General features: G+C 41.1%; 18 protein-coding genes, 2 long non-coding RNA genes, 1 other non-coding gene and 1 pseudogene across 33 annotated transcripts in view; 6 read left to right on the plus strand and 16 right to left on the minus strand.

The window, feature by feature from the left end:
• Positions 1–5,088: 5,088 nt before the first annotated feature.
• Positions 5,089–9,390, plus strand: proca (protein C (inactivator of coagulation factors Va and VIIIa), a). Of its 2 annotated transcripts, none has more exons than XM_026374873.2 (10): positions 5,089–5,196; positions 5,492–5,529; positions 5,644–5,727; positions 5,840–5,997; positions 6,707–6,731; positions 7,368–7,478; positions 7,665–7,805; positions 7,952–8,070; positions 8,454–8,571; positions 8,698–9,390. In XM_026374873.2, the coding sequence occupies exons 3-10, from the start codon at positions 5,658–5,660 to the stop codon at positions 9,282–9,284; spliced, it is 1,329 nt and encodes a 442-aa protein (XP_026230658.1). In that variant the 5' UTR covers positions 5,089–5,196; positions 5,492–5,529; positions 5,644–5,657; the 3' UTR covers positions 9,285–9,390. The 2 variants fall into 2 exon arrangements, with proteins under 2 accessions (XP_026230658.1, XP_026230659.1); XM_026374874.2 differs by having other exon boundaries at positions 5,094–5,196; positions 5,641–5,727.
• Positions 9,391–10,390: 1,000 nt separating this feature from the next.
• trnat-cgu lies at positions 10,391–10,462 on the minus strand. Its single transcript has one exon. It is a non-coding gene; the product is annotated as a tRNA-Thr (tRNA).
• A 1,400-nt stretch (positions 10,463–11,862) lies between these two features.
• Positions 11,863–13,440, minus strand: dusp28 (dual specificity phosphatase 28). Its single transcript, XM_026374925.1, has 2 exons — positions 13,026–13,440; positions 11,863–12,594 (listed from the first exon to the last, which is right to left on the minus strand). Exons 1-2 carry the CDS (start codon positions 13,368–13,370, stop codon positions 12,490–12,492), a joined length of 450 nt encoding a protein of 149 aa, XP_026230710.1. The 5' UTR covers positions 13,371–13,440; the 3' UTR covers positions 11,863–12,489.
• A 1,708-nt stretch (positions 13,441–15,148) lies between these two features.
• LOC113171887 (zinc finger protein 135-like) lies at positions 15,149–24,566 on the plus strand. The gene is made up of 7 exons (XM_033326466.1): positions 15,149–15,475; positions 16,139–17,193; positions 19,663–19,947; positions 20,721–20,904; positions 22,853–23,041; positions 23,285–23,632; positions 23,730–24,566. Exons 1-7 carry the CDS (start codon positions 15,304–15,306, stop codon positions 24,341–24,343), a joined length of 2,847 nt encoding a protein of 948 aa, XP_033182357.1. The 5' UTR covers positions 15,149–15,303; the 3' UTR covers positions 24,344–24,566.
• Positions 24,567–25,632: 1,066 nt separating this feature from the next.
• On the plus strand, positions 25,633–57,636 carry LOC117152798 (gastrula zinc finger protein XlCGF57.1-like). Of its 3 annotated transcripts, XM_033326412.1 has the most exons (5): positions 25,633–25,697; positions 50,029–50,198; positions 50,638–51,042; positions 51,132–51,500; positions 56,099–57,636. In XM_033326412.1, coding segments are annotated over exons 1-5 (1,875 nt in total). In that variant the 5' UTR covers positions 25,633–25,695; the 3' UTR covers positions 57,028–57,636. The 3 variants fall into 3 exon arrangements, with proteins under 3 accessions (XP_033182303.1, XP_033182302.1, XP_026230593.1); XM_033326411.1 differs by lacking the exon at positions 25,633–25,697 and having other exon boundaries at positions 50,005–50,198; XM_026374808.1 differs by lacking the exons at positions 25,633–25,697; positions 50,029–50,198; positions 50,638–51,042; positions 51,132–51,500 and adding an exon at positions 54,794–54,987 and having other exon boundaries at positions 55,427–57,636.
• Positions 25,667–29,850, plus strand: LOC113172019 (zinc finger protein 239-like). 8 transcript variants are annotated; one of them, XR_003299729.2, is made up of 5 exons: positions 25,667–25,867; positions 26,129–27,037; positions 27,140–27,971; positions 28,802–28,877; positions 29,011–29,850. XR_003299729.2 is itself a non-coding variant. In XM_026374810.2 (3 exons), the coding sequence occupies exons 1-3, from the start codon at positions 25,696–25,698 to the stop codon at positions 27,293–27,295; spliced, it is 1,254 nt and encodes a 417-aa protein (XP_026230595.1). In that variant the 5' UTR covers positions 25,667–25,695; the 3' UTR covers positions 27,296–29,850. The 8 variants fall into 8 exon arrangements, 4 of the variants coding, with proteins under 4 accessions (XP_026230595.1, XP_026230594.1, XP_026230597.1 ...); XR_003299728.2 differs by having other exon boundaries at positions 27,140–29,092; positions 29,208–29,850; XR_003299726.2 differs by having other exon boundaries at positions 27,140–28,877.
• On the plus strand, positions 30,174–33,912 carry LOC113172084 (zinc finger protein 189-like). The gene is made up of 2 exons (XM_026374904.2): positions 30,174–30,418; positions 32,969–33,912. Exons 1-2 carry the CDS (start codon positions 30,241–30,243, stop codon positions 33,628–33,630), a joined length of 840 nt encoding a protein of 279 aa, XP_026230689.1. The 5' UTR covers positions 30,174–30,240; the 3' UTR covers positions 33,631–33,912.
• On the minus strand, positions 33,173–37,508 carry LOC113172105. The gene is made up of 3 exons (XR_003299735.1): positions 37,369–37,508; positions 36,526–36,652; positions 33,173–33,256 (listed from the first exon to the last, which is right to left on the minus strand). It is a non-coding gene; the product is annotated as an uncharacterized LOC113172105 (long non-coding RNA).
• LOC113172060 lies at positions 43,119–49,664 on the minus strand (annotated as a pseudogene).
• Positions 57,637–57,772: 136 nt separating the features above from the next.
• On the minus strand, positions 57,773–62,582 carry LOC113172069 (zinc finger protein 664-like). 3 transcript variants are annotated; one of them, XM_026374884.2, is made up of 3 exons: positions 62,299–62,582; positions 61,445–61,831; positions 57,773–58,475 (listed from the first exon to the last, which is right to left on the minus strand). In XM_026374884.2, exons 1-3 carry the CDS (start codon positions 62,468–62,470, stop codon positions 58,462–58,464), a joined length of 573 nt encoding a protein of 190 aa, XP_026230669.1. In that variant the 5' UTR covers positions 62,471–62,582; the 3' UTR covers positions 57,773–58,461. The 3 variants fall into 3 exon arrangements, with proteins under 3 accessions (XP_026230669.1, XP_026230668.1, XP_026230667.1); XM_026374883.2 differs by having other exon boundaries at positions 57,773–58,525; XM_026374882.1 differs by lacking the exon at positions 57,773–58,475 and having other exon boundaries at positions 59,688–61,831.
• Positions 62,583–64,665: 2,083 nt separating this feature from the next.
• vcpip1 (valosin containing protein (p97)/p47 complex interacting protein 1) lies at positions 64,666–74,169 on the minus strand. The gene is made up of 3 exons (XM_026374783.1): positions 71,526–74,169; positions 69,792–69,878; positions 64,666–69,016 (listed from the first exon to the last, which is right to left on the minus strand). Exons 1-3 carry the CDS (start codon positions 74,167–74,169, stop codon positions 68,238–68,240), a joined length of 3,510 nt encoding a protein of 1,169 aa, XP_026230568.1. The 3' UTR covers positions 64,666–68,237.
• LOC113172100 lies at positions 73,980–83,042 on the plus strand. Its single transcript, XM_026374929.2, has 8 exons — positions 73,980–74,116; positions 76,390–76,569; positions 77,940–78,119; positions 79,484–79,663; positions 79,756–80,067; positions 80,670–80,726; positions 81,943–82,251; positions 82,329–83,042. The coding sequence occupies exons 2-8, from the start codon at positions 76,527–76,529 to the stop codon at positions 82,514–82,516; spliced, it is 1,269 nt and encodes a 422-aa protein (XP_026230714.1). The 5' UTR covers positions 73,980–74,116; positions 76,390–76,526; the 3' UTR covers positions 82,517–83,042.
• A 2,596-nt stretch (positions 83,043–85,638) lies between these two features.
• On the minus strand, positions 85,639–90,319 carry LOC113172104. The gene is made up of 7 exons (XM_033326468.1): positions 90,151–90,319; positions 88,836–89,063; positions 88,561–88,642; positions 88,336–88,481; positions 86,812–86,940; positions 86,070–86,390; positions 85,639–85,961 (listed from the first exon to the last, which is right to left on the minus strand). Exons 1-7 carry the CDS (start codon positions 90,317–90,319, stop codon positions 85,783–85,785), a joined length of 1,254 nt encoding a protein of 417 aa, XP_033182359.1. The 3' UTR covers positions 85,639–85,782.
• Positions 90,320–92,557: 2,238 nt separating this feature from the next.
• On the minus strand, positions 92,558–100,629 carry LOC113171884. The gene is made up of 5 exons (XM_033326469.1): positions 100,624–100,629; positions 100,323–100,424; positions 93,204–93,624; positions 92,997–93,071; positions 92,558–92,895 (listed from the first exon to the last, which is right to left on the minus strand). The coding sequence occupies exons 1-5, from the start codon at positions 100,627–100,629 to the stop codon at positions 92,735–92,737; spliced, it is 765 nt and encodes a 254-aa protein (XP_033182360.1). The 3' UTR covers positions 92,558–92,734.
• An 8,522-nt stretch (positions 100,630–109,151) lies between these two features.
• LOC113171883 lies at positions 109,152–113,054 on the minus strand. Its single transcript, XM_026374621.1, has 4 exons — positions 113,034–113,054; positions 109,828–110,269; positions 109,621–109,695; positions 109,152–109,519 (listed from the first exon to the last, which is right to left on the minus strand). Exons 1-4 carry the CDS (start codon positions 113,052–113,054, stop codon positions 109,359–109,361), a joined length of 699 nt encoding a protein of 232 aa, XP_026230406.1. The 3' UTR covers positions 109,152–109,358.
• Positions 113,055–117,807: 4,753 nt separating this feature from the next.
• LOC117152986 lies at positions 117,808–126,916 on the minus strand. The gene is made up of 5 exons (XR_004463416.1): positions 126,882–126,916; positions 123,862–124,041; positions 123,344–123,769; positions 118,001–118,180; positions 117,808–117,908 (listed from the first exon to the last, which is right to left on the minus strand). It is a non-coding gene; the product is annotated as an uncharacterized LOC117152986 (long non-coding RNA).
• A 21,166-nt stretch (positions 126,917–148,082) lies between these two features.
• Positions 148,083–156,041, minus strand: LOC113171881. The gene is made up of 4 exons (XM_026374619.2): positions 155,997–156,041; positions 148,737–149,172; positions 148,530–148,604; positions 148,083–148,428 (listed from the first exon to the last, which is right to left on the minus strand). The coding sequence occupies exons 1-4, from the start codon at positions 156,039–156,041 to the stop codon at positions 148,268–148,270; spliced, it is 717 nt and encodes a 238-aa protein (XP_026230404.1). The 3' UTR covers positions 148,083–148,267.
• Positions 156,042–158,815: 2,774 nt separating this feature from the next.
• On the minus strand, positions 158,816–166,780 carry LOC113171880. Its single transcript, XM_026374618.1, has 4 exons — positions 166,619–166,780; positions 159,577–160,021; positions 159,370–159,444; positions 158,816–159,268 (listed from the first exon to the last, which is right to left on the minus strand). The coding sequence occupies exons 1-4, from the start codon at positions 166,778–166,780 to the stop codon at positions 159,108–159,110; spliced, it is 843 nt and encodes a 280-aa protein (XP_026230403.1). The 3' UTR covers positions 158,816–159,107.
• Positions 166,781–203,962: 37,182 nt separating this feature from the next.
• Positions 203,963–216,686, minus strand: LOC113171879. Its single transcript, XM_026374617.1, has 5 exons — positions 216,525–216,686; positions 211,424–211,859; positions 210,895–211,052; positions 204,241–204,883; positions 203,963–204,139 (listed from the first exon to the last, which is right to left on the minus strand). Exons 1-5 carry the CDS (start codon positions 216,684–216,686, stop codon positions 203,979–203,981), a joined length of 1,560 nt encoding a protein of 519 aa, XP_026230402.1. The 3' UTR covers positions 203,963–203,978.
• A 17,598-nt stretch (positions 216,687–234,284) lies between these two features.
• Positions 234,285–237,188, minus strand: LOC113171877. The gene is made up of 4 exons (XM_026374614.2): positions 237,182–237,188; positions 236,979–237,044; positions 234,793–235,317; positions 234,285–234,691 (listed from the first exon to the last, which is right to left on the minus strand). The coding sequence occupies exons 1-4, from the start codon at positions 237,186–237,188 to the stop codon at positions 234,531–234,533; spliced, it is 759 nt and encodes a 252-aa protein (XP_026230399.1). The 3' UTR covers positions 234,285–234,530.
• A 30,512-nt stretch (positions 237,189–267,700) lies between these two features.
• Positions 267,701–270,692, minus strand: LOC113171873. The gene is made up of 4 exons (XM_026374611.1): positions 270,606–270,692; positions 268,379–268,823; positions 268,172–268,246; positions 267,701–268,070 (listed from the first exon to the last, which is right to left on the minus strand). Exons 1-4 carry the CDS (start codon positions 270,690–270,692, stop codon positions 267,910–267,912), a joined length of 768 nt encoding a protein of 255 aa, XP_026230396.1. The 3' UTR covers positions 267,701–267,909.
• A 14,729-nt stretch (positions 270,693–285,421) lies between these two features.
• LOC113171872 overlaps positions 285,422–287,196 on the minus strand; it is a 6,059-nt gene continuing 4,284 nt past the window's right edge. The window contains exons 2-4 of the mRNA XM_026374610.2: positions 286,232–286,676; positions 286,025–286,099; positions 285,422–285,923 (exon numbers count right to left, since the gene is read on the minus strand). Coding sequence (XP_026230395.1) covers positions 285,763–285,923; positions 286,025–286,099; positions 286,232–286,676 — 681 coding nt within the window. The 3' untranslated portion in view covers positions 285,422–285,762. The remainder of the gene's footprint in view (positions 285,924–286,024; positions 286,100–286,231; positions 286,677–287,196) is intronic.

The following is a 287,196-nucleotide window of genomic DNA, read 5'->3' on the forward strand; positions in this document are numbered from 1 at the left end:
CCTCTGATCAACTTTGTTTCCTGCATAAAAGTTGGTGTTAATACAAAAAACTAAATCAAATTTCAGTGCAGAGATCAGTTTGTGATTATTAATCATGTTTGATATAAAGAATTATAAATAAAATCACAAATATAATTTAGATAGTTTTAAACCAGGACCTAGAACTTCAGTTTGCATAAACCTTTTTTTTTTTTTACTATTTTCAGACATCTACTACAGATGTCCTTATAATTATGACCTTGTTTCAGGAAGGGCATGTGGAGAGTTCTGTTCTTCATTTAGTGCATAATGTTAAAATTAAATTTATTTAAACGAAACCTCTCATGGAAATTTTTTCTAAGACAGTAACATCAACAGTACATAGAGCTGGTTATTTAAAGCATACAGCTTTATTCATTACATTTTTAATGGATTGTTCTATATTTACTCATTTTTTCTCAGTGTTTCTGAGACGTGACCGTTTATTTTTCTTTGGTTTCTTTTGCAGCTTCTCTCTGTGTCAATGAAAACATTAATCTCTAGAAAAGTGTTTGTTACTTTAGAAACAAATTGAAATAATAGAACAAATTAGAAATCAGCAATGGCTAAAAAATATGTTGTAAGTTAATTTTTTCAGCCTCTAAACAAGCACCTCGGTTGGCTCAACAATGCCGTAATCCAACCCTGTGAAAGAAGCCGGTGCTCACAATGAGCAGCCTACTTTTATTTTTTAGCACATTAACAGGACAATGACTTCATTCTGTACCTACATCTCATGGGGTTTTCTGGATACATGATATTAATAAAACTAATTATACATATAAGAAAAGATCAAACAAACACACTTTTATGAAATTTAAAACTAGACGCATCAACTTAATCCCAGCTGAACATAAAGTTTTACAGTTCTAGTTCGTGATCGACATGTCTCAGTTCTGTTATTGAAGTAAAATGATTTGAGTACTTCAGTTCCTCGGTCTCCAGTTCCCTCTTGCTCCCCTTTTTTGTCACTCTTGGAGTCGATGACTAGAATTACTCTAAACGGACAGTAAACAGATTTCATGTTGCGCCTCAGTTGCTCCATCCTAAGGAAACATTTCACCTTTTGAGAAACAAAAATGGGCTGATGAAGACAAAATATTGTATCAGAGTAGTTTTAATGCAGGGACGAGATGACGACACCACATCCAGCTACTATTTGAAACAAGTCGAGACGTATTCGAGCATCTGTCGCAGTCTAGTTATTAAGACTCGCAGCTTGGTAATAACACAGTAATAGGTATGTAACAGGGTTATATAATAAAGAGTAAATAAAGTAATATCTATAACCACGTAAGAGCTTGGTAAATGTTATTGACATATCTGTGTCATAAGATGCTAAAACACACGGTTAGTGTTGTGGAAACCAAACATTAAGAGATACAGAGGATGGTGAAAAATCACAAGTGACGTTTTTACTGATTTATTTTATGTTGTAGAACAAAATGTTCATATATTTTTATATTTGTAGACCTACTATTAGCAGCAGATATACAGTAATTGAATTAGTAATCCTGAAACCCTATGGATTTTAGGACTTTGAATCTTTACTTTTAACTTTTAAAGTGAACATGAGGTGACCCCAGACTACATCTCAGACCTTTAAACCCATTACATGCTTTGCTAGCACTTCTGGAGGATCCAGGCTGAAAAAAAAAGGTTACAGAACTTTTACAGTCAGAGCTATCAGACTGTGAAACAACCTCCCTTAAGAAATCAGGCTGGTCGAGTCGCGTCTTTTTAAAAAGGTTCTTAAAATATGTTTTTTAAATTAGCTTTTAATCATAATTGAATCAATCATCAATATCATCAATCTATGTTTTCTTTATATTTCCTTCTATTTGACCGGTACTTACTGCTTCATCTCTTTTTTTGTTACTTATTTTTAGCCCTGTTTTGAAAGTTTGTCATTCTTATTTTCATTATTAAAATGTCTAAAACTTACTAGCAGTGTAAAGAAAAGTCAAACATTAAGTTGTGTGTGTTAGACAGTCATGTTTCAACATAGATGTTGAACGTGTTCTGTAGAAGCCTGATTTTTATGTTCTCCAAGATAAACGTTAATTCAACTGGACCTTTATTGAAGTTAAAGATTAAAGAACTGATGCAACTGATCAGCTCTCTGTGTCAAAAAAGACAAAACAAGATAGTTAATGGAAGACAATGGAACAAATAGGAAATTGGTCAGACACAAAGCAGCAGGTGACCGTCCAGTTCTAAGACCAGCTCATGTTCACAGTAAAGTCATGTTTGGAAGACCACACCCTGCACCACCACTTTCAAAATTGTTGTTAGTCACCCCATCCCTGAATCGCCCGTGGACCCAGAGATGAGTCCAGCGCGTCCCTGGACAGCTTTATTAGACAAATCTAACATCGGAGGACACAAAAGGAAACTGAGCCAAGGAAAAGAGTTTGAGGCACAAAAGAAGACGAGGAGATGAATAGTTCACCTTAATAAATTTCCTGGTTTCCACAGCCAGAGGCGCTCAGCGACACCCCAGAGGCCATACCAGGTTTCACACTGTACCTGCAGAACAACAAGACCTGCCATTCCAGTGTGAAGGCTTCCACTGTTTGTGTCGGTAGGTGAGCTGAAGGGTCCCACGTTAGCTAAGAGGAAGAGTCACGTGGCCACAGTGACAACGCTGTTTAGGAGCTTCAGACACTTTCACACCTCCCGAACCTTCATTAACAGTGTCATAAAATTACTGGTGTTTATTTCCATTTCTCAGAGAACTGGAAAGACGTCATCCAAGATAACGTGACTTTTGGAAAATGTTCTTTCTTTTAAGGGGGGTATGTTTTGGAGTATTTACTGGAAGGTAGCAACAATTTTCTGGATCCACTTAACACTGTATCTGTGAATAAATGGGATTTGGCATGTTAATCAGAGTTAAAACAAAACTAGAAGGTTTGAAGCTGTTTCACGTTTTATACCAGTTACACAGAGAACACACAGCAGTGTTTTATACTGTTCATCCAAGAGGAAAAAGAAAATATTCCTCCGTCACAGTCGGGTCCAGTAGAAATAAAAATGAACTACAGTTAGAAACAGTTGTTTATCTGAAGCGCTGGTCTGGTGTCAGGTACTTGGTACACATGATTAACTTCCACAGAGCAGGAAAGAACCAGAGTGGTTCACAGCTTCTCAACAATCCTGCTCCAGGTCTCCATCTGTGTACACGACTGTGTTGTTAATATCAGTATTCCTCTCAATTCAAAGGTGTCTAGTTACCCTTCATTTAATATTTCTCTTCAGCTTGGACATTAGTTTGCAGATCATTTAGTGATTTCACAATTTACACTAATTCATCCAATCCCCATAAATTTAGCGTGACCTTTTAATTTTGACCCACTGCTCTGTGAATCTGAGCTCCTCTGGGTCCTGATCCCAAATGCTTTTCATTCGAGTTGAAAGACTTCTTAAGCTGTGCGGTAGGAAATGAAACTACTGACAAGAAGAGAGGAAATATCTGATTTCTGGGACACAACTGATGTTACAAGGTGCTTCACACAAAACAAACTGAAGATATATGAATAAAACCACCAAGACAGAACCTGACATGGGACAATTTGTACCTAAATGTCATCATCCTGACACCCTGTCCACATTGTGTGTGCTTGTGTTCTTGTATGGGTAACAGTGTGGGGACCTACAGTTCAGAATCCTGTTTGGGGACATGAAGGAGGTCCATTTGGTGTCCTGCCTTTAGATGAGGGTAAGGTGATGAATTTGGCTTTTAGTGTTTATGATCAAGGTTCAAAATCACGTCAGGTCAAGTCAGTGCACAGTGTTCATGCTGCTGTTCTGTTTTTCTTTTTCATCTTGTTTTATTATATCTCGGTATCAGTGTGATCTCAGTAGTTTTACACGTTATGTGATGCCTCAGTCTTTATGTTGTGTGTGTGAGTGATATGCAAGTCACTTGGAAAACAATATGTATCAAGGTCCCAGAAGTCTGTTTATGTCTTTGTTGGTTTTCTTTCATAACTGTGTCAACTTTATGTTGTTACAGGTCATCATCACATCACATCGCTTTTCTTCTGACATCCGCTGAATGTATCACCTGTAGTTGTCATCTTTCAAAGGTAGATCACGTGTTCTCTCTGGTCTTTTGTTTTGTTTTTAAAAATCGCTAATCACTAATTTATGTACATGTGCAACTTTGGATCATGAGCTGATCTTCTGTCCGGTCACGGCCTCCTTCACTTGTGTTGCATTGTGTTTGGACTTTTTCCTGGTAGCTCCCGTCAAACAGCTGCCAAATGCAAACGTGATACCTGATATCAAGTCCAGATCTTTAATCTTCTTCATTTGTCTTGAAGTAACAAGGGAATCGACCACATGTGGAAAAATTATAAAAAGAATTATAAAATCTCTTGTAGTCCAAATACTAATACTACATCTAACTGTGTGTATTTGTTTATACCTGTGTAACTTATATACTTATAGAACAACTACCTGTTGAACAACTACTACACACTGCACATATCTGCACTTAATTAATTCATCTTGTGTTATTTCTGTGCAACCTTCACATCTGGACAGATGCTCCATGTGCGTATTATCTCCCATGTTTCTTAGCTGTGTCCTGTTTTGCTGATTGTTCCTTTTGTGACAGTAGTTGTCTTCGTTTTCTTCTGTTATTTCAGCTGCTGTTGTCACATGTGAATCTCCCAGATGTATCTTGTCTTTTCTTAACCTTAAATAATAGTTCCAGCATGTGATGACTGTTGAAAACAGAAGTCTCCCACCTGATTGTGTTGTACTGACCCTTTCACTGCCGGTCCTGCTGTAGGATCCCACAGTATCATGACTGACCTCTGGTGGTTTGTACGATGATGACATGTAATCAAAAAAAACTGAATGGATGGAAAGATCAGTAGAGCTCACACAACATCTACATCTCACTTCTGCTGTCTTAGACAGAGCCTTGTAGACCTGACAGTAAAATGTAAGGAGATTTACAGGAACGTCACTGTTTGCGAGTCCAGATTCAGATGTGTTGAGGTTAGTGGGTGGAGGATAAACAGGAGGTTTGTGTGTGTATTGACTACGTTGGCAGACAGTGTTCAGCCGCAGACTGTGGACTCTCAGTAAACACTAGTAGTCAGTTATTAACACAGCAGAAACAGAGCAAACGTCGTCTCTGTGCAGGGCTTCGATTCTTCACATGTAAGTATAAAACATCTCAGACATCCTCTCATTTTTCTGTGTCTTGGTTTCATGATTATGTGACGGTTTTCGGACGTCGTCTTGGATCCGCTGCAGACTCGACAGCCCCTGTTGTTCAGCTCAAAGGGTCATAGGTCGTTGTGGTTCACACAGGACTTGCTGCGTGTCTGTGTGGAGGCCTCAGAGGTCTCAGCTGAAATGATCAATATTCTTTACAATAGAAAAGTTTGATGGTTTAAAACTTTTAAAGCAATGAGATAAAAATGCATGTGATGTTATGACTTTGTTTCTCCAGCTGCTTCAGAATTCCTCTCTTCAACCTGCTTTAATTCGGTGAGTAACATCAATCTCCACACCATCACTCAGATGTGGTTTAAAGAATACTAATGTTTAAATCCTTCCACTTTCTGATACCAGTCAATGTCTGTCTTGTTTCCCTGGCAGCAGGTTTGACTGACGTCATGTCCCGCCTCGTCCTGTGTGTGTCTGTTATCATCGCTCTGTGGTCAGCGTCGGTTCTCAGTCTGTCAGGTGTGAATGATCATGACGGTGCAGTTCCCTCATTTCCTTTATCCACCTGTTCTTTATTTTCTTTCATAATGGAAATGAACAGGGGAAAAACTTTTGTCTTTGGCCCCCTCAGTGTTCTCGGACCCCCCGGAGGCCCACATGCTGCTCCGGTCTCGTCGGGCGAATTCCTTCATGGAGGAGCTGAGAGCTCCTTCCAAGGAGCGGGAATGTGTGGAAGAAAAGTGCAACTTTGAAGAAGCCAGAGAGATTTTCCAAACCAGGGAAGCCACAGTAAGAAGTTTTCTTTCTGAGTAAAAAACATGTGAATGTTAAGAGAAGAAACCGACACACTCCCACATCTCTCATTTGGAAGAGACACAGTAAATCAGTTAATCAGTTCACTCTGCTTTGACTCCCACGTTAATCGCTTTCTCATTGGATTCACCTGTTTCCTGTTTTAGTCCCCCTTTCTATCACTCAGTTGCCAGATCGTTTGTTGCTCTTCACGGAACTTCAGCTGTTTTGATTCCCTGTTTACCTGTGTTACATCTGTGTGCTTCATCCTGACCCTCTGCCTCAGGCCTTCAACATCTTTACATGTCGTCTGTTTGAATTTTGATAATACTTTGATAAGGAGAAACATCAACGATTACTCTGTGGGTGGACTTGGATTGAAACTTGTTTCCTGTGACCAGACAACACATTGGCCTTATCCCAGTTTAGACTTGTGCGTCTTACTCACCTGTTGTCTGCTCTGTGTTTTTGATTTCTGAAGAGCAGCCATCATCTCTACTCACCTGTTGGTCGTTCGCCAGCTTTTCCTATCACCCCCTTCAGTCATGTCCAGATTACCTCTTCTTTGCAGAGTTGTCTCTACCTTTTCCTTAATCTGTAATGTTGTGATTTCCTCTTTTTGCCGTTGTGTTTTCTGAATGTCATTGCTGGTGCAGCACTGGTCAGATGAGTGTCGTCACTAAATTTTTGTTCTGTGTGTTTATAGCTGGAGTTCTGGACAGTGTACACAGGTAAGTTTGTTCCATCTCAAGAAGTAGCAACATCATAAAGTAAGTTTCTATCCACTAAAAGCAAAACAAAAGCAATAAAAAGTGAGTAAGTTATAAATAATTTACATTTAAATTTGATATTATATATATATATATATATATATATATATATATAATTATTGCTTATTTCTGCCACTATTGCCTTTAAATGTTTACTGACTGTTTATGTTTTATCAGCTTAGAAATATTGTTTGTGGATTTTGTATTGGATCTGATCAGATTTCACCAGTTTATGTTATGTAAATGTTCACTTACTTTTTCTTGCCACTGTACATTGAACCATCAGAAGTTTGAAAACTTGTTGATGTAGAACTCAACTCACGTTTTCTTTCATTGTTGTTGTTGTTAAACTGAAAGCTGAGTAACTTCTCAAATGACAGATTATTAGTGGCAGAGGTTGTGATAAAAGACAGGAAGACTTTGTCAAACTCGACCTTTAGCTCACGGCTCCAGTTAACATCATTTTTAGATTAAGTCAGATGGAGAATAATCTTAACAGTGAACAATTTAACCATCACTGGGTTTCACAAAGTGTGTCCATCACGTAACTCGGCCAACAGGTAAATCAATATTTGTTTTGCTCTGACTGTGTTTCAGATGGAAACCAGTGTCAGTCTCACAACTGTGTCCATGGAGAATGTTTGGATCTGTACCAAGACTACGCCTGTCGCTGTAACCAAGGATACGAGGGCCGATACTGCAACCAGCGTGAGTGTGACACTAACTCAAAGCTCAGAGTACTTGCATAAAACTACTACAATTAGAAGTAGTTTGGATTTGAGTGATTCTAGATCATCTACTATGTGCAGATAAGTGAACTGATGCTTGATTCTATAACTTATATGAACATGAACTCGTATTGAAGTGATTCATCTTGTCTGTCTTGTTGTTCAGCTCAAACAGCCACTAACTGCTCTGTGGATAACGGCGGCTGTGACCACGATTGTACGGAGAGTAAGGACGGCCTGTCGCGGGTCTGCAGCTGTTTGAAAGGATACAAACTGCACGACGACTTCAAGAAATGTGTCCCGACCGGTGAGAACAGTTTGATTGAGCAGCTGAGCTGCTGGGTGAAGTGATTATATTGTGACGTGATTGTACAAAGTACAGGGGTGTGTTTCATTAAATTTATCTAGCACGCCCCTACCTTATTGATTTTATTGATTGTATTTCTCCTGCAGGAAGTTCTTACTGTGGTCGTCTGAGGATCAACAGGTCATCATACACCAAACCAATGGACGGGCTGCTGCCTTGGTTGGTGGGAGGGGAGGTGGGAAAGAAGGGGGAGAGTCCCTGGCAGGTAACTGAGAGAGCGCTCATGTGTACCAATCACAAAATGTGCTCCACAGGGGCAGTAGACAGGATGTGCCAAACAGAGGTGATAAGGTGAAAGACGGTTTGTACTGTAACAGCCTGTGTGAACTTCCATAGAGAGCTTTAGGGGCAGGTTTTTTTTATTTGTCATGTTCCCTTATCGACCAAATGAAATTAACTTTGCAGCCCTAGTCTGTTAACTTTATTAAAATGTTGTTTTATTACATCTGGCACAAACTTCACCTTGGTCTAATGAATAAACTAATCAGAGTGTCTGGAGTCTAGACAGCATGTAAAGTTCACTGGTTGATGGAGTCAACCAGAAGTCATACTATACTGAGCAGATTATTACAGTGTTTTTGTGCACAGGCACTGTTACTGAATGCCAAAGGACAATTTCACTGTGGAGGCGTCCTCATTGATGAAAGCTGGGTGCTGACGGCCGCTCACTGCCTTGAAAGTAGCATGAAATTCAAAGTACGACTTGGTGAGTTTTCACTGTGCAGACACCAAACTAATAAGCTCATGTAAACCAATCTCCCTGCAGAGGTAGGCAAAAACAAACGGACTCTGGCCACCGGCCCTCTCGGTCAAACTGTGATCTGTGTCTTAGGAGACTACGAGCGTCACAAACGGGAGGGCAGCGAGGTCACGCTGGAGGTTACTGACACCTTTAAACACATGAGCTATGACAGCAGAACAGTGGACAACGACATCGCCCTGCTGCACCTGGAGTATCCTGTCAAATTCACAGAATTCATCATCCCCGTTTGCCTGCCAGGGCGCGAGATGGCTGAGCGAGTGCTCCACCTCAATGGCACTCTCACGGTGGTGACCGGCTGGGGCAAAGAGGACATGGACAGTAAGAAGTACAGCTCAGCACTCAATGTCATCAAGATCCCGCTAGTTGACCGCAGCATCTGTGCCCAGCAGATGTCCCACAACATCTCAGACAACGTGCTCTGTGCTGGCATCCTTGGACAGAGTATGGACGCCTGCGAGGGCGACAGCGGCGGACCAATGGTCACCCTGTACCGTGACACCTGGTTCCTTATTGGCCTGGTGTCCTGGGGTGAAGGCTGCGGCAGAGTGGACAAGCTGGGCATTTACACCAAAGTGTCAAAGTACAACGAGTGGATCAACAGTGTGATTGATCAATGGAACAATAGTCAGTCTCCAAAACAAACCACATTTGTCTGAACCATCAAAGTCAACATTTGATGCAGTCTGCTCTGATAAAACCACATAAAGGCTTCAAACAGTAGAAATGTAAAACACTGTTAAATAAACCTTTTCTGTCTCAAGATGCTTTAGTTTATTTTTTTACCATCACTGAGTTCCATTAGTTTTGAACTAATTAGCCATTAAAAGACTGAAAATAATCATTAGTGTGAGTGAAATATATAAATATAACACCCAATAGACGAAGGATGTGTTTAACCACAGTGTTGTGTTGCTCTCCCACACAGAGCTCAATACACAACCTGTGTTAAAAGTGTAAAATCTCACTATGCTTCAGTCACAGTGGAAAGTTTTACAAAAAGCTTTTAGATAAGACTGAAAATTAGTTTTATTAATAACTGTCTGTTTGGAAACAGATATCGGAAGTTCACTCAATAACACACAGAGCGTGTTATTGAGTGAACTTCCGATATCTGTTTTCACAGAGTTCTATTTCGATTAACGGATGTCAATGTTCATAACGAGCACAAATTACATGCTGTCTAATGGGAATTCATTTCTTAATGTTCTCTCTCTTCAGTTACTCTGAGGCACAGACAGGGGTCAAACCCGTGATCTTCGGTTTACGAGACCAACGCCTTACCACTTGGCCACCATGCCTGTTTTTTCCAAACCTAAGGTCCTGTGGGTTTTTGTTTTGGTGGGTGGAGAGGTTTCCAAATGCTGATAAACTACACTTTGTGCTACCCCTGAACGCCTCACAACACAGTGACTTAAACTTCGTGTTGCCCCTTAACACAGCACACCACCTTCTATACAGATAAAATTTTACTTCAGAGATTATGCACAGAAGAGAGTGAAAGAACCTTTTAACACAACAAATTTAATGTCAATCATTTACTTTCAGGCACAACCGGGGGTCAAACCCGTGATCTTCGCTTTACGAGACCGACACCTTACCACCGAGCCTGTTTAAGTTCTGGAGGGAATAGGGGGTTTGAATGATCTACATTCTGTACAATTTGTAATAACCTTGCAACACAGTTGATCTGCACTAGGTGCTGTCCCTGAACACAGGGTACCAGAGCTGTACCTGATGATACTGAGAATTGAAGCACTGACTCAGGCACGGACGGGGGTTGAACCCGTGATCTTTGGTTTACGAGACCAACGCCTTACCACTTGGCCACCGCGCCTGACGTTTTGAAAGCAGGATAAAATAATTAATCAAATCTATGGTCTGTTCATACCTGAGTTTTAATTTTGTTTTTTTTACACTGATTTTTACACATGACCTACAGCCTGTACTGTCCCTAAAGACCTCACAACACAGATGACCTACAGTCTGTAGCGTCCATGAACACATCACATCAAAGCTGCAGCGGATAGACTCACGCCACCTTCTACACAGACAGACAGCTATTTTCTTTCTATAAAGCTGCGGCACAAAGGAAAGTGACTTTCTAAAAACAAGCTTCATGTTTCTGTGAATACCGTGTTGAACGTTTGTGTCTCAGCTTTGGTCTCGGTTGGAGACGTGGTTTCAGGTTGTCCGTCTATCCTGTTCTTGTGGTCGTGATATCTCAAGAAAGCTTTGAGGGAATTTCTTCAGATTGTCTGAATTTAAGGTCCTTTTGATAGCTGGGTTTTTGTTGAGAGGTTTCCAAGAGCTAATAACCTACACTCATACTGTGCTGCTGCTGAGTACAGACTGAAACAAACACACTTAATGTAAATAATGTTTTCTTACTCTCAACTCTTGATTTGTTCTATTTACTCTGATCATCATCATCAAAACATCAAATTTACCTGGTACAAACACATTTATATAATAAATAATAAACTTAAAAGCTCTTGTAGGTCAAAAAGTCCTAGTTGATCATTAAATGCTGCAATGTCTATTAACACTATTGAAATTTTTAAAGACACAACAATTGTGACCTTGATTTAGTTTATTAATCATGACTGTGAAATCACTCACTGTTAAGTTGAGGTTGTGTTCAAGGACAATTTAGTCTGAGTTCAGAACAGAAGAACAGTCAGTTATTTCCAGGCACGGACGGGGGTCGAACCCGTGATCTTTGGTTTACGAGACCAACGCCTTACCACTTGGCCACTTTGTTCTGAAAGCAGGATAAAATAATTGATCAAATCTATGGTCCTTTTGATACCTGGGCTTTAATTTTGTTTTTTTTACACTCTGTACTGTCCCTAAAGGCCTCACAACACAGATGACCTACAGTCTGTAGTGCCCATGAACACAGCGTTTGTGTCTCAGCTTTGGTCTCGGTTGGAGACGTTCTTTTGATCTTGATATCTCAAGAATGCTTTGGCTCAACTGCCCACTTGGACTTCAGGATGAACTGATCCTATTTTAGTGGGAAAATGTCAAAGGTCAAGGTCTCTGTGACCTCAGCGATGTCATTAGAGGTACTGCTACTTTTACTTATCACCACAGTAGATAACTGGAGACCCCAGTCTGCGTCTCCAGGGGGTTTAGAGACCTTCAATGTTCCTTTATCTGCAGCATAATTCACAGTTTTATAAAAGCAGCAGCAGAGACGTCAGCAGGAAATTATTGAACTTTGTGCTTTTATTGGTCACATAACATCTTAGCGGATCGGACCTGTAAATGATGTAGTGCTGAAAACCAGCTGTCTGGAAGTGTCTGGAAGTCACCCTGAGTTTCCTGATAAAGCTCTTTATGGTTCAGATCACTCTTCCATCCCGCCTCCCTGAGGAACCCTGACTCCTTCTGTCTTTAACATCCTGCACTGTCTTCGTGGAAGCACGTTCATCTTGAGGTAGAAGGTGAAACTGCAGCCACGATATCGGCACGACATCGAGTTCATAGTAAAAAGAACATGAATTCAAGGAAGTCTGAAGTTTTACACAGAAAAGTTATTGTTCAAGTATCATCTCTCAATTCTTGAGTTTTTCTGTCATCTGTGGAGAATATAATGTGTTAAATATCTATATCTTAAAAGGAAGTCGAGCTTTACTGCGACAGTCACTGTCTATTTACTGTCAGGACATCTAACCTAGAGTCAGCTCTTGTTCTGTATTTTGTATCTGTTATATCAAATTTCAGCCTTTTAAACATCAGCATAGACAAGAATCAGCTTCAGTTCTGATCCTGCAGACACAAACTGTAACAGAGTCTCTGATCACTGTGGAGGTCGCTTCAGGACAGCGTGAGGCCTTTAAGGTCTCTGTGTCTCCGTCAGTCGGCCTCTCCTCGTCTTGTCTTCAGCTCCTGTTCGTATCTCTGCAGCTGAGACATGAAGCCTGGATTCGGGTCGATCACGTGACGAGACGTCTTTACTTTCTGAGAGGAAAAAACAAACAGAACCCAGTGTTGAGGTTTTACTGAATTTATAAAACAGCCACAGTGACACTGAGCGGGTCGACGAGGGCAGCGTGTTTCAGAAGGAGCCGGTGGATCTGCAGCTCAGAGCACAGTGTGGAAAACTGAACCAAACAATGTTTGATCCCACATCTCTCACGTTAGTTTGTCTGAAGATTGATTTTTTAATCATGAGGCGGTTGAAAGAATTTCTCAGAAAACCTGAAAAGACACAGCAGGACTTTTGTTCCTACGTTGACCTTCAAACTTCTTCCAGGACTCAGGAGCCTCTGTGAATTAATGCAGCATTTTAAGACTGAGCTCTTGTTCACACGGTCACATTTTAATGAGGTTTCTGACCTTTGAACTCTTTAGTGATTATTTACATCTAAAGCTTCCTGCCTGTCACCCACCTGCAGAGCGTCCGTCAGCGTCAGGTGTCGGTGCTTCATCAGGTAGGAGATGCAGATGGTGGCCGAGCGGCTGCGTCCGTTCTTGCAGTAGACGACGCTGCGTCCTCCGCGGTTCGCCTCCTTCTGGATGGCGTCGGCGCAGCGGTCGAAGTGGCTGTACAGGTCCTCGTTGGGGTCGTCGTAGACGGGGATCTGCAGCTTCTTGATGCTGCAGGAGGGAAACGGCTGCTGCTTGGACACGTTGATGCAGAGCGTCACCGCCTCCTGCTGGAGGAGCTCGTCGCTGCAGGCTGAACGCGCGTTGCTGATGAACAGAGCGTTGGTGACTTTACACAACTGCAGCATCCTCTTCAGTCAGTGGAGGGACTGACCCTCAGCGGCTTCCTTAGTCAAGGTGTGAGGGGCTCAGGTAACCACCTGGTCCAAAAGAGGGAGGAGCCTGTCAGTCAATTTACTCTTCCAGCAGGTAAATTATGGCACTTATTAATTAATTAATTAGTCATTGACTGAATGTATTTGCTGTTTTTATTCATTAGATACGAACTCCAGAAGTTTTTAGAGCTTTTGTAAATTACAGTTAAAACCTGTGTAAGAAACAACACAGAGTTTTCAATAAGCTCTTTGTCTTTTACAGAACTCTGATGTGTAAATAAATAGTTTTATTTTTCACAAGAAGCATTCACACCGTGTTTCTCTAACTTTCTCTAAGTCTCCTTATGACTGTATTCTGTCTTATAAAAATAAATTCATACTTTACCTCAGCAGGAATAAAAGCACTAAACAAAGAAACAAAATAAATAGTAAAACAAAGCACACCCTCTTTAAAATAACGAATCTACAGTGTCAGTGAACGCATCACTCTGAACTGACTCACGTCCAGCTGATCTTCAGAGTCCTGCTGTCTTTGAATACACTCTTTGTTTTGTTAGAGGAGAGTGTTTCCTGTGCAGTCCTGTGGACGGACGAGCGACGGTTCAGCCTGATCCGGTCTGTTCAGACCTCCTCATGACCCCCAACTGCCCTCAGCAACACACTGCTGCTATATTTAGTGCCTGGACTCTGACAGCTGCTCAGCTCTGGGTCCTAACACTGCTCAGATTCATGGCTGAACAAACATGCACTGGTGGAAAATAAAAATGTCACCAAGAAAAAAAACAAATATGACTGATATACGATGAGGTGAGACCAAGAAAGAGCAGATTGTCTTAATTGATAATCTGGAATCCGACGAGGTTTGGAATTAAACATCATTAAATATCACTTATGTAATGAAATCATGAACATGTAAACATGTCATTTCTAACTTTGACCTTTATTTGACAGTATAGTTAGAATAATACATACATTTTTACTGTGTTGATATTTATTATTTATGTTTTATTTTCTTAATCTTCTTTAAATTACACAGTTTAATCTTTCTATGTATATAACTTAAACACTTCTTCCACCTCTTCTTATTTGCTCATATGTTAATAATAATAAATGAATATGTAAATATTTGATGTGGTTCTTACTTGTGCCACTAGTTTCTACTTCAAACCTTTTAATAAGATGGAATTAAATGTGGTTTGACTGATGTTCCCGACTTGAATGAATTAAAGAAATGTACATGTACATGCTTTTCATATTGGAATGATGAATACAGACTACTGCTAGAGGTTGCTCAACAAATGTCTGGAAAAATAGTTTAAAAATCTTAAAATGAAACCAGAATTACAAACCTGTGGCACCGAACCAAAGTTTGACACCAGTGGAGAACAGGTGTCGTAGTCGTGTAGTGGGTTTAAAACCTCCAGGACGATAGGCTGTGTAAACTGGGTGAGGTTAAGATAAAGTATTTCAGGGTAAACAGGGTACTTTAAGCAAAATGTGGAAATTGTGGATTGTTTTATAACATTTTTAAATAAAAGTCTAAAAGTGCAAAAAGTAATTAGTAACTAATGCTGTAAAATACAAGTAAAGTAGTAAAAGTACAATATTATCTGATTTTAGTGGAGTAAAAGTAACATGAAATGAAAAGACTCCAGTAAAGTACATGTACCACAAAACTGTAACTAAGTACTTTACTTGAGTAAATGTACTTAGTTATTTACCACTTCAGGATGAACAGTCAAAGCGGAACAAAAAGTAAAGTTCCGCTCTCTGCCGGACACTGACCGGAACTTCTCAGTGTGACATCCGGTGGAAGTAAACAAAGAAGCTGCGGATGTGTGGAGTTAATTTAAAGACGGTGCTGAGTTAAACTGGACTTAAATATTGAATTAATAAAGAAGCAGCGATGTCTTCAGTTGTTCCTCTGAGAGAGTTCGTCACCGAGCGACTAACTGCTGCTGCTGAAGAAATATTCAGAGTCTTTGAAAAAACTATCGTCGAGTACGAAGAAGAGATCGATCGTCAGCGGAGACTGTTGGAGATCGTTTGGAAACCGGAGATTAAACTGCACAGGATCGGTGGGTGGACACTGAGGGGACAGTCGTTGTTTATCTGAGCTGCTTTCACGTTACTCATTAACTTTACATGGTATTTCTGTGGATAAAGTACTTGTTCAGATATATAAACAGATTTAAATCCTCTCTGCCATCAGACAGATGATCCAATATCTCACTACTTTCTTACTTATCTACCAAACTACTGAATTTACCTTTAGGGATTAATATCGTATTGAAAGTGTTGGATCTTAAAAAATTATAAAAATAGCTTGAAGCCCCGACTGTTCGGGTTTGACAGCTTGTGGAAGTCTTCCTGTGGGCCGAACTGTGCCCAGGTGGGACAGCATCAACCTGATCTACCTGAAAATCCTCTGACACACTGGAGCGTCTGTGACGTGCTGTGATCAGATAACAGTGTTTGTGATGTTGCTAGCTGCAGGTGTGACAGCTAACCTGAGAGGTCACCTGGGAAGGTGTAGGAGCCCTAAACACATGATCAGTTAGGGGATTTGAAATGAAACACGTGTGTTCACCTCAATCTCTGACCTTCTAATGTCCGTGTGAAATGGACACCAAACTTCACAACAGTACATGTTAATACCAGAACACAAAAAACATAATATGAGTCATGTAAACAATAACATTTTAATTCAGAAGGCATTGTGTCCCTGTTTCTTCCTCTAGAGCCCACAGGACAGCGGGTCTGTCAGCAGGACGTTCTCACTGAGCAGCACCTCTGTAACCAGGAGAGGAACTCCAGTCTAGACCAAGGAGACCCAGATCCTCCACAGATTAAAGAGGAACAGGAGGAGCTCAGCACCAGTCAGGTAGAACAGGTAGAGCAGGTTGTATTGAAGGAAGAGTCTGATACCTTCATGTGGATTCCTCCTGAGGAAAGCGACCACAGTGAACCAGAACCAAACGGTGACCACCAGCTCGTCTCTAACAGCTCACCTGTAGCTGTGAGTCAGGATCAGGAAGGAGGTGTCGACTCAGGATCAACTAGCAATGCAGAACCAGAACCAAAGAAGAGACGTGGCAAAACCACAAGTACCAGTAACGAGGCAGAGGCCTCTCCTCACTCCACAGACGAAAAGTCCGATGAAAAGTCTTTTGAATGTGACTTTTGTGGGAAAACATTTCGGCACAAATCCAACCTGAACGTGCACCTGAGAATCCACACGGGGGAGGAACCATATGTCTGCAAAACGTGTGGGAAAAGATTCAGGCAGATATCAGCACTGAAGGTTCATCTCAATGTCCACACAGGGACAATACCCTATACTTGCAGGACTTGTGGGAAAGGTTTCACACGCAGTAGCAACCTGCTGGTCCACCTGAGAACTCACACAGGTGAGAAGCCGTATTCCTGTGAAACATGTGGGAAAGGTTTCACTCATAAAAGTAACTTGCTGGTTCACCTGAGAACCCACACAGGTGAGAGGCCGTATTCCTGCAAAATCTGTGGGACCTGCTTCATATACAGTAATGAGCTGACAGTGCACATGAGAGATCACACAGGTGAGAAGCCGTACTCCTGCAACACCTGTGGGGAAAGATTTAGTGGAACGAAGTTACTGAGAAATCATATAAAAACGCACACAGGTGAGACGTCGTGTTATTGTGAAACGTGGGAAACGGAACCGGGTCAGCAGGTTTCGTATGCACAGTCTCTCCCACCTCAGCAGCAGAAGCTTGAAACTCCTTCAGAGGAACCACGTGGTGGGTCCCAGCTCCCTTAATTGATCCTCACTCGCCCCGGAAGTTGTTTCAGTTCAACATCCTGAAGGAAGAACTAACAGATTCACCTTCACTGAAGCCTTGTACTGTTCCCACAAACCTTTTCATTGGAAACCTGTTGGTGAAGCTGCAGCTGATCACACTGATCTGAAACAACTCCAGAGCAGTTTCACACTGAAGAACACTGTTAACATTAAAACAGAACCAGTATAAGAGTTTTTGTTTTTAAATCCACCATCAGATTAAAGCTCAGATTTGTTCAACAGATCTATTCTTTATGCAATAGAAATATTCTGATTACATGTTTATGCAGACTTGTTTTAGCTATTTATGGTAACATCCAGCAAGTTTTAACATCTACACTACATTACATACACTATATAAGCTACCCTGTATAAAATAAATGAATAACCAGTATATTTAACCTACATCATTTATATATATATATATATATATATATATATATATATATATGTATATATATATATATATATATGTATATATTTAAATTGTTTGAATTAATAATGTATTTCTACAAATCAGTATAATGATCTGGATGAATGAGTAATGACTCTACAAACACTATATCAACAAATGCAGATGCAAATAATCAGTTTATTGAATAAATAAAAGTGTATATCTCTGATTAACTATCATGTTCTCACCTAGAGTGAATATTAAAGTCACAAAATACAGAAGTTAGTTTCAATGGACATTTAATAATGTTCACACTGCACATGGTAACATCAGTATTTCCCACACTGATATTACCGTCTGCAGTATGTTTTTACTGTTTCTAGTCCGTCTGACAACTGATCTGCTTCTTTCCTTCATACTGTATTATTTACATTTGTGTTTCCGACAGGCTTCAACTACAGGAATGTTTCATGGGTCCTACATTTAAATGTTATAGTTATTTTATATTCTCACTGTGTTGAAGCTGAGAAACCCTCTAGTTTTGTTGAGTTGTGAAAGTTGTCACCTTCCAAACTACAGTCTGATTTTTATTTATTTTTCTGCCTTCTGAAGGCGCCACAGGGTGTGTGTGTGTGTTAAGTATGTGAATAAACTAAACATTTATCAAATAACTGATGTTAGAAATATTTTTCTCTTTGCTGTTTACTTAGACTGATGGTGTCAAAATAATGACTTGAGCATCATCAGCTTAGATAAAGTTAAAGAAAGATGCTATATTAATAATATGTCACCTGCTGTAAGTTAGTATCATATGATGTTCTGGAAGTTGATTAATGACAACTGGACTTCTTCTTGTTAAGTTGAAGTGTTTCGCTTCTCATCCAAGTAGCTTCTTCAGTCGGACTTTTTAAAAAGGGAGCACCACAGACGCAATAACCGAACTGGAAAATGGAGCAACACAGAAGTTGTTTTTTATTTAAATTAATAAATAAATGGAAGATATTTGTACAAATGATTTGAATTTGAGTAGTAGCTTCATGGAGTTAGTTTGGAGTTAGTTGGGAGATGGTGCGGTCGTGTTAATATCTATAATATTTTATTAGTGAAGGAGCAGCGATGTCTTCAGTTGTTCATCTGAGAGAGTTCGTCACTGAGCGACTAACTGCACTGATGATCTATAAAGAAGCTTTAAGTCATTCTGTGTGTGTGGATCCAGAAAAGCTGATAAATAACTAATGAAGTGCGACAGTAAATTATCTTTAGACCAAAAACACCTGCAACAGTAAAAGAATCTGATTTGAAGACGTTAATTAAATGGTTGATGTTCCTATGATAACTTATATATAAGTTAAATATAACACGGAGGCTTTTTGTTATGGTTTTGTGTTGTGAGAAATCATTTGGAGACTATTTTAACAACTTTCAAATAGTTTCTGAAGCTGTTTGATGTCACTGTATCAGGGCTGCTGTTCATTCACTGCATGTGATTTGGAGGCAGCAGGTTTCTGGTGGTTCCCTCCTGCTCTCATGTGGATCAGGAATCCTTCTCTGCAGGTTAGTGAGACGACCAAAGTCAGTAAAAGATGGGTCGGTGCTGCCAGACAGTGTTTTAGGGTTAGTTTGGTTCAACAGAGGTTTTCTTTGATTTGACCCAGGACTGGAACAGGAGGAGGTCTCTGCTGTGTCAAGGACAGAAGAGCTGTCGCATGAAGAGACAGATTAAAATGTTTTATAATGTTAAACATGGAAGCTCATTAAGCAGAATACGACCTCCTTAACACCTTTTTAATCCTAACAACTTGTCGTCTTATCGGTCACAGGAATGCTGGAGCCTATCCCAGCTGTTTGTGTGAGAGACAGGGTTCAACCCTGGACAGGTCACCAGTCTGTAGTGGAGCCACACAGAGACACTTTAACCTAACATTCATGTTTTTGGTTGGTGGGAGGAAGCTGTAGTACCCGAGGAGAACGTCCACACAGAATAAGGCACCTGACGGCGCTGACTACTGCACCTTATATAACATCATGATGTGTCTTGTGTCCTCTTGCAGAACCTGCCTAAACAACAAGTGTGCAAAGATGTTCTCAGTGACCAGCAGCTCTGTAACCAGGAGAGGAACTCCAGTCTGAACCAAGAGGATCCAGATCCACAGATTAAAGATGAGAAAGAGGAGGAGCTCTGCATCAGTCAGGAGGAAGCACAGCTCATACAGAAGCAGGAGACTGAATCCTGCAAGTTGACTTTTAGTTATGAGGAAAGTGACCACAGTGAACCAGAACCAATCAGTGACCAGCAGCTCCTCTCTCACAGCCGAGATCAGGAAGGAAGCAAACGTGTAGAATCAGGCCAAACAAGAGAACACACAAAAACACAAGTGACAACTGTACCATGTCAGAGATTCCCGGTGATGCTGAGCCAGGTAAAAAGGCTCAGGAGCGTTATTTTTGTGGAAAAGATTAAGAATATAGTTCTGAATTAGAAATAATAATAATAATAATACAGGAGAGATGGAGCATCACACTCCATCTGACTTTGGATCAACTTTGCTTTTGGTTTGAATCATGTCATAAATTCAGTTTCTCCTCCAACATATGGTCTCTGAAAGGATTGGAATAAGGTTCATTCATTTGGGGCTTAATGTCAAAAGAAGCAGAAGTCTTAGCACAGATTAATAATAACTTATAGTAACTGTACGATGGCTGTGACTCACTGACACCAACAGACAGTTTCTAAAATACTAACATGAAATACAGAACTACATGTTGTGGTTCACTCTACCTGCAGATCTCTGTGACCAGGAGAGGAACTCCAGTCTGGACCAAGAGGATCCAGATCCTCCACAGATTAAAGAGGAACAAGAGGAGCTCTACAGCAGCTTGTTCTGAAGCAGGACACTGATGATGTTATGTTGACTCCTACCTTAGAAAGAAGTGACCACAGTGAACCAGAACCACTCAGTGACCAGCAGCTCAACTCTCACATCTCTCCTGTAGTTAAGAGCCGAGATCAGAAGGAAATCAGTGACACAGAACCAGGATCAACTAGCAATGCAGAGATTTACTTTAATAATCAGGCAGGTAAAAAGACTCTTGTGGGAAAATGTTTAAGTATAAATCTGCATTTGACATACGTGTTAGAATCCACACAGGTGAGAAACCATATGTTTGCAACACCTGTGGGAAAACATTTAGTAACACATCATCAATGAGACAGCATCTAAGAATTCTTACTGGTGAAAAGCCACGTTTCATAAATAGTCGGAACTTACTGGTTCACCTGAGAACACACACAGGTGAGAGGCCGCACTGCAACGACTGCGGGAAAAGATAGTACCGGAGGTCAGATCTGAAAAGACACATTAAAACTCACACAGTTGAATGTTGTGAACTTTCAGACTCTGGAGTGAAATCAGTGTCTGCAGGAGAAGAGGGAAGACACATCGCTGCCTCACCTGAGTGAAGACATCGTTCGGTTTGTCATTCAGGACACTGCATAAGGTCACGTACAGGACAGTAGCCTTAGGAGAAGCTGTGTTTAAGTGGTTTATACACAAGAATCCACAGAAATACTGCAGCTCTTTTTCTCTCTAACCACGGATTTAGAAACATACCTGAGAATGAATTTACACAGGAGATGACACACGTACTGAAGTGAGGAGCTTCTCCGTACTTCAGCCACATATTTTCCTTCTTGACAGTATTATTAGACAGTTTGTAATCTTCGACAGTGACCAGAGTACCTACAAATATCAACTAGTGACATTAAATTATCTTTTTAATCTTTGTATCTAAAGAACAAGTGGATCATGAGCTCTGATAGTGAAATAGAAATCAGTGAAATGTCATTTTTATAATAATGAAATAATAAAAAAAAAACCTTTAGTGTGACTGAATCCCTCATGGTACCATCCTGCCAACATCCTTTCATTTCATACTTTGATGAATTTTGAATTTTGGGTATTTCTATTGTTTCAGGCTTTAGAGGTGACAGGCTGCAGATATCCTAATAAATAGGTCTGCTTTTATAAGATGTAGGGAGGTCCTGGTCCCTGTGAGGATCTCAATCCTTTTATAATGGATATCTGCTTATTTTCCGTTGGACCAGTAAATATGTATCTGACACGTAACGTCACGATTCAGGAGCTGCTTGATCCAAATACAAATACTGGACTTTGTGATATTAACTTTATAAACTGAAGTTGTGATTTTCCCTCAGAAGCAGCCAAACGTTTGTGCTGCTTATTCAGATGAATGTGGTGAATCTGGTGTGATCAGTTTAAAAGCTGTGATCAGGCGAGAAAATCACGTTTAGGATGAAGCTTCAGCAAACTGGAAGTGTTTAACCGACATACAGAGAAAGTGCTCGTTGTCAGGAAATGTTTCGTTTCATCGAGCTACAAGTGTTTCAGAGTTTGATCAGTGGATCAAGGAGTAAGTTAGCAGACATTAATAATCTACACACAAAGAAAACTTCACACATGAAACAAAGAAAGAGTTTCTTAAAACTTGAATCATTACGTAATCTAAACATCAAAATAAACCAGCTGATATTTGTTTTGTTTTTGAAGTAAACTGTAGAAATTAAAAGTTTTGAACACACGACGTTCTTTGTCAAACTGTTCATGGTTTCCTGATAGTTGTAATCAGTATGTGGACAAACATCAAAATAAAATGTGGTAGATGGAAATTCTGATGGGTGTAATAGATAATGAAGCTAAAGACAATATTGGGATAAAATCAGAATAAGTTTGGATGAAGTGAATCGTGTCGAGTGGATCATCCTTTGAAGTAACAGCAATATGTTCAGATTAGAAACAATAGAAATGCTCTATAGGGAAAGAAAACAGAAACAGAAACAGAAACAGAAACAGAAACACAGTCAGTGATGAAACAGAGAATTCTCTGAATCTGAAGTTCAGTCATTTATTAGTTGTGTCTGTGATCGTCCAGCAGGGGGCGCTGTCGCCGCGGTAGCTCCATTCTTCGTGAAGATGCTATAGAGTCCGTGTGCGACATCTTTATTGATTTTCAGTGTAAAAATGTGTTTTAGCTGAAAGTAGAAAGTAGTTTTATAATCTGCTCGAATGTTTTCTTTAAAATGTGAGGGCGGAACTAAAAGCTGACGTCAGTCCTCCACCGGAACTTCTCAGTGTGACATCCGGTGGAAGTAAACAAAGAAGCTGCGGATGTGTGGAGTTGATTTAAAGACGGTGCTGAGTTAAACTGGACTTAAATATTGAATTAATAAAGAAGCAGCGATGTCTTCAGTTGTTCCTCTGAGAGAGTTCGTCACCGAGCGACTAACTGCTGCTGCTGAAGAAATATTCAGAGTCTTTGAAAAAACTATCGTCGAGTACGAAGAAGAGATCGATCGTCAGCGGAGACTGTTGGAGATCGTTTGGAAACCGGAGATTAAACTGCACAGGATCGGTGGGTGAGACCAGGACTGGGCCACGAACCCGTTCTGTTCTTCAGAACTGGTTCCAACTGAAGTGTTGTGATAGTTAAATGTGACCTCTGTCATTCAGCTTCCTTCTCTGTGGTACCGGGTTAGAAGTGGTTCCTCTCACTGTCTGTAGCCCTGTTTGTGGCTCTGGTCCAGGTTCTGGAAAACCTCGTTGGGAGATTTAACGTGTATTTATTTGCTCATGTCTTGTTTCTTTCTCCCTCCAGAGGTCCCACAGCAGCCATTCAGTAGAGACCAGCAGCTCTGGAACCACAAGAGGGACTCCAGTCTGGATCAACAGGACCCAGAACCTCAAGAGAAACTCTGCACTAGTCAGGAGGTTCAGCAGTTTGTTCTGAAGCAGGAGCCTTTTGAACGCGACCACAATGAACCAGGACCAAACAGTGACCATCAGATCCCCCCTGACAGCTCTCAGAGCCAAGATCAGGACGTGAAGAACCACGTGGACTCAGAATCAACAAGAAATCCAGAACTGAAGAAGAGACACCACAAAAACTGCAGCCACAGTAACAATGTAGACCACTCCTCCGTGCCAGATTTTAATAATCCACCGAGTAAGAAGACGTTTAGAACGAGTTACTAAAGGTTTTTATTAGGGTGAGAAACACTTTCACATCACTAAGCTGTTGTTGTGTTGCTTTGTCTCCACAGAGCTCCCACAGCAACATGTCTGTAAGAAGGAGGAGGTTCTCACAGACCAGCAGCCCTGTGAGCAGGAGAGGAACTCCAGTCTGGATCCAGATCCTCCACAGATTAAAGAGGAACAGGAGGAAGTCAGTATCAGTCAGGAGGAAGAGCAGCTTGTTCTGAACCAGGAGACTGAAAATGTTATGTTGATTCCTGCTCTGGAGGAAATCGAGCACTCTGAATCAGAAACCAACCCGCAGCTCTGCTCTAATAGTGACGCAGGTAAAATGTATTTTAAATGTGACACTTGTGGAAAAGCTTTTAAATACAGGTCCCAGTTCAACATACATCAGAGAATCCACACAGGTGAGAAGCCGTACACCTGTGAGGTGGGTGACAAAAGATTTAGGGAAATGTCAAACTTGAGAAAACATACGAGAAGCCACACAGGTGAGCAGTCGTACGGCTGCGTTTTCTGCGGGAAGAGATTTAGTGACGCGTCCGAATTGAAAACTCACCTGATGTTACACACAGCTGTAGGGAAGTTTTCTTGCAGCAGCTGTGGGAAAAGATTCAGTCAAAAGCAAAATTTGCAAAGACACATCAAGATTCACGCTTGTTCAACGCTTCAGGATTGATTTTATTCTCCCAAGTTGATCTCGAATCAGATAGTTGAGAAAACACCTGAGAATCAAACGAGGTGAGAGAGTGACTGCTGAAAGTGCACTTTTAAAAATGTGTGTGTGTGTGTGTGTGTGTGTGTGTAAGTTAATATATAAAATGTTTTTTTGCCTTCTACCTCACTTTTAATTCGCTTTAATGTAAATGTAAAATGTCCAAATAAAGAGTCACAACGTCCTAGTTTAACGAGTGAAAGTGATTTTTCTTCTTCGTTTTATATTTTTATTTTGTGACGGAAGATTTCAGGCTTGAAGACTTCAATAAATTAAAGTTTTTCATATAAATATAAATATACCATGTAAAATAATCTTTCCTCAGTGCTGTGTAAACAGACGTGTTGTGTTGAATCATCTATATAAGTAGTAAAAGTGCTCACTGAACAATCTGAGCATAAGCTGCTGTTTTTCTGATCATGTATTTAATGAATGCTGATCAAATCAGATTTACACTCGAGTCTAAACCTACACAGTAAACGTGCTTTTCTCGGGTTCACCACACGAGGACGCTACTGATTTTCTGATCAAACTCATTCATGGTGAAATTTAAAGCAGGTTCTGTTCTTCAAAGCTGCAAAGGTCAAAGTATTAATCAGACCTCAACATAAACAATGTTCTGATGCTTTGACATGAGTCTGGATTTTTTGGTTTGTTGACGTTTGTTGGTCATCGAGATGTTGGTGAGAAAAACATTTACATGAACTCAGATTCACAGACAAATGCTTCACTTTGTTTGTTATTTAGATAAAAACTAAATTCATGTAACTATAATTTTAAATGGGATTATTGATAAATGAAGATCTGAAACATCTGTGGATAAAGATTTAGAGAAAAGACGTGTTGGTCACACAGGTGAGAGGAGGTGTCATGTGGTAAATAATCAATACTATGAGAATCCACACCAAGCATATTTACAGGGGAGACTGGAAGTGGGTGTGAGTTCATGAACTTTGAGACCAAGACTGTTCTCTCTGACTTCTGTCTGCACTCAGGTTCCTCTCATAACTCCCGTAACAAGTATTTTTTTTACCTCTTCTTTTAATTTAGTTTGTGATTCTTTTAATTCCTTTCAAAGTAATAGCATGGAAAAGACTAATAGCTTTGATTGTGAGATGAAGTAGGTGAAATGTTTCCCTGCTGTGGATGTTAAACCTATTAAATGAAGGCGGAACTAAAGCGAACTCACGTTCACCGCCGGAACTTCTCAGTGTGACGTTCGGCGGAAGTAAATAGCAGCAGCGTTGTGATGTTTGGAGTCAGCTGGGAGACGGTGGTGGAGTGAAAATATAAAGTTAATTAATAAAGAAGCAGCGATGTCTTCAGTTGTTCCTCTGAGAGAGTTCGTCACCGAGCGACTAACTGCTGCTGCTGAAGAAATATTCAGAGTCTTTGAAAAAACTATCGTCGAGTACGAAGAAGAGATCGATCGTCAGCGGAGACTGTTGGAGATCGTTTGGAAACCGGAGATTAAACTGCACAGGATCGGTGGGTGGACTAACAGGGTCCTGGATCCTGATGGTTTAAACTTGATTTGATACTGATTCAGTTTTTCTATTTGCTGTCTAATAAAGTGTAATTTGGTTTTTTCTACATTTAAGTTTCCACTAAAATCCACAAAGTGACAATAAATGTGTCAGAAAACTCAAATCACCTGATCACTAAAAATCCTCAAAGCTTTAGTTTAATCCACAGATTTAAATTCAATTCACACAACAACAACTTATTTATTGTCCTTTGTCTCCACAGAGCTTCCACAGGCACATGTCTGTAAGGAGGAGGTTCTCACAGACCAGGACAGGAACTCCAGTCTGGACCAAGAGGATCCAGATCCACAGATTAAAGAGGAACAGGAGGAGCTCAGCACCAGTCAGGAGGGAGAGCAGCTGGTTCTGAAGCAGGAGACTGAAAATGTGACGTGGATTCCTGCTTATGAGGAAAGAGACCTCAGTGAACCAGAACCAGAACCAGAACCGCTCAGTGAGCAGCAGCTCCTCTCTCACTGCTCCCCCATCGCACACACTCTAGACACGTCTCTCATATCAGAGACCGTCTATAACACTCCAGATGAACGGACTTTCAAATGTGACACCTGTGGAAAAGCTTTTCAGTACAAGTCCAAATTTCAGAGGCATCTGAGAATCCACACAGGTGAGAAGCCGTTTGTTTGCAGCACGTGTGGGAAAAGATTCAGACAGACGTCACAACTGAAAGTTCATTTAAGAATCCACACAGGAGAGAAACCGTATTCTTGTAAAACATGTGGGAGAGCTTTCAGAAACAGTGGTGACCTGAAGGTCCACATGAGGAGAGCCCACACGGGGGAGAGACCGTACTCCTGCATCACCTGTGGGCAGAGATTCAGTGAGACTACGTCGTTAAGACAGCACATGATAGTCCACACAGGCGAGAAGCCCTTTTCCTGTGAAACATGTGGCAAAGGTTTCACGCGTAGCCGAGCCCTGTTGGTCCACATGAGATCTCACACCGGCGAGAAGCCGTATTCTTGTGAAACCTGTGGGAAAAGTTTCACCCGTAGCGGCGGGATGTTGGTCCACATGAGGACCCACACGGGGGAGAAGCCGCACGCCTGCAGCATCTGTGGGAAGAGGTTTGCTGAGAAGTCGACATTGAGAAAGCACGTTAAACTCTACACAGGTAATTAACAACGAGAAATAGATTCATAATTTATAGAGAGTCCAGAGACGTTTGTTTTTAGCAGCCAGTAACAGAAAATATTCAGTTTCTTTGTTTCTCCAGAGCTCCCACAGCAACATGTCTGTCAGCAGGAGGAGGTTCTCAGTGACCAGCAGCTCTGTGACCAGGACAGGAACTCCAGTCTGGATCCAGATCCACAGATCAAAGAGGAACAGCAGGAACTCTGCAGCCGCCAGGACGGAGAGCAGCTGGTTCTGAAGCAGGAGACCGACGACCTCTACGTTAACTACTACTCTCCTCTCTCACAGCTCTGCTTTAGCTCGGAGCCAAGATCATAAAGGAAGCAAACATGTGGACTTAAAAAAAGTTGATTCGTATGAGTGAAGGAAAAAACACACGGCACAGTAATAATGTAGAGAAACGTGCTGTGTCAGCGACAAACTGAGATGAAATAAACTCCCCTTGTTACATGACTGAAATGTATTAGAAGCACCTTCTGTCAAAAACTTTATTATCTATTCAGTGAAAGTAACTTATTTTAGTAATCAGTCCATGTGTTTCTTTGTTTTTATTTATTTTTTCGTTTTAAATTTTTCCTTTATTTGTTGAAAACTACTTTTGTATTGCTTAAAGTTTTGGGTTGACATCATAAAGGAAACGTGTAATTCAGTCGAATTAAACAAAGCAGTGGTCGAGTTAGATATTGTATAAGCTTTGTTTCAACAGTTTGAACGAACAGTGTCTAAAATGATTGATGAAGGCTCGAAGCACAGCGTGACACCGAGCGGAAGTAAACAACGAGGCTATCAGCGTTAGCTCAGTGGAGATGGAGGTGTCTCTAAATTATAGATAAATAATGAGCTTTAAAGAAGCTAAACCTGGGATAAAACTACACAGGATCAGTAGGTGAAACACCGATGGTCTCAACTAACAGGTCATAATGGTTTGTTTTTATTCTCTTTGTTAAAACACCGTTTTAAACGTGTGAAAAGTAAAGAAACGTGTTTTTATGACAACACAACTCGCTGCTTCAGCATCTGAACCTCATGAATGAGAACTGAAGAACCAGTGAACAAGTCGGATCTGTTGGGAGTTGATCTTTGATTATTGTTCTCAGCACAGAAACATGTTGTCTGAGGTCTGAAGATGCAGCTCGATTAAAGGAGGAAGGAGAAACAACCTTTATATTCAAACTGAAGATAAATGCAAATGGACACGGGGTTCATCTTCAATCTTCATCTGTGATCAAATCAGAATGAATTATTTGTCTTAGCTAGATGTAAATTTATCTGACGGCAGACAGAGAAACCTGAGAGATGGTTCCTGAACCTCTGGGCTCAGCTGACATGAAACAAACAGGTGGATTGTTGGAAATGCTCTTTTTAAATCTGATCCAAACCAACAAGTTCTGGATAATTTAATGATTTCGGAATCAACGTACTTTATAAAATGAGATGATCGTCTTTGTTGTATTTATCAGTCTTGATAAATAGTCAGACGTCTGTGTGGGTTTTCTTCAGGCACTCCAACTTCCTCCCACTGTCCAAAGACGTACTTTAGGTTAATTGACTCTAAATTACCCAAAGGTGTGAGTGGTTGTCTGTCCCTGTGTGTCCCTGTGATTAATGTCTGTCCAGGCTGAGCTCTGCCTGTCATACAATGACAGCTCAGATACACTCTCTCGATCTTTGAGTGGAAAAGCAGTTTGGATAATGGATGGATGGATACCATCACATTAGTAACATGTTTCTCGTGTCTCTCCAGAGCTGAGCTGAGCAGAGTGACAGTGACGATGTGAACAACTGATCGACAGGGGAGAAGCTGTTTGTCTGCTACTGTGGTAAAAGATTCAACTACACATCTTATTTGTTTTGTTATTTAAAAATCCACACGTGAGAAACCGTGTCCTCGTGAGACATGTGGGAAAGTTTCATTCTTATTCCATCATTGAAACCCTGTGGTGATCTACACAGGAGAAACCACACCCCTGCAACACCCGTGGGAAAAGATTTAGTGCAATGTAAGTGCTGAAGATTTACACGAGAATCCACACAGGTGAGAAGCTGCACTCCTGCAAAACATGTAGGAAAAGATTATTCAACTTGTCTTCACCGAGCAAACACATAAAAATGTATGAAACTGTTTGTGTCTAACGTGGGAGAACATTCAGACTCTGTTGACGGTCCACATGAGGAGAGAAACCACATCACTGCAACAGCTGAGAGAAAAGAAACGTCGTCTTTTTGTTGTATTTTCTGACTGATGTTCACAACTCGTTTCAGATTAGGCACGAGCATCATCACCCTGACCTGTAGTTAGGCTGTTGTCACACAGACTTTCACTTTCTGTCAGACAGAAAATGTTTTTTTCCTTTTGAGTTTGGGCGTGTGTTAGGGTTAAGTGGTGGTGCCCGATGACAGCTGGGATCGGCTCCAGCTCTCCTGTGACCCTTGAGTGGACAAGCACTTAAGAAAATGGGTGGATGGACAATCTTTGATCATTCACTGTTTGGTTGCAGGAGCCAGAGGCCGTTGCACAGGAGTGTTTGAATGCTTAGTTTTGTTATTCTGTTTAAATTAAATGTATTAAATTCTTTGTCCTCGCTAATGTGCTCTCAGATAAAATTGTTGTTTGCATCTTTGAACATATTGACACAGAAAAAGAAATTTTAATTATTATTCATGTTGTTTTCAAATGTTCACAATTATGGAATCAACCTTAAACCATGAAGTAACATAATCTAAATTGGATGGACATTGAAAAAGAGAAAAAGAAAGAATTTATTTGTGTGTATTTGCATAAATAATAGTAAAATAAATGCGTTAATTTCTCCTAAATATTACTCACTGTTCATTTTAACTGATAATATTTGCTCTATTCGTTAAAGTGACATTGAAATATTTCTCTCATGTAAAGTCACAAATACAAAACAAAACGAAAAAAATCTACATTGTTTTTTTAATATAACGTTTCGTATGGTCACGAGAAGCTGAATGATGAGTTATGTTATGATAGAATTTATTTTTCAAACACAAAAAGTTAAATAATCACAAATGAAAGCGGAACTTAAAACGAAGTGACGCCCCCCGCCGGAACTTGACAGTCGGACTTCCGGCGGAAGGAGTGCATTAGCAGCGTTAGCCGCGTTAGCTCTATGGAGGTGTCAAGTCGCAGATAAATAGTCAATTTGCTGTAAAGCAGCGATGTCTTCGGTTCAATATCTGAGAGAGTTCGTCACCGAGCGACTGTCTGCAGCTGCTGAAGAAATATTCAGAGTCTTTGAGAAAATTATCGTCGAGTACGAAGAAGAGATCGATCGTCAGAGAAAACTGCAGAAGGTCGATGTTTTGGAAAAACACAGGAAAAAGCAGCAAATGAGAAGTGAGTGAATAATAATAATCTAAAATATAATAATCTAAAATATAATGATCTAAAATATAATGATCTAAAATATAATGATCTAAGATATAATGATCTAAAATATAATGATCTAAGATATAATGATCTAAGATACTAATGATCTAAAATATAATGATCTAAAATATAATGATCTAAGATATAATGATCTAAAATATAATGATCTAAAATATAATGATCTAAAATATAATGATCTAAGATATAATGATCTAAAATATAATGATCTAACATACTAATGATCTAAGATATAATGATCTAAAATATAATGATCTAAGATATAATGATCTAAAATATAATGATCTAAGATATAATGATCTAAGATACTAATGATCTAAAATATAATGATCTAAGATATAATGATCTAAGATACTAATGATCTAAGATATAATGATCTAAAATATAATGATCTAAGATATAATGATCTAAGATATAATGATCTAAGATACTAATGATCTAAGATATAATGATCTAAGATATAATGATCTAAGATATAATGATCTAAGATACTAATGATCTAAGATATAATGATCTAAGATATAATGATCTAAGATATAATGATCTAAGATACTAATGATCTAAGATATAATGATCTAAGATATAATGATCTAAGATATAATGATCTAAGATACTAATGATCTAAGATATAATGATCTAAAATATAATGATCTAAGATACTAATGATCTAAGATATAATGATCTAAGATATAATGATCTAAGATACTAATGATCTAAGATATAATGATCTAAGATACTAATGATCTAAGATATAATGATCTAAGATATAATGATCTAAAATATAATGATCTAAAATATAATGATCTAAGATATAATGATCTAAGATCTAATGATCTAAGATATAATGATCTAAGATATAATGATCTAAGATATAATGATCTAAAATATAATGATCTAAGATCTAATGATCTAAGATATAATGATCTAAGATCTAATGATCTAAGATATAATGATCTAAGATATAATGATCTAAAATATAATGATCTAAGATATAATGATCTAAAATATAATGATCTAAGATATAATGATCTAAGATATAATGATCTAAGATATAATGATCTAAGATATAATGATCTAAGATATAATGATCTAAATTATAATGATCTAAAATATAATGATCTAAGATATAATGATCTAACATATAATGATCTAAAATATAATGATCTAAAATATAATGATCTAAGATACTAATGATCTAAGATATAATGATCTAAAATATAATGATCTAAAATATAATGATCTAAGATATAATGATCTAAAATATAATGATCTAAAATATAATGATCTAAGATATAATGATCTAAAATATAATGATCTAAGATATAATGATCTAAAATATAATGATCTAAAATATAATGATCTAAGATATAATGATCTAAATTTTAATGATCTAAAATATAATGATCTAAAATATAATGATCTAAGACACTAATGATCTAAGATACTAATGATCTAAGATATAATGATCTAAGATATAATGATCTAAGATATAATGATCTAAGATATAATGATCTAAAATATAATGATCTAAGATATAATGATCTAAAATATAATGATCTAAGATATAATGATCTAAGATACTAATGATCTAAGATACTAATGATCTAAGATACTAATGATCTAAGATACTAATGATCTAAAATATAATGATCTAAGATATAATGATCTAAGATCTAATGATCTAAAATATAATGATCTAAGATATAATGATCTAAGATATAATGATCTAAGATATAATGATCTAAAATATAATGATCTAAGATATAATGATCTAAAATATAATGATCTAAGATATAATGATCTAAGATACTAATGATCTAAGATACTAATGATCTAAGATACTAATCTAAGATACTAATGATCTAAGATATAATGATCTAAGATATAGATATAATTATCTAAGATACTAATGATCTAAGATACTAATGATCTAAGATACTAATGATCTAAGATACTAATGGCCCCTTATAAATCCACCTGACCCCTGTTCATGTGGTGGTTCTAATGTTGTGGCTGATCAGTGTCCAGTCAGTGCTTGTAACCTCTTTGTCCTTATTATTTATGATCAACAACAAAACAGCAGATGCAGTAATTTTTATGCTAATTGGTGTTTTTTATTTCACAGAATAACAGAATAACCATTTTTCCACAAATGTTTACATATGAAACAGAGACGTCTTTAACTCAACACAGACGTTTAAACCACTGATGCACAAAAACCTATGCTGGCATGGTCAATTATAAAAAATAAATAGTTACAGCATTTTAACGTACAGTCCTCAGAGTTTCTGCAAAGTTAACACAAACACCTTGAACCTACGCAGCTCGTATTGTTTAGCTGTTACTATAAATCAGATCTACCTGGAGTTTGGTTGAGTGTGAACTTTATTTTGTTTAATTTAAGGTGGAATGACCCACGTGTCGGTCCCAGCTCTGTAACAGTACTGCTCAGCTGTCTTCAGTGTTGTCATCAGTGACCTGTCTCATTTGTGTCTTCAGAAATCCCACAGCAGCATGTCTGTGGTCAGGAGAGGAACTCCAGTCTGGAACTAGAGGATCCACAGCCTCAGCGGATTAAGGAGGAACAGGAGGAACTCTGTGCCAGTCGGGACGTAGTGGAGCTTGTACTGAAGCAGGAGACCAATGCCTTCAGGTTGGCGTCTACGTTTGAAGAAAGTGACGACAGCGAACCAGAACCAAACAGCGACAACGAGCTCCTCTCTCACAACTGTCCTGTACCTGAAGACCAGGATCTGGACGGTAGAAACTACATGGACTCGGGATCAACTAGGAATACAGAAACAAATCAGAGACATCACATCAACACAGGTCACAGTAACAATGTGGACACGTCTCCTGTGTCAGAGACTCACTGTAGCACTCACACAGGTGAAAAGTTTATCGAATGTGACTTTTGTGGAAAAGCTTTTAAGTATAAGTACAACTTGAAGAGACATCTGAGAATCCACACAGGTGAGAAGCCGTATGTTTGCAACACATGTGGGAAAAGATACAGTCAAATGTCAATACTGAAGAGGCACATGAAGATCCACACAGGTGAGAAGCCGTACTCCTGCAAAATCTGTAGAAAGAGATTCTGCCAGAAGACGCAGCTGCAGAGACACGTGAACATTCACACACGTGAAGAGTCGACTGGTTAATAAACAGTGTTCAGACTTTGAGGAATCTACCTGAGAGGAGCCTGTTTACATCCTGCAACAGCTGTGAAGGTGTTTATGGAGATGAAGGAATCTGGAAGCTAAGTCCTGGTAACTGGACTTCCTGCTTATTAGGTTAAAACGTTTCACTACTCATCAAGTTGCTTCTTCAGTCTGAAGATCGTTGGTTACAGACACTAATTTATCCTCGAGGTTTAGTTTCACTCCACCCCAGGATTGAAGAGACTCGTTAGATGAAACCATGGAAGGGGAGGATGTGAATGAGGTTTCATCTAACGAGTCTCTTCAATCCAGGGGTGGAGTGAAACTAAACCTGGTGGATAAATTAGTGTCTGTAACCAACGATCTTCAGACTGAAGAAGCCTTAACCTAATAAGGAGGAAGTCCAGTTACCAGGACTCAACCTCCAGTTAATGGAGAAGAGTTCACCAGCTGACAGAACCCTTTGCAATAGCTACATCATGACTGGGAACAGGTTACAGTTTTATTGTACAATACTGTCAACATGTCACGTTGTGTTTGTGTAGCCTCCTTTTTCTTGCGTGACTGTCTCTAGGGGTGTAACAGTTCTCAAACTGAGGCCAAACCTGCAACACGAGCTGCAGTCATTTGCATATGAAACGTTTCAAATCTCAGTGTAGGATGTTTCTCTTAGCTTTTAGTTTGCTAACTAGCATCAACTGTGTTTGCCATGTAGCTGCAGCTCATTGCAGTTAAACAAAGCTTCAGTTGATCGCGTTAGTCACGATAACTCAGCCCCCTTTACACAAGCAGCACTTGGTTGTAGAAAAGCAAAGAGTTGGTGCCGCCCTGGAGCTGGTTTTCCTGTCTGAGAACCAGTTCTTTGGTGGTGAAAAGCAAAGAAGTGGTTTGAAACTTAGCACTGTCAAAGGTTTACCAGCTGTCAGCTGCTGCTGCATTCAGGGACAGGTCAGAGTGTAGGTCGTCTGTGTTTCAAAGGTTCTCAACCCCTCGCACCAAACAGTGAACTTAGAGAACTGTTACACCTCCATGCATCACTCATCTTTCTGTTTGAAACAACATTTCTTTAAAACTACTCAAAGAAAAACGTTAAAAACGAGTGCACAGTTCCTTCAAATGTGAATGACCGACGTCCTGAACTGATCTGTTTCACTCGGTCTCAGTTATGAGTCGATTTTGAAGCTGAGAAACTTTCCAGGTCACTTGATGTTTGTGGTCAACTAGAGTCCTTCTAGTTCATATATTATTATTATCATTATATATTAATATAAATGTATTGTTTCATGCCTGTAGAAGATTCACTACCCAGTTTGTAAGAGGTGCTGTGTAAATAAACTATTATCAAAATGTTATTCTAATATTTTCTCTGCTGGTCATTTCAACGTATTGTCCCACATCAAATAAATGAGCCTCACGTCACGTCTCCAAACCCACAAACTGCATTTAACAAGAACTCGAGACGTTGGCCACCTGCTGGAAACGACACCGACCTCACTTCACCACATGAGGTCACTACAGGACCGTCCCTTTGAGGCGCCAAGGGTTCGGGGTTCAGTGTCTTATCCAGGGAATCGAACCACCAACCCTTGGGTTCGTAGATGACACTCGCTCACTGTGACCCGCTGTCACATATAAACCAACATCAAAGCTACAACAAACAGTTCTACAAAATAAAAACTACCCGGTTTTTGGGACCTGAACTTGGAGCAGATGGTGGATTCATCTGACCACAGCAGGGGTCTAATTACACGGTGGCTCCCGTGGACCTGCTGATCCTGCACACACCCTGACTACACGGTGTGTTAGTGATCCATTAGTTCCAGACTGGTACAAGTCTCAAACAGAATTCTGATGATCCGATATTCACGTCTTCTTTTACTGAGCAGCTCTGTGTGTTCTGAAGTTATTTATTATATAAATCCTCTGAATGAAGAAATAAATGATTAAATATATGTGCAAGAGCATAAAATTAGAGTTAGAATTAATTGATTATGTAATAATCTGTATTTTTCCCTGAAATGTTGGAGAAGTTTCTGCTGAGTCTTTAACATGGTTTTGTTCTGTCTGATCCCTGTCGTCTAAAAACGTCTACACGTTCTCTTGTCTCTGTCTTGATGTTCCAGACATGACCGACCGGGAAGATCGCTGCACAGACGGTCACGGAGAGAGAACAGAACAACAGGCTCTCACAGAGAGATATTGTACATTAAATGGATCCGAGAGGTTTAGTTACTGCAGCTCTGAGTGTGTTCAAATCACAGGTGATGTCTGTACAATAACTCAGGACCTCACTGGCACACAGAGCTACATCAGCTTCACAGCAGCTGAACAGGACAGAACGAGACAGGAAATATCTGAAATCAGCAGACTATCATAAATATATGATTTGTAGCTTCACTGTGATCAGTCTTCTCATCGGGCTGAGATTTAATTTACATACAGCCCTCTGGATTCAAACAGAGGAGATCCATTCAGCTGAGCAGAGCAGAAAGCTGAAACCAGGACAATCAGAGCATGTGGTGCATCACACACAGCTTTAAGGTCATACGAGGTACCTACTGAATCCAGCACCACAGAGGTGACCGTCTACACGAACATCTACAATGTCAAACTGTTCTTCACTGACTAATGGCAACTGATGACCTGCTCAGCTGTGGTTGGAGGCATTGGACAAAATCAGAGTCGCTAGCGCTGTTTGGTTTGCTTCCGTCGTCACGGTGACCTGGTTTCTCTGGTAATTGGGGAACGAGGTTACGTGAATCTAAGTAGACTTAATTTGCACAAATCACTTTAAAAACGAGGGATCTCAGCTGTGAGACAGGAGCTGCTGCTCGGTTCTGGTTCACCGTGGTCGCTTTCTTTTAAACTAGGAGTAAACACAACATCAACTCCTACCTGACGACAGGTGCAGAGTTCCTCCTCTTCCTCTTTAATCTGGATCCTCTTGGTCCAGACTGGAGTTCCTCTCCTGGAGACAGAGCTGCTGTAAGAGGTCGTCGTCTTTCCGGTTGTTGTCGGAGTTCTGGAGACAACAGGATAAGAAATAGTCAAACTCAGTGTGAGCGTTACAAAGTTCACGTCCATCAATGTGTTTTTCGGCGTTAATGTTTTAAAAAGCACTATTTAACTTGATGATATCAACTCACATCATTATTTCAGTAAATTCTCTGCTATTTATCAATATTAAAGTAAGAACAGACAAATATGTTGCATGTTTTTTGAAGTGCTGTTTGTTCTGTGCTGGTTACAGCAGTAAAAGTGATGTCCATATTAAAGTATGACTAATATATCTTATGAATAATATTATATATCATCATTCTTAATTTAGGGTTTAAAGTTGATTCCGGGGCTCCACTGATTTAATGATTTTAAAATTATAAAAAAATAAAAACATAAAATAAAGACACAGAAATAGACAGAATCAGTTTGACTGAGGTGTCACAGACAAGTCTTCAAAGTTCAAACGACGAATAACTAAAACTGTAAATGAGCAGTGGACAGAAGAGATGAAGACACTGGATTTAAAATGAACAAAATACAAATCTTAAATCGTGTTATATTGTCTCTATATCTTATTTTTGGATCTAATACTTTTTCTTATGTTTCTAATTAGTAAATAAAGGACAAAGTTTAAATAAGCAACTAAATATTAAAGAGTTCAGGCTCAGGTTGTTTTTAATGTTCATTTACTTTATTTAAATTCTTCGTCTATTAAATAAACTTCAGTTAGTTTCTGACCTTCAGTTGTCACCTGTGTTCTTTTATCTCTGGTTTCCAAACGATGTTCAAAACTTCAAAACTCTAATTTCTTCAGCAGTTTGTCTCTAAATCTCTCGACACGTTTCACTTCTTCAGCGGTTTGTCTCTAAATCTCTCGACATGTTTCTCTTCTTCAGCGGTTTGTCTCTAAATCTCTCGACATGTTTCTCTTCTTCAGCGGTTTGTCTCTAAATCTCTCGACATGTTTCACTTCTTCAGCGGTTTGTCTCTAAATCTCTCGACATGTTTCACTTCTTCAGCGGTTTGTCTCTAAATCTCTCGACACGTTTCACTTCTTCAGCGGTTTGTGACTAAATCTCTCGACATGTTTCACTTCTTCAGCGGTTTGTGACTAAATCTCTCGACACGTTTCTCTTCTTCAGCGGTTTGTGACTAAATCTCTCGACACGTTTCACTTCTTCAGCGGTTTGTGACTAAATCTCTCGACACGTTTCACTTCTTCAGCGGTTTGTGACTAAATCTCTCGACACGTTTCACTTCTTCAGCGGTTTGTGACTAAATCTCTCGACACGTTTCACTTCTTCAGCGGTTTGTGACTAAATCTCTCGACATGTTTCACTTCTTCAGCGGTTTGTGACTAAATCTCTCGACATGTTTCACTTCTTCAGCGGTTTGTCTCTAAATCTCTCGACATGTTTCACTTCTTCAGCGGTTTGTCTCTAAATCTCTCGACACGTTTCACTTCTTCAGCGGTTTGTCTCTAAATCTCTCGACATGTTTCACTTCTTCAGCGGTTTGTGACTAAATCTCTCGACACGTTTCACTTCTTCAGCGGTTTGTCTCTAAATCTCTCGACATGTTTCACTTCTTCAGCGGTTTGTGACTAAATCTCTCGACATGTTTCACTTCTTCAGCGGTTTGTCTCTAAATCTCTCGACACGTTTCTCTTCTTCAGCGGTTTGTCTCTAAATCTCTCGACATGTTTCTCTTCTTCAGCGGTTTGTCTCTAAATCTCTCGACATGTTTCACTTCTTCAGCGGTTTGTGACTAAATCTCTCGACATGTTTCACTTCTTCAGCGGTTTGTCTCTAAATCTCTCGACATGTTTCTCTTCTTCAGCGGTTTGTCTCTAAATCTCTCGACATGTTTCACTTCTTCAGCGGTTTGTGACTAAATCTCTCGACATGTTTCTCTTCTTCAGCGGTTTGTCTCTAAACCTCTCGACATGTTTCACTTCTTCAGTGGTTTGTCTCTAAATCTCTCGACACGTTTCTCTTCTTCAGCGGTTTGTCTCTAAATCTCTCGACACGTTTCACTTCTTCAGCGGTTTGTCTCTAAATCTCTCGACATGTTTCTCTTCTTCAGCGGTTTGTCTCTAAATCTCTCGACATGTTTCACTTCTTCAGCGGTTTGTGACTAAATCTCTCGACACGTTTCACTTCTTCAGCGGTTTGTCTCTAAATCTCTCGACACGTTTCTCTTCTTCAGCGGTTTGTCTCTAAATCTCTCGACACGTTTCTCTTCTTCAGCGGTTTGTCTCTAAATCTCTCGACACGTTTCACTTCTTCAGCGGTTTGTGACTAAATCTCTCGACACGTTTCACTTCTTCAGCGGTTTGTCTCTAAATCTCTCGACATGTTTCTCTTCTTCAGCGGTTTGTCTCTAAATCTCTCGACACGTTTCTCTTCTTCAGCGGTTTGTGACTAAATCTCTCGACACGTTTCACTTCTTCAGCGGTTTGTGACTAAATCTCTCGACACGTTTCACTTCTTCAGCGGTTTGTCTCTAAATCTCTCGACACGTTTCTCTTCTTCAGCGGTTTGTGACTAAATCTCTCGACTCGTTTCACTTCTTCAGCGGTTTGTCTCTAAATCTCTCGACTCGTTTCACTTCTTCAGCGGTTTGTCTCTAAATCTCTCGACATGTTTCACTTCTTCAGCGGTTTGTCTCTAAATCTCTCGACTCGTTTCACTTCTTCAGCGGTTTGTCTCTAAATCTCTCGACACGTTTCACTTCTTCAGCGGTTTGTCTCTAAATCTCTCGACATGTTTCACTTCTTCAGCGGTTTGTGACTAAATCTCTCGACATGTTTCACTTCTTCAGCGGTTTGTCTCTAAATCTCTCGACGTTTCACTTCTTCAGCGGTTTGTCTCTAAATCTCTCGACGTTTCACTTCTTCAGCGGTTTGTGACTAAATCTCTCGACATGTTTCTCTTCTTCAGCGGTTTGTCTCTAAATCTCTCGACACGTTTCACTTCTTCAGCGGTTTGTCTCTAAATCTCTCGACATGTTTCTCTTCTTCAGCGGTTTGTCTCTAAATCTCTCGACATGTTTCACTTCTTCAGCGGTTTGTGACTAAATCTCTCGACATGTTTCACTTCTTCAGCGGTTTGTCTCTAAATCTCTCGACACGTTTCACTTCTTCAGCGGTTTGTGACTAAATCTCTCGACATGTTTCACTTCTTCAGCGGTTTGTCTCTAAATCTCTCGACACGTTTCACTTCTTCAGCGGTTTGTCTCTAAATCTCTCGACATGTTTCTCTTCTTCAGCGGTTTGTCTCTAAATCTCTCGACACGTTTCACTTCTTCAGCGGTTTGTGACTAAATCTCTCGACACGTTTCACTTCTTCAGCGGTTTTGTGACTAAATCTCTCGACACGTTTCTCTTCTTCAGCGGTTTGTGACTAAATCTCTCGACACGTTTCACTTCTTCAGCGGTTTGTGACTAAATCTCTCGACACGTTTCACTTCTTCAGCGGTTTGTGACTAAATCTCTCGACACGTTTCTCTTCTTCAGCGGTTTGTGACTAAATCTCTCGACACGTTTCACTTCTTCAGCGGTTTGTCTCTAAATCTCTCGACTCGTTTCACTTCTTCAGCGGTTTGTCTCTAAATCTCTCGACATGTTTCACTTCTTCAGCGGTTTGTCTCTAAATCTCTCGACTCGTTTCACTTCTTCAGCGGTTTGTCTCTAAATCTCTCGACACGTTTCACTTCTTCAGCGGTTTGTCTCTAAATCTCTCGACACGTTTCACTTCTTCAGCGGTTTGTGACTAAATCTCTCGACATGTTTCACTTCTTCAGCGGTTTGTCTCTAAATCTCTCGACGTTTCACTTCTTCAGCGGTTTGTCTCTAAATCTCTCGACATGTTTCACTTCTTCAGCGGTTTGTCTCTAAATCTCTCGACGTTTCACTTCTTCAGCGGTTTGTGACTAAATCTCTCGACATGTTTCTCTTCTTCAGCGGTTTGTCTCTAAATCTCTCGACACGTTTCACTTCTTCAGCGGTTTGTCTCTAAATCTCTCGACATGTTTCTCTTCTTCAGCGGTTTTTCTCTAAATCTCTCGACATGTTTCTCTTCTTCAGCGGTTTGTGACTAAATCTCTCGACATGTTTCACTTCTTCAGCGGTTTGTCTCTAAATCTCTCGACATGTTTCTCTTCTTCAGCGGTTTGTCTCTAAATCTCTCGACATGTTTCACTTCTTCAGCGGTTTGTGACTAAATCTCTCGACATGTTTCACTTCTTCAGCGGTTTGTCTCTAAATCTCTCGACACGTTTCACTTCTTCAGCGGTTTGTGACTAAATCTCTCGACATGTTTCACTTCTTCAGCGGTTTGTCTCTAAATCTCTCGACACGTTTCACTTCTTCAGCGGTTTGTCTCTAAATCTCTCGACATGTTTCTCTTCTTCAGCGGTTTGTCTCTAAATCTCTCGACACGTTTCACTTCTTCAGCGGTTTGTGACTAAATCTCTCGACACGTTTCACTTCTTCAGCGGTTTGTGACTAAATCTCTCGACTCGTTTCTCTTCTTCAGCGGTTTGTCTCTAAATCTCTCGACACGTTTCACTTCTTCAGCGGTTTGTGACTAAATCTCTCGACACGTTTCACTTCTTCAGCGGTTTGTCTCTAAATCTCTCGACATGTTTCTCTTCTTCAGCGGTTTGTCTCTAAATCTCTCGACACGTTTCTCTTCTTCAGCGGTTTGTCTCTAAATCTCTCGACATGTTTCACTTCTTCAGCGGTTTGTCTCTAAATCTCTCGACATGTTTCACTTCTTCAGCGGTTTGTCTCTAAATCTCTCGACATGTTTCACTTCTTCAGCGGTTTGTCTCTAAATCTCTCGACATGTTTCACTTCTTCAGCGGTTTGTCTCTAAATCTCTCGACACGTTTCACTTCTTCAGCGGTTTGTCTCTAAATCTCTCGACATGTTTCACTTCTTCAGCGGTTTGTCTCTAAATCTCTCGACATGTTTCACTTCTTCAGCGGTTTGTGACTAAATCTCTCCACACGTTTCACTTCTTCAGCGGTTTGTCTCTAAATCTCTCGACATGTTTCACTTCTTCAGACATTTTTGCTTCTTTGAAACTGAACTTTTTTATCTATTAAAGCTAAACCTGCGTTTTTCCTTGTTTACTTCCGCCGGATGTTACACTATTAACTTCCGGGTGTGGACGCGAGTTCGTTCTTAGTTCCGCCTTCACTTGTTGTATTTGAACTGTGCTTTTAAATATCTGCAGCTTTGATGCACATTTAATGAACAATGTTAGTGTTGTTCACCACAAACTAATGCAGCAGCAGAGAGAACCAGGTCCATTTAAATGTGCTGTGTAGTGTGTGTATATATATATATATATTTACACATATATATATATATATATATATGCATGTTAATATCTGTCAGTCCCAGATATTAACAGGACATTTAAGCATCATGATGATAAATTATTTACTATGTTTATGCAGCACTTACTCAGGGTCTCATGCTTTATTTTGCTTTTCACAGACAGTAAACATACAGAGGTGCTCATCTGAGATGACCTGACATGCTCTGTAACCATTCAGCTGTTGAGGACTGGTTCTTTACATTTTTACAAACAATTCACATTATTTCATCAAGTTTTTTTTTTTTATCTTACCCTTAAGACATTTATGACATTTGGCAAATGCCCTTTATCCACCTCACAGTCTGTCATCCAAAGCCATTATTGTGAACAAGCTGCAGAACAAAGACTCAAACAATGTAATTTACAGTAACATCTATTATCCTGAAAGGAACCGCTAATGTGTGAGGAACCCACTGCTGCCACTCCGGCCTCCTGATATGAAGGTATAGACGTTGGTGTTGTGGTTTTAGTTTTACATCACTAGGAAACAGTTTTATTTTCAGCTGACAAAACTTTAATTTTAGAATAAATAGAAGAAATCTGAAGAAAATATAAAAACCATCCTGTGTAGTCTGATCGTTGAATGTACAACCACTCACAGGGCTGAAGAAAGAAACTGAGACACAAGTTCTTCCATCAATTTAGAAATGTTCATATTCATAACTAAGATTGAAGGAAAATCCTTGACAGAATTGTTCTTTGTAAAACACACAGTGGTGAGAAGAAGCCTGTGAACCTGCGAAACATTTTTACACTATAGGTTTTGGTAAAAACAACTTAACATCTTTTTCCTGCAGCATTGTGGATTGTTAAGTTGGTCTTTGGCACAATGTTGTTTGTGAGAGAACCAGTTATTAAAAAGTTATTTTCCATCACTCTTTGATGGTGTTTTCAATAGAAACAGGAAAAATTCACGACTGTTTCATCAGCTCAGAAATATTCTGTTTGTTGATATTTTAAAATTAAATTTATGCAGAAAACCAGGAAATTCACTTTACTTCTTCTCACCACTGTAAACAAAGATTAAAAAAAAGCAGACAAGCCCTTTAAAAGTAAGTTTTCTTCAGGACCACACATACAGGAAGTTGGAAATAGTTAAACATGTCAAAGTCATTTATTTACATTTGTATGAAGTGTATTATAAATTCAGATAAATACTACGGCACACACACGTACGAGTACTAGAGTCATAGAAAAGTAAACGTTTAGCAAACCTTGATGTCGACGTTCTACTACTAGAGATCTACTCTACATATTGTGACCTCTTCTCAAGTTTTCAGTTTGACACTTGTTGCAGAATTTAAACCAACAAGCAACACGTTAACAGAGAAACATCCTCCTCCTGTGTCGGGATAATAACAACTCAAATGATTCAACAACACACAGCAGTTGTTGCTTCTTCTGTGAAAGATTGTCCCAGTACAGTACGTCTCATATTTCAATAAGCATAAAAATGAAAACACTAGGAAAAATATACAGTAAACATATTTATAGTATTACAGTACATGATCAATACGAGCCGTTACTGTAAAATGAATACAGCAACATTACAGAGCAATGGTGAACACAGCCTAATAATATTGTAAGAGATGGTGGGTGATTATGGATCCCACCTTCTGCTTGGTTGTGTCCACATCAAGCGCAGCTTCATGTTACAGACAGATGTCTGTAGGGCCACGGCTCAGGCTGAAGTAGTGCATTAGTATCAACATGAATCACGGTACAGAGGTTACTGTGGTACTGTGAGCAGAGCGGATTTATTGCATGTTGTAAAACCTAGCTTTAATAAAACCATCACTGTTAAAGAACACGCTGCAGTGTGTACGAACAACCCACTACATAAACAACACGGCCATCTAGTAGTCCATGTGTAAACCCACCACGGTCTGCTCTGAATCTCTGCAGGAAGATGAAGCATTTAAAATTAAGAGTGTCTTTGAGAATCAATACAACACAACATCACGATGCTAAAGTGTTGAAATATTAATTTCATATTAAGAGTCTTTATTTCTGAATAGAAGTGAATTAATTCCGTCTAATGTAGGAAACACTGTGCAGAGCTTTGTGCAAACACAAGGTTCTGTTCAGATGTTGCACGATCCCCAGCTCCTCCACACTCCACAGGTCAACGTGTCCTTGAGTTGTGGGCGAGTGAGAAGTGATGATGAAGCACTTTGGGTACCGACACGGTAGAAAAGCACTTTGTGAGTGCAGATCATTAGTGGTGCCTTTGTTTAAGGCAAAGTTACGAAAGCTTTTCTCTAAGACTTTCACTGTGTAAGCAAAAAAAAAACTAATTTAATTTTCATTCATTAATTCATCTACAAACTCATCTTGTGGCACTTTACAAGTTAAGCTAATGGCAGAATTAGAATCTTCAACAACTCTTGGTCACACACGTTTGTTTTTGTTGATTTTCCTGGTAAACTTGAAACTTGTCAAGATGCTGAAGAACTATTTACAGACTAGGTTAATAACAACTACAGTAAAAGCAGGAGGTCAGGACATGTTCTCATGTGGATTGTTAAATGCTGACAGCTGGTTGAATCCAGTCACACATCTTTGCAGGGCGCTGGTTCCTCCCCTGTGTGCTTCAACATATGCCTTTTCAGCTTTGACGAGTTCACATATCTCTTCTCACACATGTTGCAGGAGTATGGCTTCTCGCCTGTGTGGCTCATCATATGCCTTTTCAGTTTTGATGAGTTAATGAATCGTTTTTCACAGATGCTGCAGGGAAACGGCTTCTCGCCTGTGTGGATCTTCATGTGGGCCAACAAGTTGCTGCTGAACATGAAGCTTTTCCCACATATTTCACAGGAATTTGCCTTCTCGCCTGTGTGGATTTTCCGATGACTATTCAGTGATGATTTTTTAAAGAATGCTTTACCACAGGTGCTGCAAACATTTGGTTTCTCACCTGTGTGAATTCTTAAATGAACATTCAGTGATGATTTTAGGCTGTATTGCTTCTCACAGATGTTACAACAATATGGTTTCTCACCTGTGTGGATTCTTAAATGAGCGTTCAATGACGATGCAAGGCTAAATTTTTTCTCACAGAAGTTACAGCAATATGGCTTCTCGCCCGTGTGGATCATCATGTGCCTTTTCAATACCGAGCTGTCGCTAAATCTTTTTCACACAAGCTGCAGAGGTATGGCTTCTCACCTGTGTGGGTTATCATGTGCCTTTCCAGTTTTGATGAGCAGATAAATGTTTTCTTACAGATGCTGCAGGTGAATGACTTCTCACCTGTGTGGGTTTTTAGATGTATTTTCAATTTAAACCCAGACTTAAAGTCCTTTCCACTTTTGATAGATGTTTTGTGTGTGGTACTACATTTAGGCTCTGACACGGAGGAGTCATGTGCATAGTCACTGTGACATGTGTTGTCATGATGCTGCTCCATCACCTGTGGCTCTGCGTTTCTAGTTGATCCTGAGTCTACATGTTTTCCTTCCTGATCTTGGCTTTGACAGAGGATCTGCTCGTCACTGAGTGGTTCTGGTTCACTGTCGTCACTCTCCTCATAAGCAGGAATCCACGTCACATTTTCGGTCTCCTGCTTCAGAATAAGATGCTCTACCTCCTGACTGGTGCTGCGCTCCTCCTGTTCCTCTTTAATCTGTGGAGGACCTGGATCCTCTTGGTCCAGACTGGAGTTTCTCTCCTGGTTCGAGAACTGCTGGTCAAAGAGATCGTCATCGTCCTCCTCTTCTTTACAGACATGTTGCTCTGGGAGCTCTGGAGGAATAAAAACACAAAACTGGTTACTAATCCATTATTTTAATTTGTAGGAATGTTTTGGGGGCACAGAGCAGGTGACTCATGATTCAGTGTCAATAATAAAGCAAAAAAAAAAGCCTGACACACACACAAGCTTCTCATTTACAGGTAAAAACTAAAATAGTACATTTTACAAAACAATTATCATTTGCTACTCAGTCAGGGTTAACAAGTGTGGACAGTTTTAAATTAAACACTATAAAAGAAACTGAGAAGCTGAACAAACAGCATCACCTGTCACAGGTAAAAAGCTGAAAACCGTCTCATTAAGTACAGAAAGCATTTAAAAGGTATCAGGGTCTGGAACTGGAAATCCTGCATTAACATTTCAGCAAAGCCCCAAAATCAAAGTATGAACATTGATTTTCTATAACACCTTTAATTTTAGTCTCATGTTAGAAACTGTTTTTGAGAGATGATGGTGTCTCTCAACATTTCTTCTATTTTTCCAGGTGTTAACAAATTTACTCAACTTAAAGGACAGGTAAGTGATCAGGTTTAATTTAGGATTCACTCACCGATCCTGTGAAGTTTAATCTCCGGTTTCCAAACGATGTCCAACAATCTGCGCTGACGATCGATCTCTTCTTCATATTCAAGAATAGTCGTTTCAAAAACTCCGAATATTTCCTCAGCAGCAGCATTTAGTCGCTCGATAACAAACTCTCTCAGATACTGGACCGAAGACATCGCTGCTTTGTGACTAATAAAATATTTATTTGCTTCAGAACTACAGACGTCGTCCAGCTGAGCCAACACACCCGAAGAGCTAACGTTGCTAGCTTGTTTACTTCCGCCGGATGTCACGCTGCGAAGTTCCGGCTGTGGAAAAGAGTCGGCTTTTAGTTCCGCCTTCACTTATTTATTTTTTTGAATTTTATTTGAGACGTGTTAAATCTCAGCAGCAGGGTTAATCCACCTGGGAATCTGTTACCACTACTTTTCAATTCACAGACACTGACTTTGCATTAAAGAATGCAGTATAAGTAATAAATACACAATTCACTCAACAAGTCAAAATGTTAATTTGTAAAACTGCTCCAAATGTTACCATGATCTTCAAACATCATGATAATATAGTATCTGTTTATACAGCACGCGCTACGTTTCACATACTTACTGACAAACAATGGATCTTATTAATTTTTCGTCTTATCCTTAATTTAACACTTGAAACTTCATGATATACAATTATTGGGGTAAAAATAACACTTCCCTCTCAAAGAAGATCAAGAATTACAATTACGAAGGTATGTGTTGCTGTTTTCCATCAGACTCCGGACAGATCAGCCTGTCATTCTTCTGAACTGACTGCAAATAGAACTACACATAAAAAAAAATCTTTATTTATGGAGGACTATGAACTTACATTACAAAGTGTTTCACATGACACAGTAATAGAAAAACAATAAGTCACCAATCTTTCAAAATATATGAACATTTCTTACATTTGTCAAAAGCCTTTATCCGCATCACATCAGTAAATTAAAAGCAATTACTGTGTACTAACTGCATAACAAAGACCCAGAAGTATACAAAACTGTGAATGTATCTGTATCAGTATTTTGGATTTAACTATAAATCATAAAACAATACTACAATTACATCAAATTGATAAAATGTAAGTAAATACAAAAATAAAAGACATGCTCATGGAAAAAAAAGAGTCTAGTTTCCTGAATAACAACATAACTGACCTAATTAACTGAAGCATTTCTCACCTTTAACATCAGAGTTCATCAAACAAAGATCCTGAAAATACTATAAAAGTACTGAACCACTGTGACTGATCCTCTCCCACATATTTAGAAAATGCAGGGCTACTTGCCCGTTTGTGATCTTACATATTACACATTCCTTTCAGGTGTCACGGTGATGTGGTTGCTCACCAGTATGGGCTCCTCTCATGTCGACTGTCAGCTCACTACCGAGTCTGAAATCTCTCCCATTTGCATTTTGTAGATATACATGTTCTCACGTGTATGAATTTTCACGTGATTTTTCAAATGGCTCAGCTGATAGAACCGATCCCCGCAGGTGTTGCAGAGGTACGGCTTCTCATCTGTGTGGCTCATCATGTGGCTCTTCAGTTTAAGCCATTCACTGAAACCTTCCCCACAGATATTGCACAAATGCAGGTTCTCACCTGAGTGGTTTCTTAAATGAACGTTCAGAGTTGACATCCGAATAAACCTTTTGTCACAGATATTGCAAACATATGGTTTCTGACCTGTGTGGATTCTCAGATGTTCTTTCAAACTGAACGCCGACTTAAAATGTTTTCCACAAAAGTCACATTCAGGAGACTTCTTACCTGTGGGAGGTTTGTAATTAGCGTCTGACGTGGGAGAATCATCTCCACTGTTACTGTGACAACTCTTCTTTGGCTTTGGCTCTGCATTTCTAGTTGACCCTGAGGCTTCATGTTTGCTTTGTTGCTGATCTTGGCTGTGAGAGAGGAGCTGCTGGTTACTGACTGGTTCTGGTTCACTGAGGTCTCTTTCCTTAAAAGCAGGAATCAACATAACATTTTCAGTCTCCTGCTTCAGAACAAGCTGCTCTCCCTCCTGACTGATACTGACTTCCTCCTGTTCCTCTTTAATCTGTGGAGGATCTGGATCCTCTTGGTCCAGACTGGAGTTCCTCTCCTGCTCACAGAGCTGCTGGTCTGTGAGAACCTCCTCCTGCTTACAGACTTGTTGCTGTGGGAGCTCTGTGGCGACAAAGCAACACAATGAATGGGTCTGAAACGAATTATTAGTATGTGATTAACAATTATCACAATAACTGGAATAACATGCAGCACATTTCAAACTTACTCACTTTATCTGCTTTAAAATGACACTATATCTGAATGGAAATCTTCCAATCACCTATCTACTATTTGCTACCTCCAGATATTTCAGGTCGCATGGAAACAGTGTTTTTTCTGGCAGTATGTAATTAAATCTATGAGCTGTTCTTCATAAATAAGTTTGCGCAGAAGGAAAAATCTGATATTGTGAAATAACGCTGAAGTTATATCTCCCGCTTGTAATTAAGATATGATTCTGAAAATCACGTGTGAATGGGTCAATTATATTTGAATATATGTGTATCGTTCTGGTTGGGTCAGGTTTTTCTGTAATTAGGGTTAGTGTTAGGGAAAAGAGGAAACGTTTGGTCATGTTGCTGATCCAACACCTGAACCAGATGTTAGGCCAGGTCAGATCTGCACCCCCTGTTATTTGAGACAGACTTCTGCATGGTAGAGATGTAGATCAAATCAAATTGACTGTAAGACACGTTATATTATATGTAGTATATATTAGTATATATATACATATATGTTGTATAACCACACTATGTTACCTGGACATGGTGCATGCGATAATGATACCGAACGACATTTAAACCTTTGTAAGATAAAATTCATCATAAAGTTACAGTTAATAGGTGACATATTGACATTGAAATCCTACCTGACAGTTAAGTTGATCCTAATAAAACACTGATCTGTGCAGTGATGGAAAACTCGACATGACACGGAAGATCGAACCTGCTCAACTCCAACGAGCAAATTGTTCATAAAACGACTTTTTGCTTTATCACTGATAAATTACACCATTAGAATCATTGTTAGTTTTTAGTAAGACGTCTGTTAGTCCACCCACCGATCCTGTGCAGTTTAATCTCCGGTTTCCAAACGATCTCCAACAGTCTCCGCTGACGATCGATCTCTTCTTCGTACTCGACGATAGTTTTTTCAAAGACTCTGAATATTTCTTCAGCAGCAGCAGTTAGTCGCTCGGTGACGAACTCTCTCAGAGGAACAACTGAAGACATCGCTGCTTCTTTATTAATTCAGTTTATCTCCTCGATACAACTTCACTCATCAGCAGTGGAGCTAACGCTACTAGCGCTTTCAGTTCCTACTTCCGCTAAACGTCACACTGTGAAGTTCCGGTAGTGGAAGTGAGTTAGTATTTAGTTCCGCCTTGGTGCAATTTAATTAAAATCTTTGGTGTTTATTAGACCTAACCCGACCAACAGCAGTTTCCCCTATGTAGTTAATTCTGGATATAAAATGTCTCCTCAATAATCTAAAACGCCAACATGTGAAGGTGGAACTAAAGCGAACTCCTGTCCACTACCGGAACACCGCCGGACGCAAATATAAAGCGAACGAGTGGCAAAAAGTTATTGTGGTTAAATATTGAATTAATAAAGAAGCAGCGATGTCTTCAGTTGTTCCTCTGAGAGAGTTCGTCACCGAGCGACTAACTGCTGCTGCTGAAGAAATATTCAGAGTCTTTGAAAAAACTATCGTCGAGTACGAAGAAGAGATCGATCGTCAGCGGAGACTGTTGGAGATCGTTTGGAAACCGGAGATTAAACTGCACAGGATCGGTGGGTGGACTAACAGGGTCCTGGATCCTGATGGTTAAAAGTGTTTATCTGAAAAAAGGCAAACAAGAAGTTTATCTACAGTTTTTATACAACAATTAGAAACAAATAAGAATTAATTCCCAATAAATACATTGATTTAAACAGTGTTTGAATGAATGTGAATCTCAGATTGTTTCCAGCAGCGGTCGTTACAGTAACGTTACATCTCATTTACGTTACACAAACGTGAAAATACTCAGTTACAAGTTTAACACTCAGTACTTACTCAGCTGGTACTGTCCCTCCTCCACCGTTTGGTACCTGAACCCTGAAAATGTCTGTTTGTGCTTCTATAACATCACTTATTAATACATTTCACTTTGTCACTGTACTAAATTCTATGTTTTCTCTTCATATTAGTATGTTGTCTTATGTTTCATGTCCCTTTCTGTCCTTACAGAACTCTCACAGCAACATGTCTGTAAGGAGGACAGGGTTCTCTGTGACCAGAAGGATCCAGATCCTCCACAGATTAAAGAGGAACAGGAGGAACTCTGCACCTATGAGGAGGGAGAGCAGCTTGTTCTGAAGCAGGAGACTGATGATGTTGTGTTGAATTCTACCTGTGAGGAAAGTGACCACCAACTCCTCTTACATGAATCTACTCTGACTGAGAGGCAGGATCAGGAAGGACGTGAGCATGTGGAGTCAGGATCAAGTAGAAATGAGGAGCCAAAGCCGAAAAAGGAACATGACAGCAACAATGCAGACTGGTCTGGGACAGAGATCGACAAGCACGAGACTGGTCGTCAGTGCCGAGTAGAGGATCTCGTTTGGAAACCCAGAATAAAGCTACACATGATAGGTCAGTAAATCCAACTTGTATTTATTTGCTCATGTGTCTGTTTCCATCAATATATTAATCTGATGTTGAATCTCTCGTTGTCTCTACAGAGCTCCCACAGCAACATGTCTGGAAGCAGGAGGTTCTCACAGACCAGAACCGTTGTGATAGTCACACAGATGAACCATCTTCAAATTGTGACGTTTGTAGTAAAGTTTATGAGCATCAGTACCAAATGAAGATGCATCAGCAAACCCACAGAGGATCTGAGGACATATCAAAGTTTAAAAGACACTGGAAAACACACACAGGTGAGACACTGTATTCTTGTGACACCTGTGGAAAAGGATTCAGTCAGCTATCAGGACTGAAAGCTCATGTAGGAGTCCACACAGCTAAGAAGCCACACGTTTGCATCACCTGTGGGAAAAGTTTTAGGTACATGTCAAAACTGAAAACGCATATGAGAATCCACACAGATAAGAGGCTGTATACTTGTGACATGTGTGGTAAAAAATTTAAAGAAAAGTCTGCACTGATCAGGCATGAGAGAATGCACACAGGTGAGAGGCCGTATACTTGTGACATGTGTGGTAAAAAATTTAAAGAAAAGTCTGCACTGATCAGGCATGAGAGAATCCACACAGGTGAGAGGCCGTATACTTGTGGTATGTGTGGTAAAAAATTTAGACAGGCATCTGCACTGAGTAGTCATTTAAAAATTCACACAGGTGAGAAGCCGTTCAGCTGCAAAGTCTGCGGGAAACGATTCAATCGGATGGCTCATGTAAGAAGTCACATGAAAGTTCATAGTATTTAATATCTATGACACAGTTGAACGGGCCTCATATTAAACATGTACATGCTTATAAAGCAGTGAAAGAATAGAACAGACTGAAAATGGACAAATGTGACTGAAGGGGTCAAGAAGCTGCTCGAGTCTTCTTAACAAACAGAAGTGGTTTTGACACTGACGATCACATTAAGAGCTTTTACTAAATGTCATGAAGGTTACTTTTCATTCAAATCTGTTTATTTTCCACCATTTTTATGTTTCAGTCTTTTCTTGTTTGTTTATTTTTAGATTTTGTTATTGTTATGATAATGTTCTCATTATTGTTGGTGCTGGTAATGTTTCATGTTTCATGGGCTGGATCACAGGCAAAATCGAACTTTTTATTTGATGACTAAAGTGCTCTAGAAATAAAGTTTGACTTTAACAGGAGATTAAAAAACAAGCTCCACCTCGACAAACCTGTTAGATGTTCTGGAGTCAGTTTTGATTTTTAAAAATACGGGTATATGGATGTGACGAGGCCGTTCTGAACAAACGTTTTTAACAGTTATTACTTTGACTGTATTTTTCAGTATGTTTCTAATACTGTGAATGTACAACTACTGCCTTACTACATTAAAGAATCTTCACTGTTGTAGTTTATGTTTCAAATATTGATTCATCTGTAGAAAATCTAATATCGGATCTTTCAGACATTCTAGCGTGCACCACCTGTCCCACATCTCTCCTTTTAGCTAAACAAAGCTAATTTGTGGCAGGGCCGGGCTGGTGGAGAAACAGAAGAGATGCAGATACACTGTGTTAAAGTAAAAATGATTTACTCAGTGATAATTATCTAATTCTCTTATTACATTTTTGTTTGATTATTGTTTTTCTTACTTCTTGTCATTATGAATGATATTTGTTTTTGATGTTTAATCCTGTCAGCAACAGGAACATGTTATACTCTGCTAATGCTGCACTCTGCACACAGACATAAAACAGGACAGGTCAGAAAAAGGTCAGCATTCTCAGAGTTGACCAGTTCTTGTTGCTATACACCTATGAGCAGTGTTTTATCCTTATATGGAGTTCTTTTTCCTTGTAAAATGATCATCCTTTAACCATACCAGCCCCCATCTGTGACTTCAGGGTGTGTCTCATCTGTAATAAAAAGCTTGCACAAAGGGGGAACGGACGGAGTTGGAGATAGGAAATCCTGGGTGAAGCATTTATGATGCTAAGACCTCAGGCCGGCTCCCCCTGCAAGTAAAAAGGCCAAGTGTCCTTGTTGTGCTTTATTGTCTCCATCTCTTAGTGTGTGAATGGTGTGTTAATTTTGGACCCAACACACTGTCTTTGTACTGAGGGGCTCATCGGAAAACAGACATTTAATGTGTGTTTCTACAGGCAGCAGAGCTGAGGAATCGGTAGAGGTTTACAGTTACAGTGCATGTGTGACAGCAGCTTTAGATTGTCTTGGCCATCTGAGAACAATCAATTATATACTAAAGTACAGTACTAGAGTACATTTACTCTTTTGCCACAGTTCTGAAAGCTCTACCACACGTCGTACATGAATTTGGTTTCTCACCTGTGTGGATTCTTAAATGAATTGTCAGGCATGATGAGTACACCAATTCTCTCCCACAGATGTTACAAACATAAGGGTGAAGCTGGGACGTCAGAGACTTGTCCACGTTGTCACTGTGACTTGTGTTTTTGTGATGTCTTTTCTCTGTATTTCCAGTTGATGCCGAATCTACACGTTTGCTTCCTTTCTGATCTCGGTTTTCAGCCACAGTCGAGAGTTGAGCTGCTGGTCACTCAGTGGTTCTGGTTCACTGTGGTCACTTTCCTCACAGGTAGGAGTCAACATAACATCATCAGTCTCCTGCTTCAGAACAAGCTGCTCTCCGTCCTGACTGGTGCAGAGTTCCTCCTGTTCCTCTTTAATCTGTGGATCTGGATCCTTCTGCTCACAGAGCTGCTGGTCTGTGAGAACCTCCTCCTCCTCATAGACATGTTGCTGGAGCGAGGGGACACAAGACACAGTTTACTAAAGTGATGATAGAAAACCTGGGTAAAAAATAAGAGGAAATATTCAGGTGATAATCTGAGAATTAATGAACTATTAGTGTGCTTTGTCAGTCTGAGCCCAGTAGGTCCAACACAGTGACAACAGCTGTTTCCTGTTTAATGTGAATGAAGACTTGTATCAAGTAAACATCAGTTTGAATATCAAACTTTGTGCCTCCTTCACTCTTCATTTGAGCTGCGAGTGTGAAGAACAGCAGGAAACCTGTTTTACTGACGGTGACACGTCGACTGTCTGAACAGCATCTCTGCTGTCTCCACCGTGTTGAACACGTTTCTACGTGTTACATATTCCAAAGGTTACGATCATCTGAGCAAATAAAACGAAGGTTACGATCATCTGAGCAACTTAAACTCGTATCACACCCTGTCAGTTCCCCTCAGTGTCTCACCCACCGTGCTCCGGTTTCCAAACGATCGATCTCTTCTTCGTACTCGACGATAGTTTTTTCAAAGACTCTGAATATTTCTTCAGCAGCAGCAGTTAGTCGCTCGGTGACGAACTCTCTCAGAGGAACAACTGAAGACATCGCTGCTTCTTTATTAATTCAGTTTATCTCCTCGATACAACTTCACTCATCAGCAGTGGAGCTAACGCTACTAGCGCTTTCAGTTCCTACTTCCGCTAAACGTCACACTGTGAAGTTCCGGTAGTGGAAGTGAGTTAGTATTTAGTTCCGCCTTGGTGCAATTTAATTAAAATCTTTGGTGTTCAGTAGACCTAACCCGACCAACAGCAGTTTCCCCTATGTAGTTAATTCTGGATATAAAATGTCTCCTCAATAATCTAAAACGCCAACATGTGAAGGTGGAACTAAAGCGAACTCCTGTCCACTACCGGAACACCGCCGGACGCAAATATAAAGCGAACGAGTGGCAAAAAGTTATTGTGGTTAAATATTGAATTAATAAAGAAGCAGCGATGTCTTCAGTTGTTCCTCTGAGAGAGTTCGTCACCGAGCGACTAACTGCTGCTGCTGAAGAAATATTCAGAGTCTTTGAAAAAACTATCGTCGAGTACGAAGAAGAGATCGATCGTCAGCGGAGACTGTTGGAGATCGTTTGGAAACCGGAGATTAAACTGCACAGGATCGGTGGGTGGACTAACAGGGTCCTGGATCCTGATGGTTAAAAGTGTTTATCTGAAAAAAGGCAAACAAGAAGTTTATCTACAGTTTTTATACAACAATTAGAAACAAATAAGAATTAATTCCCAATAAATACATTGATTTAAACAGTGTTTGAATGAATGTGAATCTCAGATTGTTTCCAGCAGCGGTCGTTACAGTAACGTTACATCTCATTTACGTTACACAAACGTGAAAATACTCAGTTACAAGTTTAACACTCAGTACTTACTCAGCTGGTACCGTCCCTCCTCCACTGTTTGGTACCTGAACCCTGAAAATGTCTGTTTGTGCTTCTATAACATCACTTATTAATACATTTCACTTTGTCACTGTACTAAATTCTATGTTTTCTCTTCATATTAGTATGTTGTCTTATGTTTCATGTCCCTTTCTGTCCTTACAGAACTCTCACAGCAACATGTCTGTAAGGAGGACAGGGTTCTCTGTGACCAGAAGGATCCAGATCCTCCACAGATTAAAGAGGAACAGGAGGAACTCTGCACCTATGAGGAGGGAGAGCAGCTTGTTCTGAAGCAGGAGACTGATGATGTTGTGTTGAATTCTACCTGTGAGGAAAGTGACCACCAACTCCTCTTACATGAATCTACTCTGACTGAGAGGCAGGATCAGGAAGGACGTGAGCATGTGGAGTCAGGATCAAGTAGAAATGAGGAGCCAAAGCCCAAAAACAATTCAGACTGGAGAGTGCTCCCACAGCAACACGTCTGGAAGCAGGAGGTTCTCACAGACCAGAACCATTGTGATAGCCACACAGATGAACCATCTTTAAATTGTGACGTTTCAAGTAAAGTTTATGAGCATCAGTACCAAATGAAGATGCATCAGCAAACCCACAGAGGATCTGAGGACATATCAAAGTTTAAAAGACACTGGAAAACACACACAGGTGAGACACTGCATTCCTGTGACACCTGTGGAAAAGGATTCAGTCAGCTATCAGGACTGAAAGCTCATGTAGGAGTCCACACAGCTAAGAAGCCACACGTTTGCATCACCTGTGGGAAAAGTTTTAGGTACATGTCAAAACTGAAAACGCATATGAGAATCCACACAGGTGAAAAGCCGCACATTTGCATCACCTGTGGGAAAAGATTTAGGAACATGTCAAGACTGAAAACCCATATGAGAATCCACACAGGTGAGAGGCCACACGTTTGCAACACCTGTGGGAAAAGATTCACAGAAAAGTCTGTACTGATCAGGCATGAGAGAATCCACACAGATGAGAAGCCACATGTCTGCAACACCTGTGGGAAAAGATTTAGGGACATGTCAAAACTCAAAACGCATATGAAAATCCACACAGATGAGAAGCCACACGTTTGCAACACCTGTGGGAAAAGATTTAGTTACATGTCAAAACTGAAAACGCATATGAGAATCCACACAGGTGAGAGGCCACACGTTTGCATCATCTGTGGGAAAAGATTTAGGGACATATCAAGACTGAAAACGCATATGAGAATCCACACAGATGAGAGGCCACACGTTTGCAACACCTGTGGGAACAGATTCACAGAAAAGTCTGTACTGATCAGGCATGAGAGAATCCACACAGGTGAGAGGCCACATGTCTGCAACACCTGTGGGAAAAGATTTAGGGACATGTCAAGACTGAAAACGCATATGAAAATCCACACAGATGAGAAGCCACACGTTTGCATCACCTGTGGGAAAAGATTTAGTTACATGTCAAAACTGAAAACGCATATGAGAATCCACACAGGTGAGAAGCCACACATTTGCATCACCTGTGGGAAAAGATTTAGGGACATGTCAAAACTGAAAACGCATATGAGAATCCACACAGGTGAGAGGCCGTATCCTTGTGACATGTGTGGTAAAAAATTTACCTTAAAGTCTGTACTGATCGGTCATTTAAAAATTCACACAGGTGAGAAGCCGTTCAGCTGCAAAGTCTGCGGGAAACGATTCAATCGGATGACGCATGTAAGAAGTCACATGAAAGTTCATAGTATTTAATATCTATGACACAGTTGAACGGCCTCATATTAAACAGGTACATGCTTATAAAGCAGTGAAAGAATAGAACAGACTGAAAATGGACAAATGTGACTGAAGGGGTCAAGAAGCTGCTCGAGTCTTCTTAACAAACAGAAGTGGTTTTGACACTGACGATCACATTAAGAGCTTTTACTAAATGTCATGAAGGTTACTTTTCATTCAAATCTGTTTATTTTCCACCATTTTTATGTTTCAGTCTTTTCTTGTTTGTTTATTTTTAGATTTTGTTATTGTTATGATAATGTTCTCATTATTGTTGGTGCTGGTAATGTTTCATGTTTCATGGGCTGGATCACAGGCAAAATCGAACTTTTTATTTGATGACTAAAGTGCTCTAGAAATAAAGTTTGACTTTAACAGGAGATTAAAAAACAAGCTCCACCTCGACAAACCTGTTAGATGTTCTGGAGTCAGTTTTGATTTTTAAAAATACGGGTATATGGATGTGACGAGGCCGTTCTGAACAACAGTTTTTAACAGTTATTACTTTGACTGTATTTTTCAGTATGTTTCTAATACTGTGAATGTACAACTACTGCCTTACTACATTAAAGAATCTTCACTGTTGTAGTTTATGTTTCAAATATTGATTCATCTGTAGAAAAATCTAATATCGGATCTTTCAGACATTCTAGCGTGCACCACCTGTCCCACATCTCTCCTTTTAGCTAAACAAAGCTAATTTGTGGCAGGGCCGGGCTGGTGGAGAAACAGAAGAGATGCAGATACACTGTCTTTGTACTGAGGGGCTAATCGGAAAACAGACGTTTAATGTGTGTTTCTACAGGCAGCAGAGCTGAGGAATCGGTAGAGGTTTACAGTTACAGTGCATGTGTGACAGCAGCTTTAGATTGTCTTGGCCATCTGAGAACAATCAATTATATACTAAAGTACAGTACTAGAGTACATTTACTCTTTTGCCACAGTTCTGAAAGCTCTACCACACGTCGTACATGAATTTGGTTTCTCACCTGTGTGGATTCTTAAATGAATTGTCAGGCATGATGAGTACACCAATTCTCTCCCACAGATGTTACAAACATAAGGGTGAAGCTGGGACGTCAGAGACTTGTCCACGTTGTCACTGTGACTTGTGTTTTTGTGATGTCTTTTCTCTGTATTTCCAGTTGATGCTGAATCTACACGTTTGCTTCCTTTCTGATCTCGGTTTTCAGCCACAGTCGAGAGTTGAGCTGCTGGTCACTCAGTGGTTCTGGTTCACTGTGGTCACTTTCCTCACAGGTAGGAGTCAACATAACATCATCAGTCTCCTGCTTCAGAACAAGCTGCTCTCCGTCCTGACTGGTGCAGAGTTCCTCCTGTTCCTCTTTAATCTGTGGATCTGGATCCTTCTGCTCACAGAGCTGCTGGTCTGTGAGAACCTCCTCCTCCTCATAGACATGTTGCTGGAGCGATGGGACACAAGACACAGTTTACTAAAGTGATGATAGAAAACCTGGGTAAAAAATAAGAGGAAATATTCAGGTGATAATCTGAGAATTAATGAACTATTAGTGTGCTTTGTCAGTCTGAGCCCAGTAGGTCCAACACAGTGACAACAGCTGTTTCCTGTTTAATGTGAATGAAGACTTGTATCAAGTAAACATCAGTTTGAATATCAAACTTTGTGCCTCCTTCACTCTTCATTTGAGCTGCGAGTGTGAAGAACAGCAGGAAACCTGTTTTACTGACGGTGACACGTCGACTGTCTGAACAGCATCTCTGCTGTCTCCACCGTGTTGAACACGTTTCTACGTGTTACATATTCCAAAGGTTACGATCATCTGAGCAAATAAAACGAAGGTTACGATCATCTGAGCAAATTAAACTCGTATCACACCCTGTCAGTTCCCCTCAGTGTCTCACCCACCGTGCTCCGGTTTCCAAACGATCGATCTCTTCTTCGTACTCGACGATAGTTTTTTCAAAGACTCTGAATATTTAGTTAGTCGCTCGGTGACGAACTCTCGCAGAGGAACAACTGAAGACTTCGCTGCTTCTTTACTATTTAACTTTATATTTTCACTCCACACATACTGTTTAATCTTTAACATCCACAGAGCTAATGTGCTGTTATTTACTTCCGCCGGACGTCACACTGTGGAGTTCCGGCGGTGAACGTGAGTTAGCTTTAAGTTCCGCCTTCATTTAATGACATTTCACATCCTTCTTCATCCTACAATAAAAGCTGTTCCTCTTTTACATAATTTACCTTTGAAAGAGCACAACCATGTTTTTGCAAAAAGAAAACAAACAATAAAATAACTGACCCGTCAGTTCCGAACCGATGTATTTGTGAATAATAAATCTAGATTATTTAACATATTCAGACAGCAGCTTGTTTAGGTAAGTAATTCTTACTCTTTGTCTTAAGATATTACAGTTTCTCCTGTCTTTGTCTTATTTTGAAATTCTGGGATAACAATGATAATTGTTTGTTAGTGTTTTTAAAACGCAGCATAAACAGCAGGTGATGAATTAACCTCTTTGCATGTTAGGGATGCTAATTTCAGCCTTGTCTGTTGGACATCAGACTTTAATTAGATCAGATTCAATCTTATAAAATGACTACAAACTTGAACCACTGATTGCTTAAAAAGAGCACACAAAATTCAGTCTTTTGAAATATTAATATTTATGGCATTTGCCAAACGTCCAGAAGGAATTCCAACTCCATATTCATATCAGTTTATCAGTCATCACTGTGAACAATCATTTTCAATATATACTAGTAGAAGACTAAGATAGTTGTGACAAACTGTTCATAAAAATGGACAAAAACCAAATCGAAACAACCAGTAAAACACACACACACACACACACACATATATGTTTATATATGTTTATATATGGTGTAGAATGGCACCCGGTTGAAATATTGACCCATTTTCATTCATCTCCCATCTTCTGTATATATACACTGAGTTTTCTGTATTGATGTGTGGATCTTTCCTGGTTGTGGTTCCCTTTCTTTCTGTTTGAATTGAGAACAACTGTACTGAGGCAAAACAATTTTCCCCTGGGATTAATAAAGTTTTTTCAATCTTGAATCTTTAAACCTAGGCTGGAATTTGTCAGATTTATCTGGAAGTTTGTCTTTTTAAGTCGTTTCTTAGACTTATAACCTTGACCAATGGTTTCCCGAACCACAAAAATCTTCATATCAGGGTCCACCTTCTACAACTTTCATCTCTTCTAAGATTTTCAAAAATCTTTGCTTGTGCTACAACATACATACACTAATTGTTTTATCAGACCCAGACTTTCATCGTGAAGTTCTAAGATGCAGCTCAAGTTTCTTATAAGACCATTCTTCATTCCTCAGTCCGTGTTTGACTTGGAACGAGAATCAAGGACCAAGGAGGTATTTGTGAGGAGTGAAATGATACAAGCAAGGGAAATTACCATGCATATAAACGACTTAAGATGTACCCCCTGATTTCTGTGAAGATTTTCAACCAGGTCATGAAACTTGTTCAAGAACTTAAAGCAGGTCCAGTTTCCACAGAACAGCAACTCTGAAACCCCCGATTTCTCCCACCTCAAACCAATCTACTCATTTAGCAAAAGCACAGTGCATGATAGGTAACTATCCCTGAACCTTCCGCCATAGACAACAATGTTCTGGTGTCTCAAACCTGGGTTGCAGTAGCAACTCCTACAATTTTTAACACTTACAATATGTGCTGTGTTTCTGTTACAAGCGGTATCAGGAACATTTACATAAAGATGAGCACTTTAAAGCTCCATAAGTGATGACAAGCTGCCAAATCGTGACTGTTGTCCCAGATTTCTGAATCAATGTGTGAAAAATGTAAATATCTGAAAGCTCTCCCACAAATTTCAAACTTTCGAAGACTTTAAACTGCATGAACTGTCATGTGCCTTTTCAAGTATGCCTTCAGATGAAATCTTTTCCCACAGGTGTTGCAGAGGAATGGCTTCTCACTGCCATGAAATTTTAAATGAGTATTCAATGCTGACAATTGCTTAAATTTTTTACCACAAATCTCACAAGCATATGGTCGCTCACCTGTGTGGACTCTCACATGCTTGACCAATTCATTCCTGTCAATGAATCTTTTCCCACAGGTGTTGCAGTGGTACGGCTTCTCCCCTTTGTGGATTCTTTTCATGTGGACTTTTAACTCACCACTAGTTCTGAAAGCTCTCCCACATGATTTACATGAAAATGGTTTCTCACCTGTGTGGATATTTCCCATGTGGGCTTTCATATCAAAATTAGTTCTGAAACCTCTCCCACATATTTTGCATACATATGGTCTCTCACCTGTGTGGATTTGTATGTGATATTTTAAATGTGCTGTCTGTCTGAATCTGTTCCCACAGGTGTTGCAAACATACGGCTTCTCACCTGTGTGAATTTTCACATGTTGGCTCAATGAAGAATTTCTCGTGAATCCTTTCCCACATGTGTTGCAAACATATAGTTTCTCATCTTGCTCCACACCTACATTTTGGGCTAGAAGAGAGCTGTGAGAGAGGAGCACTGATTGGTCTGTTATTGGTTCTGGTTCATTGTGGTCTCTTTCCTCGTACGTAGGAATCAACAGAAGGTTTTCAGTCTCCTGCTTCAGAACAAGCTGCTCTCCCTCCTGACTGGTGCAGATTTCCTCCTGTTCCTCTTTAATCTGTGGAGGATCTGGATCCTCTTGGTCCAGACCGGAGTTGCTGTCCTGGTCACAGAACTCCTGCTCAGTGAGAACCTCCTCCTTCTTACAGACACGTTTCAGTGGGAGCTCTGGGGAGACGAAAGGACAATAAATTCGTTTTTGTTAAGATATTCATCTTGTTGGAACCACAGCATCGACAATAGTCCAGGGCTTAATTAACAAATTAACTCCAGTAACCGTTAAAATAAAGGTTCAGATTTGTAGAACCATCATGCTTGAAACACAAAAGGGTGATTTTATTGCTTTAAGTGAACATCAATCAGATGTGGCGTTCCTCAGGGGACAATTCTGGGGTCTCTTTTATTTCATATTTACATGCTTCCTTTAGCTCAGGTAATGGAGTTTTGTAACATTGCTTATCACACGTCACATGACAACTCTCCATAGAGACTGTGGTCCACAGAGTCACTGAAGAAGTGTCCTGAACAAAGAAATGCATGAAAATAATCCACCAACAAAAACACTGATGTGACCTCAACATTAACAACGCTCGAGTCAGAACTACGTGACGACTGTCCCCTCAGTGTCCACCCACCGATCCTGTGCAGTTTAATCTCCGGTTTCCAAACGATCTCCAACAGTCTCCGCTGACGATCGATCTCTTCTTCGTACTCGACGATAGTTTTTTCAAAGACTCTGAATATTTCTTCAGCAGCAGCAGTTAGTCGCTCGGTGACGAACTCTCTCAGAGGAACAACTGAAGACATCGCTGCTTCTTTATACCTGAGTCATTTATCTTCGATTTACCTCCATCCACCGTCTTCTAGTTTAATCCACACATACAAACAGCTTCAGCTGCTACTGCCGTTCTGTTTTTTACTTCCGCCGGACGTCACACTTTGAGGTTCCGACAGTAAACGGGACCTTTCTTTAGTTCCCCCTTCACCGCAGCATGGGGACACTTTACCCTGCTTCATCCCACAACACAGTTTTTTAACATACTATTACTTTTTATATTGTATCAAATATGATTTGTTTGTTATATATATTCATTCTGTATCTAACAAAGAAATAGGCATAAGTGAAAGAAGTGGATTCGCAGTAAAAAGAGTTATTTGATGTGTCAGAATATTATATAATAAATACAAAATTTAAAACAAAAAATCAAACCAACAACAACAACAACAACTGTTTCTCGCTCAGTAGTTAAGTTTGTTTACTTTCATTAAAGTAACAGGACACGGTTGACTTTCTTTAATATATCTCTCTATACAGGGGGAGGAGGTGGAGGTCGTGTCCGAGTACAAATACCTGGGAGTGTACTTGGACAACAAACTGGACTGGACCAAAAACTCATCAGCATTGTACAGAAAGGCTCAGAGCCGGATGTACTTCCTGAGGAGACTCAGGTCCTTCAACGTCTGCAGCACCATGCTGAGGATGTTTTATGAGTCTGTAGTGGCCAGTGTCATCTTCTATGCTGTGGTCTGCTGGGGCAGCAACATGAAGGTGGCAGACACTAACAGACTGAACAAACTGATTAGGAGGGCTGGCTCTGTTCTGGGGGTGGAGCTGGACCCTCTACATGTTGTAGCTGAGAGGAGGAGGCTGTCCAAACTCCTCTCAATCCTGGACAATCCCTCCCACCCACTGCACAGTGTGTTGGACAGAGGAGCACGTTCAGCCAAAGACTTATTAACATTAAATGTTCCACAGAGAACCACAGGAGATCCTTTCTACCTGTGGCAATCAATCTGTACAATTCCTCCCCCCTCTGTAAGGGACGGGGGAACTGAAACTGTCATATTCTTGCTGTGAATATATTGACCCAATTTCATTTATCTATTTACGTATTCTGTATATATATATATATATATATATATATATATATATATATATATATATATATATATATATATATTGTGTTTTTCGGTATTGATGTTATTGTGTATTTCTGTTGGTGTTGGATCTTTCCTGGTTGTGGTTCCTTTTCTTTCTGTCTGTTTTGAAAACAATGGTAATGAGGCAAAACAATTTCCCTCTGGGATCAATAAAGTTTTTTGAATCTTGAATCTTGACTTTCTTTAATAAGCTGATTTCTTGTTTGTGTAATTAGGATAGCATATGCATAATCAGGTTTCTGATGACTAAGGCACCTGACACTAACCACTGGAGGCAAATACATAAAGTGGTACTGTCTCATTTTTAAAGTCAAAATCCAACGAAAACTGAAACCAAGCTCCCAGATACAGTTAGGAAGAGGTCTCTTCTGTCTTTATACAGGTAAAATTCTGTAACCATGCTTCCAGAATGAGCGCAAGGTTGAGGAGAAATCAGGTTCCTCATCTGCTGCCTGTATATGTGGATTTCCAGTAGCCTGGTTTCTTCACTGCAGGTAAACTTCACTTCAGGTAAACTCTGGGCAGCTGATGTGTGACAGTTTCACATTTGCACATGGTTCAGTACCTCTGTAATAGACTCAACTGTAAATATGAGTGAAATGAATCATAATTGATTGATCATCAAAACTGGTGGCAGTTAAGGAGAGAGACACACATCATTTCTCTTGTAAAACCGGCACAGGGTTTCTCTAAATGCAAAATTATTAGTTCATTAGGCCAACTAATCTACTGATGCATTTCTTGCAAGTTCTGCAATTTGTCAAATTTCTAAAGACCACCTCCTGAATAGCTTAAATTAAGTTAAATGCAGTTAAAATACAACTTTGTATGACAAGATGTCATAGATCATTACAAACTGTAAAATCTAATATTTTCTGACTTCTTTAAAAAAAAGTTTTGCCGGGAAGTTGTTAACATACTTTACGTTCACAAACACTTGATGTCTGAATATGGACAACAGAGATAAAATGATTCTGGCTCGAACACCAAGAAACAGACTCTTGCTTTAGAAACCAGACAAACAGAAAAATCCGTCAGTGACGACAAAATACAAACACAAGTGAAGGAAGTGATTTTATTGTTGGGGTTGAAAATTCATCACACATGCAAACAGCGATGTCAAAGCCGTGTCTCATTAATATTTTATTAGCAAACCAGAGAGAAGTAAACAACAACAAAAAGAGCTGGAGGAACTGAACAATCAGTGTTTCTGTAGTTTATGTACAGGTCCAAATATACTACAATACTGTATATACTATTATACAACTGGATTACAATTCATGTCATTAGTACAGCAGTCACAAAGAAAAACTTCAAGTCTGTTACAGTCCGAGCAAACTTCTCCCTTTGGATTGGACCGACGTTTCCTCTCTGACTGACTGATGATGACTCAGGTTCAGCTAATATGAGTCTGCTACACTAACGTTCCCTCTTCTTCTCAAACAAAGTGCCAAGTCTTACATTTGCTCACTTCAATACCAAAATAAACTTCAGAGCTGACAACAGCAGAACAGCGTTTCACACGTGGAGACCGACGTTTCTGCTCAAAGCAGAAAACAAAAAGATTTTTTAGGTCAAATATATGATGAACATTAAATAAGTGGAGTTTCAAACTGACACAGTAACAACAAAAGAACCTCGATGTAAAACAAACTAGATCTGTGTGAAACTAAACAGGTGTTAAGGCCTGATGATGATGACGATGACGATGAGTTCCTCCATCGAGAGCAAAACAAAAACATTCTGTTGGCAGCAAATATGTAAACACATTTTCAGTCTCATCAGTTTAAATGAAAACTAACATTTTGGGAACTGACACTTCTTTGTTTTACTGAGCTGGACACTGATGAAGCTCAACACACAGATGGATCATCACCTACAAAACCCAAAGAGGTCTTTCTGAGCATCTAATCACAACCTGACTCACAGATTCTTCATTGATCACACAGTTGATTTCAACATCAGCGTTCAGCTTCTCATGTGATCCTCATTTGATATTTGGGAATTTTGTATCGATGATTCCAGACACACAGAAACAACCAGTTGTTTTAATAAAATCAATTCAATTATTCAGATCTGTCCCATCCAGGTTGTGAGTCCAAAACACCTGAACTGTAATTTCTGCCTCCCAGTTAAAAAGTCCCAAACCTTCTGTTCTCAATGAAGCCAATTTAGTTTGGACGTGTTTTTCTTCTAGAAGGAGCAGACAGCAGTGCTGAGGACAGGTCTTCAACAAAAAGCTTCTTTTCAGGACTCACAGGAACTTGTAACAGGTGTAAATGGTTCAATAAAGCAGAATGAGGATCTTATAAGAAACCCTGGAACGATGATCAGATGCTTATAAAGACATCTGCTCGAGTTCTGTTTCACTTCTTTCAACAGTTCCAGGTCTGGCTGCAGAACTTTTCAAATTGAACAGTGAGTCAGAACCACCAGGAAGGTACAATTCTCACATGTATTCACACTCAGCTGCTGTTTATTAGGTACAGCTCCCTAAAACGAATGTGTCTGCTTCACCAGTCCTGCAACAAACCCTCAGTGCTGCTGTAGACAGCTGAATCACCTGAAAACAGTGAAGAGAAACAAATCGTCTTCAGGATTTGTTGCAGGAACACAGCTGAATCGGGCTGACGCTGGTTTTCAGGTTTTACCTACTAAACCGAACAGTGAGTGTGTAGGTTTAATTTTTTGGAAGTTCTCTGAAGATGTTTTGCATAGGACAGAAGCACCATCAGATCAGATACACACAACCTGGTTTAAAACTGCGCTGAAAACTTAACCTAGTTTCTCTGTTGTGGTTTTTGAAACTGGACGATTCCAGCTACACTGTCCCTCAGACTCCCTTCACTCCTGTGTTTGCAGTTTCACATTATTCTGATGTGTTTTCTCAACAATTTGACTTTTATCAATTTTATCACCTGGTTCATTAGGGTGGGGTACAAGAGACGGGTCATGTGACCAGAAACAAACAAGACAAGACAAAACAAAAGCAAAAATAAGCCCATAAAATGTGCAGATGTTAGAGCGTAACAACTCATCAGTTGCCTCCAGTTTGTCCGCCTGTATGTTGTTGTTCTTCTACATGTGAGACAGCAGCGAGGAGCTGCTTGTACTTTATCAGACCAGCTCAACACAACCTGCACCTCCGTCACACACCTGAAAATCACTTCTGCTCGACCAGCTCCACTGTTACATGTTCACTAAAAACAAACCTTCAATAATTACTGCTCCTTTTTATGTTGATAAAATTATAACAGATCCAGAGAAAGAATCGATGCTGCAACGTTAAAATTAATAAAATGTTGTGAACATTTTCTTAGCGTGTTTGGTTTTTTCTACAATTTCTCATGAAGCTTTTTTCAGGCACTTCACCCTCAGACAAATGTGTCTTAACAGTTTTAACTCTATGTAGAAACTAAAACATGTATTTTCTTATTCACAACCTAATTTAATCCACACTGATCATTTTTGTTTGGCTTTTATCTCCTGAGAAATATATTTTAGTCGATATTAACATGAGGAGCTGTGACCATTTTACAGTGTAAAAACCATGACTTTGCTAATCTTTGGTCTTTCAGTACTAACTACCTTTAGACATCTCTGCCAACACTGATACTTCTGCATCCTTGTGTGGACATGGACTGTTCCGCTGCATTGAACAGATGAGATGAGCCAAAGGTGTGAAGGGTAGAAAATCAAATAAAAATCACTTGTGGTGGCAGAAAGTGTCGTCTGTAGGTGGTGCAGGTCTGTCTGAAGCTGGTCTCACTGCTTCACGTTGGTGATAGAACTAGAGGGGTGGTTGGGGGTTCTGGGCCAAAAAGGGGTCAGACAGTGAAGTGAACACAGATCCAGAGCTCTCCTTGCTCTCCTCACAGACAGACGGTGAAAAAGCAGATTTCGGTGATGAAGGCGTCGATGCGTACAGAGGCTGGTGCACTTTTCAGAGTGTGCACTTTGACGGAAGCATGTTTACAGGATGTGATGCTGCCGGCGAGCAGCAGCTCTCCTCCTGACGGCAGATTAAGACTCAGAGGATTCTTCTATCTACAGGAATGCGTCTCACACATCAGAGCGGGTTTTTTTTCCTCCTTGGATTCGGTGCATTGATAGAGAGAAGATTAGACGTCTGGAGGTGGGAAAGGCTAAAGATACAATCCTGTCACCGCGCAGGCGACTCTGCGATATATTGCAAGACAGTCGTTTACGATACATCATCATAAACTGATGAGAAAAACTTCTCCTAACAGGCAAAATAATTTCTTACAAAGCAGCAATCACTCATAAGCTGGATTTATTATTTACTGCAGAGTCGTGTAGGCAGCTACCAAAGTGCACAGAGTGTAAACACACACACAGCAACAGCTGCAGTTTGGAACTGAGCTGTAATTTTGGTGTCAGAGTGTCAATGATGTATCGCAGAGAGCGTGTCACAGCATATCGCCTTATCAGTCAGTACACCCACCGCGAGGCTGCAGACAGGTGAGGACGGTCGGCCCGCTCTTTAGTCATGCAGTAAAGACAACGGAACACGATGAAGATCGAAGCTTTAGGATCCGACCCGAGGCATTATGACCCACAGGTGCCGGCCAGGCGGGGTGGGGACAGGGTGGTGCTCTGGGTTCAGGAGCGATCAGGAGTGATCCATGGGTTCGGTGGTATTGCTCTGCCCGGCGTCCTGGCTCTCCATCTCCTCTGGTTCCTCTGTCTTCCCCCCCTTCGCAACAGGTGGTTCGTGGTCGACTGCAGACGTTACCTGGCCTTCACCCGTCTTGGTCTCGTCTGTCTGCTCCTGGCTGGCCTCACTCCCTGTAGCAGCAGCGGCGGCGGCGCTCTGCTGCTCTCTCAGGTGACGCTCCATGGAGGCCTGGATGGAGGAGACCATCTCCTGCAGCTTCTTCCGCTGCTGCTCCATCAGGCTGGGGTCAAGCCCGCGACTGTCCTTCATAGTGACGAAGCCCGGAGCCATGCGGACCAGCTCTCTGGTAGTGTCCTCCGGGATGTCCGACAGGTCCGGGGGGCCTCGGGACACACTGGCGCTCAGGTCCACACCGCTGCTGTGCTGACGCGTGATTGGCCGGTGTTCTGGAGGGGAGGACCCACCAGCACTGCCCAGAGAGTGGCCTTTACCCTGGAAGGCGGTGACGCTCTGCAGCTGCTCCTTCTTACGGACAACGCCGCCACTGCCCAGCCGCAACACGCCGTGGGACGGACTCCCCTCCCTGCTGCCCCTGGTGGCTGCCTCTGAGCGCAGCTGCACCAGCGCCTCCTTCACCAGCTCCTCCACATCAGGGCCCACAGGGAAGTGACCGGCAGCGTCCACGCAGAGCTCCAGACGCTCCTCTGCTGCATTATACACAAAGGTTTTCCCTGTGAGGTGGGGCAGCGTGCAGTGTTTCCCGTCCATCAGGCCTGAGAAGAGGAAAATCAAAGTATGAATTAAACAAATACACCAAAGAAAATCAACAGCACTGAGTTTTAATAAATTCTCACACAATCTTTATTAAACTAAATATTAATGACACCATCAGTGATTTAATTTATATTCTGGGTGTGATTATCTCTTTTTTGTTAAGAGGTTTTGCAGTTTTCCCTCCGTAAATGCAGTACTGACACATGACCAGCAGCTGTCAGCATTCAGGAACTCTGCATTGGTCTAAATCTTGACACACCACAGATTTGCAATTATTATGTGACATTGTTTGATAAGTATAACTGAGAAAACCACATGTTTACAAGCTCCTGTCACCTCATTACTGTGCAGCCCCTAGAACTGAACTTTTAGTTGATTAATGGTACAAGATGCTGCAGAGAGAGCACCTGGGAACTTTTTCTTTTCTTAAGCATCACTGAAATGTTCAGCTGTGGAGCAGACTGACACAGGCTGCCAAGGATCACTTTCAGTTTTAATTATTTTGAATGTGAGGATGCAGGTCTAAATCTAATTATCTGTCCTTTTATCGCTATCGTCATAGTGATACTTCCCCTCTCTGCTTTCACACACAAATCCACATTTAAAACTGTTAGAAACCTGTTTTCCAGGTTTCTCCAGCTGAGAGAATCTCATATTTTCTTTTGTGATGACATAAAAGCTGTTTCTGGTTTCCATAACAACATCAATGATGAGAGTGTAACCTGTAATTTCACTGCAGGAGACTGAAGATGATCCCAGTTGAAACCAACTTACCCATGTCTTTCTTGACGATGTTGTAGAAGACGCCACCCTGCTGGAACAAGTGTGGCAGCTTCTTTGCATACGACCAAACATCTTCACCTGAAACGCAGAGATACAGTTCACACGTGTCAGCAAGGACTTTAATGAAATCCTGGACACACCACAAGGTAAAAATGAGTCTGTGACAGCAGAGTAGAAATATAAATTCAGCACAGTTCAAAACGTGTGGCATGACACCTTCTGACTGATTTTCTAAGCACAATCAATTTAAAGAAAACCAACAGTTTCCTGCAACTAGTTCCTGTCTACAGACAGTTTTGCTTTTATAATGTTGTCACATATATAGTGTTGAGATCTGCTACCCTGCAGACCACAGAGCTGACATGAGCGGCCAGTTTAAAATTAACTTTTGTAACTTCTGTTTATACTGAAGAAAAAAAAAGTGAATGCATGTGAAAGATAGATGTACTTCAAACATCCTCATCATTAAACTGCATCCAGTACAGTGATGAGCTGATCAGAACTGCTAATGTTAAATGTTCCATAAACACATGAAAGGAAAGATTGTGACCAATGAATCCAGAAAACCAAGTGATTCCAAAATGTTCACAGCTGCTTCATGTTGTTGCATTAATTAATATTAGGGTGTTAAATCCAGGAAGAAGAGCTACTGCAACCGAGCAGCTAATGTAAATCTAAACTAACTGATTGATTTTAGCAACATTTAGTTTATAGTTTTACCTAATTACCTGTATGATTTAAAATAAAATAATATATGAAATAACAAAGTAAGGAATCCAAAAAGTGCTGCATCATTTCATATGTTTCTATATAATGTTTCTGCTGATCTCCCACAGATCTGCACGAAGACTCCAACAAACCCAGACTGATGAGCACATGTCTTGTTCTCTCCTGGACAGAGGGATTATTGAATATTAGCTCGGGCTAACAGGAAGTGCAGCGTCAGGCCTGCAGAGCGCTCTGAGTGCAGATAAAACCTTCCTGAATATCGACGCTCTCTGTCACGCTGCCTGTTGGCCTGCTCCTGTGTTTATCTGTATGCAGCCACGACCTTTGACCGTGCTGGCAGGTGAGATGCCGAGTCAGCACATTCAGAACACGTGCGCGCACACACACACTCTTTCTGGTAGCGTTCAGAACAGCTGATCAGAAACAGACGCTGTGCTGGGAGTCACCTACATCCTGTCAGCCTGGTTATTACCTGCAGTATGTTATTCACCTGCCTACTGTGACCAATCAGGAGCCACAGTGCACCTGTGTGCCGTACACCTGGACACAAGCCTATGAGCTGAATGAAAGTTTCCTTACAGCATCACAGCTGCTCTCTGCTCACACAGAGAAATACCCTGCTCTAATGAAGGTCTCTCCATGAATGAGCTGAAACGTACAGGCAGCAGGAACTGGACAGCACACAGAGACACGAGATGTTTCAACATGCGAAACTAATCAGGACAACACTGTTTTTAAAGTTTTTCAACTGAGTTCAATTTAAGATATTTAATTGGTCATAACTGGACAGATGTTAAGTGGAGTAGAATTTTACCTGAAATAAAGACTTCTGCTTCAGCTGCAGACATCTTGAACTGATCATGAATAACTGGATGCTGTGAATCCACTGTCAGAACTAAATTCAGTGTTTTTGTAAAAGAAGTTCCACTAGTAGGTGATGTGGGGGAGACACCTCGGGAGAGGCGGCCGACATGTCATACTGATACGTGTTCTTACCCATTAAGGTTGCTAGGAGACAGAGGGAGGACATCTCAAGGTCGATGCTGTCTTGGAGTTCCCGGCCGCTCATCCTGCCAGACGTCACAGCATCATCGCTCTTCACTGAGTGCAGGGCGGAGTGTGAGCTGGAGGCTCGAGGAATGGAGGCCGTGGGGCTCTTGTCCTCGGGGCCCCTCAGTATCTCCACTGTCACCCTGTCGCCGTGCTGCAGCGCCACCGGCTCGTTCTCTTCGCCATCCTTTGGCGGGACCAGTTCTTTGGGTGGGAAGCCGTAGCGGATGCACTGCTGTGCTGGCGGCACACCAAACTGGTTGGTGATGCTCCTCTGCAGCTCTGAGAAGGTGGTGTGGGCCTGCAGGGTCAGCATGGCCTGCCTGCCATCACTGGTAGTCACACGGATCTTCTTCTCCTTATTGGACGAGGAAGGGGAGGAGGATTTGGTGGGTGTGGCAGGAGCTGAAGAGGATGAGGTTTCTGGAGACCCACTGGGGGAAGGCGTCCGGCCTTTCTGCTCCTGCTTTAACTTGTCAGTTCGTCTCTTCTGGGTGACGAAAGCCTGTTCGCTGATGCTCTGTTGGATGCTGCGCTCCGCTCGGCTCATAGTCAGCTCCTCTTTGTGAAGCGTTTTTGCTTTCTGACCCGTCAGGATGATCTTAGTGGGTGGCTGGGGATCCATCGTGTGTTCAGCGTCTGTGGCGTCAGTGAGACGCTGGACGTGAGCCCCGTCAATGGACACTGGGTTGTACTCATCTGGGTTCTTCTTGGCAGTGTGATGCAGGATGGTGTTGACCACTTTCTGCACCAAAATCTCGCTGCCAAACTCTCCTGGAAAGTGCTTGGTGACCAGCTTCATGGCTACATCATATACGTTGCTGTTCAAAGTTGGATCAGTCTCATACTGGAACCAGTACACAGTCTCTCGGACCACCCTCCCCCCCCACTCCAGTGTGATGGGGAAGGCCTCTGGGAGGTTGTCATATTCCTTTCCCTCCCAGTAATGTTTGAAGCCACACCCACACTTCCCACCTTGGGAGCGGGTGTTGGTTCTGTCCCCATCAAGGTAAACCACTGACCCGTTGCCACGGATATGGCGGACTGATGTGCCATGACACCAGTTACAGGTGTTGAGGGAGCTGAGTTTATAATCTGGGATTAGGACGTCTCTCTGAGGGTCAAAAGAACAGACCACGTTGTTGAGGGGGAAGCTGTAGTTCTTGTCTGGTCGCAGCTGGCCGTGCGTGGATTTGGCTAAGTTATAGAGCTTCCCTCCTGGAACCAACCACTCTGTAGGGACATGGAGCTCGGAGAGGGCTCCGCAGATTAGGCAGCGATGCAGCCGGTTCTCCATTACCGACTTCTTTGCTGCCTCAGTCACCTCCTCAGGCTGGATGCCGATCACGCCAGTCCGTCTGTAGACATACTGGTGCACATCAGCCACCAGCGACGGGTGGATGTTGTGCTTCTCCATGAACACCTCCTCCATGGCGTTGACCAGCCTCATCAAATATTTGTCCTGCAAGCTGCGGTCACCACCGATCACGCAGCTCCCGTCCGATTCTAGTTTGATGTACTTCCTGATGAGCTCTTGAGGGATGCCCCAGGCCTTCGGCAGGAGCCGCGCTGGAAGCTTAGGCAGCACGGTGTTCTTGATTCCCACCAGGGGGATGTAGTGGTTCCTACCAGAACTGCTCCAAGCGATGCAGATGGGTTTGTTGAGTTTCCCGTCCTTCCCTCTGCACTGCTCCTCAGGCACCAGTCCGGGCAGGAAGGTGGCCGAATAATCCCCAGAGCTCCTCATTCCACTCAGGGAGTCCAGCAGGATGATGGGCCGGTGCAGGACATTAGCCAAACCAAATATGTGGATATTGCGCAGTCCAAGCGGGACACCTTCAGGTGGGATGAACAAGGGGTCGCACTCGTTGATGATGTCCTCCCACTCTGCAGCATCAATAAAATCCTGAAACAGGGCTTTATAGCGGTCCAAGTTGTGCTTGAAGTTCTGTTTCAGGTTTTCTCTCAGGGCGTGCCAGAACAGTTCTCTGCCCACCAACGCTCTGGACACAGCGTGGACCAGGCAGTGCCCATCTCCATCTACATGGACTGGGATGAGACACTCTCTGTTTCCGTTGGCCTTTTTGAGCTCCTCCAGAGTGTCGTGGAGGTATATGAGGCTCCCGGACCGGTCCTTGCCGTAGCCCATGGTGGAAACATGATCCGGCTCAATCAGAAAGGCTCTGTCTCCCAGCAGCGAGCAGTCAAACATCTCCCCCTGGTTCATCTCTCTCAGCAGCTGGGCTTTTCCGGTTTGTTTGTCCATGCCGTACCTGGTGAGGACCGGGGACAGGAGCTTGCAGTGGTAATTAGAAAGCCCCATAACCTTAACCAGCTCCGTCCCCTTCTTCGGGGCTCCGGTGACGCCGAGCAGGGCGTTTCTGAGCAGGTTGTGAAGCACAACATCCGGATCGGTCACTTCTTCGACATTTAGCAGGTTCTTCTGTTCGTGGCGTTGACCACACTCCGTGCACTCGATGCTAATGGAGCCATAAGCGGGGAAGAATAGCCTCGCCTGACATTTCGGGTCTGAGCAGGTACCAGACAAAATACGCTTGTCTTTTTTCTTTGAGCTCTGCAGCAGCGACATTTCGAGTCAGAAAAGCTGGACCTGTTTGTCAGTTTCACAAAAACATGATAGTCGGACTGCGGCGAGGCTGTCAGACGATCTTTGACTCCGCTAACGAGAGTTATTAACCAAAATAACACGGAACAACACGGAAGCGGCTGTTTTTTTCTTTAGCGACTGACCGTTGCCAAACGTAACGACGTCATGACGTAAGATTGTGGGACTTGTAGTACTGCTGTGTAATTACTTTTCAATAATTACACACGACAACCTGAAAAAACACCTCTTCTAATGTTTCTGTCTGTTTTACTCATATTGAAGAGAACAGATGTTAGTTTAACACATCTATGTTGTTGAAAATCTTATATTAGGGACGTTAACGCTTAGTTGACTACATTTACCACAATGCAACGCGCCGAGGCGACGTTTTGTTGTGTAAGGAAGTCAATACAGCAGAATCATGGCAGTTTGGCCAGAATCTCTGGATCGTTTCTCAAAATCTGATATATATTTGTTTCACAAAATGCATTAAAATAATTATGGCCGGATATGTTTATACAGAAATTGTGTGCTGCAGTGTGATTTGGGGCATAAATAGCTAACTTTGAAGTTAACGATACTGAAAACAGCAGTATAGCTGTTAGCTTAGCTACCAGCCTGCTTCATAAACCAGCGGAGTGCTGTGAAACCCAAACATATAAAGCACAACTATCAAACACTGGGTTCACAACATAAGGGTAAGAAAAGCTGCTGCTTGTCTTAAACATCTAAAGACGTTACTGAACATCAGCGTTTGGCTGTGAACCTTTAAACATACATGCTGTCGCCGAACTTCATTCAGAAATACGTTAATTTAATGTTTTTTGTTCTTAGCAGCAAACACACACAACCCAAAGAATACGACTAAAGTCTAGGTATGTTTCTTAGGGACTTTTTAAGAAAACGTCATATACTTGGGCCATAAATGTGCACGTCACTTCAGTGAGATGTGGGAGGAAAGTGATGCACACAGACTGTTGCTGCCATCTGGTGGAATGTATTATAATCATCAATCATATAATGTTGGTAATAATCAACTTCATGGACCCGGAAAAAAAGGTTTAATTTAGTGTAGTCTGGTGTAGGAACTCAGAAATGATTCATATAAAACCTGCCTCTTCATACGTTTTATCAGGAAGCAGCCAATAACAGTGTCCAAATTAAAATTAATAAGACACCTAGAAGTACTGGTGTAAACCATATTCAGTTAGACACACACACACACACACACACACACACACACACACACACACACACACACACACACACACACACTTTCGGCTGTTCTGTGTTGTCACTGGGATATGTTGCAGAGGTAAGAACATCACCTTGTTGTCATGACAACCACAATTTGCCATAACCATACATTCCTCTAAGGCTGCTTGTATTTCCTGCCACTGACCCCTGGGGGGCAGCCTTAGTCTTTGATTTTCTATTTCACATTTCAGCACCAGCAACTTTTATCTGTAGCAACTGTCCAGGACTAAAGAAACATGTTGCACCATGTTGTTCTTTAATAGTTTTCTTATGGTGAACATGATCAAACTGGTCGCGCAATAATAGAAATTATGGTGTTTTGAGAGTGATATTGAATTAAAGGAGATTTAGCATCACTTTGATAGGAAGCACTGACCAAGCAAATAAAAGGATGTTTGCTCTGAGTGACCAGATCTACAAATATGGAGGTTTTAAATGTCACAAATAACAAATGTGCCTCAGGGTGTTTTATCAAGTTAACTTTACTTTAGTTAAGTTGATAAAACACAAACAGTCCTCATCTTTATGTCTTTATTAAACACACAAACATACAGAATGATGGAGGAAAAAGAAAATGAAACAGTGTTTTAATAACTGGTTGAACCTTTAGCAGCAATTACATCTTCCTGTAGCTGTTGATTAGACCTGAACAACGACCAGGAGGAACTTTGGACCATTCATCCTTACTGAACTGCTTCAGCTCAGACAGATTGGCCATCTTACCTCATCATCAATAGGAATTTAGATCGAAAGTCAAATTTAATCAGGGCAGAATTATTTACAATAATTGTGGCAACTGTATATAAATGTAAATACTAAAAGAAACGATGGCTGACTCATATTTAGCTGCTTCAGTTTCAGGATCCTGGATCTATGTAACAAAACCTTTGTGTTTCCTGCTGTGTTCAAAAGCAATGAACACGCAGCTTTGTGTGTCCACCACAGGGGCTGATGGGAGGTCTGAGGAGCCGTTAGAAACCACGTGGCCCTCGTCTGATCTCACAGCTCGTCCTTGTTTGGCCTCAGCTGCATCAGAGCTCCACTTCTCCCCAGGTTCACCAGAGGAAACACCACTGCACAAAATGCTTTTCCTCCCAGCTGCTGCTCTGTGCTGTCTGTGTTCAGGTGAGTGTTTCCAGCCAATCAGGAGCCAACAAAGTCCACCTTTAACCAACACTGTCACACTAACCTTCATCTATGGCTCGGTTTCTCTGCAGCACTGGTTTCCATGGCAGCAGAGCTGGTTCAGGATCAGTTGTCTCTGACCAAAAGAGCTGGTGAAACTGACACAATAAGATGTTCTGGTACTGAGCGGTGTGATAAAAAACATGTTTACTGGTATCAGAGGACGGACACTGACCCGTTCAGAGTGATTCTACGTATTGATCTCAGTGAGGGGATGGTCAATACGCGCTACGGTCACCCTCAGAAAGACGATTTCTCCGCTTCAAGAAAGCAAAACGGCTGTGAGCTGGTGATCTCAAAAATGAAACCCATCCATTCAGGCTCCTACTACTGTGTCTGCTGGGAGAAACACTCCCACAGTGAGAAATGATTCCTGCAGCCTGAACAAAAACCAACAGATGAACAGATGTCAAACAGTGTTTGTAACAGGAAGAGAGCAGGAAACTACAGCACAGGTTCAGATACCCTCAGCTCAGCCAGAGCCACAAACAAACATCTTTTAAGACTGGCCCCTTCAGAATAAAACACCCCACCAACTTTCTGTGCATCTGAATTTATTTTCAGATAGTTCTGTTTAATGCATTTGTGGTTAAAGAACTGATCCAAACACATCATATAAGCCTGATAGTTGCCTGCAAAACCTCACGCTGATTTGTTTGCCACCGCTTATAAATGTGGCATTGTTGTGATTACAAACATATGGAATCTATAAAATGAAGTGACATGTGAAACATCTTCTATCTAATCAGCACTTTAAATTTTTGCCAGTCTTTCTAGGAAACTTATGATGATGTGTTTATGTGATAAATGAAGTAAATAACACTTTCTCATGTCCCCTTATAATTAATTAATTAAATTAATGTCAACCTGCTTGGGCATCATGTTGTTGTATTTAGATAGCAGCAAGCCTTCAGTACGTTACACTGGGACACATACAGTCAAGTATTAGCTTGTCTTTAATAACTTCTAAAACATTTCATTCACACAACAAGCATTTGGCAGACTGAGGCTACTCTGCAGTATGAAGTTTAAGTTAAAGCTAAAGTTTCAGTATTTACTCAAATCAACTCCATGCATTAGGAGGTTTTATCCCTGACTATCTCAGTTTTCGATTTTTTGGACATTGTCAGTGTTTCTCTTATAACTAGAAACTTGGACATGATCCAGCAACTTCAAAAAAACAACAAACCAGGTGGGGGGTTACTCAAGGTTAAGTATTGGAACCAGAAGTGTCACTCTTAAGGATAAAGGTTAGAAACACACGGCAGAGCAAGAAAACATTGACAAAGAACATCATCTGTCCACCACAGGGGCTGATGGGAGGTCTGAGGAGCCGTTAGAAACCACGTGGCCCTCGTCTGATCTCACAGCTCGTCCTTGTTTGGCCTCAGCTGCATCAGAGCTCCACTTCTCCCCAGGTTCACCAGAGGAAACACCACTGCACAAAATGCTTTTCCTCCCAGCTGCTGCTCTGTGCTGTCTGTGTTCAGGTGAGTGTTTCCAGCCAATCAGGAGCCAACAAAGTCCACCTTTAACCAACACTGTCACACTAACCTTCATCTATGGCTCGGTTTCTCTGCAGCACTGGTTTCCATGGCAGCAGAGCTGGTTCAGGATCAGTTATCTGTGACCAGGAGAGTTGGAGAAACTGTCTCTATAAGTTGTACAGGTGTTGATGACTGTGACAATAATTATATTTACTGGTACCAGAAGAAAGAGACCTTCACACTGATTCTGGGTGTCAACAGGTACAAAGGGAACGTTAATTCCGAGTTCAACCATCCTCAGAAAAAAGATTTCTCAGCTGTGAGAAAACAAAACGGCTGTGAACTGGTGATTATAAAGATCAGTCCTTCCCATTCAGCCTCCTACTACTGCTCCTGTTATAAGTCAGGTTCCCACAGTGAGAAATGATTCCTGCAGCCTGAACAAAAACCAACAGATGAACAGATGTCAAACAGTGTTTGTAACAGGAAGAGAGCAGGAAACTACAGCACAGGTTCAGATACCCTCAGCTCAGCCAGAGCCACAAACAAACATCTTTTAAGACTGGCCCCTTCAGAATAAAACACCCCACCAACTTTCTGTGCATCTGAATTTATTTTCAGATAGTTCTGTTTAATGCATTTGTGGTTAAAGAACTGATCCAAACACATCATATAAGCCTGATAGTTGCCTGCAAAACCTCACGCTGATTTGTTTGCCACCGCTTATAAATGTGGCATTGTTGTGATTACAAACATATGGAATCTATAAAATGAAGTGACATGTGAAACATCTTCTATCTAATCAGCACTTTAAATTTTTGCCAGTCTTTCTAGGAAACTTATGATGATGTGTTTATGTGATAAATGAAGTAAATAACACTTTCTCATGTCCCCTTATAATTAATTAATTAAATTAATGTCAACCTGCTTGGGCATCATGTTGTTGTATTTAGATAGCAGCAAGCCTTCAGTACGTTACACTGGGACACATACAGTCAAGTATTAGCTTGTCTTTAATAACTTCTAAAACATTTCATTCACACAACAAGCATTTGGCAGACTGAGGCTACTCTGCAGTATGAAGTTTAAGTTAAAGCTAAAGTTTCAGTATTTACTCAAATCAACTCCATGCATTAGGAGGTTTTATCCCTGACTATCTCAGTTTTCGATTTTTTGGACATTGTCAGTGTTTCTCTTATAACTAGAAACTTGGACATGATCCAGCAACTTCAAAAAAACAACAAACCAGGTGGGGGGTTACTCAAGGTTAAGTATTGGAACCAGAAGTGTCACTCTTAAGGATAAAGGTTAGAAACACACGGCAGAGCAAGAAAACATTGACAAAGAACATCATCTGTCCACCACAGGGGCTGATGGGAGGTCTGAGGAGCCGTTAGAAACCACGTGGCCCTCGTCTGATCTCACAGCTCGTCCTTGTTTGGCCTCAGCTGCATCAGAGCTCCACTTCTCCCCAGGTTCACCAGAGGAAACACCACTGCACAAAATGCTTTTCCTCCCAGCTGCTGCTCTGTGCTGTCTGTGTTCAGGTGAGTGTTTCCAGCCAATCAGGAGCCAACAAAGTCCACCTTTAACCAACACTGTCACACTAACCTTCATCTATGGCTCGGTTTCTCTGCAGCACTGGTTTCCATGGCAGCAGAGCTGGTTCAGGATCAGTTATCTGTGACCAGGAGAGTTGGAGAAACTGTCTCTATAAGTTGTACAGGTGTTGATGACTGTGACAATAATTATATTTACTGGTACCAGAAGAAAGAGACCTTCACACTGATTCTGGGTGTCAACAGGTACAAAGGGAACGTTAATTCCGAGTTCAACCATCCTCAGAAAAAAGATTTCTCAGCTGTGAGAAAACAAAACGGCTGTGAACTGGTGATTATAAAGATCAGTCCTTCCCATTCAGCCTCCTACTACTGCTCCTGTTATAAGTCAGGTTCCCACAGTGAGAAATGATTCCTGCAGCCTGAACAAAAACCAACAGATGAACAGATGTCAAACAGTGTTTGTAACAAGAAGAGAGCAGGAAACTACAGCACAGGTTCACACAGTTCACCTCCATCACAGTCAGATACACAAACATTGAACTGACAGGAAAAATCACCAACTTTTACATCCTACTGGAATAAAGTCTTCTCCTTCCTCACATTACTAACCTTCACTTCCTGCAGCTCCTTCACAGTAAAAGCCTTCAAAAACATGTGTATCACAGTTTAATGTTCACCTATTCATCCCTCTTTTACCTAGTCATGGTTTATATTCTAACACTTAGTTTAAAAAAGACATTATATATACAGATTTCTGAACCCGTCCTACTTTTATCACCACTGTTCATTTTATGGTGTTTCTGTGTTAAACACAATTAAATTTACAATTCCTTTATGTTACTTCTTGTATTAATAGTATTTATTTTTCTATATGATCACACAAACCTCATGGAGCTGAAATCTGATCCTGGTTCATCATCTGCACTCGTTCACCTCAGCTGACACATTCAACAGCAGGTTTTTGTACCACTCTCTGTCACTGTGGAAGGAGCCAGTGAGTTTGAAAAGTACCTGGTCTTTGGCTCTGGAACTAAACTGTATGTAACAGGTAAGACGATTCATTATCTTCTGTTGTTGAGTTTGTTAATTTGATATTTTACACAGTAATCTGTCGAGTGAATCTGTTTCCTCTGCCGCTGCTTTGTTTTCATTTGATTTATTATTCACTAAGATTTAGCAGCATATACATGAATTACACAGACAATCTTAAATCTAGATGATGAGATGCAACCGATTGCACAGTGTGTGGGAGGAATCATACAACGTTGTTTGATATAATTAATGTGATGTTAAAGTACAGTGAATGTTTAAAATGATTAATGAGCAAGTTGTGTGTGTGAATTTTGTGTATTGCAAATAATAAATATGTATGAGGGTAAAAACAAACATTATGTGATATATTAATACACATTATATATTATTGTTAATATATGTTGCCTGTGAAAATTTTTCACAGGCAACTCATAGTTTAAATAGATAGTAAAAGAAACATTAAATAACATTTTTTAAAATGAAGTGCGTATTTATATTTTTGTATTTCTGTGAACCATAAAAAATTACATTACAAACATATAAAATACCCTCTTAAAATTTATATTCTTCAACAATCATTCATTAAGTTAAATGTGGTATGATAAATATAAATGCAATAAAATTAATCCCCACTGATATTATAACAAATTATATTTGTTTAAATAATAAAGATAGTTTCTTAATAGTTTAAATAATTTGTAAAACCACATGATTTTTAAAAGATGAAAATTTATTTTAATTTAGTTTCTGATATGAAAATATTTTAATGTGATCTGAGTAATTTTTGTAGTATAGAATATATTTAATATGACAGAAAAATATAACTAACTTTAATAATTGTGATAAATATAATGTTTAAAGTTAGAATAGTTTTCTCTTTGCATACATCTAAACACAGATTTAATGATGTGACATCTGTATCAGTTGGAGATCAATATAATTAATTAATCTTTTCATGTTGTTTCTGCATAATTATCCTGTGAATTCTTTTTTTACTATTTCATGATGTGAAATTTACATTTTAAAACACAGATGATTCTGTTTAACACACGAAGATACAGAAACGTATGTTTCTCATTTTAAATATGTTTCTTTCACTTTTCTTAGTGTAAATATATAATTACACATGCGTGTATAAAATCTAACTAACTCAGTTCTACATCAAAGATGATCATGATTGAATCAGCTTCAGAAAACTGCTGCTGTTGACTGTGTGAACATGTGTCTGTCAGATGAGCAGGTGCTGAAGCCCGTGGTGAGCGTGTACCCAGCAGCAACCAAAGCCAAACTGAAGGGGAAGAACTTCCTGCTGTGTGTGGCCTCAGACATGTCTCCTCGTCTGGTCCAGTTCTACTGGACCAGACGTAAGGAGAACGGTCCACTGGTGGAGCTGCCCCCTGGTGAAGGAGAGCAGCTGGAGCTCGGAGAGTCAGGAAGCATCGTCGCCATCCGGGAAGTCGATCAAGACGCTCTGCACTCGTATAAATACAGCTGCCACGTTAAACATGAGTGGGGAACAGTGAAGGCTCCAGTGGAACAAGGTGATGAAGACTCTGTGTGTCCTGCAGTGGTTCAGCTTCATGGCAAAGAGGACTCATTGATTTGTTTTGTGTTTCAGAGGTTTTAGCCGTTCCACCACCTCCAGCAGCTTCCTCTGAAGAGCAGGCTGACTGGCACCGAGAGAGGCAGCTGTGCCTGATGTACACGCTGCTGATAGCCAAGAGTCTGCTCTACTGCTTTGGACTGGCTCTGATCAGTAGCTGCAGAAACAAGAGGCCGTCCAGCAACAGCACAGAGGACGACTGACTGACTGACTGACTGTCCGAACGTCCTCCCAGCAGCTTTAACCTTTAAAAACCAGAATATGGTTTGGTATCCAGTAACGACAACAACCATTAAAACATATAATTAGTGACATATTCCTTTATTATAATCAACATCAGTTGTGCTGCCATCATGAAGCGACTGTCCAGCGACAGAAAATGCTGATTAAACTACTGTTGGTTGTATTAACACAACATGTGATCCTGTGTAACCATGAGCTTTACTGACTGATATGTATGATTAGTGTGATTCTGTGGTACAGATGAATACGATGTGTTAGTGGGACACGTTTAATGATTCTTCTAATGCAAAATAAGGATATTTGAAAACCATCTTTTAATCACATTTTCAAAAGTCTATAATTCTTTGTACGTCGACAAACCTTCATTTTAATATTAACTGTTACATCAAACTATATTTATCATAATTAAAAATCTGACTACTGCAGTTTTTTTTAGCTTATTTTATTTGTTACTTTATGTTCTTAATTAAACATATTGTTTTATTTCATGATGTTTCTTGACTGTTAAGCAAACTGTATACATTTTTTTAATAATAATAATAATAGTAATAAAGTTCTTTTTGTGTTTCAGGGTCTTTATCACATTTATTCCCAAAATGTGTTGTAGTAAAATTTGTAGTTTTTTTCTATTTATTATCACCACTCAAGCATCTTGTTGACTTTATAAAAGTGATCTGTAACATAAACTTACACAACAAGATCCGAGGATTTTGTTTATGGTGTAAAGTAAATATATAATATATAAATAATAATATATAAATTCAGAATCTGTGGAAAGCACAAAAAAGTGTTGGAGAAGTAAAATCTGGGTGAGATAATGTTGTAAAATCTATTTTATAAATCATATTTAAAATATTGAGGCTAACTGAATCAGTCAGTTTTGCTCTCATGAACATTGGATACTATTATTTTATATATTTTCTTGTGTGTTTGTAAGGTGGAATTTTGATGCTCTCCTGTTAAAAATGAAGCCATCAACATTAATAATTAACACAAATTATTACTAATCACAAATATATCGCTGCTTTAGACAAAGAATTCTATGAGGCTCCATCCAACTCCATCTTTATTTGGACGTTGGCGGCTTAAAGTTCTAATGTTTGTGAAAATGTAGTTATGATTAATTGAATGATTATCAAACATTAACTACCAAGGTGTCAGATTAAAACGACTCACTGAGGTCATTTTGTCGGTAAGTTGCTGAACTCAGTTTAACTCTGTGGGTGGAGGCCTCAATGGAAAAAAGGTCACTGAAGACAAACAGCAGAGATGGAGCGTGGTTACAGAGTGTTGACAGCAGCAGATATGGATCTGTTCTATGTGGTTATTAACACTCAGAAGAAGCTGTTGAGTGCGAATCGATGCCTCCTCTGCTGCGTGGGTTTCTGCTCTGCAGCCTCCACAGCGTTATCTGTGGTTTCTCACTGTAATAACCCGATGACGGTTACAACCATCCACTGTGGTTAAACAATCATTCCAGGAAGCATAGGTGTTATTTATCTACGAGAAAAACAAATCCTGAACTCTGAGCTGAGAACTGAAGTGTGATGAAATAAGAGCAGAGATGTTAAAGCTCCTGCAGACCATAATATTAACAGAGATCAATAATAATCAACTCAAACTCACACGCTGGCAAAAGTCTGGTGAAAATAAAAAAGAATTAAATGATATGTCATTTTAATTTGAGATATTTTGTATATTTTTAATTTAAATTTTTTTTTACATTTTGAGTGAATATATTGATTAATATTTACGTGTCCATACATATTTAAATATATATATATACTTATGTATATCTGATATTTATGGCAAAGCAAGTCCCTAGTCAAACGTACGTGACTTAGTTATTTGTTTTACTGTCAAATTCTCATACGAAATTGTTGTCTTTAATAAAACAAGTATATTGTTGATGCTGGTGATATTTCTTCTCTCATAAATACATTTAATAAAATTTTAATCATGAAACTTTTTCAACGCTGACTCATATCTTCAGATCAAAAGGCGACAAACCACAGAAACAAACAAGTCTTGTTGTCTGAGCTAGAGCGTCCATGTTGGTTCACCTCTGATCTCACTTTTTATTAGGTTACAGTTCATTTAAAAGCTTGACTTGCTAGAATACTCTGTACATTTAATAAATAATTAAAAAATAATATAATAATATAAAATAATTTTTAATTAGTTCATTGTTCATTAACCCATAATTAACACATTAATCACCTACTTTTCTCTGCAAACACATTCTAGCTTCAGTTCTTATCAGTGTTGCTGTCTTTGTTTCACCCACACAGGTTTATTAAATCTTACATGATTATTGCATTAAGTATGTTTCTAAGGTTCAAGTCTGCTTTACTCAGACTTAGAAACCGCTACACTGATGTATGAAATGAACGCTGTTAAAGTTTCTCTGCTGTAAACACTGATTGAAAGAACTGAAGATGTCGCTGTTGAATCACTTTTGCTTCACAGCCAATTTAGACAAGATACAAAACAGTTTGAGAAAGTCTGTTTGTGTTTGTTATTGATTCTTTAAAGGTGGCAGGTTAATAACAGTTTGTCCAGTCTGACCCCAAATTGGTGTATTAATTATATAAAAACATGTTGGAAAGGATCATAGATAAAATAATTTTTACATTTGTTTCAATTTTTATATATTGTGTGATTATTACAGCAGATGTAGCTTTGAAGCAGTTTGACCTGTTGTTTGTATGTGTAAACTAGAGTGTCATCAGCAAATAGATTTACTTCAGTATGAACTACTGTTACAAAAGATGATAAATACAAAACCTAAATGATCACAAGACCCAACACGGAACCTGGTGGTACACCCAAACCTGTCTGCTTATCTGTTTATCTTGTTCATCTGTTACATGTATTTTTTTCAAATCATTTTTTTGTGTCCAGAGAAAATGTACAAGTCACAAGAGCAACCACAGGTATGTTTCTGTTGTCAACATAGCTTATCAGTATTATCAGCTATTGTGAGTTTCAGAATTATTTTCAAAGAAACAAAGAACAAGGATGTTTTACCCAGATAATTTATTAATTTTTGCAGTGTTACATTGAAACAATTTAAAAAAATGAAACACACTATTAAAATAAAACAAGAAAGCAAAATACTCCAAATACTCTAAATATCTACCAGAAGGTGAAAATAACACCCTACTACAGAATTTAATATGTAAATAGACATGTTCAAAGTGATCAATGAGATGAGTGATGTCAATCATGTGTAGTTGCTGGATGCTCCGTTGTCTGTGAGGATCCTCAGCAGAGAGAGTCCACAGCAGTACACCAGACTCTTCACTATCAGCACTGTGTAGAGCAGACAGAGCAGCTTCACCTGGTACTGAGATGGAACAAAAACCTTTTGTCTTGGATTCTCTGGTGGAAAAGTAGAAATCTCTGAAACAGAAAACGAGATAGTGTAATGAGAGATACACCTCTGCTCTTTGACAGCGTCTCCACATGAAGCTGAATCCCTGCTGAACACAGTCACCAAACCTTCATCACCTTGTTGTGTTTGGGCCTCCACTGTCCCCCCTTCATGCTTCACCTCACAGCGGTATTTATATGTGCTGTTCTGTGGCTGATGGAGCAGCAAGATGGAGGCGCTGCGTCCCGACTCTCGGAGCTCCAGCTGCTCTCCCTCAGCAGGGCTCGGCTCGTCCCATGAGTCGTCCTCCTTCTTCTTCTGGATTTTCCAGGAGAACTGGACCAGAGGAGGAAACATGTCTGAGGCCACACACAGCAGGGAGCTCTTCCCCTCCAGGTGGTCTCTGGATGCTGCTGGGTACACGCTCACCACGGGCTTCAGCACCTGCTCACCTGAAGCTTGAAGCAGCAACAAACAGCACAGACACACATTCACACAGTCAACAGCAGCTTCCAGCACTGCAGCAAATTCAGTGGGATCCTGGAAACCACCTGGACTCTGATCCAGTTGAACTTTACTATAACATATACGTAATAAACTAATGATTAACACAGCGCAAAGTTCACTACATAGAATAAAGTCACCTTTGTAGGCAACATATTTACAGTGACAGCTGAGGAAAATGTTTTAAAGCTACTGAACACTTTAAACATAAATACTTGACATTGTGATCTGTCAGGACATGCACATTGTTATACAGTATAAATTTACATCATCTTTGGAATTAGCTGTGTTTTTCTTTTTTTACCAGAAGTCAAAATTTCAGCTTCGAGGAAGTTTCAGTAAAACTAGTGAAGGAAAATAAATGTTGATTCTTACCTACATTCAGTTTAGTTCCAGAGCCAAAGATGTATACTCCCACTGTGAGAGACGCTGTGACATAAACCTGTCTGCTGTTGAATGTGTCAGCTGAGGTGAACGAGTGCAGATGATGAACCAGGATCAGATTTCAGCTCCATGAGGTTTTTCTCTAAAGTTCAGATCATTGTGTTTTTTCCTTTATTTTATTGTTGAGGCTGAAAAATCTGGTGTAATGTTGCAGAGAATCTAGATTTTAGACAAACAAGTGTCTGAACAGTTTGTTGGCACCATTAAAACACACCTTTAACATAATATACCATTAGTCTGTATCGTCTGCTAGATGATACAGACTAATGGACAGCAGTAGACAGATAACCCATGTCCTTAAGGATGATATAGACTGAAGGGACTTACAACCTGTCTCTAATGTAATTTTCCAAAACTAATCTCAAACACTCCTAAACTTAGAAAGTAGAACCTTTGCTGTAGACTTGTACACAGACTGTAAACATGTTGTGAATATAAAAACCTCTGTAAGAACATACCTAGTGCTGAAAAGCTTTGATTTCCTCAGTGTTCTTGGTGATCATAACCCAGGTCTCTGCCAAACAGGAATATGCTAATATTAAGGATACTTAACAACAGAGGAGCAGCAGCCAATAAGATAGACGCACAGCTGCTTGTCAGGCTGATGAGAAGCACGTGTGTCAATCTTCCTGTTGACTTGTGTGCTGGTGGCTTTACTTTACTGCCAGATCCTTTACTTCACCTCAACAGTAAATTGGTCTGGTCAATTAACACTGCTGCACTGCACAGGGATGGTCAGAGGAGGCTCCATCTACTGAGGAGTGCAAGTCTAAGGACCTTTGGTAACACTTTAGGGACATGAGCTATTTTCATGGAGTGGTCTGCAGCATTTTAACTGCAGACAGAAAGAGGCTGGACATCTCCGTCAGTGACAGACTGCTTCATCCCAAGTGTCCAACGGACCACCATCGAAGGTCCCTCTGCTGCTGTTAACCTGCACAACTAGAACTGCTCCCTCTCCCTCTTGACCTAATTTGTAATAAAATTTCATCATATCTCAATATGGGACTTTTGGCTTTTTCTTAAAGTTGCTGCTGTCCAGTGAACCTGTTGTACTTCCACCACTGCACGTGTTCTTGGCATCACTGTCCTTCCACTCTTTGACAACGAATATAAGAGCAAAGATAAGACTAGATTTAAGGGTTAATTAATATTCAGGGATGTGAATTTGTTAAAGTTAGATCCCCCTAAGTGCTGTAATGTGTCAAAATGAGGGACGACTGTCACGAATTAAGGGGAAAGGGACGAGGTAGGCGTGAAAGAAAAACTAGACTTACAGAAAACCACACAAAACAGGGAACTAAGGGGGGTGTCAACGGACACAACAAAAACACAAGGACAAAGTAACAACAAAAAACTACCAATATAGCGGGGAACAAAGTGACAAACCAGAAACCAAAGTACAATAGAAAACCGCTGCTCAATGGCAGGAAAACACTCACAGAAAAAGAAAACAGGGCTGAGGAGGACGACTAGAAGCAGGACTAAGAGCAGGACTAAGAGCAGGAATAGGAGCAGGACTTGGAGCAGGACTAGGAGCAGGGCTGAGAGCAGAGCTGAGAGCAGCCAGGTCTTGTAGAAGGCAGGTGAATGATGACGATCTGAAAGAGGGGAGAGGAGTCGGGAGAGTTTTTTATAGGGAGAGGGGAACACAGGTGAGGCCAATGTGCAATCACTGACTGGGAGAGCAGGTAGAGAAGTGGCTGGTGGGTGGAGTCCAGAGGAAGAACTGGGGAGAATCCAAAGCTGGCTGGAGGCCAGGCTGAAACAGTGACAACAACCTTCAGACATTTCTTTCACTTTTATAAAGCAACTTGCCAGTAAATATATGTAACGTAATCTGTATCTCAGTTATCTTACTGCAGCCTCCATGCTTACTGTCACCTCTGAGAGCAGAGACTGATGTTGTATGTCTGTATTTTCATCAACTCTATCACTATCATTTGTTTCAATACCTTCTGAATATCTGTTATCAGTCTTTTGGTGTTGTGCTGAGTTATTGAATTTGTAGTGAACTGGCAGACCGTCTTCTGTTTTAGGACATGGGACACCTGAAACATTGATCACCTCTAGAACAGGAGGACGTTGGCCGTCTGCGAAAGTCACCAGAACTCCAAAGATGGAGAGAATTGAATCAAACACATATTTCTGTGCTGGTGTGAGTCGAGCTAAAGACGACTGAACTACAAAACACACAGCATCAATTTCGTTAGAAGAGAAGAGATCACGAAGCTGTTCTACGATCATCCCGTCTCTGTCTGTGCCTCTTGTATCTCCAAACCCTGGAGTGTCAACGATGGTCAGTGAGTAATCTACTTTAAATCCCTCCTGATGGTTGATTTTATACACAGTCACTTCAGACGTCTGGTTTTCAGTTTGTGATCTTGACTGAACCTCATCAACTAACTTGAACCTGAAATCGTCCTTCCACTCGACACCAACAGTGTAGTTGATGATTCCATTGATCACAGTCGACTTTCCTGCTCCAGTCGCTCCAAGAAGAATTATTGTTCGATTCTGTCTCTCACATTCTTTACCAAAGTTAAACCTCCGACATCCATCGATGTTCACAGCTTTCTACAACAAATTATAACACATTCAATACATTTTGCATGAAACACTAGAGGAGGTTTACAGGGTACTGATGCCGACAATAATGGAATGCTAATGTCTGCTGGTGCTCTTCATTACTACAAACCTGATGTTGAAAACAGTTCTCGTACAGACTTGTTGCCCTTAAATTTCAAATGTACTACAGATCATGAAGGCAACAGTAATCATCCATCTATCTAAATGTTGTTTCTGTGTGTGCTGAGAGATTGACTGTTTAAACAAGGAACAGTTCAGAATGACTACTGTAGTTTGAAAAGGAGAAGTCAACGTGTGAACCTGACTGTGGGAGAAAAGCATCATTTCAAATCTGAGAAAAACAATCAAGACATTGCACAAATACTGAACACATCAAAAACGATGACTTGGGAGGATGAATGAAAAACTCAAAAGAAGAAACCAACAGTTTAATGAATCACAGACTCGACGCAGTTACTTTAAACAAGGAACACACTGTGAGATAATGAGTTTTATTGATTTTAATCTTATTTAAAAATATATTCCAAAACTTTTGCTCATTTTAAGGTCAGCTTACATCAAATAAACACTGAAATATTTGGAAACCTGTGCTGTAGTTTCCTGTTCTCTTCCTGTTACAAACACTGTTTGACATCTGTTCATCTGTTGGTTTTTGTTCAGGCTGCAGGAATCATTTCTCACTGTGGGAACCTGACTTATAACAGGAGCAGTAGTAGGAGGCTGAATGATCCAGTTTAACTTTCTTTATCTCCAGCTCCCAGCCCTTTCCTTTATTCACAGATGTGAAATCATCTTCCTGAGGATGATTGTACCTTTTATCTATGTCACCATCAGTCTTACCAATGGCCATAATCATTGTAAATGTTTCTGTCTCTGTCTTCTGGTACCAGTAAACACCATAACCATCACACTGGTCAGTTCGTTCACAGCTGAATGAGACAGTTTGTCCAACTCTCCTGGTCAATGTCAGATCATCCTGAACCAGCTCTGCTGCCATTATAACCAGTGCTGCAGAGAAACCGAGCCATAGATGAAGGTTAGTGTGACAGTGTTGGTTAAAGGTGGACTTTGTTGGCTCCTGATTGGCTGGAAACACTCACCTGAACACAGACAGCACAGAGCAGCAGCTGGGAGGAAAAGCATTTTGTGCAGTGGTGTTTCCTCTGGTGAACCTGGGGAGAAGTGGAGCTCTGATGCAGCTGAGGCCAAACAAGGACGAGCTGTGAGATCAGACGAGGGCCACGTGGTTTCTAACGGCTCCTCCGACCTCCCATCAGCCCACAGATTGGCTGCTGCTGTCTGACTAAAGTTGATTCATCACAGCAGACAATAGCAGATCAGCTGAATTAATAAGTAAAGCAAAAAGCAGTGTTCCAGAAAAATTATTGACCATATGCAATAAGCAGTTGTAGTATAAATGTCTTGAATGTGATCATTGGCATTGATCATGAATTTGATTTACCCCCTCCTTATGTAGTTGCACCTTCTTATTCTGGCAGACGTGGAATAGTTTATGGAGTTTAACTGATAAACGTGGAGTTTGTCAGAATAGGTCAGGCTGAGATATTTCACTCATCCTTGATTTCTTAATTCTGATTTTGTGCAACACACTCAGGATTAGCCCCCATTGAATTACATGACCTTGCTCCACGTGTCTGCAAAGATGACAAGAGAGACGGTTCCGTCATGTGGTGACTCACAGAAACTGGTTTCATATGAGGAGCAGGTGGCTGCTCTGTGGACGAGACAAGAAACTGCAGTATATTAGAAATATGAGAGCAGATCTCAACGTTTCCAAAGATCCTGATGAGGTCTGAGTGAAGTTTGGACAAATAAGAGTGGAAAGATGAGAAATCTGTGATTTGAAGAAATTCACATAACAAAATAATTAAAGTCTGTAGAAATTTAATGACATCACTAAATAAAATGAAATAAAGGGGGACATGGTCGGTGGTTTGTACTTTGTATTTTGATCCCAGCTGTTAAACCTCAGATAACAGTCTGTGTTACTGAATTCTCCACCAACCTGAATGTGTTTGTGGGAACATGAAGGTTTTTTTTTATCTGCTGTCAAATCAACACCAAGAAAGTGAAGTCTGAGAAAAAAAACATGAAATATGAAATAAAAGAAATCTTCATCTTCTTTTTCAACAGCTGACATTTGAAGATTTAACACAAACTGCATGTTGGAGAATGAATGTTTTAGTTTGATCAGTCACACACTGGAAAACAGAAGCTTATTATTCTTTGATGTTTCTGTCATGAAAAGATCATTTTTACTGTTAAACTCACCAGAATTTGGTGCATTTAAAAATTTGAGAACAGATCAGATGACTGTATTTCATGTATGATTCTATGGTCCCAAAGATCACGGGCATCCAGTAGTAAGTTTCAGCCTTTGTGTCCTTTGAGAGCAGAGATTTCTCCAGATGCTCAGAATCTTTTGATGATGTTATGTATTGTAGATAATGAACTATATTTTATACATTTACTTGTAGGAATGTTATAGAGTTAAACCACTGTTGCAATGAGTTTCTACTATTAAAATAGAACTTGATTAGACTTTAAAGACCCTTTGTTTATTTTACTACACTTCATTTTTCAGCTGTGACTTAAGATTCATAACATCAGCCAGAGTGGATGGGTGTAACTGTCAAACTGACAAACCACAGCTAATGAAAGCTGCAGAGTAGAAACCCACACAGCTAATGTACTGCAGCAAACAAAGTGCTAATTCTCTTTTAACAGTTAAGAACAGACTCATACCTGCTGCTGTACACATTTAACATCCTCGCTGACTGTAATTTGTCTTGTAGTGACCCTCTTTCCCCTGGTCTGCTGTTGTGTTGGTGTGTAAACACCAGTGTCATCAGCGTAGAGGTTTACATCAACGCTAATTTGTATGTCCGGCATGCAAATCCTTATTTTTCTAATCAGTTGCCTTAAATCTGATTTACATCTGTAAGCACATGGATGTTCAAAGTCAGACACTGTCCTTCTTCACTTTATTTTATTGTTACATTAAATGAATTTGGTAAATCTGCATCAAACTGTGCAAAGAATACTGCAGAAGTTAAAATACGTCACAAAAACATACTGTTCATATATGTACATATATATTTACACAAGTATTAGTATGAGGAGGTACCGTACTGTATCTGACCACCTCATGAAAAAAAGAAATCATGTTTTAAATTGTTTACTGAAGAGATCAATGAGATGAAGTGATGAGATGTGATGGTGAGAAAAGTGCAGCAGAAAACAGTCAGTCATCATGTGAGTAGTTGCTGGATGCTCCGTTGTCTGTGAGGATCCTCAGCAGAGAGAGTCCACAGCAGTACACCAGACTCTTCACTATCAGCACTGTGTAGAGCAGACAGAGCAGCTTCACCTGGTACTGAGACTGGAGAGGATCCAGGGGAACCACTGCAACACAAAAGGATTCAAACAGAAAGCAGTCAGTGCTCTGCTCTCTCTGCAGCACAACATTGGAGCTGTCCATGCAGAGAGGCAGCAGGTGATCTTACAGTCAGCTTGCTGCAGAGCTGCCAGGTCTGCTGGCTCTCTCTCTGGAGGACAGGAGGCTGCTGGAGCTGGAAGCTCTGAAACACAAAAGGAGTCACATGTTTGGAGTAGCAGGGACAAATGGCAGTGCTCTGCTGCTCTGCTCTCTTTGACAGCGTCTCCACATGAAGCTGAATCCCTGCTGAACACAGTCACCAAACCTTCATCACCTTGTTGTGTTTGGGCCTCCACTGTCCCCCCTTCATGCTTCACCTCACAGCGGTATTTATATGTGCTGTTCTGTGGCTGATGGAGCAGCAAGATGGAGGCGCTGCGTCCCGACTCTCGGAGCTCCAGCTGCTCTCCCTCAGCAGGGCTCGACTCGTCCCATGAGTCGTCCTCCTTCTTCTTCTGGATTTTCCAGGAGAACTGGACCAGAGGAGGAAACATGTCTGAGGCCACACACAGCAGGGAGCTCTTCCCCTCCAGGTGGTCTCTGGATGCTGCTGGGTACACGCTCACCACGGGCTTCAGCACCTGCTCACCTGAAGCTTGAAGCAGCAACAAGCAGCACAGACACACATTCACACAGTCAACAGCAGCTTCCAGCACTGCAGCAAATTCAGTGGGATCCTGGAAACCACCTGGACTCTGATGCAGTAGAACTTTCTTCTATCGCCACTAGATATATTCTAGTAAACTAGTCCTCAACACAAAGTTCACTACACAGACTGGATCAGTTTTACTGATGTTAGCAAAGATCCTGTTACTGACACAGGGTCGACAAACCGTGCTCGGTAAACAACACTGGTAGAGTGCAGACCAGGAAAATGTGGCAACGAAACCACAACAGCTGTTGGGAAAGAAATTGGGATTGATCCATTGACAGCGTAAAAACTTTTATTTGCACATAACCGTTTTTTTTTATCTTGATAATACACTGTACAACCAAAGAACAAAATAGTTGCTTGTCCTCAAATTATTTTAAATATATTTCACTTTGTTGTGAATATTAATTGTAATTATTTATCCATCCATCCATCCATTTTCTTCCGCTTATCCGGGGCCGGGTCGCGGGGGGAGCAGCTTAAGCAGAGATGCCCAGACTTCCCTCTCCCTAGACACCTCCTCCAGCTCTTCCGGGGGGACACCGAGGCGTTCCCAGGCCAGCCGAGAGACATAGTCCCTCCAACGTGTCCTGGGTCTTCCCCGGGGCCTCCTCCCGGTGGGACAGGACCGAAAAACCTCCCCTACGAGGCGTCCCGGGGGCATCCGAAACAGATGCCCAAGCCACCTCAACTGGCCCCTCTCGATGCAGAGGAGCAGCGGCTCTACTCCGAGCTCCTCCCGGGTGACTGAGCTCCTCACCCTATCTCTAAGGGTGCGCCCAGCCACTCTGCGGAGGAAACTCATTTCGGCCGCTTGTATCCGCGACCTTGTCCTTTCGGTCATGACCCAAAGCTCATGACCGTAGGTGAGGGTAGGGACGTAGACTGACCGGTAAATCGAGAGCTTTGCCTTTCGGCTCAGCTCCTTTTTCACCACGACGGACCGGTACACCGACCGCATTACTGCTGCCGATGCACCAATCCGTCTGTCAATCTCACGCTCCCTATTTCCCTCACTCGTGAACAAGACCCCAAGATACTTAAACTCCTCCACTTGAGGGAGGATCTCCCCCCCAACCTGGAGGGTGCAAGCCACCTTTTTCCGGTTGAGAAATGTAATTATTTATGTAACAAACATAAAGTAATATACACAGAAAATATTATAATAACTTATTGTTCATATTCTAATTCTAATATGAATATATATTTAAATGTATTTTATTATTATTATTATATGTTTTTGTACATTTTTTATTTGCTATGAAAAACAAAGCATCATATACATCAGCACAAGACTTATTTAATAAAACAGTATATTGTAACATTGGGTTCGAATAATTTATTAAACATTTTCCCTTTGTTAAAACCTTTAGCCAAAGAAATTCTCCACAATTATTAAATACTTGTTTCTGTGCTAAGGTAAAAATATTTTGACCTTAGTTTAAACATTTTACATTAAAATGTTTCTTTAAGAATCACAGTAGTAGATTTCTGTCCAACTCTGATTTAACATATTTTACATGTTCATACAGGATATATTAGCTGCACTGAAAATACATTCTACATTCTAATGTTATTTCTATTTATCGTGCACTCAGAGCTGAAACTTTCAGATCCTAGAGTTTCTGCAGTATGTGTAATACTACATACTGGATACTACTAATGTTTTCTTCAAGGTATTTGAATCAGTTTTACTGATTATGTAAAACACATTTATCCACTGATCACAAATACTTGATCTGACATTAGAAGAGTTTCTGGAAATGTTCTGTCCAGGAAAATAATGTTAAGAAATATTGAACATTTCAGAATCCGAGTGAAAGTGAAGAATCCTGCTCATCACTAAAATTCACTTTGTCTCTAAACTGAGTCCAAAAAGTGAAGAGAGCAGGAAAATCCTCCACAATCATTGATGTGGAATTGGACTGATTTCAGGAGAGAGAAGAGAGAAAAGAAAAACAGTCTGATGATTGAGGAGAATCCAGAACCCAGTTCCAACACAGACTTTTTGGACTCTTCTAAACTCTTTGAGCTCCTGCACAAATCAAGAATTCCTTGTGGTGCGGTGAGATTTCAACATGTTTTCACATGTTGTTGAACTTTTTCATTGAAGAACGGCTGCAGAAGGAACTCTGTACTAATGAGGAAAAACTAACATGGAAAGTCTGAAGCAGCACAAACGGACTTTAAACACATTTTACACTTGTTCAATAAAACGACTGAAGACAAAGAAAGTTGATTCTTACCTGTTACATACAGTTTAGTTCCTGAACCAAAGATGTAGTACCAGTATCCTCCCACAGTGACAGAGACTGATACAAAAACCTTTCTGCTGTTCAATGTGTCAGCTGAGGTTTATTGTTCAGACTGAAATATTTCAACTATTGGATGGATTCTCAGTTAAACTCGTTCAAATGTTCATGTTCCCCTCAGGATGAACCGTAGATCTTTCATTTCATTTGGTAATTTTATAATCTCCTGTTTCAAAAACCTCCAACACTAATAACACTCCCCTTTTTGTCAGCTGTGTTTCTGTTTTATCTGCTTTGTTTTGTAGATTCAAGTTTTAACTGTCAAAACTTTCACATATTGTTATTTATTCTTTTACTCAATTAGCAACAATATGCATTTTGAAATAGTCTCTCAATTTAGATGTATTGCAGAATGTCAACAGCTAACTTAAATAAAACAATTGTATTACTAGAACATTCGAAGGCATTGATGCAAGAAATTGTGCTTTCCCTAGAATTAGCATTAGCATGGTATCTGGAAGTTGAGTCATGGTAACTCGACTTCCTTCTTAATGGGGTCGAAACATTTCACTACTCATCAAGTAGCTTCTTCAGTTCGAAGATTAGTTGGTTACAGACACTCATTTTTGCTCTAGGTTGGTTTTAACTCCTGGACTGAACAGACTCGTTAGATCAAACAATGGAAGGGGACGGCTTTTAAATATGTAATATTCACACCTCTTTCCAACTCCTCTTAACCCCTAAAGTGGTTTGTCAAGTGTGTCCAACCCGGTGCAGATCTGAGCTGGTCCTCATCTTTCTGGGGATGGATGAAAGGGCAGCATGAGAAATAGACGAGGTGTGTATTAAGCCTCCACCTCTGTTGAGTGAGGGTGTGTTGATTTGCATGAGCTGCTGGCCGCCCACCCTGAGCCTGGTTCTACTGGAGGTTTCTTCCTCTAAAGGGAGTTTTTCCTTTTCTCCTGTTGGGTTTTCTATCTAATTCTGTTTACAGTTATATTTTGTAAGATCTTAAACATTAAACAATGAGTGACCTTTGTCCTTAAGATGAAGGTCCACAGCTGATTCAGGTCCTGAGCTGTTACTCCTCCTGTGTAGCAGCTGTTTGGTTTTTCCAATGTACAGATCAGAACATTCTTCACAACAATGGACCACAGACACTATATTGGTCATTTTGTCTTCTAGAGTCCGGTCTTTTGGGTGGACGGGTCTTTGTCTGAGTGTGTTGGTGGGTTTGAAGTAGACAGGTATGATGCATTTTCTAAAAATCTGTTTCAGCTTCTACATGTAGGGAATGACCAGGTTTTTGCATTGGACCTCAGACTATCAATGGAACTACCTCAATGTTCCATTGTTCTTTTTCTGGAACATGTTGCTGCCTTGTTGAACGCCCACTCAGATGCCTGTCTTCCTTCTTCTGGAGATGGAAATGTTTGGCATTCTATGGTTCGGAGTCCTGATGGATGATGTGAGTAAAAGAGACCAGGTTCTGGTCAGTGTGGTTGGTTTTTCTGTAATTCTCTATTTCTAGTCTTCCGTCTGTCCCAATGATGACTGCACAGTCCAGAAAGGCCAACCGGAAGTGTCCTCCCTAATTTGATGTTAGTGTCCACTAAGTTTCTGTGGTCTGTGAAAGCCTGTTCCTCCTAGATCTTGATCTTAACCTAGGTGTCATCCACATGTCTGAATCAGTGGGTTGGCGTCTTCTGCGGTATGTGGAGAGCGTTCTTCTCCACTTCCATGTACAAGTCGTCTACAGTGGGTGACACCGGGGAACCCATGGTCCAGCCCTGTCTCAGTCATCTCTGTAAGTAAAGTAGGTGGTGTTCAGGCAGAGGTCCAGGAGCAAGGAGATCTGGTCTGGGGTGAGGTTGCTTCTGGTGCTGAGAGACTTGTCTTCTTCCAGTCCCTCTTACAGATGTTAAAGCACAAGTGATGGGGATGCTGGTAAAGAGGGAAGTGGCACTAAATGATACTGTGGGTTCATGGGTATTCAGTTTCAAGTCTTTGTGTTACGATTCCTCCCTTTGCCCCCGTCTGTGGGGTTGGTTATTTGTTTTGTGTCTCACTCTCCTGTCATACCCATATATGGACTTCCTCTTCCTCCACGCTCCACTCACCAGACGGATTACTGACTTGCTTCACCTGTGCGTCCTTTCCGTTTATAAGCTCCCCTTAGTTTATCGTTGATTGCTGGTTTGTTGACCCCCCATGACTCAGGTTTGTACGTTGGACTCTTCTTTTGTTCGTTTGGACTGTTTTCCCTACTTGTGAGTTTGTCCTTTGCCAGCTATTGCAGTGTAGTTTTCGTTGTTACTTTGTCTTGTTTGCCTTGTATGTTTGTTGTACGTTTGTGGTTTTGTATGTGTTTTTCCACCGTGTTTCGGGTCTCTTTAAGTTGTTACTTTCAGTGTTTGTTAGTTCCCTGTGTCCCTGCCCTATTTGCTAATAAAATATCCTCCCTGTCAGTCCTGTCTGTAATACGTTGACCTTGGTAGCAAACTCCTCTGAATTGTGGATGTGGTGGTCTGTGTGTCCAACTAGTCCTTCTAAGCAAAGTAACTTTTTTATGGTAATTAGTGTTTAGAGCTGCCAGTACATTTGTACATTCTAAGAATCTTCACTGATTTTAACATGATCGACTGTGGGGGGTGAGACCCATTGAAACCTGGCTGAGGAAAACAGGTGGCGGAGAAGGTGGGAGCACACAAAATGGTGGAGTGGGTTTGGAGACAAGATGTCAGCACCTGGAGAGTCAGAGTCTGTCATGTGATACTTCACTGCAGTGGTGAGACTCAGAAAACAGATCAGTACTTGGTACTATAGAGAATCTCAGCTGACTGTCTCCAGTTTCAACAGGGTAGTAATAAAGTTTCCATTATCCACCAAACAGAATCTCAGTTCTCTTATGGGCCAAACATACACACACAAACTTTAAAAAGCTTCAGTCCAGAAAAATCCTTCACCCAAATCCAGTCTCCAAAATGCACATCCAACATCCAAAAAGGCGACAGAACCACACGTCTAGACAGGATACAGAGATAGAGTCTGCAGAGGATCAATGACAAACTGTCAGAGAACCAGAGGAAACGGGTCGGTTCAATAGGAACAGAGCAGTTGAGAACAATGGAACTGATTAGTCACAAGAAACCATCGGAACAGGGGAGTTAGAGCTGAGGAGGAGGCTGAACAGTAATCTATTAGAAACCAGGAAGTCAGGACTGGACCAGGAAACCACAATCCAGAACCTAGAATAAATCCAAAGTCCAAACTCCACAGAATCACAGGTAAATTTTTCACAGTGGACAAGGTATTGAAAGCAGGATTCGGCAAAAACCCAGGACATAAGTGGTCTTTAGGATTACTTAAAGGTGAGAGGTTAATGATGGTTGGAGTGATAGTAATGTTGTGAGTAGCAGAACAGGGCGAACTGTGAGGTGAGTCCATAGCCTGATGCGTCATCGTGTAGAGGCACTGGAAGGGGAAGTGGACCGGAAGAGATAGGATCGACGTCAGGGCCAACGTGGCTGATTCCAGTGCAGAGGTGCTGGGGAAATGCCATGGGTCTTGGTAGTAAGGTTCAATGCTGTCGTTCAGCTTCTCCTACTGTTTCTGGCGATACACAAAATCCATAATTCAAACACAGAAAGATTAATACAGATTTGGGAGTTTGAATCCATTGAACATATTAGATTCATTATTATTTTTTTATTCCTGTTATCAGGAAGATCAGTAAAAATGATTAATGACAGATTGTTTTAAGTTTATAAAAGTAGAAAACAGAAGTTATCTTGAACATAGCTTTTCTATGAGCTTTTCTTTAGAATGAAGTTTGTTTTCTAACTCACTGATCAGCACGATTTAATTTATCTAAACCTGTTAGATTGAAATAAATCAGTTTTATAATTTGACTAAACTGAGGTTCATGTTTGTGGAGGTTTAGATAAAGATCATAGTTTGTGTTCAAATCAGAGTTTTGTAACAACAATAATCAGTTTAAGCCTCAACTGGACTTTGTGTTTAGAGCTGATTATTAAATGTTACTGCTGTGTCTCGTTCTGAATCACAGAGCTGCTGACATGGCTGCAGACTTGTCTTCATCTTTATCCAGAGAGGAGAGTCTAGAAAGGCAGAGGTCCAAAAACAAGAGGTAGAGAACAACAGTCTTTCACAGAGGGGAAAGCAAAGGCAAGGTCAGAGTGCACGAAAGGTCATAACGATAAATCAGAGGTAAAGTCAGAAATAACAAGAGTGGACAGTAGAAACAAGTCAGAGAATCTTTTAAAGGTGTCACTAGAGGACGAGTGGGTGTTTAAAAGGAGTTGAGCACATCAGGTGGGAATAATTAGGCTGATTACGTGAAGCTGGATACTGTGGAGAGCAGAGGAAAAATAAAAGCACGAGGCAGGATGTAAAGCTGGGATCATGACATTTAGCTATGTTACCATTACTCCGAGCAAAACGCAGAAGGATGTAAAATGTTTCTGACTCCTGCTTCCAAAACCAGAACACAGATGATGATGATGATGATGATGATGACCAGTTCTGATTGACAGCTCAGCTGAAGCTGTTGTGTGGTTTTCTGCTGAGTCTGAAGTTTGAAACACAAAATAAAAAGAACAAATGTCTGAGTTTCACAGTGAAAATGATCATTTCAGCAACATTAAAGTAGAAACAGCTTCTATTTGTCAGTATGTGACTGATCAAACTGAGTCTCTGACTTCTTGTTTGTGACTCAGTGAAAAGTTTGTTGGTGTTGATTTGAATCTGACAGCAGATAAAAAAAAAACCTTCATGTTCCCACAAACACATTCAGGTTGGTGGAGAATTCAGTAACACAGACTGTTATCTGAGGTTTAACAGCTGGGATCAAAGTACAAAGTACAAATCCACAGAGCTGCTCCTCCACTGGGATTTGAACCTTCAATGTTCAACAGAGTGAAACTCTGAAAACAAAGTGAAACCAAAGCAGCAAAATGTCCGTCCAGGTAGTTTGTAGCTGGTTGGACTCACCTGAACTGAACAGACACGAAACTCAGACGGACGATGGTTGTGAACGGACTGTGTTGGACCATCTTCAGAGCAGAGACACAAAGACCAGAGATAAAGTTGGAGTGTGAAAGTCATCAAACATGAATCAAATCAAGTCTCAGAGAAGAAACGTGAACTGAGCTGCAGATGTTCAACATGGAGGGAAAATCAGAGAGAAAAGTCTCTTTTAGCATCAGCTGGTAGATCAGCAGAGACTCGGACTCTGACTGAAGATCTGAACTGGGATCAGCTCGTCTCCTCCGTGGGCTCAGTTTGTTACTGTGGTGGCTTCAAATGGGACCTGAACAATGGGAACTTTGTGTGTGTGGACTTCTGCAAATGAAGCAACAGTGTGTTTAAAGAAGTTGGAAGAAAACAGCAGCTGCTTGATTTGACAGCAGGACAAGAAGAAAAGGAGAAGTTAGTCCAGATTCCTGATCAGTCGCCTCTCTTGGATTTGAATCCACACATTTCAAATCACTAAGAGTTCAAATGTTTGTGAGTGTGAAGCTCCAGACATGAGTCCCAGTTGTTAATGAGCTTTATTTGAGCTGCAGCAACATGAACAACATGTGGACTGAAGATACAGTCCAGGACACGAGGACTTGGACAGTTTCCGTCCTTCAGGCTCTGAACTTCAGCTCATTCTGTCACGGGTTTAATAGGACCACTAATAAGGCCGACGCAATCCACTCAGTTCAGAAGTTTATTGTCACACACAAAAAGGAGTCCAAAGAAATACCTGGAGTAATAAATGTCCTTAAACATAGAGACCAGACTTGAAGCTCCAAAAGAAAACCACACATAATCCACAAGATAATCCAAACGAAAAACTCCGGCTTAGAACAAAAAACACACACCGGGAAAAAATGTCTCAATCCATCATCCAAAACAATAATCCATAAAACAAAGTCCTCAGCCGTGAGTACCTCAAGTCCTGAACACAAGGTTGTAATGAAGGGGAAAAAATCAGAGTTCGTTTCTTGCCTCAATCCAACTAACGATCTGGCAACAGGTCTGTGGAACACTGCAGGTAAAAAACCCTCCGGTGTACAACAGGTGCAATCAATCAGCTTGACGAATGACAAGCTGCAGCACGGACACCACACCGCCCGGAAATGGGACTTTCAGAATAAGAGTCCGGACTGAAGGTAAGCGGTGGATCCTCACAGTACCCCCCATCCAACGGCCGGCCCCGGACGGCCCTCAAGGCTGCGCAGGATGGCGCTCGCGAAAGGCAGAGATCAATGCCGGATCCAAGATGAAGCGACTGGGAACCCAGGAGCGTTCCTCAGGACCATAACCCTCCCAGTCCACCAGGTACTGGGTGCCCCGGCCCCGACGACGAGACTTCAGAAGACGCTGAACAGCAAAGGCAGGACCCCCGCCAACAAGTCGGGCGGGAGGAGGGGGCTCGGAGGAGGGCACAAGAGCGCTGGTGACCACCGGCTTAACACGGGACACATGAAACGTGGGATGCACCCGGAGAGACTTGGGAAGCCGCAGCCGCACTGCGACCGGATTAACAACCTTCGCGATGGGAAAGGGACCCACAAAACGAGGAGCCAGCTTCTTACAGTCCACCCGAAGAGGGAGATCCTTAGTGGACAACCAGACCCGTTGCCCCACGGAGTAGGATGGCGCCCGCGACCGACGCCTGTCAGCCGTGCGTCTGTAGGCAGCGACAGTCCTCAGCAGGACACAGCGCGCTCGCCGCCATGCCAAATGACAACGCCGTACTGAAGCCGCCGCTGACGGAACCGCAGAGTCGGCATCCTGTGAAGAGAAAAGCGGTGGCTGGTAGCCATAGACCACCTGAAAAGGAGACAATCCTGTGGCAGCGGAGGGCAGGGAGTTGTGGGCGTATTCCACCCACAACAGATTCTTGGCCCACGACGAGGGTTCCCTGGCACAGAGCAGCCGAAGACCCGTCTCCAGTTCCTGATTCAGTCGCTCTGTCTGTCCATTCGATTGAGGATGGAAGCCTGAGGAGAGACTCACAGATATGCCCAACAGACGACAAAAATCACCCCAGAACTGCGCTGTGAACTGGGGTCCTCTATCTGAAACCACATCCCTCGGAAGTCCATGGATCCTGAAAACCTGGTCAGCCAGAGCCTCTGCAGTCTCCTTAGCCGATGGCAACTTGGGAAGTGCGATGAAATGTACCATTTTAGAGAAACGGTCCACCACCGTGAGCACCGTGGTCATTTTGTCCGACGGAGGAAGACCGGTAACAAAGTCCAAAGAGATGTGCGACCATGGTCGCCTAGGAACAGGCAAAGGATGAAGAAGTCCACTAGGGGGTCGACGAGGCGTCTTCGCCCGTGCGCACTCAGAACAAGCTGCCACATATTCCTTCACATCTTCTGTCATGGAGGGCCACCAAAATCTCTGCCGGAGCACGTGAAGAGTGCGGGTGATCCCTGGATGGCAGTGAAACTTTGAGGCATGGACCCAAGTCAGTACTTTAGAACGGAGGTCCTGAGGAACAAAAAGACAATTATCCGGGCAGGCAGAAGGAGCAGCCGCCCCAGCTGAGGCTCTGGAAACCAGCTTCTCGATTTGCAGCTGAGCGGCCGCCACACGAACAGAAACCGGAAGAATGTACTTCGGAGCGTCCCCATCTTGGTCCGAGGCATCATAGCGTCGGGACAGAGCATCAGCCTTGCCATTCTTGGACCCCGGACGGAAAGACAGGGTGAAGTCAAATCTCTCAAAGAATAGGGACCAGCGAGCCTGACGTGGGTTGAGACGTTTGGCTGTTTTCAGGTACTCCAGGTTCTTGTGATCGGTGAGGACGATGAACGGTGATTTGGCACCCTCAAGCCAGTGTCGCCACTCCTCTAATGCCAGCTTCACCGCCAGCAGCTCGCGGTTGCCGATGTCATAGTTCCGCTCCGCTTGGGACAGGCGGCGGGAGAAGAAGGCGCACGGATGTAGCCGGTGGTCCTCCCTCGCCCTCTGGGAGAGTACGGCTCCTACTCCACAGTCAGACGCGTCCACCTCCACCACGAACTGCAGCTCCGGGTCCGGCAGAATCAGAATAGGCGCTGTGGTAAAACGGTTCTTGAGGGTTACGAAGGCAGATTTAGCCTGAGGAGTCCACTGGAACTTTGATTTGGTGGAGGTGAGTTGGTGAAGAGGCGCCGCTATGATGCTGTAACCCTTGATGAATTTTCGGTAGAAATTGGCAAACCCGAGGAAACGCTGTAATTGCTTGCGGTTCGCAGGCTCCGGCCAGTCCAACACCGCCTGCACCTTGCTTGGATCCATCTTGATGCCCTCAGGTGAGATCAGGAAGCCCAAGAAGGAAACTGTGGACACGTGAAACTCACATTTCTCCACCTTGACAAAAAGCCGGTTCTGGAGAAGGCGCTGGAGAACTGCTCTGACATGGGCAATGTGGTCGGACTCTGACTGGGAAAAAATAAGGATGTCGTCCAGATAAACGAAAACGAAGGTGTTCAACATGTCTCCAAGCACGTCATTTATCATGTTCTGAAAAACAGCAGGAGCGTTGGTAAGTCCAAATGGCATAACGAGATACTCATAGTGGCCAGCAGGAGTGTTGAAGGCTGTTTTCCACTCGTCGCCCTCACGGATTCTGACCAGATGATACGCATTGCGCAAGTCCAGTTTAGTAAATACACGAGCTCCTTGTAATAACTCAAAAGCGGAGGAGACAAGAGGCAGTGGATACCGGTTCCTCACCGTCAGCTGATTGATTCCGCGGTAATCGATGCATGGCCGCAGACCTCTGTCTCTTTTGCCAACAAAGAAAAATCCAGCTCCGGCAGGGGAGGATGATGGTCGAATAATGCCGGCAGCCAGCGACTCTGCGATGTATTTATCCATGGCCTGCCTCTCCGGTCCAGAGAGTGAGTAGAGGCGGCCCCTAGGCGGTGTGGAACCTGGAACTAGCTCAATAGCACAGTCATATGGGCGATGAGGGGGCAGCGACGTCGCTCGGGCCTTGTCAAAAACCTCCTTCAGGTCATGATAGTGGTGGGGAACCTTGGTGAGATCCGGGGAATACTCCTTGGACCCTCCGTCCAAACGAACTGGGGAAGAGGCAGCACGCAGACACGTTGAATGACAGGCGGGGCTCCAGCTTAGGACCCGCCCTGAACTCCAATCTATGTGCGGGTTGTGAACACGAAGCCAGGGAATTCCCAACACCACCGGATGGCTAGATGCTTTAATGACCATAAACTGAATGGTCTCCTGGTGATTCCCCAGCCTCATGGGGACAGGCATAGTCTGGTGGGTAACCCGGAGCAGTATTTGATCATCTAGGGATCTGACAAGAACAGGCTGTGGGAGGGCTGTGAGGGGTACCTTGAGCTGTTGGGCCACTTTGGCTGTGATAAAATTAGCATCCGCTCCAGAATCGATAAAAACAGGAAGGTGAGCCTGGTTGGTAGAAAAACCCAGATGGACCCGTGTCTCGATCCGGTGGACAGGAGGCGAAAAAGACGAACGGCTCAGCAGAAACCTCCCTACTCCTACTGAGCCTGGGATTTTGCCGGACACCGAGCGATCCTGTGGTTCGATGCGCCACAGTAGAAACAGAGACGCTGAGTCAGGCGCCGCTCCCTCTCCTCCCTCGATAACCGAGATCGGCCAATCTGCATGGGCTCAGGGGGTGTTAGTGCCGGCCCCGACCCTGGTACAGGGTCATGAACAGTGGTAGTTGTTCTCCCCTCCGCCGACTCCAGAAAGGAAGAGGAGCCACGTTCTCTAACTCGCTCCCGGAACCGGCGATCCAGACGTGTTGCCGCTTCTATTAGCTGTTCCAAATCCAGTGGTTTAGGTTGGTGTGCCAGTGCGTCTTTCAAACGTTCATTAAGTCCGAGGTAAAAATGATCATATAGTGCTGCTGCTCCCCACTCACTGTCAGCCGCCAGGGTGCGGAACTCTATGACATAATCAATAATCGGTCTGGATCCCTGAGACAACCTGGCCAAGCTGTACATGGCCTCCACCTCCGGTCGTACTGGATCGAACATCTGGGACAAACGGTCACCCAGGGCCCGGAAGGACTGGCAACATGCCTCCCAACGGTTGTAGGCGGCCATTCCCCACAATCGGGCTCGACCCGTGAGCAACGCGAGGGTGTATGCCACCTTGACATCCTCTGAAGGGAAGGCTGAGGGCTGCAAACGAAACTGGATCTCGCACTGGGTAAGGAATGCCCGACTCTGCCCTGGTTCTCCACCATAGCGTTCAGGGGCAGGTAGTCGAGGCTCCCCGCTCTCCTGTCGTGGCGGCGGCGACGGTGGTGGTGGAGGTGGAGAGGTTACCACTGATGGGGGCTGTGGGTTGAGGAGCTGCAAAAGCTGAGTGAACTGAGAAGACAGCTGATCCACTTGGTGCGACAACTGTCTTGAGGACGTGGACATGTCCACGAGCGCCGTGTCATGCCGACGGATTAAGTCCTCAATGTCTGTGCGCCACTGAGCCTGAGGGGTTTCAGCCGGGTCCATTTGGCCAGATCGTTCTGTCACGGGTTTAATAGGACCACTAATAAGGCCGACGCAATCCACTCAGTTCAGAAGTTTATTGTCACACACAAAAAGGAGTCCAAAGAAATACCTGGAGTAATAAATGTCCTTAAACATAGAGACCAGACTTGAAGCTCCAAAAGAAAAACCACACATAATCCACAAGATAATCCAAACGAAAAACTCCGGCTTAGAACAAAAAACACACACCGGGAAAAAATGTCTCAATCCATCATCCAAAACAATAATCCATAAAACAAAGTCCTCAGCCGTGAGTACCTCAAGTCCTGAACACAAGGTTGTAATGAAGGGGAAAAAATCAGAGTTCGTTTCTTGCCTCAATCCAACTAACGATCTGGCAACAGGTCTGTGGAACACTGCAGGTAAAAAACCCTCCGGTGTACAACAGATTGCAACAGCAATCAATCAGCTTGACGAATGACAAGCTGCAGCACGGACACCACACCGCCCGGAAATGGGACTTTCAGAATAAGAGTCCGGACTGAAGGTAAGCGGTGGATCCTCACACATTCAGTTTGGAATCAAAGAAAGATTCAACATTAAAGTCTCAGTTTCATTTGAGCAGATTTTCCACAGTTTGGAGTTTCTGGAAAATTCACAGAAATACTTTTACAGTTTTTGTCAAATTTAACATCTTTGTTAATTTAAAAAATATCTGATATGATTTTGTTGTTTTCTTTGTTTTTATTTATTTTTCATGATCCCATTGTTTTTTATTTAATTAATAAAAACAAAACTATAAAATAAATATTATCCATACGGTATTATGATGGTGATGAACTGTGTGAACCTGTGCTGTAGTTTCCTGCTCTCTTCCTGTTACAAACACTGTTTGACATCTGCTCATCTGTTGGTTTTTGTTCAGGCTGCAGGAATCATTTCTCACTGTGGGAACCTCTGATCCAACATGAGCAGTAGTAGGAGGCTGAATGATCCAGTTTAACTTTCTCTATCTTCAACTCACAGTTGTTTCCTTTATTCTCAGCTGAGAAATCATCTTCCTGAGGATGATTGTAACTTTTATATGTTTTACCATTATTTCTATTAATATACAGAATTGCTTTGAATGTTTCTGTCTCTTTCTTCTGATACCACCAAACATAAGAACTACCACACTGTCCAGTTCCTTCACAGCTGAATAAGACAGTTTGTCCAACTCTCCTGGTCAATGTCAGATCATCCTGAACCAGCTGTGCTGCCATGGAAACCAGTGCTGCAGAGAAACCGAGCCATAGATGAAGGTTAGTGTGACAGTGTTGGTTAAAGGTGGACTTTGTTGGCTCCTGATTGGCTGGAAACACTCACCTGAACACAGACAGCACAGAGCAGCAGCTGGGAGGAAATGCATTTTGTGCAGTGGTGTTTCCTCTGGTGAACCTGGGGAGAAGTGGAGCTCTGATGCAGCTGAGGCCAAACAAGGACGAGCTGTGAGATCAGACGAGGGCCACGTGGTTTCTAACGGCTCCTCCGACCTCCCATCAGCCCCTGCTGCTGCTGTCTGACTGAGTCTTTAGCTCCAGTGGATCGTACTGTGGTGCTGTCATTAAAGTCAGAAACCACAGCTAACAGTGTGGAGGCTGCAGAGCACAAACCCACACGCTGCATCTGCTGCAGGAAACAAAGTGTTGATTCACTGTCAACAGTTTTTCTGAGTCCTAATAACAACTGACAACAGATTCCTATCTGCTCCACACTCATCAACTCCCCTCCATCTCTGGAGTTGGTCTGTTCGTGACCTTTTTTCCAGTGAAGCCTCCACACACACAGTGAAACACACAGTGGACTGATTATAGTACGAACACTGGAACAAAAACTACAGCAGTCGCTGGACTTGGACTTTTTCTTTACTGTTGATGTAGACGAGCTCAAACATCCACAGAAAGACACGTTGGAATTTGTCCACTTGACTTTTTAAACCTAACTTTTCATCTCAGATTCAAACTGAATATGAGACACATTAGTTCATATCAAATATTTAGCAGCTTCTAACTAATGTTTGATATTTAACTTCATTCACACATGAAATCACCTGATAACTGGATTTGAACATGTTTCTATTCATGTGTAGAAAACAGAGTCATCAACAGAGTTGTAAATGTTGGTTAATGTACAAATGAAATAATCAGCATCAACAACATGGACGCTTGTGAAAACACTCCAACCTACTTTACTGTTTAATACTGAAAGAAAACTGCAGATGTCACTGTTTGATTCCTTTTGGTTCCAACTGATGGAGAAAATCTCCACATGAAGTTTTCATTTGTCCACTTGCTTCTTTTCTAAAGTCTGTTCAACTGGACACTTCAGATGTGTTTTAAATGGAGGGTTTGAGTGGATCTGATGATACAAATGTACCTTAAAGTTTGAAGTGATTCAAATCCCAGTACAGCTTCGTTCACTCTGACGTATTTAAACCGTTTACTGTTCTATTCAAGAGTTTTACATCCAGATGGTCGTTAATGCACAAGTTTGATGATCATCACATATAAATCTGGTCCTTGTAGAAACACAGACACCTACTGAACTGTTTAAAGGAGCTCAATTGTTCCATCTCCAGTTCATCTCTGGAGCTTTCTACTTATTTTGGAGCCTTTCTATAAAGATGTAGGCACATTTCAAACTATATTAGAGAGAGTTACAACCAGAATGTTCAACAAGTGTCGACTGATTATAAGAAGCTTTATGTAATTACTTGTCCAAACAGCAAATTAAATCAATAAATAACATTATGTTATTTTAGTTTCATTTTATTTAGAAAGTCGCACTGAAAGAATCTGGAAATCGTGTCAAACTTTGTATAAAGTAAAGAATTAAGAATAAAAAACAGTAGAAATCAGTAAATATTCTTTAACATTCAAATATTTATTAGACAGCTGCTTATTCAGCAAAATATTCTCTTACTGTAAAAGTCCAACTTAAAAGAAGAAGAGTTAAAATAAGATGAGACAAAGTGCAGCAGAAAACAGTCAGTCATCATGTGAGTAGTTGCTGGATGCTCCGTTGTCTGTGAGGATCCTCAGCAGAGAGAGTCCACAGCAGTACACCAGACTCTTCACTATCAGCACTGTGTAGAGCAGACAGAGCAGCTTCACCTGGTACTGAGACTGGAGAGGATCCAGGGGAACCACTGCAACACAAAAGGATTCAAACAGAAAGCAGTCAGTGCTCTGCTCTCTCTGCAGCACAACATTGGAGCTGTCCATGCAGAGAGGCAGCAGGTGATCTTACAGTCAGCTTGCTGCAGAGCTGCCAGGTCTGCTGGCTCTCTCTCTGGAGGACAGGAGGCTGCTGGAGCTGGAAGCTCTGAAACACAAAAGGAGTCACATGTTTGGAGTAGCAGGGACAAATGGCAGTGCTCTGCTGCTCTGCTCTCTTTGACAGCGTCTCCACATGAAGCTGAATCCCTGCTGAACACAGTCACCAAACCTTCATCACCTTGTTGTGTTTGGGCCTCCACTGTCCCCCCTTCATGCTTCACCTCACAGCGGTATTTATATGTGCTGTTCTGTGGCTGATGGAGCAGCAAGATGGAGGCGCTGCGTCCCGACTCTCGGAGCTCCAGCTGCTCTCCCTCAGCAGGGCTCGACTCGTCCCATGAGCCGTCCTCCTTCTTCTTCTGGATTTTCCAGGAGAACTGGACCAGAGGAGGAAACATGTCTGAGGCCACACACAGCAGGGAGCTCTTCCCCTCCAGGTGGTCTCTGGATGCTGCTGGGTACACGCTCACCACGGGCTTCAGCACCTGCTCACCTGAAGCTTGAAGCAGCAACAAGCAGCACAGACACACATTCACACAGTCAACAGCAGCTTCCAGCACTGCAGCAAATTCAGTGGGATCCTGGAAACCACCTGGACTCTGATCCAGTAGAACTTTCTTCTATCTCCACTAGATATATTCTAGTAAACTAGTCCTCAACACAAAGTTCACTACACAGACTGGATCAGTTTTACTGATGTTAGCAAAGATCCTGTTACTGACACAGGGTCGACAAACCGTGCTCGGTAAACGACACTGGTAGAGTGCAGACCAGGAAAATGTGGGAACAAATTAAAAGCCGTAAAGCTGTGGTAAAATTGCAATTGATTGTGAATTTGTGACTTTCTTTTGCTCAGAAACATAATTTTAAGGTCACTCAGTTAAAATCACAATACAAATAAATAAATTAATAAATAAATAAATAAAAATTGGTCCTCATACAATAAATGATAACATGACATAAAAATTATATATAATGTATTTTAGTAAATGTAGTAATAAATTTGTTTTATTTTCTGTAAAATACATAGCATCATAGTCATCAGCACAAAACCAGTGTAATATACACAGTCTATTGTAACATTATAATAATTTATAATTTATCAAACACTTATCAGTGGGTTCAAATATTTTAACTATACATGTTCTACATTAATATTAAATATTTACTATACTGACTCAACATATTTTACATGTTCATACAGGATATATTAGCGGCACTGAAAATACATTCTAATGTTATTTCTATTTATCGTGCACTCAGAGCTGAAACTTTCAGATCCTAGAGTTTCTGCAGTATGTGTAATACTACATACTGGATACTACTAATGTTTTCTTCAAGGTATTTGAATCAGTTTTACTGATTATGTAAAACACATTTATCCACTGATCACAAATACTTGATCTGACATTAGAAGAGTTTCTGGAAATGTTCTGTCCAGGAAAATAATGTTAAGAAATATTGAACATTTCAGAACCAGAGTGAAAGTGAAGAATCCTGCTCATCACTAAAATTCACTTTGTCTCTAAACTGAGTCCAAAAAGTGAAGAGAGCAGGAAAATCCTCCACAATCATTGATGTGGAATTGGACTGATTTTAGGAGAGAGAAGAGAGAAAAGAAAAACAGTGTGATGATTGAGGAGAATCCAGAACCCAGTTCCAACACAGACTTTTTGGACTCTTCTAAACTCTTTGAGCTCCTGCACAAATCAAGAATTCCTTGTGGTGCAGTGAGATTTCAACATGTTTTCACATGTTGTTGAACTTTTTCATTGAAGAACGGCTGCAGAAGGAACTCTGTACTAATGAGGAAAAACTAACATGGAAAGTCTGAAGCAGCACAAACGGACTTTAAACACATTTTACACTTGTTCAATAAAACGACTGAAGACAAAGAAAGTTGATTCTTACCTGTTACATACAGTTTAGTTCCTGAACCAAAGATCCAGTCTCACAGTGACAGAGAGTGATACAAAAACCTGTCTGCTGTTGAATGTGTCAGCTGAGGTGAACGAGTGCAGATGATGAACCAGGATCAGATTTCAGCTCCATGAGGTTTTTCTCTAATGTTCAGATCAACACCACTGTTTTTGTTTTTCTTTGTTGTTCAGTTAATTATTGGATGGATTCTCAGTTAAACTGGTTCCTTCATGTTCCCCTCAGGATGAACTATAGAGATTTATTTATCCTGAGTTTCTATCTAGCGCCATGATAAGGTCAACATTTAAATGTTTCTAATACTTTAGTCCATGGGCAATACAAACTAACAACATTCCATCTTCGCTCACAAGCTGACATGTCAAAGAAGCACCCGAAATTATTTTGAAAACACAATTTTATGTGTGAAATCAAAAATCTAATTATAAACTTCCCTGTTTTTAACTGGTGATGTTGGGCAAGTTGTGTTGGGAAATGGAGTCCAGGATCAGAGTCAGCTGAGTAAGTTGAGCGAGGACAGGAGATGACTTGAGAGGAGCAAGGGAAGTTGGGTAATTCAGTCCTCGACCGACAGGATGGTGGAACAGAAGCGGACTGGAGATTATAGTGGAGAGAGGATAGACTGAAGGAGATTCAGAACCAGTAATATACATGCTGCATCCAAAAACAGTGGTCCAATCTGTACTAAAGTCAATTCTAGAAATACACAATCACAGAAAGGTAACAGAATCTGAAATCCAAAGGCAAGGTCCAAAAAAACAGAAGAGAGTCGGGTCAGGAGAAAATCTGAGGGTTTAGGCAGAGAATCGAGGTCTTGAGAGCAGGTCAAGCTGAAAACAGGTGATCAAGGAATCACAAAAGCTGAAAAGTGTCTTCAGAGACAAAGTGACACCATCTGGTGGGGAGGTGGACTGCAGACCTGCTTCTAAAGGGAGAGGGTGAGACCAGGTGAAGCTGATCAGGTAATCAGTGGCAGAGGAGACAGAGAGGGACAATAGGATCAAATCTGGGCATGACAGGAGGTGATGCTGGAGACCATGACACAAACCTGGCTACTAGATTGGCATCACAGATTTAGCCAATTAGGAGCCAGTAAATTCTGGTCCAGAAGCCGGACTGAGTGGACTGCAGCCTGGAAGCCTTGGATCAGCTGTGCAGTAGAACAGAACTTAAGTAACGAGCACTTTGGCCATAAGACTACTCACTGGAACCAGTGCAGAGATATGAACAGTGATGAGACTTGAAACATGCTGCAGCATTTAGGATCATCTGAAGAGGTTGAACTACACAAACAGGTGGATGATGGTAATTTTAGTGTTCTATGATAAATGCCAATCAAGCTCCACGGAGCTGCACAGAGAGCACATGGCCCACAAGAGGACGTCTGGCCCCTCAGGCCACCCTCATGAAGCCTGTTTCCGATTGTTTGGTTGGAAACATTCACACCACAGTCTTGCTGGAGGTCATTTTGTAGGACTCTGACAGTGTTCATCCTGTTCGTCTTTACACAAAGGAGCAGATACCGATCCTGTTGATGGATTTAGGACCTTCTTCGATCCTGTCCAGCTCTCCTGGAGTAACTGCCTGTCTCCTAGACTCTACTCTTGTGACATCCTGGAGTACTTGGACTGCCTGTTTAACCTCTGTAGGGTCCAGGTATCACCTCATGCTACCGGTACTGACACTGACCCAGACAAATAAGGAGAGAAAAAATATCAGTGTCTTGTAACACTGTGAGCTGTAAAACCATTCCTGTGTTGGGGGTCGTCTCATTGTTGCCCCTCTAGTTCACCTGTTGTTAATTTTATTAACACCACAGTAGCTGAAACACAGTAAAACCCCCTCTGATATTGAACTGATCAGATTAATATCACAGAAGTTTAACTGACTTGATGCTAAACTCTGATTAAAAGGGTTCCTTTAATTTTTTGAGCAGTCTGTCTAAGTCGACCCAGAGAAACAGAAAACACAGCTTTAATAAAAATCTGTAACTAGAAGTGCTGATATGATGAAAAGGAGTCAGATACCTCCTCCCAGATTTGCTGAACAGCTTTTACGCCCGATTTGAGGTACAGGTAAAGAATAACACGGTAGCTAAGAAATCCACCCTTCCCTCAAATGATCAGGTGCTCTGTCTCTCCACAGCCGATGTGAGGAAGACTCTACACAGAATCAACCCACTGAAGGCTGCTGGTCCTGACAATGTTCCTGGCAGGGTCCTCAGGGAATGTGTAGATCAGCTCGTGGATGTCTTCACTGACATCTTCAACATCTCCCTGAGCAGCGCCGTTGTTCCTACATGCCTCAAGTCAACGACCATCGTGCCGGTGCCGAAGACGTCTACTGTCTCCTGCCTTAACGACTACCGCCCTGTTGCACTCACACCCATCATCATGAAGTGCTTCGAGAGGCTGGTCATGAGGCACATCAAGTCCCAGCTTCCACCCTCACTGGACCCTCTGCAGTTTGCATATCGTCTAAACCACGGACGATGCCATCACCACAACTCTCCACCTGGCCCTTAGCCATCTGAACAACAAAGACACATATGTTCGAATGCTGTTCATAGACTTCAGCTCAGCATTCAACACCATCATCCCCCACCAGCTGACTGAGAAGCTGAGCTGACTGGGTCTGAACACCTCCCTCTGCAACTGGATCCTGGAATTCCTGACTGGGAGACCCCAGTCAGTCCGGATCGGGAACAGCATCTCCAGCACCACCATGCTGAGCACGGGGGCCCTCAGGGCTGTGTGCTTAGTCCACTGCTGTTCACTCTGCTGACTCACGACTGTGCAGCGATGCACAGCTCGAATCACATCATCAAGTTCGCTGATGACACGACTGTGGTGGGTCTCATCAGCAAAAACGACGAGTCAGCGTACAGAGAGGAGGTACATCAGCTCTCAGCCTGGTGCAAGGCCAACAACCTGTCTCTGAACGTTGGGAAAACTAAAGAGATGGTTGTTGACTTTAGAAGAGCAAAGAGTGACCACTCTCCACTGACCATCGATGGAGCGTCAGTGGAGATCGTCAAGAGCACCAAATTTCTTGGTGTCTGGAGGAGAACTTCACCTGGTCACTCAACACCCGCTCCATCAGCAAAAAGGCCCAGCAGCGTCTCTACTTCCTGAGGAAGCTGAGGAAAGCCCATCTGCCGCCCCCCATTTTGACTACATTTTACAGGGGGACCATTGAGAGCATCCTGAGCGGCTGCATCACTGCACCGTTTCGGATCGCAAGGCCCTACAGCGGATAGTGAGGACAGCTGAGAAGATCATTGGAGTCTCTCTCCCCTCCATCACATTTACACCACACGCTGCATCCGCAAAGCATTGTGGACGACCCCACCCACCCCTCACACCCAATCTTCACACTTCTGCCATCAGGGAAGAGGTTCCGGAGCATTCGGGCCTCACAACCAGACTTTTGAACAGTTTCTTCCCTCAAACATCAGGCTCCTCAACACACACAACAAACTGAACTGCTGCCTATTTACAAACTGTTATAATGTTTTCATGTCTTTATTTTGCACAAATCATTTCAACTTGCTGTTCTCACATAATTTCCACCATCGTTTTTACAGTACATCAGATGTACATTGTACATTTCAGCTACTGGTCGCTGCTGTTTTTGTGTCTTGTTCTGTTTCACTGTCTTCAGACGTCTGTCTTCACTTTCTCTTTGTGTTCTTACACTGTTTGCACTGGATCCACTTTATTTGTCTAGGACTACTTAGCAGTCCTCAGCTCCATGTTTGTCTTGTTGCCGTTTTATGTAGGACCATGGTTCTGGAGAAACGTTGTCTCATTTCACTATGTACTGATTTTGTGTCCCAATACTGACACTAGAGGTCAACTTAGAATCAGTGATGATGATCATTATGATGCAGAGGGATGAAAAGTGATGGTTGGACCATTTCCTGAAGTAATTATTTTATCATTGAACTTCTCTGTGATTCAATTCAATTCAATTCAATTCAATTTTATTTGTATAGCGCCAATTTACAACAGAAGTTATCTCAAGGCACTTTACAGTGTAAGGTTTAAGACCTTACAGAAAATATTTATAGAAAAAATTATATAGGAAACCCAACAATCCCATTTGAGCAAGTTTTAGGCAACAGTGGAGCAGAACCAGGCTCATAGTGGGCGGCCATCTGCCTCGACCGATTGGGGTGAGTGGAAAGAGAAGAGAGAAAAGAACAACAAGCAACAAGAACATTGGGCAGATGAACTGGATTCTGGAGATGTACAGCTCCAGGCCAAGGATACCTGCAGAAAAGTACAGAGAGAGGGAGACAGAGAGGAGGAAACACAACTACAGGAGAGAGAAGACACAAAGTTAATGACATGAATGCAGGAATAAAACTAAAGTTTAATGAAAGATTGTTCTGAATCAGAAATGATCATGAACCCGAGAACTTACAAAAGTGTTTTCTGATCTGATTCACTGATCAGCAGGATGACACAAGTTGTTGAAGTCGTCCGAACCTGAACACTGGTCGACAAATAACTGATCTGATCATTAAAGGTTTGATTTGTTAGTTAGCTTTATTATTTAGTTTTATTCTTGTTTCTTTATTTAAGAACAAGGGTGACAGGCAGAACTGCAGCAACTATAGAGGAATAAAGTTGATGAGCCAGGCTTAGGAAGACAGTGGAGATTTGTGAGCAGCAGTATGGTCTCATGCCCCGTAAGAGCACCACTGATGCTGTTTTTGCTTTGAGAATGTTGATGGAAAAGTACAGAGATGGTCAGAAGGAGCTGCATTGTGTCTTTGTAGATTTAGAGAAGGCGTATGACAGGGTGCCGAGGGAGGAGCTGTGGTACTGTATGAGGTCGTCGGGAGTGGCAGAGAAGTACGTCAGACTAGTTCAGGACATGTATGAGAGAAGTATGACGGTGGTGAGATGTGCTGTAGGTCAGACAGAGGAGTTCAAGGTGGAGGTGGGACTACACCAAGGATCAGCTTTGAGTCCCTTCTTGTTTGCTATGTTGATGGACAGGCTGACAGATGAGGTCAGACAGGAATCTCCCTGGACAATGATGTTTGCGGATGACATTGTAATTTGCAGTGAGAGTAGAGAGCAGGTAGAGGAACAGCTGGAGAGGTGGAGGTTTGCTCTGGAAAGAAGAGGCATTAAAGGTCAGTCGTAGTAAGACAGAATATATGTGTCTGAACGAGAGGGATCAAGGTAGAAGCGTTAGGTTACAGGGGGTGAGGTGAAGAAGGTGCAGGAGTTTAAGTACTTGGGGTCAACAGTTCAGTGTGATGGAGAGTGTGGAAAAGAGGTGAAGAGGCGAGTGCAGGCAGGTTGGAGCGGGTGGAGGAAAGTGTCAGGAGTGTTGTGTGACAAAAGAGTGTCAGCAAGACTCAAAGGAAAGGTGTACAAGACAGTGGTGAGACCAGCTCTGCTCTATGGGTTAGAGACGGTAGCAGTGAGAAAGAGACAAGGGGCTGAGATGGAGGTAGCAGAGATGAAGATGTTGAGGTTCTCCTTAGGAGTGACCAGGTTAGACAGAATAAGGAACGAGTACATCAGAGGGACGGCTCACGTTGCCTGAGTTAGCGACAAAGTCAGAGAGGCCAGACTGAGATGGTTCGGACATGTTCAGAGGAGGGATAGTGAGTATATTGGTAGAAGGATGTTGGAGATGGAGCTGCCAGGCAGGAGGGCAAGAGGACGACCAAGGAGGAGATATATGGATGTCTTAACAGAGGACATGAGGTTGGCTAGTGTTAGGGTAGAAGATGCCCATGATAGAGTTAGGTGGAGAAGGATGATTCGCTGTGGCGACCCCTGATGGGAAAAGCCGAAAGAGAAGAAGAAGATTGTTGTTTCTTTATCTTCAGGAAATAAATATTTAAATCACTGAAAACTGTTGACCTCTGTGAACCTGTGCTGTAGTTTCCTGCTCTCTTCCTGTTACAAACACTGTTTGACATCTGTTCATCTGTTGGTTTTTGTTCAGGCTGCAGGAATCATTTCTCACTGTGGGAACCTGACTTATAACAGAAGCAGTAGTAGGAGGCTGAATGATCGACTTTAACTTTCTTTATCTCCAACTCCCAGCCGTTTCCATAATTCACAGATGAGAAATCATCTTTCTGAGGATGATTGTAACCTTTATATATGTAACCACTACTCGTAGTAATACGCAGAATCAGTTTAAATGTTTCTGTCTCTTTCTTCTGTAACCAGACAACGTACTGATCACACTGGTCAGTTCGTCCACAGCTGAATGAGACAGTTTGTCCAACTCTCCTGGTCAATGTCAGATCATCCTGAACCAGCTCTGCTGCCATGGAAACCAGTGCTGCAGAGAAACCGAGCCATAGATGAAGGTTAGTGTGACAGTGTTGGTTAAAGGTGGACTTTGTTGGCTCCTGATTGGCTGGAAACACTCACCTGAACACAGACAGCACAGAGCAGCAGCTGGGAGGAAAAGCATTTTGTGCAGTGGTGTTTCCTCTGGTGAACCTGGGGAGAAGTGGAGCTCTGATGCAGCTGAGGCCAAACAAGGACGAGCTGTGAGATCAGACGAGGGCCACGTGGTTTCTAACGGCTCCTCAGACCTCCCATCAGCCCCTGCTGCTGCTGATTGACAGCTCAGCTGAAGCTGTTGTGTGGTTTGTTGCACAGTTTGAAGTTTTCAATTAAAAATAAAGTAAAATCTTTGAACTACATCAGTTTTGTCAAACTTATTCAAAAATTAGTCCAAGATGTTTGGTGTCTTTTGACATTTGGTCAAACACCAACAAACCTGCATCAAAACATTTTCTTGCTGTACTTTCTAGAAATGAGTGACCACATGAACGATTAGATCCTAATTATATCTGCAGTATTTAATGGCAGGATAATTAAAATGATGCAGGATATTTACAGAAGAACAGTGAATCATTGTAAAATACATTAATTAAGAGGACTAACAGCTGAACCAACACATATTTCTCCACTTTTATTCTCCATAATATCATGTTCAAACTTAGTTTTACTGATGTGAAGAACAACTAACATCTGTCCTTTAATTTCATTTCTCTCACAGAATAACAACAACCTTCCTGGAATCATTCTCTAAACACGATGATTGTACCCGTCATTGTTTGATTCAAGTGACAAACCCCAGATAACAGTGTGGTAGCTGCAGAACAGAAAACCTCACAGCCTGTCTGCTGCAGGAAATGAAGCGATGATTCACAGTCAACAGTTTTAGAAGTTCTATTAACCACTGAGGACAGATTCACATCTGCTGCTGTTCACACTCTGCTCCATCTCTGGAGTTTTTCCACTGAACCCTGCACACACACAGAGTTAAACTGCATTCAGTGATCCACAAAGATGACCCACCTGAAGGTCACATGCTCACACATTGAAATGATGATTTGTAGTTTAACTGATCAAAGGTTCTCACTGACACAGAGTCGGTCATTATCCTCCAAAATAATAATCAACACACAACATGGACGATTGTTACTTTTAAAAACTGCAGATGTCACTGTTGGATGAGAATTTACAACCATTGTAGAAAACATTCATTGAAAAACACGTTTGAACTTGTTCACTTACTGACACTGTAAAATTACTGGAACTGTGTCATTTTAAACATTTGTTAAAATAGGTTTAAAGTGTAAATGATGACAAACTGTAGGTAACATTTTACATTACCTGTAAATAATTAACCAGAATAACTTTATTCACAGTTCCTGCAACTTGGAAATAATATAAAAAGCAAAAGTAAAAATACATGAACTTTAAACACGTCCAACTTGCCTAAACAGTTTATTGTAGTAGATAGAAAATCCTTTATTTACACTTAGTCACAATCGATATTCTGTATTATGTGTATTCATCATGTTGAGAAAGTATCTGACCTGTTCATTAAAACAATTAACTAATATTTCTGAAAACGGATCAAAGTAATCGATGAGATGAAGTGATGAGATGTGGTGGTGAGAAAAGTGCAGCAGAAAACAGTCAGTCATCATGTGAGTAGTTGCTGGATGCTCCGTTGTCTGTGAGGATCCTCAGCAGAGAGAGTCCACAGCAGTACACCAGACTCTTCACTATCAGCACTGTGTAGAGCAGACAGAGCAGCTTCACCTGGTACTGAGACTGGAGAGGATCCAGGGGAACCACTGCAACACAAAAGGATTCAAACAGAAAGCAGTCAGTGCTCTGCTCTCTCTGCAGCACAACATTGGAGCTGTCCATGCAGAGAGGCAGCAGGTGATCTTACAGTCAGCTTGCTGCAGAGCTGCCAGGTCTGCTGGCTCTCTCTCTGGAGGACAGGAGGCTGCTGGAGCTGGAAGCTCTGAAACACAAAAGGAGTCACATGTTTGGAGTAGCAGGGACAAATGGCAGTGCTCTGCTGCTCTGCTCTCTTTGACAGCGTCTCCACATGAAGCTGAATCCCTGCTGAACACAGTCACCAAACCTTCATCACCTTGTTGTGTTTGGGCCTCCACTGTCCCCCCTTCATGCTTCACCTCACAGCGGTATTTATATGTGCTGTTCTGTGGCTGATGGAGCAGCAAGATGGAGGCGCTGCGTCCCGACTCTCGGAGCTCCAGCTGCTCTCCTTCATCAGACGGCAGCTCTTCCAGACGACCATTCTCCTTTCGTCTTTTCCAGGAGAACTGGACCAGAGGAGGAAACATGTCTGAGGCCACACACAGCAGGGAGCTCTTCCCCTCCAGGTGGTCTCTGGATGCTGCTGGGTACACGCTCACCACGGGCTTCAGCACCTGCTCACCTGAAGCTTGAAGCAGCAACAAGCAGCACAGACACACATTCACACAGTCAACAGCAGCTTCCAGCACTGCAGCAAATTCAGTGGGATCCTGGAAACCACCTGGACTCTGATCCAGTAGAACTTTCTTCTATCTCCACTAGATATATTCTAGTAAACTAGTCCTCAACACAAAGTTCACTACACAGACTGGATCAGTTTTACTGATGTTAGCAAAGATCCTGTTACTGACACAGGGTCGACAAACCGTGCTCGGTAAACAACACTGGTAGAGTGCAGACCAGGAAAATGTGGCAACAAAACAACAACAGCTGTTTAAAAATTGATTGATTTGAGAATTAATTTGTGACTTTTATTTGAATAGAAACATGATTTTAAGAAAAAACTGTTAATATCACAATACAACTAATAAGTTTAAATAAATAAATAAAATGTACCTGTTTGTTCTAAAGTAATTTTAAATATATTTCACTTTGTTATTATTTGTAATTATTTATGTAACCAACATAAATTAATATACACAAAACCTAATTTTATGTATATAATATAATATATATTCTAATATTAAATCATTCTATGTTGAAATGTATTTTACTATATGTATTTATACACTTTTCTTATTTTCTATATAATACTTCATCATCAACATAAACCCAATGTATTAAATACAGTCTATTGTAACGTTATAATAACTTATAATTTTTAAAACACTTTTTAAATCACTTTGTTATAAAACTTTTAGCCAAAAATCTTCTCTATTTAAGTTTTTTGCCTTACATTTAAAATATGACATTAAAATCTTACATTAATAATCACAGTAGATTTCTGTCCAACTCTGATTTAACATATTTTACATGTTCATACAGGATATATTAGCTGCACTGAAAATACATTCTACATTCTAATGTTATTTCTATTTATCGTGCACTCAGAGCTGAAACTTTCAGATCCTAGAGTTTCTGCAGTATGTGTAATACTACATACTGGATACTACTAATGTTTTCTTCAAGGTATTTGAATCAGTTTTACTGATTATGTAAAACACATTTATCCACTGATCACAAATACTTGATCTGACATTAGAAGAGTTTCTGGAAATTTTCTGTCCAGGAAAATAATGTTAAGAAATATTGAACATTTCAGAATCCGAGTGAAAGTGAAGAATCCTGCTCATCACTAAAATTCACTTTGTCTCTAAACTGAGTCCAAAAAGTGAAGAGAGCAGGAAAATCCTCCACAATCATTGATGTGGAATTGGACTGATTTTAGGAGAGAGAAGAGAGAAAAGAAAAACAGTGTGATGATTGAGGAGAATCCAGAACCCAGTTCCAACACAGACTTTTTGGACTCTTCTAAACTCTTTGAGCTCCTGCACACATCAAGAATTCCTTGTGGTGCAGTGAGATTTCAACATGTTTTCACATGTTGTTGAACTTTTTCATTGAAGAACGGCTGCAGAAGGAACTCTGTACTAATGAGGAAAAACTAACATGGAAAGTCTGAAGCAGCACAAACGGACTTTAAACACATTTTACACTTGTTCAATAAAACGACTGAAGACAAAGAAAGTTGATTCTTACCTGTTACATACAGTTTAGTTCCTGAACCAAAGATCTCCCACAGTGACAGAGAGTGATACAAAAACCTGTTCTGCTGTTGAATGTGTCAGCTGAGGTGAACGAGTGCAGATGATGAACCAGGATCAGATTTCAGCTCCATGAGGTTTTTCTCTAATGTTCAGATCAACACCACTGTTTTTGTTTTTCTCTATTGTTCAGTTAATTATTGGATGGATTCTCAGTTAAACTGGTTCATTCATGTTCCCCTCAGGATGAACCGTAGAATTGTATTCATCCTGAGTTTTTTTCTAGCGCCATCTTAAGGTCAACATTTGATTGTTTTTAGTATTTTAGTTTATGAGCCTTCTATGAAGGCGTCAGAAAAGCTGATAAGAGTCTTCAGAGACAAGGTGACACAATCTTGTGGGGAGGTGGACTGCAGACCTGCTTCTAAAGGGAGAGGGTCATACCAGGTGAAGCTGATCAGATAATCAATGGCAGAGGAGACAGAGAGGGACAATAGGATCAAATCTGGGCATGACAGGAGGTGATGCTGAGACCATGACACAAATCTGGCTCCTAGATTGGCATCACAGATCGAGCCAATTAGGAGCAAGTAAATTCTGGTACAGAAGCCGGACTGGGTGGACTGCAGCCTGGAAGCCTTGGATCAGCTGCGCAGTAGAACAGAACCGTCACAATTAAGGAGGGGGACGAGGCAGGAATGCGATAAAGACAGGATTTATTGGATAAACTACAAAAACAGGGAAACTAAGGAGGGTGTCAACCGACACTACAAAACAGGCAGGGAAACACGGATACAAAAGTGAAAGTCAACAGGCAGCTGCCATCATTCCCATTGCATCAAGGAGTGACCTTTAGCATTGGTATTTAAACTCCCAGTGGGAAGAGTCATAATGTGAAGAGAATGAGAATGAGTTGAGAGAACTGGGGAGCAGTAAGTACGAGCACAGTAAACCTCAGGGTGAATAAAGACAAACTCAGAACAGTCCCTGGTCCAAAGTCCATATTCTTCAACCCTTAAACACAGTTCAGGTTAAATTTGTTCTTTTGGAAGAAAACTCTGACTACAGCCCCTCTAATGACAAACAAGCAGGAGGAACTTGGAAAGGCCCTCATGTCCAAAAGCGACACCACCTTCCCTGAACAGTAGCTTCAGCCTCACTTGTAAAGGCAGCACAGTGATCTGAGTCTGGTCCCAGTCAGCAAGTGTCACAAGAATCCAACACGAGGGGACAGAAGAGAAGGAGATGCAACACAAGTTGTTGAAGTCGTCTGAACCTGAACACTGGTCGACAAATAACTGATCTGATCATTAAAGGTTTGATTTGTTAGTTAACTTCATTATTTAGTTTTATTGTTGTTTCTTCATCAACAGGATATAAATATTGAAATCACTGAAAACTGTTGAACTCTGTGAACCTGTGCTGTAGTTTCCTGCTCTCTTCCTGTTACAAACACTGTTTGACATCTGTTCATCTGTTGGTTTTTGTTCAGGCTGCAGGAATCATTTCTCACTGTGGGAACCTGACTTATAACAGGAGCAGTAGTAGGAGGCTGAATGATCGAGTTTAACTTTCTCTATCTTCAACTCCCAGCCCTTTCCTTTATTCACAGATGTGAAATCATCTTCCTGAGGATGATTGTAACCTTTATTTATTTTACCATCACTCCTAGCAATACGCAGAATCATTTGAAATGTTTCTGCCTCTTTCTTCTGGTACCAGTAAACAGAACTACCACGACTACACTGGTCAGTTCGTCCACAGCTGAATGAGACAGTTTGTCCAACTCTCCTGGTCAATGTCAGATCATCCTGAACCAGCTCTGCTGCCATGGAAACCAGTGCTGCAGAGAAACCGAGCCATAGATGAAGGTTAGTGTGACAGTGTTGGTTAAAGGTGGACTTTGTTGGCTCCTGATTGGCTGGAAACACTCACCTGAACACAGACAGCACAGAGCAGCAGCTGGGAGGAAAAGCATTTTGTGCAGTGGTGTTTCCTCTGGTGAACCTGGGGAGAAGTGGAGCTCTGATGCAGCTGAGGCCAAACAAGGACGAGCTGTGAGATCAGACGAGGGCCACGTGGTTTCTAACGGCTCCTCAGACCTCCCATCAGCCCCTGCTGCTGCTGATTGACAGCTCAGCTGAAGCTGTTGTGTGGTTTGTTGCACAGTTTGAAGTTTTCAAAGAAAGAATCTCTCCCACCCTCAACACCAGAGGTGCCCAACATGTTGATCTTGATCTACTGATCGATTACAGAAGTACAGAATGGGAGGAGGAGCTGATTTTTAAAATGTCATATTCTAAGTTTGTTTGCCTCATCTGTCAGTCCACTGCTATTCTGAAGAAGTGAAATGTGGAACAGCGTTTTCGGACAAAAACTATGACACCGACTTCCCTCGGAAAAGCGAGCTGACAAAGAGAAAGGTGAAGGAACTAAAATCTCAGTTGTCCTGTTGTCATTTTTCTCACAGCTGACCACAAAGCGAGTCAACCTTTTCCCACATGAAGATTATTATAAGATCCAAATACCGTTCCATTTTGACTGATGATCATACATGAAGTGTTCTTGGTTGTATGTTTTGAGTCGTTGTCATGCTGACAGAGCCATCATCAACTCTTCTTCAGGCTTAGAGAAGAGGTTCTCATCCAAGATTTTTCAATACATGGCTCCGACCATTGGGCCCATCAACCTACAGTGTTGGCCAGAACCTTTAGCAGAGAAACAGGCCCAAAACATAATGTTTCCCCCTCTATACTTGACTGTAGAGATGGTGTTCTTAGGGTTATAGTCAGAACTATTCTTCCTCCAAACATGTCGAGTCGTGGTGATGTCAAAGAGCTCAGTTTCAGTCTCATCTGACCACAGCACTTTCTCCCAGTCCATCGCTGAATCATTTAGAAGTTCATTGACAAACTTCAGACAAGGCTGTAGACGAACCTTCTTGAGGAGGGGACCTTACAGAGACAGCAGGATTTCAATCCATGGCAAAGCATTAATTTACCACATGAGCACATACAGTCTGTAGGAGCCAGAATTAACGTTGGTTGGTAGAAGATCAAATACTTATTTTACTTAAAAATAACATTTGTTTCCTTTGGTTGATTTTCTCTCTATATCCATTAGAATAAACCTATGAAAACATGAAGATTTAGATGAATTGTTTAGTGAAACAGAATGATGGCAGCAAGAACGACCCTGTTTACAATCCACTGGTTTCTGAGTGGACTTTGCATGTTCTCCCTGAGTACTCCAGCTTCCTCGTACCCCCAAAGACATGCATGTTAGGTTACCTAGGTGTAAACCTGAGTCTGGAAGTTTGTCTCTCCATAAGTTGGACTGGGGACCTGTCCAGGTAGGTGGATGGAATTTAGGAGTATCTATGGGGTAGAAGCAGTCACTGTACAAGTGAGTTTTGACAAATGAATCTACAGCTTTTGTACATAAGAGTCCATCCATGTCGTGTATGGTATGAACTCGTAACTACTATGAATTGTTTCTCTGATAGTTATGATTTTGTAAGTAAAGAAATTCATGAAGTCATTGCTGCTGAGAGTTAAGGGGATACTAGCCTCAACAGAGCTATGACTCTTTGTCAAACCTGGGGTTGTTCTAATTTTCTTCTATTAATGAGGAGTAATATGTGCTTCTACCTTTACAGATGACTTCTTTATATATTATCAAACTATCTTTCCAGACAATATTAATCTAAATTGGTGGAACGCCACCTCCTTTCCAACTTACGTGATCTCTGCTTTAAGCTACAGATTTGTGAATTGTACCATGGAGCTAACTTCCTCTGACTCACTAGTTTCTTTTTCAGAGGAGCAACAGTATCAAGTATTGTTCCAAGTGAAGCACCAGTACTATTAACAAGATAGTCCAATTGTGCTGGAGTAACGTTGAAATAACTGCCTTCCTCTGTGTTGGTACATGGCTCTGAAATAAAAGATGGAATCAGTTCCTTAAATTTGTCGACAGCATTTTCACATAAACATCTACTGTAGAGAATCTTATCTGTAGGTTTAGTAAAGTCTGGTACTGTAAATTCAAATGTAATTAAGAAATGGTCAGATAAAAGAGGCTAATGGTGAATTAAATGTAGTGTTGAGGCAGTTATCATCAACATCTACATGGATATTAAAGTCACCCACTATAATGACTTTTTCTGCACTAAGAACTAAATCAGATAGAAACTCTGAGAATTCAGTTAAAAACTCAGAGTAAGGGACAGGAGGACGGTACACAATAACAAACAGGACTGGTTTTTTAATTTTTATGGACAGAGGGGAGACCACACCTGAGTACTAGAATAATATATTTTACAGAACACTTTAGAAAAACAAAGAAAAGAACAAACCAATCGGAGTAGAAGTCCTGGGGAGAGAGAGACTGGTTGACTGCCACCAGTTTTATACTGCAGTCAGACCAGGTGAGCTGAATCTCACTGATGACCCAACTCCACCCACCAGACTTCTGCCAAGAGAAAGGTCTGTAAAGGCAAAGGGTCGTCACAAGTCCAGAGGTCAAAGATTCCTGCTGGTCCTCACAGTGATAGTCAGACAAACACAGAGTTTGTGTGGACTGAAGATAGAGTCCAGGACACGAGGACTTGGACAGTTTTTGTCCTTCAGGCTCTGAACTTCAGCTCATTCAGTTTGGAATCAAAGAAAGATTCAACATTAAAGTCTCAGTTTCATTTGAGCAGGTTTATATCAGTGGACAAAGAACCAGAGTGTCCTGGTAGCTGAACGGTCAGAGTCTCTGCAGCAGAACTGGAACGTCCACGGTCGGACTGGGAGAGTTTTACTGAACATTTAAAAGAAGAAAAGAAGTTTTTTTAAACTTTAAGAACTTAACTTAAAATGTGTTTAAATCTAAAACAATTTATTAATTGTTTGTTTTTTACAGAAACAAATGTTAATTTTAATTCTGTGATGTAGGTGAACTGTGTGAACCTGTGCTGTAGTTTCCTGCTCTCTTCCTGTTACAAACACTGTTTGACATCTGTTCATCAGTTGGTTTTTGTTCAGGCTGCAGGAATCATTTCTCACTGTGGGAACCACTGATCCAACATGAGCAGTAGTAGGAGGCTGAATGATCCAGTTTAACTTTCTTTATCTTTAACTCACAGCCGTTTCTTTTATTTTCAGATGTGAAATCATCTTTCTGAGGATGAGAACTATAACTTTTATCTACGTTACCATTTCTCCTATCAATATCAAGAATCAATCTGAATGTTTCTGTCTCTGTCTTCTGGTACCAGAAAACATAATCACCATCACACTGTCCAGTTCGTTCACAGCTGAATGAGAGAGTTTGTCCAACTCTCCTGGTCAATGTCAGATCATCCTGAACCAGCTCTGCTGCCATGGAAACCAGTGCTGCAGAGAAACCGAGCCATAGATGAAGGTTAGTGTGACAGTGTTGGTTAAAGGTGGACTTTGTTGGCTCCTGATTGGCTGGAAACACTCACCTGAACACAGACAGCACAGAGCAGCAGCTGGGAGGAAAAGCATTTTGTGCAGTGGTGTTTCCTCTGGTGAACCTGGGGAGAAGTGGAGCTCTGATGCAGCTGAGGCCAAACAAGGACGAGCTGTGAGATCAGACGAGGGCCACGTGGTTTCTAACGGCTCCTCCGACCTCCCATCAGCCCCTGCTGCTGCTGTCTGACTGAGTCTTTAGCTCCAGTGGATCGTACTGTGGTGCTGTCATTAAAGTCAGAAACCACAGCTAACAGTGTGGAGGCTGCAGAGCACAAACCCACACGCTGCATCTGCTGCAGGAAACAAAGTGTTGATTCACTGTCAACAGTTTTTCTGAGTCCTAATAACAACTGACAACAGATTCCTGTCTGCTCCACACTCATCAACTCCAATTTTAAATATATTTCACCTTGTTAATATTGTTTGTAATTATTTATTTAACCATCATAAAGTAATATACATTAATTTAATACTTTATTGTTTTCACCATATAGTTTTAATACTTTTATATTATAATCTTATTCTAATATGAAATATATCTATATTACAAATGTATTTTAATATATGTATCAATACTTTTGTTTGATTTTCTATAAATACATAACATCATAGTTATCAGCACAAAATCAGTGTAATAAATCCAGTATATTGTAACTTTATTTGGTGAAATTAATTTATATTTTTTTAACTTTTATCACATTGTTAAAATCTTTTAGCCAAAGGTCTACTCCACTATTATTAAATATGTTTTACGATGTAAAGGTGAAAATGTTTTTTCCCTTACATTTAAAATATGACATTAAAATGTTTTTTTAATAATCACAGTAGTAGATTTCTGTCAAAACATTTCACTACTCATCAAGTTGCTTCTTCAGTTTGAACATAGTTGGTTAGAGACACTAATTTATGGTGTAGGTTGGTTTTAATTCACCTGTGGATTGAATAGACTCATTAAGTGAAACCATGGAAGGTTAGATTGTGAAAGATTTTTTCCTCTCCACTGTCTCCTGTTGGGTTTTAAATATAATTCTGTAAGTTCTATTTTGTAAGATCTTAAAAATTAAACACTGTAAAGAGCTTTAAGATGACTTCTGTTGGGATTTGGCACCATACAAATCAAATAGAATTGAACATGCAAAGCCCCCCCTCTCTCAAACCACTTGCAGTTTCATGAGAGAAACAAATGTAAAATGAAAACTCTTTGTACAAGTTCTCTAACAAAGGTCCACAGTTCATTCAGGTCCTGAGCTGTTACTCCTCCTGTGTAGCAGCTGTTCAGTTTCTCCAATGTACAGATTAGAGCATTCTTCACTGCACTGGACCACAGACATTATATTTGTCATTCTGTGTTTTGGAGTCCGGTCTTTGGGATGGATGAGTCTTTGAGTGTGTTGGTGGGTTTGAAGTAGCAGGTATGCTGTGTACTTCAAAAATCCTTTTCAGCTTCTCAATGTAAAGAATGACCAGGTTTTTCTGTTGGACCTGTGACTCTGGCTGTTCCATTGTTCTTTTTCTGGAACAGGGTGCTGCCTTGTTGAACGCCCACTTGGGGTATCCACAGGTCTTTAAAGCTGTCTTCAGATGCCTGTCTTCCTTCTTTTTGGCTTCTGTGGAGATGGGAATGTGTTGTTCTCTATGGTTCAGAGTCCTGATGGATGATGTGAGTCAAAGAAAAGGTTCTGCTCAGTGTGGGTGGGATTTCTGTAAATCTCTATTTCTAGTCTGCTGTCTGTCCCAGACTGTCCCATGACTGCACACTCTGGAAAGGCCAACCGGTTGTCTCAAGTGTCTTTCCTGATGAATTTGATGTTGTGTCCATCGATTTTCTGTGGTCTCTGAAAGCCTGTTCCTCCTGGACCTTGATCTTAACCCAGGTGTCATCCACATATCTGAACCAGTGGGTTGGTGTCGTCCCCGGTATGTGGATCGCTTTCTTCTCCACTTCCATGTACAAGTTGGCTACAGTGGGTGACACCGGTAAACCCATGGTCCAGCCCTGTCTCAGTCATCTTTGTAAGTAAAGTAGGTGGTGTTCAGGCAGAGGTCCAGGAGCAAGGAGATCTGGTTGAGGTTGCTTCTGGTGCTGAGAGACGTGTCTTCTTTTAGTCCTCTCCTTACAGATATTAAAGCACAAGTGATGGAGATGCTGGTAAAGAGAGAAGTGACACTAAAGGATACCATGGGTTCATCAGTATCCAGTTTCAGGTCCCTGATCTTGGTAGCAAACTCCTCTGAATTGTGGATGTGGTGGACTATGTGTCCAACCAGTCCTTCTAAGGAAAATAACTTCTTTATGGGAAAGAGGACCCAGAAAACAGGAGAGTCTTGTGTTCCAGAATCCTCTGGAACAGAAGAGTCCAGAGTCAGCGAGTAGGGTTTTGTGTGCATTGAGGGGGGCTGAAAAAACTAGGCAGGAACTGAAAGAGAGGTACTAAAACCAGGAAGTGAACAGGAGGTCAGGCAAGGAATGCTCGGAAATGCAGTTCAGGGTCAGAGAAACATTCAAAGTAGAGTTAGAGACCAGAAGTTCTGAGGCAAAAAAGAACTGAGAGGACTGAGGAGAGGCTGAAGAAGATAGAGGAAAAACAAAAATATGACAGAGTTTGTTTCCAGATAATCAGGTGAACGAGAAAAACAACAGGGAACAGTTCAGAAGACATGATTTACAAATCCAAAGGGGAGAAGACGGACAGAAGACAGATAACCATGATCAGAGGGTCACAGCTAGAGAGTAGCTTCAATAATGAAGTGGTACAATCTGGAAAAGGAAAGAGCTGCAGGGCTGATTGTCAAGAGAAGAACACAGGTGTAAAAGATCTGAAAGGTTATTGGTGGGAAAACCAGGAAGAGACACAGTCACTTACCAAATATGGTCAGAGCAGGAAGTGGCAGGAGTGTAGCCAGGTAAGTTTGAATGAGACTGTGAAAGCAGAAACAGAAAAATCAAACTAACTGTTGAAGGAACAGGCAGGAATCATGACATCAAGTGGGATTTGAAATTCGTTTGGAGCCAACTGGACTCAACTTTTCTCTGATTCCTCCTCAGTGGAAATTCAGAAATTCACAAGCTGAAACTCAGACAGACGATGGTTTTGAAGGCAGCATTTGAGTTTTTGTTGTTCTCTCACATTTTTATGTGGCAGACAGTGTGAGGACACTCATTGATGCTCAAAGCTGGACAAAGAAGTGGAGACAACACCTGAGTACCTAGAACAATATATAGATTTTACATAACTCTATAGAAACACTAAGAAAAGAACAAACCAATCAGAGTAGAAGCCCAGGGGAGAGAGAGACTGGTTGACTGCCACCAGTTTTATACAGCAGCCAGACCAGGTGAGCTGAATCTCACTGATGACCCAACTCCACCCACCAAGGCTTCTGCCAAGAGAAAGGTCTGTAAAGGCAAAGGGTCGTCACAAGTCCAGAGGTTAAAGATTCCTGCTGGTCCTCACAGTGATAGTCAGACAAACACACAGTTTGTTACTGTGGTGGCTTCAAATGGGACCTGAACAATGGGAACTTTGTGTGTGTGGACTGCTGCAAATGAAGCAACAGTGTGTTTAAAGAAGTTGGAAGAAAACAGCAGCTGCTTGATTTGACAGCAGGACAAGAAGAAAAGGAGAAGTTAGTCCAGATTCCTGATCAGTCGCCTCTCGTGGATTTGAATCCACACATTTCAAATCACTAAGAGTTCAAATGTTTGTGAGTGTGAAGCTCCAGACATGAGTCCCAGTTGTTACTGAGCTTTATTTGAGCTGCAGCAACATGAACAACATGTGGACTGAAGATACAGTCCAGGACACGAGGACTTGGACAGTTTTTGTCCTTCAGGCTCTGAACTTCAGCTCATTCAGTTTGGAATCAAAGAAAGATTCAACATTAAAGTCTCAGTTTCATTTGAGCAGATTATCCACAGTTTGGAGTTTCTGGGAAATTCACAGAAATACTTTTACAGTTTTTTTCATATTTTAACATCTTTGTTATTAAATAAATATCTGATATGATTTAGTTGTTTATATTGTTTTTTGGCTGAGCTATAAAAAAATCGACATTTAGTCATTTAGCAGACGCTTTCATCCAAAGCCACTTACAAGACAGTACAAGTTACAAGGGTAGGCAGGGCAGCGTGAGGAGGTCTTGCCTAAAGACCCTTACTGGAGGTAGCTGAACTCTGTGAACCTGTGCTGTAGTTTCCTGTTCTCTTCCTGTTACAAACACTGTTTGACATCTGTTCATCAGTTGGTTTTTGTTCAGGCTGCAGGAATCATTTCTCACTGTGGGAACCTGACGTCACACAGGAGCAGTAGTAGGAGGCTGAATGATCGAGATGAAGTTTCTTTATCTTCAACTCACAGTAGTTTCCTTTATTCTCAGCTGTGAAATCATCTTTTTGAGGATGATTGTAAGCTTTATATATTTTACCATCACTCCTAGCAATCAGCAAAATCAATGTAAATGTTTCTGTCTCTTTCTTCTGGTACCAGTAAACATAAGAACTACTACACTGGTCAGTTCGTCCACAGCTGAATGAGACAGTTTGTCCAACTCTCCTGGTCAATGTCAGATCATCCTGAACCAGCTCTGCTGCCATGGAAACCAGTGCTGCAGAGAAACCGAGCCATAGATGAAGGTTAGTGTGACAGTGTTGGTTAAAGGTGGACTTTGTTGGCTCCTGATTGGCTGGAAACACTCACCTGAACACAGACAGCACAGAGCAGCAGCTGGGAGGAAAAGCATTTTGTGCAGTGGTGTTTCCTCTGGTGAACCTGGGGAGAAGTGGAGCTCTGATGCAGCTGAGGCCAAACAAGGACGAGCTGTGAGATCAGACGAGGGCCACGTGGTTTCTAACGGCTCCTCCGACCTCCCATCAGCCCCTGCTGCTGCTGATTGACAGCTCAGCTGAAGCTGTTGTGTGGTTTGTTGCACAGTTTGAAGTTTTCAAAGAAAAAGAAAAATGAACTTAATTCTGTGAAATCTTTAAAACATAGACTACATCAAATATTCTGGATCCTTTTAGTCACATTTGCTCAAAATTCATTTGTACATGTTTTAATTTCTGTAAAATCTATGACACATTTCTAATAATAAAAAACAAATTTGTGCTTTGAATGTTGTGTTTGTGAAGATAGAGTTTCCTGAAAAGATTAACTGCTCTCCTTTACTCTTTTATCACTGTATGGGAAATACCACAGCAGGGACCATGAAACTTTGGTCTTACTTTATGCAAAGAACTGTAGACCTCATTCCTCTTTGGGTCGCTTTTGTTTTGAAGTTCAGTTTTTCTCTCTTATATTAATACCATTAACCAGAGCGGCCAAACTGTCAAACCACAGCTAATGATATGAAAGCTGCAGAGCAGAAACCCACCCAGTCCATCTGCTTCAGCAAAGTGCAGATTCTCAGTCAACAGTTATCATGAGTCCTGATACCCACCAAGAATGGACTTATATCTGCTGCTGTGCACTTCTTAACTTCTCTTACTTTCTTTATTTTGTCTTGTGGTGACCTCTTCTCTCCTGGTCTGCTGTTATGAGTGTGTGTGTAAACTCCAGCATCATCAGCGTAGAATTTTACATCAACACAAATTTAAAGGTCATCACCATGAAAAATAATTCAATTCAATTATTATAATATTGATGTGAGTTTATGTTTGTATTTCTTGGTCATCTTGTAAATCTCCATTCTTATTTTAGTGTGAGTGAATGCAGGCGAGTTTAATTAAATTTCAATTCAGTTTATCTGTAAAGCTCCAAATCACAACAGCAGTCATCTCAAGGCATTTCACAATATAAGGTTCATGACCTTACACAACAACACAGTGCAACTATAAATCGTATGGAAAATCTAACTAATTCCCCTTGACTAGCACTAAACAATACAATAAATAAAACTCATGAGTGTTTTAAAACGCACTCGTTATTTACTCTATTGATACTTTTACATTGAAAGAATTTAGCCGCACTGTGCATAATGCATTGAAAACATGATAATAAAAACAAATACACCTTTTTAAATAATAAAATGTTTACTACAGAGCTGATACTGATACTTTTACTTGATACATTGCATAAAAGTTAAAAAGACACAGTGTCAAAATAGACCTGTCCAAAAAAAAAAAAGAAATTAAAATTAAAATCACTACCTGGATTTAACTAAGCAAATAGGTAAGAGCCTCACACTGGATAATAACTGCATGGATGATTATGTTTCAGCAGGTAACATGTTATTGAACTGATGCAATGAGTAGCTTCTCATTTGTTAAAGAGTTGACCATGTCACATTAATCTGTTTCAGAGGAGTCAAATTATTGGCAGGAATCAAGTAAAGAAAACATTTAGGAAGATTGATGAAACTAAAACTGGGTTAAGAACTGTCCAATGGAAGAAGGTCATGTGGTCTAATGAGTCCAGATTGACCCTGTTCCAGAGTGATGGAGGATCAGGGTAAGAAGAGAGGAGGTGAAGTGATGCACCCATCATGTCTAGTGTCTACTGTACAAGTCTGTGGGGGCAGTGCTATGATCTGGATCTACAAATATCTTCAATCTTTTTTTTTCTGATTGATGAAAACAGTCAGTCATCATGTGAGTAGTTGCTGGATGCTCCGTTGTCTGTGAGGATCCTCAGCAGAGAGAGTCCACAGCAGTACACCAGACTCTTCACTATCAGCACTGTGTAGATCAGACAGAGCAGCTTCACCTGGTACTGAGACTGGAGAGGATCCAGGGGAACCACTGCAACACAAAAGGATTCAAACAGAAAGCAGTCAGTGCTCTGCTCTCTCCGCTCCCTCTGACAGCATCTCCACATAAAGCTCGACCACCAGCCTTCTTTTACACAGTAACAGTTTTATTGGTGAGAAGGTTTCTCACTCTTTAAAACGCAGCCAGTTGCTGCAGTGTGTGTTTTCCACAGGTACAGAAAACATGACTTTAGTGCCTTGATGTTTAATGTGATGTATAATATTCATGTCAGACACATCACCTTTAAAACAATTCTTCTCAACAAACCATCATGTGTTAATTTTTCACATTTACAAAAAAGACAGTGGGGTGAACTCTCTTCGCCTCTGACACTACCTCTTTGGGCAGCTTAAAGGAGGGTCTGCACAACCCCTCTATGCTGGCTTGGTGTGTTTTACACAGCGAGAGTGAACAGTCGGGTGGAGGAAACAAAATCGATTGTTAGATCCGTTGACATATGCAGTAAGAATTCTGGCTAATTCAGTTTTCCAGTTTTTCTACATCTCTTCCCTTTTTATGTATTAATAAAAGTTATTGAGACTTTTTTTTTAACATTATTAGATTATTGAAAATACCAAGTCACCATAAAGTCACAACAAAGTCCTTTGAATCATAATAAGATTGAATCATGAGGTGACCAAACCAGTCACCAAACCGTCATCACCTCGTTGTGTCTGAGCCTCCACTGTCCCTCCTTCATGTTTGACATAGCAGCGGTATTTATAGGTGTAGAAAGCATCTCGATCCACTGTCCTGATGGCAGCGATCCGTCCCGACTCTCTGAATTCCAGCTGCTCTTCCTCATCAGGAGGCAGCTCTTCCAGAGGACAATTCTCCTTTCGTCTTTTCCAGGAGAACTGGACCAGAGGAGGAAACATGTCTGAGGCCACACACACAGCAGGGAGCTCTTCCCCTCCAGGTGGTCTCTGGATGCTGCTGGGTACACGCTCACCACGGGCTTCAGCACCTGCTCACCTGAAGCTTGAAGCAGCAACAAGCAGCACAGACACACATTCACACAGTCAACAGCAGCTTCCAGCACTGCAGCAAATTCAGTGGGATCCTGGAAACCACCTGGACTCGGATCCAGTAGAACTTTCTTCTATCTCCACTAGATATATTCTAGTAAACTAGTCCTCAACACAAAGTTCACTACACAGACTGGATCAGTTTTACTGATGTTAGCAAAGATCCTGTTACTGACACAGGGTCGACAAACCGTGCTCGGTAAACGACACTGGTAGAGTGCAGACCAGGAAGATGTGGCAACGAAACCACAACAGCTGTTTAAAAATTGATTGATTTGAGAATTAATTTGTGACTTTTATTTAAACAGAAATATAATTTTAAGGAGACACAGTTAATATCACAATACAACTATAAAATATAAATAAATAATAAAATATTTTGTCCTAAAATAATTTTAAATATATTTCACCTTGTTGTTAATATTATTTGTAATTATTTATGTAACCAATATAAAGTAATATACATTAAAAGTAATTATTAATATATTATTTTTTCACCATATCATTTTAATACTTTAATATTATAATCTTATTCTAATATGAACTATATCTATATTAAAATGTATTTTAGTATATGTATGAATTCATTTGTTTTCTATGAAATTTATAGCATCATAGTCATCAGCACATATAAAATATTTAATAATGTTGGAGAAGATCTTTAGTTTAAAGGTTTTAACAAAGAGATACGTTTTTTGTCTTACATTAAAAATATGACATTAAGAATCACAGTAGTAGATTTCTGTCCAACTGTGATTTAACATATTTTACATGTTCATACAGGATATATTAGCTGCACTGAAAATACATTCTACATTCTAATGTTATTTCTATTTATCGTGCACTCAGAGCTGAAACTTTCAGATCATAGAGTTTCTGCAGTATGTGTAATACTACATACTGGATACTACTAATGTTTTCTTCAAGGTATTTGAATCAGTTTTACTGATTATGTAAAACACATTTATCCACTGATCACAAATACTTGATCTGACATTAGAAGAGTTTCCAGGAAAATAATGTTAAGAAATATTGAACATTTCAGAATCCGCGTGAAAGTGAAGAATCCTGCTCATCACTAAAATTCACTTTGTCTCTAAACTGAGTCCAAAAAGTGAAGAGAGCAGGAAAATCCTCCACAATCATTGATGTGGAATTGGACTGATTTCAGGAGAGAGAAGAGAGAAAAGAAAAACAGTCTGATGATTGAGGAGAATCCAGAACCCAGTTCCAACACAGACTTTTTCTCTTCTAAACTCTTTGAGCTCCTGCACAAATCAAGAATTCCTTGTGGTGCAGTGAGATTTCAACATGTTTTCACATGTTGTTGAACTTTTTCATTGAAGAACGGCTGCAGAAGGAACTCTGTACTAATGAGGAAAAACTAACATGGAAAGTCTGAAGCAGCACAAACTGACTTTAAACACATTTTACACTTGTTCAATAAAACGACTGAAGACAAAGAAAGTTGATTCTTACCTGTTACATACAGTTTAGTTCCTGAACCAAAGATCCAGTCTCACAGTAACAGAGAGTGATACAAAAACCTGTTCTGCTGTTGAATGTGTCAGCTGAGGTGAACGAGTGCAGATGATGAACCAGGATCAGATTTCAGCTCCATGAGGTTTTTCTCTAATGTTCAGATCAACACGACTGTTTTTTGTTTTTCTTTATTGTTCAGTTAATTATTGGATGGATTCTCAGTTAAACTGGTTCATTCATGTTCCCCTCAGGATGAACCGTAGAGCTTTGTTTATTGTGACTTTCTATCTAGCGCCATCATCAGGTCAATATTTGAATGTTTCCAATATTTCGGTTACTGAGCAAACAAACTTATAACGTTCACAAACTGACATGTGAAACAGGAAACACAAATTATTTTATAAAAATCCTTTTTAGACTTGTGAAATCAAACTCTAATTATAAATGTCATTGATTTCCAGGATCTAAGATCTGTTCAGTCAACCTGTCTGTTCACCTCCTGATTTCTTTTTTCCACTGTGCCTCTTTCTAAACTGTTTCACACCTTCAAACTAAACTGACAATAAAACAAAGTCAACGTGAGTCTGAGCAAACAGCAAATACAACATTATTAAAATAATTGTACTGAATGAAGTAGGTGAAAATGATAACTAGGTTTATAGATACAAGTATTTATCCACTTAAATTCTACATCTTAACAGCAACAACAACTGCATTGATCAGTCTTGGAGGGTTTATGATGTTTTTCTGAGGCTCTGGGACAACAACACTGAACCTTGACAGATCACTGGATCTTTTAAAATGACAGAGAGAATGGTCATAATAAACATTAATTCAACATTTTACCAGAAAATCCTGAAGGAGAACCTCTTATTTTTTCTCAGCTCTGTAGATTCTACTATATTTAAATAAGGGAACATGTGTAAAAGCAGCATAAGAAACTGTAGCTTTAGCTTTTAGGTCAATACTGATCAATACTCAACCAGACTCAAGGAGGACACGACAGGTTACGACTGGTTAAACGAGAGTTTGTTTTAAGAGACTCTGGTGTGTCTAGGGAGATCCAGGAGCAGTGGAGACCCTGAGACGAGGGGCCCCTGAGACTTCAGCGGCTGAAGGGTGGAGGCTCTCCTGTCTCCTGGTCTGGTGCCTTTACTTTATCACAGTTCAGAGAATCTTCCATCTCCATGTTGACATAGGAACCTCTGGCATTACCAGTGAGAAGTGGTGTGAAGCGAAATACCCAGTCAGATTTCAACCACAGACGTGTTGTTGCAGCTGCACCTCCATCTGCGTCTTAAGTCGATGCTCCTGTTGCATTGTTTCCTCTTTTCAGTTTACATTTACATTTAGTCATTTATCAGACACTTTTGTTCCAAAGCGACTTACAAGTGAGGAACAAGGCAAACAAAATCTAAGTTAAGGAGACATCAAAGCAAACTGCTGTTAAAAAGTGTTTCTGTTTCAAGACGTGAGTATAAAAGAGCAGAAAAGTGTTTAAGTGCAAAGTAAGATGATGAAGAGTTCTGTTTTCAGCAGTTTTTTAAATATTAAAGTGAGGTGGCTGAGCGTGCAGAGTTCTGCAGCTCATTCCACCATCGTGGGATCACTGAACTGAACAGTTTTCCTCGGTGTCGACTGTGTGGTGCTGGTACCACCAGACGTCATTCACTGGTCGAGCGCAGTGGCCCTGCGGTACACCGGTGGAGAGGTTATGAGAGTCAGAATCACGCCTCTGTCAGGATACTTTGAAGGTTCGCTCAGACAAGTATGACCGAAGCCAGGCTAGAGCTGATCCAGAGATGCCCAAGTCTGAGAGTGCAGTCATGAGAATCTGATGGTTCACAGTGTCAGAGGCTGCAGATAGATCTAATAGAATAAGGACAGAAGATTTACCTGCAGCTTTTGCCACCCGTAGGGATTCCACAACAGTCAGAAGTGCCGTCTCTGTGGAGTGACCACTCTTGAAGCCAGACTGGTTGACATCAAGGAGATTGTTCCGGGAAAGAAAGTAAGAGAGCTGATTGAAGGCTGCAGAGTAGAGAGCAGAGTTTATTCTCTGCTAGACTTATCATGCTGCCATTTCATTCATCCCCAGAAAGACCAGAACCAGTTCACACCTGCACCAGGTTGGACACACTTAACAACCCATTTTAGGTGATGAGAGGGGTTGACAAAGGTGTGATTATTACATCCTTTACATCTTCCACATACTTTTTCTTCACCTAACGAGTCTGTTCAGGCCACAGGGGGACGTGAAACCAACCTGACGCATACATTTTTGGACTGCAACCAACAATCTTCAGAATAAAGAAGCTATTTGATGAGTAGCGAAACATTTCAACCTAACAAGAAGGAATTTCAGTTGCCATGACTTAACTTCCAGATAACACCTGATCATTTGATTGAGAGAATCAACAGGCAGCTGCCATCGTTCCCAAAGCATCAAGGAGTGATACACTCATCAAATATTTTTTACAAAGGGACCTTTAGCATTGGTATTTAAACTCCCAGTGGGTAGAATCATAATGTGAAGAGAACACAGAGAAAGTTTGTCATAAAGATGGAGGCTAAAACGACCCGAACACGACAGGGCACAAAGTGACAACTGAGAAAACACTGCACGCAGGCAGGCAAACACTCACAAGGACAGAGGAACAAAATCCAGGGTGTAGCCAAGGCTGAGAAACACCTGGAGAGTGTGAACATGACACAGATCAGAGGGGAGATAATAAAGGAGGATGAACACAGGTGTAACAGAGTGAATTGATCCATATTTGGACATGACAGGAAGTAGCTGGTGGTGAGTAACTGGAGTATGAACAGGTAGATAAGGAAGAGACGGGGAAAAAGAATAGCAACCAAGCAGGGACGAGGCAGGAATCATGACAATGTGGAGAGAACAGAGGAGCAGTAAGCACGAGCACAAACGAACCCCAGAGAGACAATAAAACAAACTCAAAAATATTTCATCCTTACACACTGTTCAGGTCAAATTTGGTCCAATGTGACATTTGACAGCAATAAAAAACCCAAATGTCATTTTTAGCCTGAAAGTTGATGATTTGTCATAAAATACATACATATTTTCTATTGTACAGGTGCTACAGACTTTGGTACACTGAGTCTGTTCTGGGTCAGATTTGTTCCTCATCTGTTAAAATTAATTTTATATTCATGTGTGTTTATTACATCAAACCATATATGTTGTTTTTCATGGGACAGTGGTGACAGTGTTTAAGGGGGAATTGAAACTGTCCAGAGAACTGTTTGTGTTCTCACCACATTTCTCCAAGTTCCTACAGAAACATGTGGGTCTTAAAACAGAGAATAAGAATGATGGTACATAATAAGAACAGAAGAACAGAAGTCGTCCAGAGGTCAGTGGGGGGCCTTGACACAGGAACAAGATCTGCATCTGCAACACTAAAACCTGCAATGTAGAAAAATAAAAAGTATTAAATCATTTGATCAAGAGATAAAAAGAGAGTTTGGGGTCATGGAGGTACCTGAGCTGATATTTGAAGAAGAAAGAAAACTTGAAAGAAAACTCTGTTTACAGCCCCTCTAATGATCATTTCTGCACTTTATGTTGTTGCAACATGTTATGTTGCAACAATCATTCCGTTACCGAAGAAGTCTCTTGGCCCCCACCTGTCCTCCACCCGCACACTGAGCATTGGGTCCCCACCTTCATATTGATATATTTACATATGACTGCTACCTTTTTTGAGTTCCCTGCCTCATTTGACCTGTACCCCATGCTGCTATTGTTGAAATTGTTATTTATTTATGTTATATTTAAGTATGCTGCACCAACAGTGAGATGCTTTCAATCTCATTGTACATGTATATAATGCATATTGTATATGTGAACAGTGACAATAAAAGGCATTCATTCATTTATTCATTAAAAGTGAACATCACATTGTGTGATAGTAGATTGTCTAGATCAGGGGTCTCAAACTCAATTAACCTGGGGGCCACGGGAAGCAGAGTCTGGGTGAGGCTGGGCCGCATCAGGTTTTCCACAAGAAAAACTTTGTTAAAAAAAATTCCTCATCTTCATCTTCTCAAATCTCTTTGTTTTTATTTTGTAACACAAAATAAGATGAAATAATAAATAAACAAATTAAGAATTAATAAGTAAATAAATAATAATAATAACAATGAAAATAATAATAGATTTCTCTAGTCAGCGACTATATGTGGTTTCTTCAGTCTTCTATATCTGCTGTATTTAGATTCAAACCTTTAACCTTCTTCTGAACATGAATTGAACATTGAACAACATCAACTGTTCTTCTCTAGTCTACTCCTTGCTGCTACAGACCTGGCAGCACTTTCTCTCCTATAGTCGAACCACATTTGTCTTGAGGGAGGAAGCAGCTGAGACCCTCAGTATGGTTTAAAGAGGATCATCAGCAAGTCTATACTTGTACTTGAACTTGTTGAAGTTCAGCTTCAGGGAATCTGGGGGTCAATTCTTTCAAAAACTGCAAATAGCGCGATATAAATAAAAAACAATGTCTCGCTGGGCAGAAACTTAAAAATACTTTTATTTTGAAGTGTTGTGAACGCAGCACTGGGACGAATGTCTGTGTGAGCTTCTTAGAAACGAGGCTGAAACCTCTCCATGGCAACGCTGCCGTCACTCATTGAGAAATGTTTCTCTGATTGGATTAATCCCGGCCGATGTCCCGCCCCCGAGAGCCATATACGCCACCGTGATTGGTTGATTGGTTCAGCTCCGCATCAACACTGTAAAGTGCCAAACATGTCAAACTCGATGGGTGGGGCACTCACATTACACTTTCATATTAAGGCGGGGGCCACAAAATATCGTCCCGTGGGCCGCGAGTTTGAGACCCCTGGTCTAGATAGACAAAGTGGCTTTAAATCTAAAAAATCACTCTCCTGCTCTCTGAAACATTGATTCATCATCTGTTAGTGTCAGATATTTATACATTTAACAAGATCTGTGGTTCTTCATTTGGTACAGACACTTATTATGGGGTGTTCTTGGTCCAAACTGTGAAGACATAGAATTTAAACAGTATTTAAGAATCAATTCTTTGTTTTTAATGCAAATTTTAGTTTTCTCCATATTCATTGAATTCAACATCTAAATTCAAATACCAACAATTAAGGACAGTCCAGGATACAAAAAACACTTTTTCAGAGTCCAAACAAAGAAGCAGGCTGAGACTGGGAGTCATGGAGCAGAACCGAGTTCTTAATTAATAAGTCGTCAGAACAGGATCCAAGTCTGGAGAGTTTCTGATCTGAATCTGCAGCTGAACAGGTGTCAGATGGTAAGAATGAGTGTGTCCAGACATGTACTCAACACCGGGTTGGACAGACACAAGTCATTAAACATGTCAGAATTTAGTTTGTGCAGGTGAACAACAACATTTCCACTGATGCTGTAACACTCAGAAATGTTCCTGAGAATTGTAGTTTTACAGAGAAGCTGTTTCTCTGAGAGCAGAGAAATGATCAATGAAACTAATATTTAATGACAGATTGTTCTGAATCAGAAATGATCATGAACCCAACAACTTAGAAAAGTGTTTTCTGATCTGATTCACTGATCAGCAGGACGACACAAGTTGTTGAAGTCGTCTGAACCTGAACACTCGTCGAAAATTAACTGATCTGATCATTAAACGTTTGATTTGTTAGTTAACTTCATTATTTAGTTTTATTGTTGTTTTTTTATCAACAGGAAAAAAATATTGAAATCACTGAAAACTGTTGAACTGTGTGAACCTGTGCTGTAGTTTCCTGCTCTCTTCCTGTTACAAACACTGTTTGACATCTGTTCATCTGTTGGTTTTTGTTCAGGCTGCAGGAATCATTTCTCACTGTGGGAACCTGACTTATAACAGGAGCAGTAGTAGGAGGCTGAATGATCGAGTTTAACTTTCTCTATCTTCAACTCACAACCATTTCCTTTATTCTTAGCTGTGAAATCATCTTTCTGAGGATGAGAACTATAACTTTTATATATGTTACCACTACTCCTACTAATATCAAGAATCACTCTGAATGTTAGTAAACCACACTGGTCAGTTCGTTCACCTTGTTTGCCTCATCTGTCAGTCCACTGCTATTCTGAAGAAGTGAAATGTGGAACAGCATTTTCAGACAAAAACTACGACCCTGACTTTCCTCTGAAAACTGCTGAGCAAAAGAAAGATGAAGGAACTAAAATCCCAGTTGTCCTGTTGTCATTTTTCTCACAGCTGACCACAAAGCGAGTCAACCTTTTCCCCACATGAAGATTATTCTAAGATCCAAATACCGTTCCACCTTGACTGATGATCATACATGAAGTGTTCTTGGTTGTATGTTTTGAGTCGTTGTCATGCTGACAGAGTCATTAACAACCCATCTTCAGTGTCCAGGCTGAGAGAAGGAGGTTCTCATCCAAGATTTTACAATATGTGGCTCCGACCATTGGGCCCATCAACCTACAGTGTTGGCCAGAACCTTTAGCAGAGAAACAGGCCCAAGACATAATGTTTCCCCCTCTATACTTGACTGTAGAGATGGTGTTCTTAGGGTTATAGTCAGAACTATTCTTTCTTCAAACATGTCGAGTCGTGGTGATGTCAAAGAGCTCAGTTTTAGTCTCATCTGACCACAGCACTTTCTCCCAGTCCATCGCTGAATCATTTAGAAGTTCATTGACAAACTTCAGACGAGGCTGTAGATGAACCTTCTTGAGGAGGGGACCTTACAGAGACAGCAGGATTTCAATCCATGGCAAAACATTAATTTACCACATGATGTAATAACATTTGTATCCTGTGGTTGATCTTCTCTCTTTATCCATTAGAATACATCTATGAAAACATGAAGGTTTAGATGAATTAATTAGTGAAACACAATTATGGCAGCACAGTGGTGTAGTGGTTAGCACTGTCGCCTTACAGCTAGAAGGACCCTGGTTAGAATACACTGGTTTCTGAGTGGACTTTGCATGTTCTCCCTGAGTACTCCGGCTTCCTCCCACCCCCAAAGACATACATGTTAGGTTACCTAGGTGAACGTCAGTCTGGAAGTTTGTCTCTCCATAAGTTGGACTGGGGACCTGTCCAGGGTGATCTTTACCTCTATGGGTGGAATTCAGGAGGATCTATGGGGTAGAAGCAGCCTCTGTAAAAGTGAGGTCTGACAAATGAATCTACAGCTGTTGTACACAGTCCGTCCATGTCGTATACAGGGATGAACTCGTATTTACTGTGAATTGTTTCTCTAATAGTAATACCTGGGATTGTTCTTATTTGCTTCTATTAATGAGGAGTAATATGAGGTTCTAGCTTTACGCAGGGCTTTTTTATATATTATTAAACTATCTTTCCAGGCTAGGCAATATTCATCTAAATTGGTGGAACGCCACCTCCTTTCCAACTTACGTGATTTCTGCTTTAAGCTACGGATTGTGAATTGTACCATGGAGTTAACTTCCTCTGACTCACTAGCTTCTTTTTCAGAGGAGCAACAGTATCAAGTATTGTTCCAAGTGAAGCACCAGTACTATTAACAAGATAGTCCACTTGTGCTGGAGTAACGATGAAATAACTGCCTTCCTCTGTGTTGGTACATGGCTCTGAAATAAAAGATGGAATCAGTTCCTTAAATTTGTCAACAGCATTGTCACATAAACATCTACTGTAGTGAATCTTATCTGTAGGTTTAGTAAAGTTTGGTTCTGTAAATTCAAATGTAATTAAGAAATGGTCAGATAAAAGAGGGTTTTGGGGAAAAACTATTAACTGATCAACTTCCACACCGTATGTCAGAATAAGATCAAGGGTGTGAAAAGGCAAAGGGTCATCACAAGTCCAGAGGTTAAAGATTCCTGCTGGTCCTCACAGTGATAGTCAGACAAACACACAGTTTGTTACTGTGGCGGCTTCAAATGGGACCTGAACAATGGGAACTTTGTGTGTGTGGACTGCTGCAAATGAAGCAACAGTGTGTTTAAAGAAGTTGGAAGAAAACAGCAGCTGCTTGATTTGACAGCAGGACAAGAAGAAAAGGAGAAGTTAGTCCAGATTCCTGATCAGTCGCCTCTCGTGGATTTGAATCCACACATTTCAAATCACTAAGAGTTCAAATGTTTGTGAGTGTGAAGCTCCAGACATGAGTCCCAGTTGTTAATGAGCTTTATTTGAGCTGAAGCAACATGAACAACATGTGGACTGAAGATACAGTCCAGGACACGAGGACTTGGACAGTTTTTGTCCTTCAGGCTCTGAACTTCAGCTCATTCAGTTTGGAATCAAAGAAAGATTCAACATTAAAGTCTCAGTTTCATCTGAGCAGGTTTATATCAGTGAACAAAGAACCAGAGTGTCCTGGTAGCTGAACGGTCAGAGTCTCTGCAGCAGAACTGGAACGTCCACGGATGGACTGTGAGAGTTTTACTGAACATTTAAAAGGAGAAAATAATTTTTTTAAACTTTAACTTAACTCAACTTGTGTGTTAAATTATAAAAAAAAAAGATCCAATTATTAATTGTTTGTTTTTTATAGAAACAATTATTTATTTTGATTCTGTGATGCAGGTGAACTGTGTGAACCTGTGCTGTAGTTTCCTGCTCTCTTTCTGTTACAAACACTGTTTGACATCTGTTCATCTGTTGGTTTTTGTTCAGGCTGCAGGAATCATTTCTCACTGTGGGAACCTGACTTCTCACAGGAGCAGTAGTAGGAGGCTGAATGATCGAGTTTAACTTTCTTTAACTCCAACTCCCAGCCCTTTCCTTTATTCACAGATGTGAAATCATCTTTCTGAGGATGAGAACTATAACGTTTATCTATGTTACCAGTACTCCTACTAATATCAAGAATCACTCTGAATGTTTCTGTCTCTTTCTTCTGGTACCAGTAAACATAAGAACTACTACACTGGTCAGTTCGTCCACAGCTGAATGAGACAGTTTGTCCAACTCTCCTGGTCAATGTCAGATCATCCTGAACCAGCTCTGCTGCCATGGAAACCAGTGCTGCAGAGAAACCGAGCCATAGATGAAGGTTAGTGTGACAGTGTTGGTTAAAGGTGGACTTTGTTGGCTCCTGATTGGCTGGAAACACTCACCTGAACACAGACAGCACAGAGCAGCAGCTGGGAGGAAAAGCATTTTGTGCAGTGGTGTTTCCTCTGGTGAACCTGGGGAGAAGTGGAGCTCTGATGCAGCTGAGGCCAAACAAGGACGAGCTGTGAGATCAGACGAGGGCCACGTGGTTTCTAACGGCTCCTCAGACCTCCCATCAGCCCCTGCTGCTGCTGATTGACAGCTCAGCTGAAGCTGTTGTGTGGTTTGTTGCACAGTTCGAAGCATGACAATAATAAATTGACGTCAGACTGTCATCCATTCTCACTATGAAATTTGTCACTGATTGACATACAGGGAAGCCAGTCTAACCTCTGATCCATTCTCACCACGCATGCATGTACAAGTGCTCCAAGTGCGTCAAAACTCTAACAAGCTACTGAGTTGTCCAGTTAGCCTCCAACTTATCTCTTATCTTTTATTCTCTAAACTTTAAGAAAGAGTATAAAAATGAGTGGGGGAGCTGGACCAAGTGAGAGGCCAAAAACCTACCACTTGCATAGAGAATGGGGGGAGGACTTAATTTTCTAAATGTCATATTCAAAGTGTCTTTGCCTCATCTGTCAGTCCACTGCTATTCTGAACTAGTGAAATTTGAAGCAGCATTTCTAAACTAAAATCCCAGTTTTCCTGTTGTCTTTTTTTTTAAAGCAACGACAGCTGCTTATTTATGAGAGTCCCACATTAAGATTATTATAAGATCCAAATACAATTCTAACTTATTGTATGATCATTGATGATCATTTGGAAGTGTGTTTGAGGCTGGCAGAGACTCACATGAGATCCTCTCAACCTGTGACCATCAATTTATTTTTTTGACCCTACTGATTTCCTAAGTTAGTCCAGTGGGTCGATAATTTTCATAGGTTTGTTCTAATGGATAATAAAAGAATATCAACTACAAATCCAGTAAAAGCACGTGATACAAGAGTTACACATTTAGCTGCATTTCAGTGAGTAAACTAAGAATTTGATCACCAAGCAACTCCATGACTTTAACATGCTTAATTCTTGAACCCCACCTTTGTGGCCTTGGTTGTATGTCACACTGACAGATCAACGACACTCAGCATCTGCAACTCTTATAGAAGTAAGTTCTATTTGTAAGTTGACTTTTAAGAAGCCAGCCTGTTATTTCCTAATGATGCAGACAGTCTGTGTGTGTCACACAGAACATGGGTCTATATGTGTGTCATAAATATGAGACGTGAGGTGAACCAACATGGACGCTCTGGTTCTGAGAATAACAACAACATGACTCGTTTGTCTCGGTGGTTTGTGATCTGTTTCTCTGATTAACCAGAGCAGAGGAACTTTTTCTTTTCGGTCTGGGACAGATGTTGAAAGGGCCGACATGGTGTCAATTTTAAACACTGATCATTTTTTAGGAGACAAATGTATTAGAGAATGTAAGTGAATCAATCATTTATAATTCTAATAATGATGTTCACAGAAACACATCACTAAATAATTCTCCACTTTTATTCTCCATAATATCTTGTTCAAACTTAGTTTTCCTGATGTTAAGAACAACTAACATCTGTCCTTTAATTTAATTTCTCTCACAGAATAACAACAACCTTCCTGGAATCATTCTCTAAACACGATGATTGTACCGTCATTGTTTGATTCAAGTGACAAACCCCAGATAACAGTGTGGTAGCTGCAGAACAGAAAACCACACAGCCTGTCTGCTGCAGGAAATGAAGCGATGATTCACAGTCAACAGTTTTAGAAGTTCTATTAACCACTGAGGACAGATTCACATCTGCTGCTGTTCACACTCTGCTCCATCTCTGGAGTTTTTCCACTGAACCCTGCACACACACAGAGTTAAACTGCATTCAGTGATCCACAAAGATGACCCACCTGAAGGTCACATGCTCACACATTGAAATGATGATTTGTAGTTTTACTGATTAAAGGTTCTCACTGACACAGAGTCGGTCATTATCCTCCAAAATGACAATCAACACACAACATGGACGATTGTTACTTTTAAAAACTGCAGATGTCATTGTTGGATTAGAATTTACAACCATTGTAGAAAACATCCATTAAAAAAACACATTTGAACTTGTTCACTGACTGAAACTGTAAAATTACTGTAACTGTGTCATTTTAAACATTTGTTAAAATAGGTTTAAAGTGTAAATGATGACACAAACTGTAGGTAACATTTTACATTACCTGTAAATAATTAACCAGAATAACTTTATTCACAGTTCCTGCAACTTGAAAATAATATAAAAAGCAAAAGTAAAAATACATGAACTTTAAACACGTAGATAGTAGATAGATATTTTATTTACACTTAGTCACAATCAATATTCTGTATTATGTGTATTTGTCATGTTGAGAAAGTATCTGACCTGTTCATTAAAACAATTAACTAATATTTCTGAAAACGGATCAAAGTGATCGATGAGATGAAGTGATGAGATGTGATGGTGAGAAAAGTGCAGCAGAAAACAGTCAGTCATCATGTGAGTAGTTGCTGGATGCTCCGTTGTCTGTGAGGATCCTCAGCAGAGAGAGTCCACAGCAGTACACCAGACTCTTCACTATCAGCACTGTGTAGAGCAGACAGAGCAGCTTCACCTGGTACTGAGACTGGAGAGGATCCAGGGGAACCACTGCAACACAAAAGGATTCAAACAGAAAGCAGTCAGTGCTCTGCTCTCTCTGCAGCACAACATTGGAGCTGTCCATGCAGAGAGGCAGCAGGTGATCTTACAGTCAGCTTGCTGCAGAGCTGCCAGGTCTGCTGGCTCTCTCTCTGGAGGACAGGAGGCTGCTGGAGCTGGAAGCTCTGAAACACAAAAGGAGTCACATGTTTGGAGTAGCAGGGACAAATGGCAGTGCTCTGCTGCTCTGCTCTCTGTGACAGCGTCTCCACATGAAGCTGAATCCCTGCTGAACACAGTCACCAAACCTTCATCACCTTGTTGTGTTTGGGCCTCCACTGTCCCCCCTTCATGCTTCACCTCACAGCGGTATTTATATGTGCTGCTCTGTGGCTGATGGAGCAGCAAGATGGAGGCGCTGCGTCCCGACTCTCGGAGCTCCAGCTGCTCTCCCTCAGCAGACGGCAGCTCTTCCAGACGACCATTCTCCTTTCGTCTTTTCCAGGAGAACTGGACCAGAGGAGGAAACATGTCTGAGGCCACACACAGCAGGGAGCTCTTCCCCTCCAGGTGGTCTCTGGATGCTGCTGGGTACACGCTCACCACGGGCTTCAGCACCTGCTCACCTGAAGCTTGAAGCAGCAACAAGCAGCACAGACACACATTCACACAGTCAACAGCAGCTTCCAGCACTGCAGCAAATTCAGTGGGATCCTGGAAACCACCTGGACTCTGATCCAGTAGAACTTTCTTCTATCTCCACTAGATATATTCTAGTAAACTAGTCCTCAACACAAAGTTCACTACACAGACTGGATCAGTTTTACTGATGTTAGCAAAGATCCTGTTACTGACACAGGGTCGACAAACCGTGCTCGGTAAACAACACTGGTAGAGTGCAGACGAGGAAAATGTGGCAACCAAACCACAACAGCTGTTTAAAAATTGGGATTGATAAGAGAATTAATTTGTGACTTTTATTTAAACAGAAACATAATTTTAAGGAGTCACAGTTAATATCACAATACAACTAAATATAAATAAATAAATAAAATTTGCCTGATTTTAAATACACAGTACTGTGCAAAAGTCTTGTTCACCATTTGCTTTTTTCTTTCATGAACAATAACCAGTATCTATTTCACTTGTTTGTTTTTTTTAACTTATAATAAAAGTTGTTTCTTGGCTTCTCTCCTTCCACAAAAAACATTTCTGGTCCACCTTCTTCAGGCTGCAGAAGGACCAACTTGGCATCCACATGAAGCTGCCAGATGCTGAATAAGGTCCTTGCTGGACTTCTGATCTCTCTTGATCACTGTGAACATATTTGTTATGAACACTAGCTGTATTCTAATTAAGTGACTACAATATAAATAGGTTTTTATTTATAATAGCACTGTTAAACCGAAGAAGAAATTAATGGTGCCTAAGACTTTTGCACAGTACTGTAATTCAACTTGTTGTTAATTGAATTTGTGATTATTTATGTAACCAACATAAAGTAATATATATTAAACCTAATTTAATATATTATTGTTTTCATATAGTTTTAATCTACAGTAGTAGATTTCTGTCCAACTGTGATTTAACATATTTTACATGTTCATACAGGATATATTAGCTGCACTGAAAATACATTCTACATTCTAATGTTATTTCTATTTATCGTGCACTCAGAGCTGAAACTTTCAGATCCTAGAGTTTCTGCAGTATGTGTAATACTACATACTGGATACTACTAATGTTTTCTTCAAGGTATTTGAATCAGTTTTACTGATTATGTAAAACACATTTATCCACTGATCACAAATACTTGATCTGACATTAGAAGAGTTTCTGGAAATTTTCTGTCCAGGAAAATAATGTTAAGAAATATTGAACATTTCAGAATCCGCGTGAAAGTGAAGAATCCTGCTCATCACTAAAATTCACTTTGTCTCTAAATTGAGTCCAAAAAGTGAAGAGAGCAGGAAAATCCTCCACAATCATTGATGTGGAATTGGACTGATTTCAGGAGAGAGAAGAGAGAAAAGAAAAACAGTCTGATGATTGAGGAGAATCCAGAACCCAGTTCCAACACAGACTTTTTCTCTTCTAAACTCTTTGAGCTCCTGCACAAATCAAGAATTCCTTGTGGTGCAGGGAGATTTCAACATGTTTTCACATGTTGTTGAACTTTTTCATTGAAGAACGGCTGCAGAAGGAACTCTGTACTAATGAGGAAAAACTAACATGGAAAGTCTGAAGCAGCACAAACGGACTTTAAACACATTTTACACTTGTTCAATAAAACCACTGAAGACAAAGACAGTTGATTCTTACCTGTTACATACAGTTTAGTTCCTGAACCAAAGATCCAGTCTCACAGTGACAGAGAGTGATACAAAAACCTGTTCTGCTGTTGAATGTGTCAGCTGAGGTGAACGAGTGCAGATGATGAACCAGGATCAGATTTCAGCTCCATGAGGTTTTTCTCTAATGTTCAGATCAACACCACTGTTTTTGTTTTTCTTTATTGTTCAGTTAATTATTGGATGGATTCTCAGTTAAACTGGTTCATTCCTGTTCCCCTCAGGATGAACCGTAAGAACTTTGTTGATCTGATACTTTTTTATTTTGCATCATAAATGTCCTGATGAATCTAAACTTTGAACAAACAAACAAATAAATGTTTGTTCTTACCTGTTACATAAAGTTTAGTTCCTGATCCAAAGATGTAGTACCGGTATCCTCCCACAGTGACAGAGACTGATACAAAAACCTTCTCTGCTGTTCAATGTGTCAGCTGAGGTTTATTGTTCAGACTGAAATATTTCAACAACTATTGGATGGATTCTCAGTTAAACTGGTTCAAACATTCATTGATTTTCTGACTTTTCATCTGTTTTATAATCTCCTGTTTCAAAAACCTCCAACACTAATAACATTTCCCTCTGTGTCAACTGTGTTTCTGTTTTATCTACTTTGCATTGTAAATTCTTTAACTTTCACAAATGATTATTCTATTATTCTCAATTAGCAACAATTTCCATTTTGCACTAGTCTCTCTCAAGTTAGACTTTTTGCAGGATGAAATAAGCTAAATAACAAATTTAAATGATATAAAACAATTGTTTTACTAAAACATTCTGCGGCATTGATGCAAGAAATTGTGCTTTCCCTAGAATTAGCATTAGCATGGTATCTGGAAGTTGAGTCATGGTAACTGGACTTCCTTCTTATTTGGTTGAAACATTTTACTACTCATCAAGTAGCTTCTTCAGTCTTAAGATAGTTGATTAGAGACACCAATTTATGCTCCAGGTTTGGTTTTACTTCACCCCTGGACTGAATAGGCTTGTTAGGTGAAACAAAGGAAGGGGAGGATGTGAAACGATTTAATAATCACACCTTCGTCAGCCCCTCCAATTTTCTAAAGCAGGTTGTTACATGTGTCTGACCTGGTTGACGTGTGAGTTGGGCCTGATCTTCCTGGGGATGGATGAAGGGGCAGCATGATAAATAGCAGACAGGCTGTGTCTGAGGTCTTCACCTCTGTTTAGTGAGGGGGTGTTGATTTGTACAAGTTCTGGGCCGCCAACCCTGAGCCTGGTTCTGCTGGAGGTTCCTTTCACTAAAGGGAGTTTTTCGTCTCCACTTTTTCCTGTTGGGTTTTAAATACACTGCTCAAATAAAGGGAATACTTAAACAACACGATGTAACTCCAAGTCAATCACACTTCTGATTAATCAAACTGCCCACTTTGGAAGCAACACTGATTGACAATCAATTTCACATGCTGTTGTGCAAATCGAATAGACAACAGGTGGAAATTATAGGCAATTAGCAAGACACACCCAATAAAGGAGTAGTTCTGCAGGTAGTGACCACAGACCACTTCTCAGTTCCTATGCTTTCTGGCTAATGTCACTTTTAAATGCTAGCAGTGCTTTCCCTCTAGTGGTAGCATGTGACGGAGTCTACAACCCACACAAGTGGCTCTGGTAATGCAGCTCATCCAGGATGGCACATCAATGCGTTTTTTGGAACAGGGTGCTGCCTTGTTGAAGACCCACTTGGGGTATGCACAGGTCTTAAGAGCTGCCCTCAGATGCCTGTCTTCCTTCTTTTGGGCTTCTACGGGGGTAGGGATGTTTTGTGCTCTATGGTTCAGTGTCCTGATGGATGATGTGAGTCATTCAATAGGGTAGTAATACAGTTTCCATCCACCATCCAGAATCTCAGTCCAAACAGTCCTCAATTACATAGAAAACCCAACAATCCCATTTGAACAAGCTTTAACCAACAGTGGAGAGGAAAAGCTCCCTTTAGAGGAAGAAACCTCCAGCAGAACCAGGCTCAGGGTGGGCGGCCATCTGCCTCGACCGGTTGGGGTGAGTGGAAAGAGAAGAGAGAAAAGAACAGCAGGCAATAAAGACAACAACAAGCAGCAGAAACACTGGACAGGTTGGTAGAACCAGTAACTTGACTCTGGAGATATACAGCTCCAAGGAGGAGGATACCTGCAGAGGAGAACAGAGAGAGGGAGACAGAGAGGAGGAAACACAACTACAGGAGAGAGAAGACACAAAGTTAATGACATGAAATGGTAGAATTACAATGGATAGAGGAGAAAGGAGAGAGGAGAGGAGCTCAGTTTATCAGTAGATGATAATATTCTCCTCATTGTGAGGAGAAAATGTCCTCACTTTGTAAAAATGTCCTCAGTCTGTCAAAGCTGGACAAAAGAGGGGAGACCACACCTGAGTACCTAGAAAAATATATTTTACATAACTCTATAGAAAAACTAAGAAAAGAACAAACCAATCAGAGTAGAAGCCCAGGGGAGAGAGAGACTGGTTGACTGCCACCAGTTTTATACTGCAGCCAGTCCAGGTGAGCTGAATCTCACTGATGACCAAACTCCACCCACCAGACTTCTGCCAAGAGAAAGGTCTTTAAAGGCAAAGGGTCATCACAAGTCCAGAGGTCAAAGATTCCTGCTGGTCCTCACAGTGATAGTCAGACAAACACACAGTTTGTTACTGTGGTGGCTTCAAATGGGACCTGAACAATGGGAACTTTGTGTGTGTGGACTTCTGCAAATGAAGCAACAGTGTGTTTAAAGAAGCTGGAAGAAAACAGCAGCTGCTTGATTTGACAGCAGGACAAGAAGAAAAGGAGAAGTTAGTCCAGATTCCTGATCAGTCGCCTCTCTTGGATTTGAATCCACACATTTCAAATCACTAAGAGTTCAAATGTTTGTGAGTGTGAAGCTCCAGACATGAGTCCCAGTTGTTACTGAGCTTTATTTGAGCTGTAGCAACGAGCAAATGAACAACATGTGGACTGAAGATACAGTCCAGGACACGAGGACTTGGACAGTTTCTGTCCTTCAGGCTCTGAACTTCAGCTCATTCAGTTTGGAATCAAAGATTCAACATTAAAGTCTCAGTTTCATTTGAGCAGGATTATATCAGTGAACATAGAACCAGAGTGTCCTGGTAGCTGAATGGTCAGAGTCTCTGCAGCAGAACTGGAACGTCCACGGATGGACTGTGAGAGTTTTACTGAACATTCAAAAGAAGAAAAGAAGTTTCACTTCACTACAAACAGAAAAAAGAATTTATCAAATCAACTTAAAAAGTTTGGAGTTTCTGGAAAGTTCACAGAAATACTTTCACAGTTTTTGTTTTTAAACATCTTTGCTATTAAAGAAATATCAAGTCAAGTCAAGAAGCTTTATTGTCATTCCAAACACATATAGCTGAAGCAGTACATAGTGAAATGAGACAACGTTTCTCCAGAACCATGGTTCTACATAAGACGGTAACAAGACAGAACATGGAGCTGAGGACTGCTAAGTAGTCCTAGCAAAACACATAAAGTGCATCCTGTGCAAACAGTGCAAGAACACAAACAGAAAGTGCAGACAGACATCTGAAGACAGCAAAACAGAACATAAAACACAAAAACAGCAGCGACCAGTAGCTGAAATGTAGAATTTACATCTGATGTACTGTAAAAACGATGGTGGAAATTATGTAGAACAGCAAGTTGAACATGTCAAATCAAGTGTGTGTGTGTGTGTGTGTGTGTGTGTGTGTGTGTGTTTGCTCAGTTCAGTTTGTTGTGTGTGTGTTGAGGAGCCTGATGGTTTGAGGGAAGAAGCTGTTCAACAGTCTGGTTGTGAGGCCCGAATGCTCCGGAACCTCTTCCCTGATGGCAGAAGTGTGAAGATTGGGTGTGAGGGGTGGGGGGGGTCGTCCACAATGCAGGTAGCCTTGCGGATGCAGCGTGTGGTGTAAATGTCCGTGATGGAGGGGAGAGAGACTCCAATGATCCTTGCGATCCGAAACGGTGCAGTTCCCGAACCAGGCAGTGATGCAGCCGCTCAGGATGCTCTCAATGGTCCCCCTGTAAAATGTAGTTAGGATGGGGGGGTGGCAGATGGGCTTTCCTCAGCTTCCTCAGGAAGTAGAGACGCTGCTGGGCCTTTTTGCTGATGGAGCGGGTGTTGAGTGACCAGGTGAGGTTCTCATCCAGATGGACACCAAGAAATTTGGTGCTCTTGACGATCTCCACTGATGCTCCATCGATGATCAGTGGAGAGTGGTCACTCTTTGCTCTTCTAAAGGCAACAACCATCTCTTTAGTTTTCCCAACGTTCAGAGACAGGTTGTTGGCCTTGCACCAGGCTGAGAGCTGATGTACCTCCTCTCTGTACGCTGACTCGTCGTTCTTGCTGATGAGACCCACCACAGTCGGATCCAGTTGCAGAGGGAGGTGGTCAGACCCAGTCAGCTCAGCTTCCCAATCAGCTGCTGGGGAATGATGGTGTTGAATGCTGAGCTGAAGTCTATGAACAGCATTCGAACATATGTGTCCATGTTGTCCAGATGGCTGAGAGCCAGGTGGAGAGTAGTGGTGATGGCGTCGTCTGTAGAACGATTTGGACGATATGCAAACTGCAGAGGGTCCAGTGGATGTGGAAGCTGGGACTAGATGTGCCTCATGACCAGCCTCTCGAAGCACTTCATGATGATGGGTGTGAGTGCAACAGGACAGTATTCAATGAGGAGACAGTAGACGTCTTCGGCACCAGCACGATGGTCGTTGACTTATCTGATATGATTAATTAGTTTTTATTGTTGATTTCTTGATCCCAATTTTTAATTTCTTTTTGCTATTTCATCAATAAAATAGTACAATGTAGGTGAACTGTGTGAACCTGTGCTGTAGTTTCCTGCTCTCTTCCTGTTACAAACACTGTTTGACATCTGTTCATCTGTTGGTTTTTGTTCAGGCTGCAGGAATCATTTCTCACTGTGGGAACCACTGATCCAACATGAGCAGTAGTAGGAGGCTGAATGATCGACTTTAACTTTCTCTATTTTTAACTCACAGCCGTTTCCTTTATTCACAGCTGTGAAATCATCTTTCTCAGGATGATTGTAACTTTTATCTATGCTACCAGTACTCCTACTAATATCAAGAATCACTCTGAATGTTTCTGTCTCTTTCTTCTGATACCACCAAACATAAGAACTACTACACTGGTCAGTTCGTCCACAGCTGAATGAGACGTTTTGTCCAACTCTCCTGGTCAATGTCAGATCATCCTGAACCAGCTCTGCTGCCATGGAAACCAGTGCTGCAGAGAAACCGAGCCATAGATGAAGGTTAGTGTGACAGTGTTGGTTAAAGGTGGACTTTGTTGGCTCCTGATTGGCTGGAAACACTCACCTGAACACAGACAGCACAGAGCAGCAGCTGGGAGGAAAAGCATTTTGTGCAGTGGTGTTTCCTCTGGGGAACCTGGGGAGAAGTGGAGCTCTGATGCAGCTGAGGCCAAACAAGGACGAGCTGTGAGATCAGACGAGGGCCACGTGGTTTCTAACGGCTCCTCCGACCTCCCATCAGCCCCTGCTGCTGCTGATTGACAGCTCAGCTGAAGCTGTTGTGTGGTTTGTTGCACAGTTCGAAGCATGACAATAATAAATTGACGTCAGACTGTCATCCATTCTCACTATGAAATTTGTCACTGATTGACATACAGGGAAGCCAGTCTAACCTCTGATCCATTCTCACCACGCATGCATGTACAAGTGCTCCAAGTGCGTCAAAACTCTAACAAGCTACTGAGTTGTCCAGTTAGCCTCCAACTTATCTCTTATCTTTTATTCTCTAAACTTTAAGAAAGAGTATAAAAATGAGTGGGGGAGCTGGACCAAGTGAGAGGCCAAAAACCTACCACTTACATACAGAATGGGGGGAGGACTTAATTTTCTAAATGTCATATTCAAAGTGTCTTTGCCTCATCTGTCAGTCCACTGCTATTCTGAACTAGTGAAATTTGAAGCAGCATTTCTAAACTAAAATCCCAGTTGTCCTGTTGTCTTTTTTTTTAAAGCAACGACAGCTGCTTATTTATGAGAGTCCCACATTAAGATTATTATAAGATCCAAATACAATTCTAACTTATTGTATGATCATTGATGATCATTTGGAAGTGTGTTTGAGGCTGGCAGAGAATCACATGAGATCCTCTCAACCTGTGGCCATCAATTTATTTTTTTGACCCTACTGATTTCCTAAGTTAGTCCAGTGGGTCGATAATTTTCATAGGTTTGTTCTAATGGATAGTAAAAGAATATCAACTACAAATCCAGTAAAAGCATGTGATACAAGAGTTATACATTTAGCTGCATTTCAGTGAGTAAACTAAGAATTTGATCTCAAAGCAACTCCATGACTTTAACATGCTTAATTCTTGAACCCCACCTTTGTGGCCTTGGTTGTATGTCACACTGACAGATCAACGACACTCAGCATCTGCAACTCTTATAGAAGTAAGTTCTATTTGTAAGTTGACTTTTAGGAAGCCAGCCTGTTATTTCCTAATGATGCAGACAGTCTGTGTGTGTCAGACAGAACATGGGTCTATATGTGTGTCATAAATATGAGACGTGAGGTGAACCAACATGGACGCTCTGGTTCTGAGAATAACAACAACATGACTCGTTTGTCTCGGTGGTTTGTGATCTGTTTCTCTGATTAACCAGAGCAGAGGCACTTTTTCTTTTCGGTCTGGGACAGATGTTGAAAGGGCCGACATGGTGTCAATTTTAAACAATGATCATTTTTTAGGAGACAAATGTATTAGAGAATGTAAGTGAATCAATCATTTATAATTCTAATAATGATGTTCACAGAAACACATCACTAAATAATTCTCCACTTTTATTCTCCATAATATCATGTTCAAACTTAGTTTTCCTGGTGTGAAGAACTAACATCTGTCCTTTAATTTCATTTCTCTCACAGAATAACAACAACCTTCCTGGAATCATTCTCTAAACACGATGATTGTACCCATCATTGTTTGATTCAAGTGACAAACCCCAGATAACAGTGTGGTAGCTGCAGAACAGAAAACCACACAGCCTGTCTGCTGCAGGAAATGAAGCGATGATTCACAGTCAACAGTTTTAGAAGTTCTATTAACCACTGAGGACAGATTCACATCTGCTGCTGTTCACACTCTGCTCCATCTCTGGAGTTTTTCCACTGAACCCTGCACACACACAGAGTTAAACTGCATTCAGTGATCCACAAAGATGACCCACCTGAAGGTCACATGCTCACACATTGAAATGATGATTTGTAGTTTTACTGATCAAAGGTTCTCACTGACACAGAGTCGGTCATTATCCTCCAAAATAATAATCAACACACAACATGGACGATTGTTACTTTAGAAAACTGCAGATGTCACTGTTGGATTAGAATTTACAACCATTGTAGAAAACATCAATTGAAAAACACATTTGAACTTGTTCACTTACTGACACTGTAAAATTACTGTAACTGTGTCATTTTAAACATTTGTTAAAATAGGTTTAAAGTGTAAATGATGACACAAACTGTAGGTAACATTTTACATTACTCATAAATAATTAAGCAGAATAACTTTATTCACAGTTCCTGCAACTTGGAAATAAGATCAATTGTATTTTTATATAAGTTTTGTGCAGCTGACTGTGTCATTTTATTCACTTGTGTAAAGAACAGTATCATCAGCATAGAGTTTTATAACCACACTGACACAGTTATAATAAGTGGTTAATCTACATGTTCAGTGATGATCATAAATCAACCAGATTAATGTGGAAACATCCAAACATACTTCTATAAATGAGATAAATGGACTTTTCTGCCTTAAGATTATGTTTTATGCTGTTTTTGGCATCGTTCTGAAAATTTTCAACAACCTGAATTAAATATGGGTAAAAAACTGTCAGAATATGTTTCTTGTCGTAATAACTTGTCTTATTTCTCTAATTAATTCATATAAATGAAGATTACAAAGAAACATTGTTAATTTTCATTTTATTTTGAATCTTGTACTGAAAGAATCTGGAAATCTTATCACACTTGTCGCACAATATATAAACAGCAAAAGTAAAAATACGTGAACGTTAAACACGTCCAACTTAACTTGCAGAAACAGTTTGTGGTAGTAGATAGAGAATCCTTTATTTACACTAAGTCACACTCAATATTCTGTATTATGTGTATTTATCATGTTGAGAAAGTATCTGACCTGTTCATTAAAACATTTGACTAATATTTCTGAAAACGGATCAAAGTGATCGATGAGATGAAGTGATGAGATGTGATGGTGAGAAAAGTGCAGCAGAAAACAGTCAGTCATCATGTGAGTAGTTGCTGGATGCTCCGTTGTCTGTGAGGATCCTCAGCAGAGAGAGTCCACAGCAGTACACCAGACTCTTCACTATCAGCACTGTGTAGAGCAGACAGAGCAGCTTCACCTGGTACTGAGACTGGAGAGGATCCAGGGGAACCACTGCAACACAAAAGGATTCAAACAGAAAGCAGTCAGTGCTCTGCTCTCTCTGCAGCACAACATTGGAGCTGTCCATGCAGAGAGGCAGCAGGTGATCTTACAGTCAGCTTGCTGCAGAGCTGCCAGGTCTGCTGGCTCTCTCTCTGGAGGACAGGAGGCTGCTGGAGCTGGAAGCTCTGAAACACAAAAGGAGTCACATGTTTGGAGTAGCAGGGACAAATGGCAGTGCTCTGCTGCTCTGCTCTCTGTGACAGCGTCTCCACATGAAGCTGAATCCCTGCTGAACACAGTCACCAAACCTTCATCACCTTGTTGTGTTTGGGCCTCCACTGTCCCCCCTTCATGCTTCACCTCACAGCGGTATTTATATGTGCTGTTCTGTGGCTGATGGAGCAGCAAGATGGAGGCGCTGCGTCCCGACTCTCGGAGCTCCAGCTGCTCTCCCTCAGCAGGGCTCGACTCGTCCCATGAGTCGTCCTCCTCCTCCTTCTTCTGGATTTTCCAGGAGAACTGGACCAGAGGAGGAAACATGTCTGAGGCCACACACAGCAGGGAGCTCTTCCCCTCCACGTGGTCTCTGGATGCTGCTGGGTACACGCTCACCACGGGCTTCAGCACCTGCTCACCTGAAGCTTGAAGCAGCAACAAGCAGCACAGACACACATTCACACAGTCAACAGCAGCTTCCAGCACTGCAGCAAATTCAGTGGGATCCTGGAAACCACCTGGACTCGGATCCAGTAGAACTTTCTTCTATCTCCACTAGATATATTCTAGTAAACTAGTCCTCAACACAAAGTTCACTACACAGACTGGATCAGTTTTACTGATGTTAGCAAAGATCCTGTTACTGACACAGGGTCGACAAACCGTGCTCGGTAAACAACACTGGTAGAGTGCAGACCAGGAAAATGTGGCAACCAAACCACAACAGCTGTTTAAAAATTGGGATTGATCCATTGACAGCGTAAAAACTTTTATTAGCACATAACCGTTTTTTTTAATCTTGATAATACACTGTACAACCAAAGAACAAAATAGTTGCTTGTCCTCAAATTATTTTAAATATATTTCACTTTGTTGTGAATATTAATTGTAATTATTTATGTAACAAACATAAAGTAATATACACAGAAAATATTATAATAACTTATTGTTCATATTCTAATTCTAATATGAATATATATTTAAATGTATTTTATTATTATTATTATTATATGTTTTTGTACATTTTTTATTTACTATGAATAACAAAGCATCATATACATCAGCACAAGACTTATTTAATAAAACAGTATATTGTAACATTGGGTTCGAATAATTTATTAAACATTTTCCCTTTGTTAAAACCTTTAGCCAAAGAAATTCTCCACTATTATTAAATACTTGTTTCTGTGCTAAGGTAAAAATATTTTGACCTTAGTTTAAACATTTTACATTAAAATGTTCCATTAATAATCACAGTAGTAGATTTCTGTCAAACTCTGATTTAACATATTTTACATGTTCATACAGGATATATTAGCTGCACTGAAAATACATTCTACATTCTAATGTTATTTCTATTTATCGTGCACTCAGAGCTGAAACTTTCAGATCCTAGAGTTTCTGCAGTATGTGTAATACTACATACTGGATACTACTAATGTTTTCTTCAAGGTATTTGAATCAGTTTTACTGATTATGTAAAACACATTTATCCACTGATCACAAATACTTGATCTGACATTAGAAGAGTTTCTGGAAATGTTCTGTCCAGGAAAATAATGTTAAGAAATATTGAACATTTCAGAATCCGAGTGAAAGTGAAGAATCCTGCTCATCACTAAAATTCACTTTGTCTCTAAACTGAGTCCAAAAAGTGAAGAGAGCAGGAAAATCCTCCACAATCATTGATGTGGAATTGGACTGATTTCAGGAGAGAGAAGAGAGAAAAGAAAAACAGTCTGATGATTGAGGAGAATCCAGAACCCAGTTCCAACACAGACTTTTTGGACTCTTCTAAACTCTTTGAGCTCCTGCACAAATCAAGAATTCCTTGTGGTGCAGTGAGATTTCAACATGTTTTCACATGTTGTTGAACTTTTTCATTGAAGAACGGCTGCAGAAGGAACTCTGTACTAATGAGGAAAAACTAACATGGAAAGTCTGAAGCAGCACAAACTGACTTTAAACACATTTTACACTTGTTCAATAAAACGACTGAGGACAAAGAAAGTTGATTCTTACCTGTGACATACAGTTTAGTTCCTGAACCAAAGATCCAGTCTCACAGTGACAGAGAGTGATACAAAAACCTGTTCTGCTGTTGAATGTGTCAGCTGAGGTGAACGAGTGCAGATGATGAACCAGGATCAGATTTCAGCTCCATGAGGTTTTTCTCTAATGTTCAGATCAACACGACTGTTTTTGTTTTTCTTTATTGTTCAGTTAATTATTGGATGGATTCTCAGTAAATCTGGTTCATTCATGTTCTCATCAGGATGAACCGTAGAACTGTTGATCCTACTTTTTATTTTGCATCATAAATATCCTGATCAATTAAAACTTGTTGTATAAACAAACAAATAAAGAAATGTTTGTTCTTACCTGTTACATAAAGTTTAGTTCCAGAGCCAAAGATCCAGTAGAGGTATCCTCCCACAGTGACAGAGACTGATACAAAAACCTTTCTGCTGTTCAATGTGTCAGCTGAGGTTTATTGTTCAGTCTGAAATATTTCAACATCAATTGGATGGATTCTCAGATAAACTGGTTCAAACATTCATGTTCCCCTCATGATGAACCATAGATCTTTGTTGATTGTCTGACATTTCATTTGGTAATTTTATAATCTCCTGTTTCAAAAACCTCCAACACTAATAACACTCCCCTTTTTGTCAGCTGTGTTTCTGTTTTATCCACTTTGTTTTGTAAATTCAAGTTTTAACTGTCAAAACTTTCACATATTGTTATTTATTCTTTTACTCAATTAGCAACAATATGCATTTTGAAATAGTCTCTCAAGTTAGACTTATTGCAGGATGTAAACAGCTAACTTAAATTGAATATAACAATTGTATTAATAGAACATTCGGAGGCATTGATGCAAGAAATTGTGCTTTCCCTAAAAGTAGCATTAGCATGGTATCTGGAAGTTGAGTCCTGGCAACTGGACTACCTTATTTTTAGGTTGAAACATTTTACAACTAATCAAATAGCTTCTTCAGTTTGAAGATTAGTTGGTTAGAGAGACTAATTTAATATTAAGTCCCCCCTTAACCCCTAAAGTGGCTCTTTAAGTGTGTCCAAAAATGTTTAAGATCTAACAAAATATAACTGTAAACAGAATTATATAGAAAACTCAACAGGAGAAAAGAAAAACTCACTTTAGAGGTAGAAACCTCCAGCAGAACCAGGCTCAGGGTGGGCGGCCAGCAGCTCATGCAAATCAACACACCCTCACTCAACAGAGGTGGAGGCCTCAGACACAACCTGTCTATTTATCATACTGCCCTTTCATCCATCCCCAGGAAGATTAGGATCAGTTCACACCTGCACTAAAATGAGTTTGACACCCCTGGTCTAAGGTATAACGGAATGATGACTCTAGTGGCCTGGTCTAGTTCTGTGGGGTCAGATGGTGATCCAATCACAGTGGATAACTCTGGGAGATTATTGAGAAAGCTCTGTGCGGTACTTGAAGTGAATGTATGTTTAATGAAGTAGAGCAGTGCTGCGTATACATTATTAATATGACACACTTTAGTTAAAATAAGATAGTGGCTCAGCGGCCATAACCTGCTGTAAGTTATGTTGCTACGTCTCATTGGAAGGAGGCCAGAGCAGATTACATTCAATTCAATTCAATTTTATTTGTATAGCGCCAACAGAAGTTATCTCAAGGCACTTTACAGTGTAAGGTTTAAGATAAAAATATTTATACAAAAAATTATAGAGAAAACCCAACAATCCCATTTGAGCAAGCTTTAGGCAACAGTGGAGAGGAAAAACTCCCTTTAGAGGAAGAAACCTCCAGCAGAACCAGGCTCATAGTGGGCGGCCATCTGCCTCGACAGGTTGGGGTGAGTGGAAAGAGAAGAGAGAAAAGAACAGCAGGCAATAAAGACAACAACAAGCAGCAAGAACATTGGGCAGATGAACTGGATTCTGGAGATGTACAGCTCCAGGCCGAGGATACCTGCAGAAAAGTACAGAGAGAGGGAGACAGAGAGGAGGAAACACAACTACAGGAGAGAGAAGACACAAAGTTAATGACATGAAATGGTAGAAATAGAATGGATAGAGGAGAAAGGAGAGAGGAGAGGAGCTCAGTGTATCAGTAGAGGTCCCCCAGCAGATTAAGCTATATCAGCAGAACTAAGAGATGGTTCCGACTCACCTGATCCATCTCTAACTATAAGCTTTATAAAAAAGGAAAGTTTTAAGTCTAGTCTTAAATGTAGAGAGGGTGTCTGCCTCCCGAACCTGAACTGGGAGCTGGTTCCACAGGAGAGGGGCTTGGTAGCTAAAGGCTCTGCCTCCCATTCTACATTTGGAAACTCTAGGAACCACAAGTAAACCTGCAGTCTGAGAACGTAGAGTTCTGCTTGGAAGATATGGAGGTCTTTAAGATAAGATGGAGCCTGATTATTAAGGGATTTATACGGTTGGAGAAGAATTTTAAATTCAATCCTGGATTTTACAGGGAGCCAATGGAGAGAAGCTAACGTAGGAGAAATATGATCTCTCTTACTAATTCCAGTCAGAACTCTGGCTGCAGCATTTTGGATTAACTGGAGGCTTTTTAATGAGTTATTGGGACAAACTATTAATAAGGAATTACAATAGTCCAGTCTGGAAGTAACAAATGCATGGACTAGTTTTTCAGCATCACTTTGGGACAGGATGCTCCTAATTTTAACTTTAATGTTTCTCAGGTGAAAAAAGTCAGTTCTAGAGATTTCTTTTATGTATGAAGTGAAGGAGATATCCTGGTCAAAGATAACTCCGAGGTTTCTTACAGTATTACCTGAGGCCAGAACTAAGTCATCAATGGTGAGAACGTGATTAGACATAGTGTCTGAGATTTTTAGGCCCAAACAGTATAACCTCTGTCTTGTCCGGATTTAGGAGAAGGAAATTGGAGGACATCCAGGTCTTTATGTCTTTTAAGCATTCCTGAAGTTTGACTAATTGATTAGTTTCTCCTGGTTTCATAGATAAATATAGCTGGGTATCATCTGCATAACAATGGAAATTTATAGAGTGTTTCCTAATAATATTGCCTAAAGGGGACATATATAAAGTGAAAAGAATCGGTCCAAGCACAGATCCCTGTGGGACTCCATAGCTGACTTTGCTGTGCATCGAAGACTCATCATTAACGTGTACATACTGAAGTCTATCTGATAGATACGATTTAAACCACTCTAGTGCTGTTCCTTTGATTCCAATGACATGTTCCAGTCTGTGTAATAAAATGTTGTGATCTATAGTGTCGAATGCAGCACTAAGATCTAACATGACGAGTATAGAGAGTAGTCCATTGTCTGATGCTAATAGAAGATCATTAGTGACCTTTACCAGTGCTGTTTCTGTACTATGATGTACTCTAAATCCTGACTGGAAATCTTCATACAAGTTATTACTACGTAGGTGGTCGTACAATTGCTTAGAAACTACCTTTTCAAGGATTTTAGAGATAAAGGGCAGATTGGACATTGGTCTATAATTCGCTAAGACCCCTGAGTCCAGAGTAGGCTTTTTGAGCAGGGGCTTGACTACAGCAACCTTAAAAGCCTGTGGTACGTAGCCTGCTTGTAAAGATAGATTGATCTGATCTAATATGGACGTGCTGATCAAAGGTAAGACATCCTTGAGGAGTCTAGTCGGGATGGGATCTAAGAGACATGTTGATGGTTTAGAGGAATTAATTACTGAAATTAATTCAGAATGATCTACGGGGAGGAAGCAGTCGAAGTAGGAGCGTGGATCTAGAGTTGTTGTACAGTCCATGCTGTATGCAGGGAGGATCTGATCAATTTTTTCTCTAATAGTTATGATTTTATTTGTAAAGAAATTCATGAAGTCATTGCTGCTGAGAGTTGAGGGAATACTTGTTAGAATTTGGACTGACAGGACTGACGGGGACCAAACAGGTAAGAATAAAAGGATATTTATTAACAATAGGGTCAGGGGACAGAGGGAACTAACACAAACTAACAAAGTATCAAATTAAAGAGACCCCAAAAACTCTGTGGCAAAACCTACTAACAACCATAACCCGACATACAAAGTAACAACTGAAAACGCTGTGGGAACACGGGCAGAAACGCAAAATAAAACTCTAACAACATACAAAGTGCCAACAAAAAACCACACACTAATGCGGACATGAAACTAACAAACTAAATGTACAAAGTAACAAACCAAAATCACTGTGCAAGGCAGGCAAACAGGAACAAACATACAAAACTAACAGGACAAAGTATCAACCAAAAATGCTGCATAAACGCAGAGCAAACAAATCAAAACCTACAATCCAAAAACAGACAGGTGCCTCACAGACAAACGAACGAACGAACAAACAGACTGACCAGAGATGTGGAGGAGTAGTGTGCAGCATGAACGAATAAGCAGAAGTGACATACATGAATGAATGAATGAATGAATGAATGAATGAATGAATGAATGAATGAATGCATGAACTAACCAGAGAGAATGGGATGAACAGCATGTATGATGTCAACAAACCAGCACCGGACTGAGGGGTGCTTATAAAAAGGAGGGATGACCAGGTAAACTGAATTAGTCAATTAGTCCGGTGAGTGAGAGTGGAGAGTGGAGGAAGTCCATATATGGGCGTGTGGCAGGAGAGTGAGACAGAACAAAAACAGAACCAAACCCACAGACAGAGGGAGGAACTGGAACACTACTAGGGTCAACCGAGCTATGACTCTTTGTCAGCCTGGCTACAGTGCTGAAAAGAAACCTAGGGTTGTTCTTATTTGCTTCTATTAATGAGGAGTAATATGAAGTTCTAGCTTTACGCAGGGCTTTTTTTTATATATTATTAAAGTATCTTTCCAGGCTAGGCAATATTCATCTAAATTGGTGGAACGCCACCTCCTTTCCAACTTATGTGATTTCTGCTTTAAGCTACGGATTTGTGAATTGTACCATGGAGTTAACTTCCTCTGACTCACTAGTTTCTTTTTCAGAGGAGCAACATCATTACATCATTGGACATCGCCTTTGCTATTTTAAACACCTCTTTAAAGTTATTCTCACTAACCTCTGACTAATGAAGGCGTATATCGTTAGCTCCAGCATGTACCACTTTCTCTGAAAACCTGGGAGACACCTAACCAGTGCCACTGGAGCCCCTAAAGGCCTGGCTGATTTCACGTGTCTCATGTCTACAGAGTCTCCAATGACCACCTTTCTCAGCGGCTGGATCACTGAGAGGGGCAAACCTGTTGGACATGCAAAGCGGGGAGGAGGTGTGCTCCGGCGGGCTAGCCTTAGCATTAGCTATGGCTGAGCGAGTATATATCCCAGAGTCCTCAATGACTGCAGACCATGTACACCTCAGACTTCAGGTACAACTCAGTCCTGTCATCTTCAGAAGTTCTCTGATGACTCTGCAGTTGTTGGATGTATTCAGGGTGGAGATGTCACAGAGTATCAGACAGTTTCATTGACTGGTTTGGATGAAACCATCTTCAACTCAATATCAGTAAAACAAAGGAGCTGGTGATTGACTTGGATCTGGGAGTCCTGTCATCCCTCTCTCTATACCCCCCTGTATAGAGGTGGAGGACATGTCCAAGTACAAATACCTGGGAGTGTACTTGGACAGCAAACTGGACTAAAAACTCATTAGCATTATACAGGAAGGCTCAGAGCCGGATGTACTTCCTGAGGAGACTCAGTCCTTCAACGTCTGCAGCACCATGCTGAGGATGTTTTATGAGTCTGTGGTTCCAGTGTCATCTTCTATGCTGTGGTCTGCTGGGGCAGCAACATGAAGGTGGAGACACTAACAGACTAAACAAACTGATTAGGAGGGCTGGCTCTGTTTTGGGGGTGGAGCTGGACCCTCTACATGTTGTTGCTGAAAGGAGGATGCTGTCTAAACTCCTCTCAATCCTGGACAATCCCTCCCACCCTCTGCACAGTATGTTGACTGGACAGAGGAGCACGTTCAGCGTATTAACATTAAAAGCTCCACAGAGAACCACAGGAGGTCCTTTCTACCCTGTCTCTACCGGATTCCCCCTCACTGGACCAGCCTGACCTGACCCTGCTTCCCGTCTACCCCTCTGGTTCTCTGAGTGTTTTCCTCTGATCTGTTTTCTCCCTCGTTGTTCCCTTCCCTGCTCTGTCTGTTTGGACCTCTTTAGTGTTTTGACCTGGATTGTCTTTTCTATTTGTGGATTTTGCCTCCCGGACTTATCTCTGAACTGCTTGACCTCCAAGTTTAGCCTTTTGGATTTGTTGTTTGGACTGCCTGTGAATATAACCTCAGACTCGGTTTTCATCAAATTCTGTTTTCTCATTGTGCTTCTGTGATACTCTTGTTACACTCCTGGACACTCTCCACCGTTTGTCAGCCGCCACTCCTGCCATTCATCTCCAGTGTCCTCCATTTGTTCCATGTGCTCCCAGTTGGTCGGCTATCTTGGCCGTGAAGTCACTTCCAGTTTCCAAACAGACCACCATACTCACCCTCGGCCTCTCTTGGATTTGAATCCACACATTTCAAATCACTTAGAGTTCAAATGTGTGAAGAAAAATTCGGGATTAAAGTCTCAGTTTCATTTGAGCAGATTATCCACAGTTTGGAGTTTCTGGGAAATTCACAGAAATACTTTTACAGTTTTTGTGGTATTTAAAAAAAAAATAAAATAAAATAAAAAAAAATATATATATATATACTGTTCATCTGTTGGTTTTTGTTCAGGCTGCAGGAATCATTTCTCACTGTGGGAACCTGACTTATAACAGGAGCAGTAGTAGGAGGCTGAATGATCAAGTTTAACTTTCTTTATCTTTAACTCACAGCCATTTCCTTTATTCACAGCTGTGAAATCATCTTCCTGAGTATGATTGTAACTTTTATCTATGTCACCATTACTCTGATCAATATCAAGAATCAGTTTAAATGTTTCTGTCTCTTTCTTCTGGTACCAGTAAACACCATAAGCTCCACACTGGTCCGTTCCTTCACAGCTGAATGAGACAGTTTGTCCAACTCTCCTGGTCAATGTCAGATCATCCTGAACCAGCTCTGCTGCCATGGAAACCAGTGCTGCAGAGAAACCGAGCCATAGATGAAGGTTAGTGTGACAGTGTTGGTTAAAGGTGGACTTTGTTGGCTCCTGATTGGCTGGAAACACTCACCTGAACACAGACAGCACAGAGCAGCAGCTGGGAGGAAAAGCATTTTGTGCAGTGGTGTTTCCTCTGGTGAACCTGGGGAGAAGTGGAGCTCTGATGCAGCTGAGGCCAAACAAGGACGAGCTGTGAGATCAGACGAGGGCCACGTGGTTTCTAACGGCTCCTCAGACCTCCCATCAGCCCCTGCTGCTGCTGATTGACAGCTCAGCTGAAGCTGTTGTGTGGTTTGTAACAGAGTTTGAAGTTTTCAAAGAAAAATAAAGTAAAATCTTTGAACTACATCAGTTTTGTCTGACTTATTCAAAAATTAGTCCAAAATGTTTGGTGTCTTTTGACATTTGGTCAAACAACAACAAACCTCCATCAAAACATTTTCTTGCTGTACTTTCTAGAAATGAGTGACCACATGAACGATTAGATCCTAATTATATCTGCAGTATTTAATGGCAGGATAATTAAAATGATGCAGGATATTTACAGAAGAACAGTGAATCATTGTAAAATACATTAATTAAGAGGACTAACAGCTGAACCAACACATATTTCTCCACTTTTATTCTCCATAAATTCATGTTCAAACTTAGTTTTCCTGGTGTGAAGAACAACTAACATCTGTCCTTTAATTTCATTTCTCTCACAGAACAACAACAACCTTCCTTGAATCATTCTCTAAACACGATGATTGTACCCGTCATTGTTTGATTCAAGTGACAAACCCCAGATAACAGTGTGGTAGCTGCAGAACAGAAAACCACACAGCCTGTCTGCTGCAGGAAATGAAGCGATGATTCACAGTCAACAGTTTTAGAAGTTCTATTAACCACTGAGGACAGATTCACATCTGCTGCTGTTCACACTCTGCTCCATCTCTGGAGTTTTTCCACTGAACCCTGCACACACACAGAGTTAAACTGCATTCAGTGATCCACAAAGATGACCCACCTGAAGGTCACATGCTCACACATTGAAATGATGATTTGTAGTTTAACTGATCAAAGGTTCTCACTGACACAGAGTCGGTCATTATCCTCCAAAATAATAATCAACACACAACATGGACGATTGTTACTTTTAAAAACTGCAGATGTCACTGTTGGATGAGAATTTACAACCATTGTAGAAAACATTCATTGAAAAACACGTTTGAACTTGTTCACTTACTGACACTGTAAAATTACTGGAACTGTGTCATTTTAAACATTTGTTAAAATAGGTTTGGAGTGTAAATGATGACACAAACTGTAGGTAACATTTTACATTACCTGTAAATAATTAACCAGAATAACTTTATTCACAGTTCCTGCAACTTGGAAATAAGATCAATTGTATTTTTATATAAGTTTTGTGCAGCTGACTGTGTCATTTTATTCATTTGTATAAAGAACAGTATCATCAGCATAGAGTTTTAAAACCACACTGACACAGTTATAATAAGTGGTTAATCTACATGTTCAGTGATGATCATAAATTAACCAGATTAATGTGGAAACATCCAAACATACTTCTATAAATGAGCTAAATGGACATTTCTGTCTTCAGCTTAGGTTTTGTGCTGTTTGTTGCATCTTTCTGAAAACCTGAATTAAAAATGGGTAAAATATATGTTTGTCAGTATATGAATCTTGTTGTAACAGCATGTCCTATAACCATAATTAATTCATATATACATATACAACTACAAAGAAACAGTTATTTTCATTTTATTCTGAATGTTGTACTGAAAGAATCTGGAAAACTTATCACACTTTACATCATGTGTAACATTAAAATATAAACAGCAAAAGTAAAAATACATGAAAATTAAACTTGTCCAACTTAACTTGCATAAACAGTTTATGGTAGTAGATAGAGAATCCTTTTACACTTAGTCACAATCAATATTCTGTATTATGTGTATTTATCATGTTGAGAAAGTATCTGACCTGTTCATTAAAACATTTGACTAATATTTCTGAAAACGGATCAAAGTGATCGATGAGATGAAGTGATGAGATGTGATGGTGAGAAAAGTGCAGCAGAAAACAGTCAGTCATCATGTGAGTAGTTGCTGGATGCTCCGTTGTCTGTGAGGATCCTCAGCAGAGAGAGTCCACAGCAGTACACCAGACTCTTCACTATCAGCACTGTGTAGAGCAGACAGAGCAGCTTCACCTGGTACTGAGACTGCAGAGGATCCAGGGGAACCACTGCAACACAAAAGGATTCAAACAGAAAGCAGTCAGTGCTCTGCTCTCTCAGCAGCACAACATTGGAGCTGTCCATGCAGAGAGGCAGCAGGTGATCTTACAGTCAGCTTGCTGCAGAGCTGCCAGGTCTGCTGGCTCTCTCTCTGGAGGACAGGAGGCTGCTGGAGCTGGAAGCTCTGAAACACAAAAGGAGTCACATGTTTGGAGTAGCAGGGACAAATGGCAGTGCTCTGCTGCTCTGCTCTCTTTGACAGCGTCTCCACATGAAGCTGAATCCCTGCTGAACACAGTCACCAAACCTTCATCACCTTGTTGTGTTTGGGCCTCCACTGTCCCCCCTTCATGCTTCACCTCACAGCGGTATTTATATGTGCTGTTCTGTGGCTGATGGAGCAGCAAGATGGAGGCGCTGCGTCCCGACTCTCGGAGCTCCAGCTGCTCTCCCTCAGCAGGACTCGACTCGTCCCATGAGCCGTCCTCCTCCTTCTTCTTCTGGATTTTCCAGGAGAACTGGACCAGAGGAGGAAACATGTCTGAGGCCACACACAGCAGGGAGCCCTTCCCCTCCAGGTGGTCTCTGGATGCTGCTGGGTACACGCTCACCACGGGCTTCAGCACCTGCTCACCTGAAGCTTGAAGCAGCAACAAGCAGCACAGACACACATTCACACAGTCAACAGCAGCTTCCAGCACTGCAGCAAATTCAGTGGGATCCTGGAAACCACCTGGACTCGGATCCAGTAGAACTTTCCTCTATCTCCACTAGATATATTCTAGTAAACTAGTCCTCAACACAAAGTTCACTACACAGACTGGATCAGTTTTACTGATGTTAGCAAAGATCCTGTTACTGACACAGGGTCGACAAACCGTGCTCGGTAAACGACACTGGTAGAGTGCAGACCAGGAAAATGTGGCAACGAAACCACAACAGCTGTTTAAAAATTGGGATTGATTTGAGAATTAATTTGTGATTTTGAACAGAAACATAATTTTAAGGAAACACAGTTAAAATCACAATACAACTAAAAAATATAAATACAATTATTTGTCCTCAATTTTAAATATATTTCACATTGTTGTAAATATTATTTGTAATTATTTATGTAACAACATAAGGTAATATACATTAAACCTAATTAAATATACTGTTTTCACCCTTTAGTTTTAATATTTAATGTTATAGTCTAATATGAACTGTATTTATATTAAAATGTAATTAAGTATATGTATTAATACATCATAGTCATCAGCACAAAACCAGAGTAATAAATACACTATATTGTAACCTAATAATAAATTATAATGTATTATACACTTAAATCTTCACTATTATTAAATATTTGATTCTGTGTTAACGTGAAAAGGTTTTTGTGTTAATTGCAAAGTTACATTAATAACAATAGTAGATTTGACTCTGATTTCATTTATTTAACTTTTATCACATTGTTAAAATCTTTCAGCCAAAAATCATCTCCACCATTATTAAATACTTTTTACAGTGTTAAGGTCAAAAAAGTTTTTTGCGTTATGTTAAAATGTTCCATTAACAATCACAGTAGTAGATTTCTGTCCAACTCTGATTTAACATATTTTACATGTTCATACAGGATATATTAGCTGCACTGAAAATACATTCTACATTCTAATGTTATTTCTATTTATCGTGCACTCAGAGCTGAAACTTTCAGATCCTAGAGTTTCTGCAGTATGTGTAATACTACATACTGGATACTACTAATGTTTTCTTCAAGGTATTTGAATCAGTTTTACTGATTATGTAAAACACATTTATCCACTGATCACAAATACTTGATCTGACATTAGAAGAGTTTCTGGAAATGTTCTGTCCAGGAAAATAATGTTAAGAAATATTGAACATTTCAGAATCCGAGTGAAAGTGAAGAATCAATAAAAACGACTGAAGACAAAGAAAGTTGATTCTTACCTGTTACATACAGTTTAGTTCCTGAACCAAAGATCCAGTCTCACAGTGACAGAGAGTGATAGAAAAACCTGTTCTGCTGTTGAATGTGTCAGCTGAGGTGAACGAGTGCAGATGATGAACCAGGATCAGATTTCAGCTCCATGAGGTTTTTCTCTAATGTTCAGATCAACACCACTGTTTGTTTTTCTTTGTTGTTCAGTTAATTATTGGATGGATTCTCAGTTAAACTGGTTCATTCATGTTTCCCTCAGGATGAACCGTAAGAACTATGTTGATCCTACTTTTTATTTTGCATCATAAATGTCTTGATTAATTTAAACTTGTTCTATGATACAAACCAAATAAAGAAATGTTTGTTCTTACCTGTTACATAAAGTTTAGTTCCAGATCCAAAGATGTAGTACCGGTATCCTCCCACAGTGACAGAGAGTGATACAAAAACCTTCTCTGCTGTTCAATGTGTCAGCTGAGGTTTATTGTTCAGACTGAAATATTTCAACAACTATTGGATGGATTCTCAGTTAAACTGGTTCATTCATGTTCCTCTCAGGATGAACCGTAGAACTGTGTTGATCCTCTGACTTTTCATCTGGCTGTTGTCACAAGTGGGAGAAGGGACGAGTCAAGAATGAACAGAAACTAGAATTATTTATAGGAAAAGTACACAAAACAGGGAACTAAGGGGGGCAAAAACACGACGACAAGGTGACAACATAAAACTACCAACATGGCGGGGAACAACGTAATAAAACAAGAAATCAGAAGTACAACAGAAAACCACTGCTCAGTGGCAGGAAAACAACTCACTGAAAACAGGTAACTAAAGTCCAAAGTTCAGAGAGGCAAAGTCCAAAGAATCCAGGGAGGGAGAAAACAGGGCTGAGGACTATGGCCAGGAGCAGGTGGGGAAAACACAATGATCTGACAGTGGGGAGAGGACTGAGGAGAGAATTTGTAGGGAAAAGGGAAACAGGTGGAGCCAACATGCAATCAACAACTGGGAGAACAGGTAGAGAAGTGGCTGGTGGGTGGAGACCAGAGGAAGAAGTGGGAAAAATCCAAAGCTGACCAGGTGCCAGACTGAAACTGTGTTTTATAATCTCCTGTTAAAAAAACCTCCAACACTAATAACATTTCCCTCTGTGTCAACTGTATTTCTGTTTTATCTACTTTGCATTGTAAATTATTTAACTGTCATAACTTTCACAAATTATAATTCTATTACTGCAAGAAAATGTATTTTGCACTAGTTTCTCTCAAGTTAGATATTTTGCAGGATGAAATAAGCTAAATAACTAATTTAAATGAAATAAAACAATTGTATTACTAGAACAGTCGGAGGCACTGATGTCAGAAATTATGCTTCCCCTAAAATAGCATTAGCATGGTATCTGGAAGTTTAGTAATGGTAACTGGACTTCCTTCTTATTATGTCAAAACATTTCACTACTCATCAAGTAGCTTCTTCAGTTTGAACATAGTTGGTTAGAGACACTAATTTATGGTGTAGGTTGGTTTTAATTCACCTGTGGACTAAATAGACTCATTAAGTGAAACCATGGAAGGTTAGATTGTGAAAGATTTTTTCCTCTCCACTGTCTCCTGTTGGGTTTTAAATATAATTCTGTAAGTTCTATTTTGTAAGATCTTAAAAATTAAACACTGTAAAGAGCCTTAAGATGACTTCTGTTGGGATTTGGCACCATACAAATCAAATAGAATTGAACATGCAAAGCCCCCCCTCTCTCAAACCACTTGCAGTTTCATGAGAGAAACAAATGTAAAATGAAAACTCTTTGTACAAGTTCTCTAACAAAGGTCCACAGTTCATTCAGGTCCTGAGCTGTTACTCCTCCTGTGTAGCAGCTGTTCAGTTTCTCCAATGTACAGATAAGAGCGTTCTTCACTGCACTGGACCACAGACATTATATTTGTCATTCTGTGTTTTGGAGTCCGGTCTTTGGGATGGATGAGTCTTTGAGTGTGTTGGTGGGTTTGAAGTAGCAGGTATGCTGTGTACTTCAAAAATCCTTTTCAGCTTCTCAATGTAAAGAATGACCAGGTTTTTCTGTTGGACCTGTGACTCTGGCTGTTCCATTGTTCTTTTTTCTGGAACAGGGTGCTGCCTTGTTGAACGCCTACCTGGGGTATCCACAGGTCTTGAGAGCTGACTTCAGATGCCTGTCTTCCTTCTTTTTGGCTTCTGTGGAGATGGGAATCTTTTGGCCTCTATGGTTCAGAGTCCTGATGGATGATGTGAGTCAAAGAAAAGGTTCTGCTCAGTGTGGGTGGGATTTCTGTAAATCTCTATTTCTATTCTTCCGTCTTTCCCAGTGATGACTGCACAGTCTGGAAAGGCCAACCGGTTGTCTCAAGTGTCTTTCCTGATGAATTTGATGTTGTGTCCACTCAGTTTCTGTGGTCTGAAGGCCTGTCCCTCCTGGATCTTGATGTTCACCCAGGTGTCATCCACATATCTGAACCAGTGGGTTGGTGTCGTCCCCGGTATGTGGAGCGCTTTCTTCACCACTTCCATGTACAAGTCGTCTACAGTGGGTTACTACGGGAAACCCATGGTCCAGCCCTGTCTCAGTCATCTTTGTAAGTAAAGTAGGTGGTGTTCAGGCAGAGGTCCAGGAGCAAGGAGATCTGGTCTGGATTGAGGTTGCTTCTGGTGCTGAGAGACATTTCTTCTTTTAGTCCTCTCCTTACAGATATTAAAGCACAAGTGATGGGGATGCTGGTAAAGAGGGAAGTGGCACTAAAGGATACCATGGGTTCATCAGTATCCAGTTTCAGGTCCCTGATCTTGGTAGCAAACTGAATTGTGGATGTGGTGGACTATGTGTCCAACCAGTCCTTGTAAGGAAAATAACTTCTTTATGGGAAAGAGGACCCAGAAAACAGGAGGACTCTTCTGTTCCAGAATCCTCTGGAACAGAAGAGTCCAGAGTCAGCGAGTAGGGTTTTGTGTGCATTGAGGGGGGCTGAAAATACTAGGCAGGAACTGAAAGAGAGGTACTGAAACCAGGAAGTGAACAGGACGTCAGGCAAGGGATGCTGGGAAATGCAGTTCAGGGTCAGAGAAACAGTAGAAGTAGAGTTAGAGACCAGAAGTTCTGAGGCAAAAAAGAACTGAGAGGACTGAGGAGAGGCTGAAGAAGATAGAGGAAAAACAAAATATGACAGAGTTTGTTTCCAGATAATCAGGTGAATGAGAAAAACAACAGGGAACAGTTCAGAAGACATGATTTACAAATCCAAAGGGGAGAAGACGGACAGAAGACAGATAACCATGATCAGAGGGTCACAGCTAGAGAGTAGCTTCAATCATGAAGTGGTACAATCTGGAAAAGGAAAGAGCTGCAGGGCTGATTGTCAAGAGAAAAACACAGGTGTAAAAGATCTGGGTGGTTATTGGTGGGAAAACCATGAAGAGAGACAGTCACTTACCAAATATGGTCAGAGCAGGAAGTGGCAGGAGTGTAGCCAGGTAAGTTTGAATGAGACTGTGAAAGCAGAAACAGAAAAATCAAACTAACTGTTGAAGGAACAGGCAGGAATCATCACATCAAGTGGGATTTGATCCCTTCAACGTTCCTTCATATCAGTCTCAGACTAAAATTCTGAACAGGAAGTGAAACCAAAGGAGCAAATTGTCCGTTCAGCTCGTTTGGAGCCAGCTGGACTCAACTTTTCTCTGTTTCCTCCTCTGTGGAAATTCAGAAATTCACAAGCTGAAACTCAGACAGACGATGGTTTTGAAGGCAGCGTTTGAGTTTTTGTTTTTCTCTCACATTTTTATATGACAGTCAGTGTGAGGACACTCATTGATGCATTTTCCAACCCTACTGTTGTGTAAACCATGGTTATCTGCTATGTTTCAATTTTATATTTATCACTTGCCTTATCTTAAATAAAACCTAACCCTAAATCTTGCTTTTAACCTTAAAATTACTCTTTAAAACACATTTTTCATTGTGATAACAGGTGAAAATGTCCTCAGTCTGTCACGACTGGCTTAAAGCTGGACAAAGAAGTGGAGACCATGCCTGAATACCTAGAACTATTGATTTTATATAACTCTATAGAAAAACTAAGAAAAGAACAAACCAATCAGAGTAGAAGTCCAGGGGAGAGAGAGACTGGTTGACTGCCACCAGTTTTATACAGCAGCCAGACCAGGTGAGCTGAATCTCACTGATGACCCAACTCCACCCACCAGACTTCTGCCAAGAGAAAGGTCTGTAAAGACAAAGGGTCGTCACAAGTCCAGAGGTCAAAGATTCCTGCTGGTCCTCACAGTGATAGTCAGACAAACACACAGTTTGTTAGTGTGGTGGCTTCAAATGGGACCTGAACAATGGGAACTTTGTGTGTGTGGACTTCTGCAAATGAAGCAACAGTGTGTTTAAAGAAGTTGGAAGAAAACAGCAGCTGCTTGATTTGACAGCAGGACAAGAAGAAAAGGAGAAGTTAGTCCAGATTCCTGATCAGTCGCCTCTCGTGGATTTGAATCCACACATTTCAAATCACTAAGAGTTCAAATGTTTGTGAGTGTGAAGCTCCAGACATGAGTCCCAGTTGTTAATCAGCTTTATTTGAGCTGTAGCATATTATATATACATATATATATTATTTTTTAACATTCTTGTTAATTAAAAAAATATTTGATATGATTTAGTTGTTTATATTGTTTGTTCTTGATATTTCTTTTTTTTTTTTTTTTTTGGCTGAATTGTGAAAAGTCTGAAATACATTTTATCAATAAAATAGTACGATGGACGTGAACTCTGTGAACCTGTGCTGTAGTTTCCTGCTCTCTTCCTGTTACAAACACTGTTTGACATCTGTTCATCTGTTGGTTTTTGTTCAGGCTGCAGGAATCATTTCTCACTGTGGGAACCACTGATCCAACATGAGCAGTAGTAGGAGGCTGAATGATCGAGTTTAACTTTCTTAATCTCCAACTCCCAGCCCTTTCCTTTATTCACAGATGTGAAATCATCTTTCTGAGGATGAGAACTATAACTTTTATCTATGTTACCACTACTCCTACTAATATCAAGAATCACTCTGAATGTTTCTGTCTCTTTCTTCTGGTACCAAAACACCCAGTCATAGTCACACTGGTCAGTTCGTTCACAGCTGAATGAGACAGTTTGTCCAACTCTCCTGGTCAATGTCAGATCATCCTGAACCAGCTCTGCTGCCATGGAAACCAGTGCTGCAGAGAAACCGAGCCATAGATGAAGGTTAGTGTGACAGTGTTGGTTAAAGGTGGACTTTGTTGGCTCCTGATTGGCTGGAAACACTCACCTGAACACAGACAGCACAGAGCAGCAGCTGGGAGGAAAAGCATTTTGTGCAGTGGTGTTTCCTCTGGTGAACCTGGGGAGAAGTGGAGCTCTGATGCAGCTGAGGCCAAACAAGGACGATCTGTGAGATCAGACGAGGGACACGTGGTTTCTAACGGCTCCTCAGACCTCCCATCAGCCCCTGCTGCTGCTGATTGACAGCTCAGCTGAAGCTGTTGTGTGGTTTGTAACAGAGTTTGAAGTTTTCAAAGAAAAATAAAGTAAAATCTTTGAACTACATCAGTTTTGTCTGACTTATTCAAAAATTAGTCCAAAATGTTTGGTGTCTTTTGACATTTGGTCAAACAACAACAAACCTCCATCAAAACATTTTCTTGCTGTACTTTCTAGAAATGAGTGACCACATGAACGATTAGATCCTAATTATATCTGCAGTATTTAATGGCAGGATAATTAAAATGATGCAGGATATTTACAGGAGAACAGTGAATCATTGTAAAATACATTAATTAAGAGGACTAACAGCTGAACCAACACATATTTCTGCACTTTTATTCTCCAAAATATCATGTTCAAACTTAGTTTTCCTGGTGTGAAGAACTAACATCTGTCCTTTAATTTCATTTCTCTCACAGAATAACAACAACCTTCCTGGAATCATTCTCTAAACACGATGATTGTACCCGTCATTGTTTGATTCAAGTGACAAACCCCAGATAACAGTGTGGTAGCTGCAGAACAGAAAACCACACAGCCTGTCTGCTGCAGGAAATGAAGCGATGATTCACAGTCAGTTTTTCTTGTTTTTCTTTATTGTTCAGTTAATTATTGGATTTCTCTGCTAAACTGGTTCATTCATGTTCCCCTCAGGATGAACCGTAACAACTTTGTTGATCCTACTTTTTATTTGCATCATAAATGTTCTGATTGATTTAAACTTGTTCTATAAACAAACAAACAAATAATTGTTTGTTCTTACCTGTTACGTAAAGTTTAGTTCCTGATCCAAAGATGTAGTACCAGTATCCTCCCACAGTGACAGAGACTGATACAAAAACCTTTCTGCTGTTCAATGTGTCAGCTGAGGTTTATTGTTCAGTCTGAAATATTTCAACATCTATTGGATGGATTCTCAGTTAAACTGGTTCCAACATTCATGTTCCTCTCAGGATGAACCTTAGATCATTGTTGATTGTCTGACATTTCATTTGGTAATTTTATAATCTCCTGTTTCAAAAACCTCCAACACTAATAACACTCCCCTTTTTGTCAGCTGTGTTTCTGTTTTATCTACTTTGTTTTGTAAATTCAGTTTTAACTGTCACAACTTTCACAAATTGTTATTTATTCTTTTACTCAATTAGCAACAATATGCATTTTAAAATAGTCTCTCAAGTTAGATGTATTGCAGGATGTAAACAGCTAACTTAAGTATTTATGTAAGAAATTGTGCTTTTCCTTAGAATTAGCATTAGCATGGTATCTGGAGGTTTCTTCCTCTGAAGGGAGTTTTTCCTTTTCTCCTGTTGGGTTTTCCATATATTTCTGTTTATAGTTATATTTTGTAAGATCTTAAACATTAAACAATGAGTGTCCTTTTTACTTAAGATGAAGGTCCACAGCTGATTCAGGTCCTGAGCTCTTACTCCTCCTGTGTAGTGGCTGTTTGGTTTTTCCAATCTACAGCTCAGAACATTCTTCACAACACTGGACCACAGACACTATATTGGTCATTTTGTCTTCTAGAGTCTGATCGTTTGGGTGGACGAGTCTTTGTCTGAGTGTGTTGGTGGGTTTGAAGTAGACAGGTATGATGCGTTTTCTAAAAATCTGTTTCAGCTTAAGCTGAATATAGCTCTCATAGGGAGTCCTGATGGATGATGTGAACCATTTCTAGTCTTCCGTCTGTCCCAGTGATGACTGCACAGTCCAGAAAGGCCAAACGGAAGTGTCCTCCCTGATTTGACATTAGTGTCCAATAACTTTCTGTGGTCTGTGAAGGCCTGTCCCTCCTGGATCTTGATCTTAACCCAGGTGTCATCCACACATCTAAACCAGTGGGCTGGTCTCGTCCCCGGTATATGGAGAGCTTTCTTCTTCTCTACGTCCATGTACAAGTCGTCTACAGTGGGTGACACCGGGGAACCCATGGCCCAGCCCTGTCTCAGTCATCTCTGCAAGTAAAGTAGGTGGTGTTCAGCAGAGGTCCAGGAGCAAGGAGATCTGGTCTGGTGTGAGTTTGCTTCTGGTGCTGAGGGTGCTATTTTCTTCCAGTCCTCACCTTACAGATAGTAAAGCACAAGTGATGGGGATGCTGGTAAAGAGGGAAGTGGCATTAAATGATACCATGGGTTCATCAGTATCCAGTTTCAGGTCTCTGACCTTGGTAGCAAACTCCTCTGAATTGTGGATGTGGTGGTCTGTGTGTCCGTCCTTCTAAGCAAAATAACTTTTTTATGGTAATCAGTGTTTAGAGATGACAGTACATCTTGTACTTGCTAGGAATCTTCACTGATATTAACATGATATTTTCCACAGTGGACAAGATATTGAAAGCAGGATTCGGCAAGAACCCAAGACATAAGTGGTCTTTAGGATTACTTAAAGGTGAGAGGTTAATGATGGTTGGAGTGATAGTAATGTTGTGGGTAGCAGAACAGGGCGAATTGTGAGGTGAGTGCGGATGCATCATCGTGTAGGGGAACTGGAAGGGGAAGCGGACCGGAAGAGATAGGATCGACATCAGCGCCAACATGGCCGATCAAACAGAGAGCATGTGGAGTGGTTAATGGCGTCTCGAGTACACGTGGCTGATCTCAGTGCAGAGGTGCTGGGGAAACGCCATGGGTCTTGGTAGTAAGGTTCAGCGTTGCCGTTCAGCTTCTCCTACTGTTTCTGGTGATACACAAAATCCGTAATTCCAACACAGGGAGATTATTACAGTCCTTGGTCATAAACAGAGATCCACAATTCAATTCAGTTTTATTTGTATAGCGCCAATTTACAACAGAAGTTATCTCAAGGCACTTTACAGTGTAAGGTTTAAGACCTTACAGAACATATTTATACAAAAGAAATTATAGAGAAAACCCAACAATCCCATCTGAGCAGCTTTAGGCAACAGTGGAGAGGAAAAACCCCCTTTAGAGGAAGAAACCTCCAGCAGAACCAGGCTCATAGTGGGCGACCATCTGCCTCGACCAGTTGGGGTGAGTGGAAAGAGAAGAGAGAAAAGAACAGCAGGCAATAAAGACAACAACAAGCAGCAAGAACATTGGGCAGATGAACTGGATTCTGGAGATGTACAGCACCAGGCCGAGGATACCTGCAGAAAAGTACAGAGAGAGAGGGAGACAGAGAGGAGGAAACACAACTAAAAGAGAGAGAAGACACAAAGTTAATGACATGAAATGGTAGAATTTGAATGGATAGAAGAGAAAGGAGAGAGGAGAGGAGCTCAGTTTATCAGTAGAGGTCCCCCAGCAGAATAACCTATATCAGCATAACTAAGAGATGGTTCAGAGTCACCTGATCCATCTCTAACTATAAGCTTTATAAAAAAAGGAAAGTTTTAAGTCTAGTCTTAAATGTAGAGAGGGTGTCTGCCTTCAGAACCTGAACTGGGAGCTGGTTCCACAGGAGAGGGGCTTGGTAGCTAAAGGCTCTGCCTCCCATTCTACATTTGGAAACTCTAGGAACCACAAGTAAACCTGCAGTCTGAGAACGGAGAGTTCTGCTTGGAAGATAAGGAACTATGAGGTCTTTAAGATAAGATGGAGCCTGATTATTAAGGGATTTATAAGTTAGGAGAAGAATTTTAAATTAAATTCTGGATTTTAGAGGGAGCCAATGGAGAGAAGCTAACGTTGGAGAATTATGATCTCTCTTACTAATTCCAGTCAGAACTCTGGCTGCAGCATTTTGGATTAACTGGAGGCTCTTTAATGAGTTATTGGGACAAACTATTAATAATGAATTACAATAGTCCAGTCTGGAAGTAACACATGCATGGACTAGTTTTTCAGCATCACTTTGGGACAGGATGCTCCTAATTTTAACAATGTTTCTTAGAGATATCTTTGATATATGAAGTGAAGGAGATATCCTGATCAAAGATAACTCCGAGGTTTCTTACAGTATTACTTGAGGCCAGAACTAAGTCATCAATGGTGACAACGTGATTAGACATAGTGTCTCTGAGATTTTTAGGCCCAAACAGTATAACCTCTGTCTTGTCTGGATTTAGGAGAAGGAAATTGGAGGACATCCAGGTTTTTATGTCTTTTAAGCATTCTTGAAGTTTGACTAATTGATTAGTTTCTCCTGGTTTCATAGATATGTATAGCTGGGTATCATCTGCATAACAATGGTAATTTAAAGTGTTTCCTAATAATATTGCCTAAGGGGGACATATATAAAGTGAAAAGAATCGGGCCAAGCACAGATCCCTGTGGAACTCCATAGCTGACTTTGCTGTGCATGGAAGACTCATCATTAACAACAAACTGAAATCTATCTGATAGATATGATTTAAACCACTCTAGTGCTGTTCCTTTGATTTCAATGACATGTTCCAGTCTGTGTAATAAAATGTTGTGCTCTATAGTGTTGAATGCAGCACTAAGATCTAACATGACGAGTATAGAGAGTAGACCATTGTCTGATGCTAATAGAAGATCATTAGTGACCTTTACCAGTGTTGTTTCTGTACTATGATGTACTCTAAATCCTGACTGGAAATCTTCATACAAGTTATTGCTACGTAGGTGGTCGTACAATTGCTTAGAAACTACCTTTTCAAGGATTTTAGAGATAAAGGGCAGATTGGATATTGGTCTATAATTCACTAAAACCCCTGAGTCCAGAGTAGGCTTTTTGAGTAGGGGCTTGACTACAGCAACCTTAAAAGCCTGTGGTACGTAGCCTATTTGTAAAGATAGATTGATCTGATCTAATATGGACGTGCTGATCAAAGGTAAGACATCCTTGAGGAGTCTAGTCGGGATGGGGTCTAAGAGACATGTTGATGGTTTAGAGCAGGGGTCACTAACAGGCGGGCCGCGGTCCGGATCCGGACCCAGAAGCTGTCCCATACGGACCCGGAGCTACAGACCAAACCGAAAGTTTTGATTCCAAATCTAGCGGGACACCTTAATTTTAAAAAGCGCAGCTATTGTGATCTTTACGGTAGTTATTTTGTGGACGCGAAGACGCATTGGCCAATTGAATGCAAGTTAAGCCATCCCACGTGACTTCACTTAGCCAATCGATTGTTTGGATCACAGGCGGGAAAATTAGCGATTCAACAGTAGATGAGAGAAAGTTCGATGTCGGAAAGGAATTAATAAAGAAAGACGGAGAGGAGAGATACAGACGACAGAGAGGAGAGATACAGACGACAGAGAGGAGAGAGACAGACGACAGAGAGGAGAGATACAGACGACAGAGAGGAGAGATACAGACGACAGAGAGGAGAGTGACAGACGACAGAGAGGAGAGATACAGACGACAGAGAGGAGAGATACAGACGACAGAGAGGAGAGAGACAGACGACAGAGAGGAGAGATACAGACGACAGAGAGGAGAGAGAGACAGACGACAGAGAGGAGAGAGATACAGACGACAGAGAGGAGAGAGATACAGACGACAGAGAGGAGAGAGATACAGACGACAGAGAGGAGAGAGACAGACGACAGAGAGGAGAGATACAGACGACAGAGAGGAGAGATACAGACGACAGAGAGGAGAGAGAGACAGACGACAGAGAGGAGAGAGAGACAGACGACAGAGAGGAGAGAGACAGACGACAGAGAGGAGAGAGATACAGACGACAGAGAGGAGAGATACAGACGACAGAGAGCAGAGAGACAGACGACAGAGAGGAGAGATACAGACGACAGAGAGGAGAGAGAGACAGACGACAGAGAGGAGAGAGACAGACGACAGAGAGGAGAGAGATACAGACGACAGAGAGGAGAGATACAGACGACAGAGAGGAGAGTGACAGACGACAGAGAGGAGAGTGACAGACGACAGAGAGGAGAGATACAGACGACAGAGAGGAGAGAGAGACAGACGACAGAGAGGAGAGAGACAGACGACAGAGAGGAGAGATACAGACGACAGAGAGGAGAGAGAGACAGACGACAGAGAGGAGAGAGATACAGACGACAGAGAGGAGAGATACAGACGACAGAGAGGAGAGATACAGACGACAGAGAGGAGAGATACAGACGACAGAGAGGAGAGTGACAGACGACAGAGAGGAGAGTGACAGACGACAGAGAGGAGAGATACAGACGACAGAGAGGAGAGAGAGACAGAGAGAGAGAGAGACAGACGACAGAGAGGAGAGAGAGACAGACGACAGAGAGGAGAGAGACAGACGACAGAGAGGAGAGAGATACAGACGACAGAGAGGAGAGATACAGACGACAGAGAGGAGAGATACAGACGACAGAGAGGAGAGAGAGACAGACGACAGAGAGGAGAGAGACAGACGACAGAGAGGAGAGAGATACAGACGACAGAGAGGAGAGATACAGACGACAGAGAGGAGAGTGACAGACGACAGAGAGGAGAGATAAGAGGTAAGAGGTAAGAGTTGATAAAAGGAGGGTGAGACTTAAAGAGGAAGAGATAAATATAAAAATGTCCAAAAAGAGAAAAGTGGACAGTGAAAATTGAGTTTTTAATTCAGAATGGACAGACTGCTTTCTGTTCATATTACCACTGAACTAAACCAGTGTTTGATATGTTCAGAAACTGTGGCTCTTATGAAAAGACCCAATGTCAAACGCTATTATGAAATAAAACACAAAGGTTTTAAACACACATACCCACTGAAATCTGAAGTGTGATCACAGAAAGTTTCTAGTCTCAGAGCACAGTATGAGCAGTCCACCAGGATCTGGAGCCACATGCTCAGTTCGATGTTACATAACAATAAATTTGTCAAAAGTTTTTTGAATTGTACTGAATTAATTTGATTTAACAGTCAAGTATTGATTACGTGCAGGCTACTTAATAATATGTCGCAGTAAATAGTTAGACATTATAATCTTCTGGACCTTTGCTTCCAAAAAATTTGTGTAACCAAACCTCTTTAAATTTTAGTTGAATACCCCTGGTTTAGAGGAATTAATTACTGAAATTAATTCAGAATGATCTACGGGGAGGAAGCAGTCTAAGTACGAGCGTGGATCTAGAGTTGTTGTACAGTCCATGCTATATGCAGGGAGGATCTGATCAATTTTTTCTTTAATAGTTATGATTTTGTTTGTAAAGAAATTCATGAAGTCATTGCTGCTGAGAGTTGAGGGAATACTAGGGTCAACCAAGCTATGATTCTTTGTCAGCCTGGCTACAGTGCTGAAAAGAAACCTAGGGTTGTTCTTATTTGCCTCTATTATTGAGGAGTGATATGAGGTTCTAGCTTTACGCAGGGCTTTTTTATATATTATTAAAGTATCTTTCCAGGCTAGGCAATATTCATCTAAATTGGTGGAACGCCACCTCCTTTCCAACTTACGTGATTTCTGCTTTAAGCTACGGATTTGTGAATTGTACCATGGAACTAACTTCCTCTGACTCACTAGTTTCTTTTTCAGAGGAGCAACAGTATCAAGTATTGTTCCAAGTGAAGCACCAGTACTATTAACAAGATAGTCCACTTGTGCTGGAGTAACATTGAAATAACTGCCTTCCTCTGTGTTGGTACATGGCTCTGAAATAAAAGATGGAATCAGTTCCTTAAATTTGTCAACAGCATTGTCACATAAACATCTACTGTAGAGAATCTTATCTGTAGGTTTAGTAAAGTCTGGTAGTGTAAATTCAAATGTAATTAAGAAATGGTCAGATAAAAGAGGATTTTGGGGAAAAACTATTAACTGATCAACTTCCACACCGTATGTCAGAATAAGATCAAGGGTGTGATTAAAACAGTGAGTGGGTTTATTTACATTTAGAGTCTAATAGTGAATTAAAGTCAGTGTTGAGGCAGTTATCATCAACATCTACATGGATATTAAAGTCACCCACTATAATGACTTTATCTGCACTAAGAACTAAATCAGATAGAAACTCTGAGAATTGAGTTAAAAACTCAGAGTAAGGGACAGGAGGACGGTACACAATAACAAACAGGACTGGTTTTGGATTTTTCCAGTTAGGCTAAGAGTGAGGCTCTCAAATGAATTCAAAGTATGTTTAGGTCTGGGGTTGATTAACAAACTTGAGTGGAAGATTGCTGCTACTCCTCCACCCCGACCTGTGCTTCTAGGAACATGATAATTAACATGACTTGAGGGGGTCGACTCATTCAGAGAGACATATTCATCCTGCTGCAGCCAGGTTTCAGTAAGACAGAATAAGTCTATTTGATGGTCAATTATCAAATCATTTACTAACAGGGATTTAGACGAGAGAGATCTGATATTTAAAAGTCCACATTTGATTGTTGTCTTTTTATTTTGTTCTGAGAGAGGAGTCGTCTTTATTTTTATTAGGTTTTTATGAATAACTCCTCTTGTGTTAGTTTTAGATATAAATAATTTAGGTACCGTATTTTCCGCACTATAAGGCGCACCGCATTATAAGGCGCACCTTCAATGAATGGCCTATATGAAATTTTTTTTCATTTATAAGGCGCATAAAATAGACGCTACAGTAGGGGCTGGGGTTACGTTATGCATCATTAGATGGAGCTGCGCTAAAGGGAATGTTAACAAAACAGTCAGTGTGTCAGGAGTTAGTAGGACCAATAATAAGGCCGAAGCAATCTACTCAGTTCAGTGCGTTTATTGCGGCACACAAACAAAACTACAGCGCAAGCATCAGCTGAGCAGTCTTATCTTTAGAAAAACACAAAAGGAGTCAATATTAATACCTGAAGTAATCAAAGTCCTTGAAACATAGATAATCCAAACCCTTAGCTCCAATAGGAAATCCAAAATAATCCAACAGATAATCCAACGAAAAACACCGGCAATCAACAAAACACAAACGGGGAAAAAGTATCACAGGCCATACTCCAAAGCAATAATCCATGTAGCAGAATCCTCAGCCATGGAGTACTTTAAGTCCTCCACACTAGTTTGTCATGAGTTTGTCCGGTGCACAACAGGTGCAATCAACCGGTTTAACGAATGTCAAGCTGCTCCATGAACACCATTCCACCCGGAAACAGGACCTTCAAAATATGAGGTCAGCCAGAAAGGTAGTCGGCGGATCCTCACACAGAGAGGTCGGTCAAACTTTATTAATATGCCATCATGCCTTTCAGTTCAAGTGATAAATGAATAACAATAAGTTGTGACAAAGTATGCTATAGTATTGTTCTTAGAAATTTATCAGAGTGAGAGTTGTATATTTAAGTTGATCTTTGTTAAGATAATTAGTTGCAGAGTGAGTGTTCTTTCCACTCTCTGTTCAATAGAACAGCTTTGACGTATTTTCTCCGTCGGTAAATTAAGATAGTTTAGTTTCCACAGTAAAACCAACTGGTTCATGTCTATGCTGAGTGTGATTTATACGTTTGTGCCTTGGGAAGCATTTGTCTTTGTAAGTATTAACATGTTTATTGTCATTAGAAGTATGTTAGTTGTTACCTGTTACATGTGATAAATTACGTGTGTCTTCTTTACTTGGTCATCTTGTTGCTGCCTCCACTTCCGCACCATTGATTTGTTAATGTTGAACGTCTATTCACTTGTTCTACTGTGTGACTGACTCAATATTGATCCATATATAAGGCGCACCGGATTATAAGGCGCACTGTCGGCTTTTGAGAAAATTGAAGACTTTTAGGTGCGCCTTATAGTGCGGAAAATACGGTACTCGGGGAGCAGACACTGTCTCTATGGGGTTATAGTAGTTTTTGGGGGGTGACGGCTGTAAGGAAGCTGCAGAGAGGTGTGTAAGACTGTGTCTCTGCGTCCTGGGCTCCACTCTGACATGTCAGGGTTTAGGTCGTCTAATAAACTCTGCCATATTCCTAGAGAGTTGAGACGCACCATCTAAAGTGGGATGGATGCCGTCTCTTCTAATCAGCCCAGGTTTAGTCTCTGTAGCCCACATTGTTAGCGGGACACCACTTACACAGCCAGAGGTTGAATGACGTCATGCGGCTAAACATGTCGTCACTGGTCAGATTGGGAAGGGGTCCAGAGAAAACTACGGAGTCCGACATCGTCTTAGCAAAGTTACACACCGATTCAACGTTAATTTTAGTGACTTCCGATTGGCGTAATCGGGCGTCATTAACTCCTGTGTGAATTATTATCTTACTATATTTACGTTTATCCTTACACAGGAGTTTTAAATAGGACTCGACTCTGGCCCCGGGAATACACTGGACTATGGCCGCTGGAGTCTCTAACTTCACGTTTCTGACTATGGAGCTGCCAATAACCAGAGTGGGTTTCTCAGCAGGTGTGTCGCTGAGTGGGGAAAACCGGTTGGAAACGTGAACCTGGTTGTGGTGAACCTTGGGCGAGTGTCTAGGGTTCCTACGAACCGTCACCCAGCCGGCCTGACTTCCCGGCTGCTCGGGAACTGCCGGGGGACAGCTAACAGGAGCTATGCTAATAGGAGCTATGCTAACAGGAGCTATGCTAATAGGAGCTATGCTAGCTGGCTCCACACCGGCTACCGGGACCTGGCTAGCTGGCTTGTTTTCCACGGTGCGGAGCCGAGTCTCCAAATCAGTCAGCCTCGCCTCCAAAGCTGCAAATAAACTAAATTTATTACAAATTCCCTTCTCACTAAAGGAGGCAGAGGAAAAACTAAACATGTGACACACCGAACAAGAGAGAGCAGGAGGAGAAGAAGAGGGAGAAGAAGAAGAGGGAGAAGAAGAAGAGGGAGAAGCAGCCATGGCTAACAGAGTTAAGCTAGCAGACCTCACAACACAAGAAAACAAGAGTAATAAGTATTATGAATGGTCCTTAAGTAACACAGGTGTATGTTATAACTCTTACGCCAGTAGTGATTTTCACTAACACTATGAATTTAGTTTAAAGTTTGTTAAAGTTAGCGAAACAAACAGACAGTCAAAGGTCATACACAGGAAAATCCAACACTAAGACAGAGCAGGGGAATACGGAGGAAGGTAATGGACAGGAACAGGTCCGTAAGAGGGAAGCAGGAGGAGAGGACAGACGAGGTGTGGGAGAAACATCCAAGGTACTGGAATATCAGGCAGAGTCACGTTCCAGGTACAGGCAAAGTCCATAATAGATATGCAGTAGATAGTGATTCTTTTGCATCAAGTGGACTATCTGGCGCTGGAGGAGACAGACGGACCTGCTTATAAAGGGTGGTAGAACCAGAGGTGCAGACAATGAACAATCAGGAGATCCACTGTGGGCGGTGAGACCCATTGAAGCCTGGCTGAGGAGAACAGGTGGTGGAGAAGGTGAGTGCACACAAAATGATAGAGTGGGTTTGGAGACAAGATGTCAGCACCCAGAGAGTCAGAGTCTGACATGAGATACTTCACTGCAGTGGAGTGACTCACCTGAACTGAACAGACAGGAAACTCAGACGGACGATGGCTGCAACAACATGAACAACATGTGGACTGAAGATACAGTCCAGGACACGAGGACTTGGACAGTTTTTGTCCTTAAGGCGCTGAACTTCAGCTCATTCAGTTTGGAATCAAAGAAAGATTCAACAAACAAAGTTTTTGTCATATTTAAAAAAATATATCTGATATGATTTAGTTGTTTTTACAATTTTTTTGTTATCCAGTTTTTGTTGGGGTTTTTTTGTTGAACTGTAAAAAACAAAAATCATTTATCAATAAATTAGTGCGATGCAGCTGAACTCTGTGAACCTGTGCTGTAGTTTCCTGCTCTCTTCCTGTTACAAACACTGTTTGACATCTGTTCATCTGTTGGTTTTTGTTCAGGCTGCAGGAATCATTTCTCACTGTGGGAACCACTGATCCAACATGAGCAGTAGTAGGAGGCTGAATGATCGACTTTAACTTTCTTAATCTCCAACTCCCAGCCCTTTCCTTTATTCACAGATGTGAAATCATCTTTCTGAGGATGAGAACTATAACTTTTATCTATGTTACCACTACTCCTACTAATATCAAGAATCACTCTGAATGTTTCTGTCTCTTTCTTCTGGTACCAGAAAACATAATCACCATCACACTGTCCAGTTCGTTCACAGCTGAATGAGACAGTTTGTCCAACTCTCCTGGTCAATGTCAGATCATCCTGAACCAGCTCTGCTGCCATGGAAACCAGTGCTGCAGAGAAACCGAGCCATAGATGAAGGTTAGTGTGACAGTGTTGGTTAAAGGTGGACTTTGTTGGCTCCTGATTGGCTGGAAACACTCACCTGAACACAGACAGCACAGAGCAGCAGCTGGGAGGAAAAGCATTTTGTGCAGTGGTGTTTCCTCTGGTGAACCTGGGGAGAAGTGGAGCTCTGATGCAGCTGAGGCCAAACAAGGACGAGCTGTGAGATCAGACGAGGGCCACGTGGTTTCTAACAGCTCCTCAGACCTCCCATCAGCCCCTGCTGCTGCTGTCTGACTGATTCTTTAGCTCCAGTGGATCGTACTGTGGTGCTGTCATTAAAGTCAGAAACCACAGCTAACAGTGTGGAGGCTGCAGAGAACAAACCCACACGCTGCATCTGCTGCAGGAAACAAAGTGTTGATTCACTGTCAACAGTTTTTCTGAGTCCTAATAACAACTGACAACAGATTCCTATCTGCTCCACACTCATCAACTCCCCTCCATCTCTGGAGTTGGTCTGTTTGTGACCTTGTTTCCTGTGAAGCCTCCACACACACAGTGAAACACACAGTGGACTGATTATAGTACGAACACTGGAACAAAAACTACAGCAGTCGCTGGACTTGGACTTTTTCTTTACTGCTGATGTAGACGAGCTCAAACATCCACAGAAAGACACGTTGGAATTTGTCCACTTGACTTTTTAAACCTCATTTTTCATCTCAGATTCAAATTGAATATGAGACACATTAGTTCATATCAAATATTTAGTAGCTTCTAACTAATGTTTGATATTTAACTTGATTCACACATGAAATCACCTGATAACTGGATTTGAACATGTTTCTATTCATGTGTAGAAAACAGTGTCATCAACAGAGTTGTAAATGTTGGTTAATGTACAAATGAAATAATCAGCATCAACAACATGGACGCTTGTGAAAACACTCCAATCTACTTTACTGTTTAATACTGAGAGAAAACTGCAGATGTCACTGTTTGATTCCTTTTGGTTCCAACTGATGGAGAAAATCTCCACATGAAGTTTTCATTTGTCCACTTGCTTCTTTTCTAAAGTCTGTTCAACTGGACACTTCAGATGTGTTTTAAATGGAGGGTTTGAGTGGATCTGATGATACAAATGTACCTTAAAGTTTGAAGTGATTCAAATCCCAGTACAGCTTCGTTCACTCTGACAGATTTAAACCGTTTGCTGTTCTATTCAAGAGTTTTACATCCAGATGGTCGTTAATGCACAAGTTTGATGATCATCACATATAAATCTGGTCCTTGTAGAAACACAGACACCTACTGAACTGTTTAAAGGAGCTCAATTGTTCCATCTCCAGTTCATTTCTGGAGCTTTCTACTTATTTTGGAGCCTTTCTATACAGATGTAGGCACATTTCAAACTATATTAGAGAGAGTTACAACCAGAATGTTCAACAAGTGTCGACTGATTATATGAAGCTTTATGTAATTACTTGTCCAAACAGCAAATTAAATCAATAAACAGGAACATTATGTTGTTTTAGTTTCATTTTATTTAGAAAGTCGCACTGAAAGAATCTGGAAATCGTGTCAAACTTTGTATAAAGGAAAGAATGAAAAATAAAAAACAGTAGAAATCAGTAAATATTCTTTAACATTCAAATATTTATTAGACAGCTGCTTATTCAGCAAAATATTCTCTTACTGTAAAAGTCCAACTTAAAAGAAGAAGAGTTAAAATAAGATGAGACAAAGTGCATCAGAAAACAGTCAGTCATCATGTGAGTAGTTGCTGGATGCTCCGTTGTCTGTGAGGATCCTCAGCAGAGAGAGTCCACAGCAGTACACCAGACTCTTCACTATCAGCACTGTGTAGAGCAGACAGAGCAGCTTCACCTGGTACTGAGACTGGAGAGGATCCAGGGGAACCACTGCAACACAAAAGGATTCAAACAGAAAGCAGTCAGTGCTCTGCTCTCTCTGCAGCACAACATTGGAGCTGTCCATGCAGAGAGGCAGCAGGTGATCTTACAGTCAGCTTGCTGCAGAGCTGCCAGGTCTGCTGGCTCTCTCTCTGGAGGACAGGAGGCTGCTGGAGCTGGAAGCTCTGAAACACAAAAGGAGTCACATGTTTGGAGTAGCAGGGACAAATGGCAGTGCTCTGCTGCTCTGCTCTCTTTGACAGCGTCTCCACATGAAGCTGAATCCCTGCTGAACACAGTCACCAAACCTTCATCACCTTGTTGTGTTTGGGCCTCCACTGTCCCCCCTTCATGCTTCACCTCACAGCGGTATTTATATGTGCTGTTCTGTGGCTGATGGAGCAGCAAGATGGAGGCGCTGCGTCCCGACTCTCGGAGCTCCAGCTGCTCTCCCTCAACAGACAGCAGCTCTTCCAGACGCCTATTCTCCTTTCGTCTTTTCCAGGAGAACTGGACCAGAGGAGGAAACATGTCTGAGGCCACACACAGCAGGGAGCTCTTCCCCTCCAGGTGGTCTCTGGATGCTGCTGGGTACACGCTCACCACGGGCTTCAGCACCTGCTCACCTGAAGCTTGAAGCAGCAACAAGCAGCACAGACACACATTCACACAGTCAACAGCAGCTTCCAGCACTGCAGCAAATTCAGTGGGATCCTGGAAACCACCTGGACTCGGATCCAGTAGAACTTTCTTCTATCTCCACTAGATATATTCTAGTAAACTAGTCCTCAACACAAAGTTCACTACACAGACTGGATCAGTTTTACTGATGTTAGCAAAGATCCTGTTACTGACACAGGGTCGACAAACCGTGCTCGGTAAACGACACTGGTAGAGTGCAGACCAGGAAAATGTGGCAACGAAACCACAACAGCTGTTTAAAAGTTGGGATTGATTTGAAAATTAATTTGTGATTTTTATTTAAACAGAAACATAATTTTAAGGAAAAACTGTTAATATCACAATACAACAAAATAATAGTAATAAATAAAATTTGCATATTTGTTCTTAAGTAATTTTAAATATATATATCAACTTGTTAATATTATTTGTATTTTCTGTTTAATTTATGTAACCAAGATTAAGTAATATACACAAAACCTAATTTAATATTTTATTGTTTTCACCATATAGTTTTAATACCTTCATATTATAATTCTCATATGAATGTATTGTATAATGAATGTGTTTTTATATATTTATTAATACATTAGTTTTATTTTCTATTAAATTTATAGCATCATAGTCATCAGCACAACACCAGTGTAATAAATAGTATATTGTAACATTATAATAAATTAGAATTCATTAAACACTTATCTCTTTGTTAAAACCCTTAAACCACAAGTCTTCTCCATTATTATTAAATATTTTATACTGTGTTAAAATGAAAATGTTTTTTCCCTTACATAAAAATATGACATTAAAATATTACATTAATAATCACAGTAGTAGATTTCTGTCAAACTCTGATTTAACATATTTTACATGTTCATACAGGATATATTAGCTGCACTGAAAATACATTCTTTCTAATGTTATTTCTATTTATCGTGCACTCAGAGCTGAAACTTTCAGATCCTAGAGTTTCTGCAGTATGTGTAATACTACATACTGGATACTACTAATGTTTTCTTCAAGGTATTTGAATCAGTTTTACTGATTATGTAAAACACATTTATCCACTGATCACAAATACTTGATCTGACATTAGAAGAGTTTCTGGAAATGTTCTGTCCAGGAAAATAATGTTAAGAAATATTGAACATTTCAGAATCTGAGTGAAAGTGAAGAATCCTGCTCATCACTAAAATTCACTTTGTCTCTAAACTGAGTCCAAAAAGTGAAGAGAGCAGGAAAATCCTCCACAATCATTGATGTGGAATTGGACTGATTTCAGGAGAGAGAAGAGAGAAAAGAAAAACAGTGTGATGATTGAGGAGAATCCAGAACCCAGTTCCAACACAGACTTTTTGGACTCTTCTAAACTCTTTGAGCTCCTGCACAAATCAAGAATTCCTTGTGGTGCAGTGAGATTTCAGCATGTTTTCACATGTTGTTGAACTTTTTCATTGAAGAACGGCTGCAGAAGGAACTCTGTACTAATGAGGAAAAACTAACATGGAAAGTCTGAAGCAGCACAAACGGACTTTAAACACATTTTACACTTGTTCAATAAAACGACTGAAGACAAAGAAAGTTGATTCTTACCTGTTACATACAGTTTAGTTCCTGAACCAAAGATGATCTCCCCCCACAGTGACAGAGAGTGATACAAAAACCTGTTCTGCTGTTGAATGTGTCAGCTGAGGTGAACGAGTGCAGATGATGAACCAGGATCAGATTTCAGCTCCATGAGGTTTTTCTCTAATGTTCAGATCAACACGACTGTTTTTGTTTTTCTTTATTGTTCAGTTAATTATTGGATGGATTTTCAGTTAAACTGGTTCATTCATGTTCCCCTCAGATTGAACCGTAAGAACTTTGTTGATCCTACTTTTTATTTCTTCATAAATGTCCTGATTAATTTAAACTTGTTCTATAAACAAACAAATAAAGAAATGTTTGTTCTTACCTGTTACATAGAGTTTAGTTCCAGATCCAAAGATCCTGTAGTTGTATCCTCCCACAGTGACAGAGACTGATACAAAAACCTTTCTGCTGTTCAATGTGTCAGCTGAGGTTTATTATTCAGTCTGAAATATTTCAACATCTATTGGATGGATTCTCAGTTAAACTGGTTCAAACATTCATGTTCCCCTCAGGATGAACCGTAGATCTTTGTTGATTGTCATTTCATTTGATAGTTTTATAATTTCCAGTTTCAACTGTATTTCTGTTTTATCTACTTTGCATTGTAAAATTTTTAACTGTCACAACTTTTATAAATTATAATTCTATTACTCAATTAGCAACAATATGCATTTTGAAACAAGTTAGACTTTTTGCAGGATGAAATAAGCAAAATAGCTAAATTTAAATGAAATTAATCATCACAGACCTCCTGCTGGACCCCCTGCATTTTGCCTACAGGAAAAACAGGTCAGCTGATGATGCAGTAAACCAAGGACTCCACTACATCCTGCAGCACCTGGACCTCCCTGGCACATATGTCAGGATCCTGTTTGTGGACTTCAGTTCTGCACCTCCATCACTGTGTGGTTTGGTTCAGCCACCAAGCAGGACAGGCACAGACTGCAGCGGGTGATCCGGTCAGCAGAGAAGATCATTGGGACTGAGCTTCTGTCCATTCAACACCTGTACCGGTCCAGACTCAGAAAACGGGCTGTCAGTATCACTGCTGACCCCACACACCCTGCACACAAACTGTTCAAGCTCCTCCCCTCTGGCTCCTCACAGAGCTATAGCCACCAGAACTACCAGACACAGAGTCAGCTTCTTCCCCCAAGCTGGGTCTGAACTGAACCCTCCAATCGCATGAAGCAACGACTCAGTGCAATAACCCCACATAACATAGTGAACTGTGTATTATGTAAATAATTGCAACTAAGTATGTAAATAAATAATGTTTCATGCAACCAGAGGGCACAAAAGATGAAGTCAGACCACATCCAATTCCTTGCTTGTCCTGTGCAAACTTGGCCAATAAAGCTGATTCTGAAATAAAACAATTGTATTAATAGAACATTCGGAGGCATTGATACAAGAAATTGTGCTTTCCCTGGAATTAGCATTAGCATGGTATCTGGAAGTTGAGTCTTGGCAACTGGACTTCCTTCTTATTAGGATTCTTACTTCCTGCCGGCATCCCTGCTGCACTCTTCACTCTTTACTAAATATACATTCACCTCCTACATGACTGTGATCATACCTAATTGTTGTCTCTCCTCTTCGCTCTCTTTGTCTCTCTCGTTCCCTCTTCCTGTCTTTCTTTCGAAACATTTCACTACTCATCAAGTAGCTTCTTCAGTTTGAAGATACTTGGTTAGAGACACTAATTTATGCTCCAGGTTAGTTTCACTCCACCCCTTGGCCTGAATAGGCTCATTAGGTGGAACAAAGGATGTGAAGGATGTAATAGTCACACCTCTGTCCACCCCCCCTTAACACCTAAAATGGGTCGTTAAGTGTGTCCAACCTGGTGCAGGTTTGAACTGGTCCTGAACTTTTTGGGGATGGATGAAAGGGCAGTATGATAAATAGAAGACAGGTTGTGTCCAAGTCCTCCACCTCTGTTGAGTGAGAGGGTGTTGATTTGCACATGCAAGGCTTCCCTCACCCCTCTCTCAAACCACTTGTCCTCTTTGTCCAGTATATGAATGTCACAGTCCTTAAACAAGTGTCCTTTGTCCTTAAGATGAAGGTCCACAACTGATTGAAGTCCTGAGGTGTTACTCCTCCTGTGTAGCAGCTGTTCAGTTTCTCCAATGTACAGATCAGAGCGTTCTTCACTGCACTGGACCACAGACACTATATTGGTCATTTTGTGTGTCGGCCTTTGGGATGGACGAGTTTCTGTCAGTGTGTTGGTGGGTTTGAAATAGACAGGTATGCTGTGTTTTCTAAAAAATGTTTTCAGCTTCTCTGAAACCTCAGCCATGTAAGGTTTGACCAGGTTTTTGCATTGGTACTGGTCAGTGTGGGCAGGTTTCCTGTAAACCTCTATTTCCAGTCTTCCACCTGTTCCAATGATGATGATCGCACAGTCCAGAAAGCCAAACGGTTATCTTTGGTGTCCTCTCAAGTGTAACTGATGTTGGTGTCCACTGAGTTAATGTGGTCTGTAAAAAGCCTGTACCTCCTTTCTTCTCCACCTCTTCTATGTATAGGTTGGTTGTAATGGCTGACACTGGGGAACCAATGGCACAGCCGTGTCTCTGTAGAAGTCACCTCACGTGAAGTATGTGGTGTTGAGACACACGTCCAGGAGCAAACAGATCTAGTCGGGGCTGAGGTTGCTTCTGGTGCTGAAGGAGCTGTCTTCTTCCAGTCTTCTGCACTGATGTTAAGACATCTATAGTGGGGATGCTGGTGAAGAGAGAAGTGGCATCAGTCAAGCAAAATTAACTTTCCTTGGTAATCTGCAGTGTTAAGGATGTCAGTGCATCTTCCTTTGTCTGCAGGAAGGATGGTGATCGTTTCATCCTGCTGAGTGATGTCAGTGCAGTTCTCTCATCCTTGGTGAGGTTGGAGTCTGGTGGTTGTGACTGGAGAGAGCTGCAGAGACTTTAAGTTTTAGTTGCTCTGCTGGCAGGTTGGTATTTCAGATGGCGGATTCTGTCACTCTAATAAAGTCCACAACAGGAACCTGTTTTGGGATGATAGCATAGTTTAGGCCTTTGGCTAAGACCTCCCTGTCTGACAGGGTGAGTTTTCTGTCAGAGATTTTAAACCCATTTCTCCTTTGTGTCCTCTGTTGTGGTCTCGTCATCCTTCTTTCTCCATGTACGCTCCTCTGCAGTTTGCTTTTTGGCAAGAATTCAATTCATTCAAGAAGAATGTCAAACTTCCTTGTTTGCCTCTCCTTACCTTTGCAGTGCTGGGCCATCTGTGCTATCTGGACAAACTCCACGACTGCATCTATTGCTGGCTTTGGAAGATCACATAATGTCTTGTAGAGGTTGTCAGATCTGTGTTCCAAGGTGTCTTTGGTGTAGTGGGTCAGTCTTATTCGTTCGTTAAGCAGATGTTTTTGTGCCCTCTGAAGGATCATGACTGCTCTATGGCTTCTTACTGTAGAATGTAGGCGAAGGCTGATCAGCAAAAAGTTCTGCTGTCTGCATCTGAGGTTAAAGAGTAGATGGTTCCTGTAGCATTTGTAATGCGGCTGGTTAGTGTAGTAGTAACATCACCGCCTCCCATGTAGCTAGAGTTCAAATCCCAGCTGTGGCCTACCAGTAGGGGTCCTTAGGCAAGACCTCCTCACGCTCACCCTGCCTACCCTTGTACTGATATATGTAAGTCGCTTTGGATAAAAGCGTCTGCTAAATGACTAAAATGTAAATGTCCCTACTTTTCTAGCTGTCCTTTCATATTCCTGCACCAATTTGAGGCTTTCTGCCCCAAAATGTGCAGCAATGTGTCGAAGAAGATTCTCAGTCATCCAGGTGAAGTTATCTGGAAGTTGAGTCATGGCAACTGGACTTGAAAAGTTTCACTACTCATCAAGTAACTTCTTCAGGGTGAAGATAGTTGGTTAGAGGCCAAATGGCTTTTTTATCATCAAATACCTCCAACACTAATAACATTCCACTCTGTGTTAGCTGCATTTCAAATAACTTAACTAATACAAATAATCAAACTATTACTCAGGTTATCAACAATCTGTACTAATCTTTATCAAGTTCATGTTAATTGCAGGTTGAATTAAAATACATGTGTTAAGTGAAGTTAACTTAAAATAATCAAGTACAGAAGAAAAAGGCAGCAATTACATTCCTAGACCAGTGGGGGGCAGTAATGTGGGACATTGTGCCTTCTTTAGAGTTAGTATTAATATGGTCCAATCACTGTGGCACAGATTGGACATGATTTGGACTTCTGTCCTCACCGACCCAATGCAGTTAAAAAGCCAAGAACACTAACCTTTCTATCTTCACCCACTTTTGGTACACCTTCTGCTGGCCTTTGCAAAAGAGGGATGGAGGATAAATATTGTTTCCAGAGTGGACCGGACAGAACCCGACTCAGGTGAGTATGAATAACTGTGGCAGCTGAGTTTTAATATTGAAGTTGGAGCTCAGTCCAGTGAGGGAAAATCCTCAGTGGAGTAACCTGAGGTCCGAGGTGTAAGTAGGACTGTGGGTGGTGAGACCCATTGAAGCCTGGCTGAGGAGAACAGGTGGTGGAGAATGTGAGTGCACACAAAATGGTGGAGTGGGTTTGGAGACAAGATGTCAGCACCCAGAGAGTCAGAGTCTGTCATGTGATACTTCACTGCAGTGGTGAGACTCAGAAAACAGATCAGTACTTGGTACTATAGAGAATCTCAGCTGACTGTCTCCAGTTTCAACAGGGTAGTAATAAAGTTTCCAATATCCACCAAACAGAATTTCTTCTGGGTCAAACATACACAGACAAACTTTAAAAAGCTTCAGCCCAGAAAAATCTTTCATCCAAATTCAGTCTCCAAAATGCACAACCAACATCCAAAAAGCAGACAGAACCACACGTCTGGACAGGATACAGAGATACAGAGTCTGCAGAGGATCAATGACAAACTGTCAGAGAACCAGAGGAAACTGGTCGGTTCAATAGGAACAGAGCAGCTGAGAACAATGGAACTGATTAGTCACAAGAAACCATCGGAACAGGGGAGTTAGAGCTGAGGAGAAGGCTGAACAGTAATCTATTAGAAACCACTAAGTCAGGACTGGACCAGGAAACCACAATCTAGAACCTAGAATAAATCCAAAGTCCAAATTCTACAGAATCACAGGTAGAATAACAAACAGGTCACTTTCAGATTTGGGAGTTTGAATCCATTGATCTGTGAACATATTAGATTCATTATTATTTTTCTATTCCTGTTTTCAGGAAGATCAGTAAAAATGATCAATGACAGATTGTTTTAAGTTTATAAAAGTAGAAAACAGAAGTTATCTTGAACATAAATGTCTCTGGAGCTTTTCTTTAGAATGAAACTTGTTTTCTAACTCACTGATCAGGACGATTTAATTTATCTAAACCTGTTAGATTGAAATAAATCAGTTTTATGATTTGACTAAACTGAGGTTCATGTTTGTGGAGGTTTAGATAAAGATCATAGTTTGTGTTCAAATCAGAGTTTTGTAACAACAATAATCAGTTTGAGCCTCAACTGGACTTTGTGTTTAGAGCTGATTATTAAATGTTACTGCTGTGTCTCGTTCTGAATCACAGAGCTGCTGACATGGCTGCAGACTTGTCTTCATCTTTATCTTAAACGTTTTACTTCATCATTTCTCACTTTGATCCTGAGTCTATAATTAGGCTGATTACGTGAAGCTGGATACTGTGGAGAGCAGAGGAAAAATAAAAGCACGAGGCAGGATGTAAAGCTGGGATCATGACATTTAGCTATGTTACCATTACTCCGAGCAAAACGCAGAAGGATGTAAAATGTTTCTGACTCCTGCTTCCAAAACCAGAACACAGATGATGATGATGATGATGATGATGACCAGTTCTGATTGACAGCTCAGCTGAAGCTGTTGTGTGGTTTTCTGCTGAGTCTGAAGTTTGAAACACTAAATAAAAAGAACAAATGTCTGAGTTTCACAGTGAAAATGATCATTTCAGCAACATTAAAGTAGAAACAGCTTCTATTTGTCAGTATGTGACTGATCAAACTGAGTCTCTGACTTGTTGTTTGTGACTCAGTGAAAAGTTTGTTGGTGTTGATTTGAATCTGACAGCAGATAAAAAAAAAACCTTCATGTTCCCACAAACACATTCAGGTTGGTGGAGAATTCAGTAACACAGACTGTTATCTGAGGTTTAACAGCTGGGATCAAAGTACAAAGTACAAATCCACAGAGCTGCTCCTCCACTGGGATTTGAACCTTCAATGTTCAACAGAATGAAACTCTGAACACAAAGTGAAACCAAAGCAGCCAAATGTCCGTCCAGGTAGTTTGTAGCTGGTTGGACTCACCTGAACTGAACAGACACGAAACTCAGACGGACGATGGTTGTGAACGGACTGTGTTGGACCATCTTCAGAGCAGAGACACAAAGACCAGAGATAAAGTTGGAGTGTGAAAGTCATCAAACATGGATCAAATCAAGTCTCAGAGAAGAAACGTGAACTGAGCTGCAGATGTTCAACATGGAGGGAAAATCAGAGAGAAAAGTCTCTTTTAGCATCAGCTGGTAGATCAGCAGAGACTCGGACTCTGACTGAAGATCTGAACTGGGATCAGCTCGTCTCCTCCGTGGGCTCAGTTTGTTACTGTGGTGGCTTCAAATGGGACCTGAACAATGGGAACTTTGTGTGTGTGGACAGCTGCAAATGAAGCAACAGTGTGTTTAAAGAAGTTGGAAGAAAACAGCAGCTGCTTGATTTGACAGCAGGACAAGAAGAAAAGGAGAAGTTAGTCCAGATTCCTGATCAGTCGCCTCTCTTGGATTTGAATCCACACATTTCAAATCACTAAGAGTTCAAATGTTTGTGAGTGTGAAGCTCCAGACATGAGTCCCAGTTGTTAATCAGCTTTATTTGAGCTGCAGCAACATGAACAACATGTGGACTGAAGATACAGTCCAGGACACGAGGACTTGGACAGTTTTTGTCCTTCAGGCTCTGAACTTCAACTCATTCAGTTTGGAATCAAAGAAAGATTCAACATTAAAGTCTCAGTTTCATTTGAGCAGGTTTATATCAGTGGACAAAGAACCAGAGTGTCCTGGTAACTGAACGGTCAGAGTCTCTGCAGCAGAACTGGAACGTCCACGGTTGGACTGGGAGAGTTTTACTGAACATTTAAAAGAAGAAAATAAGTTTTTTTAAACTTTAACTTAACTTAAAATGTGTTAAATTATAAAAAAGATGGTTTTTTTTTCTTTTAAAGAAACAAATTAATTTTAAATCTGTGATGCAGCTGAACTCTGTGAACCTGTGCTGTAGTTTCCTGCTCTCTTCCTGTTACAAACACTGTTTGACATCTGTTCATCTGTTGGTTTTTGTTCAGGCTGCAGGAATCATTTCTCACTGTGGGAACCTGACTTATAACATGAGCAGTAGTAGGAGGCTGAATGATCGAGTTGAACTTTCTCTATCTTCAACTCACAGCCGTTTTCTTTATTTACAGCTGTGAAATCATCTTCCTGAGGATGATTGTAACCTTTGTACATTTTACTATCACTCTTATCAAAAACCAAAATCAGTTTAAATGTTTCTGTCTCTTTCTTCTGGTACCATAAAACATAATTATTGTAACACTGATCAGTTCGTCCACAGCTGAATGAGACAGTTTGTCCAACTCTCCTGGTCAATGTCAGATCATCCTGAACCAGCTCTGCTGCCATGGAAACCAGTGCTGCAGAGAAACCGAGCCATAGATGAAGGTTAGTGTGACAGTGTTGGTTAAAGGTGGACTTTGTTGGCTCCTGATTGGCTGGAAACACTCACCTGAACACAGACAGCACAGAGCAGCAGCTGGGAGGAAAAGCATTTTGTGCAGTGGTGTTTCCTCTGGTGAACCTGGGGAGAAGTGGAGCTCTGATGCAGCTGAGGCCAAACAAGGACGAGCTGTGAGATCAGACGAGGGCCACGTGGTTTCTAACGGCTCCTCCGACCTCCCATCAGCCCCTGCTGCTGCTGATTGACAGCTCAGCTGAAGCTGTTGTGTGGTTTGTTGCACAGTTTGAAGTTTTCAATTAAAAATAAAGTAAAATCTTTGAACTACATCAGTTTTGTCAAACTTATTCAAAAATTAGTCCAAGATGTTTGGTGTCTTTTGACATTTGGTCAAACACCAACAAACCTGCATCAAAACATTTTCTTGCTGTACTTTCTAGAAATGAGTGACCACATGAACGATTAGATCCTAATTATATCTGCAGTATTTAATGGCAGGATAATTAAAATGATGCAGGATATTTACAGAAGAACAGTGAATCATTGTAAAATACATTAATTAAGAGGACTAACAGCTGAACCAACACATATTTCTCCACTTTTATTCTCCATAATATCATGTTCAAACTTAGTTTTACTGATGTGAAGAACAACTAACATCTGTCCTTTAATTTCATTTCTCTCACAGAATAACAACAACCTTCCTGGAATCATTCTCTAAACACGATGATTGTACCCGTCATTGTTTGATTCAAGTGACAAACCCCAGATAACAGTGTGGTAGCTGCAGAACAGAAAACCTCACAGCCTGTCTGCTGCAGGAAATGAAGCGATGATTCACAGTCAACAGTTTTAGAAGTTCTATTAACCACTGAGGACAGATTCACATCTGCTGCTGTTCACACTCTGCTCCATCTCTGGAGTTTTTCCACTGAACCCTGCACACACACAGAGTTAAACTGCATTCAGTGATCCACAAAGATGACCCACCTGAAGGTCACATGCTCACACATTGAAATGATGATTTGTAGTTTAACTGATCAAAGGTTCTCACTGACACAGAGTCGGTCATTATCCTCCAAAATAATAATCAACACACAACATGGACGATTGTTACTTTTAAAAACTGCAGATGTCACTGTTGGATGAGAATTTACAACCATTGTAGAAAACATTCATTGAAAAACACGTTTGAACTTGTTCACTTACTGACACTGTAAAATTACTGGAACTGTGTCATTTTAAACATTTGTTAAAATAGGTTTAAAGTGTAAATGATGACAAACTGTAGGTAACATTTTACATTACCTGTAAATAATTAACCAGAATAACTTTATTCACAGTTCCTGCAACTTGGAAATAATATAAAAAGCAAAAGTAAAAATACATGAACTTTAAACACGTCCAACTTGCCTAAACAGTTTATTGTAGTAGATAGAAAATCCTTTATTTACACTTAGTCACAATCGATATTCTGTATTATGTGTATTCATCATGTTGAGAAAGTATCTGACCTGTTCATTAAAACAATTAACTAATATTTCTGAAAACGGATCAAAGTAATCGATGAGATGAAGTGATGAGATGTGGTGGTGAGAAAAGTGCAGCAGAAAACAGTCAGTCATCATGTGAGTAGTTGCTGGATGCTCCGTTGTCTGTGAGGATCCTCAGCAGAGAGAGTCCACAGCAGTACACCAGACTCTTCACTATCAGCACTGTGTAGAGCAGACAGAGCAGCTTCACCTGGTACTGAGACTGGAGAGGATCCAGGGGAACCACTGCAACACAAAAGGATTCAAACAGAAAGCAGTCAGTGCTCTGCTCTCTCTGCAGCACAACATTGGAGCTGTCCATGCAGAGAGGCAGCAGGTGATCTTACAGTCAGCTTGCTGCAGAGCTGCCAGGTCTGCTGGCTCTCTCTCTGGAGGACAGGAGGCTGCTGGAGCTGGAAGCTCTGAAACACAAAAGGAGTCACATGTTTGGAGTAGCAGGGACAAATGGCAGTGCTCTGCTGCTCTGCTCTCTTTGACAGCGTCTCCACATGAAGCTGAATCCCTGCTGAACACAGTCACCAAACCTTCATCACCTTGTTGTGTTTGGGCCTCCACTGTCCCCCCTTCATGCTTCACCTCACAGCGGTATTTATATGTGCTGTTCTGTGGCTGATGGAGCAGCAAGATGGAGGCGCTGCGTCCCGACTCTCGGAGCTCCAGCTGCTCTCCTTCATCAGACGGCAGCTCTTCCAGACGACCATTCTCCTTTCGTCTTTTCCAGGAGAACTGGACCAGAGGAGGAAACATGTCTGAGGCCACACACAGCAGGGAGCTCTTCCCCTCCAGGTGGTCTCTGGATGCTGCTGGGTACACGCTCACCACGGGCTTCAGCACCTGCTCACCTGAAGCTTGAAGCAGCAACAAGCAGCACAGACACACATTCACACAGTCAACAGCAGCTTCCAGCACTGCAGCAAATTCAGTGGGATCCTGGAAACCACCTGGACTCTGATCCAGTAGAACTTTCTTCTATCTCCACTAGATATATTCTAGTAAACTAGTCCTCAACACAAAGTTCACTACACAGACTGGATCAGTTTTACTGATGTTAGCAAAGATCCTGTTACTGACACAGGGTCGACAAACCGTGCTCGGTAAACAACACTGGTAGAGTGCAGACCAGGAAAATGTGGCAACAAAACAACAACAGCTGTTTAAAATTGATTGATTTGAGAATTAATTTGTGACTTTTATTTGAATAGAAACATGATTTTAAGAAAAAACTGTTAATATCACAATACAACTAATAAGTTTAAATAAATAAATAAAATGTACCTGTTTGTTCTAAAGTAATTTTAAATATATTTCACTTTGTTATTATTTGTAATTATTTATGTAACCAACATAAATTAATATACACAAAACCTAATTTTATGTATATAATATAATATATATTCTAATATTAAATCATTCTATGTTGAAATGTATTTTACTATATGTATTTATACACTTTTCTTATTTTCTATATAATACTTCATCATCAACATAAACCCAATGTATTAAATACAGTCTATTGTAACGTTATAATAACTTATAATTTTTAAAACACTTTTTAAATCACTTTGTTATAAAACTTTTAGCCAAAAATCTTCTCTATTTAAGTTTTTTGCCTTACATTTAAAATATGACATTAAAATCTTACATTAATAATCACAGTAGATTTCTGTCCAACTCTGATTTAACATATTTTACATGTTCATACAGGATATATTAGCTGCACTGAAAATACATTCTACATTCTAATGTTATTTCTATTTATCGTGCACTCAGAGCTGAAACTTTCAGATCCTAGAGTTTCTGCAGTATGTGTAATACTACATACTGGATACTACTAATGTTTTCTTCAAGGTATTTGAATCAGTTTTACTGATTATGTAAAACACATTTATCCACTGATCACAAATACTTGATCTGACATTAGAAGAGTTTCTGGAAATTTTCTGTCCAGGAAAATAATGTTAAGAAATATTGAACATTTCAGAATCCGAGTGAAAGTGAAGAATCCTGCTCATCACTAAAATTCACTTTGTCTCTAAACTGAGTCCAAAAAGTGAAGAGAGCAGGAAAATCCTCCACAATCATTGATGTGGAATTGGACTGATTTTAGGAGAGAGAAGAGAGAAAAGAAAAACAGTGTGATGATTGAGGAGAATCCAGAACCCAGTTCCAACACAGACTTTTTGGACTCTTCTAAACTCTTTGAGCTCCTGCACACATCAAGAATTCCTTGTGGTGCAGTGAGATTTCAACATGTTTTCACATGTTGTTGAACTTTTTCATTGAAGAACGGCTGCAGAAGGAACTCTGTACTAATGAGGAAAAACTAACATGGAAAGTCTGAAGCAGCACAAACGGACTTTAAACACATTTTACACTTGTTCAATAAAACGACTGAAGACAAAGAAAGTTGATTCTTACCTGTTACATACAGTTTAGTTCCTGAACCAAAGATCTCCCACAGTGACAGAGAGTGATACAAAAACCTGTTCTGCTGTTGAATGTGTCAGCTGAGGTGAACGAGTGCAGATGATGAACCAGGATCAGATTTCAGCTCCATGAGGTTTTTCTCTAATGTTCAGATCAACACCACTGTTTTTGTTTTTCTCTATTGTTCAGTTAATTATTGGATGGATTCTCAGTTAAACTGGTTCATTCATGTTCCCCTCAGGATGAACCGTAGAATTGTATTCATCCTGAGTTTTTTTCTAGCGCCATCTTAAGGTCAACATTTGATTGTTTTTAGTATTTTAGTTTATGAGCCTTCTATGAAGGCGTCAGAAAAGCTGATAAGAGTCTTCAGAGACAAGGTGACACAATCTTGTGGGGAGGTGGACTGCAGACCTGCTTCTAAAGGGAGAGGGTCATACCAGGTGAAGCTGATCAGATAATCAATGGCAGAGGAGACAGAGAGGGACAATAGGATCAAATCTGGGCATGACAGGAGGTGATGCTGAGACCATGACACAAATCTGGCTCCTAGATTGGCATCACAGATCGAGCCAATTAGGAGCAAGTAAATTCTGGTACAGAAGCCGGACTGGGTGGACTGCAGCCTGGAAGCCTTGGATCAGCTGCGCAGTAGAACAGAACCGTCACAATTAAGGAGGGGGACGAGGCAGGAATGCGATAAAGACAGGATTTATTGGATAAACTACAAAAACAGGGAAACTAAGGAGGGTGTCAACCGACACTACAAAACAGGCAGGGAAACACGGATACAAAAGTGAAAGTCAACAGGCAGCTGCCATCATTCCCATTGCATCAAGGAGTGACCTTTAGCATTGGTATTTAAACTCCCAGTGGGAAGAGTCATAATGTGAAGAGAATGAGAATGAGTTGAGAGAACTGGGGAGCAGTAAGTACGAGCACAGTAAACCTCAGGGTGAATAAAGACAAACTCAGAACAGTCCCTGGTCCAAAGTCCATATTCTTCAACCCTTAAACACAGTTCAGGTTAAATTTGTTCTTTTGGAAGAAAACTCTGACTACAGCCCCTCTAATGACAAACAAGCAGGAGGAACTTGGAAAGGCCCTCATGTCCAAAAGCGACACCACCTTCCCTGAACAGTAGCTTCAGCCTCACTTGTAAAGGCAGCACAGTGATCTGAGTCTGGTCCCAGTCAGCAAGTGTCACAAGAATCCAACACGAGGGGACAGAAGAGAAGGAGATGCAACACAAGTTGTTGAAGTCGTCTGAACCTGAACACTGGTCGACAAATAACTGATCTGATCATTAAAGGTTTGATTTGTTAGTTAACTTCATTATTTAGTTTTATTGTTGTTTCTTCATCAACAGGATATAAATATTGAAATCACTGAAAACTGTTGAACTCTGTGAACCTGTGCTGTAGTTTCCTGCTCTCTTCCTGTTACAAACACTGTTTGACATCTGTTCATCTGTTGGTTTTTGTTCAGGCTGCAGGAATCATTTCTCACTGTGGGAACCTGACTTATAACAGGAGCAGTAGTAGGAGGCTGAATGATCGAGTTTAACTTTCTCTATCTTCAACTCCCAGCCCTTTCCTTTATTCACAGATGTGAAATCATCTTCCTGAGGATGATTGTAACCTTTATTTATTTTACCATCACTCCTAGCAATACGCAGAATCATTTGAAATGTTTCTGCCTCTTTCTTCTGGTACCAGTAAACAGAACTACCACGACTACACTGGTCAGTTCGTCCACAGCTGAATGAGACAGTTTGTCCAACTCTCCTGGTCAATGTCAGATCATCCTGAACCAGCTCTGCTGCCATGGAAACCAGTGCTGCAGAGAAACCGAGCCATAGATGAAGGTTAGTGTGACAGTGTTGGTTAAAGGTGGACTTTGTTGGCTCCTGATTGGCTGGAAACACTCACCTGAACACAGACAGCACAGAGCAGCAGCTGGGAGGAAAAGCATTTTGTGCAGTGGTGTTTCCTCTGGTGAACCTGGGGAGAAGTGGAGCTCTGATGCAGCTGAGGCCAAACAAGGACGAGCTGTGAGATCAGACGAGGGCCACGTGGTTTCTAACGGCTCCTCAGACCTCCCATCAGCCCCTGCTGCTGCTGATTGACAGCTCAGCTGAAACTGTTGTGTGGTTTGTTGCACAGTTCGAAGCATGACAATAATAAATTGACGTCAGACTGTTATCCATTCTCACTATGAAATTTGTTACTTGATTTAAATACAGAGCAGCCAGTCTAACCTCTGATCCAATCATATTTTGCAATAAAAATAAATTAATAAAAATGTAAGTTTTGCATTTTTATAGTAGATAAATCATTTTGACTTGGTCATTTAATAAGTAGTTCACAAGCTGAAAAAGTATGATCTTGGCCATCAATTAATTTTTTTGATCCCCTAATGATTTCCTAAGTTAGTCCAGTAGGTCGATAATTTTCATAGGTTTGTTCTAATGGATACTAAGAGAATATCAACTACAAATCCAGTAAAAGCACGTGATACAAGAGTTATACATTTAGCTGCATTTCAGTGAGTAAACTAAGAATTTGATCACCAAGTAACTCCATGACTTTAACATGCTTAATTCTTGAGCCCCAACTTTGTTGCCTTGGTTGTATGTGACACTGACAGATCAACGACACTCAGCATCTGCAACTCTTATAGAAGTAAGTTCTATTTGTAAGTTGACTTTTAAGAAGCCAGCCTGTTATTTCCTAATGATGCAGACAGTCTGTGTGTGTCACACAGAACATGGGTCTATATGTGTGTCATAAATATGAGACGTGAGGTGAACCAACATGGACGCTCTGGTTCTGAGAATAACAACAACATGACTCGTTTGTCTCGGTGGTTTGTGATCTGTTTCTCTGATTAACCAGAGTAGAGGCACTTTTTCATTTTGCTCTGGGACAGATGTTGAAAGGGCCGACATGGTGTCAATTTTAAACAATGATCATTTTTTAGGAGACAAATGTATTAGAGAATGTAAGTGAATCAATCAGTTATAATTCTAATAATGATGTTCACAGAAACACATCACTAAATAATTCTCCACTTTTATTCTCCATAATATCACTTCAAACTTAGTTTTCCTGGTGTGAAGAACAACTAACATCTGTCCTTTAATTTCATTTCTCTCACAGAATAACAACAACCTTCCTGGAATCATTCTCTAAACACGATGATTGTACCCGTCATTGTTTGATTCAAGTGACAAACCCCAGATAACAGTGTGGTAGCTGCACAACAGAAAACCACACAGCCTGTCTGCTGCAGGAAATGAAGCGATGATTCACAGTCAACAGTTTTAGAAGTTCTATTAACCACTGAGGACAGATTCACATCTGCTGCTGTTCACACTCTGCTCCATCTCTGGAGTTTTTCCACTGAACCCTGCACACACACAGAGTTAAACTGCATTCAGTGATCCACAAAGATGACCCACCTGAAGGTCACATGCTCACACATTGAAATGATCATTTGTAGTTTTACTGATCAAAGGTTCTCACTGACACAGAGTCGGTCATTATCCTCCAAAATAATAATCAACACACAACATGGACGATTGTTACTGTTAAAAACTGCAGATGTCACTGTTGGATTAGAATTTACAACCATTGTAGAAAACATCAATTGAAAAACACATTTGAACTTGTTCACTTACTGACACTGTAAAATTACTGTAACTGTGTCATTTTAAACATTTGTTAAAATAGGTTTAAAGTGTAAATGATGACACAAACTGTAGGTAACATTTTACATTACCTGTAAATAATTAACCAGAATAACTTTATTCACAGTTCCTGCAACTTGGAAATAAGGTCATATGTATTTTTATACAAGTTTTGTGCAATTTACTATGTCGTTTTATCCGTTTGTGTAAAGAATAGTATCATCAGCATAGAGTTTTATAACCACACTGACACAGTTAGTAAACTAAACAAGTTAATCTACATGTTCAGTGATCATCATAAATCAACCAGATTAATGTGGAAACATCCAAACATACTTCTATAAATGAGCTAAATGTAGTTTTCTGGCTTTAGTTCAGGTTTTGTGCTTTTTGTTGCATATTTCTGAAAATGTTAAAACAACCAGAATTAAATATGAGTAAAAAATGTCAGTTTTGTTCTAATAACCTGCCTTATTTCCCTAATTCATTCATATAAATGAATATTACAAAGTTACACCGTTATTTTCATTTTATTTTGAATGTTGTACTGAAAGAATCTGGAAAACTTATCACACTTTACATCATGTGCAACATTAAAATATAAACAGCAAAAGTAAAAATACATGAAAATTAAACACGTCCAACTTAACTTGCATAAACAGTTTATGGTAGTAGATAGAAAAATCCTTTATTTACACTTAGTCACAATCAATATTCTGTATTATGTGTATTTATCATGTTGAGAAAGTATCTGACCTGTTCATTAAAACATTTCACTAATATTTCTGAAAACGGATCAAAGTGATCGATGAGATGAAGTGATGAGATGTGATGGTGAGAAAAGTGCAGCAGAAAACAGTCAGTCATCATGTGAGTAGTTGCTGGATGCTCCGTTGTCTGTGAGGATCCTCAGCAGAGAGAGTCCACAGCAGTACACCAGACTCTTCACTATCAGCACTGTGTAGAGCAGACAGAGCAGCTTCACCTGGTACTGAGACTGGAGAGGATCCAGGGGAACCACTGCAACACAAAAGGATTCAAACAGAAAGCAGTCAGTGCTCTGCTCTCTCCGCTCCCTCTGACAGCATCTCTGCATGAAGCTGGACCACCAGATTTCCTTGCTGGCCTGGTGTGTTTTACACAGCAAGAGTAAACAGGGGGGGGAAGTTGTTAGATCCGTTGGCATGTGCAGTAAGAATTCTGGTAAATTCAGTTTTCCAGTTTTTCCACATCTCTTCCATATTTTTATAAATACAAGTTCTTGAAATGAAATGTATCATTATTAGTTTATTGAAAATACCAAGTCACCATAAAGTCACAGCAAAGTCCTTTGAATCATAATAAGATTGCATCATGAGGTGACACGAGATCAGTCACCAAACCTTCATCACCTTGTTCTGTCTGAGCTGCCACTGTCCCTCTTTCATGTTTGACGTAGCAGCGGTATTTATATGTGTAAAGAGCATCTCGATCCACTGTCCTGATGGCAGCGATCCGTCCCGACTCTCGGAGCTCCAGCTGCTCTTCCTCATCAGCCGGCAGCTCTTCCAGACGACCATTCTCCTTTCGTCTTTTCCAGGAGAACTGGACCAGAGGAGGAAACATGTCTGAGGCCACACACAGCAGGGAGCTCTTCCCCTCCAGGTGGTCTCTGGATGCTGCTGGGTACACGCTCACCACGGGCTTCAGCACCTGCTCACCTGAAGCTTGAAGCAGCAACAAGCAGCACAGACACACATTCACACAGTCAACAGCAGCTTCCAGCACTGCAGCAAATTCAGTGGGATCCTGGAAACCACCTGGACTCTGATCCAGTAGAACTTTCTTCTATCTCCACTAGATATATTCTAGTAAACTAGTCCTCAACACAAAGTTCACTACACAGACTGGATCAGGACGTCATACTATGAAATCATCATCTGATCATATTATAACAGTTGTTAGATCATACCTGAAAAATACACAACATTTATTTGTTTTACCTGAACAAGTAAAATTATAATGTTTCTACATGTACTGTACAATCATATAAACACATAAAACTTACCTGCAAAACGTAGTTTACCTACATTCTAGAACATCTACATAAAAAATACACATTATATTCTGTGTATTTGTATGTGCTTATAACAGAAAACACATATTTAAGATATATTTTCTGCGTGTTGTAGCATATACTGATAAACAACATAGTTTTTGTTGAAGTTAGTTATTAACATAAAAAAATGTTGACAATTACAGAAAATACATTTATTAACAGCTTTTTATTTATTTTACATCATGAATCATAATTACCATCATAAATGTTTGCAATATAATTTTTCACTTAAAAGATCTTTTCACATGTTGTTGAACTTTTTCATTGAAGAACGGCTGCAGAAGGAACTCTGTACTAATGAGGAAAAACTAACATGGAAAGTCTGAAGCAGCACAAACTGACTTTAAACACATTTTACACTTGTTCAATAAAACGACTGAAGACAAAGAAAGTTGATTCTTACCTGTTACATACAGTTTAGTTCCTGAACCAAAGATGATCTCCCCCCACAGTGACAGAGAGTGATACAAAAACCTGTTCTGCTGTTGAATGTGTCAGCTGAGGTGAACGAGTGCAGATGATGAACCAGGATCAGATTTCAGCTCCATGAGGTTTTTCTCTAATGTTCAGATCAATGCGACTTTTTTTGTTTTTCTTTCTTGTTCAGTTCATCATTAATTGGATTCTCAGTTAAACTGGTTCATTCATGTTCCCCTCAGGATGAACCGTAGAGCTTTGTTTATCGTGACTTTCTATCTAGCGCCATCGTCAGGTCAACATTTGAATGTTCCCAATATTTTGGTTACTGAGCAAACAAACATATAACGTTCACAAACTGACATGTAAAACAGGAAACACAAATTATTTTATAAAAATCAATTTAGACTTGTGAAATCAAACTCTAATTATAAATGTCATTGATTTCCAGGATCTAAGATCTGTTCAGTCAACCTGTCTGTTCACCTCCTGATTTCTTTTTTCCACTGTGCCTCTTTCTAAACTGTTTCACACCTTCAAACTAAACTGACAATAAAACAAAGTCAACGTGAGTCTGAGCAAACAGCAAATACAACATTATTAAAATAATTGTACTGAATGAAGTAGGTGAAAATGATAACTAGGTTTGTAGATAAAAGTATTTGTCCACTTAAATTCTACATCTAAAGAGCAACAACAACTGCATTAATGGGGTTATATATAGGGTTTATAATGTTTTTCTAAGGCTCTGGGATAACAAGAGTGAACCTTGACAGATCACTGGATCTTTTAAAAAGACAGAGAGAATGGTCACAATGCAGAGAAACATTAATTCAACTCTGTACCAGAAAATCCTGAAGGAGAACCTCATATTTCTTCACAGCTCTGTAGATTCTACTATATTGAAGTAAGGGAACGTGTGTAAAAGCAGCATAAGAAACTGTAGCTTTAGCTTTTTGGTCAATACTGATCAATACTCAACCAGACTCAAGGAGGACACGATAGGTTACGACTGTTTAAACAAGAGTTTGTTTTAAGAGACTCTGGTGTGTCTAGGGAGATCCAGGAGCAGTGGAAACCCTAAGACGAGGGGCCCCTGAGACTTCAGCGGCTGAAGAGCAGAGGCCACCGGGGCTCTCCTGTCTCCTGGTCTGGTGCCTTTAGCTTATCATAGTCCAGAGAATCTTCCATATCCATGTTGACATAGGCACCTCTGGCATTACCAGTGAGAAGTGGTTTGAGGCGAAAGACCCAGTCAGATTTCAACCACAGACGTGTTGTTGCAGCTGCACCTCCATCTGCAAGAGCTGGAACTGATGTTGCAGTGTCTTAAGTCGATGCTCCTGTTGCCTTGCTTCCTCTTTTTGGTTTACATTTACATTTACATTTAGTCATTTATCAGAGGCTTTTATCCAAAGTGACTTACAAGTGAGGAACAAGGCAAGAAAACAAAATCTAAGTCAAGAAGAAAAAACATCAAATCAAACTGCTATCAATAAAGTGTTTCCATTTCAAGACGTGAGAGCAAAAGAGCAGAAAAGTGTTGGACTCTTCCACAGGACGAGCCCAACAACTTTTTAAGTGCAAAGGAAGATGATGAAGAGTTCTGTCTTCATCAGTGTTTTAAATATTACAGTGAGGAGGCTGAGCGTGCAGAGTTCTGCAGCTCATTCCACCATCGTGGGATCACTGAGCTGAACAGTTTTCCTTGGTGTCGACTGTGTGGTGCTGGTACCACCAGACGGAGGGGATGTAGACCTGAATGATTGAACTGAGATAAGATGGAGCTGTGGAGTTGACCACTCTGTAGGAAAGAGACAGAGCTTTGAACTTGATCCTTGCAGCCACAGGAAGCCAGTGCAAAGATCTGAAGAGCGGTGTGACATGAGACCTTTTTGGTTGATTAAAAATGAGGCGTGTTGCTGCATTTTGGATCATCTGGAGGGGTTTGGTTGTGGATGCCGGTAAACCCATCAGTAGTGCAATCAAGACGAGATAAGATCAACGCCTCTACAATGAGTTGGGTCGTGTACTCCGTCAGGTAGGGTCTAATCTTTCTGATATTGTGGAGGGCATATCTACACGACCTAGAGACTGTGGCGATGTGTTCCGTGAAGGTCAGCTGGTCATCAATGATGACCCCCAGGTTTCTGGCTGACTTAGTAGGGACAATCACCGCAGATCCAATGTTAATGCTGATGTGTTGAAGGTCTGGTAGGTAAAACTAGAAGTTCAGCCTTGGGAATGTAAAGTTGAAGGTGTCTTTTTCTCATCCAGGCAGAGATGAGAGACGAGACAGTTGAGTCATCCGGCGGAAAAGACAGGAAGAGCTGTGTGTCATCTGGATAGCAGTGCTAAGAAAATCCATGAGAATGGATGATAGAGCCTAGAGAAGAAGTAGATAAAAAAAAGAAGAGGACCGAGGACTGAGCCCTGTGGTACACTGGTGGAGAGGTTATGAGAGTCGGAAACATGCCCCTGCCAGGATACCTTGAAGGTTCGTTTGGACAAGTATGACCGAAGCCCAGGTAGAGCTGATCCAGAGATGCCCAGGTCTGAGAGTGCAATCATGAGAATCTGATGGTTCACAGTGTCAAAAGCTGCAGATAGATCTAATAGAATAAGGACAGAAGATTTACCTGCAGCTTTTGCCACCCGTAGGGATTCCACACAGTCAGAAGTGCCGTCTCTGTGGAGTGACCACTCTTGAAGCCAGACTGATTGACATCAAGGAGGTTGTTCCGAGAAAGAAAGTCAGAGAGTTGGTTGAAGGCTGCATGTTCCAGAGTCTTGGCCAGGAATGGAAGAAGAGAGACCGGTCTGTAGTTTTCCCCAAGGGAGGGATCCAGAGAGGGCTTCTTCAACAGTGGAGTAATCTGGGCCTGCTTGAATGAGGTAGGAAAGGTGCCTGTTGTGAAAGAGGTGTTGATGATCTGTGTAATGGCTGGTATTAGTGTTGGTGCAACAGCTTGAAGAAGAGTAGAGGGGATCGGATCCAGAGAGAAGAGGTTTTCTCCAAAACGTTTTCCAATTTTCTATGTAGCCCACGTTGTTTGAGAGACACCACTTAGACAGCCAGCGGTTAAATGATGACATCACAAAGAAATGTCATCACTGGTCAGATTTGGAAGGGGGCCCAGAGAAAACTACTGAGTCTGGCGTTGTTTTAGCAAAGTTACACCGATTCAACATTAATTTTGGTGACTTCCTGTGTGATTTATTATCTTACTGTATTTACGTTTATCCTTAGACAGGAGTTTCAAATAGGATTTGACGTCACCCGCTCTGGCCCTGGGAATACACCTGATTATGGCTGCTAGAGTCTCTAACTTCATGTTTCTCACTATAGAGCTTCCAGTGACCAGAGTGGGTTTCTCAGAAGTTTGTCGCTAAGTGGGGAAAACCGGTTAGAAACGTGAACCTGGTCATGGTGAACTTTGGGCGAGTGTCTGGGGTTATGCTTGCTACAGACTGTCACCCAGCTAGACTGACTTCCTGGTTGCTCAGGAACTGCCAGGGGACAGCGAGAGCTAGGCTAGCTAGCTAGAATCCACTGGTTTCTGAGTGGAGTTTGCATGTTCTCCCTGAGTACTCCGGCTTCATCCCACCCCCAAAGACATGCATGCTATGTTGCCTATGTGTGAACGTGAGTCTGGAAGTTTGCCTGTCTCCGTAACTTGGATTAGCGGCTTTGTGACAATGTCAATTGTAAAAAGCGCTCTACAAATAAAATTGAATTGAAATAAATTGAACTCACCTAATTGACTACACCTGGGTTCCCCCACACTATAAATATCGGCCTGCTCACCTGTCTCCCCTGCCAGATAGTCTGTCCTTAACTCCCGGACACTCTCCAGCGTTTCTTTTTGACTGACTTGTTTTGGATTTTTCAGACTCTGCCTGCCCTGGACCCCGTCTCTTGCCTGACCCCCTGGTGCTGTGAGTTCTGTTTATTCCCCGTCATTCCCCCTGCTCACGGTACCAGACCTGTACGGGTATCTGCCCGATTCCCCTTTTCTGAGCTGTACCCCTTCTACCCTGTCTCCTTTGGATTCCCCCTCATTGGACCGACCTGACCCTGCTTCCTGTCTACCCCTCTGGTTGTGTGAGTTTTCCCTCTGGTCTGTTTTCTCCCTCATTGTCACCTTCCCTGCTCTGACTGTTTGGACCCCTTTGTGTTCTGATCTGGATTGTCTTTCTGTTGTGGATTTTGCCTACCGGACTTATCTCAGAACTGCCTAACCATGTATGACCTGGATTACCCTCGACCTCTGAGTTTAGCCTCGTGGATTATTGCTTGGACAGTATGTGTTCATACCCCATTCTGTTTTCCTACACTGACATTCCAGAGGACATAATGAGACCCCTGGGGTCTCCGTGGATGGTTCTCCCCAGCAGTAAGCCCAAGAGGAGGCGTAAACAAAAGAAGGAAAAATGGGGCTGCAGGGGTGGCCCACTAGCGTGGCTGAAGCGACAACCATTTAAGCCGCTTACCAGCCTTTTCCTCTCCAACACCAGATCCACAGTAAACAAAATCAATGAACAGAGGCTGAAGAATGCAACCAACAAGTGTTTCCGGGACTGTTGCGTTCTATTAATCGCAGAGACTTGGCTGAATCACTAAATACCGGACTCGGCTATAGAGCATTTCCTCACGAGTTTACTGTCATCATGGAAACGGCCGTGTATTCAACATTAAAGTCTCAGCAGATTATCCACAGTTCGGAGTTTCTGGGAAATTCACAGAAATACTTTTATAGTTTTTGTCAAATTTTAACATCTTTGTTAATGAAAAAAATATCTGATATGATTTTGTTGTTTTTTTTTCTTGATTGAGTTTTCTTTAATATTAGCTTGAAAACAAAAATCTAAACTGCTTTTTATCTATAAAATAGTACGATGGAGGTGAACTCTGTGAACCTGTGCTGTAGTTTCCTGCTCTCTTCCTGTTACAAACACTGTTTGACATCTGTTCATCTGTTGGTTTTTGTTCAGGCTGCAGGAATCATTTCTCACTGTGGGAACCACTGATCCAACAGGAGCAGTAGTAGGAGGCTGAATGATCGAGTTTAACTTTCTCTATCTTCAACTCACAGTTGTTTCCTTTATTCACAGATGTGAAATCATCTTCCTGAGGATGATTGTAACCTTTATGTGTGTTACCATTACTCTTATCAAAAACCAAAATCAGTTTAAATGTTTCTGTCTCTTTCTTCTGGTACCACCGAATATAATCACTATCACACTGGTCCGTTCGTTCACAGCTGAATGAGACAGTTTGTCCAACTCTCCTGGTCAATGTCAGATCATCCTGAACCAGCTCTGCTGCCATGGAAACCAGTGCTGCAGAGAAACCGAGCCATAGATGAAGGTTAGTGTGACAGTGTTGGTTAAAGGTGGACTTTGTTGGCTCCTGATTGGCTGGAAACACTCACCTGAACACAGACAGCACAGAGCAGCAGCTGGGAGGAAAAGCATTTTGTGCAGTGGTGTTTCCTCTGGTGAACCTGGGGAGAAGTGGAGCTCTGATGCAGCTGAGGCCAAACAAGGACGAGCTGTGAGATCAGACGAGGGCCACGTGGTTTCTAACGGCTCCTCAGACCTCCCATCAGCCCCTGCTGCTGCTGATTGACAGCTCAGCTGAAGCTGTTGTGTGGTTTGTTGCACAGTTCGAAGCATGACAATAGTAAATGGATGCCAGGCTGTCATCCATTCTCACTATTTGTAACTTGAATGACATACAGGGAAGCCAGTCAAAACTTATCTCTTATCTTTTATTCTCTAAACTTTAAGAAAGAGTATAAAAATGAGTGGGGGAGCTGGACCAAGTGAGAGGCCAAAAACCTACCACTTGCATACAGAATGGGGGGAGGACTTATTTATCTAAATGTCATATTCAAAGTGTCTTTGCCTCATCTGCCAGTCCACTGTTATTCAGAACTAGTGAAATTTGAAGCAGCATTTCTGAACTAAAATCCCAGTTGTCCTGTTGTCTTTTTTTTTAAAGCAACGACAGCTGCTTATTTATGAAAGTCCCACATTAAGATTATTATAAGATCAAAATACCATTCTAACTTGATGATCATTTGGAAGTGTGTTTGAGGCTGGCAGAGACTCACATGAGATCCTCTCAACCTGTGGCCATCAATTAATTTTTTTGATCCCCTACTGATTTCGTAAGTTAGTCCAGTGGGTCGATAATTTTCATAGGTTTGTTCTAATGGATAGTAAAAGAATATCAACTACAAATCCTGTAAAAGCACGTGATACAAGAGTTATACATTTAGTTGCATTTCAGTGAGTAAACTAAGAATTTGAACACCAAGCAACTCCATGACTTTTAAATGCTTCTTCTTGAACCCCACCTTTGTAGCCTTGGTTGTATGTCACACTGACAGATCAACGACACTCAGCATCTGCAACTCTTATAGAAGTAAGTTCTGTTTGTAAGTTGACTTTTAAGAAGCCAGCCTGTTATTTCCTAATGATGGAGACAGTCTGTGTGTGTCACACAGAACATGGGTCTATATGTGTGTCATAAATATGAGACGTGAGGTGAACCAACATGGACGCTCTGGTTCTGAGAATAACAACAACATGACTCGTTTGTCTCGGTGGTTTGTGATCTGTTTCTCTGATTAACCAGAGCAGAGGAACTTTTTCATTTTGCTCTGGGACAGATGTTGAAAGGGCCGACATGGTGTCAATTTTAAACAATGATCATTTTTTAGGAGACAAATGTATTAGAGAATGTAAGTGAATCAATCAGTTATAATTCTAATAATGATGTTCACAGAAACACATCACTAAATAATTCTCCACTTTTATTCTCCATAATATCACTTCAAACTTAGTTTTCCTGGTGTGAAGAACAACTAACATCTGTCCTTTAATTTCATTTCTCTCACAGAATAACAACAACCTTCCTGGAATCATTCTCTAAACACGATGATTGTACCCGTCATTGTTTGATTCAAGTGACAAACCCCAGATAACAGTGTGGTAGCTGCAGAACAGAAAACCACACAGCCTGTCTGCTGCAGGAAATGAAGCGATGATTCACAGTCAACAGTTTTAGAAGTTCTATTAACCACTGAGGACAGATTCACATCTGCTGCTGTTCACACTCTGCTCCATCTCTGGAGTTTTTCCACTGAACCCTGCACACACACAGAGTTAAACTGCATTCAGTGATCCACAAAGATGACCCACCTGAAGGTCACTTGCTCACACATTGAAATGATGATTTGTAGTTTTACTGATCAAAGGTTCTCACTGACACAGAGTCGGTCATTATCCTCCAAAATAATAATCAACACACAACATGGACGATTGTTACTTTTAAAAACTGCAGATGTCACTGTTGGATTAGAATTTACAACCATTGTAGAAAACATCCATTAAAAACACATTTGAACTTGTTCACTTACTGACACTGTAAAATTACTGTAACTGTGTCATTTTAAACATTAGTTAAAATAGGATTAAAGTGTAAATGATGACACAAACTGTAGGTAACATTTTACATTACCTGTAAATAATTAACCAGAATAACTTTATTCACAGTTCCTGCAACTTAGAAATAAGATCATTTGAATTTTATTACGTTTTGTGCAGCTTACTGTGTCGTTTTATTCACTTGTGTAAAGAACAGTATCATCAGCGTAGAGTTTTATAACCACACTGACACAGTTATAATAAGTGGTTAATATACATGTTCAGTGATCATCATAAATCAACCAGATTAATGTGGAAACATCCAAACATACTTTTATAAATGAGCTAAATGGACATTTCTGTCTTCAGTTTAGGTTTTGTGCTGTTTGTTGAATCTTTCTGAAAATGTAACAACAACCTGAATTAAAAATGGGTAAAATATATGTTTGTCAGTATATGAATCTTGTTGTAACAGCATGTCCTATAACCATAATTAATTCATATATACATATACAACTACAAAGAAACAGTTATTTTCATTTTATTCTGAATGTTGTACTGAAAGAATCTGGAAAACTTATCACACTTTACATCATGTGCAACATTAAAATATAAACAGCAAAAGTAAAAATACATGAACTTTAAACACGTCCAACTTAACTTGCATAAACAGTTTATTGTAGTAGATAGAAAATACTTTATTTACACTTAGTCACACTCAATATTCTGTATTATGTGTATTTATCATGTTGAGAAAGTATCTGACCTGTTCATTAAAACATTTGACTCATATTTCTGAAAACGGATCAAAGTGATCGATGAGATGAAGTGATGAGATGTGATGGTGAGAAAAGTGCAGCAGAAAACAGTCAGTCATCATGTGAGTAGTTGCTGGATGCTCCGTTGTCTGTGAGGATCCTCAGCAGAGAGAGTCCACAGCAGTACACCAGACTCTTCACTATCAGCACTGTGTAGAGCAGACAGAGCAGCTTCACCTGGTACTGAGACTGGAGAGGATCCAGGGGAACCACTGCAACACAAAAGGATTCAAACAGAAAGCAGTCAGTGCTCTGCTCTCTCTGCAGCACAACATTGGAGCTGTCCATGCAGAGAGGCAGCAGGTGATCTTACAGTCAGCTTGCTGCAGAGCTGCCAGGTCTGCTGGCTCTCTCTCTGGAGGACAGGAGGCTGCTGGAGCTGGAAGCTCTGAAACACAAAAGGAGTCACATGTTTGGAGTAGCAGGGACAAATGGCAGTGCTCTGCTGCTCTGCTCTCTTTGACAGCGTCTCCACATGAAGCTGAATCCCTGCTGAACACAGTCACCAAACCTTCATCACCTTGTTGTGTTTGGGCCTCCACTGTCCCCCCTTCATGCTTCACCTCACAGCGGTATTTATATGTGCTGTTCTGTGGCTGATGGAGCAGCAAGATGGAGGCGCTGCGTCCCGACTCTCGGAGCTCCAGCTGTTCTCCCTCAGCAGGGCTCGACTCGTCCCATGAGCCGTCCTCCTCCTTCTTCTTCTGGATTTTCCAGGAGAACTGGACCAGAGGAGGAAACATGTCTGAGGCCACACACAGCAGGGAGCTCTTCCCCTCCAGGTGGTCTCTGGATGCTGCTGGGTACACGCTCACCACGGGCTTCAGCACCTGCTCACCTGAAGCTTGAAGCAGCAACAAGCAGCACAGACACACATTCACACAGTCAACAGCAGCTTCCAGCACTGCAGCAAATTCAGTGGGATCCTGGAAACCACCTGGACTCTGATCCAGTAGAACTTTCTTCTATCTCCACTAGATATATTCTAGTAAACTAGTCCTCAACACAAAGTTCACTACACAGACTGGATCAGTTTTACTGATGTTAGCAAAGATCCTGTTACTGACACAGGGTCGACAAACCGTGCTCGGTAAACAACACTGGTAGAGTGCAGACCAGGAAAATGTGGCAACGAAACCACAACAGCTGTTTAAAAATTAGGATTGATTTGAGAATTAATTTGTGACTTTTATTTGAACAGAAACAGAATTTTGAGGAGACAAAGTTAATATCACAATACAACTAAAGAATATAAATAAATGAATAATATTTTGTCCTCAAATAATTTTAAATATATTTCACCTCGTTAATATTATTTGTAATTAATTATGTAACCAATATGAAGTAATATACATCAAAAGTAATTAATATATTATTGTTTGCACCATATGGTTTTAATACCTTAATATTATAATATTATAACTTATTCTAATATGAACTTTATCTATATTCAAATGTATTTTAGTCTATGTATTAATACTATATATATCATTTATTAAACACTTATCACTTTGTTATACATCTTTTAACCAGAAATCTTTTCCGCTATTATTAAATACTTTATTATATCTTAAGGTGAAAATGTTTTTTGTGTTACATTAAAAATATGACATTAAAATGTTCCATTAATAATCACAGTAGTAGATTTCTGTCCAACTCTGATTTAACATATTTTACATGTTCATACAGGATATATTAGCTGCACTGAAAATACATTCTACATTCTAATGTTATTTCTATTTATCGTGCACTCAGAGCTGAAACTTTCAGATCCTAGAGTTTCTGCAGTATGTGTAATACTACATACTGTATACTACTAATGTTTTCTTCAAGGTATTTGAATCAGTTTTACTGATTATGTAAAACACATTTATCCACTGATCACAAATACTTGATCTGACATTAGAAGAGTTTCTGGAAATGTTCTGTCCAGGAAAATAATGTTAAGAAATATTGAACATTTCAGAATCCGAGTGAAAGTGAAGAATTAATAAAATGACTGAAGACAAAGAAAGTTGATTCTTACCTGTTACATACAGTTTAGTTCCTGAACCAAAGATGATCTCCCACCACAGTGACAGAGAGTGATACAAAAACCTGTTCTGCTGTTGAATGTGTCAGCTGAGGTGAACGAGTGCAGATGATGAACCAGGATCAGATTTCAGCTCCATGAGGTTTTTCTCTAATGTTCAGATCCTGTTTCAAAGACACTAACACTAACAACATTACCTTGTGTGTCAACTGTGTTATGTTTCATGTTGGATTGTAAATTCTTTAACTGTCATAACTTTCACAATTTATTATTCTGTTACTCAATTAGCAACAACATGCGTTTTGCACTAGTCTTTCTCAAGTTAGATATTTTTCAGGATGAAATAAGCTAATAACTCATTTAAATTAAATGAAACAACTGTATTAGCAGAACACTCGATGGCATTGATGCAAGAAATTGTGCTTTACCTAAAATTGCCATTAGCATGGTATCTGGAAGTTGAGTCTTGTCAACTGGACTTTCTTCTTATTAGATCAAGACATTTCATTTTTAATCAAGTAGCTTCTTCAGTCTCAAGATAGTTTGTTAGAGACACAAATGTATTCTCGCAGGTTTAGTTTAGTTTGGGTTTAGTGAATAGGTTCATTGGGTGAAACAATGGAAGGGGAAGGCTGTGAAATATGTTATAATAAAACCTCTGGTAACCCCTACAACCCCCTAAAGTGGCTCGTTAAGTGTGTCCAACCTGGTGCAGATATGATCTGGTCCTCATCTTTCTGGGAATGGATGAAGGGGCAGCATGATTAATAGACAGATTTTGTCTTATGCCTCCACCTCTGTTAAGTGAGGGGGTGTTGATTTCCACAAGCTGCTGGCCGCCCACCCTGAGCCTGGTTCTGCTGGAGTTCTCTACCTCTAAAGCAGGGGTGTCAAACTCAATTTAGTTCTGGGGCCACATACAGCATAATTTGATGTCAAGTGGGCCTGACTACAAAATCGAAGCATAGCTATAAATAACAATAAATTCATGTTTTCCCCTTTGTTTTAGTGGAAAGAAGTACAATTACATTAGGATATTTTTTATTTAATGAACTATCCTATTACAAAACATGTAAAGAAGAAAATTTTGATTTGCGCTGTGCGACCCTGGCAGATATTCTGGAGGAGGAGTATTTGGACCTGTGTTGCAGTGCTGAGTATTTGGTTGGTTGGCTGCACTCTTGAGTTGACCCAGAGTGCTTTGAGGCACTGTACAGGGCAGCAATCAAGACCTTTATGAAGAAGGTATACCTGATGATGTATCCGGAATTTCAGTGTCTTAAAGACGCTGTGATGGTTGCTCTGAGTTCCTTCAAGCAAAGGTTTTGTTTGAATGCCCTACCTAGCCAGCCCTATTTGCTCTCCTCCACCAGTGCTCCCCGGTCCCCGGCTCTTGTTGCTCGTGCTGCGATTTTTGTTGGTCCTGCAGCCGATGCTGCTCCTGTTAGTCGTGCAGCCGAAGCTGCTTTAGTTAGTCGTGCAGCCGATGCTGGTTTTGTTTGCCCTGCAGCTGATGCTGCTTCTGGTAGCGCAGCAGCCGATGCCGTTTTTGTTAGTCCCGCAGCCAAGGCTGCTTTGGTCCCTGATCCTGCTTCCCCTGCTGCTGCCGCAGTCGCCACTGTCACTGCTCTTCATTTGGCTCCTGTTCCTGTCACGGATCCGGCCCCGGTTTCAGTCTGGTCGGCGAGGTCGTCGCTTCCACCTCTCAAGTCACCAGGCGGCCCGATGCCGAGGTCGTCGCTTCCACCTCTCAAGTCACCAGGCGGCCCGATGCCGAGGTCGTCGCTTCCACCTCTCAAGTCACCAGGCGGCCCGATGCCGAGGTCGTCGCTTCCACCTCTCAAGTCACCAGGCGGCCCGATGCCGAGGTCGTCGCTTCCACCTCTCAAGTCACCAGGCGGCCCGACGCCGAGGTCGTCGCTTCCACCTCTCAAGTCATCAGGCGGTCCGACGCAGAGGTCGTCGCTGCCACATCGTCAGTCTTCGTTCGAACTTTGTTTGTCACTCCAGAATATATGGTGGGATGACAATGAAGACGCCATCACCCTGCTCTTGTCTCCTTGGGAGCCGCCTGAGAACTGTAGTCCTGTGCTGGCCCCTCCGCTCCAGCTGGCTCCAAGTTTGTCGCCGTCGGGCATTCCGCCCAGGCCTCTCCAGCCTTGTTTGTCGCCGCCGGGCAGTCCACCGGGCAGTCCGCCTGGGAGTACCCAGGCAGTTCGTCGCTCCCAAGTTCTTCAGTCGCCATCGGGCAGTCCGCCTTTGGGTCTCCTGCCTGGCTGGTCATCTCCTGGCCATCTGCCTGGGGGTCTTCGGCTAGCTCTCCTGCCGGCTCTCCAGTCCCCGGTTGTCCAGCCGGCTCACTGGTCTAAGGCTCTGCCTTCTGGTTCGTCGCCAGACTGAGATGGTTTGGACATGTGCAGAGGAGGGATAGTGAATATATTGATAGAAGGATGTTGGACATGGAGCTGCCAGGCAGGAGACCCACAGGCGGACTGCCTGACGGCGACTGGAGAACTTGGGAGCGGCGAGCCGGCTGAGGACTCCCAGACGGTCTGTTATAATAGAGGTCATGAGGTTGGCTGGCGTGAGGGTAGAAGATGCCGTGATAGAGTGAGGTGGAAAAGGATGATTCGCTGTGTCAACCCCTGATGGGAAAAGCTGAAAGAGAAGAAGAAGTCAGTGTCAAGACGCTCATTGACATAATGCATTCTCAAACCCTACTGTTGTCTAAACCATATGCTATGTTTCAATTTTCAATTTATCACGTGCCTTTCCTTAACTAAAACCTGTCTTAACCTTGAAATTACTCTTTAAAACACCCTCCAGTAAGGACCAGAGAAAATGTCCTGACTTTGTAAAAACGCCTGAGTATGTAGAATAATATATTTTACATAGCTTTATAGAAACACCAAGAAAAGAACCAATCTGACTGGTTGACTGCCACCAGTTTTATACTGCAGCCAGACCAGGTGAGCTGAATCTCACTGATGACCCAACTCCACCCACCAAGGCTTCTGCCAAGAGAAAGGTCTGTAAAGACAAAGGTTCGTCACAAGTCCAGAGGATAAAGATTCCTGCTGGTCCTCACAGTGATAGTCAGACAAACACACAGTTTGGACTGTGAGAGTTTTACTGAACATTTATAAGAAGAAAAGAAATTTTCTTTAAACTTTAACTTAACTTAAAATGTGTTTAAATCCAAAAAAGATCAATTTATTAATTGTTTGTTTTTTAAAGAAACAAATATTAATTTTAATTCTGTGATGCAGATGAACTATGTGAACCTGTGCTGTAGTTTCCTGCTCTCTTCCTCTTACAAACACTGTTTGACATCTGTTCATCTGTTGGTTTTTGTTCAGGCTGCAGGAATCATTTCTCACTGTGGGAACCTGACTTCACACAGGAGCAGTAGTAGGAGGCTGAATGATCGAGTTTAACTTTCTCTATCTTCAACTCACAATTGTTTCCTTTTTTCTCAGCTGTGAAATCATCTTCCTGAGTATGATTGTAACCTTTATGTACTTTACCTTTACTCTTATCAAAAACCAAAATCAGTTTAAATGTTTCTGTCTCTTTCTTCTGTAACCAGACAACGTACTGATCATCACACTGTCCAGTTCCTTCACAGCTGAATAAGACGTTCTCTCCAACTCTCCTGGTCAATGTCAGATCATCCTGAACCAGCTCTGCTGCCATGGAAACCAGTGCTGCAGAGAAACCGAGCCATAGATGAAGGTTAGTGTGACAGTGTTGGTTAAAGGTGGACTTTGTTGGCTCCTGATTGGCTGGAAACACTCACCTGAACACAGACAGCACAGAGCAGCAGCTGGGAGGAAAAGCATTTTGTGCAGTGGTGTTTCCTCTGGTGAACCTGGGGAGAAGTGGAGCTCTGATGCAGCTGAGGCCAAACAAGGACGAGCTGTGAGATCAGACGAGGGCCACGTGGTTTCTAACGGCTCCTCCGACCTCCCATCAGCCCCTGCCCCTGCTGCTGTCTGACTGAGTCTTTAGCTCCAGTGGATCGTACTGTGGTGCTGTCATTAAAGTCAGAAACCACAGCTAACAGTGTGGAGGCTGCAGAGCACAAACCCACACGCTGCATCTGCTGCAGGAAACAAAGTGTTGATTCACTGTCAACAGTTTTTCCTAATAACAAGGGAGAATTTATATATGTCCCCTTTAGGCAATATTATTAGGAAACACTCTATAAATTTCCATTGTTATGCAGATGATACCCAGCTATACCTATCAATTAGTTAAACTTCAAGAATGCTTAAAAGACATAAAGGCCTGGATGTCCTCCAATTTCCTTCTCATAAATCCAGACAAGACAGAGGTTATACTGTTTGGGCTTCAAAATCTCAGAGACACTATGTCTATTCACGTTCTCACCATTGATGACTTAGTACTGGCCTCAAATAATACTGTGACAAATCTGAGTTATCTTTGACCAGGATATCTCCTTCACTTCTTACATCAAAGAAATCTCTAGAACTGCCTTTTTTCACCTGAGAAACATTAAAGTTAAAATTAGGAGCATCCTGTCCCAAAGTGATGCTGAAAAACTTTTCCATGCATTTGTTACTTCCAGACTGGACTATTGTAATTCCTTATTAATAGTTTGTCCCAATAACTCATTAAAGAGCCTCCAGTTAATCCAAAATGCTGCAGCCAGAGTTCTGACTGGAATTAATAAGAGTGATCATATTTCTCCTACGTTAGCTTCTCTCCTTTGGCTCCCTGTTAAATCCAGAATTGAATTTAAAATTATTCTCCTCACTTATAAATCCCTTAATAATCAGGCTCCATCTTATCTTAAAGAACTCATAGTTCCATATCTTCCAAGCAGAACTCTCCGTTCTCAGACTGCAGGTTTACTTGTGGTTCCTAGAATTTCCAAATGTAGAATGGGAGGCAGAGCCTTTAGCTACCAAGCCCCTGTCCTGTGGAACCAGCTCCCAGTTCAGGTTCTAACTTTGTGTCTTCTCTCTCCTGTAGTTGTTTCCTCCTCTCTGTCTCCCTCTCTCTGTACTTTTCTGCAGGTATCCTCAGCCTGGAGCTGTATATCTCCAGAATCCAGTTCATCTGCCCAATGTTCTTGCTGCTTGTTGTTGTTGTGCCTGCTGTTCTTTTCTCTCTTCTCTTTCCACTCACCCCAACCGGTCGAGGCAGATGGCCGCCCACTATGTGCCTGGTTCTGCTGTAGGTTTCTTCCTCCTAAAGGGAGTTTTTCCTCTCCACTGTTGCCTAAAGCTTGCTCAAATGGGATTGTTGGGTTTTCTCTATAATTTTTTGTATAAATATTTTCTGTAAGGTCTTAAACCTTACACTGTAAAGTGCCTTGAGATAACTTCTGTTGTAAATTGGCGCTATACAAATGTTTGTTCTTACCTGTTACATAAAGTTTAGTTCCAGATCCAAAGATCCAGTAGTAGTATCCTCTCACAGTGACAGAGACTGATACAAAAACCTTTCTGCTGTCCAATGTGTCAGATGAGATTTATTGTTCAGACTGAAATATTTCTGGATTCTCAGTTAAACCGGTTCAAATATTCATGTTCCCCTCAGAATGAACCGTAGATCTTTGTTGATTGTCTGACATTTTATATGTTGCTTGCCGTTTTATAATCGGATGCCTCCAACACTAATAACATTCTCCTCTGTGTCAACCGTATTACTGTTTGTCATGGTTTCGGCCTGTCCCCGGCCGGCCTTGGTTTTCCTCTCCCTCTGGACTCCGCCCACCAGCCCCTTCTCTCCCTCTGCTCACAGCAATCAGCTGAACATTGGACTCACCTGTGTTCCCCTCTGGCTACAAAAACTCTCCTCAGTCCTTTTCCCCTGTCAGATCGTCATCATTTATCAACCTGTTCCTAGCCTGTTTCCCATGCCTGCTTAACCCTGCCTGATCTTGCTTGTCCTCCTCAGCCCTGTCTGCTTTCCTCCCTGGATTCTCTGGACTATGTTCCCCCCTCTGAATTCTGGACATTATTACCTGTTTTTCAGTGAGTGTTTTCCTGCCATCGTGCAGTGGTTTTGTTTTGTACTTTGGTTCCTGGTTTGTTACTTTGTTCCACGCCATTTTGGTAGTTTTCTGTTGTCACTTTTTCGTCGTGTATCCCTGCCTGTTTTTGTAGTTTGTCGGTTGACACCCCCCTTAGTTTCTCTGTTTTTTTTTGTAGTTTCACCCAATAAATCCTGTTTTAGTTCATTCCTGCCTCGTTCCCCTCCTTACTCATGACACTGTTTTATCTCTTTTTTTTGTAAATTCAAGTTTTAACTTTCAAATCTTTCAGGAATTATAATTCTATCACTCAATCTGCAACAACATGCATTTAGCAATAGCATTTCTCTAGTTTGACTTTTTGCAGGATGTAATAAGCTGAAAATGTTAAAATATTAAAGTATAGCAGAAGAAATTTAACAATTGTATTACAGCTTCTTGGTGGATAATACAGTTAATTTTAACACCCGCTTTCCTTCACCTTGGTGCACGCCATAGAGGCCATTTCATTGTGCTCACCTGTCATTGCTGGAGCTCCATCCGTTGTAACTCCACACAACACACTCAGTAGTGTCGTCTTACATTGTATTGCTTCATCACTGCGACACTCAAATCAAACACACACACCTCCCCTTGACTTCCATAAAGAAATGTTAATTTTCACACTGTGTCAGAAATTTTCTACACTCACTTGCTATCTTGCATTTCTTTGATTGTTCTTGGGAATGTTTTGCGCTCTATGGTTCAGGGTCCTGATGGATGATGTAAATCAAACAAAAGGTTCTGGTCAGTGTGGTTGGGTTTTCTGTAAATCTCTATTTCCAATTATGTACTTTTTTTCTATTGCACATTTTTAAGAGAACCTCAACTGACTTTATCTCCAGTTTCAACAGCAACAAACTTGGGTTTAAAACTAAGGTTAACAAAGTCCCAGATCCTTAGAGTTTGGCCTGGTGGCGAACCAGTGACAGCAGGAGTGCCGCCTGAAGTCTGAGCTCTGCGTCGAACCGCCTGAAGACTTGAGACGAACCACTGTGCTGGCAACTGGAGGGGCAGGAGCGGGAGCAGCAGCAGGAGGATCAGGAACAGGGACGAGAGCAGCAGCAGTAGTAAAAACTAAAGCAGCATCAGCTGCAGTACCAACAAAAGGTGGGGACCGGGTAGTTCTGGTGCAGAGCAAGGAGGGCTGGCTGGGTTGGGAAGTTGAGGAAGGAACTTGTTGAGTTGGGCAGCCATCACAGCGTCTTTGAGACACAGAAACTCTGGATACATCATCAGGTATCCCTTCTTCACAAAAGTCTTGACTACTGCCCTGAAAATAGCCTCAAAACCCCTCAAGTCTATCCCTGAGTTTAGCCACCCCACCAAACACTCTGCACTACACAACAAATCTAAATACTCTTCCTTGAGTATGTCTGCCAGGTCCCCATAACACACAAAACTAGGACAAGGAGGAAGGCAACCAATGGTAGAATGTGGAGATTCCATGGTTGCTGTTATGGCTGGATTGTTCTCTTACAAATGAGGGCAAACGAGTACAAACAAAACGGAGGTATAGTCGGGATGATACAAACGATGGAGTCCAGAGTACTCTTGTGTGAGGAAGTCCATAAACAAACTGATAAACGAACGAACCTGAGTTATGAAGAGTTTGGAGTAGACAACAAACCAGCAAGTCCAAGTATTGGCAAACAGGAAGTGGCAGGAGAAAAAGGGAGACCAGGGGACAAAGGGAGGAACTGTAACACATTAGAACGAAACGTGTTTTCTAATTCACTGATCAGGACAATTTAATTTATCTAAACCTGTTAGATTGAAATAAATCAGTTTTATTATTTGACTAAACTGAGGTTTCATGTTTGTGGAGTTTTAGATAAAGATCATAGTTTGTGTTCAAGTCTGAATTTTGTTGTCACTGTTACAACAATAATCAGTTTGAGCCTCAATCAGCCTCAACTGGACTTGTGTCTCGTTCTGAATCACAGAGCTGCTGACTTGTCTTCATCTTTATCTTAAACGTTTTACTTCATTTCTCACTTTGATCCAGAGAGGAGAGTCTAGAAAGCAGGCAGAGGTAGAGAACAACAGTCTTTCACAGAGGGGAAAGCAACAGTAAGGTCAGAGTGCACGAAAGGTCATAACGATAAATCAGAGGTAAAGTCAGAAATAACAAGACTGGAGACTAGAAACAAGTCAGAGAATCTTTTAAAGGTGTCAATAGTGGACGACTGGGTGTTTAAAAAGGAGTTGAGCACATCAGGTGGGAATAATTAGGCTGATTACGTGAAGCTGGATACTGTGGAGAGCAGAGGAAAAATAAAAGCACGAGGCAGGATGTAAAGCTGGGATCATGACATTTAGCTATGTTACCATTACTCCGAGCAAAACGCAGAAGGATGTAAAATGTTTCTGACTCCTGCTTCAAAAACCAGAACACAGATGATGATGATGATGATGATGATGACCAATTCTGATTGACAGCTCAGCTGAAGCTGTTGTGTGGTTTTCTGCTGCGTCGGAAGTTTGAAACACTGAATAAAAAGAACAAATGTCTGAGTTTCACAGTGAAAATGATCATTTCAGCAACATTAAAGTAGAAACAGCTTTTGTCCTTCAGGCTCTGAACTTCAGCTCATTCAGTTTGGAATCAAAGAAAGATTCAACATTAAAGTCTCAGTTTCATTTGAGCAGAGTATTCACAGTTTGGAGTTTCTGGAAAATTCACAGAAATACTTTTACAGTTTTTGTCAAATTTTAACATCTTTGTTATTTTAAAAAAAAAAATCTGATATGATTTTTATTGTTTTTATCTTGATCCCGTTTTTTTGCTGAACTAAAAAAAACAATAAAATCTAAAACCATCAAATGGTAAATGTTCTGCACTTATATAGCGCTTTTCTACCTAGTTGGTACTCAAAGCGCTTTACACTGCGTCACATTCACCCATTCACACACCGATGGCAGAGCTGCTATGCAGCTGACCTAACTCACCAGGGGCAACTAGAGGTTCAGTATCTTGCCCAAGGACACTTTGGCATGTGACATGGCAGCCGGGAATTGAACCACCAATCCTATGATTGGTAGTCAACTGCTCTACCTACTGAGCCACAGCCACCCCATCAACCATCAAAATCAATAAATTAGTGTGATGCAGGTGAACTATGTGCTGTAGTTTCCTGCTCTCTTCCTGTTACAAACACTGTTTGACATCTGTTCATCTGTTGGTTTTTGTTCAGGCTGCAGGAATCATTTCTCACTGTGGGAACCTGACTTATAACAGGAGCAGTAGTAGGAGGCTGAATGATCGAGTTTAACTTTCTTTATCTTCAACTCACAATTGTTTCCTTTAATCTCAGCTGTGAAATCATCTTCCTGAGGATGATTGTAACTTTTAATTAACTCATCATCTCTCTTATCAATTTGCAGAATCATTTTAAATGTTTCTGTCTCTTTCTTCTGGTACCAAAACACCCAATTATTGTAAGACTGCTCAGTTCCACAGCTGAATGAGACAGTTTGTCCAACTCTCCTGGTCAATGTCAGATCATCCTGAACCAGCTCTGCTGCCATGGAAACCAGTGCTGCAGAGAAACCGAGCCATAGATGAAGGTTAGTGTGACAGTGTTGGTTAAAGGTGGACTTTGTTGGCTCCTGATTGGCTGGAAACACTCACCTGAACACAGACAGCACAGAGCAGCAGCTGGGAGGAAAAGCATTTTGTGCAGTGGTGTTTCCTCTGGTGAACCTGGGGAGAAGTGGAGCTCTGATGCAGCTGAGGCCAAACAAGGACGAGCTGTGAGATCAGACGAGGGCCACGTGGTTTCTAACGGCTCCTCAGACCTCCCATCAGCCCCTGCTGCTGCTGATTGACAGCTCAGCTGAAGCTGTTGTGTGGTTTGTTGCACAGTTTGAAGTTTTCAATTAAAAATAAAGTAAAATCTTTGAACTACATCCGTTTTGTCAGACTAATTCAAAAATTAGTCCGAAATGTTTGGTGTCTTTTGACATTTGGTCAAACACCAACAAACCTGCATCAAAACATTTTCTTGCTGTACTTTCTAGAAATGAGTGACCACATGAACGATTAGATCCTAATTATATCTGCAGTATTTAATGGCAGGATAATTAAAATGATGCAGTATATTTACAGAAGAACAGTGAATCATTGTAAAATACATTAATTAAGAGGACTAACAGCTGAACCAACACATATTTCTCCACTTTTATTCTCCATAATATCATGTTCAAACTTTGTTTTCCTGGTGTGAAGAACAACTAACATCTGTCCTTTAATTTAATTTCTCTCACAGAACAACAACAACCTTCCTGGAATCATTCTCTAAACACGATGATTGTACCCGTCAGTGTTTGATTCAAGTGACAAACCCCAGATAACAGTGTGGTAGCTGCAGAACAGAAAACCACACAGCCTGTCTGCTGCAGGAAATGAAGCGATGATTCCCAGTCAACAGTTTTAGAAGTTCTATTAACCACTGAGGACAGATTCACATCTGCTGCTGTTCACACTCTGCTCCATCTCTGGAGTTTTTCCACTGAACCCTGCTCACACACAGAGTTAAACTGCATTCAGTGATCCACAAAGATGACCCACCTGAAGGTCACATGCTCACACATTGAAATGATGATTTGTAGTTTTACTGATCAAAGGCTCTCACTGACACAGAGTCGGTCATTATCCTCCAAAATGACAATCAACACACAACATGGACGATTGTTACTTTAGAAAACTGTAGATGTCACTGTTGGATGAGAATTTACAACCATTGTAGAAAACATCCATTGAAAAACACATTTTAACTTGTTCACTTACTGACACTGTAAAATTACTGTAACTGTGTCATTTTAAACATTTGTTAAAATAGGTTTAAAGTGTAAATGATGACACAAACTGTAGGTAACATTTTACATTACCTGTAAATAATTAACCAGAATAACTTTATTCACAGTTCCTGCAACTTGGAAATAAGGTCATTTGTATTTTTATATAAGTTTTGTGCAGCTTACTGTGTCGTTTTATTCACTTGTGTAAAGAACAGTATCATCAGCGTAGAGTTTTATAACCACACTGACACAGTTATAATAAGTGGTTAATCTACATGTTCAGTGATCATCATAAATCAACCAGATTAATGTGGAAACATCCAAACATACTTTTATAAATGAGCTAAATGGACATTTCTGTCTTCAGCTTAGGCTTTTAGGTTAAAATTTAACAACAACCTGAATTAAAAATGGGTAAAATATATGTTTGTCAGTATATGAATCTTGTTGTAACAGCATGTCCTATAACCATAATTAATTCATATATACATATACAACTACAAAGAAACAGTTATTTTCATTTTATTCTGAATGTTGTACTGAAAGAATTTGGAAAACTTATCACACTTTACATCATGTGTAACATTAAAATATAAACAGCAAAAGTAAAAATACATGAAAATTAAACTTGTCCAACTTAACTTGCAGAAACAGTTTATCGTAGTAGATAGAAAATCCTTTATTTACACTTAGTCACAATCAATATTCTGTATTATGTGTATTTGTCATGTTGAGAAAGTATCTGACCTGTTCATTAAAACAATTAACTAATATTTCTGAAAACGGATCAAAGTGATCGATGAGATGAAGTGATGAGATGTGATGGTGAGAAAAGTGCAGCAGAAAACAGTCAGTCATCATGTGAGTAGTTGCTGGATGCTCCGTTGTCTGTGAGGATCCTCAGCAGAGAGAGTCCACAGCAGTACACCAGACTCTTCACTATCAGCACTGTGTAGAGCAGACAGAGCAGCTTCACCTGGTACTGAGACTGGAGAGGATCCAGGGGAACCACTGCAACACAAAAGGATTCAAACAGAAAGCAGTCAGTGCTCTGCTCTCTCTGCAGCACAACATTGGAGCTGTCCATGCAGAGAGGCAGCAGGTGATCTTACAGTCAGCTTGCTGCAGAGCTGCCAGGTCTGCTGGCTCTCTCTCTGGAGGACAGGAGGCTGCTGGAGCTGGAAGCTCTGAAACACAAAAGGAGTCACATGTTTGGAGTAGCAGGGACAAATGGCAGTGCTCTGCTGCTCTGCTCTCTTTGACAGCGTCTCCACATGAAGCTGAATCCCTGCTGAACACAGTCACCAAACCTTCATCACCTTGTTGTGTTTGGGCCTCCACTGTCCCCCCTTCATGCTTCACCTCACAGCGGTATTTATATGTGCTGTTCTGTGGCTGATGGAGCAGCAAGATGGAGGCGCTGCGTCCCGACTCTCGGAGCTCCAGCTGTTCTCCCTCAGCAGGGCTCGACTCGTCCCATGAGTCGTCCTCCTTCTTCTTCTTCTGGATTTTCCAGGAGAACTGGACCAGAGGAGGAAACATGTCTGAGACCACACACAGCAGGGAGCTCTTCCCCTCCAGGTGGTCTCTGGATGCTGCTGGGTACACGCTCACCACGGGCTTCAGCACCTGCTCACCTGAAGTTTGAAGCAGCAACAAGCAGCACAGACACACATTCACACAGTCAACAGCAGCTTCCAGCACTGCAGCAAATTCAGTGGGATCCTGGAAACCACCTGGACTCTGATCCAGTAGAACTTTCTTCTATCTCCACTAGATATATTCTAGTAAACTAGTCCTCAACACAAAGTTCACTACACAGACTGGACCAGTTTTACTGATGTTAGCAAAGATCCTGTTACTGACACAGGGTCGACAAACCGTGCTCGGTAAACGACACTGGTAGAGTGCAGACCAGGAAAATGTGGCAACCAAACTACAACAGCTGTTTAAAAATTGAAATTGATTTGAGAATTAATTTGTGACTTTTATTTAAACAGAAACATAATTTTAAGGAAAAACAGTTAATATCACAATACATCTAAATATAAATAAATAAATAAAATTTGCCTGATTTTAAATACACAGTACAGTGCAAAAGTCTTGTTCACCATTTGCTTTTTTCTTTTATGAACAATAACCAGTTTCTATTTCACTTGTTTGTTTTTTTAACTTATACAAAAAGTTGTTTCTTGGCTTCTCTCCTTCCACAAAAAACATTTCTGGTCCAGCTTCTTCAGGCTGCAGAAGGACCAACTTGGCATCCTTGGTCCTTGCTGGACTTCTGATCTCTCTTGATCACTGTGAACATATTTGTAATGAACACTAGCTGTATTCTAATTAAGTGACTACAATATAAATAGGTTTTTATTTATAATAGCACTGTTAAACCAAAGAAGAAATTAATGGTGCCTAAGACTTTTGCACAGTACTGTAATTCAACTTGTTAATTGAATTTGTGATTATTTATGTAACCAACATAAATATATATTAAACCTAATTTAATATATTATTGTTTTCATATAGTTTTAATCTACAGTAGTTTTAATCTACAGTAGTAGATTTCTGTCCAACTCTGATTTAACATATTTTACATGTTCATACAGGATATATTAGCTGCACTGAAAATACATTCTACATTCTAATGTTATTTCTATTTATCGTGCACTCAGAGCTGAAACTTTCAGATCCTAGAGTTTCTGCAGTATGTGTAATACTACATACTGGATACTACTAATGTTTTCTTCAAGGTATTTGAATCAGTTTTACTGATTATGTAAAACACATTTATCCACTGATCACAAATACTTGATCTGACATTAGAAGAGTTTCTGGAAATGTTCTGTCCAGGAAAATAATGTTAAGAAATATTGAACATTTCAGAATCCGAGTGAAAGTGAAGAATCAATAAAATGACTGAAGACAAAGAAAGTTGATTCTTACCTGTTACATACAGTTTAGTTCCTGAACCAAAGATCCAGTCTCACAGTGACAGAGAGTGATACAAAAACCTGTTCTGCTGTTGAATGTGTCAGCTGAGGTGAACGAGTGCAGATGATGAACCAGGATCAGATTTCAGCTCCATGAGGTTTTTCTCTAATGTTCAGATCAACACCACTGTTTTTGTTTTTCTCTATTGTTCAGTTAATTATTGGATGGATTCTCAGTTAAACTGCTTCATTCATGTTCCCCTCAGGATGAACCGTAAGAACTTTGTTGATCCTACTTTTTATTTTGCATCATAAATATGCTTATTAAAACTTGTTCTATAAACAAATAAATAAATGTTTGTTCTTACCTGTTACATACAGTTTAGTTCCAGATCCAAAGTTCAAGTAGACAGATCCTCCCACAGTGACAGAGACTGATACAAAAACCTTTCTGCTGTTCAATGTTTCAGCTGAGGTTTATTGTTCAGACTGAAATATTTCAATTCTCAGTTAAACTGCTTCATTCATGTTTCCCTCAGGATGAACCGTAGAACTGTGTTGATCCTCTGACTTTCCATCTGGCTGTTTGTGTCTCAAGTGGGAGAAGGGACAAGTCAAGAATGAACAGAAACTAGAATTATTTATAGGAAAAGTACACAAAACAGGGAACTAAGGGGGGCAAAAACACGACGACAAGGTGACAACATAAAACTACCAATATGTTGGGGAACAAAGTAATAAAACAAGAAATCAGAAGTACAACAGAAAACCACTGCTCAGTGGCAGGAAAACAACTCACTGAAAACAGGTAACTAAAGTCCAAAGTTCAGAGAGGCAAAGTCCAAACAATCCAGGGAGGGAGAAAACAGGGCTGAGGACGATGGCCAGGAGCAGGTTGGGGAAAACACAATGATCTGACAGTGGGGAGAGGACTGAGGAGAGAATTTGTAGGGAAAAGGGAAACAGGTGGAGCCAACATGCAATCAACCCATATGAGGATGGGTTCCCTGTTGAGTCTGGTTCCTCTCAAGGTTTCTTCCTGTTGCCTTCTCAGGGAGTTTTTTCTTGCCACCGTTGCCCTCGGCTTTCTCATCAGGGACAATCTGATTATTATGATTCTTACACATTTACTGTTCATGTACTGTTCTTTGGTTGTGTAAAGCTGCTTTATGACAATGTCAATTGTAAAAAGCGCTCTACAAATAAAATTTAATTGAATTGAATCAACAACTGGGAGAGCAGGTAGAGAAGTGGCTGGTGGGTGGATATTAAAACAAATCTCCAACACTAATAACATTTCCCTCTGTGTCAACTGTATTTCTGTTTTATCTACTTTGCATTGTAAATTATTTAACTGTCATAACTTTCACAAATTAAAATTCTATTACTCAGTAAGCAAGAAAATGTATTTTGCACTAGTTTCTCTCAAGTTAGATATTTTGCAGGATGAAATAAGCTAAATAACTAATTTAAATGAAAAAAAACAACTGTATTACTGGAACAGTCGGAGGCACTGATGTCAGAAATTATGCTTCCCCTAAAATAGCATTAGCTTGGTATCTGGAAGTTGAGTCATGGTAACTGGACTTCCTTCTTATTATGTCAAAACATTTCACTACTCATCAAGTAGCTTCTTCAGTTTGAAGACAGTTGGTTACAAAAACAAATTTATGGTGTAGGTTGGTTTTAATTCACCTGTGGACTAAATAGACTCATTAAGTGAAACCATGGAAGGTTAGATTGTGAAAGATTTTTTCCTCTCCACTGTCTCCTGTTGGGTTTTAAATATAATTCTGTAAGTTCTATTTTGTAAGATCTTAAAAATTAAACACTGTAAAGAGCCTTAAGATGACTTCTGTTGGGATTTGGCACCATACAAATCAAATAGAATTGAACATGCAAAGCCCCCCCTCTCTCAAACCACTTGCAGTTTCATGAGAGAAACAAATGTAAATGAAAACTCTTTGTACAAGTTCTCTAACAAAGGTCCACAGTTCATTCAGGTCCTGAGCTGTTACACCTCCTGTGTAGCAGCTGTTCAGTTTCTCCAATGTACAGATTAGAGCGTTCTTCACTGCACTGGACCACAGACATTATATTTGTCATTCTGTGTTTTGGAGTCCGGTCTTTGGGATGGATGAGTCTTTGAGTGTATTGGTGGGTTTGAAGTAGCAGGTATGCTGTGTACTTCAAAAATCCTTTTCAGCTTCTCAATGTAAAGAATGACCAGGTTTTTCTGTTGGACCTGTGACTCTGGCTGTTCCATTGTTCTTTTTCTGGAACAGGGTGCTGCCTTGTTGAACGCCTACTTGGGGTATCCACAGGTCTTTAAAACTGTCTTCAGATGCCTGTCTTCCTTCTTTTTGGCTTCTGTGGAGATGGGAATGTTTTGGCCTCTATGGTTCAGAGTCCTGATGGATGATGTGAGTCAAAGAAAAGGTTCTGCTCAGTGTGGGTGGGTTTTCTGTAAATCTCTATTTCTAGTCTGCCATCTGTCCCAGACTGTCCCATGACTGCATAGTCTGGAAAGGCCAACTGGTTGTCTCAAGTGTCTTTCCTGATTAATTTGATGTTGTGTCCATTGATTTTCTGTGGTCTCTGAAAGCCTGTTCCTCCTGGACCTTGATCTTAACCCAGGTGTCATCCACATATCTGAACCAGTGGGTTGGTGTCGTCCCCGGTATGTGGATCGCTTTCTTCTCCACTTCCATATACAAGTTGGCTACAGTGGGTGACACCGGTAAACCCATGGTCCAGCCCTGTCTCAGTCATCTTTGTAAGTAAAGTAGGTGGTGTTCAGGCAGAGGTCCAGGAGCAAGGAGATCTGGTCTGGGTTGAGGTTGCTTCTGGTGCTGAGAGACGTGTCTTCTTTTAGTCCTCTCCTTACAGATATTAAAGCACAAGTGATGGAGATGCTGGTAAAGAGGGAAGTGGCACTAAAGGATACCATGGGTTCATCAGTATCCAGTTTCAGGTCTCTGATCTTGGTAGCAAACTCCTCTGAATTGTGGATGTGGTGGACTATGTGTCCAACCAGTCCTTCTAAGGAAAATAACTTCTTTATGGGAAAGAGGACCCAGAAAACAGGAGGACTCTTCTGTTCCAGAATCCTCTGGATCTGGGTGGTTATTGGTGGGAAAACCAGGAAGAGAGACAGTCACTTACCAAAAATGGTCAGAGCAGGAAGTGGCAGGAGTGTAGCCAGGTAAGTTTGAATGAGACTGTGAAAGCAGAAACAGAAAAATCAAACCAACTGTTGAAGGAACAGGCAGGAATCATCACATCAAGTGGGATGTGGAAATTCAGAAATTCACAAGCTGAAACTCAGACAGACGATGGTTTTGAAGGCAGCGTTTGAGTTTTTGTTGTTATCTCACACATTTTTATTTGGCAGACAGTGTGAGGACACTCATTGATGCATTTTCCAACCCTACTGTTGTGTAAACCATGGTTATCTGCTATGTTTCAATTTTATATTTATCACTTGCCTTACCTTAAATAAACCCTAACCATAAATCTTGGTTTTAACCTTAAAATTACTCTTAAAAACACATTTTTCATTGTGATAACATGAGAAAATGGACTCACTTCGTAAAAATGTCCTCAGTCTATCACGACTATTGACTAAAATTAAGAAAAGAACAAACCAATCAGAGTAGAAGTCCAGGGGAGAGAGAGACTGGTTGACTGCCACCAGTTTATACTGCAGTCAGACCAGGTGAGCTGAATCTCACTGATGACCAAACTCCACCCACCAGACTTCTGCCATGAGAAAGGTCTGTAAAGACAAAGGGTCGTCACAAGTCCAGAGGATAAAGATTCCTGCTGGTCCTCACAGTGATAGTCAGACAAACACACAGTTTGTTACTGTGGTGGCTTCAAATGGGACCTGAACAATGGGAACTTTGTGTGTGTGGACTGCTGCAAATGAAGCAACAGTGTGTTTAAAGAAGTTGGAAGAAAACAGCAGCTGCTTGATTTGACAGCAGGACAAGAAGAAAAGGAGAAGTTAGTCCAGATTCCTGATCAGTCGCCTCTCTTGGATTTGAATCCACACATTTCAAATCACTAAGAGTTCAAATGTTTGTGAGTGTGAAGCTCCAGACATGAGTCCCAGTTGTTACTGAGCTTTATTTGAGCTGCAGCAACATGAACAACATGTGGACTGAAGATACAGTCCAGGACACGAGGACTTGGACAGTTTTTGTCCTTCAGACTCTGAACTTCAGCTCATTCAGTTTGGAATCAAAGAAAGATTCAACATCAAAGTCTCAGTTTCATTTGAGCAGGTTTATATCAGTGGACAAAGAACCAGAGTGTCCTGGTAGCTGAACGGTCAGAGTCTCTGCAGCAGAACTGGAACGTCCACGGATGGACTGTGAGAGTTTTACTGAACATTTAAAAGAAGAAAATAAGTTTTTTTAAACTTTAAGAACTTAACTTAAAATGTGTTTAAATCTAAAACAATTTATTAATTGTTTGTTTTTTAAAGAAACAATTATTAATTTTAATTCTGTGATGTAGGTGAACTCTGTGAACCTGTGCTGTAGTTTCCTGCTCTCTTCCTGTTACAAACACTGTTTGACATCTGTTCATCTGTTGGTTTTTGTTCAGGCTGCAGGAATCATTTCTCACTGTGGGAACCACTGATCCAACAGGAGCAGTAGTAGGAGGCTGAATGATCGAGTTCAACTTTCTCTATCTTCAACTCACAGTTGTTTCCTTTAATCTCAGCTGTGAAATCATCTGCCTGAGGATGATTGTAACCTTTGTACATTTTACTATCACTCTTATCAAAAACCAAAATCAGTTTAAATGTTTGTGTCTCTTTCTTCTGGTACCAAAAAACATAATTATTGTAACACTGATCAGTTCCTTCACAGCTGAATGAGACAGTTTGTCCAACTCTCCTGGTCAATGTCAGATCATCCTGAACCAGCTCTGCTGCCATGGAAACCAGTGCTGCAGAGAAACCGAGCCATAGATGAAGGTTAGTGTGACAGTGTTGGTTAAAGGTGGACTTTGTTGGCTCCTGATTGGCTGGAAACACTCACCTGAACACAGACAGCACAGAGCAGCAGCTGGGAGGAAAAGCATTTTGTGCAGTGGTGTTTCCTCTGGTGAACCTGGGGAGAAGTGGAGCTCTGATGCAGCTGAGGCCAAACAAGGACGAGCTGTGAGATCAGACGAGGGCCACGTGGTTTCTAACGGCTCCTCAGACCTCCCATCAGCCCCTGCTGCTGCTGATTGACAGCTCAGCTGAAGCTGTTGTGTGGTTTGTTGCACAGTTTGAAGCATGACAATAATAAATTGACGTCAGACTGTCATCCATTCTCACTATGAAATTTGTCACTGATTGACATACAGGGAAGCCAGTCTAACCTCTGATCCATTCTCACCACGCATGCATGTACAAGTGCTCCAAGTGCGTCAAAACTCTAAAAAACTACTGAGTTGTCCAGTTAGCCTCCAACTTATCTCTTATCTTTTATTCTCTAAACTTTAAGAAAGAGTATAAAAATGAGTGGGGGAGCTGGACCAAGTGAGAGGCCAAAAACCTACCACTTGCATAGAGAATGGGGGAAGGACTTAATTTTCTAAATGTCATATTCAAAGTGTCTTTGCCTCATCTGTCAGTCCACAGCTTTTCTGAACTAGTGAAATTTGAAGCAGCATTTCTGAACTAAAATCCCAGTTGTCCTGTTGTCTTTTTTTTTAAAGCAACGACAGCTGCTTATTTATGAGAGTCCCACATTAAGATTATTATAAGATCCAAATACAATTCTAACTTATTGTATGATCATTGATGATAATTTGTAAGTGTGTTTGAGGCTGGCAGAGACTCACATGAGATCTTATCAACCTGTGGCCATCAATTTATTTTTTTGATCCCCTACTGATTTCCTAAGTTAGTCCAGTGGGTCGATAATTTTCATAGGTTTGTTCTAATGGATAGTAAGAGAATATCAACTAGAAATCCAGAAAAAGCACGTGATACAAGAGTTACACATTTAGCTGCATTTCAGTGAGTAAACTAAGAATTTGATCACCAAGTAACTCCATGACTTTAACATGCTTAATTCTTGAGCCCCAACTTTGTAGCCTTGGTTGTATGTCACACTGACAGATCAACGACACTCAGCATCTGCAACTCTTATAGAAGTAAGTTCTATTTGTAAGTTGACTTTTAGGAAGCCAGCCTGTTATTTCCTAATGATGCAGACAGTCTGTGTGTGTCACACAGAACATGGGTCTATATGTGTGTCATAAATATGAGACGTGAGGTGAACCAACATGGACGCTCTGGTTCTGAGAATAACAACAACATGACTCGTTTGTCTCGGTGGTTTGTGATCTGTTTCTCTGATTAACCAGAGCAGAGGAACTTTTTCTTTTCGGTCTGGGACAGGTGTTGAAAGGGCCGACATGGTGTCAATTTAAACACTGATCATTTTTTAGGAGACAAATGTATTAGAGAATGTAAGTGAATCAATCATTTATAATTCTAATAATGATGTTCACAGAAACACATCACTAAATAATTCTCCACTTTTATTCTCCATAATATCATGTTCAAACTTAGTTTTCCTGGTGTGAAGAACAACTAACATCTGTCCTTTAATTTCATTTCTCTCACAGAATAACAACAACCTTCCTTGAATCATTCTCTAAACACGATGAATGTACCCGTCATTGTTTGATTCAAGTGACAAACCCCAGATAACAGTGTGGTAGCTGCAGAACAGAAAACCACACAGCCTGTCTGCTGCAGGAAATGAAGCGATGATTCACAGTCAACAGTTTTAGAAGTTCTATTAACCACTGAGGACAGATTCACATCTGCTGCTGTTCACACTCTGCTCCATCTCTGGGCACACACACAGAGTTAAACTGCATTCAGTGATCCACAAAGATGACCCACCTGAAGGTCACATGATCACATTAAAATGTTGATTTGTAGTTTTACTGATCAAAGGTTCTCACTGACACAGAGTCGGTCATTATCCTCCAAAATGACAATCAACACACAACATGGACGATTGATACTTTTAAAAACTGCAGATGTCACTGTTGGATTAGAATTGACAACCACTGTAGAAAACATCCATTAAAAAACACATTTGAACTTGTTCACTTACTGACACTGTAAAATTACTGTAACTGTGTCATTTTAATCATTTGTTAAAATATGTGTGGAGTGTAAATGATGACACAAACTGTAGGGAACATTTTACATTACCTGTAAATAATTAACCAGAATAACTTTATTCACAGTTCCTGCATTTTGGAAATAATATAAAAAGCAAAAGTAAAAATACGTGAACATTAAAAACGTCCAACTTAACTTGCAGAAACAGTTTATGGTAGTAGATAGAAAATACTTTATTTACACTTAGTAACAATCAATATTCTGTATTATGTGTATTTATCATGTTGAGAAAGTATCTGACCTGTTCATTAAAACATTTGACTCATATTTCTGAAAACTGATCAAAGTGATCGATGAGATGAAGTGATGAGATGTGATGGTGAGAAAAGTGCAGCAGAAAACAGTCAGTCATCATGTGAGTAGTTGCTGGATGCTCCGTTGTCTGTGAGGATCCTCAGCAGAGAGAGTCCACAGCAGTACACCAGACTCTTCACTATCAGCACTGTGTAGAGCAGACAGAGCAGCTTCACCTGGTACTGAGACTGGAGAGGATCCAGGGGAACCACTGCAACACAAAAGGATTCAAACAGAAAGCAGTCAGTGCTCTGCTCTCTCTGCAGCACAACATTGGAGCTGTCCATGCAGAGAGGCAGCAGGTGATCTTACAGTCAGCTTGCTGCAGAGCTGCCAGGTCTGCTGGCTCTCTCTCTGGAGGACAGGAGGCTGCTGGAGCTGGAAGCTCTGAAACACAAAAGGAGTCACATGTTTGGAGTAGCAGGGACAAATGGCAGTGCTCTGCTGCTCTGCTCTCTTTGACAGCGTCTCCACATGAAGCTGAATCCCTGCTGAACACAGTCACCAAACCTTCATCACCTTGTTGTGTTTGGGCCTCCACTGTCCCCCCTTCATGCTTCACCTCACAGCGGTATTTATATGTGCTGTTCTGTGGCTGATGGAGCAGCAAGATGGAGGCGCTGCGTCCTGACTCTCGGAGCTCCAGCTGCTCTTCTTCATCAGGCGGCAGCTCTTCCAGACGACCATTCTCCTTTTGTCTTTTCCAGGAGAACTGGACCAGAGGAGGAAACATGTCTGAGGCCACACACAGCAGGGAGCTCTTCCCCTCCAGGTGGTCTCTGGATGCTGCTGGGTACACGCTCACCACGGGCTTCAGCACCTGCTCACCTGAAGCTTGAAGCAGCAACAAGCAGCACAGACACACATTCACACAGTCAACAGCAGCTTCCAGCACTGCAGCAAATTCAGTGGGATCCTGGAAACCACCTGGACTCTGATCCAGTAGAACTTTCTTCTATCTCCACTAGATATATTCTAGTAAACTAGTCCTCAACACAAAGTTCACTACACAGACTGGATCAGTTTTACTGATGTTAGCAAAGATCCTGTTACTGACACAGGGTCGACAAACCGTGCTCGGTAAACGACACTGGTAGAGTGCAGACCAGGAAAATGTGGCAACCAAACCACAACAGCTGTTTAAAAATTAGGATTGATTTGAGAATTAATTTGTGACTTTTATTTAAACAGAAATATAATTTTAAGGAAACACAGTTAATATCACAATACACCTAAAAAATATAAATAAATAAATGAAATCTACCTGTTTGTTCTAGTATTTTTAAATATATTTCACTTTGTTCATATTATTTGTAATTATTTATGTAACTAACATAAAATAATATACACAAAACCTAATTTTATGTATATAATATAATATATATTCTAATATTAGATCATTCTATGTTGAAATGTATTTTACTTTATGTATTAATACACTTGTCTTATTTTCTATATAATACTTCATCATCAACATAAACTCAATGTATTAAATACTGTCTATTGTAACGTTATAAAAACTTATCATTTTTAAAACACTTTTTAAATCACTTTTAGCCAAAAATCTTCTGTATTTAAGTTTTTTGCCTTACATTTAAAATATGACATTAAAATGTTCCATTAATAATCACAGTAGTAGATTTCTGTCCAACTGTGATTTAACATATTTTACATGTTCATACAGGATATATTAGCTGCACTGAAAATACATTCTACATTCTAATGTTATTTCTATTTATCGTGCACTCAGAGCTGAAACTTTCAGATCCTAGAGTTTCTGCAGTATGTGTAATACTACATACTGGATACTACTAATGTTTTCTTCAAGGTATTTGAATCAGTTTTACTGATTATGTAAAACACATTTATCCACTGATCACAAATACTTGATCTGACATTAGAAGAGTTTCTGGAAATGTTCTGTCCAGGAAAATAATGTTAAGAAATATTGAACATTTCAGAATCCGAGTGAAAGTGGAGAATCCTGCTCATCACTAAAATTCACTTTGTCTCTAAATTGAGTCCAAAAAGTGAAGAGAGCAGGAAAATCCTCCACAATCATTGATGTGGAATTGGACTGATTTCAGGAGAGAGAAGAGAGAAAAGAAAAACAGTGTGATGATTGAGGAGAATCCAGAACCCAGTTCCAACACAGACTTTTTGGACTCTTCTAAACTCTTTGAGCTCCTGCACAAATCAAGAATTCCTTGTGGTGCAGTGAGATTTCAACATGTTTTCACATGTTGTTGAACTTTTTCATTGAAGAACGGCTGCAGAAGGAACTCTGTACTAATGAGGAAAAACTAACATGGAAAGTCTGAAGCAGCACAAACTGACTTTAAACACATTTTACACTTGTTCAATAAAACGACTGAGGACAAAGAAAGTTGATTCTTACCTGTGACATACAGTTTAGTTCCTGAACCAAAGATCCAGTCTCACAGTGACAGAGAGTGATACAAAAACCTGTTCTGCTGTTGAATGTGTCAGCTGAGGTGAACGAGTGCAGATGATGAACCAGGATCAGATTTCAGCTCCATGAGGTTTTTCTCTAATGTTCAGATCAATGCGACTTTTTTTGTTTTTCTTTCTTGTTCAGTTCATCATTAATTGGATTCTCAGTTAAACTGGTTCATTCATGTTCCCCTCAGGATGAATCGTAGAGCTTTGTTTATCGTGACTTTTTATCTAGCGCCATCGTCAGGTCAACATTTGAATGTTCCCAATATTTTGGTTACTGAGCAAACAAACATATAAAACAGGAAACAGAAATTATTTTATAAAAATCAATTTAGACTTGTGAAATCAAACTCTAATTATAAATGTCATTGATTTCCAGGATCTAAGATCTGTTCAGTCAACCTGTCTGTTCACCTCCTGATTTCTTTTTTCCACTGTGCCTCTTTCTAAACTGTTTCACACCTTCAAACTAAACTGACAATAAAACAAAGTCAACGTGAGTCTGAGCAAACAGCAAATACAACATTATTAAAATAATTGTACTGAATGAAGTAGGTGAAAATGATAACTAGGTTTGTAGATAAAAGTATTTGTCCACTTAAATTCTACATCTAAAGAGCAACAACAACTGCATTAATGGGGTTATATATAGGGTTTATAATGTTTTTCTAAGGCTCTGGGATAACAAGAGTGAACCTTGACAGATCACTGGATCTTTTAAAAAGACAGAGAGAATGGTCACAATGCAGAGAAACATATGTACCAGAAAATCCTGAAGGAGAACCTCATATTTCTTCACAGCTCTGTAGATTCTACTATATTGAAGTAAGGGAACGTGTGTAAAAGCAGCATAAGAAACTGTAGCTTTAGCTTTTTGGTCAATACTGATCAATACTCAACCAGACTCAAGGAGGACACGATAGGTTACGACTGTTTAAACAAGAGTTTGTTTTAAGAGACTCTGGTGTGTCTAGGGAGATCCAGGAGCAGTGGAAACCCTAAGACGAGGGGCCCCTGAGACTTCAGCGGCTGAAGAGCAGAGGCCACCGGGGCTCTCCTGTCTCCTGGTCTGGTGCCTTTAGTTTATCATAGTCCAGAGAATCTTCCATATCCATGTTGACATAGGCACCTCTGGCATTACCAGTGAGAAGTGGTTTGAGGCGAAAGACCCAGTCAGATTTCAACCACAGACATGCTGTTGCAGCTGCACCTCCATCTGCAAGAGCTGGAACTGATGTTGCAGTGTCTTAAGTCGATGCTCCTGTTGCCTTGCTTCCTCTTTTTGGTTTACATTTACATTTACATTTAGTCATTTATCAGAGGCTTTTATCCAAAGTGACTTACAAGTGAGGAACAAGGCAAGAAAACAAAATCTAAGTCAAGAAGAAAAAACATCAAATCAAACTGCTATCAATAAAGTGTTTCCATTTCAAGACGTGAGAGCAAAAGAGCAGAAAAGTGTTGGACTCTTCCACAGGACGAGTCCAACAACTTTTTAAGTGCAAAGGAAGATGATGAAGAGTTCTGTCTTCATCAGTGTTTTAAATATTACAGTGAGGAGGCTGAGCGTGCAGAGTTCTGCAGCTCATTCCACCATCGTGGGATCACTGAGCTGAACAGTTTTCCTTGGTGTCGACTGTGTGGTGCTGGTACCACCAGACGGAGGGGATGTAGACCTGAATGATTGAACTGAGATAAGATGGAGCTGTGGAGTTGACCACTCTGTAGGCAAGAGACAGAGCTTTGAACTTGATCTTTGCAGCCACAGGAAGCCAGTGCAAAGATCTGAAGAGCGGTGTGACATGAGACCTTTTTGGTTGATTAAAAATGAGGCGTGCTGCCGCATTTTGGATCATCTGGAGGGGTTTGGTCGTGGATGCCGGTAAACCCATCAGTAATGCATTGCAGTAGTCAAAAGAGATAAGATCAACGCCTGTACAATGAGTTGGGTTGTGTACTCCGTCAGATAGGGTCTGATCTTTCTGATATTGTGGAGGTCATATCTACACGACCTAGAGACTGTGGCGATGTGTTCTGTGAAGGTCAGCTGATCATCAATGATGACCCCCAGGTTTCTGGCTGACTTAGCAGGGACAATCACCACAGATCCAATGTTAATGCTGATGTTGTGTTGAGTTGAAGGTCTGGCAGGGAAGACTAGAAGTTCAGTCTTGGGAATGTAAAGTTGAAGGTGTCTTTTTCTCATCCAGACAGAGATGTCAGAGAGACAGGCAGAGATCTGAGACGAGACAGTTGAGTCATCCGGCGGAAAAGACAGGAAGAGCTGTGTGTCATCTGTATAGCAGTGATAAGAAAAGCCATGAGAATGGATGATAGAGCCTAGAGAAGAAGTATAGATAGAAAAAAGAAGAGGACCAAGGACTGAGCCCTGCGGTACACCGGTGGAGAGGTTATGAGAGTCGGAATCACGCCCCTGCCAGGATACCTTAAAGGTTCGTTCGGACAAGTATGACCAAAGCCAGGCTAGAGCTGATCCAGAGATGCCCAAGTCTGAGAGTGCAGTCATTTCACAGTGTCAAAGGCTGCAGATAGGTCTAATAGGTCTAATAGAAATAGATGAGTTACCAGCAGCTTTTGTCACCCGTTGGAATTCCAGTGCTGTTTCTGTGGAGTCACCACTCTTAAAGCCAGACTGATTGACATCACGGAGATTGTTCCGATAAAGAAAGTCAGAGAATAGATTGAAGGCTGCAGAGTAGTAAGCAGAGTTTATTCTCTGCTAGACTTATCATGCTGCTCTTTCATTCATCCCAAGAAAGACTAGAACCAGTTCACACCTGCACCAGGTTGGACACACTTAGAAACCCATTTTAGGTGATAAGAGGAGTTGGCAGAGGTATGACTATTACATCCTTCACATCTTCCACATCCTTTTTCTTCACCTAACGAGTCTGTCCAGGTTCCCTTCCACCTGGTTCCCCTTCTCCTTGGAGCCAGTGATCTTCTTCAGAAGGAGCACTAAGTACGAGCACAATCAAACCCCAGAGAGACAATGGCACAAACTCAAGAATATTTAATCCTTACACACTGTTCAGGTCAAATTTGGTCCGGTGTGACATTTGACAGCATTAAAAAACCCAAATGTCATTTTGGGTCATTTTTCCTAAAATGACCCAAAATACAAACATATTTTCTATTTTACAGATGATACAGTCTTTGGTACATTGAGTCTGTTTTGGGTCAGATTTGTTCCTCACCTGTTAAAATTTATTTTAGATTCATGTGTGTTTATTAAATTAAATCATATATGTTGTTTTATGAGATAGTGGTGACAGTGTTTAAGGGGGAGTGTTCCAGTTCCTCCCTCTGTCTGTGGGTTTGGTTCTGTTTTTGTTCTGTCTCACTCTCCTGCCACACACCCATATATGGACTTCCTCTACTCTCCACTCTCACTCACCGGACTAATTGACTCATTCAGTTTACCTGTTAATCCCTCCATTTTAAAAGCACCCCTCAGTCCTCAGTTCGGGGCTGGTTTGTTGACATTCACACATCACTCATTGATGTTCATTCATGCTCACGGTTCACATTACTTCGTTCATGTCTTGTTCGCACCGTATGCTCCACAAATCTGGTCAGTCTGTTTGTTAGTATGTTTGTTAGTCTGTTAGGCACCTCTCGGTTTTGTTTGTACGTTTGGTTTGTCTGGTCTGCGTTCATGCAACATTTTTAGTTTGTTACCTTGTACTGTTAGTTTTGTATGTTTGTTCCCGTTTGCCTTTTTGCCTGCTACTGCAGTGCCTTTTTTGTTGTCACTTTACTAATTTATATTTTACCTGCATTACTGCATTGTTTTCAGTTGACACTTTGTCCGTCTGTTTCTGGTTCTTGTTAGTTGTTTTTTCCACTGTGGTTTAGGGTTTCTTATGTTGAGACTTTGTTTGTTAATAAATATATCCTTTTGTTCTTACCCGTTTGGTCCCCGTCAGTTCGTAACAGGGAGTTAGAAACTGTCCAGAGAACTGTTTGCGTTCTCACCACATTTCTCCAGGTTCCTACAGAAACATGTGGGTCATGGAGGAATCTTAAAACAGAGAATAAGAGTGATCGTACAAAATAAACATGAAGAACAGAAGTCGTCCAGAGGTCAGAGGAGGCCTTGACAGGAACAAGATCTGCATCTGCAATACTAGAACCTGCAATGTAGAAAAATAAAAAAGTATTAAACTGAGCTGATATTTGAAGTAGGATGTGTCCGACCAGAAAGAAAACTTGGAAGAAAACTCTGATTACAGCTCTGATGATGACAAACAAGCAGGAGGAACTTGGAAAGGCCCTTATGTCCAAAAGCGACACCACCTTCCCTGAAGAGTAGCTTCAGCCTCACTTGTAAAGGCAGCACAGTGATCTGAGTCTGGTCCTAGTCAGCAAGTGTCACAAGAATCCAACACAAGGGGACAGAAGAGAAGAGATGCAACTTCTACCCTACAGAAAAAGACTGAAGGACAGAGACAACCTGCTGCAAATGTGGAAAACACAGGTACAAGTTTCCTACTACTGCTTTGAACACACACTAGTTTGTATTTCTGCACTTTATCTTGTGGCAGTGAGGACAGTGTTTCATGTTGTGATGCTCGTACATGTTTTATCCCATTTTACTTTCAGAAAAATATATTATGGCTGTTATGTTTTCATGTCTTTAGTAAAACAGGTCCCTGCTCTCTGAAACATTGATTCATCATCTGTTAGTGTCACATTTAACAAGATCGATCCTTTGTTTTTAATACAAATTCCACTTTTCTCCAAATTCATTCAATTTAATATCCACATCTTACAGAAATAAAACTGATGTTTAATGACGTTTAATGATTGTTCTGAATCAGAAATGATCATGGACCCGACAACTTAGAAAAGTTCTGATCTGATTCACTGATCAGCAGGACGACACAAGTTGTTGAAGTCGTCTGAAACCTGAACACTGGTCGAAAATTAACTGATCTGATCATTAAACGTTTGATTTGTTAGTTAACTTCATTATTTAGTTTTATTGTTGTTTCTTCATCAACAGGAAAAAAATATTGAAATCACTGAAAACTGTTGAACTGTGTGAACCTGTGCTGTAGTTTCCTGCTCTCTTCCTGTTACAAACACTGTTTGACATCTGTTCATCTGTTGGTTTTTGTTCAGGCTGCAGGAATCATTTCTCACTGTGGGAACCCGACTTATAACAGGAGCAGTAGTAGGAGGCTGAATGATCAAGTTTAACTTTCTTTATCTTCAACTCCCAGTTGTTTCCTTTTTTCTCAGCTGAGAAATCATCTTCCTGAGGATGGTTGTAACCTGAATAAATGGAACCATCACTCTTATCAAAACGCAGAATCACTCTAAATGGTTCTGTCTCTTTCTTCTGGTACCAGCGAACATAAGAACTACCACACTGGTCAGTTCGTCCACAGCTGAATGAGACAGTTTGTCCAACTCTCCTAGTCAATGGCAGATCATCCTGAACCAGCTCTGCTGCCATGGAAACCAGTGCTGCAGAGAAACCGAGCCATAGATGAAGGTTAGTGTGACAGTGTTGGTTAAAGGTGGACTTTGTTGGCTCCTGATTGGCTGGAAACACTCACCTGAACACAGACAGCACAGAGCAGCAGCTGGGAGGAAAAGCATTTTGTGCAGTGGTGTTTCCTCTGGTGAACCTGGGAGAAGTGGAGCTCTGATGCAGCTGAGGCCAAACAAGGACGAGCTGTGAGATCAGACGAGGGCCACGTGGTTTCTAACGGCTCCTCAGACCTCCCATCAGCCCCTGCTGTTGCTGATTGACAGCTCAGCTGAAGCTGTTGTGTGGTTTGTTGCACAGTTCGAAGTTTTCAAATAAAGATAAAGTAAAATCTTTGAACCAAACTCAGGCCGAGATGTTTGGTGTCTTTTGACATTTGGTCAAACACCAACAAACCTCCATCAAAGTATTTTCCTACTGTGGTGTGAAGAACAACTAACATCTGTCCTTTAATTTCATTTCTCTCACAGAATAACAACAACCTTCCTGGAATCATTCTCTAAACACGATGATTGTACCCGTCATTGTTTGATTCAAGTGACAAACCCCAGATAACAGTGTGGTAGCTGCAGAACAGAAAACCTCACAGCCTGTCTGCTGCAGGAAATGAAGCGATGATTCACAGTCAACAGTTTTAGAAGTTCTATTAACCACTGAGGACAGATTCACATCTGCTGCTGTTCACACTCTGCTCCATCTCTGGAGTTTTTCCACTGAACCCTGCACACACACAGAGTTAAACTGCATTCAGTGATCCACAAAGATGACCCACCTGAAGGTCACATGCTCACACATTGAAATGATGATTTGTAGTTTTAGTGATCAAAGGTTCTCACTGACACAGAGTCGGTCATTATCCTCCAAAATAATAATCAACACACAACATGGACGATTGTTACTTTTAAAAACTGCAGATGTCACTGTTGGATTAGAATTTACAACCATTGTAGAAAACATCCATTAAAAACACATTTTGACTTTTTCACTTACTGACACTGTAAAATTGCTGTAACTGTGTCATTTTAAACATTTGTTAAAATAGGTTTAAAGTGTAAATGATGACACAAACTGTAGGTAACGTTTTACATTACCTGTAAATAATTAACCAGAATAACTTTATTCACAGTTCCTGCAACTTGAAAATAAGTTCATATTTATTTTTATACAAGATTTGTACAGCTTACTATGTCGTTTTATCCATTTATGTAAAGAACAGTATCATCAGCATAGAGTTTTATAACCACACTGACACAGTTATAATAAGTGGTTAATCTACATGTTCAGTGATCATCATAAATTAACCAGATTAATGTGGAAACATCCAAACATACTTTTATAAATGAGCTAAATGTACTTTTCTGTCTTTAGGTTAGGTTTTGTGCTTTTTGTTGAATCTTTCTGTAAAATTTACAACAACCTGAATTAAATATGCGTAGAAAACATCAGAATATGTTTTGTAGTTGTAATAACTTGTCTTATTTCCCTAATTAATTCATATAAATGGAGATTACAAAGAAACACTGTTTATTTTCATTTTATTTTGAATGTTGTACTGAAAGAATCTGGAAATCTTGTCACACTTCATATTTCAATGTTGCCCATTAAAAGCAAAAGTATAAATACGTGAACATTAAACACGTACAACTTAACTTGCATAAACAGTTTATTGTTGTAGATAGAAAATCCTTTATTTACACTTAGTCACACTCAATATTCTGTATTATGTGTATTTATCATGTTGAGAAAGTATCTGACCTGTTCATTAAATCATTTGACTCATATTTCTGAAAACAGATCAAAGTGATCGATGAGATGAAGTGATGAGATGTGATGGTGAGAAAAGTGCAGCAGAAAACAGTCAGTCATCATGTGAGTAGTTGCTGGATGCTCCGTTGTCTGTGAGGATCCTCAGCAGAGAGAGTCCACAGCAGTACACCAGACTCTTCACTATCAGCACTGTGTAGAGCAGACAGAGCAGCTTCACCTGGTACTGAGACTGGAGAGGATCCAGGGGAACCACTGCAACACAAAAGGATTCAAACAGAAAGCAGTCAGTGCTCTGCTCTCTCTGCAGCACAACATTGGAGCTGTCCATGCAGAGAGGCAGCAGGTGATCTTACAGTCAGCTTGCTGCAGAGCTGCCAGGTCTGCTGGCTCTCTCTCTGGAGGACAGGAGGCTGCTGGAGCTGGAAGCTCTGAAACACAAAAGGAGTCACATGTTTGGAGTAGCAGGGACAAATGGCAGTGCTCTGCTGCTCTGCTCTCTTTGACAGCGTCTCCACATGAAGCTGAATCCCTGCTGAACACAGTCACCAAACCTTCATCACCTTGTTGTGTTTGGGCCTCCACTGTCCCCCCTTCATGCTTCACCTCACAGCGGTATTTATATGTGCTGTTCTGTGGCTGATGGAGCAGCAAGGTGGAGGCGCTGCGTCCCGACTCTCGGAGCTCCAGCTGCTCTCCCTCAGCAGGGCTCGACTCGTCCCATGAGTCGTCCTCCTTCTTCTTCTTCTGGATTTTCCAGGAGAACTGGACCAGAGGAGGAAACATGTCTGAGGCCACACACAGCAGGGAGCTCTTCCCCTCCAGGTGGTCTCTGGATGCTGCTGGGTACACGCTCACCACGGGCTTCAGCACCTGCTCACCTGAAGCTTGAAGCAGCAACAAGCAGCACAGACACACATTCACACAGTCAACAGCAGCTTCCAGCACTGCAGCAAATTCAGTGGGATCCTGGAAACCACCTGGACTCTGATCCAGTAGAACTTTCTTCTATCTCCACTAAATATATATTCTAGTAAACTAGTCCTCAACACAAAGTTCACTACACAGACTGGATCAGTTTTACTGATGTTAGCAAAGATCCTGTTACTGACACAGGGTCGACAAACCGTGCTCGGTAAACGACACTGGTAGAGTGCAGACCAGGAAAATGTGGCAAAGAAACCACAACAGTGAAGCTGCAAAGTCTAAAAATTGCAATTAATCGGTTTCATTTTTAAATCAATTGACAGCATTAAAAGACTTAATTTGTGACTTTTATTTGTACATACATTTTTTTTTGAATACACTATACTACAACTATATAAAAAATTATTGCTTTCCTCAAATCATTTTAAATATATTTCACCTTGTTATTATTATTAAATGTAATTATTTATGTAACCAACATAAAGTAATAAACACAGAACATAATGTAATAAATTATTTTTCATCATATATATTTCCTTGATACTTTTATGTTATATTCTAATTCCGATATGAACTTAATCTACATTTCATTTTTTTGGTATATGTATTAAAACATTTGTTTTCATTCCTGTGAAAAACAAAGTGTCATATACATCAGCACAAAACCAATTTAATAAAACAGTATATTGTAACATTGGGTTAAATAATTTATAAAACATTTTCCCTTTGTTAAAACCTTTAGCCAAAGGAGTTCTCCACCATTATTAAATATTTTATTCTGTGTTAAGGTGAAACGTTTCCGTTACATTTAAAATATGACATTAAAATGTTCCATTAATAATCACAGTAGTAGATTTCTGTCCAACTCTGATTTAACATATTTTACATGTTCATACAGGATATATTAGCTGAACTGAAAATACATTCTACATTCTAATGTTATTTCTATTTATCGTGCACTCAGAGCTGAAACTTTCAGATCATAGAGTTTCTGCAGTATGTGTAATACTACATACTGGATACTACTAATGTTTTCTTCAAGGTATTTGAATCAGTTTTACTGATTATGTAAAACACATTTATCCACTGATCACAAATACTTGATCTGACATTAGAAGAGTTTCTGGAAATTTTCTGTCCAGGAAAATAATGTTAAGAAATATTGAACATTTCAGAATCCGAGTGAAAGTGAAGAATCCTGCTCATCACTAAAATTCACTTTGTCTCTAAACTGAGTCCAAAAAGTGAAGAGAGCAGGAAAATCCTCCACAATCATTGATGTGGAATTGGACTGATTTCAGGAGAGAGAAGAGAGAAAAGAAAAACAGTGTGATGATTGAGGAGAATCCAGAACCCAGTTCCAACACAGACTTTTTGGACTCTTCTAAACTCTTTGAGCTGCTGCACAAATCAAGAATTCCTTGTGGTGCAGTGAGATTTCAACATGTTTTCACATGTTGTTGAACTTTTTCATTGAAGAACGGCTGCAGAAGGAACTCTGTACTAATGAGGAAAAACTAACATGGAAAGTCTGAAGCAGCACAAACGGACTTTAAACACATTTTACACTTGTTCAATAAAACCACTGAAGACAAAGAAAGTTGATTCTTACCTGTTACATACAGTTTAGTTCCTGAACCAAAGATCCAGTCTCACAGTGACAGAGAGTGATACAAAAACCTGTTCTGCTGTTGAATGTGTCAGCTGAGGTGAACGAGTGCAGATGATGAACCAGGATCAGATTTCAGCTCCATGAGGTTTTTCTCTAATGTTCAGATCAACACGACTGTTTTTGTTTTTCTTTATTGTTCAGTTAATTATTGGACGGATTCTCAGTTAAACTGGTTCATTCATGTTCCCCTCAGGATGAACCGCAAGAACTTTGTTGATCCTACTTTTTTATTTTGCATATATTTCTGCTGAAATAAATAAATAAATAAATAAATCTGTCAGCTGAGGTTTATTGTTCAGACTGAATCATTTTAACATCTATTGGATGGATTATCAGTTAAACTGGTTCAAACATTCATGTTCCCCTCGGGATGAACCGTAGATCTTTGTTAATCCTCTGACTTTTCATCTATTTTATAATCATTAATAACATTTCCCTCAGTGTCAACTGTGTTATGTTTTACGTTGGATTTTAAATTATGTAACTGTCACAACTTACACAAATCATAATTCTATTACTGCAAGAAAATGTATTTTGCACTAGTTTCTCTCAAGTTAGATATTTTTCAGGATGGAATAAATTAAATAACTCATTTAAATGAAATAAAACAACTGTATTACAAGAACATTCGGAGTAATTGATGTAAAAAAATATGCTTTTTTCTAGAATTAGCATTAGCATGGTATCTGGAAGTTGAGTCATGGTACCTGGACTTCCTTCTTATTAGGTCAAAACATTTCACTACTCCTCAAGTAGCTTCTTCAGTTTGAAGATAGTTGGTTACAGACACTAATTTATCCTCCAGGTTTGTTTTACTTCACCCCTGGACTGAATAGACTCATTAAGTGAAACCATGGAAGGTTAGAGTGTGAAAAGATTTATTAATCACAACTTTTTTAACCTCTCCAATTTTCTAGAGCGGGTCGTTAGATGTATTCGACCTGGTTGATGTGTGAATTGGGCCTGATCTTTCTGGGCATGGCTGAAGTGGCAGCATGAGAAAAAGGAGACAGGTTGTGTCTGAGACCTTCGCTCTCATGGTTTCAGCTCCTCCTGCCTGTCTGCCCCTGATTTCCTGGTTTGGCCTGTTCCCTCTTTCCTCTCTCTCTTCTGTCAAGTCAAGTCAAGTCAAGTCAAGTCAACTTTATTTATAAAGCACTTTTAAAACAGCAGAGTGACCACAGTCCTTAACAATTTAAAATAAAAGAATACAACATAATAAAAAGTGCAATTACCGTATTTTCCGCACTATAAGGCGCACCTAAAAGGCTTCAATTTTCTCAAAAGGAGACATTGGGCCTTATATATGGATCAATATCAGTCACACAGTAGAATATGGGAATAGACGTTTAACATTAACAAATCAATGGTGCGGAAGTGGAGGCAGCAACAAGATGACCAAGTAAAGAAGACACACGTAATTTATCACATGTAACAACTAACATACTTCTAATGACAATAAACATGTTCATACTTACAAAGACAAATGTTTTCCAAGGCACAAACGTATAAATCACACTCAGCATAGACATGAACCAGTTGGTTTTACTGTGGAAACTAAACTAGTTTAATTTACCAACGGAGAAAATACGTCAAAGCTGTACTATTGAACAGAGAGTGGAAAGAGCGCTCACTCTGCAACTAATTATCTTAACAAACATCAACTAAAATACACAACGCTCACTCTGATAAATTTTTAAGAACAATACTAGAATACTATTAAGCTGCCTTTTTTTACAACTTATTGTTATTCATTTATCACTTGAACTGAAAGGCATGATGGCATATTAATAAAGTTTGACCGACCTCTCTGTGTGAGGATCCGCCGACTACCTTTCAGGCTGACCTCTTATTTTGAAGGTCCTGTTTCCGGGCGACATTCATTATGCCGATTGATTGCACCTGTTGTGCACCGGAGTGTCACCGTTTCGGCCTGGCATCAGGCCAAGCTGAGGATTTCCCTCACCTCTCCACCTCACTCTCCCTCTGGACTCCGCCCACCAGCCCCTTCTGTCCCTCTGCTCACAGCAATCAGCTGAACATTGGACTCACCTGTGCCCACTTTCCCCTACAAAGCTCTCCTCAGCCCTTTCCCCTCTGTCAGTTCATCGTCGCTCCAAACCTGTTTCCAGCCTGTTTTCCATGCCTGTTGTTAAACCTGCCTGTTCCTGCCTGTCCTCCTCAGCCCTGTCTGCCTCTGGATTCCCTGGACTTTGTTCCCCCCTCTGAATTCTGGACATTATTACCTGTGTTTCCCGTGAGTGTTTTCCTGCCTTTGAGCAGTGGTTTTGCTTTGTACTTTGAGATCCTGATTGCTACTTTGTTTTTAGCCATTTTGGTAGTTTTAAGTTGTTACTTTGTCCTCGTGTTTCTGCCTGTTTTTGTAGTGTCGGTGACACCCGCCTTAGTTCTCCCTGGTTTTTGTAGAGTTGCTTAATAAAACCTGTTTCAGTTCAGACCTGCCTCGTTCCCCTCCTTAATTTGTGACAGAACAAACTGACCAGACCACAGCCATGGATCTCTCTGATCCCTTAAATGGCCGACCCAAACTCCCCCCTGTCCCTGTCTTAAGCACTACGGGCTTTTTTCTGACGCCCTGCGGGAGGAATACCTGGACCTGCGTAGTGCAGCGGACTATTTGTTTAAATGCCTGAACACACCAGGAAACCTAGAGCATGTTACAACCATCACCAGGTTAGCAATCAAAACCCTCGCCGATAAGGACTTCCTCATGAACTACCCAGAATTCAGACACCTCAAACACTTTACTCTGGCTACCCTCAAAACCCTCAAATCCCGGACCCCTACCTCCCAGGCATCTGTCCACCACGACAGGTCTGACCCAGTCTTTGGCCTCCCCTGCTGTTAGCCAGCCTGCTACTCCATTAGCCTCACCTACTTCCAGTCACGACCTCCCCACTCAGCCAGCTCCACTTAAAACATACACCTCACCTTCTCCCCTGACGCCCGTTGCCCTGAGTCCTTAAGAGGCTCGGGATATCTATGCCCAGCTGAAAGCCCAGTCAGCCCCAGAACCGGACCTCCGGGCCTCCAGCGAACCCGAGCACTCACCATACTGGGGAACCCGCCTTGCTCTGCGGGTTAGCGCTCCCGAGGACGGCCCTGCTAAACGCCGCTGCTCACGTCGGAGACCGAGAGCTTCACCGGCCCCCGGCTCTGCATCGTCTCCGCTCCAGTCACCACGGCTTCGGCTCCTGTTCCTGCCTCCGCTCCAGTCACCACGGCTTCGGCTCCTGTTCCTGCCTCCGCTCCAGTCACCACGGCTTCGGCCTCAGTTCCTGCCTCCGCTCCAGTCACCACGGCTTCGGCCTCAGTTCCTGCCTCCGCTCCAGTCACCACGGCTTCGGCCTCAGTTCCTGCCTCCGCTCCAGTCACCACGGCTTCGGCCTCAGTTCCTGCCTCCGCTCCAGTCACCACGGCTTCGGCCTCAGTTCCTGCCTCCGCTCCAGTCACCACAGCTTCGGCCTCAGTTCCTGCCTCCGCTCCAGTCACCACAGCTTCGGCCTCAGTTCCTGCCTCCGCTCCAGTCACCACAGCTTCGGCCTCAGTTCCTGCCTCCGCTCCAGTCACCACAGCTTCGGCCTCAGTTCCTGCCTCCGCTCCAGTCACCACAGCTTCGGCCTCAGTTCCTGCCTCCGCTCCAGTCACCACAGCTTCGGCCTCAGTTCCTGCCTCCGCTCCAGTCACCACAGCTTCGGCCTCAGTTCCTGCCTCCGCTCCAGTCACCACAGCTTCGGCCTCAGTTCCTGCCTCCGCTCCAGTCACCACAGCTTCGGCTCCTGTTCCTGCCTCCGCTCCAGTCACCACAGCTTCGGCCTCAGTTCCTGCCTCCGCTCCAGTCACCACAGCTTCGGCCTCAGTTCCTGCCTCCGCTCCAGTCACCACAGCTTCGGCCTCAGTTCCTGCCTCCGCTCCAGTCACCACAGCTTCGGCCTCAGTTCCTGCCTCCGCTCCAGTCACCACAGCTTCGGCCTCAGTTCCTGCCTCCGCTCCAGTCACCACAGCTTCGGCCTCAGTTCCTGCCTCCGCTCCAGTCACCACAGCTTCGGCCTCAGTTCCTGCCTCCGCTCCAGTCACCACAGCTTCGGCCTCAGTTCCTGCCTCCGCTCCAGTCACCACAGCTTCGGCCTCAGTTCCTGCCTCCGCAGCTGCTCCAGCGACAGTCACAATTCCAGCTCTCCAGGCCTCCGCCCCGCAGCCGGCTCTCCAGGCCTCCGGCTCTCTTGGCGCCTCCTCCTGGACGTCTGCCCCGCGGCCGGCTCACAGAACAGCGATGGTAGTACAGCTCCTCCGGTCCGACGATAGGCACCAGCCAGGCACCGACAGGCTCCAGTAACTGTCGGGCAGGGAAGAGGTGAGGAACCGCTCTAAACCCATGTAGCGAGTCCACCCAAAACCGCCTCAAGCAGGTCTTCAGCTTCACCAGTTTACCACTGCGTCTGCCCCGGTGACATTGGCGTTTCCTCCGTGAAGGTATCTCCGACAAGAAAGGAGGCAATCTTTCCTGACCATCAGTGTTAATTTCCACCACGTTCCTGGCCGAGACACGAAGATCCAGGAGCATAAGGCGATCATACACCAGCAGAGTGTTGACATTTGTAAAAAGCATAAACACAAACAAAGTCAGCCATGACAGACGGCAAGTCGGACACTCTGACATGATCTTGTCAAGAGATCTTCAGGTCAGGTGACCTGTTTATTAACTATTGCCTGCACCTGTGTTTCCCCTTCCCTTATTTAGCAGGTCTGTTGGTCTCCTAGTTTCCAGATAGTCTCACATCAACCTGAGAGTGAATCTATCCAGCATTAACCATCAGACTGATTTTCTGTTATGAGCCCTGTCTGACCTAGAACCTCTTTATGCTGGACTGCCCCTCATTGGACCTTCCTTCTGTCATGACCAGCGTCTGCAAACCTCTGGTACAGTCAGTGGATTCTCTCACCTGAACTGATCTCTTTCTCATCTTGCCGTCCTCCCTGTATCAGATCCAATCCTGTTTCCTGTTCCCCCCTGTGCCCTACTCTGCCTCCTTGTTTGACCTCTTTGTATGATTTTGGACCGTCTCCTATACTCTGCCTTTGGATCTGCTCTATTAACCACCTCTTGGAACAGCTTTTCTGTGGATGACCCCTGACTGACTTATCACGCTGATATTTGGATTGTGGATGTCGAATTGTTGGATCGTTGTGCTTCAGCATCGATTTTACACTGAACAAAGTGAACTTTCTGTGTGTGGACTGCTGCAAACGAAGCAACAGTGTGTTTAAAGAAGTTGGAAGAAAACAGCAGCTGCTTGATTTGACAGCAGGACAAGAAAAAAAGGAGAACTTAGTCCAGATTCCTGATCAATCTAGCCACAGGGGTTGCAAGCTAGTGACTTCTGTGCCAGTCCCAAGCCCGGATAAATAGAGAGGGTTGCGCCAGGAAGGGCATCGGGCGTTAAAATTGACAAAATAACCATGCGAATCATCCACAACACTTTCATACTGGATCGGTCGAGGCCCGGGTTAACGACTGCCACCGATACTGTTAACCTACAGGGTGCCGGTGGAAATTTGACAACTGTTGGTCGAAGAAAGAGGGGAGGCAGAAGTATTCGTGGCCAGAGAGAGAAGGGAAAAGGCAGGAACATAGATCTGAGAATAGGGACTCTTAACGTTGGCACGATGACAGGGAAAGGCAGAGAGCTGGCAGACATGATGGAGAGAAGGAAGGTAGATGTTCTGTGTGTGCAGGAGACAAGATGGAAGGGTAGCAAGGCACGTTGTAATGGAGGAGGATACAAACTGTTCTACCATGGTGCGGATAGGAAGAGAAACGGGGTAGGAGTGATCCTGAAGGGGGAGTTTGTAAACAGTGTCCTAGAGGTGAAAAGAGTCTCAGACAGGGTGATGAGCCTAAAGCTAGAAATTGAAGGGGTGATGGTGAATGTAGTCAGTGGGTATGCTCCACAAGTTGGCTGTGAGTTAGAAGAGAAGGAGAGATTCTGGAGTGAGTTCGATGAGGTCATAGAGAGTATCCCCAGAGGAGAGAGAGTTGTTGTTGGAGCAGACTTCAATGGGCATGTTGGTGAGGGCAACAGAGGTGATGAGGAGGTGATGGGCAGGTTTGGTGTGAAGGAAAGGAATCTGGAAGGACAGATGGTGGTGGACTTTGCTAAGAGGATGGAAATGGCTGTAGTCAACACTTACTTCCAGAAGCGAGAGGAACATAGAGTGACATACAGAAGTGGAGGTAGGAGTACGCAGTTGGACTACATCCTATGTAGATAAGGTCATTTGAGAGAGGTTATTGACTGCGAAGTGGTGGTAGGAGAGAGTGTAGCCAGACAGCACCGCATGGTGGTGTGTAAGATGACTCTGGAGGTCAGGAAGAAGAAAAGAGTGGAGTCAGAGAAGAAGACCAAGTGGTGGAAGCTAAAGAATGAAGAAACTTGTGAGGAATTCAGACAGACGTTGAGACAGGTTCTGGGTGGTCAGGATGAGCTTCCAGATGACTGGGAAACTACAGCAGAGATTATCAGGGAAACAGGTAGGAAGGTGCTAGGTGTGTCATCTGGAAAGAGGAAAGAAGGTAAAGATACTTGGTGGTGGAATGAGGAAGTACAGGAATGTGTCCAGAGGAAGAGGTTAGCTAGAAGGAAGTGGGATGTAGAAAGGACTGAGGAAAGTAAACAGGAGTACAAGGAAGCACAGCGTAGAGTGAAGAGGGAGGTGGCAAAGGCTAAACAGAAAGCTTACGATGAGCTGTATGACAGGTTAGACACAAAGGAAGGAGAGAAGGACTTGTACAGGCTAGCCAGACAGAGAGATAGAGATGGGAAGGATGTGCAACAGGTAAGGGTGATTAAGGACAGAGATGGAAAGGTGCTAACAACCCAGGAGAGTGTGTAGAAAAGATGGAAGGAGTATTTTGAGGATCTGATGAACGAGGAAAATGACAGGGAAAGAAGGGAGGAAGATGTGGATGTTGTGGAGCATGAAGTAGAAGAGATTGGAAAGGATGAGGTGAGGAAGGCTCTGAAAAGGATGAAGAGTGGAAAGGGTGTTGGTCCTGATGACGTACCTGTGGAGGTGTGGAAGTGCTTAGGAGAGACAGCAGTGGAGTTTTTAACCAGTTTGTTCAATAGGATTCTAGAGAGTGAGAAGATGCCTGAGGAATGGAGGAGAAGTGTTCTGGTTCCGATCTTTAAGAACAAGGGTGACACGCAGAACTGCAGCAACTACAGAGGAATAAAGTTGATGAGCCACACAATGAAGCTGTGGGAAAGAGTAGTGGAAGCCAGGCTTAGGAAGAAGGTGGAGATTTGTGAGCAGCAGTATGGTTTCATGCCCCGTAAGAGCACCACTGATGCTGTTTTTGCTTTGAGAATGTTGATGGAAAAGTACAGAGATGGTCAGAAGGAGCTGCATTGTGTCTTTGTGGATTTAGAGAAGGCGTATGACAGGGTGCCGAGGGAGGAGCTGTGGTACTGTATGAGGTCGTCGGGAGTGGCAGAGAAGTACGTCAGAGTAGTTCAGGGCATGTATAAGAGAAGTATGACGGTGGTGAGATGTGCTGTAGGTCAGACAGAGGAGTTCAAGGTGGAGGTGGGACTACACCAAGGATCAGCTTTGAGTCCCTTCTTGTTTGCTATGCTGATGGACAGGCTGACAGATGAGGTCAGACAGGAATCTCCCTGGACAATGATGTTTGCGGATGACATTGTAATTTGCAGTGAGAGTAGAGAGCAGGTGGAGGAACAGCTGGAGAGGTGGAGGTTTGCTCTGGAAAGAAGAGGCATGAAGGTCAGTCGTAGTAAGACAGAATACATGTGTCTGAACGAGAGGGATCCAGGTAGAAGCGTTAGGTTACAGGGGGCTGAGGTGAAGCAGGTACAGGAGTTTAAGTACTTGGGGTCAACAGTTCAGTGTGATGGAGAGTGTGGAAAAGAGGTAAAGAGGAGAGTGCAGGCAGGTTGGAGCGGGTGGAGGAAAGTGTCAGGAGTGTTGTGTAACAGAAGAGTGTCAGCAAGACTCAAAGGAAAGGTGTACAAGACAGTGGTGAGACCAGCTCTGCTCTATGGGTTAGAGACGGTAGCAGTGAGACAGAGACAAGAGGCTGAGATGGAGGTAGCAGAGATGAAGATGTTGAGGTTCTCCTTAGGAGTGACCAGGTTAGACAGAATAAGGAACGAGTACATCAGAGGGACGGCTCACGTTGCCTGTGTTAGCGACAAAGTCAGAGAGGCCAGACTGAGATGGTTCGGACATGTTCAGAGGAGGGATAGTGAGTATATTGGTAGAAGGATGTTGGAGATGGAGCTGCCAGGCAGGAGGGCAAGAGGACGACCAAGGAGGAGATATATGGATGTCTTAACAGAGAACATGAGGTTGGCTAATGTTAGGGTAGAAGATGTTCATGATAGAGTGATGTGGAAAAGGATGACTGTGGCGACCCCTGATGGGAAAAGACGAAAGAGACGAAGAAGTCCAGATTCCTGATCAGTCGGCCTCTCTTGAATTTGAATCCACACATTTCAAATCACTAAGAGTTCAAATGTTTGTGAGTGTGAAGCTCCAGACATGAATCCCAGTTGTTACTGAGCTTTATTTGAGCTGCAGCAACATGAACAACATGTGGACTGAAGATACAGTCCAGGACACCAGGACTTGGACAGTTTTTGTCCTTCAGGCTCTGAACTTCAGCTCATTCAGTTTGGAATCAAAGAAAGATTCAACATTAAAGTTTTTGTCATATTTAAAAAAAAATATCTGATATGATTTAGTTGTTTTTACAATTTTTTTGTATCCAGTTTTTTATTGTTTGTTTTTTTGTTGAACTATAAAAAACAAAAATCTGAAATACATTTTATTAATAAAATAGTACGATGCAGCTGAACTCTGTGAACCTGTGCTGTAGTTTCCTGCTCTCTTCCTGTTACAAACACTGTTTGACATCTGTTCATCTGTTGGTTTTTGTTCAGGCTGCAGGAATCATTTCTCACTGTGGGAACCTGATGTCACACATGAGCAGTAGTAGGAGGCTGAATGATCGACTTTAACTTTCTTTAACTCCAACTCCCAGCCCTTTCCTTTATTCACAGATGTAAAATCATCTTCCTGAGGATGATTGTAACCTTTATTTATGTTACCATTACTCTTAGCCATATAAAGAATCAACCTGAATGTTTCTGTTTCTTTCTTCTGGTACCAGTAAACATAAGATCCACACTGTTCAGTTCGTCCACAGCTGAATGAGACAGTTTGTCCAACTCTCCTGGTCAATGTCAGATCATCCTGAACCAGCTCTGCTGCCATGGAAACCAGTGCTGCAGAGAAACCGAGCCATAGATGAAGGTTAGTGTGACAGTGTTGGTTAAAGGTGGACTTTGTTGGCTCCTGATTGGCTGGAAACACTCACCTGAACACAGACAGCACAGAGCAGCAGCTGGGAGGAAAAGCATTTTGTGCAGTGGTGTTTCCTCTGGGGAACCTGGGGAGAAGTGGAGCTCTGATGCAGCTGAGGCCAAACAAGGATGAGCTGTGAGATCAGACGAGGGCCACGTGGTTTCTAACGGCTCCTCCGACCTCCCATCAGCCCCTGCTGCTGCTGATTGACAGCTCAGCTGAAGCTGTTGTGTGGTTTGTTGCACAGTTTGAAGTTTTCAATTAAAAATAAAGTAAAATCTTTGAACTACATCAGTTTTGTCAAACTTATTCAAAAATTAGTCCAAGATGTTTGGTGTCTTTTGACATTTGGTCAAACACCAACAAACCTGCATCAAAACATTTTCTTGCTGTACTTTCTAGAAATGAGTGACCACATGAACTATTAGATCCTAATTATATCTGCAGTATTTAATGGCAGGATAATTAAAATGATGCAGGATATTTACAGAAGAACAGTGAATCATTGTAAAATACATTAATTAAGAGGACTAACAGCTGAACCAACACATATTTCTCCACTTTTATTCTCCATAATATCATGTTCAAACTTAGTTTTACTGATGTGAAGAACAACTAACATCTGTCCTTTAATTTCATTTCTCTCACAGAATAACAACAACCTTCCTGGAATCATTCTCTCAACACGATGATTGTACCCGTCATTGTCTGATTCAAGTGACAAACCCCAGAAAACAGTGTGGTAGCTGCAGAACAGAAAACCACACAGCCTGTCTGCTGCAGGAAATGAAGCGATGATTCACAGTCAACAGTTTTAGAAGTTCTATTAACCACTGAGGACAGATTCACATCTGCTGCTGTTCACACTCTGCTCCATCTCTGGAGTTTTTCCACTGAACCCTGCACACACACAGAGTTAAACTGCATTCAGTGATCCACAAAGATGACCCACCTGAAGGTCACATGCTCACACATTGAAATGATGATTTGTAGTTTAACTGATCAAAGGTTCTCACTGACACAGAGTCGGTCATTATCCTCCAAAATAATAATCAACACACAACATGGACGATTGTTACTTTAGAAAACTGCAGATGTCACTGTTGGATTAGAATTTACAACCATTGTAGAAAACATCCATTGAAACACACATTTTAACTTGTTCACTTACTGACACTGTAAAATTACTGTAACTGTGTCATTTTAAACATTTGTTAAAATAGGTTTGGAGTGTAAATGATGACAAACTGTAGGTAACATTTTACAGTACCTGTAAATAATTAACCAGAATAACTTTATTCACAGTTCCTGCAACTTGGAAATAAGATCATTTGTATTTTTATATAAGTTTTGTGCAGCTTACTGTGTCGTTTTATTCACTTGTGTAAAGAACAGTATCATCAGCATAGAGGTTTATAACCACACACCAAAGTTATAATGAGTGGTTAATCTACTTGTTCAGTGATGATCATAAATTTACCAGATTAATGTGGAAACATCCAAACATACTTCTATAAATGAGCTAAATGGACATTTCTGTCTTCAGTTTAGGTTTTGTGCTGTTTGTTGTATCTTTCTGAAAATGTAACAACAACCTGAATTAAAAATGGGTAAAATATATGTTTGTCAGTAAATGAATCTTGTTGTAACAGCATGTCCTATAACCATAATTAATTCATATATACATATACAACTACAAAGAAACACAGTTATTTTCATTTTATTCTGAATGTTGTACTGAAAGAATCTGGAAAACGTATCACACTTTACATCATGTGTAACATTAAAATATAAACAGCAAAAGTAAAAATACATGAAAATTAAACTTAACTTGCATAAACAGTTTATGGTAGTAGGTAGAAAAATACTTTATTTACACTTAGTCACAATCAATATTCTGTATTATGTGTATTTATCATGTTGAGAAAGTATCTGACCTGTTCATTAAAACATTTGACTAATATTTCTGAAAACGGATCAAAGTGATCGATGAGATGAAGTGATGAGATGTGATGGTGAGAAAAGTGCAGCAGAAAACAGTCAGTCATCATGTGAGTAGTTGCTGGATGCTCCGTTGTCTGTGAGGATCCTCAGCAGAGAGAGTCCACAGCAGTACACCAGACTCTTCACTATCAGCACTGTGTAGAGCAGACAGAGCAGCTTCACCTGGTACTGAGACTGGAGAGGATCCAGGGGAACCACTGCAACACAAAAGGATTCAAACAGAAAGCAGTCAGTGCTCTGCTCTCTCTGCAGCACAACATTGGAGCTGTCCATGCAGAGAGGCAGCAGGTGATCTTACAGTCAGCTTGCTGCAGAGCTGCCAGGTCTGCTGGCTCTCTCTCTGGAGGACAGGAGGCTGCTGGAGCTGGAAGCTCTGAAACACAAAAGGAGTCACATGTTTGGAGTAGCAGGGACAAATGGCAGTGCTCTGCTGCTCTGCTCTCTTTGACAGCGTCTCCACATGAAGCTGAATCCCTGCTGAACACAGTCACCAAACCTTCATCACCTTGTTGTGTTTGGGCCTCCACTGTCCCCCCTTCATGCTTCACCTCACAGCGGTATTTATATGTGCTGTTCTGTGGCTGATGGAGCAGCAAGATGGAGGCGCTGCGTCCCGACTCTCGGAGCTCCAGCTGCTCTCCCTCAGCAGGGCTCGGCTCGTCCCATGAGTCGTCCTCCTCCTTCTTCTTCTGGATTTTCCAGGAGAACTGGACCAGAGGAGGAAACATGTCTGAGGCCACACACAGCAGGGAGCTCTTCCCCTCCAGGTGGTCTCTGGATGCTGCTGGGTACACGCTCACCACGGGCTTCAGCACCTGCTCACCTGAAGCTTGAAGCAGCAACAAGCAGCACAGACACACATTCACACAGTCAACAGCAGCTTCCAGCACTGCAGCAAATTCAGTGGGATCCTGGAAACCACCTGGACTCTGATCCAGTAGAACTTTCTTCTATCTCCACTAGATATATTCTAGTAAACTAGTCCTCAACACAAAGTTCACTACACAGACTGGATCAGTTTTACTGATGTTAGCAAAGATCCTGTTACTGACACAGGGTCGACAAACCGTGCTCGGTAAACGACACTGGTAGAGTGCAGACCAGGAAAATGTGGCAACCAAACCACAACAGCTGTTTAAAAATTTGGATTGATTTGATAATAAATTTGTGATCTTTATTTAAACAGAAACATAATTTTAAGGAAAAACAGTTAATATCACAATACAACAAAATAATATAAATAATTGATATTTTCCTGTTTGTTCTTAAGTAATTTTAAATATATTTCAGTTTGTTAATATTATTTGTAATTATTTATGTAACCAACATAAAGTAATATACTCAAAACCTAATATATATATATATATATATATATATATATATATATATATATATATATATATTCTAATATTAACTAATTCTATGTTAAAATGCACTTTAGTACATGTATTAAAACACTTGTTTCATTTTCTATAAAATACTTCAACATAAACCCAATGTATTAAATACAGTCTATTGTAACCTTATAATAATTTATAATTTCTTAAACACTTTATAAATTACTTTGTTATAAAACATTTAGCCAAAAATCTTCTCTCTTATTAAATATTTTGTTTTGGGTTACATTAAAAATATGACATTAAAAATCACAGTAGTAGATTTCTGTCCAACTCTGATTTGTTATGTTATTTCTATTTATCGTGCACTCAGAGCTGAAACTTTCAGATCCTAGAGTTTCTGCAGTATGTGTAATACTACATACTGGATACTACTAATGTTTTCTTCAAGGTATTTGAATCTGTTTTACTGATTATGTAAAACACATTTATCCACTGATCACAAATACTTGATCTGACATTAGAAGAGTTTCTGGAAATGTTCTGTCCAGGAAAATAATGTTAAGAAATATTGAACATTTCAGAATCCGAGTGAAAGTGAAGAATCCTGCTCATCACTAAAATTCACTTTGTCTCTAAATTGAGTCCAAAAAGTGAAGAGAGCAGGAAAATCCTCCACAATCATTGATGTGGAATTGGACTGATTTCAGGAGAGAGAAGAGAGAAAAGAAAAACAGTGTGATGATTGAGGAGAATCCAGAACCCAGTTCCAACACAGACTTTTTGGACTCTTCTAAACTCTTTGAGCTCCTGCACACATCAAGAATTCCTTGTGGTGCAGTGAGATTTCAACATGTTTTCACATGTTGTTGAACTTTTTCATTGAAGAACGGCTGCAGAAGGAACTCTGTACTAATGAGGAAAAACTAACATGGAAAGTCTGAAGCAGCACAAACTGACTTTAAACACATTTTACACTTGTTCAATAAAACGACTGAAGACAAAGAAAGTTGATTCTTACCTGTTACATACAGTTTAGTTCCTGAACCAAAGATGTCATAGACAGATCCTCCCACAGTGACAGAGAGTGATACAAAAACCTTTCTGCTGTTCAGTGTGTCAGCTGAGGTTTATTGTTCACACTGAAATATTTCAACAACTATTGGATGGATTCTCAGTTAAACTGCTTCAAACATTCATGTTCCCCTCAGGATGAACTGTAGACCGTTGCTGATTTTCTGACTTTTCATCTGACTGTTTTATAATCTCCCATTTTAAAATCCTTCAACACTAATAACTGTCATGATTCCAGCCTCCTTGCTGCCTGTCTTTCCCCCATGCCCTCATTTGGTTGACTTCCTGTTTCCTCCTCCCAGCCTAATTACCCCCACTCACCTGATTGCCTGCACCTGGTTTCCCCCAGACTTCACATACAGACCTGTTCACCTTCCTGCCATGCCAGATAGTCTCACAGTCTCCCATCATTAACTTTTGGACTGACTTCCTGTTGTCTGAATTTTCTTGATCTGAACCCCCTCTGCCTGTCCTCTTGTTAGGGGGACTGGGTCTGAACACCTCCCTCTTCAACTGGATCCTGGACTTCCTGACTGGGAGACCCCAGTCCACTGCTGTTCACTCTGCTGACTCACGACTGTGTAGCGATGCACAGCTCGAATCAGATCATCAAGGTCGCTGATGACACGACTGTGGTGGGTCTCATCAGCAACAGCGACAAGTCAGCGTACAGAGAGGAGGTACATCAGCTCTCAGTCTGGTGCAAGGCCAACAACCTGTCTCTAAACGTTGGGAAAACTAAAGAGATGGTTGTTGCCTTTAGAAGAGCAAAGAGTGACCACTCTCCACTGATCATCGATGGAGCATCAGTGGAGATCGTCAAGAGCACCAAATTTCTTGGTGTCTGGAGGAGAACTTCACCTGGTCACTCAACACCCGCTCCATCAGCAAAAAGGCCCAGCAGCGTCTCTACTTCCTGAGGAAGCTGAGGAAAGCCCATCTGCCACCCCCCCATCCTGACTACATTTTACAGGGGGACCATTGAGAGCATCCTGAGCGGCTGCATCACTGCCTGGTTCGGGAACTGCACCGTTTCGGATCGCAAGGCCCTACAACGGATAGTGAGGACAGCTGAGAAGATCATTGGAGTCTCTCTCCCCTCCATCACGGACATTTACACCACACGCTGCATCTGCAAAGCTAGCTGCATTGTGGACGACCCCACCCACCCCTCACACCCAATCTTCACACTTCTGCCATCAGGGAAGAGGTTCCGGAGCATTCGGGCCTCACAACCAGACTGTTGAACAGTTTCTTCCCCCAAGCCATCAGGCTCCTCAACACACACACAACAAACTGAACTGAGCACACACACACACACACACACACACACTTGATTTGATGCTTCCTATTTACAACTGTTATAATGTTAATGTCTTTATTTTGCACAAATCCTTTCAACTTGCTGTTCTCACATAATTTCCACCATTGTTTTTACAGTACATCAGATGTACACTGTACATTTCAGCTACTGGTCGCTGCTGTTTTTGCGTTTTGTGTTCTGTTCTTGCACTGTCTTCAGACGTTTGTCTGCACTAGGTTGTACAGGATGCACTTTACGTGGCTAGGACTACTTTGCAGTCCTCAGCTCCATGTTCTGTCTTGTTACCGTCTTATGTAGAACCATGGTTCTGGAGAAACGTTGTCTCATTTCACTATGTACTGCTTCAGCTATATGTGGTTGGAATGACAATAAAGCTTCTTGACTTGAATTGTTACCGTGAGTGTTTTCTACCTGACCTGTTTCCCTGCGTGCTCTTCCTCCACTCAGTACCGGACTTGCCACCCTATTGCTAACCCTGCCTGCCCTTGAACCTGTACCTGCCTCTGCTCTACTCTCAGGTACTGTGAGTGAATTCCCACCTGACCCGTTCTCTCCCTCGTGCTCCCCTTCTGTTCTCTGTCCTCCTCCATTAATGCTCTGGACCTCTCCGTGTATGACCTGGATTGTTTTACGACCTCGATTATTATCCTCACGGACTCAACTGTCAGAACTCCCTGTACGTGATCTAGAACTGTATTTGGCTTTCTTTTGTCTAAACTGCCTAGTTGTTTATGACACTAAACTAATCATATCAATCTGTTTTTGGACTTTAACTGTTTTGTATTGTGCTTGTGTAGCATATGTTTACATAGCAGAGGCTACATGATGTGCAAGCACAGATCTAAATGGGCCAGTTCCAGTTCAAAAGTTCTACAGGTTCGTCTCTGGGAGGATTTGGATCGTGATTTGAAACACACACAGAAACAGAAGTAGAGTGCATATAGGTGAATGTATTGATATTTACAATATTTACAAAGGAAAGACAATTCCAACAAAATACTCAGTCCCTAAGCCCACCAGGGCAGAAGTCCATGGCACAGAGACTTGATACGCCTCAGGAGGAAATAATACACAATTGGGAGAGCAGGCAACAGCGCCTCCTACCACACTGGCAGGCAGTCAGCTCTCCTGGGCTGGTTTCCTCAAGCCCAAGGCCTAGTGGTAGCTCGCCATCTTATAGTAGGAAAAGATTCCTGGGCTAGGATAAGAAACCTGGCCTGCACAGAACAGGACCAACTATTAGTACAAACATTCTATCAATAAGTTCTACATGTACATGATTTAAAGTTCAAATTGTCACAATAGACAACTATTCAACCATACAATTGTTCAAACAGACAATTATAACAATCAATTCCAGTCAAATTAGCAATTAATCCATTATTAGTGTTAAGTATTTTATTACATGTATGCAAGTGATTAGGGAGTGAGCTAGTGCCCGCGCTAGGCTAACAACCCTTAGCAATACATACAAAATACAAACAATGAATGTGGTGCTAGCATAACTACAACAAAGCAAACACTCCCCAGTCCCCGGTTGTAAAATACCTCATACAGCACAACAAGGTGTGTTTGCAAATGGCCTGAGACATCTACAACTGAGAGTCATACCAGTAAGTGACATGACATAAATTAACAGAAGATTCCCCAGATATAATAGTTAGGACCCTACCTGCAGCAGCTCCAAACTTCCTCACTCCACCATTAACATGAAGCGCCGCCATTTTTAAATAGCCGGAAGTCCCGTGAGAAATCTCGCGAGATTTCAGACATAAGTGGGCTGAAAAAGGATAAAGAACATCCTAGAAACGGCTGGGTTACACCCTCCCCTCTTTAGTTTATGCACGTCCCTGTCGCATGCATAACTACAGGTTCGGGGTAACTGTGGGAGGCAAGGTCCACTGCAGGGGCACGACTGAGAACCTTAGTGTAGGTATCAGATAGGCCTGGACAACCGAAATTAATGGGATACCCAATACTGAATAATGCAGTCGACTTGGTGGTTGACACTGCCGAGTAGAGCGTCTGAGGACTGTCTCAGCCTCTATTGGCCCAGCAGGCATGTCAACAGAACCAGGATTTGCAGCACCTACTGATGACTTAGATTGGTCAGGCTCCAGATCTCCAGTCTCAGGCTGCACAGACAGCATAATAAATAGCAGACAGGTTGTGTTTGAGGCCTCCACCTTTGAGTGAGGGGGTGTTAATTTGTACAAGTTCTGGGCCGCCCACCCTGAGCCTGGTTCTGCTGAAGGTACCTTTCACTAAAGGGAGTTTTTTGTCTCCACTGTCTCCTGTTGGGTTTTAAATATAACTCTGTATAAAGTTCTTTTGTAAGATCTTAAACATTAAACACTGTAAAGAGCCTTAAGATGACTGCAGTTGGGATTTGGCACAATACAAATCAAATAGAATTGAACATGCAAAGTCCCCCCCCCCAAAAGCACTTGTCAACATTTGAATGTCACTGTCCTCAAATGAGTGTCCTTTAAGAAAAGAGGTTTGATGGGAAAATTTCTGAAACAAACTTCTCAGGACCACAGATGAGATTAATGAGACAGTAGCAGTAGGGAGCATGAATACATCAGCACATCGGCTGACAGAGGCAAAACTCCAACAATCTAACACAGACAGTTCTTTTTATAGATTTCAGATGGGACAGAGATGTTTATCTGTTTGAAAGTAAAGACCTAACAACGGCAGTTATAACACAGTCGGTTCTCGTCTCGAGGTGAATTCCATTCTGGAGCACAAGGGCAAAGGCAAGTTTCACAAGAGTCACTGAAGGTTTTACCAAATGGCAGTTTCATGAGAGAAACAAATGTAAAATGAAAACTCTTTGTACAGTTTTTCTAACAAAGGTTCACAGCTGATTCAGGTCCTGAGCTGTTACTCCTTCTGTGTAGCAGCTGTTCAGTTTCTCCAATGTACAGATCAGAGTATTCTTCACTGCACTGGACCACAGACATTATATTGGTCATTTTGTGTTTTGGAGTTCGGTCTTTGGGATGGACGAGTCTTTGAGTGTGTTGTTCCATTGTTCTGTTTCTGGAACAGGGTGCTGCCTTGTTGAAGGCCTACTTGGGGTATCCACAGGTCTTGAGAGCGGTCTTCAGATGCCTGTCCTCCTCCTTTTTGGCTTCTGTGGAGATAAGAATATTTTGCTCTCTATAGTTCAGAGTCCTGATGGATGATGTGATTCAAAAAAAAAGATTCTGGTCAGTGTGGGTGGGTTTTCTGTAAATCTCTATTTCCAGTCTGCTGTCTGTCCCAATGATGACCACACAATTGCCTTTATCTCCAGTTTCAATAGGGTAGTAATACAGTTTCCAATATCCACCATCCAGAATCTCAGTCCAAACATACCTGCAGAAAAGTACAGAGAGAGGGAGACAGAAAGGAGGAAACAAATGTTTGTGAGTGTGAAGCTCCAGACATGAGTCCCAGTTGTTAATGAGCTTTATTTGAGCTGCAGCAACATGAACAACATGTGGACTGAAGATACAGTCCAGGACACCAGGACTTGGACAGTTTTTGTCCTTCAGGCTCTGAACTTCAGCTCAGTTTGGAATCAAAGAAAGATTCAACATTAAAGTCTCAGTTTCATTTGAGCAGATTATTCACAGTTTGGAGTTTCTGGAAAATTCACAGAAATACTTTTACAGTTTTTGTCAAATTTTAACATCTTTTTTAATTAAAAAAATATGATTTAGTTGTTTTCTTTGTTTTTATTGTTTTTTTCTTGATCCAGGTTTTTTTGGCTGAACTGCAAAAAAGCAAAAATCTAAAATACATTTTATCAATAAATTAGTGTGATGCTGGTGAACTGTGTGAACCTGTGCTGTAGTTTCCTGCTCTCTTCCTGTTACAAACACTGTTTGACATCTGTTCATCTGTTGGTTTTTGTTCAGGCTGCAGGAATCATTTCTCACTGTGGGTACCTGACTTTAAACATGAGCAGTAGTAGGAGGCTGAATGATCGAGTTTAACTTTCTTTATCTCCAACTCCCAGCCCTTTCTTTTATTCACAACTGAAAAATCATCTTTCTGAGAATGATTATATTTTTTATCTATATTACCATTACTGTTAGCAACATGCAGAATCAATCTGAATGTTTCTGTCTCTTTCTTCTGGTACCAGTAAACATAATTAATATCACACTGGTCAGTTCGTTCACAGCTGAATGAGACAGTTTGTCCAACTCTCCTGGTCAATGTCAGATCATCCTGAACCAGCTCTGCTGCCATGGAAACCAGTGCTGCAGAGAAACCGAGCCATAGATGAAGGTTAGTGTGACAGTGTTGGTTAAAGGTGGACTTTGTTGGCTCCTGATTGGCTGGAAACACTCACCTGAACACAGACAGCACAGAGCAGCAGCTGGGAGGAAAAGCATTTTGTGCAGTGGTGTTTCCTCTGGTGAACCTGGGGAGAAGTGGAGCTCTGATGCAGCTGAGGCCAAACAAGGACGAGCTGTGAGATCAGACGAGGGCCACGTGGTTTCTAACGGCTCCTCAGACCTCCCATCAGCCCCTGCTGCTGCTGATTTACAGCTCAGCTGAAGCTGTTGTGTGGTTTGTTACACAGTTTGAAGTTTTCTAAGAAAGAATCCCTCCCACCTTCTACAGAGGTGCCCGATATGTTGATCGTGATCTACTGATCGATTACAAAGTACAGAATGGGAGGAGGACTTTTTATTTCACAACGTCATATTCGAAGTTTGTTTGCCTCATTTCCCAGTCCACTGCTATTCTGAAGAAGTGAAATGTGGAGCGGCATTGTCAGACTGTTCACAAAAACTACAACACTGACTTCCCTCCGAAAAGCGAGATGAGAAAGAGAAAGGTGAAGGAACTAAAATCCCAGTTCTGTCATTTTTCTCACAGCTGACCACAAAGTGAGTCAATATATAAGATCCAAATACCGTTCCATCTTAACTGATGATAATACATGAAGTGTTCTTGTTTGTATGTTTTGAGTCGTTGTCATGCTGACAGAGCCATCAACAACACATCTTCAGTGTCCAGGTTGAGAGAAGGAGGTTCTCATCCAAGCTTTTACAATACGTGGCTCCGACCATTGGGCCCATCAACCTACAATGTTGGCCAGAACCTTTAGCAAAGAAACAGGCCCAAAACGTAATGTTTCCCCCTCTGTACTTGACTGTAGAGATGGTGTTCTTAGGGTTGTAGTCAGAACTTTTCTTCCTCCAAACATGCCGCTGTCACAAGCTTTATGAAGGACCCCATGGCCAGAGATAACCCAGATTCGGAGGAGAGTTCAAAAAGTTTATTTACAACAGAATTATAACAGAAATAGAACTTAAACAAAGCAGGAGGGTTTAGCAGAGGTCCAAATGAGAGATGGCGGTGTCAGGTGAGTACAAAGCTCTGGATGTGAGTTGCTGTGGAGAACCGGAGGGAATGACGACAGTTCTAAGATGGCTGTAGAACAGAGGCTGAGGACTGAGAACACTGAGACACGTGACTGATAAGGTAGTGTGGGGGTCACGGCCAATATGGCCGACCAACAGAGAGCATGTGGAGCAGATGGGGACAGTGAAAGCTAATAAAGTCCTGGGATATGTACAGGGCAGAACAATAAATCCAGCAGGCTATAATCGTGGTCAGGGGCAATCCAGGTCATACACAGTAAGAAGGTTTTAAAGGGAAGTCCAGCAGGCCAAATCCACAACACAATAGACAGTCCAGGTCAAGAACACTAGGAGGTCCACACAGAGTTCCAGCATTTCTTGTGGACTGATTCATTTTGGATTTTTCGGATTCTGCCTGCTCTGGACCCCGTCTCTTGCCTGACCCCCTGGTGCTGTGAGTTCTGTTTACTCCCTGTCATTCCCCCTGCTCACAGTACCAGACCTGTACCTGAATTTGCCTGATTCCCTTTCCCAGACCTGTACCCTTTCTACCCTGGATTCTCCCTCACTGGACCGGCCTGACCTGACCCTGCTTCCCCTCTGGCTCTGTTCTGTTTTCTCCCTCATTGTCCCGTTCCCTGCTCCTAACCGCTTTTGTGTTTCGACCTGGATTGTCTTTCTGTTGTGGATTTTGCCTGCCGGACCTTTCTCTGAACTGCCTTATCATGTATGACCTGGATTACCCTTGACCTCTGAGTTTAGCCTTTCGGATTTATTGTTTGGACTGCCTGTGTTCAAAACCTCAGACTGTTTTCCCTCATTTGGACATTGGATTTCATCCCATTCTGTGACTGTGTTTTCATTGTGATTCTGTGTTATTCTGGTTACACCCCTGGACACTCTCCACTGGTTGTCAGTCGCCACCATTAACCATCTCCATTGTCCTCCATTTTGTCTATGTGCTCTCTGTTGGTTGGCCATCTTGGTCGTGGCGTCACTTCCAGTTTCCAACCAGACCACCATACTCACCCTACCTCGTCTCCTTCTATCTAGTGACTGTTGCATTCATTGATCCACTGTTGTGGTCCACTGTGGTTTTAAATAAAAATTGACTTCTCAGTTCTGACTTGTGTTATCTCTGCCCATGGAGTCCTTCCTTCAGCTTGTGATAACAGGTCTGGTACTGTGAGCAGGGGGGAAAGCAGAACTCACAGAACCAGGGGGTCAGGGAAGAGACGGGATCCAGGGCAGGCAGAGTCCAAACAATCTAAAATAAATCAGTCCAAATGAAACGCTGGATAGTGTCCAGTGAGGTTGGATTATCTGGCAGGGGAGAAAGGTGAGCCTGTATATATAGTGTGGGGGAAACCAGGTGCAAACAATTAGGTGAGTGCAGGTAATAAGACTGGGAGGAGGAAACCGGAAGTTGTCAAAATAAGGGCTTGGGGGAAATACAGGCAGCAACGAGGCTGGAATCATGACAGCTGAGACTTGTTGATGTCAAAGAGCTCAGTTTTAGTCTCATCCGACCACAGCACTTTCTCCCAGTCCATCTCTGAATCATTTAGAAGTTCATTGACAAACTTCAGATGTAGACGAACCTTCTTGAGGAGGGGACTTCGCAGACACAGCAGGATTTCAATCCATGGCAAAGCATTAATTTATCCGATGAGCACATACAGTCTGTAGGAGCCAGAATTATTGTTGGTTAGTAGAAAATCGAATATTAATTTTACTTAAAAATGCAACTCAACATTTGTTTCCTGTGGTTGATATTCTCTCTCTGTCCATTAGAATAAACCTATGAAAACATGAAGGTTTAGATGAATTAATTAGTGAAACAGAATGATGGCAGCACAGTGGTGTAGTGGTTAGCACTGTGGCCTTACAGCTAGAAGGACCCTGGTTTCTGAGTGGAAATGGTAAATGGTCTGCACTTATATTGCGCTTTTCTACCTAGCTGGTACTCAAAGTACTTACACTGCATCTCATTCACCCATTCACATATACAAGCACACACACTCACACACCGATGCAGCTGACCGGGGGCAACTTGGGGTTCAGTATCTTGCCCAAGGACACTTTGGCATGTGACTTGGCAGCCGGGAATCGAACGACCCATCCTATGATTGGCAGACAACTGCTCTACCTATTGAGCCACAGCCACCCTGTTTGCATGTTCTCCCTGAGTACTCCGGCTTCCTCCCACCCCCAAAGACATGCATGTTAGGTTACCTAGGTGTGAACGTGAGTCTGGAAATTTGTCTGTGTCTGTAAGTTGGACTGGCGACGTGTCCAGGGTGAACTCTACCTCTATGAGTGGAATTCAGGAGGATCTATGGGGTAGAAGCAGTCTCTGTACGAGTGAGGTCTGACAAATGAATCTACAGCTGTTGTACATAAGAGTCCATCCATGTCGTATACAGGGATGGACTCATATGTACTATGAATTGTTTCTCTGATAGTTATGATTTTGTTTGTAAAGAAATTCATGAAGTCATTACTGCTGAGAGTTAAGGGGATCCTAGGCTCAACAGAGCTACGTCTCTTTGTCAAACCTGTTGTTGTTCTTATTTGCTGTCCTTATTCTATTAGATCTATCTGCAGCCTTTGACACTGTGAACCATCAGATTCTCATGACTGCACTCTCAGAATTGGGCTTCTCTAGACCAGTTCTAGTCTGTCTTCGGTCATACTTGATACTTAAAGGTATCCTGGCAGGGGCATGTTTCACACTCTCATAACCTCTCCACCGGTGTACCGCAGGGCTCAGTCCTTGGTCCTCTTCTTTTTTCTATCTATACTTCTTCTCTAGGCTCTAACATCCATTCTCATGGCTTTTCTTATCACTGCTATACAGATGACACACAGCTCTTCTTGTCCTTTTCATCAGATGACTCAACTGTCTCATCTCGCATCTCTGCCTGTCTCTCTGACATCTCTGCCTGGATGAAAAAAAGACACCTTCAACTCAACATACCCAAAACTGAACTTCTAGTCTTCCCTGCCAGACCTCCAACTCAACACAACATCAGCATTAACATTGGATCTGCGGTGATTGTCCCTTCTAAGTCAGCCAGAAACCTGGGGGTCATCATTGATGACCAGCTGACCTTTTACGGAACACATCGCCACAGTCTCTAGGTCTTGTAGATATGACCTCCACATCAGAAAGATCAGACTCTACCTGACGGAGTACACGACCCAACTCATTGTACAGGTGTTGATCTTGTCTTGACTACTACAATGCACTACTGATGGGTTTACCGGCATCCACGACCAAACCCCTCCAGATGATCCAAAATGCAGCAACACGCTTCATTTTTAATCAACCTAAAAGGTCTCATGTCACACCGCTCTTCAGATCTTTGCACTGGCTTCCTGTGGCTGCAAGGATCAAGTTCAAAGCTCTGTCTCTTGCCTACAGAGTGGTCAACTCCACAGCTTCATCTTATCTCAGTTCAATCGTTCAGGTCTACATCCCCTCCCGTCCACTGCGCTCGACCGGTGAACGACGTCTGGTGGTACCAGCACCACACAGTCGACACCAAGGAAAACTGTAGCAGAACTCTGAAAACTCAGTCAGATGTTTGGTGTCTTTTGACATTTGGTCAAACACTAACAAACCTCCATCAAAGTATTTTCCTACTGTACTTTCTTGAAATCGAGAATATTTATTTAATGGCAGCATAATTAAAATGATGCAGTATATTTACAGAAGAACAGTGAATCATTGTAAAATACATTAATTAACAGAACTAACAGCTGAACTAACACATATGTCACTAGGATTAATCTTATCCTGGTATTTAACCTGATCTGGACCAGTCTAGTTATTAGTAGTAGTAGTAGTAGTAGTTATCTAGTTATTAATCTGGGATAATTAGAAAAGTGGAAGATAATGTTTTAATAGAGAAAACAGAGGTTTAACTAGAATCAATGTCCATGAAGCAAAGGTCATTCCTTTTCACATCTAATGGTCCAAATCCAGAAATTCACTAGATCACAGACCAGAATCTAGTGATTCCCGTCTGACTCTGATATAATCTTCAAACTCACAGCTGCATTTTCCATGAACCACTGCTTTAAAGCTTGTTGTGATGTCAAACCAGGTCCAGTACGGACAACATTCACACAAACGATGTCACTGAAACTAATCTTTGAATGAATGAACCCATTTTTGAGACAGTTGGTGAAGTGGTTCAACACTGGTTCACTGCTGCATTTACACATCTCTACCAGAAACCACAATACAAGGTAGAATCATAAATCACAGGTCAGACCTAGAATCCAGGTCTTTCTATGAAGATCCCAGGTTCAAACTAAAGCCAGAGAAACAGAAAGCAGAATCCAGGTATCATCCAAAACCAGAAACAGAGAATCAGAATCCAACTTGAGTTTAGTCCGAGTCAGTCAAAGAGCAGAGAATCAAAGTGAAAACAGGCTGGAGAGTCTTTAAATTCTGAAACAGAACAAACAAGACAACAAGAGGAAAGTGTCAGAGGTGCTGCTTCTACAGGGCAAGAAAACAGGTGAAGTTAATAACTGTGATTAGTACAGATAGGGACAAAGGGAAGTTGACTCCGGACTTCAAAATAAAAGCATAAAACTGGACGTTGGACAGGAACTGTGACAGTCAAAGTAAAACAGTCCTCTGAGCTTCATGTGACATAAATATCATTAGTGACTGTATGAGCTCTGTGTACTGAGTATCAACAGTTTCATGTAGTTCAAACTACTGCTGTTGTTTTTCTTCTCCTCCTGTGGTTAGTTTCACCACAGTAAATTATATTTCACTCATTCATTGGACACAGATTTCCTTTACATGGTGCCTTCCTGACGCAGGCGGGGCCCTGACAGCGGCCCTTCTGTAGACTCTACTGATGCTGCTGGAAACAGAGTGGACTGCAGATTGTTTTCTCCTCCTCTTTACAGTTGCAAGAAAAAGTGTGTGAACCCTTTGGGATTACGTGTTTTGCATGAATTGGTCATAAAATGTGCTCTGATCTTCATCTAAGTCACATCAATACAAAAACACAGTCTGCTTTAAATAATACTACACAAACATTATATGTTTTCGTGTTTTTATTGAATATAACATGTAAACATTCACATTGCAGGGTGGAAAAAGTATGTGAACCTTTGGATTTAATAACTGTTTGACCCTCCTTTGGCAGCAATAACCTCAACCAAATGTTTCCTGTAGTTGCAGATCAGACCTGCACAACGATCTGGAGTCATTTTGGACCACTCCTCTTCACAAAACTGTTTCAGTGTAGTAATATTCTTGGGATGTCTGGTGTGAATGGCTCTCTTAAGGTCATGCCACAGCATTTCAATCGGGTTGAGGTCAGGACTCTGACGCTGCCACTCCAGAAAGTGTATTTTGTTCTGTTGAAGCTATTCTTTTGTTGAATTACTTGTATGCTTTGGATCATTGTCCTGTTGCATCACCCATCCTCTGTGGAGCTTCAGTTGGGGACAGATGGTCTTACGTTTTCCTGCAAAATGTCTTGATAAACTCTGGAATTCATTTTTCCATCAATGACAACAATACATCCAGGCCCTGAGGCAGTAAAGCCGCCCCAAACCATGATGCTCCCTCCACCATGTTTTACAGTGGGGGATGAGGTTTTCATGTTGGTGTGCTGTGCCTTTTTTTCTCCACACATAGTGTTGTGTATTTTTTCCAAACAACTCAATTTTGTTTTCATCTGTCCACAGAATATTTTGCCAGTAGTGCTGTGGAACATCCAGGTGCTCTTTTGCAAACTTCAAACGTGCTGCAATATTTTTTTTGGACAGCAATGGCTTCCTCTGTGGTGTCCTCCCACGTACTCCATTCTTGTTTGATGTTTTCCTTATTGTAGATGTGTCAACAAAAATGTTAGCATGTGCCAGAGATTTCTGTAAGTCTTTAGCTGACACTCTAGGATTCTTCTTTACCTCATTCAGCATTCTGCGCTGTGCTCTTGCAGTCATCTTTACAGGACAACCACACTCCTGGCTCCAATTAGCTCTTGGAGAAGTCATTAGGTTCACATACTTTTTCCACCCTGCACTGTGAATGTTTACATGCTATGTTCAATAAAAACATGAAACATATAATGTTTGTGTACTATTATTTTAAGCAGACTGTGTTTTTGTATTGTTCTGAGTTAGATTAAGATCGGAGCACATTTTATGACCAATTCATGCAAAACTCTACGTAATCCCAAAGGGTTCACACACTTTTTCTTGCAACTGTATGTTTTATTAATTACTTTGTGATTAACACACTTTGACCATCGACACACGTTACTCCACTAAATAAATTCCCATGTGATTCAGCGAGAGGTCGAGAGGGACTCAACCCAAAAATGCACAACTGAGGCCAACGACACTCAGCATCTGCAACTCTTATAGAAGTAAGTTCTATTTGTAAGTTGACTTTTAAGAAGCCAGCATGTTATTTCCTAATGATGCAGACAGTCTGTGTGTGTCAGACAGAACATGGGTCTATATGTGTGTCATAAATATGAGACGTGAGGTGAACCAACATGGACGCTCTGGTTCTGAGAATAACAACAACATGACTCGTTTGTCTCTGTGGTTTGTGATCTGTTTCTCTGATTAACCAGAGCAGAGGAACTTTTTCTTTTCGGTCTGGGACAGGTGTTGAAAGAGCTGACATGGTGGCAATTTTAAACACTGATCATTTTTTAGGAGACAAATGTATTAGAGAATGTAAGTGAATCAATCATTTATAATTCTAATAATGATGTTCACAGAAACACATCACTAAATAATTCTCCACTTTTATTATAACTTTTATTAATATCATGTTCAAACGTAGTTTTCCTGCTGTGAAGAACAACTAACATCTGTCCTTTAATTTAATGTCTCTCACAGAATAACAACAACCTTCCTGGAATCATTCTCTAAACACGATGATTGTACCCGTCATTGTTTGTGACAAACCCCAGATAACAATGTGGTAGCTGCAGAACAGAAAACCACACAGCCTGTCTGCTGCAGGAAATGAAGCGATGATTCACAGTCAACAGTTTTAGAAGTTCTATTAACCACTGAGGACAGATTCACATCTGCTGCTGTTCACACTCTGCTCCATCTCTGGAGCTTTTCCACTGAACCCTGAACACACACACAGAGTTAAACTGCATTCAGTGATCCACAAAGATGACCCACCTGAAGGTCACATGCTCACACATTGAAATGATGATTTGTAGTTTTACTGATCAAAGGTTCTCACTGACACAGAGTCGGTCATTATCCTCCAAAATAATAATCAACACACAACATGGACGATTGTTACTTTTAAAAACTGCAGATGTCACTGTTGGATTAGAATTTACAACCATTGTAGAAAACATCCATTGAAAAACACATTTTAACTCGTTCACTTACTGACACTGTAAAATTACTGTAACTGTGTCAATTCAATTCAGTTTTATTTGTATAGCGCCAATTTACAACAGAAGTTATCTCAAGGCACTTTACAGTGTAAGGTTTAAGACCTTACAGAACATATTTATACAAAAAAAATTATAGAGAAAACCCAACAATCCCATCTGAGCAGCTTTAGGCAACAGTGGAGAGGAAAAACTCCCTTTAGAGGAAGAAACCTCCAGCAGAACCAGGCTCATAGTGGGCAGCCATCTGCCTCCACCGGTTGGGGTGAGTGGAAAGAGAAGAGAGAAAAGAACAGCAGGCAATAAAGACAACAACAAGCATCAAGAACATTGGGCAGATGAACTGGATTCTGGAGATGTACAGCTCCAGGCCGAGGACACCTGCAGAAAAGTACAGAGAGAGGGAGACAGAGAGGAGGAAACACAACTACAGGAGAGAGAAGACACAAAGTTAATGACATGAAATGGTAGAATTTGAATGGATAGAGGAGAAAGGAGAGAGGAGAGGAGCTCAGTTTATCAGTAGAGGTCCCCCAGCAGACTAAGCTATATCAGCATAACTAAGAGATGGTTCAGAGTCACCTGATCCATCTCTAACTATAAGATTTATAAAAAAGGAAAGTTTTAAGTCTAGTCTTAAATGTAGAGACGGTGTCTGCCTCCAGAACCTGAACTGGGAGCTGGTTCCACAGGAGAGGGGCTTGATAGCTAAAGGCTCTGCCTCCCATTCTACATTTGGAAACTGTACAAATGTAGAACGTCATTTTAAACATTTGTTAAAATAGGTTTGGAGTGTAAATGATGACACATAATATAGGTAATAATTTACATTAGTTGTTAATAATTAACCAGAATAACTTTATTCACAGTTCCTCATATGCATTTTTATACATGATGTGTTCAACTTACTGTGTCATATTAATTTGTGTAAAGAACAGTATCATCAGCATAGAGCTTTATAGCCACACTATAAATATAATTGATTTCAATTAATTAACTAATTAATATAAATCAAAAATACAAAGAAACAATGTTTTACATTTTATTTTGAATGTTGTACTGAAAGAATCTGGAAAACTTGTCACACTTTACATCATGTGCAACATTAAAATATAAACAGCAAAAGGAAAAATACATAAACATTAAACACGTCCAAATTAACTTGCATAAACAGTTTATGGTAGTAGATAGAAAATCCTTTATTTACACTTAGTAACAATCAATATTCTGTATTATGTGTATTTATCATGTTGAGAAAGTATCTGACCTGTTCATTAAAACATTTGACTCATATTTCTGAAAACGGATCAAAGTGATCGATGAGATGAAGTGATGAGATGTGATGGTGAGAAAAGTGCAGCAGAAAACAGTCAGTCATCATGTGAGTAGTTGCTGGATGCTCCGTTATGTGTGAGGATCCTCAGCAGAGAGAGTCCACAGCAGTACACCAGACTCTTCACTATCAGCACTGTGTAGAGCAGACAGAGCAGCTTCACCTGGTACTGAGACTGGAGAGGATCCAGGGGAACCACTGCAACACAAAAGGATTCAAACAGAAAGCAGTCAGTGCTCTGCTCTCTCTGCAGCACAACATTGGAGCTGTCCATGCTGAGAGGCAGCAGGTGATCTTACAGTCAGCTTGCTGCAGAGCTGCCAGGTCTGCTGGCTCTCTCTCTGGAGGACAGGAGGCTGCTGGAGCTGGAAGCTCTGAAACACAAAAGGAGTCACATGTTTGGAGTAGCAGGGACAAATGGCAGTGCTCTGCTGCTCTGCTCTCTTTGACAGCGTCTCCACATGAAGCTGAATCCCTGCTGAACACAGTCACCAAACCTTCATCACCTTGTTGTGTTTGGGCCTCCACTGTCCCCCCTTCATGCTTCACCTCACAGCGGTATTTATATGTGCTGTTCTGTGGCTGATGGAGCAGCAAGATGGAGGCGCTGCGTCCCGACTCTCGGAGCTCCAGCTGCTCTCCCTCAGTAGGGCTCGACTCGTCCCATGAGCCGTCCTCCTTCTTCTTCTTCTGGATTTTCCAGGAGAACTGGACCAGAGGAGGAAACATGTCTGAGGCCACACACAGCAGGGAGCTCTTCCCCTCCAGGTGGTCTCTGGATGCTGCTGGGTACACGCTCACCACGGGCTTCAGCACCTGCTCACCTGAAGCTTGAAGCAGCAACAAGCAGCACAGACACACATTCACACAGTCAACAGCAGCTTCCAGCACTGCAGCAAATTCAGTGGGATCCTGGAAACCACCTGGACTCTGATCCAGTAGAACTTTCTTCTATCTCCACTAGATATATTCTAGTAAACTAGTCCTCAACACAAAGTTCACTACACAGACTGGATCAGTTTTACTGATGTTAGCAAAGATCCTGTTACTGACACAGGGTCGACAAACCGTGCTCGGTAAACGACACTGGTAGAGTGCAGACCAGGAAAATGTGGCAACGAAACAACAACAGCTGTTTAAAAATTGAAATTGATTTGAGAATTAATTTGTTCATTTAAACAGAAATATAATTTTAAGGTAACACAGTTAATATCACAAGACAACTCAAAAATAGTAATAAATAAAATTTGCATGATTGTTCTTAAGTAATTTTAAATATATTTCAGTTTGTTAATATTATTTGTAATTATTTGTGTAACCAACATAAAGTAATATACTCAAACCCTAATTTTATATATATATATATATATATATATTTATATATATATATTCTAATATTAACTAATTCTATGTTAAAATGCACTTTAGTACATGTATTAAAACACTTGTTTCATTTTCTATAAAATACTTC

The sequence above is a fragment of the Anabas testudineus genome, chromosome 17 (genome assembly GCF_900324465.2).
Source record: "Anabas testudineus chromosome 17, fAnaTes1.2, whole genome shotgun sequence".
Taxonomy (NCBI): Eukaryota; Metazoa; Chordata; class Actinopteri; order Anabantiformes; family Anabantidae; genus Anabas; species Anabas testudineus.

Coding starts and splice junctions, on each gene's coding strand:
- proca (XM_026374873.2), top strand. CDS start 5,658: ATGTCCCGCCTCGTCCTGTGTGTGTCTGTTATCATCGCTCTGTGGTCA. Junction 5,728..5,839: donor GTCGGTTCTCAGTCTGTCAG/GTGTGAATGATC, acceptor TGGCCCCCTCAG/TGTTCTCGGACCCCCCGGAG. Junction 6,732..7,367: donor GTTCTGGACAGTGTACACAG/GTAAGTTTGTTC, acceptor ACTGTGTTTCAG/ATGGAAACCAGTGTCAGTCT.
- dusp28 (XM_026374925.1), bottom strand. CDS start 13,370: ATGCTGCAGTTGTGTAAAGTCACCAACGCTCTGTTCATCAGCAACGCG. Junction 12,595..13,025: donor CGCTGACGGACGCTCTGCAG/GTGGGTGACAGG, acceptor TTTTCCTCTCAG/AAAGTAAAGACGTCTCGTCA.
- LOC113171887 (XM_033326466.1), top strand. CDS start 15,304: ATGTCTTCAGTTGTTCCTCTGAGAGAGTTCGTCACCGAGCGACTAACT. Junction 17,194..19,662: donor GTGGTGGGTCCCAGCTCCCT/TAATTGATCCTC, acceptor GTCCTCTTGCAG/AACCTGCCTAAACAACAAGT. Junction 19,948..20,720: donor ATCAGGAAGGAAGCAAACGT/GTAGAATCAGGC, acceptor AAAATGTTTAAG/TATAAATCTGCATTTGACAT.
- LOC113172019 (XM_026374809.2), top strand. CDS start 25,696: ATGTCTTCAGTTGTTCCTCTGAGAGAGTTCGTCACCGAGCGACTAACT. Junction 25,868..26,128: donor GATTAAACTGCACAGGATCG/GTGGGTGGACTA, acceptor TTGTCTCCACAG/AGCTTCCACAGGCACATGTC. Junction 27,038..27,139: donor GCACGTTAAACTCTACACAG/GTAATTAACAAC, acceptor TTGTTTCTCCAG/AGCTCCCACAGCAACATGTC.
- LOC117152798 (XM_033326412.1), top strand. Junction 50,199..50,637: donor GATTAAACTGCACAGGATCG/GTGGGTGGACTA, acceptor CTGTCCTTACAG/AACTCTCACAGCAACATGTC. Junction 51,043..51,131: donor AATAAAGCTACACATGATAG/GTCAGTAAATCC, acceptor TTGTCTCTACAG/AGCTCCCACAGCAACATGTC.
- LOC113172084 (XM_026374904.2), top strand. CDS start 30,241: ATGTCTTCGGTTCAATATCTGAGAGAGTTCGTCACCGAGCGACTGTCT. Junction 30,419..32,968: donor GAAAAAGCAGCAAATGAGAA/GTGAGTGAATAA, acceptor TTGTGTCTTCAG/AAATCCCACAGCAGCATGTC.
- LOC113172069 (XM_026374882.1), bottom strand. CDS start 62,470: ATGTCTTCAGTTGTTCCTCTGAGAGAGTTCGTCACCGAGCGACTAACT. Junction 61,832..62,298: donor GATTAAACTGCACAGGATCG/GTGGGTGGACAC, acceptor TCGTCTCCCCAG/AGCTCCCACTGAAACGTGTC.
- vcpip1 (XM_026374783.1), bottom strand. CDS start 74,169: ATGTCGCTGCTGCAGAGCTCAAAGAAAAAAGACAAGCGTATTTTGTCT. Junction 69,879..71,525: donor TCTCCTAGCAACCTTAATGG/GTAAGAACACGT, acceptor TCTGCGTTTCAG/GTGAAGATGTTTGGTCGTAT. Junction 69,017..69,791: donor CATCGTCAAGAAAGACATGG/GTAAGTTGGTTT, acceptor TCCTCTTCTCAG/GCCTGATGGACGGGAAACAC.
- LOC113172100 (XM_026374929.2), top strand. CDS start 76,527: ATGCTTTTCCTCCCAGCTGCTGCTCTGTGCTGTCTGTGTTCAG. Junction 76,570..77,939: donor TCTGTGCTGTCTGTGTTCAG/GTGAGTGTTTCC, acceptor TGTCCACCACAG/GGGCTGATGGGAGGTCTGAG. Junction 80,727..81,942: donor AACTAAACTGTATGTAACAG/GTAAGACGATTC, acceptor TGTGTCTGTCAG/ATGAGCAGGTGCTGAAGCCC.
- LOC113172104 (XM_033326468.1), bottom strand. CDS start 90,319: ATGGCCATTGGTAAGACTGATGGTGACATAGATAAAAGGTACAATCAT. Junction 88,482..88,560: donor CTTCTCTACCTGCTCTCCCA/GTCAGTGATTGC, acceptor CCCCTCTTTCAG/ATCGTCATCATTCACCTGCC. Junction 86,391..86,811: donor TGGAACTAAACTGAATGTAG/GTAAGAATCAAC, acceptor TGCTGCTTCAAG/CTTCAGGTGAGCAGGTGCTG.
- LOC113171884 (XM_033326469.1), bottom strand. Junction 93,625..100,322: donor TTCTGGTTTTGGAAGCAGGA/GTCAGAAACATT, acceptor CTACTGCATCAG/AGTCCAGGTGGTTTCCAGGA. Junction 93,072..93,203: donor GGAGGCCCAAACACAACAAG/GTGATGAAGGTT, acceptor TTTGTGTTTCAG/AGCTTCCAGCTCCAGCAGCC.
- LOC113171883 (XM_026374621.1), bottom strand. CDS start 113,054: ATGACCTCCAGCAAGACTGTG. Junction 110,270..113,033: donor TGACCTCCAGCAAGACTGTG/GTGTGAATGTTT, acceptor TAGTGGAGATAG/AAGAAAGTTCTACTGGATCA. Junction 109,520..109,620: donor AGCTCTGCAGCAAGCTGACT/GTAAGATCACCT, acceptor TTTGTGTTGCAG/TGGTTCCCCTGGATCCTCTC.
- LOC113171881 (XM_026374619.2), bottom strand. CDS start 156,041: ATGGCAGCAGAGCTGGTTCAGGATGATCTGACATTGACCAGGAGA. Junction 148,605..148,736: donor GGAGGCCCAAACACAACAAG/GTGATGAAGGTT, acceptor TTTGTGTTTCAG/AGCTTCCAGCTCCAGCAGCC. Junction 148,429..148,529: donor AGCTCTGCAGCAAGCTGACT/GTAAGATCACCT, acceptor TTTGTGTTGCAG/TGGTTCCCCTGGATCCTCTC.
- LOC113171880 (XM_026374618.1), bottom strand. CDS start 166,780: ATGCTAAGGCTAGCCCGCCGGAGCACACCTCCTCCCCGCTTTGCATGT. Junction 159,445..159,576: donor GGAGGCCCAAACACAACAAG/GTGATGAAGGTT, acceptor TTTGTGTTTCAG/AGCTTCCAGCTCCAGCAGCC. Junction 159,269..159,369: donor AGCTCTGCAGCAAGCTGACT/GTAAGATCACCT, acceptor TTTGTGTTGCAG/TGGTTCCCCTGGATCCTCTC.
- LOC113171879 (XM_026374617.1), bottom strand. CDS start 216,686: ATGAGGGAGAAAACAGACCAGAGGGAAAACTCACACAACCAGAGGGGT. Junction 204,884..210,894: donor GCAACTACTCACATGATGAC/TGACTGTTTTCT, acceptor TAGTGGAGATAG/AAGAAAGTTCTACTGGATCA. Junction 204,140..204,240: donor AGCTCTGCAGCAAGCTGACT/GTAAGATCACCT, acceptor TTTGTGTTGCAG/TGGTTCCCCTGGATCCTCTC.
- LOC113171877 (XM_026374614.2), bottom strand. Junction 235,318..236,978: donor AACTAAACTGTATGTAACAG/GTAAGAACAAAC, acceptor TTCAAACTTCAG/GTGAGCAGGTGCTGAAGCCC. Junction 234,692..234,792: donor AGCTCTGCAGCAAGCTGACT/GTAAGATCACCT, acceptor TTTGTGTTGCAG/TGGTTCCCCTGGATCCTCTC.
- LOC113171873 (XM_026374611.1), bottom strand. CDS start 270,692: ATGGGAGACTGTGAGACTATCTGGCATGGCAGGAAGGTGAACAGGTCT. Junction 268,247..268,378: donor GGAGGCCCAAACACAACAAG/GTGATGAAGGTT, acceptor TTTGTGTTTCAG/AGCTTCCAGCTCCAGCAGCC. Junction 268,071..268,171: donor AGCTCTGCAGCAAGCTGACT/GTAAGATCACCT, acceptor TTTGTGTTGCAG/TGGTTCCCCTGGATCCTCTC.